The sequence below is a fragment of the Diadema antillarum genome, unplaced genomic scaffold, assembly GCF_040938485.1.
Source record: "Diadema antillarum isolate AM-2024a unplaced genomic scaffold, OU_Dant_1.0 seq00000829_RagTag, whole genome shotgun sequence".
Lineage (NCBI taxonomy): Eukaryota > Metazoa > Echinodermata > Echinoidea > Diadematoida > Diadematidae > Diadema > Diadema antillarum.
In genome coordinates, this window is record NW_027271705.1 from 263,760 (window position 1) to 552,117 (window position 288,358).

Consider the following 288,358-nt stretch of genomic DNA (forward strand, 5'->3'; position numbering starts at 1 on the left):
TTTAGTTTTATTTCTCTTTTCTGGCGGGGATAGTGAAAAGACATCTGTTCCGAATGTTGTTTCGAAATGGATGAAGTATACCCACAAATATGTTAAGGTTTGTTGCGAGATGTATGCCTGACATTACTTACAGTACTGCTGTACTTTGGCAAAAGGAAGCAAGAGACATACCATCCAAATTTGAGTTCTTGATGTTTTCATATAACAATTTACATAATGAACTCTTCTTCCAGGCCAAATTTCATGTAGAAACACTCATACTACTAAGAGATTATGTTAGATAAGACATCCTGATAGTCCATTGACCTCAGTGTAAATGACAGACACATTTTGCTCTTTTGTTTACGAGAAATGTCACTTTTGTCACTTGCTTCCTTTTGCCAAAGTAGAGCAGAATAGCCCAGGTCTTCTTTGGTTGTTGTTTTAAACTGAAAGTGGAATGTCAAATCCAAGACATTCCAGTGTGACGTTGTAATATTTCATTAACTTTACACGTAAAGAAACACGTCAAACTCAGAAAGAGCAGCTACTTACATCACCAACTTCGTGCAATTTCCCTTTGACAAAACATACTATTAAATAAGATGTTCTTTCATATGAACATTAAAAGAAATAAATGTCATGCATTTCGGATGATTTGCTGATTCCCCATTTTTTTTCTTTAATTCATGAAAATTTCATTTGAAAAAACAAAACATCAAAACAACAAAACAATACAAGCACATCAAACTTTCACAATTTTACAGTTCTCGTATTCATCGTAGACGTTAAACGCTGTGAAGGCCAACAGCAAAAATGAACGGATTTTTTTTTTTTTTTATAATGATTATCATTTTTTTTTAAACGTGAGAATCTGTAAAGACACGTATGGCTTGGGAGATAACGTAATCAACCAAAACTGAGGTAATTTAGATAGCGTTGAAATTGAGTGATGATAAAGATACACGAAGATAAAAAGAGCGAAAGCAGTATTTTCCTCACAATATCCTGCGTAATTCAAGCTAAGAGAATGAAATGATAGAGTTGTGTCAATTGTGATTGCATGTTGGGTTTTCTAGTTTTTCTGTCTTTTTATTTTTCTAATTAATCGATTCATTCGCATGCGAAATTATCATAAAGCGAGGAATATAGAGAGTGTCCTTCAGGCTAAAATACGCCTCAAAAGAAGATACAAGCTCACATCAAGACGCCTGACTATAGTAGGCCCTAATGGAGGGATACTTATGATGCAAAGAATTCAAAAGCTATTGTTACTTTCAAACGTCAAATGGAGAAACTTACCGAAAATGACTGCCACAAGGAGAAGGACTGATGCAAGTGGAGACATGGTGGGTCGAAGTGATGGGAACTTCTACTTCCAGAGTTCTGCTTCGAAAGCTTCGAAGAAAGGTGCTCGTCTTTCCAATAACGTTTAAAATGATGCACCCCAAGCGAACAGTTAGAGATTGGAGATTGAAGCAGAGAGTGCCTTCCTTAAATACCTAATAACGTAGTCCTCTCTTATTACAGATCAAGGGGAAGGAGTAGCGACCTTCAGACCTCAAGAACATTTGTGCGAGGAGCTAAGATCGCCAGCGACTTGATGGTCAGAGTTAATGAGGCAAAATTAACATTGCATTCACATGTCGCCACTAGCTGTACCGCATCCAAGGCCTGCGGCAGATGGCTTGAAGATGACATTGTCTTTGAAAATATTTTTGATGTCGTTGCCGTTGAATCTGACAGTTGATATCACAGTCCGCTCGCACCTGCATTCAAGTCTTCTCCAGTCAAAGCCATTGTATCTATACCTGCGAACCAGATTGTTCACCATAAGATTTTGCGTAGCGGTCACAGGCTTGGCTTTTGCCCAAATCGGCGGGGTATGAAACTTGAATGTCTAGTGACCAACTTGAGCGATGGTTATTGGTCAATGAAAGTTGCAAGCAATGAATTACGTAACAGCCTCTGCATCCTCGCGTTACAGTGGCTTAAAGGGGGAATTCCAGTGCAGATGAAAGTTACTCTGAAAAGAAGGAATAAAATTTTCTTAGCACAACCATGAAAATTTGATTAAAATCGGATGAAAAATACTGAAGTTATGACATTTTTGAAATTTCGCTAATTTTTTCAAGAAACAGTTCTTGAACAGTGCACAAGAATATTCAAATAGCGACGTGTTGATGTTATCTTCTCACAACTTGCCATAAAGTTTCAAATTTTTCATTCAAACGCAACTTGTCTCAAATCCTGATATATCTAACTGATCATTATTCTGATGTTATTCTACCAGGAATAACATCATGTGTGACACATATATAATAAGGACATTTAATTTTCGTCATTTTTTTTTTGTTTTTGTACACGACGATCAATGGAAAATAATTAGGTGACGACACCATCAGCTCCCTCATTTGCATAATTATTATTCATATCAGCTGTACGAGTTAAGCAGAAATAATCTATTAGTGAAACTTGACAATGTCATAACTTCCCAAATGTTTATCCGATTTTGATAAAATTTTGGTAAGATTTTACTTTTTATTCTCAGACTAACTCGACTGGAACTCCTCCGTGAGATTGAAGGGGTGGATGAGATCGAGGAGTTGATGAAATCAAGGGGTGAATGGGACGGAGGGGTTTGTTTGTTTGCTTCATTTCCATATGAGAAGATGGCTGGACAGCCCATATTCAGCTGCAATAGCTGGTCTTCCATGGGGTCCAGTTGGACGTAGGACGGGACCACTTCACCGGGTTAAACACCCTGAATGAGATGGAAGAGGGCGAATGACATGACCCAAGGGGCATGAAGTGGATGAGATGGAGGAGGTGGATGAGAAGGATAGGTGCATTGGAGGAGAGGGTAATATGGAGAAGGGTGAATGAGCTGAAGGAGGGATGAGGGTATGTCTAGATGAGATGACAGAGGGTGGATCGAGTGGTGGAGGGTGACTGGATGCAGGGGTTGATGAGATGATGGAGGAGGGTGGATGAGATGAAGGAGCGCTAGCGCGAAAGTTGATGAAATGGAGGGAATGGATGAGAAGGATGGGCGGATCGGAAGAGTATATATGATGTGAAGTAGGGGAATAAAATGAAGAAGGGTGAATGTGATGGCTGAGAATAGGCCTAGATGAGATGAAAGAGGGTAGATCCCACGGTTGAGGGTGACTGGAATGGAGGGATGGGGTGAATGAGATGGAAGAGGGTGGATGACATGGAGGGGGACGAACAAGCCGAGACTTCCCTTTCAAATCTCCCAATGTCCTCTTTACCCAATTCTATGTGGCATCATTGCTACGTGTTACTTAATTATTATTATTATTACTATCATTTATAGCGCGCTTTTCCCACAAGGCCCAAAGCGCTTACAATCAATTCAAAACATGTACGACAGTATGTATAATAATGGATAAATACAGCTACGAACTAGTTGCTACTGAAAAGATGTGTTTTCAAAGCTTTTTTTAACACACTGACTGACAATTGATTTTTAAGGCATGATTAAACACTGCCAGATATTACCTTGACTCTGCTAATCTTTGCTCTTACTTGTAAACCACTAACTATGTGCTTTACTATCAAGCTGTTGCATTGAAGCTAAAAAGCACGCAACACTTTGACATCGTGTTATGTTTCCACTCAACAGCTGCTCAAGCAACGACTAATAACCATGTAATAAAATTAATGATGTCACTATAATGTATATTCAAGCTAAAGTCTGTCTCTACAGTACGTAACGTATAAAGGTACAAAGAGTTTTGAATTGATAAACGATGTTATCATGTCGGTGAATTTTTGTTATTTCATACATTGTCAATTTCTCTCTTGGATAGTGATATTCATATGAAAACATCCATTTCTTGTTATCATTTACAACGTATTCTACACCCAGAAATGTTTGGTTGCTCTGAGTTGCCTATAGATCGTCTTTCCTTGACTAAGACAATCTCCGTGTATATGCCAAGAGTTCCTGCCACAATACACACATCCCAGCCAAACGTACACCTACACAGACGTTAAAGAGCGAATAATTATATCACATCACACAATAAGGCCAGAAGCTCGGTCATTAACGACGGAAATTTACAGATCCTATAATGCGATATGAATGCCACCACGTAATCATGAAAAATGTCTACGAGAAATTATTTTCCTCTTTCGTTGAAATGACGTCATATCTTGTTGGTAAACTGGATCTTAGAATTATCATTTTGTTGTTAAGTGTGGAGCTTTAATGACTCTTTACGTCTCAGCGCTTGTAAATATTTGGATTGCCTTCAAAATGCGTCATGTGTCATGACTGTGTTTGAGTAAAAAAATCAGAAGCAAATTGCCATAAATAAAAGTTGTTTGTTTGTGTGTGTGTGTGTGTGTGTGTGTGTGTATGTGTTGGTGTGAGTCTGTGTGTGTTTTCATATCTATTATGCTATATAGATCAGAACCTCAACGTTGCTGTCGGTGCGTTCAAAAACCAGTACTGCATATTGCCGTAACAGTATGCCTGTATTTTGTCAGCGAAAATGTCCTTAAAATTCTAACCTGTGTTCGATCTCTTTTCATGATAACGTGATAACTGAAAGACGGTATTCCGAAGAAGCCTGCCTTTATTGCAAATAATGTCTTAGTTCTGCTTGGGACAACCAAGTTAATGCATTCAATCGAATTTTTCATTACTCCCCTGATCGATTAACATCATGGCAACTTACAACAATCTCAAAAGAAATCGCATGGTATTGGAAACAGAATCTAGATGAATAATGGCCTGAGTTCAAGGTATAACTTTTTTGTTTACTGTACTTCCCGAGAAATCCTAATAACACCTAAAATGTGGAATACATTATGATAATACTCTTACTACTCAAATCCTTTAATAGTGGTACTAACCTGTGTGGTGGTGCTGAAGGAAGTCTTTGAGTAAGCTCGCCCATACCAGAGAGTGCTCTACAAGATTTCCACCTATCGGCAATAAGTGATTGCCTAATATTATAATCTGCAAGGAACAAACTCTCGCAAAAAGAGAACATAATTCAATAAATATGTCATTTAAATCATGGCGGAAAAGTTCCGACATATATCTTTAATTAACAATGACATCTGCTCCATACAACATGGATGAGCAATAATGTGTGTTTGTTGCTGTAATCTTTTCAATTCAATAATCAGTTATGAAATATGAAAAGTCAAGCCAAGGATACGCTCCTTTTCTCTAAACAAGACAGCACAGAAAACAGACGTAATAACGAATACAAAGACAGGCAATGCGCATGAAGATAACACAAACACTGTGAAGAGAGAGAAAAAAAACCCAGAGATACTGTAATAATTCATGATTACATTTACTATAAAAGAGTTCTATCAGAGTAGGAAATATGGCACATATTGACGGGGTTATTACGCACATGATTATCGGTATTCATGTATAGGCCTGGGAACATCCGTTCTTTCATTCGGGGTAGTTGTTTTATAATGTGTAAATTCTGCCTGCATTTAACTTCCGCCAAATGTCATTATAACGCGTCATCGGGCTCAGTGATCGAAGGTACAATAAGAAATAACAAGATACGAAAAGTATTGCCCGAAGTGGATTGCTGTGATTCCGTATATAGGTGGCTTACTATAAAAGACACGTTTACACCCTAAAGTAAACTTGGACTGGGATGGCGATACATGTACAATAATTCCTATCTTCTTTATATCTAAATTTGGCGATCAGTGTGAGGATATTCAGCCTGTTTCCTCCATGCCAAGTATAAACCACAAAGCGTATTACTATTGCCAGAACTGTAGTGTTGTTCGCGCTGAGCCATCGACACTAATTTGTTCCCAACGAAAAATTTTAATGATTTGATAATTTGTTTGATACACTGTACGTGCTTTATAGGTTATACTGCGCCCTCCCATTGGTGGAATTCTTGCGGCGAGTCGCATAAGGAGGACGTAGATTCGAATCCCGCCCGAGTATATGCCCGTGATTTTGATTTGTTTTTGTTATCATGCCTTCTACCAAACACTGATTAGGGTGTAATTATTACGTCAATGTAGGGCAATTTGTCAATCAGCTGCGATACTGTACGCCCTATACTGATAATAATGATAATACTAATGTATTGCATATATATGGCGCTTCATACTGGCGTTTCTAAGCAGCCACATCATCATGCATGCACAATCTGCATTCTGATTTTGTATTGTATGTTCCTACCATACGTCATCCGTTACACAAAGGAATACAAACACTCACTCACACACACACACACACACACACACACACACACACACACACATATACACACATCCCACACACATCCACACACACATCCAAACACACACATCCACACGCACACACACACACACACACACACACAAGAACATTGAAAGATATAAAATATCACGCAGTCTGAACGTGGCATCAGAATAATGAAAGTATAGTCAACTATAGAATTATCACTGAAGGTGATTAATACCCCGCCCCTAGTGTTGCTTTATAGTATGTGATGTCATGAGGGCAATGACGTTAATACCAAGTTTGTGCATTTGTCGAACTGGAAACAGAAAAATTTTAGTTTACTGTAGTCAGTACAATTACAGAGTTGACACTTAGTATAAAACTTACAGCAAATGGAAACATGCTTTCCCCCAGCATCACTACACTTAAAGACCATCATACACACCAAATTTGACCTTCATAGCTTGAATGGTTTATTTTGATACAGAAATGAGTGGTTACCATGGCAACATATTTTCCTTAAACTAACACATTGGTGTCTTGCAAAATTACACTTCTAGATCATGATACATACTAAATTTTACTTTAATTCCTTGAATGGTGGAAAAGTTATTCGATCTGCAAGGTTTTGGTAAAATTGTGGTTACTATGGCAACGGTTTGTGTGACAAACACAAAGATTATGTGTTCCACATCTATACCTCAGGGCCATAATGCCTTCCAAATTTGGTTTCAATTGCTTGAAAACCGTGGAAGAAGTTCACTCCACAGGATTGAAAAAAAAAAACATGCGGTTACCATGGCGACGCATTGTCCAATACAAATACAAAGGACATTTTGCAAAACTACACTTAAAGAGCATCGTAAACACCAAATTTCACCTTCATAGATTAAATGGTTCAATTTGATACAAAAATGAGTGATTACCAAGGCAACACATTTTTCTTTAACACATTAGTGTCTTGCATAACTACACCTCGGTTACCATGGCGACGCATTGTCCAATACAAATACAAAGGACATTTTGCAAAACTACACTTAAAGAGCATCGTAAACACCAAATTTCACCTTCATAGATTAAATGGTTCAATTTGATACAAAATGAGTGATTACCAAGGCAACACATTTTTCTTTAACACATTAGTGTCTTGCATAACTACACCTCCCGATCATCATACATACTAAATTTGACCTTAATTGCTTGAATGATGTGGAAGTTATTCAGTCCACAAGGTTATCACGGCAACGCTTTGTCCGACAAACACAAAAATTATGTGTTCCATATCTATGCCTCAAGGCCATAATGCCTACCAAATTTGATTTCAATTGCTTCAAAACCGTGGAAGTTGTTCACTCCACAAGATTTCGAAGAAAACATGCGGTTACCATGGCAACGCTTTGTCAAGTACAAACACGAAGAGTGTCTTGCATAACTACACCTATAGATCATCATAGATACCAATTTTAAAATTGATTGCTTAAATACTATGGAAGTTATTCAATCCACAAGGTTTTGGTAAAATTATGGTTACCATGGCAACGCATTGTCCGACAAACACAAAAAGCATGTCTTGCACATCTATACCTCAATATCATCATTTACCCTAAGTTTCATTTAAATTGCTTCAAAACTGTAGGAGGAGTTCGCGACGCAAGATTTTGCAACAGACCGACCGACCGACCGACCGACTGACCGACCGACCGACCGACCGCCCGACCGACCGCCCGACCAACATCGCGGTGATTCCTATATATATACCCCCTTCACACTATGTGTGGCGGGGGTATAACAATATTCTGTATTGGCAAACTGGGGAAAGAAGGACTTTTTTTTTTCACTGATTGACTCTTAAATCTTTCAAAGTTGGTCGACCTTAACAGCGCAGCTCTAGTCGTCCAACACAAGTTTATGTTCTAGAGAGATAGTGCTAGTTTAACATTCAGATTGTGATACATATTGGATGTAATGACTTTTGGTATTAGTAAAACGTGCACCTGTTATTTGAGTATGAGGACTGCTCAAGGGCTTCGTCAATGTCAACTATACATGACTGTAACACCAGCCGTAGTGACAACGACACAGCGAGACAAGTGTCGCGTGCATGAGCAGCTTGAGAGTGGATTACACGGCGGTTACTGCTTCTGTTTCAGACATGGTCAGATACTCATTACAAGAACGTAGGCCCTATCAGCTGCTGTAAAATAGCTTAACTCAATGGATAGAATATTGGTTATGCGTTTCTCACATTTTTTTTTTCACTTATGCATAATTACATTCGGAACATTTCGGGAAATAATGCTCCATATCCAACACTCCTTTCCTTTTATATGTAATTATAATTATAGGCCTATAGTTAAAAAGCTGGCTTAAACAGGTTAATGTGTCAGGTTTTGTACTATCATAGAAATTTCCATGCAATTATGAAAGACAGTAAATAGCATTGCAATTAAACAATGGCCAAAGCGACAGAAATCTCCCACAATATAACTTTCCTTGCATACTATCCTGCCCCCTTCACTGAAAGAAATTGGGGAAAATTATAGGAATGAGGAATATTAATTTGACAAGAGCTAAACGTGCACGGTTCATGTGGGTAAGTCCTTGCTCAAAATGCACCAATCAGGATGTATAACATTTCTTGCTTTCTTCTTGTATGTTCATGACAAGAAGAGTTACAAAACAAAACAAACCTCAACAGCCTTAATTTTTGTAGCTTTATTTTTTCTGCACACTCACTCTTTCAGCTTAAAAAGAGAAAAATTGTATTATTTTCTTTTTTCATATTCGGTCTCCTTTGTCTCTTATCGTAATAATTCACAATTTTAGCTGTAGATAGGTCCTATATACTTATCACTGTCTTCGAGAACACCGCTGCCTCATTCGTATTAATTACCGGCGTATTGACGACTTGGCCCTCTCGATTTAATCACCACTAAAGCTTCCCTTTCAGGTTTTTAGTCCAACTAATACGACAGGGAGTTGTGAGGTTTGAAGATGACACTATATTCCATTTAATATGCGAATATTATGATTATAAAGAAGGTGCGCATGTATGATGAGATAAAGATGCAACTATAGCAAAGATTAGATGATGGTGATGATAGTAACAATAACGATGATGATAGTAGGGATATGGATATGTAGGCCTACCCTAAGTAGGTATAAGAAGGATGCCTGTAGGGCCTAGACAACATTATTAACATAAATACATTAAACTCTGAAAACATCCGGGTCAGAACTGACCCGGAAAAGGGTCCGTTGGGGTCACACTCCTTTCCTCGTCAAAAATGACTTGGAATTTGGTCATAAGACCCGGAATGGGGTCACCCTGACCCAATTCATGACTCTGAATGTGGTCATATCTGACCCCATTCCATGTCATTTCTGACCCGGAATTGAGTGTGGCCCCAACAGACCCTTTCCCGGGTCAAACTGACCCGGATGTTTTTAGAGTGTTGATTTTTTATAACTATACCATCATCAAGAGGATCTCAGCGTTCCCTGCGACGTAGATAGTTTACCGTGGTTGTTTGTTTGTTTGTTTTTTGTCTAGCCTACTTATAAAGAAGGCTAGAGCATGCTGAGAAACATGGTGTTCTTGATGTACGTATCATAGCAGGGCCTAAAATAAGGAAAACGAGATTTGTGTCAATATATTCTACAGACGCGAAAAGTTACTGTGACCCCAATCACGCATCCTCCTGATTCTGTGCTTGAGAAATGCTGATGAGTAGTCGCGCACTCGGGCTTTAGAGGGCGCTTTTCCCGTCGACAGGGAGAAGACATTCATCACGTTATCTAAACAATCCCCTACGATGAAGTTGATCATTTTATACATGTGAACCTTCAAGAAACTTAGGCAGCAATATAGTAGGCCTGAATGCTAGTAAGAGAGACTTACAGAAAACATCGAGGGTGTATAGATATATGATCCATCACACCATCATGGTCTGTTCGGTGACACGACATTAATTTTATTTGCTCATGAGACAAATTGCTCGTTGCTCCGGTCTGTTTCTCCAACGACTTCTGGTTGGAGTTAAGTTGTGATTATGAGGTGTGGTTTAGTTTGATGACAGATTGTGAGGATTAGGATTAGGGTGAGGGTTAGAGGCCTAGGGGAGAGCGGGGAGAAGTTGGACATTATTTCGAGTTCGCCGATTTTCTTCTTTTCTTTTTATAGAAGAGATGATTACATTTCCTTTGGGGCTTGCATGAAGGTTCATATGGTATAGGTTACATAAAGAGCTATACACTGGGGGTGGCACTGTTCTCAATTTTCTGCAGTTAATGAAAAGAAAAAACCTTATTTTGGGGGAGAAGTTGACCCACCCGTGGGTAAAGTGGGACAACGGCAAGGGAAAAATGGGACGGTGTTGGTAAAGTGTGACATCCTGTAAGAATGTCGGAAATGTCAAAGTTGGAAGGCGTAATGAAACATTGGTATGAAAACAGTCAAACATGCTTTAAAATGATCTTTATTTCAACAAAACAAGTTTGAACATGATGTTTGAAAATCTGAACTGTTTTACATGTAATGCTGTTATGAGGGACAAATGGGACACGTTGTCTCAACTGTCCCTCACATGGCATATACATAGGTATGTACGACTGCTCAGTAACTATGCAGGCATTTGTCAAACACAAGTTATATTAGTTGCATATCAATAAGGCTCACCATCAGCTTTTTGGTGCCCTTAAAATCATGAATGCAAAGACAACAGGTTAAAGGGATCGTATAGTTTTGGTTGAGACTTAATTTCAGGTTTATAATTTTTTTTTTGTGAGATAATGAGAAACCTCTTATGAAATATGAAAGAGCATGTAATTCTATGAGGAATTCAACATTTAGTTGATGAAAATTGGTTTTGAAATGGCTGAGATGTCCAAAAAAGAGCGATTCTAATAAAGTGTGGGACCGTGCACACTTTATTACGATCGCTTTGTTTTACTTTGTTTTTGGATGTTTCAGTCATTCCAAACCCGATTTTCATCAAATAAACTTTGAATTCCTCTTAGAATGGTATGCTCTGTACTAGGACCTACATCATAAGTGTTTTCTTGGTATCTCGCAAAAACTTAAAAGCCCAATTCTCATCTCCACCACTGTACCATCCCTTTAATTAATCTGATTTCAAAAAAAAAATCATATTTTGGGGAAAGTTTTCAATAGCAATTTATACATACTTAGAATTTGCCGAACTGCATGGCTTTCTTAGTGTGATGTATGGTTGCTAGGGGTTTATTGTAGATATAAGCCAATCGCTGATTGGTTGAACAGTTTTTGATTCAGAGAAAGTGTCCCACCTGACCCGCGTGCCAACTCAGTAACTCACCCCGCTCTCCCCTATATGTTAGTATTTTTTGGGGTAGAATTTATGTTGGGCTTAGCGTGCAGTTCTGTTCTGTTCTTTCCTATAACTGTTCATAGCTATAATTTGCTATTGGGAGGTTTAATTCATTTGCCTTTTCAATAACACTGTTTTGACAGAAGGAGATATGGGCCCGTGAAGGCTTATTGTAATATAGGCCTAATCATTGAGAAACCACATTAATAGGTAATGCGAATGTGTTGAGATGTAGGCCCTACGTGAGACTGGTTCCATGACTTGTGTCTGCGACATGGAATATTGCTCCTTAATAGGTAGGCCTATAGGCCCTATATCAGCCAACCGCAGAGTTTTATGAAAAGGCACTTGGTGATACATGGGAAATACATAGGGTCTAACCGCTTGATTTTTTTTTATACCGGAGGTGGCACCAGAAAAAACAAAAAACAAAAACAAAACGTAATTAAGTTTATTGTTGTTGTTGTTTTTTGCTACCGCGGGTATTTTTTTTCTTTCTTTGCTATATATTATAGTTAGTTGAAGAAACCCGGAAGTGGAAGCAGAAAGTTGCGCTGAGGCCCTTTTTGTTTTTGTTTTGTTTTGTTTTCCCTTATTTATTTATTTATTTATCCGAAAGTGGCACCAGAAAAACTGCCCCCCCCCATCCCCGTTTAAAAACGTGGCACCGGCCTGCGTATGTAAAACTCCCAATAGCAAGCTCTTTCTTATAAAATGTAAAAGTATGTATCCACACATATATACACACACACGCACATGCACACACACCACAATAAAAACAGGCAAACTGTTTCGTAGCTTGGACTGCATTACACTTATGCATTATACACCTGACAACAGGGCAATTAAGAAAAAATGATGCTACAGTTGGAAGCATAATCACCATGCAATGTGACCTAGCCGGGGACTTTTAATCGTATTTTCAAAATATGGTTGCTACCTCATTTTTCCTCTTTTTTAATGTTTATTATTATAATGTTTATCTTGTAATCAAGTAATACAATACGTGAAACAAAATTTAATCCTCGGTTACAATAATGTTATAGTGCAGCCAAAATACAATGTAGGGCCTCCGCCGAGTTTTTCGTGGCACGCCACGATGCCCACATGCCATGAATACCATGCCATACCATAGAGCTGCATTAAACAGCTCTATGTGCCACCAACACACACTAGCAGGAAATGAGCGGCGCGCGTGCGCGCTTGGCTGGCTTACTAGTACTGTACTTTAGTATTTGAACTGTATTTGAATCTGATGAGACAGCTGCTCGCGGCCACCTCGTCTGCCACCTGCGCAGCGCTAGCGGCCGTCGCGCCACCGCCATCGGCACGCACATCTACTCGGAGTGTGGCGGCGTGCATGGCTCGTGGAAACCAGCAGCAGAGTTCGAGAAGACACCGTAATTTCGTCTCGTGTGAGCAAAGTTCGTGAATGTTTCATTGCAGTAGCAGGGACTGATCGATGATATGGACTGGCACTGAAACATAATGTTTGTACAGTAGCATTGGCTGGACTTTGTAGAGGTCACATAGACCTGCATATAAATTCAGCAGTAACTGGACTGGTTACACTACAGTGACAGTGTTCAGTTCTAACAGTGTACACTTTACAGTAACATACCACTCTATGCACTATGCTACTCTACCGGTAGGCAATGCTAGGTCTACCTGTCAGTGATGTAAATTTTAACGGCTAGTTCAGATTCACTCAGGACAGTCAGGTGTTATCATGCCGAAACCGAACTTTGCAAAGCTTCATAAAATATCCTCTTCGAACTCGGCAAAGAAGACTCATCAAGCCACTCTCTCCCGCTTTTTCTCACCGAAGTCAGCCGTCCGTGATGGCGTATCTACTCAGGAGAAAACTGCTGCTAAAGCTGAAGACGGTGACACTGTCAGAGAGCGGAATGTGAGTTCATGAGTTTATTCAAAACCACTGCAGTATTACGTATTGTACAGTACTAGTATTGTGTAGATCAATTATTTACAGTAACGTTATATGTACCTTGGTAATAATCAGTGCGGTGATGCTACCACTGCAGTAATCAAATCAGACAGTATACTAACTACTAGCAGCTACACACAATTGAAACGGTTACGTGTGATACTATTACTACTAGTCTATAAATTACTCTTTAAATTTAATACTACCACTATCTATGGAATATGGTAATCAGTGACACTACCACTGGCATTGCAGTACTCGTACTATGACGTGGTACAAATTAACTCACAGACATAGTCATACTGGGAAAGTGGAAATTTTCGCAGTAAATTATAGGGTCTACTAGTATTTAAATTTTCGTGCATTTTGCGCAACCAGAAGCTAGTGCAAAAATAAAAGCATGCAAATAATTTTTGCTTGCAAGCCATATGTTCCAGTACCGGTAGTTGATGTCTTGATTCCATGGAATTAAAAACATGCGAAACTTTTCTTACATGGCTGAGCACGAAAAAATTAGTCGCACGAAAATATCCGCTTTTACAGTACAACTACACTACAGCAATTAGATAGCACTATACTACATTTAAACACTTCAGTGATCATGAAATGTTTTTGATACAGCGGGGATATGTGAATGTCAAAGGTTGAATGAATATCTTGTCATCAGCTTGGGAATAATCAGCCAATTGAGGACAGGCAGATTTTTCTACAATTAACATGCATTTCCATAGACACTTGCCCGAGTGTACTGGGGACTCGTCCTCTATGGGTTAAATGTGTTTGTATTGGAGCACCTTTACCCTATGACTTGTAAGTTGTAGAAATACATCATTTTTGGCACTAAGTTGCAGGAGCAAATCAAATTTTACTGTAGTTTACTGTTGACAGGATGCATCACTAGTACATGGAACTGAAGCATGACTTTTGCGGAACTTTCACTTCTTTTAGAGCCTGGTGGTCAACTCCCCCTTTGGGAAACGTCCAAGGCCGTTGGAGAAGGATGAGGAGCACTCTACTCCAAAGCCTCCCAAGCAGCTTCGTCTTGATGGAACCATTCATGTGGAGTCTATGCTTATTTCAGGTCCATGAATACCCACAGCCTAATATAGATGGTTAATTGAATACATCGCAACATTCTGTGCTTGCATATGATAGCTATATGTACCACTTGTTTTTTCATCATTCATTAATCCAGAAGAGAATTGGAATATACTGTAAAGATACAAAAGATTTAAAGTCGCATACAGTCATTGGACATGATGCAAATATTTTAGCATGTACGCCATCTGTAGTAGGTTTTCCGGTACAATGTATAGCACAGATTGGGAAAATAACAAGTCTTGCCTATTTAACCTTCATGTACTGAAAGTTATCAAGTTGTTTTTGAACCTAAGCCAATAACACTTGAAATACGAAGCTTGTATGTGGAATGACTGATTGAGATGTATTGACATAGTATTGAAAAGAGGGAATGTGGTCAAAGCTGAGTTTAAATATTTCATTGTGGCAAATTTCATTTGTTTAAAGCTTTCTCATCTCTTTTTGGTTATTGTGTCTTTCCATTCTCCAGAGTCCCAGCCAGTGTCACTGTCTGGAAGCACACTAGCAAAACTCAACAAGTTCAGTTTGCCTAGCTCGTCAAAAGCTAGCCCTGACTCCTTTGAATGTGGAGATGCTGAGTCTTCTGGAGAGTCGAGGCATCAGAATTGCAATGACCCTGTGGTAGCCCCCTCTGTTAGTGAACCAGCAGTAGCATCAAGCTCTTTTTCTGTTCCATCCAAACCAGCCAGTGACTGCATTGTTTCAAAGAGTGTATTATCTCTAGAAACCAGGACTGATGGAGACGACTCCAGACAAACACAGAGCAGGAAGTCTGCCAAGCTGACTGAACTCAAGGACAAATTCAACTATGATACTGGCAGTCCGCCAAGCAGTTCTTCCAAACACTCCAGCGGGGGACCAGGCATTGGGAGTGTTAGGGCAAGGGGGAGAGCCCCTGGAGCAAAGTCCTCCCTCACTCCACTGGAGCAGCAGTTTGTGAAGATAAAAGAGAACTACCAAGATGCAGTCCTGTTTGTTGAGTGTGGCTACAGGTACCGGTTCTTTGGGGAGGATGCAGAGGTGATGCTATGATTCTTTCTATTAGATTTTGGGAAGAAATGGAGGACCATTGCTCTTCCTTCCTGTACTTTTATTATTATTATCATTTCTTTTTTTAAATCATGTTCTTGCTGCTGGCAAGATGCAAGTGTGAGTTGTAACTCTATACACAAGAACAGCTATGTTTAACTTTTAAAATCTCAGTTGATCTGACCATAAAGGTAGCAGATTACAATGAAATGATCACAAAGCAAAATGTTACAAGAGAAAAAAGAAGTGGTATATTTGTACATGTCAACACAGTGTAACTGGTTCATTCATAAAGCTTGCTTGTCATACGTTATTAAAGGACAAGTTCACCTTCATAAACATAAGGATTGAGAGAATGTAGCAATATTAGTAGAACACATCATTGAAAGTTTGAGGAAAATCGGACAATCTGTTCAAAAGTTATGAATTTTTGAAGTTTTTGTGCAGTAACCGCTGGATGAGAAGACTACTGCAGTGTGTGAATAACTTAGATGTCACACGCGTACAACAATACAAGGAAAATATAAAGAGAATTTCACAAAATTTCATCTTATGAAAAAAGTTCACATTCCCCCGGCTCGTTACCGACAAATGTTATGGGTAATATCATTCCCCCTGCCTTTAGAAAGAGCCAAATCAAGTGCTCTTTTATTATGTGAAAAAAGTGAAAATATGTTGAATTTTCTTTATATTTTCTTTATACTGTTGTACGCATATGACTCACAAGCTGTAGTAGTCTCCTCATCCAGCGGTTCCAACACAAAAATTTTAAAAATTCATAACTTTTGCATCGATTGTCCAATTTTCCTCAAACTTTCACTGATATGTTCTACTAACATTGTTGCATTCTCTCAGTCCTTATGTTGATGAAGGTGAACTTGTCCTTTAATGATATGGTAAGTGATGAATTGTTGGGGTCACTCTGAATTGTACAGGTGTAATGTATTGTGTTGTGAAAACATATAAATGTAATCATAACTGATATTAACCCTAGAAACAGTATTTGGTACATTGGTTCAAGACACTGATCATTGTGAATCAAACAGGAATATTTCCTGTGATTCATTATACCAAATAACTTCTCCACAGAAAACAATGATGCAAAGAGATTCAAGTTTCGTTTATTATCAGTCATTCTGTGTCTTGTTTTCTATAGATAGCAGCAAAGGAGCTGAACATATACTGCCACCTCGATCGTAACTTCATGACAGCAAGCATCCCGACTCATCGCCTCTTTGTGCACGTCAGGAGGCTGGTTGCCAAGGGATACAAGGTGGGCGTGGTCAAGCAGACTGAGACGGCAGCCCTGAAGGCGGCAGGAGACAATAGAAGTCAACCGTTTGAGAGGAAGCTTTCTGCCCTCTACACAAAATCCACGCTAATCGGAGAAGATATCCTTTTAAGATCCTAACTGTGGAGATGTCAAAATGTGTGTGTGTGTGTGTGTGCAGTGCACAGTTTAAAGAAATGACCTGTTTTCTTGCAGCATGGTTTGGCTTATTTTTGAAGATGTACAAGAATATGATATAAAGTGTAAAGCTACAGCTGTACATGATCATATCTTCCCATACTAATACTTTGTGAATGTAATATGACTGCGCTAATTATATTTTTTTTGTGTGTTGATTAGAAAATAGGGGTTTCAGATTTTTTTTTTTTAAGTGAAGAACAACATTAATCTTAATCTTATGATATTGGCTTGCCTGATGGAAACCCGAGTGTATTGCTGTAGAATTAGGACCCTCCTGCATGGGTTGTTAACAAGTGCAACAAGGTAGTTCAAGAAGGACCATACAAATTTTCCATCCCCTGAAAAAACAAACAAACAAACAAACAAGCAAACTTGATATCTATTATTACCGGCAAGTTGAATGATTTGACCCTCACAATTGCTTGCCATTCTTTACTAGGATTTATATAAAGCTCTGGCTGCTTGTGTTTACAAAATTGCTAAAGTATGCTCAGTGTTGTTAGTGTGTGAAAGTGTCCATGTAGAATTGTATTGAGTCTGCACATTTTACAGATACTTCAGTGGGTATTCTTGCAGTATGCCACAGTTCAGTAAGAAAGAGAGGAGTTGTCATCTGACAACTTTGCATTCCAATAGCCGTGCTTATGAGTCAATGAAAAACAGGAAATACATGTATGTACCTGACAGTGTAGTTTATTCTCTGGGGCCTGTATATTTGTGTCAAAGAACATACATTGATACAAAGTGTATGTGTATATCACTTGTTGCCTTGACAACGAACATCCACATCTTGAGCCATCCAGTCATGATTGTGACAGAGAGCTGGAGGAGTCCGCCTTCTCGTCCTCACCCACCAGCTATCTTCTCTGCCTGTGTGAAGTGGCCAAAGAGGGTGTGAAGAGTCCCAAATCTGATGGCGTGAAGTTTGGATTAGTGGTAAGAATATTGCGATGCATTTTGCCTTTTGCTATTCTGCAGGAATGGTATATGATTCCCAGCTCTTCTAAAACCCATTCAAATTTCAGTACCCTTTTGATACTAGTAACCCTTTTGTTCTCAGTATATCAGCACTCGCTTTCATTTTGCAGAACAGTTTCTATAACCCTTTCACCCCCAACTCTTTTGTACACCCATTCAAATTGCAGTACCCTTTTGATAACCCTTTCATTCTCAGAACCTCTTTACACCCTTTCATTTTACAGAACAGTTTTTATAACCCTTTCACTCCCAGCTCTTTTGTACACCCATTCAACTTACAGTACCCTTTTGATAACCCTTTCATTCTCAGAACCTCTTTACACCCTTTCATTTTACAGAACAGTTTTTATAACCCTTTCACTCCCAGCTCTTTTGTACACCCATTCAACTTACAGTACCCTTTTGATAACCCTTTCATTCTCAGAGCCTCTGTATACACACTTTGATTTTACAGAACAGTTTCTATAACCCTTTCACTCCCAGCTCTTTTGTCCTTTCATTCAAATTACAGTACCCTTTTGATAATCTTTTCATTCTCAGAACCTCTCTACACCCTTTTATTTTGCAGAACAGTTCTATAACCCTTTCATTCCAAGCTCTTTTGTACACCCATTCAAATAACAGTACCCTTTTGGTAACCCTCTCATTCTCAGAACCTATTAGCTTTCTTTCATGTTGCATAACAATTTCTATAACCCTTTCATTCCCAACTCCTTTATAGTCCCATTCAAATTACAGTACGCTTTTGTTAACCCTCTCATTCTCAGTGCCTCTGTACACTCTTTTATTTTGCCAAACATTTTGTATTTACCCTTTCATTCCCAGCTCTTTTGAGACCCATTCAAATTGCAGTACCCTTTTGGTAACCCTCTCATTCTCAGAGCCTCTGTACACCCTTTTATTTTACAGAACAGTTTCTATAACCCTTTCACTCCTGGCTCTTTTGTATCCCCATTTAAATAACAGTACCCCTTTGATAACCCTTTCATTATCAGAACTTCTCTACACCCTTTCATTTTACAGAACAGTTTCTATAACCCTTTCACTCCCAGCTCTTTTGTATCCCCATTCAAATTACAGTACCCTTTGATAACCCTTTCATTCTCAGAACCTCTTAGCACTCTTTCATGTTGCATAACAATTTCTATAACCCTTTCATTCCCAACTCCTTTATAGTCCCATTCAAACTATAGTACCCTTTTGTTAACCCTCTCATTCTCAGTTCCTCTGTACACTCTTTTATTTTGCCGAACATTTTGTATTTACCCTTTCATTCCCAGCTCTTTTGAGACCCATTCAAATTACAGTACCCTTTCGGTAACCCTCTCATTCTCAGAGCCTCTGTACACCCTTTTATTTTGCAGAACAGTGTCTATAACCCTTTCACTCCATGAAGCTCTTTTGTACACCCATATTACAGTACCCTTTTGAAAGCCCTTCCATTCTCAGAACCTCTCCACATTACAGAAGAGTTTCTATAACCCTTTCACTCCAAGCTCTTTTGTACACCTATTCAAATTACAGTACCCTTTCATTCTCAGTTCCTCTGTACACCCTTTTATTTTACAAAACAGTTTCTATAACCCTTTCACTCCTGGCTCTTTTGTATCCCCATTTAAATTACAGTACCCCTTTGATAACCCTTTCATTCTCAGAACCTCTCTACACCCTTTCATTTTACAGAACAGTTTGTATAACCCTTCCACTCCCAGCTCTGTTGTACACCCATTCAAATTACAGTACCCTTTTGGTTCCCCTCTCATTCTCAGAGCCTCTGTACTCCCTTTTATTTTGCAGAACAGTTCTGTAACCCTTTCACTCCAAGCTCTTTTGTATCCCCATTTCAATAACGGTACCCTTTTGATAACTCTTTCATTCTCAGAACCTCTCTACACCCTTTTTACAGAACAGTTTCTATAACCCTTTCAATCCTGGCTCTTTTGTATCGCCATTTAAATTACAGTACCCCTTTGATAACCCTTTCATTATCAGAACTTCTCTACACCCTTTCATTTTGCAAAACAGTTTCTATAACCCTTTCACTCCCAGCTCTTTTGTACACCCATTCAAATTACAGTACCCTTTTGGTTCCCTTCTCATTCTACAATACCCTTTTGATAACCCTTTCATTCTCAGTTCCTCTGTACACCCTTTCATTTTGCAGAACAGTTTCTATAACCCTTTCACTCTCAGCTCTTTTGTATCCCCATTCAAATTACAGTACCCTTTTGATATCCTTTCATTCTCAGAACCTCTTAGCACTCTTTCATTGTGCAGTAAAGTTTCAATAACCCTTTCATTCCCAGCTCTTTCACAGATCAATTCAAATTACAGTATCATTTCCATAACCCTTTCATTCTCAGTAGGCCTACGTCTCCACACCCTTTCAATTTGCAGAATTATTTTTATAACCCTTTCATTCCCAGCTATTTCACAGACCAATTCCAATTAAAGTACCCTTTTTATATTCCTTTTATCCCTTTCATTCAAGTAGCAGTACCATTTTGATAACCCTCTAATTCTCATTACCTCTCCACACCCCTTTCATTTTGCAGAACAGTTTCTATAACGCTTTCATTCCCAGCTCTTTCACAGACCAATTCAAAATAAAGTATCCTTTTTATAACCCTCCCATTCTTCGTACCTCTGTACACCATTTCATTTTGCAGAACAATTTCTATAACCCTTTCATTCCCAGCTCTTTCATAGACCCATTGAAATTCCAGTACACTTTTCATAACCCTTTCATTCTCAGTACCTCTGTGCACCATTTCATTTTGCAGAACAACTTCTATAGCCCATTCCTTCCCATCTTTTTGTATACCCCTTGAAATTACAGTATCCTCTTCATAATCCTTTCATTCTCATTAACTCTTCACACCCTTTCATTTTCCAGAACAGTTTCAATAACCCTTTTATTCCGAACTCTTCCATAGATGCATTCAAATTACAGTACACTTTTCATAACCCTTTAAGTCTCGGTACCTTTGTACGCTCTTTCTCTCTGCAGAACAATTTCTATAACCCTCTCATTCCCAGCTCTTTCATAGATCCGTTGAAATTACGGTACACTTTTCATAACCCTTTCATTCTCAGTACCTCTATACACCTTTCTTTCTGCAGAACAGTTTCTACAACCCTTTTATTCTCATTAGCTGTCGACACCCTTCCATTTTGCAGAACAGATTTTTAATAACCCTTCTATTCCCAGCTCTTCTGTAGACCCATTCATATTACAGTACCCTTTTGATAACCCTTTCATTCTTAGTACCTCTGTACACCCTTTCTTACTGCAGAACAATTTCTATAACTCTTTCATAGACCCATTGAATTCATAGACCCATTGAAATTACAGTACACTTTTCATAACCCTTTCATTCTCAGTACCTCTGTACACCATTTCATTTTGCAGAACAGTTTCTAAAATCCATTCCTTCCTACCTTTTTGTATACCCATTGAAATCACATTACCCTCTTCATAACCCTTTCAGTCTCATTAGCTGTCCACACCTTTTCATTTTGCAGAACAGTTTGTTAATAACCCTTGTATTCCCAGCTATTTTTTAGACCCATTGAAATTACAGTACACTTTTCATAACCCTTTCATTCTCGGTACCTCTGTACACCCTTTCTTTCTGCAGAATAATTTCTATAACCCTTTCATTCTCAGCTCTTTATTATACCCATTCAAGTTACAGTCCCCTTTTGATAACCCTTTCATTCTCATTACCTCTGTACACCCTTTCCTTTAGGAGAACAGTTTCTATAACCCTTTTATTCCCAGCTCTTTTATTCACCCATTGAAATTACACTACCCTTTTAATAACCCTTTTATTCTCAGTACCATACCTCAGCACATCCTTTCAGTTTGCAGAACAGTTTCTATAACCCTTTCATTCCCAGCTCTTTTGTATACCCATTCAAGTTACAGTCCCCTTTTGATAACCCTTTCATTCTCATTACCTCTGTACACCCTTTCATTTTGCAGAACAGTTTCTATTACCCTTTTATTCCCAGCTCTTTCATTCACCCATTCAAATTCCACTACCCTTTAAATAACCCTTGTGTTCTCAATACCTCTGTATACACTTTCATTTTGCAGAACAGTTTCTATAACCCTTTCATATTCAGCTCTTTATTATACCCATTCAAGTTACAGTCCCCTTTTGATAACCCTTTCATTCTCATTACCTCTGTACACCCTTTCCTTTAGAAGAACAGTTTCTATAACCCTTTTATTCCCAGCTCTTTTATTCACCCATTTAAATTACACTACCCTTTTAATAACCCTTTTATTCTCAGTACCATACCTCAGCACATCCTTTCAGTTTGCAGAACAGTTTCTATAGCCCTTTCATTCCCAGCTCTTTTGTATACCCATTCAAGTTACAGTCCCCTTTTGATAACCCTTTCATTCTCATTACCTCTGTACACCCTTTCCTTTTGGAGAACAGTTTCTATTACCCCTTTATTCCCAGCTCTTTTGTTCACCCATTCAAATTCCACTACCCTTTTAATAACCCTTGTGTTCTCAATACCTCTGTATACACTTTCATTTTGCAGAACAGTTTCTATAACCCTTTCATTCTGAGCTCTTTTGTAGACCCAATCAATTTACAGTACCCTTTTGACAACCCTTTCATTCTCAGTACCTCTGTACACCATTTCATTTTGCAGAACAATTTCTATAGCCCATTCCTTCCCATCTTTTTGTATACCCCTTGAAATTACAGTATCCTCTTCATAACCCTTTCATTCTCATTAACTCTTTACACCCTTTCATTTTGCAGAAGAATTTCTATAACCCTCTCATTCCCAGCTCTTTCATAGACCCATTGAAATTAGGGTACACTTTTCATGACCCTTTCATTCTCAGTACCTCTATACACCTTTCTTTCTGCAGAACAATTTCTACAACCCTCTCATTCCCAGCTCTTTCATAGACCCATTGAAATTACAGTACACTTTTCATAACCCTTTCATTCTCAGGAGGTCTGTACACCCTCTCTTTCTGCAGAACTATTTCTATAACCCTTTCATTCTCATTAGCTGTCGACACCCTTTCATTTTGCAGAACAGGTTTTTAATAACCCTTCTATTCCCAGCTCGTTCTTAGACCCATTGAAATTAGGGTACATTTTTCATAACCCTTTCATTCTAGGTACCTCTGTACACCCTTTCTTTCTGCAGAACAGTTTCTATAACCCTCTCATTCCCAGCTCTTTTATAGACCCATTGAAATTACAGTACACTTTTCATAACCCTTTCATTCTCAGGAGGTCTGTACACCCTCTCTTTCTGCAGAACTATTTCTATAACCCTTTCATTCTCATTAGCTGTCGACACCCTTTCATTTTGCAGAACAGGTTTTTAATAACCCTTCTATTCCCAGCTCGTTCTTAGACCCATTGAAATTAGGGTACATTTTTCATAACCCTTTCATTCTAGGTACCTCTGTACACCCTTTCTTTCTGCAGAACAGTTTCTATAACCCTCTCATTCCCAGCTCTTTTGTAGACCCAATCAATTTACAGTACCCTTTTCATAACCCTTTCATTCTCAGTACCTCTGTACACCATTTCATTTTTCAGAACAGTTTCTATAATCTATTCCTTCCTACCTTTTTGTATACCCATTGAAATCACATTACCCTCTTCATAACCCTTTCATTCTCATTAACTCTTCACACCCTTTCATTTTGCAGAAGAATTTCTATAACCCTCTCATTCCCAGCTCTTTCATAGACCCATTGAAATTACGGTACACTTTTCATGACCCTTTCATTCTCGGTACCTCTGTACACCCTTTCTTTCTGCAGAACAATTTCTATAACCCTCTCATTCCCAGCTCTTTCATAGACCCATTGAAATTACAGTACACTTTTCATAACCCTTTCATTCTCAGTACCTCTGTACACCATTTCATTTTTCAGAACAGTTTCTATAACCCATTCCTTCCTACCTTTTTGTATACCCATTGAAATCACATTACCCTCTTCATAACCCTTTCATTCTCATTAGCTGTCAACACCCTTTCATTTTGCAGAACAGTTTTTAATAACCCTTCTATTCCCAGCTCTTCTGTAGACCCATTCAAATTACAGTACCCTTTTGATAACCCTTTCATTCTCAGTACCTCTGTACATCCTCTCTTTCTGCAGAACAATTTCTATAACCCTTTCATTCCCAGCTCTTTTATAAACCCATTGAAATTACAGTATACTTTTCATAACCCTTTCACTCTCAGTACCTCTATACACCCTTTCTTTGTGCAGAACAATTTCTATAACCCTTTCATTCCCAGCTCTTTTTTAGACCCATTGAAATTACAGTACACTTTTCATAACCCTTTCATTCTCAGTAGGTCTGTACACCCTTTCTTTCTGCAGAACAATTTCTGTAACCCTTTCACTCCCAGCTCTTTTTTAGACCCATTGAAATTGCAGTACACTGTTCATAACCCTTTCATTCTCGGAACCTCTGTACACCCTTTCTTTCTGCAGAACAATTTCTATAACCCTTTCACTCCTGGCTCTTTTGAGACGCATTGAAATTACAGTACACTTTTCATAACCCTTTCATTCTCGGTCCCTCTGTACACCCTTTCTTTCTGCAGAACAATTTCTATAACCCTCTAATTCCCAGCTCTTTCATAGATGTATTGAAATTACAGTACACTTTTCATAACCCTTTCATTCTCAGTACCTCTGCACACCATTTCATTTTGCGGAACAGTTTCTAAAAACCCATTCCTTCCCAGCTTTTTTATTCACCCATTGAAATTACACTACCCTTTTGATAACCCTTTTATTCTCAGTACCTAAGCATATCCTTTCATTTTGCCAAACAGTTTCTATAGCCCTTTCATTTCCAAGCCTTTTGTATACCCATTCAAGTGACAGTCCCCTTTTCTTAACCCTTTCATTCTCATTACCTCTGTACACCCTTTCATTTTGCAGAACAGTTTCTATTACCCTTTTATTCCCAGCTCTTTTATTCACCCATTCAAATTCCACTACCCTTTTAATAACCCTTGTGTTCTCAATACATCTGTATACACTTTCATTTTGCAGAACAGTTTCTATAACCCTTTCATTCTGAGCTCTTTTGTAGACCCAACCAATTTACACTACCCTTTTGATAACCCTTTCATTCTCAGTACCTCTGTACACCATTTCATTTTGCAGAACAATTTCTATAGCTCATTCCTTCCCATCTTTTTGTATACCCCTTGAAATTACAGTATCCTCTTCATAACCCTTTCATTCTCATTAACTCTTCACACCCTTTCATTTTGCAGAAGAATGTCTATAACCCTCTCATTCCCAGCTCTTTCATAGACCCATTGAAATTAGGGTACACTTTTCATGACCCTTTCATTCTCGGTACCCCTGTACACCCTTTCTTTCTGCAGAACAATTTCTACAACCCTCTCATTCCCAGCTCTTTCATAGACCCATTGAAATTACAGTACACTTTTCATAACCCTTTCATTCTCAGTACCTCTGTACACCCTTTCATTTTTCAGAACAGTTTCTATAACCCATTCCTTCCTACCTTTTTGTATAACCATTGAAATTATATTACCCTCTTCATAACCCTTTCATTCTCATTAGCTCTCAACACCCTTTTATTTTGCAGAACAGTTTTTAATAACCCTTCTATTCCCAGCTCTTCTGTAGATCCATTCAAATTACAGTACCCTTTTGATAACCCTTTCATTCTCAGTACCTCTGTACATCCTCTCTTTCTGCAGAACAATTTCTATAACCCTTTCATTCCCAGCTCTTTTATAAACCCATTGAAATTACAGTATACTTTTCATAACCCTTTCATTCTCAGTACCTCTATACACCCTTTCTTTCTGCAGAACAATTTCTATAACCCTTTCATTCTCATTAGCTGTCGACACCCTTTCGTTTTGCAGAACAGTTTTTTAATAACCCTTCTATTCCCAGCTCTTCTGTAGACCCATTCATATAACAGTACCCTTTTGATAACCCTTTCATTCTCAGTACCTCTGTACACCCTTTCTTTCTGCAGAACAATTTCTGTAACCCTTTCATTCCCAGCTCTTTTTTAGACCCATTGAAATTACAGTACACTTTTCATAACCCTTTCATTCTCAGTAGGTCTGTACACCCTTTCTTTCTGCAGAACAATTTCTATAGCCCTTTCACTCCTGGCTCTTTTTCAGACCCATTGAAATTACAGTACACTTTTCATAACCCTTTCATTCTCGGTACCTCGGTACACCCATTCTTTCTGCAGAACAATTTCTATAACCCTCTAATTCCCAGCTCTTTCATAGACGTATTGAAATTACAGTACACTTTTCATAACCCTTTCATTCTCAGTACCTCTGCACACCATTTCATTTTGCGGAACAGTTTCTAAAACCCATTCCTTCCCAGCTTTTTGTATACCCATTGAAATCACATTACCCTCTTCATAACCCTTTCAGTCTCATTAGCTGTCCACACCCTTTCATTTTGCTGAATAATTTTTTAATAGCCCTTCTATTCCCAGCTCTTCTGTAGACCTATTCATATTACAGTATCCTTTTGATAACCCTTTCATTCTCGGTACTTCTGTACACCCTTTCTTTCTGCAGAACAATTTCTATAACCCTTTCTTTCCCAGCTCTTTTTTAGACCCATTGAAATTACAGTACACTTTTCATAACCCTTTCATTCTCAGTACCTCTGTACACCCTTTCTTTCTGCAGAATAATTTCTATAACCCTTTCATTCTCAGCTCTTTATTATACCCATTCAAGTTACAGTCCCCTTTTGATAACCCTTTCATTCTCATTACCTCTGTACCTCCTTTCCTTTAGGAGAACAGTTTCTATAACCCTTTTATTCCCAGCTCTTTTATTCACCCATTCAAATTACACTACCCTTTTAATAACCCTTTTATTCTCAGTACTGTACCTCAGCACATCCTTTCAGTTTGCAGAACAATTTCTATAGCCCATTCCTTCCCATCTTTTTGTATACCCCTTGAAATTACAGTATCCTCTTCATAACCCTTTCATTCTCATTAACTCTTCACACCCTTTCATTTTGCAGAAGAATGTCTATAACCCTCTCATTCCCAGCTCTTTCATAGACCCATTGAAATTAGGGTACACTTTTCATGACCCTTTCATTCTCGGTACCCCTGTACACCCTTTCTTTCTGCAGAACAATTTCTATAACCCTCTCATTCCCAGCTCTTTCATAGACCCATTGAAATTATAGTACACTTTTCATAACCCTTTCATTCTCAGTACCTCTGTACACCCTTTCATTTTTCAGAACAGTTTCTATAACCCATTCCTTCCTACCTTTTTGTATAACCATTGAAATTATTTTACCCTCTTCATAACCCTTTCATTATCATTAGCTCTCAACACCCTTTTATTTTGCAGAACAGTTTTTAATAACCCTTCTATTCCCAGCTCTTCTGTTGATCCATTCAAATTACAGTACCCTTTTCATAACCCTTTCATTCTCAGTACCTCTATACACCCTTTCTTTCTGCAGAACAATTTCTATAACCCTTTCATTCTCATTAGCTGTCGACACCCTTTCGTTTTGCAGAACAGTTTTTTAATAACCCTTCTATTCCCAGCTCTTCTGTAGACCCATTCATATAACAGTACCCTTTTGATAACCCTTTCATTCCCAGCTCTTTTTTAGACCCATTGAAGTTACAGTACACTTTTCATAACCCTTTCATTCTCAGTAGGTCTGTACACCCTTTCTTTCTGCAGAACAATTTCCATAGCCCTTTCACTCCTGGCTCTTTTTTAGACCCATTGAAATTACAGTACACTTTTCATAACCCTTTCATTCTCGGTACCTCTGTACACCCTTTCTTTCTGCAGAACAGTTTCTATAACCCTCTCATTCCCAGCTCTTTCATAGATCCATTGAAATTACAGTACACTTTTCATAACCCTTTCATTCTCAGTACCTCTGTACACCATTTCATTTTTCAGAACAGTTTCTATAACCCATTCCTTCCTACCTTTTTGTATACCCATTGAAATCACATTACCCTCTTCATAACCCTTTCATTCTCATTAGCTGTCAACACCCTTTCATTTTGCAGAACAGTTTTTAATAACCCTTCTATTCCCAGCTCTTCTGTAGACCCATTCAAATTACAGTTTACCCTTTTGATAACCCTTTCATTCTCAGTACCTCTATACACCCTTTCTTTCTGCAGAACAATTTCTATAACCCTTTCATTCCCAGCTCTTTTTAGACCCATTGAAATTACAGTACACTTTTTATAACCCTTTCATTCTCGGTACCTCTGTACACCCTTTCTTTCTGCAGAACAATTTCTATAACCCTTTCACTCCTGGCTCTTTTGAGACCCATTGAAATTACAGTTACACTTTTCATAACCCTTTCATTCTCGGTACCTCTGTACACCCTTTCTTTCTGCAGAACAATTTCCATAACCCTCTAATTCCCAGCTCTTTCATAGATGTATCTAAATTACAGTACACTTTTCATAACCCTTTCATTCTCAGTACCTCTGCACACCATTTCATTTTGCTCAACAGTTTCTAAAACCCATTCCTTCCCAGCTTTTTTATTCACCCATTCAAATTACACTACCCTTTTAATAACCCTTTTATTCTCATTACCTAAGCACACCCTTTCATTTTGCAGAACAGTTTCTATTACCCTTTTATTCCCAGCTCTTTTATTCACCCATTCAAATTACACTACCATTTTAATAACCCTTTTATTCTCAGTACTGTACCTCAGCACATCCTTTCAGTTTGCAGAACAGTTTCTATAGCCCTTTCATTCCCAGCTCTTTTGTATACTCATTCAAGTTACAGTCCCCTTTTGATAACCCTTTCATTCTCATTACTTCTGTACACCCTTTCCTTTTGGAGAACAGTTTCTATAACCCTTTTATTCACAGCTCTTTTATTCACCCATTGAAATTACACTACCCTTTTAATATTAAACCCTTTTATTCTCAGTACCTAAGCACATCCTTTCATTTTGCCGAACAGTTTCTATAGCCCTTTCATTCCCAAGCCTTTTGTATACCCATTCAAGTGACAGTCCCCTTTTGTTAACCCTTTCATTCTCATTACCTCTGTACACCCTTTCATTTTGCAGAACAGTTTCTATAACCCTTTTATTCACAGCTCTTTTATTCACCCATTGAAATTACACTACCCTTTTAATAACCCTTGTGTTCTCAATACCTCTGTGTACACTTTCATTTTGCCGAACAGTTTCTATAACCCTTTCATTCTGAGCTCTTTTGTAGACCCAATCAATTTACAGGACCCTTTTGATAACCTTTTCATTCTCAGTACCTCTGTACACCATTTCATTTTGCAGAACAATTTCTATAGCCCATTCCTTCCCATATTTTTGTATACCCCTTGAAATTACAGTATCCTCTTCATAACCTTTTCATTCTCATTAACTCTTCACACCCTTTCATTTTGCAGAAGAATTTCTATAACCCTCTCATTCCCAGCTCTTTCATAGACCCATTGAAATTACGGTACACTTTTCATGACCCTTTGATTCTCGGTACCCCTGTACCCCCTTTCTTTCTGCAGAACAGTTTCTATAACCCTCTCATTCCCAGCTCTTTCATAGACCCATTGAAATTACAGTACACTTTTCATAACCCTTTCATTCTCAGTACGTCTGTACACCATTTCATTTTTCAGAACAGTTTCTATAACCCATTCCTTCCTACCTTTTTGTATACCCATTGAAATCACATTACCCTCTTCATAACCCTTTCATTCTCATTAACTCTTCACACCCTTTCATTTTGCAGAAGAATTTCTATAACCCTCTCATTCCCAGCTCTTTCATAGACCCATTGAAATTACGGTACACTTTTCATGACCCTTTCATTCTCGGTACCCCTGTACACCCTTTCTTTCAGCAGAACAATTTCTATAACCCTCTCATTCCCAGCTCTTTCATAGACCCATTGAAATTACAGTACACTTTTCATAACCCTTTCATTCTCAGTACCTCTGTACACCATTTCATTTTTCAGAACAGTTTCTATAACCCATTCCTTTCTACCTTTTTGTATACCCATTGAAATCACATTACCCTCTTCATAACCCTTTCATTCTCATTAGCTGTCAACACCCTTTCATTTTGCAGAACAATTTCTATAACCCTTTCATTCCCAGCTCTTTTTTAGACCCATTAAAATTACAGTACACTTTTCATAACCCTTTCATTCTCAGTAGGTCTGTACACCCTTTCTTTCTACAGAACAATTTCTATAACCCTTTCACTCCCAGCTCTTTTTTAGACCCATTGAAATTACAGTACACTTTTCATAACCCTTTCATTCTCAGTACCTCTGTACACCCTTTCTTTCTGAAGAACAATTTCTATAACCCTTTCACTCCTGGCTCTTTTGAGACCCATTGAAATTACAGTACACTTTTCATAACCCTTTCATTCTCGGTACCTCTGTACACCCTTTCTTTCTGCAGAACAATTTCTATAACCCTCTAATTCCCAGCTCTTTCATAGATGTATTGAAATTACAATACACTTTTCATAACCCTTTCATTCTCAGTACCTCTGCACACCATTTCATTTTGCGGAACAGTTTCTAAAACCCATTCCTTCCCAGCTTTTTTATTCACCCATTCAAATTACACTACCCTTTTAATAACCCTTTTATTCTCAGTACCTAAGCACACCCTTTCATTTTGCAGAACAGTTTCTATTACCCTTTTATTCCCAGCTCTTTTATTCACCCATTCAAATTACACTACCCTTTTAATAACCCTTTTATTCTCAGTACTGTACCTCAGCACATCCTTTCAGTTTACAGAACAGTTTCTATAGCCCTTTCATTCCCAGCTCTTTTATACCCATTCAAGTTACAATCCCCTTTTGATAACCCTTTCATTCTCATTACTTCTGTACACCCTTTCCTTTTGGAGAACAGTTTCTATAACCCTTTTATTCACAGCTCTTTTATTCACCCATTCAAATTACACTACCCTTTTAATAACCCTTTTATTCTCAGTTCCTAAGCACATCCTTTCATTTTTGCCAAACAGTTTCTATAGCCCTTTCATTCCCAGCTCTTTTGTATACCCATTCAAGTTATAATCCCCTTTTGATAACCCTTTCATTCTCATTACTTCTGTACACCCTTTCCTTTTGGAGAACAGTTTCTATAACCCTTTTATTCACAGCTCTTTTATTCACCCATTCAAATTACACTACCCTTTTAATAACCCTGTCATTCTCAGTACCTCTGCACACCATTTCATTTTGCGGAACAGTTTCTAAAACCCATTCCTTCCCAGCTTTTTTATTCACCCATTCAAATTCCACTACCCTTTTAATAACCCTTGTGTTCTCAATACATCTGTATACACTTTCATTTTGCAGAACAGTTCATATAACCCTTTCATTCTGAGCTCTTTTGTAGACCCAACCAATTTACAGTACCCTTTTGATAACCCTTTCATTCTCAGTACCTCTGTACACCATTTCATTTTGCAGAACAATTTCTATAGCCCATTCCTTCCCATCTTTTTGTATACCCCTTGAAATTACAGTATCCTCTTCACAACCCTTTCATTCTCATTAACTCTTCACACCCTTTCATTTTGCAGAAGAATGTCTATAACCCTCTCATTCCCAGCTCTTTCATAGACCCATTGAAATTAGGGTAAACTTTTCATGACCCTTTCATTCTCAGTACCCCTGTACACCCTTTCTTTCTGCAGAACAATTTCTACAACCCTCTCATTCCCAGCTCTTTCATAGACCCATTGAAATTACAGTACACTCAGGGAGGTGGAAGAAAGATGGAGTGTGCTCTTTTGAGTTTCCTTTGAAGTCATGCGTGGCCCCGACAGCGTTTTTTTCCCCCTCCCGTAATCCCATTACTCACGCTCGGCGCACTGCAAGTCGTAAATCTTGTGGCGGAAACTCACGACGCGAAATGCATTGTGGTCGGGGAATAAAATGGCGTCCTACGGTGTGAGCACAGAACTCTATGTGTAAGCAGTGGTGTAAGCAGTGGTGGTGGTTCTGGCGATCGTGATTTTGACGGAGACGAGTTTGTTGAGGAGGAATTTCTTCTTTAGCAAATTCAAAATCACATTGACACAGCAACTTAACGAAATTTGATTTACAATTGAAACTGAAACTCAGAAAGTTAGTTGGGCCTTGGCTTGGAAATTGGAGGCCAAGGCAAAGGCAAGGCTCAGGACACTGTTTAATAGCGCAGCGTCACCTCCACTCCTCAGGTATGCTGCCTAGCAAAAGCATAACGTTAGTCCTAGCTAGTTAGTAGTAGACTCTAGTATTTCACAAACTAGAATCTAACCACTGTTAAACGTTAGATTCTACTAGCTCCAGAGGTGTACTCTACTACTTTTTAATTCAATTGTTTGTAACGTTAGCATGGGGTAGAGTCAAGCCGATTACCGGTATTTACCGATGAATGATCGAGGGAGAGTGAGGCGAAACGCTGTATACTAAGCTCTGTTTCCCCCCTAAAATATACTTACAGCATCATACATCTAGGCTTTTGTAGATATCATCTTTAATTCTCTACGGAAAATTATTACAATAAAGGCTGATATGTCTAATTTACACTTTTTAACACTCAACTTTCCATTCCAATATGTATTTACTAGTAACTCAAATTCACCGAAACAACGGAAGCGAACGCTGTCCCGACGCCTACGCGGCGGCCCTACAACAACCCGACGAGTACGCTGAAAAGCCCCAGCTCGCTCGGGTGCAGACGACAAAAATCCCGCTTCGGTCTCTATGAAGCACTACTTTTACACTCGAACTGTTTGAAAACACGCTCGAACACGCTCATGTAACTTATATTATTTTGAAGATAAAGGTCAGGCCTACCTCTCTAACTATAAAAAAAATGCGGAAATGTGCGGAATTTCTCATAATCGATACAGAAACAATATGATGACATCTCTAGCGCACAAAACTAACTGCTCAGTAACTCCGTCGTTTGTGTACCGATTTCGCTGGTTCAAACGGCAATCTCCTCAGCACAGTCTGCTGAACCAGCGAAAGGTATAGACATACCACGCTACCCAATTTTTGAGCCATAAGTTGTAGATTTCGAAGGGGGACGTCTTTCACTGAATGTAATAGACTGCCAAAATGTTGAATATGACGTCATTTTGTCGGTGCCACGCATCGCTTCAAAGCCCGATTTTTACGAGCGTGTGTTTATGGAAGGCCTGGAAAGGAGATCATGTTGCGTCACTCTAGTGCGCCGGAGGGTGATGGGTGGACCGATAAGGCCAGATTTTGACATATTTATCACAGAATGAGGGTTGGATTTCAAGACGTAATCGGTGTAAGACCACTTGATTTTTTTCTCTGAGGGAAGCTCTCAGAGTGCCATCTCCATCTTTCTTCCACCTCCCTGGTACACTTTTCATAACCCTTTCATTCTCAGTACCTCTGTACACCATTTCATTTTTCAGAACAGTTTCTATAACCCATTCCTTCCTACCTTTTTGTAGACCCATTCAAATTACAGTACCCTTTTGATAACCCTTTCATTCTCAGTACCTCTATACACCCTTTCTTTCTGCAGAACAATTTCTGTAACCCTTTCATTCCCAGCTCTTTTTAGACCCATTAAAATTACAGTACACTTTTTATAACCCTTTCATTCTCGGTACCTCTGTACACCCTTTCTTTCTGCAGAACAATTTCTATAACCCTTTCACTCCTGGCTCTTTTGAGACCCATTGAAATTACAGTTACACTTTTCATAACCCTTTCATTCTCGGTACCTCTGTACACCCTTTCTTTCTGCAGAACAATTTCTATAACCCTCTAATTCCCAGCTCTTTCATAGATGTATCTAAATTACAGTACACTTTTCATAACCCTTTCATTCTCAGTACCTCTGCACACCATTTCATTTTGCGGAACAGTTTCTAAAACCCATTCCTTCCCAGCTTTTTTATTCACCCATTCAAATTACACTACCCTTTTAATAACCCTTTTATTCTCATTACCTAAGCATACCCTTTCATTTTGCAGAACAGTTTCTATTACCCTTTTATTCCCAGCTCTTTTATTCACCCATTCAAATTACACTACCATTTTAATAACCCTTTTATTCTCAGTACTGTACCTCAGCACATCCTTTCAGTTTGCAGAACAGTTTCTATAGCCCTTTCATTCCCAGCTCTTTTGTATACTCATTCAAGTTACAGTCCCCTTTTGATAACCCTTTCATTCTCATTACTTCTGTACACCCTTTCCTTTAGGAGAACAGTTTCTATAACCCTTTTATTCCCAGCTCTTTTATTCACCCATTGAAATTACACTACCCTTTTAAAAACCCTTTTATTCTCAGTACCTAAGCACATCCTTTCATTTTGCCGAACAGTTTTTATAGCCCTTTCATTCCCAAGCCTTTTGTATACCCATTCAAGTGACAGTCCCCTTTTGTTAACCCTTTCATTCTCATTACCTCTGTACACCCTTTCATTTTGCAGAACAGTTTCTATAACCCTTTTATTCCCAGCTCTTTTATTCACCCATTGAAATTACACTACCCTTTTAATAACCCTTGTGTTCTCAATACCTCTGTATACACTTTTATTTTGCAGAACAGTTTCTATAACCCTTTCATTCTGAGCTCTTTTGTAGACCCAACCAATTTACAGTACCCTTTTGATAACCCTTTGATTCTCAGTACCTCTGTACACCATTTCATTTTGCAGAACAATTTCTATAGCCCATTCCTTCCCATATTTTTGTATACCCCTTGAAATTACAGTATCCTCTTCATAACCTTTTCATTCTCATTAACTCTTCACACCCTTTCATTTTGCAGAAGAATTTCTATAACCCTCTCATTCCCAGCTCTTTCATAGACCCATTGAAATTACGGTACACTTTTCATGACCCTTTGATTCTCGGTACCCCTGTACCCCCTTTCTTTCTGCAGAACAGTTTCTATAACCCTCTCATTCCCAGCTCTTTCATAGACCCATTGAAATTACAGTACACTTTTCATAACCCTTTCATTCTCAGTACGTCTGTACACCATTTCATTTTTCAGAACAGTTTCTATAACCCATTCCTTCCTACCTTTTTGTATACCCATTGAAATCACATTACCCTCTTCATAACCCTTTCATTCTCATTAACTCTTCACACCCTTTCATTTTGCAGAAGAATTTCTATAACCCTCTCATTCCCAGCTCTTTCATAGACCCATTGAAATTACGGTACACTTTTCATGACCCTTTCATTCTCGGTACCCCTGTACACCCTTTCTTTCTGCAGAACAATTTCTATAACCCTCTCATTCCCAGCTCTTTCATAGACCCATTGAAATTACGGTACACTTTTCATGACCCTTTCATTCTCGGTACCCCTGTACACCCTTTCTTTCTGCAGAACAATTTCTATAACCCTCTCATTCCCAGCTCTTTCATAGACCCATTGAAATTACAGTACACTTTTCATAACCCTTTCATTCTCAGTACCTCTGTACACCATTACATTTTTCAGAACAGTTTCTATAACCCATTCCTTCCTACCTTTTTGTATACCCATTGAAATCACATTACCCTCTTCATAACCCTTTCATTCTCATTAGCTGTCAACACCCTTTCATTTTGCAGAACAGTTTTTGATAACCCTTCTATTCCCAGCTCTTCTGTAGACCCATTCAAATTACAGTACCCTTTTGATAACCCTTTCATTCTCAGTACCTCTGTACATCCTCTCTTTCTGCAGAACAATTTCTATAATCCTTTCATTCCCAGCTCTTTTATAAACCCATTGAAATTACAGTATACTTTTCATAACCCTTTCACTCTCAGTACCTCTATACACCCTTTCTTTGTGCAGAACAATTTCTATAACCCTTTCATTCCCAGCTCTTTTTTAGACCCATTGAAATTACAGTACACTTTTCATAACCCTTTCATTCTCAGTAGGTCTGTACACCCTTTCTTTCTGCAGAACAATTTCTGTAACCCTTTCACTCCCAGCTCTTTTTTAGACCCATTGAAATTACAGTACACTGTTCATAACCCTTTCATTCTCGGAACCTCTGTACACCCTTTCTTTCTGCAGAACAATTTCTATAACCTTTCACTCCTGGCTCTTTTGAGACGCATTGAAATTACAGTACACTTTTCATAACCCTTTCATTCTCGGTACCTCTGTACACCCTTTCTTTCTGCAGAACAATTTCTATAACCCTCTAATTCCCAGCTCTTTCATAGATGTATTGAAATTACAGTACACTTTTCATAACCCTTTCATTCTCAGTACCTCTGCACACCATTTCATTTTGCGGAACAGTTTCTAAAACCCATTCCTTCCCAGCTTTTTTATTCACCCATTCAAATTACACTACCCTTTTGATAACCCTTTTATTCTCAGTACCTAAGCACACCCTTTCATTTTGCAGAACAGTTTCTATTACCCTTTTATTCCCAGCTCTTTTATTCACCCATTCAAATTACACTACCCTTTTAATAACCCTTTTATTCTCAGTACTGTACCTCAACACATCCTTTCAGTTTACAGAACAGTTTCTATAGCCCTTTCATTCCCAGCTCTTTTGTATACCCATTCAAGTTACAATCCCCTTTTGATAACCCTTTCATTCTCATTACTTCTGTACACCCTTTCCTTTTGGAGAACAGTTTCTATAACCCTTTTATTCACAGCTCTTTTATTCACCCATTGAAATTACACTACCCTTTTAATAACCCTTTTATTCTCAGTTCCTAAGCACATCCTTTCATTTTTGCCAAACAGTTTCTATAGCCCTTTCATTCCCAAGCCTTTTGTATACCCATTCAAGTGACAGTCTCCTTTTGTTAACCCTTTCATTCTCATTTCCTCTGTACACCCTTTCATTTTGCAGAACAGTTTCTATTACCCTTTTATTCCCAGCTCTTTTATTCACCCATTCAAATTCCACTACCCTTTTAATAACCCTTGTGTTCTCAATACATCTGTATACACTTTCATTTTGCAGAACAGTTTATATAACCCTTTCATTCTGAGCTCTTTTGTAGACCCAACCAATTTACAGTACCCTTTTGATAACCCTTTCATTCTCAGTACCTCTGTACACCATTTCATTTTGCAGAACAATTTCTATAGCCCATTCCTTCCCATCTTTTTGTATACCCCTTGAAATTACAGTATCCTCTTCACAACCCTTTCATTCTCATTAACTCTTCACACCCTTTCATTTTGCAGAAGAATGTCTATAACCCTCTCATTCCCAGCTCTTTCATAGACCCATTGAAATTAGGGTAAACTTTTCATGACCCTTTCATTCTCGGTACCCCTGTACACCCTTTCTTTCTGCAGAACAATTTCTACAACCCTCTCATTCCCAGCTCTTTCATAGACCCATTGAAATTACAGTACACTTTTCATAACCCTTTCATTCTCAGTACCTCTGTACACCCTTTCATTTTTCAGAACAGTTTCTATAACCCATTCCTTCCTACCTTTTTGTATAACCATTAAAATTACATTACCCTCCATGGCCTCTTCATAACCCTTTCATTCTCATTAGCTCTCAACACCCTTTTATTTTGCAGAACAGTTTTTAATAACCCTTCTATTCCCAGCTCTTCTGTAGATCCATTCAAATTACAGTACCCTTTTGATAACCCTTTCATTCTCAGTACCTCTGTACATCCTCTCTTTCTGCAGAACAATTTATATAACCCTTTCGTTCCCAGCTCTTTTATAAACCCATTGAAATTACAGTATACTTTTCATAACCCTTTCATTCTCAGTACCTCTATACACCCTTTCTTTCTGCAGAACAATTTCTATAACCCTTTCATTCTCATTAGCTGTCGACACCCTTTCGTTTTGCAGAACAGTTTTTAAATAACCCTTCTATTCCCAGCTCTTCTGTAGACCCATTCATATAGCAGTACCCTTTTGATAACCCTTTCATTCTCAGTACCTCTGCACACCATTTCATTTTGCGGAACAGTTTCTAAAACCCATTCCTTCCCAGCTTTTTATATACCCATTGAAATCACATTACCCTCTTCATAACCCTTTCAGTCTCATTAGCTGTCCACACCCTTTCATTTTGCTGAATAATTTTTTAATAGCCCTTCTATTCCCAGCTCTTCTGTAGACCTATTCATATTACAGTATCCTTTTGATAATCCTTTCATTCTCGGTACCTCTGTACACCCTTTCTTTCTGCAGAACAATTTCTATAACCCTTTCATTCCCAGCTCTTTTTTAGACCCATTGGAATTAAAGTACACTTTTCATAACCCTTTCATTCTCAGTACCTCTGTACACCCTTTCTTTCTGCAGAACAATTTCTATAACCCTCTAATTCCCAGCTCTTTGTTCAGAACAGTTTTTTGATAACCCTTGCATTCCCAGCTCTTTTTTAGACCCATCTAAATTACAGTACACTCTTCATAACCCTTTCATTCTCAGTACCTCTGTACACCCTTTCTTTCTGCAGAATAATTTCTATAACCCTTTCATTCTCAGCTCTTTATTATACCCATTCAAGTTACAGTCCCCTTTTGATAACCCTTTCATTCTCATTACCTCTGTACACCCTTTCCTTTAGGAGAACAGTTTCTATAACCCTTTTATTCCCAGCTTTTTTATTCACCCATTCAAATTACACTACCCTTTTCATAACCTTTTTATTCTCAGTACTGTACCTCAGCACATCCTTTCAGTTTGCAGAACAGTTTCTATAGCCCTTTCATTCCCAGCTCTTTTGTACCCATTCAAGTTACAGTCCCCTTTTGATAACCCTTTCATTCTCATTACCTCTGTACACCCTTTCCTTTAGGAGAACAGTTTCTATAACCCTTTTATTCCCAGCTCTTTTATTCACCCATTCAAATTACACTACCCTTTTAATAACCCTTTTATTCTCAGTACTGTACCTCAGCACATCCTTTCAGTTTGCAGAACAGTTTCTATAGCCCTTTCATTCCCAGCTCTTTTGTATACCCATTCAAGTTACAGTCCCCTTTTGATAACCCTTTCATTCTCATTACCTCTGTACACCCTTTCCTTTTGGAGAACAGTTTCTACAACCCTTTTATTCCCAGCTCTTTTATTTACCCATTGAAATTACACTACCCTTTTAATAACCCTTTTATTCTCAGTACCTAAGCACATCCTTTCATTTTGCCGAACAGTTTCTATAGCCCTTTCATTCCCAAGCCTTTTGTATACCCATTCAAGTTACAGTCCCCTTTTGTTAACCCTTTCATTCTCATTACCTCTGTATACCCTTTCATTTTGCAGAACAGTTTCTATTACCCTTTTATTCCCAGCTCTTTTATTCACTCATTCAAATTCCACTACCCTTTTAATAACCCTTGTGTTCTCAATACCTCTGTATGCACTTTCATTTTGCAGAACAGTTTCTATCACCCTTTCATTCTGAGCTCTTTTGTAGACCCAATCAATTTACAGTACCCTTTTGATAACCCTTTCATTCTCAGTACCTCTGTTCACCATTTCATTTTGCAGAACAATTTCTATAGCCCATTCCTTCCCATCTTTTTGTATACCCCTTGAAATTACAGTATCCTCTTCATGACCCTTTCATTCTCATTAACTCTTCACCTCTTCTGTACCTCAGCACATCCTTTCAGTTTGCAGAACAGTTTCTATAGCCCTTTCATTCCCAGCTCTTTTGTATACCCATTCAAGTTACAGTCCACTTTTGATAACCCTTTCATTCTCATAACTTCTGTACACCCTTTCCTTTCGGAGAAAAGTTTCTATAACCCTTTTATTCCCAGCTCTTTTATTCACCCATTGAAATTACACTGCTCTTTTAATAACCCTTTTATTCTCAGTACCTAAGCACATCCTTTCATTTTGCCGAACAGTTTCTATAGCCCTTTCATTCCCAAGCCTTTTGTATACCCATTCAAGTGACAGTCCCCTTTTGTTAACCCTTTCATTCTCATTACCTCTGTACACCCTTTCATTTTGCAGAACAGTTTCTATAACCCTTTTATTCCCAGCTCTTTTATTCACCCATTGAAATTCCACTACCCTTTTAATGACCCTTGTGTTCTCAATACATCTGTGTACACTTTCATTTTGCAGAACAGTTTCTATAACCCTTTCATTCTCAGTAGGTCTGTACACCCTTTCTTTCTGCAGAACAATTTCTGTAACCCTTTCACTCCCAGCTCTTTTATTTACCAATTGAAATTACGCTACCCTTTTAATAACCCTTTTATTCTCAGTACCTCTGCACACCATTTCATTTTGCGGAACAGTTTCTAAAACCCATTCCTTCCCAGCTTTTTTATTCACCCATTCAAATTACACTACCCTTTTAATAACCCTTTTATTCTCATTACCTAAGCACACCCTTTCATTTTGCAGAACAGTTTCTATTACCCTTTTATTCCCAGCTCTTTTATTCACCCATTCAAATTACACTACCATTTTAATAACCCTTTTATTCTCAGTACTGTACCTCAGCACATCCTGTCAGTTTGCAGAACAGTTTCTATAGCCCTTTCATTCCCAGCTCTTTTGTATACCCATTCAAGTTACAGTCCACTTTTGATAACCCTTTCATTCTCATAACTTCTGTACACCCTCTCCTTTCGGAGAACAGTTTCTGTAACCCTTTTATTCCCAGCTCTTTTATTCACCCATTGAAATTACACTGCTCTTTTAATAACCCTTTTATTCTCAGTACCTAAGCACATCCTTTCATTTTGCCGAACAGTTTCTATAGCCCTTTCATTCCCAAGCCTTTTGTATACCCATTCAAGTGACAGTCCCCTTTTGTTAACCCTTTCATTCTCATTACCTCTGTACACCCTTTCACTTTGCAGAACAGTTTCTATAACCCTCTCATTCCCAGCTCTTTCATAGACCCATTGAAATTACGGTACACTTTTCATGACCCTTTCACTCTCAGTACCTCTATACACCCTTTCTTTGTGCAGAACAATTTCTATAACCCTTTCATTCCCAGCTCTTTTTTAGACCCATTGAAATTACAGTACACTTTTCATAACCCTTTCATTCTCAGTTGGTCTGTACACCCTTTCTTTCTGCAGAACAATTTCTGTAACCCTTTCACTCCCAGCTCTTTTATTTACCCATTGAAATTACACTACCCTTTTAATAACCCTTTTATTCTCAGTACCTAAGCACATCCTTTCATTTTGCTGAACAGTTTCTATAGCCCTTTCATTCCCAAGCCTTTTGTATACCCATTCAAGTGACAGTCCCCTTTTGTTAACCCTTTCATTCTCATTACCTCTGTATACCCTTTCATTTTGCAGAACAGTTTCTATTACCTTTTTATTCCCAGCTCTTTTATTCACTCATTCAAATTCCACTACCCTTTTAATAACCCTTGTGTTCTCAATACCTCTGTATGCACTTTCATTTTGCAGAACAGTTTCTATAACCCTTTCATTCTGAGCTCTTTTGTAGACCCAATCAATTTACAGTACCCTTTTGATAACCCTTTCATTCTCAGTACCTCTGTTCACCATTTCATTTTGCAGAACAATTTCTATAGCCCATTCCTTCCCATCTTTTTGTATACCCCTTGAAATTACAGTATCCTCTTCATGACCCTTTCATTCTCATTAACTCTTCACCTCTTCTGTACCTCAGCACATCCTTTCAGTTTGCAGAACAGTTTCTATAGCCCTTTCATTCCCAGCTCTTTTGTATACCCATTCAAGTTACAGTCCACTTTTGATAACCCTTTCATTCTCATAACTTCTGTACACCCTTTCCTTTCGGAGAACAGTTTCTATAACCCTTTTATTCCCAGCTCTTTTATTCACCCATTGAAATTACACTGCTCTTTTAATAACCCTTTTATTCTCAGTACCTAAGCACATCCTTTCATTTTGCCGAACAGTTTCTATAGCCCTTTCATTCCCAAGCCTTTTGTATACCCATTCAAGTGACAGTCCCCTTTTGTTAACCCTTTCATTCTCATTACCTCTGTACACCCTTTCATTTTGCAGAACAGTTTCTATAACCCTTTTATTCCCAGCTCTTTTATTCACCCATTGAAATTCCACTACCCTTTTAATAACCCTTGTGTTCTCAATACATCTGTGTACACTTTCATTTTGCAGAACAGTTTCTATAACCCTTTCATTCTCAGTAGGTCTGTACACCCTTTCTTTCTGCAGAACAATTTCTGTAACCCTTTCACTCCCAGCTCTTTTATTTACCAATTGAAATTACGCTACCCTTTTAATAACCCTTTTATTCTCAGTACCTCTGCACACCATTTCATTTTGCGGAACAGTTTCTAAAACCCATTCCTTCCCAGCTTTTTTATTCACCCATTCAAATTACACTACCCTTTTAATAACCCTTTTATTCTCATTACCTAAGCACACCCTTTCATTTTGCAGAACAGTTTCTATTACCCTTTTATTCCCAGCTCTTTTATTCACCCATTCAAATTACACTACCATTTTAATAACCCTTTTATTCTCAGTACTGTACCTCAGCACATCCTTTCAGTTTGCAGAACAGTTTCTATAGCCCTTTCATTCCCAGCTCTTTTGTATACCCATTCAAGTTACAGTCCACTTTTGATAACCCTTTCATTCTCATAACTTCTGTACACCCTCTCCTTTCGGAGAACAGTTTCTGTAACCCTTTTATTCCCAGCTCTTTTATTCACCCATTGAAATTACACTGCTCTTTTAATAACCCTTTTATTCTCAGTACCTAAGCACATCCTTTCATTTTGCCGAACAGTTTCTATAGCCCTTTCATTCCCAAGCCTTTTGTATACCCATTCAAGTGACAGTCCCCTTTTGTTAACCCTTTCATTCTCATTACCTCTGTACACCCTTTCATTTTGCAGAACAGTTTCTATAACCCTCTCATTCCCAGCTCTTTCATAGACCCATTGAAATTACGGTACACTTTTCATGACCCTTTCACTCTCAGTACCTCTATACACCCTTTCTTTGTGCAGAACAATTTCTATAACCCTTTCATTCCCAGCTCTTTTTTAGACCCATTGAAATTACAGTACACTTTTCATAACCCTTTCATTCTCAGTTGGTCTGTACACCCTTTCTTTCTGCAGAACAATTTCTGTAACCCTTTCACTCCCAGCTCTTTTATTTACCCATTGAAATTACACTACCCTTTTAATAACCCTTTTATTCTCAGTACCTAAGCACATCCTTTAATTTTGCTGAACAGTTTCTATAGCCCTTTCATTCCCAAGCCTTTTGTATACCCATTCAAGTGACAGTCCCCTTTTGTTAACCCTTTCATTCTCATTACCTCTGTATACCCTTTCATTTTGCAGAACAGTTTCTATTACCCTTTTATTCCCAGCTCTTTTATTCACTCATTCAAATTCCACTACCCTTTTAATAACCCTTGTGTTCTCAATACCTCTGTATGCACTTTCATTTTGCAGAACAGTTTCTATAACCCTTTCATTCTGAGCTCTTTTGTAGACCCAATCAATTTACAGTACCCTTTTGATAACCCTTTCATTCTCAGTACCTCTGTTCACCATTTCATTTTGCAGAACAATTTCTATAGCCCATTCCTTCCCATCTTTTTGTATACCCCTTGAAATTACAGTATCCTCTTCATGACCCTTTCATTCTCATTAACTCTTCACCTCTTCTGTACCTCAGCACATCCTTTCAGTTTGCAGAACAGTTTCTATAGCCCTTTCATTCCCAGCTCTTTTGTATACCCATTCAAGTTACAGTCCACTTTTGATAACCCTTTCATTCTCATAACTTCTGTACACCCTTTCCTTTCGGAGAACAGTTTCTATAACCCTTTTATTCCCAGCTCTTTTATTCACCCATTGAAATTACACTGCTCTTTTAATAACCCTTTTATTCTCAGTACCTAAGCACATCCTTTCATTTTGCCGAACAGTTTCTATAGCCCTTTCATTCCCAAGCCTTTTGTATACCCATTCAAGTGACAGTCCCCTTTTGTTAACCCTTTCATTCTCATTACCTCTGTACACCCTTTCATTTTGCAGAACAGTTTCTATAACCCTTTTATTCCCAGCTCTTTTATTCACCCATTGAAATTCCACTACCCTTTTAATAACCCTTGTGTTCTCAATACATCTGTGTACACTTTCATTTTGCAGAACAGTTTCTATAACCCTTTCATTCTCAGTAGGTCCGTACACCCTTTCTTTCTGCAGAACAATTTCTGTAACCCTTTCACTCCCAGCTCTTTTATTTACCAATTGAAATTACGCTACCCTTTTAATAACCCTTTTATTCTCAGTACCTCTGCACACCATTTCATTTTGCGGAACAGTTTCTAAAACCCATTCCTTCCCAGCTTTTTTATTCACCCATTCAAATTACACTACCCTTTTAATAACCCTTTTATTCTCATTACCTAAGCACACCCTTTCATTTTGCAGAACAGTTTCTATTACCCTTTTATTCCCAGCTCTTTTATTCACCCATTCAAATTACACTACCATTTTAATAACCCTTTTATTCTCAGTACTGTACCTCAGCACATCCTTTCAGTTTGCAGAACAGTTTCTATAGCCCTTTCATTCCCAGCTCTTTTGTATACCCATTCAAGTTACAGTCCACTTTTGATAACCCTTTCATTCTCATAACTTCTGTACACCCTCTCCTTTCGGAGAACAGTTTCTGTAACCCTTTTATTCCCAGCTCTTTTATTCACCCATTGAAATTACACTGCTCTTTTAATAACCCTTTTATTCTCAGTACCTAAGCACATCCTTTCATTTTGCCGAACAGTTTCTATAGCCCTTTCATTCCCAAGCCTTTTGTATACCCATTCAAGTGACAGTCCCCTTTTGTTAACCCTTTCATTCTCATTACCTCTGTACACCCTTTCATTTTGCAGAACAGTTTCTATAACCCTCTCATTCCCAGCTCTTTCATAGACCCATTGAAATTACGGTACACTTTTCATGACCCTTTCACTCTCAGTACCTCTATACACCCTTTCTTTGTGCAGAACAATTTCTATAACCCTTTCATTCCCAGCTCTTTTTTAGACCCATTGAAATTACAGTACACTTTTCATAACCCTTTCATTCTCAGTTGGTCTGTACACCCTTTCTTTCTGCAGAACATTTTCTGTAACCCTTTCACTCCCAGTTCTTTTATTTACCCATTGAAATTACACTACCCTTTTAATAACCCTTTTATTCTCAGTACCTAAGCACATCCTTTCATTTTGCTGAACAGTTTCTATAGCCCTTTCATTCCCAAGCCTTTTGTATACCCATTCAAGTGACAGTCCCCTTTTGTTAACCCTTTCATTCTCATTACCTCTGTACACCCTTTCATTTTGGAGAACAGTTTCTATATCCCTTTTATTCCCAGCTCTTTTATTCACCCATCACTACCCTTTTAATAACCCTTGTGTTCTCAATACCTCTGTATGCACTTTCATTTTGCAGAACAGTTTCTATAACCCTTTCATTCTGAGCTCTTTTGTAGACCCAACCAATTTACAGTACCCTTTTGATAACCCTTTCATTCTCAGTACCTCTGTACACCATTTCATTTTGAAGAACAATTTCTATAGCCCATTCCTTCCCATCTTTTTGTATACCCCTTGAAATTACAGTATCCTCTTCATAACCTTTTCATTCTCATTAACTCTTCACACCCTTTCATTTTGCAGAAGAATGTCTATAACCTTCTCATTCCCAGCTCTTTCATAGACCCATTGAAATTAGGGTACACTTTTCATGACCCTTTCATTCTCGGTACCCCTGTACACCCTTTCTTTCTGCAGAACAGTTTCTATAACCTTCTCATTCCCAGCTCTTTCATAGACCCATTGAAATTACGATACACTTTTCATGACCCTTTCACTCTCAGTACCTCTATACACCCTTTCTTTGTGCAGAACAATTTCTATAACCCTTTCATTCCCAGCTCTTTTTTAGACCCATTGAAATTACAGTACACTTTTCACAACCCTTTCATTCTCAGTAGGTCTGTACACCCTTTCTTTCTGCAGAACAATTTCTGTAACCCTTTCACTCCCAGCTCTCTTGTTTACCCATTGAAATTACACTACCCTTTTAATAACCCTTTTATTCTCAGTACCTAAGCACATCCTTTCATTTTGCCGAACAGTTTCTATAGCCCTTTCATTCCCAAGCCTTTTGTATACCCATTCAAGTGACAGTCCCCTTTTGTTAACCCTTTCATTCTCATTACCTCTGTACACCCTTTCATTTTGCAGAACAGTTTCTATAACCCTTTTATTCCCAGCTCTTTTATTCACCCATTGAAATTACACTACCCTTTTAATAACCCTTGTGTTCTCAATACCTCTGTGTACACTTTCATTTTGCAGAACAGTTTCTATAACCCTTTCATTCTGAGCTCTTTTGTAGACCCAACCAATTTACAGTACCCTTTTGATAACCCTTTCATTCTCAGTACCTCTGTACACCATTTCATTTTGCAGAACAATTTCTATAGCCCATTCCTTCCCATCTTTTTGTATACCCCTTGAAATTACAGTATCATCTTCATAACCTTTTCATTCTCATTAACTCTTCACACCCTTTCATTTTGCAGAAGAATGTCTGTAACCCTCTCATTCCCAGCTCTTTCATAGACCCATTGAAATTACGGTACACTTTTCATGACCCTTTCATTCTCGGTACCCCTCTACACCCTTTCTTTCTGCAGAACAGTTTCTATAACCTTCTCATTCCCAGCTCTTTCATAGACCCATTGAAATTACAGTACACTTTTCATAACCCTTTCATTCTCAGTACCTCTGTACACCATTTCATTTTTCAGAACAGTTTCTATAACCCATTCCTTCCTACCTTTTTGTATACCCATTGAAATCACATTACCCTCTTCATAACCCTTTCATTCTCATTAACTCTTCACACCCTTTCATTTTGCAGAAGAATTGCTATAACCCTCTCATTCCCAGCTCTTTCATAGACCCATTGAAATTACAGTACACTTTTCATAACCCTTTCATTCTCAGTACCTCTGTACACCCTTTCATTTTTCAGAACAGTTTCTATAGCCCATTCCTTCCAACCTTTTTGTATAACCATTGATATTACATTACCCTCTTCATAACCCTTTCATTCTCATTAGCTCTCAACACCCTTTTATTTTGCAGAACAGTTTTTAATAACCCTTCTATTCCCAGCTCTTCCTTAGATCCATTCAAATTACAGTATCCTTTTGATAACCCTTTCATTCTCAGTACCTCTGTACATCCTCTCTTTCTGCAGAACAATTTCTATAACCCTTTTATTCCCAGCTGTTTTATAAACCCACTGAAATTACAGTATACTTTTCATAACCCTTTCATTCTCAGTACCTCTATACACCCTTTCTTTCTGCAGAACAATTTCTATAACCCTTTCATTATCATTAGCTGTCGACACCCTTTCGTTTTGCAGAACAGTTTTTTAATAACCCTTCTATTCCCAGCTCTTCTGTAGACCCATTCATATAACAGTACCCTTTTGATAACCCTTTCATTCTCAGTACCACTGTACACCCTTTCTTTCTGCAGAATAATTTCTGTAACCCTTTCATTCCCAGCTCTTTTTTAGACCCATTGAAATTACAGTACACTTTTCATAACCCTTTCATTCTCGGTACCTCTGTACCTCTGTACACCCTTTCTTTCTGCAGAACAATTTCTATAACCCTCTAATTCCCAGCTCTTTCATAGACGTATTGAAATTACAGTACACTTTTCATAACCCTTTCATTCTCAGTACCTCTGCACACCATTTCATTTTGCGGAACAGTTTCTAAAACCCATTCCATCCCAGCTTTTTATATACCCATTGAAATCACATTACCCTCTTCATAACCCTTTCAGTCTCATTAGCTGTCCACACCCTTTCATTTTGCTGAATAATTTTTTTAATAACCCTTCTATTCCCAGCTCTTCTGTAGACCTATTCATATTACAGTATCCTTTTGATAACCCTTTCATTCTCGGTACCTCTGTACACCCTTTCTTTCTGCAGAACAATTTCTATAACCCTTTCATTCCCAGCTCTTTTTTAGACCCATTGAAATTACAGTACACTTTTCATAACCCTTTCATTCTCAGTACCTCTGTACACCCTTTCTTTCTGCAGAACAATTTCTATAACCCTTTCATTCCCAGCTCTTTTTTAGACCCATTGAAATTATAGTACACTTTTCATAACCCTTTCATTCTCAGTAGGTCTGTACACCCTTTCTTTCTGCAGAACAATTTCTGTAACCCTTTCACTCCCAGCTCTTTTTTAGACCCATTGAAATTACAGTACACTTTTCATAACCCTTTCATTCTCGGTACCTCTGTACACCCTTTCTTTCTGCAGAACAATTTTTATAACCCTTTCACTCCTGGCTCTTTTTTAGACCCATTGAAATTATAGTACACTTTTCATAACCCTTTCATTCTCGGTACCTCTGTACACCCTTTCTTTCTGCAGAACAATTTCTATAACCCTCTAGTTCCCAGCTCTTTCATATATGTATTGAAATTACAGTACACTTTTCATAACCCTTTCATTCTCAGTACCTCTGCACACCATTTCATTTTGCGGAACAGTTTCTAAAACCCATTCCTTCCCAGCTTTTTTAGTAACCCATTCAAATTACACTACCCTTTTAATAACCCTTTTATTCTCAGTACTTAAGCACACCCTTTCATTTTGCAGAACAGTTTCTATTACCCTTTTATTCCCAGCTCTTTTATTCACCCATTCAAATTACACTACCCTTTTAATAACCCTTTTATTCTCAGTACTGTACCTCAACACATCCTTTCAGTTTAAAGAACAGTTTCTATAGCCCTTTCATTCCCAGCTCTTTTGTATACCCATTCAAGTTACAGTCCCCTTTTGATAACCCTTTCATTCTCATTACTTCTGTACACCCTTTCCTTTAGGAGAACAGTTTCTATAACCCTTTTATTCCCAGCTTATTTATTCACCCATTCAAATTACACTACCCTTTTAATAACCCTTTTATTCTCAGTACTGTACCTCAGCACATCCTTTCAGTTTGCAGAACAGTTTCTATAGCCCTTTCATTCCCAGCTCTTTTGTATACCCATTCAAGTTACAGTCCCCTTTTGATAACCCTTTCATTCTCATTACCTCTGTACACCCTTTCCTTTTGGAGAACAGTTTCTATAACCCTTTTATTCCCAGCTCTTTTATTCACCCATTGAAATTACACTACCCTTTTAATAACCCTTTTATGCTCAGTACCGTACCTCAGCACATCCTTTCAGTTTGCAGAACAGTTTCTATAGCCCTTTCATTCCCAGCTCTTTTGTATACCCATTCAAATTACAGTCCCCTTTTGATAACCCTTTCATTCTCATTACCTCTCTACACCCTTTCCTTTAGGAGAACAGTTTCTATAACCCTTTTATTCCCAGCTCTTTTATTTACCCATTGAAATTACACTACCCTTTTAATAACCCTTTTATTCTCAGTACCTAAGCACATCCTTTCATTTTGCCGAACAGTTTGTATAGCCCTTTCATTCCCAAGCCTTTTGTATACCCATTCAAGTTACAGTCCCCTTTTGTTAACCCTTTCATTCTCATCACCTCTGTATACCCTTTCATTTTGCAGAACAGTTTCTATTACCCTTTTATTCCCAGCTCTTTTATTCACCCATTCAAATTCCACTACCCTTTTAATAACCCTAATACATCTGTATACACTTTCATTTTGCAGAACAGTTTCTATAACCCTTTTATTCTGAGCTCTTTTGTAGACCCAACCAATTTACAGTACCCTTTTGATAACCCTTTCATTCTCAGTACCTCTGTACACCATTTCATTTTGCAGAACAATTTCTATAGCCCATTCCTTCCCATCTTTTTGTATACCCCTTGAAATTACAGTATCCTCTTCACAACCCTTTCATTCTCATTAACTCTTCACACCCTTTCATTTTGCAGAAGAATGTCTATAACCCTCTCATTCCCAGCTCTTTCATAGACCCATTGAAATTAGGGTACACTTTTCATGACCCTTTCATTCTCGGTACCCCTGTACACCCTTTCTTTCTGCAGAACAATTTCTACAACCCTCTCATTCCCAGCTCTTTCATAGACCCATTGAAATTACAGTACACTTTTCATAACCCTTTCATTCTCAGTACCTCTGTACACCCTTTCATTTTTCAGAACAGTTTCTATAGCCCATTCCTTCCTACCTTTTTGTATAACCATTGAAATTACATTACCCTCTTCATAACCCTTTCATTCTCATTAGCTGTCCACACCCTTTCATTTTGCTGAATAATTTTTTAATAGCCCTTCTATTCCCAGCTCTTCTGTAGACCTATTCATATTACAGTACCCTTTTGATAACCCTTTCATTCTCAGTACCTCTGTATACCCTTTCATTTTGCAGAACAGTTTGTATTACCCTTTTATTCCCAGCTCTTTTATTCACCCATTCAAATTCCACTACCCTTTTAATAACCCTAATACATCTGTATACACTTTCATTCTCAGTACCTCTGTACACCCTTTCATTTTTCAGAACAGTTTCTATAACCCATTCCTTCCTACCTTTTTGTATAACCATTGAAATTACATTACCCTCTTCATAACCCTTTCATTCTCATTAGCTCTCAACACCCTTTTATTTTGCAGAACAGTTTTTAACAACCCTTCTATTCCCAGCTCTTCTGTAGATCTATTCAAATTACAGTACCCTTTTGATAACCCTTTCATTCTCAGTACCTCTGTACATCCTCTCTTTCTGCAGAACAATTTCTATAACCCTTTCATTCCCAGCTCTTTTATAAACCCATTGAAATTACAGTATACTTTTCATAACCCTTTCATTCTCAGTACCTCTATACACCCTTTCTTTCTGCAGAACAATTTCTATAATCCTTTCATTCTCATTAGCTGTCGACACCCTTTCGTTTTGCAGAACAGTTTTTTAATGACCCTTCTATTCCCAGCCCTTCTGTAGACCCATTCATATAACAGTACCCTTTTGATAATCCTTTAATTCTCAGTACCTCTGTACACCCTTTCTTTCTGCAGAACAATTTCTGTAACCCTTTCATTCCCAGCTCTTTTTTAGACCCATTGAAATTACAGTACACTTTTCATAACCCTTTCATTCTCGGTACCTCTGTACACCCCTTCTTTCTGCAGAACAATTTCTATAACCCTCTAATTCCCAGCTCTTTCATAGACGTATTGAAATTACAGTACGCTTTTCATAACCCTTTCATTCTCAGTACCTCTGCACACCATTTCATTTTGCGGAACAGTTTCTAAAATCCATTCCTTCCCAGCTTTTTATATACCCATTGAAATCACATTACCCTCTTCATAACCCTTTCAGTCTCATTAGCTGTCCACACCCTTTCATTTTGCTGAATAATTTTTTAATAGCCCTTCTATTCCCAGCTCTGCTGTAGACCTATTCATATTACAGTACCCTTTTGATAACCCTTTCATTCTCAGTACCTCTGTACACCCTTTCTTTCTGCAGAACAATTTCTATAACCCTCTAATTCCCAGCTCTTTGTTCAGAACAGTTTTTTGATAACCCTTGCATTCCCAGCTCTTTTTTAGACCCATCTAAATTACAGTACACTTTTCATAATCCTTTCATTCTCAGTACCTCTGTACACCCTTTCTTTCTGCAGAATAATTTCTATAACCCTTTCATTCTCAGCTCTTTATTATACCCATTCAAGTTACAGTCCCCTTTTGATAACCCTTTCATTCTCATTACCTCTGTACACCCTTTCCTTTAGGAGAACAGTTTCTAAAACCCTTTTATTCCCAGCTCTTTTATTCACCCATTGAAATTACACTACCTTTTAATAACCCTTTTATTCTCAGTACTGTACCTCAGCACATCCTTTCAGTTTGCAGAACAGTTTCTGTAGCCCTTTCATTCCCAGCTCTTTTGTATACCCATTCAAGTTACAGTCCCCTTTTGATAACACTTTCATTTTCATTACCTCTGTACACCCTTTCCTTTAGGAGAACAGTTTCTATAACCCTTTTATTCCCAGCTTATTTATTCACCCATTCAAATTACACTACCCTTTTAATAACCCTTTTATTCTCAGTACTGTACATCAGCACATCCTTTCAGTTTGCAGAACAGTTTCTATAGCCCTTCCATTCCCAGCTCTTTTGTATACCCATTCAAGTTACAGTCCCCTTTTGATAACACTTTCATTCTCATTACCTCTGTACACCCTTTCCTTTTGGAGAACAGTTTCTATAACCCTTTTATTCCCAGCTCTTTTATTCACCCATTGAAATTACACTACCCTTTTAATAACCCTTTTATTCTCAGTACCTAAGCACATCCTTTCATTTTGCCGAACAGTTTCTATAGCCCTTTCATTCCCAAGCCTTTTGTATACCCATTCAAGTTACAGTCCCCTTTTGTTAACCCTTTCATTCTCATTACCTCTGTATACCCTTTCATTTTGCAGAACAGTTTCTATTACCCTTTTATTCCCAGCTCTTTTATTCACCCATTCAAATTCCACTACCCTTTTAATAACCCTTGTGTTCTCAATACCTCTGTATGCACTTTCATTTTGCAGAACAGTTTCTATAACCCTTTCATTCTGAGCTCTTTTGTAGACCCAATCAATTTACAGGACCCTTTTGATAACCCTTTCATTCTCAGTACCTCTGTTCACCATTTCATTTTGCAGAACAATTTCTATAGCCCATTCCTTCCCATCTTTTTGTATACCCCTTGAAATTACAGTATCCTCTTCATAACCCTTTCATTCTCATTAACTCTTCACACCCTTTCATTTTGCAGAACAGTTTTTGATAACCCTTCTATTCCCAGCTCTTCTGTAGACCCATTCAAATTACAGTACCCTTTTGATAACCCTTTCATTCTCAGTACCTCTGTACATCCTCTCTTTCTGCAGTACAATTTCTATAACCCTTTCATTCCCAGCTCTTTTATAAACCCATTGAAATTACAGTACACTTTTCAAAACCCTTTCATTCTCAGTACCTCTGTACACCATTTCATTTTTCAGAACAGTTTCTATAACCCATTCCTTCCTACCTTTTTGTATACCCATTGAAATCACATTACCCTCTTCATAACCCTTTCATTCTCATTAGCTGTCAAAACCCTTTCATTTTGCAGAACAGTTTTTAATAACCCTTCTATTCCCAGCTCTTCTGTAGACCCATTCAAATTACAGTACCCTTTTGATAACCCTTTCATTCTCAGTACCTCTATACATCCTCTCTTTCTGCAGAACAATTTCTATAACCCTTTCATTCCCAGCTCTTTTATAAACCCATTCAAATTACACTATCATTTTGATAACCCTTTTATTCTCAGTACTGTACCTCAGCACATCCTTTCAGTTTGCAGAACAGTTTCTATAGCCCTTTCATTCCCAGCTCTTTTGTATACCCATTCAAGTTACAGTCCCCTTTTGTTAACCCTTTCATTCTCATTACCTCTGTACACCCTTTCATTTTGCAGAACAGTTTCTATAACCCTTTCATTCCCAGCTCTTTTTAGACCCATTGAAATTACAGTACACTTTTCATAACCCTTTCATTCTCGGTACCTCTGTACACCCTTTCTTTCTGCAGAACAATTTCTAAAACCCTTTCACTCCTGGCTCTTTTGAGACCCATTGAAACTACAGTTACACTTTTCATAACCCTTTCATTCTCGGTACCTCTGTACACCCTTTCTTTGTGCAGAACAATTTCTATAACCCTCTTATTCCCAGCTCTTTCATAGATGTATCTAAATTACAGTACACTTTTCATAACCCTTTCATTCTCAGTACCTCTTCACACCATTTCATTTTGCGGAACAGTTTCTAAAACCCATTCCTTCCCAGCTTTTTTATTCACCCATTCAAATTACACTACCCTTTTAATAACCCTTTTATTCTCATTACCTAAGCACACCCTTTCATTTTGCAGAACAGTTTCTATAACCCTTTCATTCCCAGCTCTTTTTAGACCCATTGAAATTACAGTACACTTTTCATAACCCTTTCATTCTCTGTACCGCTGTACACCCTTTCTTTCTGCAGAACAATTTCTATAACCCTTTCACTCCTGGCTCTTTTGAGACCCATTGAAATTACAGTTACCCTTTTCATAACCCTTTCATTCTCGGTACCTCTGTACACCCTTTCTTTGTGCAGAACAATTTCTATAACCCTCTTATTCCCAGCTCTTTCATAGATGTATCTAAATTACAATACAGTTTTCATAACCCTTTCATTCTCAGTACCTCTGCACACCATTTCATTTTGCGGAACAGTTTCTAAAACCCATTCCTTCCCAGCTTTTTTATTCACCCATTCAAATTACACTACCCTTTTAATAACCCTTTTATTCTCATTACCTAAGCACACCCTTTCATTTTGCAGAACAGTTTCTATTACCCTTTTATTCCCAGCTCTTTTATTCACCCATTTAAATTACACTACCATTTTAGTAACCCTTTTATTCTCAGTACTTTACCTCAGCACATCCTTTCAGTTTGCAGAACAGTTTCTATAGCCCTTTCATTCCCAGCTCTTTTGTATACCCATTCAAGTTATAGTCCCCTTTTGATAACCCTTTCATTCTCATTACTTCTGTACACCCTTTCCTTTTGGAGAACAGTTTCTATAACCCTTTTATTCCCAGCTCTTTTATTCACCCGTTGAAATTACACTACCCTTTTAATAACCCTTTTATTCTCAGTACCTAAGCACATCCTTTCATTTTGCCGAACAGTTTCTATAGCCCTTTCATTCCCAAGCCTTTTGTATACCCATTGAAGTGACAGTCCCCTTTTGTTAACCCTTTCATTCTCATTACCTCTGTACACCCTTTCATTTTGCAGAACAGTTTCTATAACCCTTTTATTCCCAGCTCTTTTATTCACCCATTGAAATTCCACTACCCTTTTACTAACCCTTGTGTTCTCAATACATCTGTATACACTTTTATTTTGCAGAACAATTTCTATAACCCTTTCATTCTGAGCTCTTTTGTATACCCATTCAAGTTACAGTACCCTTTTGATAACCCTTTCATTCTCAGTACCTCTGTACACCATTTCATTTTGCAGAACAGTTTCTATAACCCATTCCTTTCTACCTTTTTGTATACCCATTGAAATCACATTACCCTCTTCATAACCCTTTCATTCTCATTAGCTGTCAACACCCTTTCATTTTGCAGAACAGTTTTTGATAACCCTTCTATTCCCAGCTCTTCTGTAGACCCATTCAAATTACAGTATCCTTTTGATAACCCTTTCATTCTCAGTACCTCTGTACATCCTCTCTTTCTGCAGTACAATTTCTATAACCCTTTCATTCCCAGCTCTTTTATAAACCCATTGAAATTACAGTATACTTTTCATAACCCTTTCATTCTCAGTACCTCTAGACACCCTTTCTTTCTGCAGAACAATTTCTATAACCCTTTCATTCTCATTAACTGTCGACACCCTTTCGTTTTGCAGAACAGTTTTTTAATAACCCTTCTATTCCCAGCTCTTCTGTAGACCCATTCAAATTACACTACCCTTTTAATAACCCTTTTATTCTCATTACCTAAGCACACCCTTTCATTTTGCAGAACAGTTTCTATTACCCTTTTATTCCCAGCTCTTTTATTCACCCATTCAAATTACACTACCATTTTAATAACCCTTTTATTCTCAGTACTTTACCTCAGCACATCCTTTCAGTTTGCAGAACAGTTTCTATAGCCCTTTCATTCCCAGCTCTTTTGTATACCCATTCAAGTTACAGTTCCCTTTTGATAACCCTTTCATTCTCATTACTTCTGTACACCCTTTCCTTTTGGAGAACAGTTTCTATAACCCTTTTATTCCCAGCTCTTTTATTCACCCATTGAAATTACACTACCCTTTTAATAACCCTTTTATTCTCAGTACCTAAGCACATCCTTTCATTTTGCCGAACAGTTTCTATAGCCCTTTCATTCCCAAGCCTTTTGTATACCCATTGAAGTGACAGTCCCCTTTTGTTAACCCTTTCATTCTCATTACCTCTGTACACCCTTTCATTTTGCAGAACAGTTTGTATAACCCTTTCATTCCCAGCTCTTTTATTCACCCATTGAAATTCCACTACCCTTTTAATAACCCTTGTATTCTCAATACATCTGTATACACTTTCATTTTGCAGAACAGTTTCTATAACCCTTTCATTCTGAGCTCTTTTGTATACCCATTCAAGTTACAGTACCCTTTTGATAACCCTTTCATTCTCAGTACCTCTGTACACCATTTCATTTTGCAGAACAGTTTCTATAACCCATTCCTTCCTACCTTTTTGTATACCCATTGAAATCACATTACCCTCTTCATAACCCTTTCATTCTCATTAGCTGTCAACACCCTTTCATTTTGCAGAACAGTTTTTGATAACCCTTCTATTCCCAGCTCTTCTGTAGACCCATTCAAATTACAGTACCCTTTTGATAACCCTTTCATTCTCAGTACCTCTGTACATCCTCTCTTTCTGCAGTACAATTTCTATAACCCTTTCATTCCCAGCTCTTTTATAAACCCATTGAAAATACAGTACACTTTTCATAACCCTTTCATTCTCAGTACCTCTGTACACTATTTCATTTTTCAGAACAGTTTCTATAACCCATTCCTTCCTACCTTTTTGTATACCCATTGAAATTACATTACCCTCTTCATAACCCTTTCATTCTCATTAGCTGTCAACACCCTTTCATTTTGCAGAACAGTTTTTGAAAATCCTTCTATTCCCAGCTCTTCTGTAGACCCATTCAAATTACAGTACCCTTTAGATAACCCTTTCATTCTCAGTACCTCTGTACATCCTCTCTTTCTGCAGTACAATTTCTATAACCCTTTCATTCCCAGCTCTTTTATAAACCCAATGAAATTACAGTACACTTTTCATAACCCTTTCATTCTCAGTACCTCTGTACACTATTTCATTTTTCAGAACAGTTTCTATAACCCATTCCTTCCTTCCTTTTTGTATACCCATTGAAATTACATTACCCATTTCATAACCCTTTCATTCTCATTAGGTGTCAACACCCTTTCATTTTGCAGAACAGTTTTTGATATCCCTTCTATTCCCAGCTCTTTTGTAGACCCATTCAAATTACAGTACCCTTTTGATAACCCTTTCATTCTCAGTACCTCTGTACATCCTCTCTTTCTGCAGTACAATTTCTATAACCCTTTCATTCCCAGCTCTTTTATAAACCCATTGAAATTACAGTACACTTTTCATAACCCTTTCATTCTCAGTACCTCTGTACACTATTTCATTTTTCAGAACAGTTTCTATAACCCATTCCTTCCTACCTTTTTGTATACCCATTGAAATTACATTACCCTCTTCATAACCCTTTCATTCTCATTAGCTGTCAACACCCTTTCATTTTGCAGAACAGTTTTTGATAACCCTTCTATTCCCAGCTCTTCTGTAGACCCATTCAAATTACAGTACCCTTTTGATAACCCTTTCATTCTCAGTACCTCTGTAGATCCTCTCTTTCTGCAGAACAATTTCTATAACCCTTTCATTCCCAGGTCTTTTATAAACCCAATGAAATTACAGTACACTTTTCATAACCCTTTCATTCTCAGTACCTCTGTACACTATTTCATTTTTCAGAACAGTTTCTATAACCCATTCCTTCCTACCTTTTTGTATACCCATTGAAATTACATTACCCTCTTCATAACCCTTTCATTCTCATTAGCTGTCAACACCCTTTCATTTTGCAGAACAGTTTTTGATAACCCTTCTATTCCCAGCTCTTCTTTAGACCCATTCAAATTACAGTACCCTTTTGATAACCCTTTCATTCTCAGTACCTCTGTACATCCTCTCTTTCTGCAGTACAATTTCTATAACCCTTTCATTCCCAGCTCTTTTATAAACCCATTGAAATTACAGTATACTTTTCATAACCCTTTCATTCTCAGTACCTCTATACACCCTTTCTTTCTGCAGAACAATTTCTATAACCCTTTCATTCTCATTAGCTGTCGACACCCTTTCGTTTTGCAGAACAGTTTTTTAATAACCCTTCTATACCCAGCTCTTCTGTAGACCCATTCATATAACAGTACCCTTTTGATAACCCTTTCATTCTCATTACCTCTGTACATCCTCTCTTTCTGCAGAACAATTTCTGTAACCCTTTCATTCCCAGCTCTTTCTTAGACCCATTGAAATTACAGTACACTTTTCATAACCCTTTCATTCTCAGTAGGTCTGTACACCCTTTCTTTCTGCAGAACAATTTCTATAGCCCTTTCACTCCTGGCTCTTTTTTAGACCCATTGAAATTACAGTACACTTTTCATAACCCTTTCATTCTCAGTACCTCTGTACACCATTTCATTTTGCAGAACAATTTCTATAGCCCATTCCTTCCCATCTTTTTGTATACCCCTTGAAATTACAGTATCCTCTTCATAACCCTTTCATTCTCATGAACTCTTCACGCCCTTTCATTTTGCAGAAGAATTTCTATAAACCTCTCATTCCCAGCTCTTTCATAGACCCATTGAAATTACAGTACACTTTTCATAACCCTTTCATTCTCATTAGCTGTCAACACCCTTTTATTTTGCAGAACAGTTTTTAATAACCCTTCTATACCCAGCTCTTCTGTAGACCCATTCATATAACAGTACCCTTTTGATAACCCTTTCATTCTCAGTACCTCTGTATATCCTCTCTTTCTGCAGAACAATTTCTGTAACCCTTTCATTCCCAGCTCTTTCTTAGACCCATTGAAATTACAGTACACTTTTCATAACCCTTTCATTCTCAGTAGGTCTGTACCCCCTTTCTTTCTGCAGAACAATTTCTATAGCCCTTTCACTCCTGGCTCTTTTTTAGACCCATTGAAATTACAGTACACTTTTCATAACCCTTTCATTCTCAGTACCTCTGTACACCATTTCATTTTGCAGAACAATTTCTATAGCCCATTCCTTCCCATCTTTTTGTATACCCCTTGAAATTACAGTATCCTCTTCATAACCCTTTCATTCTCATGAACTCTTCACGCCCTTTCATTTTGCAGAAGAATTTCTATAAACCTCTCATTCCCAGCTCTTTCATAGACCCATTGAAATTACAGTACACTTTTCATAACCCTTTCATTGTCATTAGCTGTCAACACCCTTTTATTTTGCAGAACAGTTTTTAATAACCCTTCTATTCCCAGCTCTTCTGTAGACCCATTCAACTTACAGTACCCTTTTGATAACCCTTTCATTCTCAGTACCTCTGTACATCCTCTCTTTCTGTAGAACAATTTCTATAACCCTTTCATTCCCAGCTCTTTTATAAACCCATTGAAATTACAGTATACTTTTCATAACCCTTTCATTCTCAGTACCTCTAGACACCCTTTCTTTCTGCAGAACAATTTCTATAACCCTTTCATTCTCATTAGCTGTCGACACCCTTTCGTTTTGCAGAACAGTTTTTTTAATAACCCTTCTATTCCCAGCTCTTCTGTAGACCCATTCATATAACAGTACCCTTTTGATAACCCTTTCATTTTCAGTACCTCTGTACACCCTTTCTTTCTGCAGAACAATTTCTGTAACCCTTTCATTCCCAGCTCTTTCTTAGACCCATTGAAATTACAGTACACTTTTCATAACCCTTTCATTCTCAGTAGGTCTGTACACCCTTTCTTTCTGCAGAACAATTTCTATAGCCCTTTCACTCCTGGCTCTTTTTTAGACCCATTGAAATTACAGCACACTTTTCATAACCCTTTGATTCTCAGTACCTCTGTATACCCTTTCTTTCTGCAGAACAATTTCTATAACCCTTTCATTCCCAGCTCTTTTATAAACCCATTGAAATTACAGTATACTTTTCATAACCCTTTCACTCTCAGTACCTCTATACACCCTTTCTTTCTGCAGAACAATTTCTATAACCCTTTCATTCTCATTAGTTTTCGACACCCTTTCGTTTTGCAGAACAGTTTTTTAATAACCCTTCTATACCCAGCTCTTTCATAGACCCATTCATATAACAGTACCCTTTTGATAACCCTTTCATTCTCAGTACCTCTGTACACCCTTTCTTTCTGCAGAACAATTTCTGTAACCCTTTCATTCCCAGCTCTTTTTTAGACCCATTGAAATCACAGTACACTTTTCATAACCCTTTCATTCTCAGTAGGTCTGTACACCCTTTCTTTCTGCAGAACAATTTCTATAACCCTTTCACTCCTGGCTCTTTTAGACCCATTGAAATTACAGTACACTTTTCATAACCCTTTCATTCTCAGTAGGTCTGTACACCCTTTCTTTCTGCAGAACAATTTCTATAACCCTTTCACTCCTGGCTCTTTTTTAGACCCATTGAAATTACAGTACACTTTTCATAACCCTTTCATTCTCGGTACCTCTGTACACCCTTTCTTTCTGCAGAATAATTTCTATAACCCTTTCATTCTCAGTACTTTATTATACCCATTCAAGTTACAGTCCCCTTTTGATAACCCTTTCATTCTCATAACCTCTGTACACCCTTTCCTTTAGGAGAACAGTTTCTATAACCCTTTTATTCCCAGCTCTTTTATTCACCCATTCAAATTACACTACCCTTTTAATAACCCTTTTATTCTCAGTACTGTACCTCAGCACATCCTTTCAGTTTGCAGAACAGTTTCTATAGCCCTTTCATTCCCAGCTCTTTTGTATACCCATTCAAGTTACAGTCCCCTTTTGATAACCCTTTCATTCTCATTACCTCTGTACACCCTTTCCTTTTGGAGAACAGTTTCTCTAACCCTTTTATTCCCAGCTCTTTTATTCACCTATTCAAATTACACTACCCTTTTAATAACCCTTTTATTCTCATTACCTCCGTACACCCTTTATTTCTGCAGAACAGTTTCTATAACCCTTTCATTTCCAGCTCTTTTATAGACATATTGAAATTACAGTACCCTTTTTATAACCCTCTCATTCTAAGTATCTCTGTACAGCCTTTCATTTTACAGAGCAGCTTCAGTAACCCTTTCATTCCCAGCTCCTTATTACATGTAGATCCTTTCAAATTACAGCTCCCTTTCCATAAGCCTTTGATTCCCAGGTCTTTTGTATATCCTTTCAAATTATAGCTCCCTTTCCATATTAAGCCTTTGATTACCAGGTCTTTTGTATATACTTTCAAATTACAGCTCCCTTTCCGTAAGCCTTTCATTCCCAGGTCTTTTGTATATCCTTTCAAATTATAGCTCCCTTTCCATATTAAGCCTTTGATTCCCAGGTCTTTTGTATATCCTTTCAAATTATAGCTCCCTTTCCATATTAAGCCTTTGATTCCCAGGTCTTTTGTATATCCTTTCAAATTATAGCTCCCTTTCCATATTAAGCCTTTGATTCCCAGGTCTTTTGTATATCCTTTCAAATTATAGCTCCCTTTCCATATTAAGCCTTTGATTCCCAGGTCTTTTGTATATCCTTTCAAGTTATAGCTTCCTTTCCATATTAAGCCTTTGATTCCCAGGTCTTTTGTATATCCTTTCAAATCATAGCTCCCTTTCCATAAGCCTTTCATTCCCAGGTCTTTTGTATATCCTTTCAAATTATAGCTCCCTTTCCATAAGCCTTTCATTCCCAGGTCTTTTGTATACCCTTTCAATTTACAGTACCCTTTTGAAATTCCTTTCATTGTCATAAAAGCTGTTCACCCTTTCATTTGTACATAAAAGTTTCTATGACTCTTTGTAGTACTTTTCAATTATAGTAGTCTTTTGATAACCCTGTTATTCTCAGTATCTCTACACACCCTTTGATTTTTTGAACAATTTCTATAACCCTTTCCATTCCCAGCTCTTTATGTTGATCTTTTCAAATTGCAGTACTCTTTTGATAACCCTTTCATTGGGCCGGATGCATAAACGCTAGCAATTGCTTGTGCTAGCCTTTTACTCGAATCCGTATGCATAAAAACAAGCAATTGTTTGCGAGCAGAAGCTCTTGCTAGCAAGTACAAGCAAATGCTTGCAGTCCGCAAGCAATTGCTTAGAGACCAAGCATTTGCTTAAAAACGTATGCATAAAACATACCTTTTGCTAGTTCTTGCTAGCAATTGCTAGTTCTTGCTAGCAATTGCTTACGATTTTCCAAACTCTGTAAAATGAGCTTGAGCTTTTGCTTATCTGGGACGTTCCCTTTTAAGTATCATTTTCATATTCATGGAAGAAAGACAACAATTGTGAAGGAGTGGTATAAATCTACAAGAAATTACTCTTAAGTAGAGTAAGAAATTTTTCATTTCAACAACGGGAATAACCAGTGGTTGGCACGCAAAATTTGATGAAAAACAGGTAGGATGTCTCACTTTGGTGGAGAGCAAGGAGACGTCTCTCCACGTACGATCTGGCAGATGCGGGCTATTGTAAGCAGTGGTGGGAATCAGCCAGTAATACGAGTGTGTGTATAGTTGTGTGTGTGTGTGCGTCTGTGTGTGCATTTATGAGTGTCATTTCATAGCTCTTCTGCTATGTCAGGAAATGTTTCCGCACACACATGCCCTTTCAAATACATGCTGCCACACTCGCCTTTGTTCTTGTGTTCGCACAGGCGTGACGCTATTGTTCGAACCCTAAGCAATTGCTTGCTGAATGCAAGCAAAAGGTATGTGCACAAGCAAAAGATTATACATATGTATTTAAGCAATTGCTTGAGCTACACCTTTTACTAGACGAGCTTGTGCTTTTGCTTGAAGCAATTGCTTACAAGCAATTGCTTGTTTTATGCATTCGGCCCACTCTCAGTACCTTGTAGATCCTTTCATCTTGCATAACAGTTTCTATAACTCTTTCCTTCCCGGCTCTATTTGTAGACTCCTTTAAATTACAGTACCCTTTCAATAACGCTTTAATTGTCCCCGCCGAACGAGTTCGAGCAGGGGACTATGAAACGGGCTCCGTACGCGTGTGTGTCTGTGCGTGCGTCCGTCCGTGCGTCCGTCCGTCCGTCCGTGTGTGCGTCCGTGTGTGATCAAAATGTACAATTTGCTACTTCTCTGTCATTTATGAGCCAATTTTGATTCTGTCTGCTTTATATGATAACACTACATGGGAGCTTTAAAACTTCTACACAGAATTTCAGTTGTGACCTTTGACCTTGACCTTTGACCTATATTGTACATTTTGCTACAAAATGCTACTTATTCGCCATTTCTAACCTGATTTCGATTCTGTTTGCTTTATGTGATGGCACTAGGTGAGGGCTTCAAAACTTCTACACAGAATTTTGACCTTTGACTTCTTTGACCTTTGACCTTGATTTTTGACCTATATTGTACATTGGCTACAAAATGCTACTCCTTCGCCATTTCTAACCCGATTTCGATTCCGTTTGCTTTATATGATGGCACTAGTTGAGGGCTTCAAAACTTCTACACAGAATTTTGACCTTTGACTTCTTTGACCTTTGACCTTGATTTTTGACCTATATTGTGCATTTTGCTACGAAATGCTACTCCTTTGCCATTTCTAACCCGATTTCGATTCCGTTTGCTTTATGCGGTGGCACTAGGTGAGGGCTTCAAAACTTCTACACAGAATTTTGACCTTTGTCTTCTTTGACCTTTGACCTTGATTTTTGACCTATATTGTACATTGGCTACAAAATGCTACTCCTTCACCATTTCTGACCCAATTTCGATTCCATTTGCTTTATGTGATGGCACTAGGTGAGGGCTTCAAAACTTCTACACAGATTTTTGACCTTTGACTTCTTTGACCTTTGACCTTGATTTTTTACCTATATTGCACATTTTGTTACAAAATGCTACTTCCGGCGGGGACATATATTACGCACCGCGTAATTTCTACTTTTCCTTGTTCTCAATACCACCATACATGTGCATCCTTTCATTTGGCAAAGCAGTTTATATAACCCCTTCTCTCTCAGCTCTCTGTAGACACTGTCCAATTACACTATTGTGCTAGATGCCATTTATGTTGTGTTCTTCTTTGGTAATAGTATACATGAATGTAGGAAGGTGAACGTGCAATACTGAATTTAGCCCTAGACTCACTTCGTCTCTTCTTTCTTTCTTTTTTTTCCCTACATTTTTAAAGATGATAGCATGTAGCATGTGAAAAAAGTGAGAAAGTTTTGTGTCCATGTCTGTGTGACATTGGAATATTGAAAACATTTTAGCATCAGTACTTTTATTCAATCACTGACCTTCTTCCAACAAATATTGATTTCTCTCTTAAAGGCAGTTCAGCCAGCAACTGGAGACATTGTGTATGACAGTTTCCATGACAACAAGCATCTGAGTGAGCTGGACACCAGGATGCATCACATTCGACCTATTGAGCTCCTGCTACCAGAACACCTGTCCTCAGAAACAGAGAAAATCCTGAAAGATATACAGATGAGGTCAGTGTTTGTTTGACTTGAGTGAAGATCATAACATTGACTTTAAACTTCAAATATCAAATGGAATTTAGTGGCATCGGTTATAAAAAAAGGTCTTTATGTTGAAGATAACCATTGGTAACCTTGGCAAAATGTAGAGTAATTTTTACCTTTTTCTTTGTGTATCTCTCTACTATCAAGCTATTTGATAGTCTTTCAGTCTGGATGTGAATGATAAATCTTTGCTATTTATCCTGTGTAAGTTATGTGTTTGCCACCTGCAATTTATACATTGTTCTTTAGGTACAAAAAAAGTACCTAGCATAAAAAGACCAGCATTGTAGAACACTTTTAGATTTTATGGATATATCTTTGGTGACATGTGAATAATTAGTCAAAAGAATACCTAGTGAATAACAAGTATCAGACAAAAAGAAATTTGTGATTACTGTAAAACACAATATTTTTGCGGCTTGAAATTTTCACGAATTGGAACCAATGGCCTTTTTCATGGCATGAAATTTTCGCTAGTTGCTTCTAACATTCAATGCGTATAGCGTAGACAAGAACTTTCATGTGCATTTTAGTTTTGCGAAATCTTGGCTCTCGCGAAATCTGCAAAAATTGAAATGCACGTGAACATTTTTCGTTTTACAGTACATGTGATGATCATTTTTCTTCTCTCCCTGTCTTTTTCGCATGGTCTGTCAATCTATGCATCTATCCACCTATCCCTCTACCTGTCTATCTATCTATCTATCTATCTATCTATCTATCTATCTATTTCTTTATCTTTATCTCTTTCACTGTTACTCTGTCTGTCTATCTCTATGAACATCTCTCTTTCTCTCTCCAGTGATGTGACAGAAGACTGCATCAGAGTAGAGAGATTGCCCAACACAGTGTTTGAATACACCACGGCCTTTGAGGAGGTATCATCATTCTACAGCATCCAAGAGCACTCGGTCAAGTCAGGTGAAACTGTTGTTCTTCAATTCTCATGTATGCTATTTTGCACAAAAGGTGTTTTTATAGCTGACGTGAGTAAAAGGCTCATGTGGGCTTTTGCAATTATTAATCATTTGTCATCTGTCAAGTATCATGCATAAAATTCTGACATTTTCAGCTTTTTGTTTAATACCCCATGTCAGATTTTCACTGAACTTGGCAGATACAATCTGTAGTCACCCAAAGGTAATAGGATCTCAGTTCATTCAAATGATCATCATGCCCTTTTTGCATGTTTAACTGCATTGATGAAGTGCATTGATGATTTCCTTAGAGTCTTGATTATATTATGGCTGACTTCCTCATAGTTTATTTGGTATACACAAATTAGGAAGCAAGATGGGACAGATTACATCTTACTTGGAAGCTTTAACCGGAGGGCCAAACCCCAAAAAGTCGCTTACTTAACGAGTGAGTTGCACTCTCTCTACAAACTAAGTAGACCATGCTTATTTTCAAGTTTTTATTGTAACAAACAACATTCCACTGGTCTACCTCAAAAAATTTGTTGCGAAAGCCTCCAAATCCAAGATGGCGTCCAAGATGGCCGCCATATTTACTGAATTTGTTGTTTGAAAGATAGAATTTGATTGAAGGATCAGATTTCAACAAATGTGATGTCATATGAAAGAGAATAAAATTTTCTACAAGTTGATACCATTTTTGTGGGTTATTGTGATAAGTTGATTGAGATTTTAAGGAAAAAACACTCATTTTTTGATATTTTTCTGAAAAAAGGAAAATCATGAAAATGCTTGATTCAGCATAAATCAGAGAAAGACTGAAGGATTATCTTGAAACGTTTTAAGAATTTTGTTTGACATATGATTAATATTTGGAGAAAATTAGGGGTCAGTACCATTTTTGGTTCAGGAGTTATAATGTCTCAAACTTGAAAACTCACTATGTAAAAATGGCCACTTTAGTTGTGACAATACCTTGTTGGTCGTAAAAAGAGCCTGCGCGCGCCAAGACTACTACACGCACCACTGACACTGGCGCTTGTAGCAGTGCCAGTGGTGCGTGTAGTAGTCTTGGCAAACGCAGACATTTTCTTTGACAAACAAGGGTTTGTGCCTGCAAACTAACTTTTCATACCAAGTGGTAGCTCAGGTGACGCTGATTGCTATTATTTCAAAGTAGATTGTTCTGAAGCAGATGATATGAAGCAAAAATATCTTTCAAATAGAGGTAGAAGCTTGAAACAACCTTGCTATAGAAAGTTTAAAACAAAATCTGGATCAATCACTCAAAAAATTCAAGATTGCAGGCCATCAAAGCTGACATAGTGTATAAAATTGCGCCAAAGTAAATGTATTATTTCGTTTTTGATACAATTTTGTCTGTTGTGCTATCTTAAACCGTCTTAAGTTTTTATGGACACATTTTTAGAACCGGTGATATTCTACTCTCCGAAAAAGAAAAAGAAAAACAACAAATCGAGTGGAAGTTTTTGCTTTTGATGTGAGGAGTGAATAACAAGAAAACGGTGAATTTAGAGTGAAATTGGAGTGACTTTTGAGTGAAAATGTTCATTTTCACTCATTTTAGAGTGACCTTAATAGGCAGGGCTCCACACTAACTTTTATTTTTGGTGGCCCAAAGGCAAATATCCGATCTTTTTTGGTGGCCCGATCAGGCCACCTATGTTCTTCATTTCTGACATTTTGGTGGCCCGACGTGCGTTTTTGGTGGCCCCGGGCCACCGGACCACCGTTAGTGTCGAGCCCTGCCTTAGGGATCACTTGTCACTCTTCGAGTGATCCCCGAGGTCACTCTAAAATGAATGAAAATGAACATTTTCACTCTCGAGTGATCCTGATATCTAATATGGGAAAGCATCTACCAATGGCATAAGCTCAGATCAATTGTGACACTATAACCCACATGAAATCAGCCTAAAAACAATGTAAGAAAAATCTGGTAACAGAAAATACAGTTTCAGCATGCTTATTTGTAAATGTGAATATACAGCACGAATAATCAATTTGGACAATTTTATTCGAACAATATACTGAAAAGTAATTTCGCACAACACATTTCGCACAACAAAGTTGAGAAATTGCCGCCATGTCGGATTTTTTTTTTTTTTTTTTTTGGGGGGGGGGGTTCGGATCAGAAGGGCTTTCAAGGACATCTACGGATCAGACATTATTACACATATACCATCATCATTCAGGCGTTTCTACAACAGCAGAGTAGCATACAAGTAAAAAAGCATATCTTTGATACAGAAGCATTTCTTTTTTATCAAAGATTGGGCCTTACCCTAACACTGGAATGAGCTCCACCCCCCCCCCCCCCCAAAAAAAAAAGACCCTCAATATGGTTTACACGAGCACAATATCGTTCGGATGTATAGGAACATGTAATAGACAGCAATATAAGAAGATTAAAAAGATATATCAAATTATAAGTTATAAGTTGAGATTTAACTTTGACGCAACACACTAAAGGTATTCTACCATTGGGAGAGATATCACATTCGATTTATATGTGCAGGTTAGTTGTATTACAAAACATTCTACCATGTAAAAAAAAATATATATAATAAAGCCTAAAACATACGGAGATATCACCTTTGCTTTTAAAGAAACCATAGCCATAACTGTTGACAATTTAGTATATATAAAAAACATTCTTATCAGATCTATTTAGTATATCTAACAATATTTAGCATTAATTATACTGATTTCAGTTTGTACATTAGTTGTTCTATCCCTAACTCACAGTTTAGAACTAGTTTGAAGAATTAAGTAAACCTGGGTTTTTGTTTTACGTGCACTAATGGTAAATAATGCCTTGAACGACAACCTCTATTAATTACCGCCATCTTGAATTTTGTGTGGATACTATTTTTGTCGCTAAATATTACACATTGGCAAAATTTGTGCCAAATTCCAAGCTCCTATCTCTTTTTGGAAAATACTTTCTGTTCAATTTTATCTGCCTCATAACAATCTACTATGATGAAATGCTACAGTAATAGCGATCAGCATCACCTACCACTTGGCATGAAAAGTTAGTTTGCAGGTACATGCAAGTCACTAGACCGTTACAGTATTACATGTGACCATGTAAACACATTGTATGCAAAATTTATAATGCGTAAATGTAATTTTATCAAGTTTTAGACGTTAACTTGTCAATAGTGTATGATATTGCCTGTAATTCCAGAAATATGAATTATGTCTCAATCTCAGTAAATCTCAATCTCAATCGCAGGTTTCAAAATAATTCTTCAGTTGTTCTTTGATAAATACTAAATCATGCATATTCAAATTTCTTCCTTTTTTCAAAACAATATAAAAATATGGATTCCCCCCCCCCCCCCAATTTGTCACAATACACAGCTAAAGTGGTATCAACTTTTAGGAAGTTTTACTCTCCTTCATATGACATCAAATGTGTTGCAATCCAATGTCTCTATCAAATTTTATGTTTGAAATGTTAACTTCAATAAAAATGGCGGCCCTATTGGACCGCATCTGTACTTTGGAGGTTTTTGCAACAAATCTATTGAGGTGCACTTACGGAACATTGCTTAGTATGCTTAATATTATGTATGGTCTTGTTTATAGAGAGAGTGGAACTCGAAAAGTAAGCACGATCTTGGATTTGACCCTCTGTGACGTCTTTGGGAACAGATGCGTGTAAATGCATATTATGTAAAATGGGATTTCAACTTTGAGACATTATAACTCCTGAACCAAATACAATACTGACCTCTAATTTTCTCCAAATATTGATTATATGGGAAATATGTTAATTTCTGCATGGTTTTCATAAACATTTTTAATTTAATTTTTTTTTTTTTACTTTTTAGAGAAATATTCATGGTGCATTCTGAAAAAAAATGTCTCCGTAAAAACCTAAGATGGTTTGAAATAGCATTAAAATGTTCAGAATATATAAAAACCATATAAATAGACAGCAAAGCAGACAAAATTGTATCAAAATCGAAATGATACATTTACTTTGGCGCAATACACTATGTCAGCTTTGATGGCCTGCAATCTTGATTTTTTTGAGTGATTGATCCAGATTTTGTTTTAAACTTTCTATAGCAAGGTTGTTTCAAGCTTCTACCTCTATTTGAAAGATATTTTTGCTTCATCTCATCTGCTTCAGAACAATCTACTTTGAAATAATAGCAATCAGCGTCACCTGAGCTACCACTTGGTATGAAAAGTTAGTTTGCAGGCACAAACCCTTGTTTGTCAAAGAAAATGTCTGCGTTTGCCAAGACTACTACACGCACCACTGGCACTGCTACAAGCGCCAGTGTCAGTGGTGCGTGTAGTAGTCTTGGCGCGCGCAGGCTCTTTTTACGACCAACAGGGTATTGTCACAACTAAAGTGGCCATTTTTACATAGTGAATTTTCAAGTTTGAGACATTATAACTCCTGAACCAAAAATGGTACTGACCCCTAATTTTCTCCAAATATTAATCATATGTCAAACAAAATTCTTGAAACGTTTCAAGATAATCCTTCAGTCTTTCTCTGATTTATGCTGAATCAAGCATTTTCATGATTTTCCTTTTTTCAGAAAAATATCAAAAAATGAGTGTTTTTTCCTTAAAATCTCAATCCAATTATCACAATAACCCACAAAAATGGTATCAACTTGTAGAAAATTTTATTCTCTTTCATATGACATCACATTTGTTGAAATCTGATCTTTCAATCAAATTCTATCTTTCAAATAACAAATTCAGTAAATATGGCGGCCATCTTGGACGCCATCTTGGATTTGGAGGCTTTCGCAACAAATTTTTTGAGGTAGACCAGTGGAATGTTGTTTGTTACAATAAAAACTTGAAAATAAGCATGGTCTACTTAGTTTGTAGAGAGAGTGCAACTCGACCTCTGTTTTTAGCTTTTGGCCCCCCGGTTACTTGGAATCTAGGATGAAGAAGGAGATGAGAAAAATTAAATGTACCAGTAGGATATGACAAGAGAACTGATGTTTGCCAACGTCATTGCCTTTTTGTGGTGACACATCGCATACATGTAAGATGTGAATGGCATAGTTGTTTCAAGTAGCTAACGGTCCAAGTTTTCCATTTTTTTCCCCCCACAGACAGTGTTCCCACCCTACAGTCAGTTTTGGATCTCCCAAAGCCAGTCATTTGCTGCCTAGCTGCTTTGTTGAAATATCTGAAGGAATTTAACTTGCACAGGATACTTCGAGTCACAAGGTAAATAAGACTAGTTAGCCTGTGGAGTCTGTAAATGATGGCAGGGTGCGTATTTGTTTGGATGGTCTTTGTAGTAACACTGCTTTTTTTCACAATTCAGGAGTCTAATAATGTATTTGAATCCTGCACACAACCTACAATAAGAGCAAGGGTCTTGCTTGGCAACTAGAAAGCTTGATTTATGGTAACCTCCATCCGGCAATGAAAGTAATTAATGCATATATTGTTTCAGACTTGTTTGCCAAGAAAAGGTGAATAAAGCTGCACAACAGGCAATATGCTGGCTCACCTGGCTCACATGAGGGAAATATTCATACAGTGGAACATATATATATATATATATATATATTTGTTTGTTTGTTTGTTTTTTTTTTGGGGGGGGGGGTTATGAGCAAGTTCAAGAATAAACTTCATTTGGGATGTTATCAAGTGGTGTGAAATATATCTTCACCGTGATAACCCAGTGTGTAAAGGTTTGAAGAATTAAGAAGGATGGGTGGTAGATAAATACAGCACTGTAGGGAAAAACAGGGGGTGATGGAGCATGATACAAGTGATTTAGGATTAGGATAACAGGGACACTAGCTCACAAAGGTACATATGTAGCCACTGGCTTTGAAGCTATTATATAAATTCATAATTGGCCTTATGGACCTCTACAGTATGAAGGGAGGGTATCTTGATCAAGACCTTTAGTGATTTATGTCCATGCAGATCTTACATTATCAGTTCCCCATGACTGCAATGTACATGATGTAAAGATTAGGTGTTTGAAGTAATGTTTGTCACTTTTGTGTGTGTGTGTGTCAACAGTAACATGTCCCAGTTTTCTGCAGCGAAGGCAGTGATGAGGCTGGATGCTTGTGCTCTCCGCAACCTGGAGATATTTCAGAATCAGGTACTGTCAGTAGTTATTTCAAACACCTTGACTTTCTTGTTTCAACATGAAACTATTTAAATGCTACTTACACATACATCCAAGCAGTTTATCCATCTGTTTGTCTCCCTCAACTGACTGCTTACTGGAACCAGATGTGTTATGTCTATAATCTATCTCAGTAAGGAGTTACTGCATTACTGGGAGGTAAAGGATTAACTGTAGTACTGGCCTCCTCTTTTCATAGAATGAGTCATGAAAACTCTGCAGACTCATTGGTCAAGAGCAGTGTGTTGATTTTTAGTAGCGACGCATTCAATATCAATTAATTAATACGATTGCCGACAATAGCTGCTGCAAACATACTATCGCTCCCTTGTAGCAACAGTTGTGCACTTTAGTAGCAATTGTAGAGTGTGCATTAAGCAAGGGAATGCTAGCCGTGAATCCATAATTTAGTGTGCATCCAGTAAATTTGATATGAGTCAGCAATTGTGAGCTGCATGATGGACAAAAATTGATTTTGGGCAGAACTTTTGTCTGCAGTTCTAAAAACAGATAATGCACATGTGTTTTTTTGTGCATTGGTAGGAATAGTGTGCGTGCAGTTACTATAATGGATACTAGTCTAAACTCACAAGGCACAATACTGTAGTTACCAGTCTACTGATGCACTCGTGTATCTTTGCATCATTTGTATAGTGAGTGTTAATTACAGTGTTTTTTTCTTGCAATACTGCAAAATGTTCATAACTGTCTAGTAAAATCAATGTTTTGCAATAACTTTTCTTGATGAGTATCCCAAACTTTTAACTCTTTATGTGCCACGTTCACACGCTTGACTCAGTCGACGGCGTGCCAAGTTCGCATGATTCTGCTCAAACGCAGAAACCGATTGATAAATCACCACATGCCACAGTACAATGAAACTGTTACTGGTGAATCCATTCCTGTCACATGTAGCTTGCATTTTATGTGGTGATTGACTATCAAGCAAAGTTCCCTACTGGAATTGAGAGTAAATTCTAAGTTTCTGTCACTGTTTTGTGTACACAAGTCTTGCCTTTACCGTATTGTAGCTCCTGGTCACTTGAAAGGAAAACAATCATAAATGTGTCATACAATTTGCATCAAAGCAAAACTTGGCATATTCTCCACATGTTTGCTCATAACATGTCCACAGTAACAAAAATCTATAGAGGTTATGCAGACTTAAACATTAAAAACAGAACGTTTTCTACAAGCATGACTATGTTGCTGTCTCAGAATAATGTGGCACACAGAGGGTTTACATCATGGCACATAAAGAGTTAATCAAGCTACAATTTCGTATATTTGCTGTCCATGGTAACATGATGATTATTTGCTTGTTTCATGATAGGTTGATAGGAGCGAGAAGGGAACACTGCTCTGGGTTTTGAACCACACCAAAACCAGGTTTGGCAAGAGACATCTAATCAAGTGGCTATCCCAACCCCTGGTTTCTGTCAGGTATGAGAGACATCCCGTAGGGAAGTAAAGTTGATCTCATCCTATAGTATTCCATCCATTCCCAGGTTTGGGGAGAGTTTGTCGATTTGGCTCAGAGATCAAAATCTCTGTAAATCAAAGGGTTAATGATTATCTGCATAAACTGTTGGAATATTATCTGTAGTAAGTTGTGTCAAAATGCCAGTAATCAACCCAGTGTATGCCATAGGCATTTTTTTTTTAAATTTAGTGTTGCATTTAATACATTGTAAAGCCACATGTGAGCTTTGGAATACAATACATGTGTCTACTGTATATAGGCATGACCCTACAATGCAGACTCTGTGGTGCCATTTGTGAAGCTACATGGTGTACACAGTTTGTTTGAGGATAGTGTGCTGTTGCCTTTGTCATAATGTAGTTGGGATCCTTTAAAGTAAAGCTAGGTTTAGTTTCTTGTTTGTTCTCTCTGGAGTATGGTAGTCACTCATACACTGTAGTAAGGGGTTCTGAAAGTAGTGAGATGTGGTTATTCTCTGATGTTAGCAAAGAAAAGAATGTTGGAAAAACTACAATAACCAGAATGGACAGAAAGAAGCATGAGTTGACAAAAGAAATAATTCACTTATAATTCTTAGAAACTATGAAATGAAGTAGATCGTTATAATTACTTGGATAAGAATACTTGAGCGATCTATCTAATTCAAAGTGGATGAATGAAAAGAATTTTCATCAGTTTATGAAGCCAAGTGGTTATCTTGTTATGAAGAGTTCAGACTTTAACAAGGGGTGCCTGAAATGTCTTCAGTAATACTGAAATTTCTTGTAACGTGGTGCCTACAGGAATTTGATGAATCTTGTACAAAGTCTTGAGAAATTTGAAAATTTTATCAGGCATCAGGGTGTTGACTGTATTCATGTCCCCTAACCATATTGGTGCCAAGACCTTTTGATAGTGTATACAATGCTATGAGGTTTCTGTGCCAATCAGCAGTCAAAGCAGACAAAGGAAACTTCATAATGCTTGGCAGTATGTATTGTGTTTATGTGACTATCCCATGTTCATACTCAGTGAGATAGAATGCAGACTGAATGCTGTAGAAGAGATTATAGGATCTGACTCCCTGCAGCTGAAGAGTGTCTGTGACATCCTGGCCAAGACCCCAGACCTAGATAGAGGCCTCTGCTCTATCTATCACAAGAAGGTACATTTTGTACATTGTAATCTAATACATAATTTTTGTGCCAGGTTTATCCACACATATGTTAATCAGCCCATCGATTCCTGGGAGCTGCATTTCTGTGGTGTAACTACGTTTTTATTTCAACTGTCCATTGTCAGTGTTGCTTGAGGAAGAAGAAGCACATATCTTTTATTCTACACTTTGTAAGTCCTTTGTTGTACATATATTATACAATATAGACATTGATATATTTGTTATTGTTAATGTTGTTGTGTTAAAGCAGGATGTACCTACATGTACATTGAATGTCTTGGAACTGTAGGCTCAATGGTTTTTGCATTAAACTAAAGAGAATGGGGTGCACTGAAGACATCCAGAAGCCATGCATGTTCGCTGTTCCCTTCTGATGAACCATAATTAGGTGCCTGTAGAAACTAGAGGTGTCCTTTTTGAGATCACATGGTTGTAGCACAGATTCTCTGGTCTTTGTGTACTCGGATTTGTTACTGATGGAGATGGCAGAGACTAGACTGGCCTGGCAGTAAAATTTCTTCAATGCTATTGTCTTTGCAACTCTAGAAAAGAAAACTTGATGCCTAGGCTTTTGATTCTTCAAGAATTCATTCTCAAAAAGGACGATATGGAATTGAATTTTGTGTAAGTACCCGGTAAATGTCAGACTATTGGGAAATAGATTTTAACCTGTTGAGGACGGACTGATTTTGTATAACATGCATTTCCCATGAACACCTCCCCAAGTATACTCTGGACTGTTGTCAATGGGTTAATTAGGTATGGCACACCTCACATCCTCAGATTTCCTCAACAGTCGATTTGCAAAACTGTTCATTTCTTTCCTTGCACAGTGCTCAGCGGCAGAATTCCTGAACGTGGTCCGCTCTCTTGCCAAACTGAAGCTGGCCTTCCAGACTCTAGAGGGCAGTATGCACATCAAGTCAGCTCTTCTTCAGAGTGTCTTCAGTGAGATACCTTGCCTCTTGGATGGAGTTGAGTCCTTTCTGGCTGCCATCAATGAAAAAGCTGTCAGGTGAATATGCATCAGTACCCTCAAAGAGTACATCGTAATCATCTCACCAATAATCTGCTCATGTTTTGTCATTTATCTTCATTGGGTGATTTTTATTTACTTCTTTGTTACCATCACTACTGTTAAGTTGTTGTAGTCATTATTATTATTATTGTGATTTAATATACATGTATATTATCACTGTCACTAGCAGTTATCTGTGATTCATCATATCAACCTTATAATGATGTATATCATATTTGTATGTCCCTTCCCTTGACTTGAGACTATTCCCTTCATTGATGTGATTTTGTTCAGGAGGTCACTTACAGAATATTGGCCATCTTTTAGATTTGACTCTTGCATTTAGATCAAAGATGGATCATAGCTTTAAGTCTGTAGCCAAAGTCCAGGATGATATGCAAAAGTGTATGTTGTTACGAATGAGATGGTAATATGATTACTACATGAATCTGTAAGAGAGATGTCATGCAAACGTTTAATTACTAGCAGATCATACAACACAAAAACTCACAATAACTCTGGAAGTGAAATAGTCGTCCTCTCTTACATTAACCCGTTGAGGATGAGTCCCGAGTAAACTCGGGCAAAGGTATAGTGTTGCAGCAAAATCAGTCCGTCCTCAACGGGTTAAAAAGAGTCATATTTTATAATTCTTTGATGTACTGTAAAAGTGGTTTCTTTCGCGTACAGAAACTTTCGCGGTTTCCATCGGTGCCGACTTATTCGCGTGTGTTTAAATTCGCGGTTGGTAATGACAGCATTATAACAAGCGACGAGTTCAAAACATTTTCGCGTGATGTTAAATTCACGGTTCAACCTCAAAGCGCGAAAAGTGCGAAAATAAAACCACCGCGAAAGAAACCACTTTTACAGTAGTCAATCTTGGTTCCCTGCCCTCGGTGATAGATTCGAAAACCATGGCTAGTGCAGGCCTACTATAAAAGAATTGTCCATCAGAAAATATGTGCACCGAAGTGTATGCTCTTTAGTAAAAATCACACTCCAATCAAGCAAGATTCATTGCCTACATGTGTGCTGCTTTAAGTGGCTGTGTGTAAAGCTGTACAAGAAGCATTCCAGGGATTGTGAGCCAAGCAATACAGACATGTACAATACCCTGGATCCTGCCAAGAAGGCTTCCCACCAGGTTTGGCCAGTCAGAAATTGAACATGCTTTACTGTTCCCTGTGAGCTTTGCACAGAGACAAAACCCCTGTGTACATCCTCTACTATTACGCGTACATGAAGCAAACAACCAAACAAATAGGAGGCATACTGTACATAATGTTGATGACTGTCAACCTTTAGAACTTGCTTTAGCTTATATTGAAATATTATGCTGTCACTGAGATAATCCTGCAGGATTTTTTGATCTTCGAGATGCTGACTGTATCTTGTGCAATATATAGTCAACTGAAAAAAAGGTAAGTTTGAACAGACATCTTGAATAATATTATGTGACACACATCCCATCAGACTGGTTTTCTTTTATTTCATTTTCCAAGGGAGAAGAATAAGACAAATCTCTTCACTGAGCCATCCCAGTTTCCTGCTGTTCACCAGTGCATGTCTGACATCAGAGATGTCACCGACCAGTTTGGGGATCACCTCCGCAGGCTTCGTACTGAGATATCTATGCCTAGTGTTGAGTATGTCACAGTTTCTGGGACTGAGGTGAGTCCACATCCATGTTGAAACATGTAGGTTTGGCTGCACAATAAAAGTGATAATATGCCTTAATTAGTAAAGTCTTTGTCACTTGCAGGCTAAGGTATTGTGATGTGCTGTGTTGTCATGCTTGTGCGCAGGATACATATCCGTATTCACACTCTTCGTTTCATCACTCTCAAACCATATGTGACCGTGCACCTCAAAACGAACATAAAGTCGCACACACTGATTTTGCGTGAGGACCGAAAATAAGTGAAATGGGTCAACCTAGCCGAACTTGACTTTTTCATATTTTCTGAAATAGTGGGTCTTCTTTTACATTATGCTAAAATTTGGTATCATAAAACGGGCAGGAAAGTGTGTTTTTTTAGCAATTTATCTCGAACTTTTTTGGTACAATAGTGTGATTAGGTGTGTCTTTAGAATCCCTTTTTCATTTCTGAAAAACCTTGTCCACACTCTTCACTTTCAACTCTAATACCTTTTGAAAGGATAGTGCTACTGCTTTGAAAGTTGGCATTGATTATGGACAGAATGTGTTAATGAGGCATGTTTAATTTCAGTTTAATCTAATAATCCCTTTATTGTTGTTACTCTGGTGGTTTACTTCCTGTTTTTTTGTCCCATTCATCGCACAGCCAGCACGGTTTGGTAAAGATTAAGCGCCTGAATACACACTGTACTTCAAAGCCTCTTTTCTCAGTTCAAACTTTTCCTGAGTTTGTGCTTTCTTTCCAGTATTTAGATCTGTTAAGAGAGTCCATTTGATTTGAGTTATACATCATTTTAAAGCTTAAAATATGCTCTTTCAGAATATGGTCTTAACTTAAAATTCATGTCTGGCGACTTTTTGTTTGTTTTGAGGTGCAGGGTCACATATTGGAACATCTATCAATCCTCATTCAAGTACTAAAGAATTGCTGTAACAATATTCCAAGCATGTAACTTTTACTTGAGAGTGTTTCTTCATTGATTTGCGTAGATGTTTAGAAAGCAAACTGTCAATGGAAAGATATTACCTTTAATCTCTCTTATCTCTTTTTGTTACCGTGGCATTGGTGTCTGACCAAAACTTTGTGTCGTTTGCGTGTGCTGTATCACTTTTACAATGCCACTATTAAAGTATGGAGGAATCAAAGCGAATTGATGCTTGAAACAGATATAACTAAGTTACTGGGCATGTGAGTGGTTAAAGATATGACTTGTTCATGAAGCATATTTCCTGCAACAGTAAGCCATTAAGATCATGCTGTGCAACATGTCCAGAGTACTATTTGTGTACAATTTGTGAGCTCACAGCATTACTTACAGGCAGTCAGTTTCATAGTGAATAGTGTGGCTGAATTTAATGATACTGAATGTTCCATAGCTGGAAACAAGACAATCTGAAATACTTTCCAGGGTTGTCTAGACTTTCCAAACAAGGTATTCCATCAGATAACAAACAGCAGAATATAGAATAGATTGTTCAGGTGACTTTTGAAATCATGAGGAACTTTCTTTATATCTTTCTTTTCTTAATAGTATATGGTGGAAGTAAAGAAAACTCAGCTAAAGAGGATTCCACAGAACTGGGTCTCTGTCAGCTCGTAAGTATCAGGTGTGGTTTACACTGTTTATGTGAGTGCATTATAATGTGATTTTTAAGGATCAGAGCAACTTGACGTCAGAAGAATGAATTGTCAGAAACTGAGAGGGGGTGGACTAAACTGCAGTAGAACAAACATGCAGATTTGTATGAAGCTACATAATGCATTAAGACAGAAAAAATGTTGTGGTATCAAGAAGTTTTGTCAAAATATGTGATTTTCTTTAAACAACTTTGTACCACTTTCCTGCCAGTTTTTGTAAGTGTATTGTTCAAATAATACATTAGATATAATGAAGCCTTGTAGTCCCAATTTGGCAGTGGACTGTAGTGCATTTCTACGAGACTAACTCTTTTTTTTCTATACACTTGGTTTGATGAATAAAGAAGAAACATAGGAGAATACAGTGTATCACTTTTTGTAGTGTTTTTACTTGACAGATGTATTTGTTGTTATGTAACAAATTACCTTTCTTTTTTTGTACAAGATGAAGCAAAAGGTTCAGATTCCTTTTTTTTTTTCTTTACTAACATAGATTTCTGGAAATGAATTGGTTTTCCATACATGTAGCTTTCATACCGTAGCATGTCTACAAACTTTCTGAATGATAAAACAGGAAACAGCTGTATAGGTGTTTTAATAGGGACTTTGAACAAATCAGGTACAGTATGTAATATATTCAATTATGTGTTTCACTCTCATTCCTACACAGAACAAAGCAGGTGACACGTTTTCGACCTCCCTACGTTGAGTCAAGCTTGAAACGTCTGTGCCAACTGAGAGAGCAGCTCGCTCTGGAGTGTAACAATGCCTGGCTAGATTTCTTAGAGTAAGTGCAGAGTTCCATATTTAGTGGTATCAGTAACAGGTGTATAACTCTTTTAGTCCAGTGGGTGCCATGTTCTTAGAAAATATCAATAGGGCTTTAGGATGGCAGTCCTGAGACTCAACAAACAACCAAACTGACAAAAAGATGAACAAACAACAAGCAACCACACAAACAGACAAGAAAACCACCAAGCAAGGAAAAAAACTCTGATCCAGTTTTTAGAGATGATTCCAAATTTAATGATGCTAAACGAGGGGTAATTAATTAAAGTTGAATTTGGTAAATCTAATGTGCCCTGTAGGAGTTGTAGACACAAATCAGCCTACTTTGGTAGGATATTAAGCATATCATGTTGTGCTAGGACTCTGAGAGTGTCGTGTGGTGTTACGTATCACAATACTTTCTGTAACAAACGGAAACAGAGGGAAACTGACCAGAAAGGAATAAAATTTATTAGTGGAAAAATGAGCAAAGAAAATGGCATTCCATCGAGATTCGAACCAGAGAACTCCGGATAGCCAGCCCTGTGTCCTACCGACTGAGCTACACGTATAGAAAGCCCTAGTACAGTGTTCATCCCAGAAACCCTTTATTCTCAACGCTCATGTGGTCAGAAGCTATAGCGGTGTGTGCTAGTGTGACGCACACACTTAATCGTGACATAAACCTAATAAAGGATAATTCAACTTTGGGATAAATGCAAGGAATCCCGATGGAATTCCATTTTCTTTGCTCATTTTTTCCACTAAAAAAAAAAAAAAAGTTTTCTGGTTACATATCACAACATCAAAACATTTTGTTGTCCATGTTTGTGTGTTGGGGGGGGGGGGATGGACGTAGGTAATTTAATCCTATATAGTTAAATTTTGCGAAGAGATATAGTAGAGCAATATTCTTATATGACTGGTTCATTTCACGCCTTTGCAGAATATGTTCCAAGTATACTATAATGATAACTGTAGATTCTCATTTCTCTCCTTTTTTTTTCTTTTTCTTTTCTCAGTCTGTGATTCTGCAGATGGTAATTTGAAATTCTAGACCTTGGTCAAGGTTTAAGTTGAGATTGACTTCCACAGAGGAGGTTTATAAAGTTGCTTATCTCACCAGAAGGAATTTATCAAATTGTCTTTGGCAGGTCATTTGGGGAGAAGTACTTCTCATACCGCAAGGCAGTCCAGCACCTCGCCAGCTTTGATTGCTTGCTGTCACTAGCAGCCGTATCCAAGCAGGAGGGCTACTGCAGGTAAATCTCATTGTAATGAATGTCTTCATTTCTTGTTTTGGGGTCAAAAGAGGCCTGAGCTTTTGATCCTAGCAGAGTCTTCTTTAGAGGCAAAATGACAAGCATGTGGGGGAAGCAATCACATGATAAAATATGGACAACACAGAGTAAGCACAGTCTGGAGAGGGCTATTGACACAGAACAATGAGAGCTAAAAGGGTGGTTTAGAATTCAAAAGCAGGGAGCCAAACAGGTAAAGGAAGGATTAAAGCAAGGGGGTAAACAGACAAAGGTGGTGGACCAGCAATGATCCTAGGGATCATAGGGGGCTACCTGTAAAGGATAAAGATGAATAGGGAGGCAACATCAAACAAGATGAGGAACAATACAAGGGTAAAGAATATGGAAAGAATGAAAAAGCAGCAGCATGAGTGAAGGGGGGGGGGGGTTAAAGTAGTAAGCCTCATATTCTGGTGTACAAAGATGTGTCACAAAATGAAAGTGAGAGCCAACCAGCAAATGCAAGCCACAAAACATATCAATGTATATAAAAATAAGGCAATATATACTACATAGAGTGGATCACTGTATAAAAGCAAAAATCCCAAAGGGGAGAATTATACATAACTTGTGTCAATGTCAACTTTTCATGGAAGTTTCATTTTAATCCATACACAACTTTTCAAATTATTTTGCAGTCAGACAAACCAACGCCGATGATCAGTTAACTTCCTTCTTTGGCGGAGGTAATAAAATGTTTACATTAGGTAAAATGTGTAGAGTAAGGATTGATAGAAACTAATTAGTAATCTTCCTATGGGATGATGAGGCCATGGGGTTGGATTGTTTCACTCATCCTATGACTATTTCACTCATTACCTATTCTTTGCCCTTGTGTTGTTCCTTATTATGTTTAATGTTGCCTCCCTATTCATGTTTATCCTTTACAGGTTGCCCCCTATGATCCTTGGGATCATCACTGGCCCACCACTGCCTTTTGTCTGTTCACTCCCTTGCTTTCATCCCCCTTCCTTTAATACCCATGTGGTTCCCTGCTTTTGACTTCTAACCTACCCCCTTTGTTCTCATTGTTCTGTATGAATAGCCCTCTCCAGAATGAGTGTTGTGTGTACTCCATATTTTATCATGTGATTGCTTTCCCTACATGTATGTCATTGCCTCTGAAGAAGATTAAGCAGTTTTCAGCAGCTTTTTGCTGCATTTGAAGAGTTTGTTTGCAAAAACCGATAAGTCCATATTTGGTAATTGGAGATATTTGCCATTAAAGGTCAAGAAAAATAAAGAGAATGATAAGAAAATTTTTGCTTCTTTTGACCATAACTTTAAAAATTAGCTTTATATGTAGTGACCAATATATCATTTAAAAGGTATTATTTTGTACTTTATGACAGAGACCGTACTTCCAAATCGTCAAAAATGGACTTAAGGTGAATCGGTTTTTGCAAACAAACTCTTCATTTCATCTTGTATGTATGTATACCACCTGCTTGGTTTTAGGTCCCACCTCTTCTGTATGAATACACAAGCTTTTTTGGCTTCTTCTGTTTCTATGTTTAGAACTACCATCATTTGCCCTAATTTAAGAGTATCATTTAACAAAATAACACTTTCTTGACATAATTGAGTTCTAAAAATTGTGTTGTGTTTCCTGTGAATTTCACATTTTGATTTGAAAAAAGAGCAACAGAGTAAATCAATCAATCGCTGTTTGCTTTAGAGATCAATCAGCTGGTCAATCTATCAATCAATTGGTCAGCCAGTCATCTAGTCATGTGTCGATCAGCCGGTCAGTCTGCCCATCCATTAGTCAGTTATACTATTTTACTGAAACTATGCCCAAGGAACTTCCAAATGAAGGCTTTGGTTACAAGAATTTACTGGTTTTTGAATGACTGGGTTGTAATGTGAAGGTCACATGGTCTTGCATTCAAACATTTGACCTTTGTTCTAAAGGTTCTGAATTTCAGATCCCCATATCAGTGGTTTCTGTTGTCTTTGAACATTTTCAGAAGTGCCTGAGTTGACTTAACCCTAAAAAGACTGGGGGGGGGGGGGGGGGGGCTAAAAGGCCCCCCCCCTCGACATTTCGCGCGATTACTCAGCAACACGCAATGCTCTCTCCGCGATGCTCTATGACTTTTTTCTTTCGAGTTTCCCGCACATTTTGACACCAAATTTGTGACGCCCGGGGGTACGGTTCTGAAGTTACATAACTTTTTGTACATGCACGTGAGACCGAAAATGGCTCAAAAATGTGATTTTGTGTACAAAGTCAATACAAATTGAGTTTTATCACATGGTTTATATAAATATGCTTATTTTTACTCTCAATGGCTAAAATCAATTTGTTTTAGTAGTATTATGCTTCAAAAAGGGTCTGCCACAAATTTTGCTGAAAAAAACAACGAAAACAAAAGGTCGAAAAAACAAAGAAATACATAAGAAATTCATAAAACAATAAAATAAATAAGAAATTAATTTTGATACCGAATTTTTTTTCAAGTACATTTGCTAAGAATGCTACAAAGAATATCTAGACCAAAAATGAGCACTTTTGGAGCTTTATTTACTGATTTAGATAAAAAAAGTCTGATTTCTTGCATAAATTAGCATAATTACGCTCTTGTAGATTACATCGCACACTACCATTGTGCAAATTTCCGCGGCGATCGCGCGATCCACGGCTGAGATCTTAAGGGGGGGCCCTTTAGGCCCCCCCCCCCAGTCTTTTGAGCTACCAAAATAGCCCAGTCTTTTTAGGGTTAAAGAGGTTTGATAACTAAACTATTGCTATTTTTGTATTGTCCAAATGTTATTGAAGTGTAAATGTAAACTTGCCAAGCTTTTTCATTTGGTTACCCCAAGTTGTAAAGTTAGCAAGCCCCAATCAGGTGTAGCAATGTGCCTCCATCCAACAGGGTGGCCAAGATGACACAACAGGGATTACTGTAAAACGAGGAATTTTCGTGTGCATTTTAATTTCGCGAATTTCACGAGCGCCGAAATTCGCGAAATTAAAATGCACGCGCAAGTTTTTGTCTACACTACATGCATTGAACGCCAGTGGCAATTCGCGAAAATTTCATGCCACGAAAAAGGCTGTCGGCTCCAATGCGCGAAAATTTCATGCCGCGAATATATCATGTTTTACAGTATGGGCGTTACTCAAAGTGAAAGTCTATCCTAATATCATTTTGCTTTGTATGAAAAGAGAAAAATCAGAGAGGCACAATGAAAATTTGGGGAATAATCGGATACTCATAAAAAGGTCATGAACTAATGAGAGAGTAGACAAAATGGCAACTCTGTGTGACGTACATGTACACATGTAGGCTTACCTGTAGGTGTTGAGTAGCTCTCCATTTGGTTTGTGCAGAAAAAGTCAGCAATTATTGCCCCCCCCCTTTTTTTTTAATCCTGTCAAATTTTATTTAGACCTCTTCTTGGTATATAAAGATTGATACATTTCTGCATGTCCTACCTCAGTGGATAAGTTCTGTTTCTCTCAAAATATTTGAGAGAAATGAAAATTAGTGAAATTTTGCATGTTGCACAAGCTTTATTTTGCAAGAGATATTGACTGATTTACCTCAGATGGAAAGTGTGCCAGTTTCATTTTTTCTCTACCATGTTTATATGCTTTCATGAGTGCAGTCAACATTATCATTTGACATTGAAGAAAATCTTGTTATTCAAACATAACTCTGTTTGCAAGTTGACAAGCTCCGGTCCATATTTAGAGCAAAGCATGAATTAAAAAAAAAAAGCCCCAAAACAAACAAACAAAGAACGTCCCAAATCGGAACACGTTTTCAAGAAAGAACAAAGTTTCGAGCTAGCCAGGTACAAGTTTTAGAGAGTATAATATTACAAACTAGTCATCAGTAGAAAACATGTATTTTGTGTTTTATGCGTGGCATATGAAACAGGAGAAGGCATGTGAACAAAGGATTTGTATTTAAATTGTTAAGGCACATTTCATCGTATAGTCAGTTTGAGGAAGGGTATGAATGATGCGTGGGTGAAAGCATCTTCAGTTTCATCAACTATTCTTGTAATGTTCAGCGCTGGAAATCAGGCAGAGTGGTGATGACTTCCGTGCAGACGTGAAGAAGGAGGCTGGCTGATTGAGACTGCATGGAAGTCTTGAAATTGAGATGGAGGGGATCGATTTCAGCAATGAGTGCACCTTTGTAGGTCGCAGTGATTTTACACAACCACTTATTCCAGAACAAGTTCATCTCTAAACCTGTCGAAAGCTGCTTTCCATCTCGTCACTGTCATATCAATGAGGACTGAGTATAGGTGGTGGGAATTACTCATTTATTGATCATAGTATTGATGACGATGTAGAATGCAGTTAATACATTTAATTATTCAGACTCCGCATCATTCAGATGTTCAATTGAGAGTGTCCATTTCCCTGTAGAGACGTGCAGTTTAAGAGCTGCAAGAGAGGATAGACAGTTAATAGAAAATGCACACATCTTGAAGAAACGATGTTTAACATATTAATATCATGTGAACATTGCTACATTGACTTTGGCATTGAATGTAGAAATTTTCTTGCAGTGCAAAGAAATTGATATCAAGCATGCCTGTTCTATGGGTGAGTAAATTTTGGTGTTTTTATATCGGTCTCCTCCTCCTGACAGGCCACATGTCCGTGATGGCCCAGTCAAGGTTGAGATTAAAGGGGGACGTCACCCTGTAGTGAGTGCTCTCAAGGCGGAAGGCGAGCAGTATGTACCAAACGACACTTCCATTAACGTGAGTACTGACTTGGACCCCAGCCAGCCGGCAGCGTCGCGAAAATGTGTCTAAATCATTCTACAGCGCTGCGGTGTGACCTTGAAATGACCCCTGTACCGTGTGCGAGGACTGGTTTTCAATCTGCGATATTTCACTTCATTTGCATGATATCAAAACCAGGTTTTTTGCAGATGATTAGCGAAATTCTGAATTTTTCAGAGATCACAATATCAAACAGAAAAGACTGCGATAACATATTCTAATCTCACGTCAAAAATCGTGTTGAAAACGGAATATTTCCTTTCAAAATAATTTGTTAAATTTCACTTTTCTAGTGAATGAGCCAATAAAAAACGTTCACGAAATGGTTGGAAATATATCAATCCATTGAAACATGTAACTCTTTATGAGTCATTTCGTGTAGATGGGTCAGGATCCAGCAAAGTCTAGAGCAACTACACTGTCAGCTAGCCCTCGTGAAGACAATCCGATTTTCTCGTGCTGTGATTGGTCGATTACCGTCAGCTGAGGCTGACGTGTATGACGTCAGAGAATCTCCAGTTACAGCTTCTGCTATTGCCAGGCCCGACGTAAAACTAACTGTTCATAGACTATTATGAAATCATTCTGAAGTTGATTTTAACCTTTTCAAACAAATTTCAGTATTCTTCTTGTGTTTTATGAGCCCCATCGATCAAAAGGTAAAAGAAAATCGACAGACGAATGTGAATTTATATAGAGTGCAAAAACGAACCCGTTTGTTCAGTCCCACGTATTCGTTTTGCAGTGTTGCGATTGCAGCAAAACAAAGAACAAAAAACGGTCACAGCACCGGACACCCAGTCCAGTCGTGTGAACAACAGAAGCAGGTATTTCCGTATTAGAAGTATCACGTTTATGTATATACAAACGTGTCTATGACTGTTATAAACTGTTGAACAAATACCAGACAAGCTATATTAATAAGTCGCAGTAGCTTGTAGTACTATGTAGTATAGACCACTCTTAAGTTAGTAACTGTACTAGAACTACAGTAGTACAAATAGTGCTAATACTATAGTACTAGTGGTAGTAGCCTGGTAATTAATATTGTAGTAAGTTAATATGTTGCACAGGAGTATCAGTATTTACTTCACAGCCTTGCCCTGTCTTAAATAATTGTACCGAATCGTGACTGTGCTGTGCACGGCGTCTGTGGTCAGACTATAGAATATACCGGTACCTTCCTATTACCGGTAACAGTAATAGTAGTACATTGTAGTAGCCATTTTGTAGTACTGGTAGTTGTAGAAGTAGCAGAAGAACTGGTATTCATAGTAAAAAATTAGTAGCAGTGGCGGATCCAGAGGGGGGCGCAACCGGCGCACGCCCCTCCCCTTTATTTTTCGTAAAAAACAAAAGAAATAAGAAAAACAAAATGAAACCCGCAAGTGGCACCAGAAATATTAGTCAGGCCCGCCCCCCCCCCCCCCCCCCTTTACAGAATTCCTGGATCCGCCCCTGATTAGTAATAGCACTTTGACATAGATGTATTTGTCTATTTCTGGGTACTTGTGTGAATGTGTACATTGTGGATTCTACATGATGAGACAGTACATAACACACATGTAGGCTAACTAATCACCGATTGGATGTGGACTCTATTGAGAATGACTGAAATCAAAGCAAGGTGGCCTCTTTGCATGTCTGTGTTACGTTCTTGTACGGTATTTTTTATTTATCTATTTATTTTTTATCCGTTGTCTCTGGTTGATGAAAGCAAGCTGCTCACCTGCAGATCACTGTGCAGAGGGTCATCTTTCCTACATAGGACCATAAAGGACTGGAATAGTCTTCCAGATGAAGTAGTAGCTGCTTCTCTTCAATACCCTCAACAACATTTGGGTTAAGAGTTAGGTGTATAATCAGCGATGGCATTTTTCTTCTTTTGTACTGATGTAATAGTACAGATAGATACAGTAAACCCGTTCTATTTCAGAAATAGACTTTCTACATTAGTCTAAAAAATTAGACTGATTTTGCTAAAAATAGGTGCTCAAAAAATGGGAAAATCAGTCTACAAATGATCGAAATTTTAAATCTTAATCTGAAATTGTGGTGCAAGGTTCGGCATAAACAAAATGGAATTAACAAATCTATCCTTCATTTCTTTCAGAATTGCATCAGTCATAGCTGGTTATGTCAATGTTGGTCTTCTGCTAAACCTGCTGAGCTGTCAAGGTTCGGCTTTTGACGAACCTGCCAAGCTGGCAAGGTTCGGCTCTAGACGAATCTGCCAAGCTGCTAAGGTTCGGTTTTTGACGAACCTGCCGAGCTGCCAGGGTTCGGCTTTTGACAAACCTGCCGAGCTGCCCAGGATCGGCTTTTGACGAACCTGCCGAGCTGCCAAGGTTCGGCTTTTGACGAACCTGCCGAGCTGCCAAGGTTCGGCTTTTGACGAACCTGCCAATCTGTACAGGTTCGGCTTTTGACGAACCTGCCGAGCTGGCAAGGTTCGGCTTTTGACGAACCTGCCGAGCTGCCAGGGTTCGGCTTTTGACGAACCTGCCGAGCTGCCCAGGTTCGGCTTTTGACAAACCTGCCGAGCTGCCAGGGTTCGGCTTTTGACGAACCTGCCGAGCTGCCAAGGTTCGGCTTTTGACGAACCTGCCGAGCTGCCAAGGTTCGGCTTTTGGCGAACCTGCCAATCTGTACAGGTTCGGCTTTTGACGAACCTGCCGAGCTGCCAAGGTTCGGCTTTTGACGAACCTGCTAATCTGTACAGGTTCGGCTTTTGACAAACCTGCCGAGCTGGCAAGGTTCGGCTTTTGACGAACCTGCCGAGCTGCCAGGGTTCGGCTTTTGACGAACCTGCCGAGCTGCCCAGGTTCGGCTTTTGACAAACCTGCCGAGCTGCCAGGGTTCGGCTTTTGACGAACCTGCCGAGCTGCCAAGGTTCGGCTTTTGACAAACCTGCCGAGCTGCCAAGGTTCGGCTTTTGACGAACCTGCCAATTTGTACAGGTTCGGCTTTTGACGAACCTGCTGAGCTGCCAGGGTTCGGCTTTTGACAAACATGCCGAGCTGCCGAGGTTCGGCTTTTGACGAACCTGCCGAGCTGGCAAGGTTCGGCTTTTGACAAACCTGCCGAGCTGCCAAGGTTCGGCTTTTGACGAACCTGCCGAGCTGGCAAGGTTCGGCTTTTGACGAACCTGCCGAACTGCCATGGTTCGGCTTTTGATGCACCTGCCGAGCTGCCAAGGTTCGGCTTTTGACGAACCTGCCGAGCTGCACAGGTTCGGCTTTTGACGAACCTGCTGAGCTGGCAAGGTTCGGCTTTTGATGAACCTGCCGAGCTGCCATGGTTCGGCTTTTGACGAACCTGCCAGCGGCTGCACAGGTTCGGCTTTTGACGAACCTGCCGAGTTGCACAGCTTTTGACGAACCTGCCGAGCTGCCGTGGTTCGGCTTTTGACGAACCTGCCGAGCTGCCAAGGTTCGGCTTTTGACGAACCTGCCGAGCTGCCCAGGTTCGGCTTTTGACGAACCTGCCGAGCTGCCCAGGTTCGGCTTTTGACGAACCTACCGAGCTGCCCAGGTTCGGCTTTTGACGAACCTGCCAAGCTCCCATGGTTCGTCTTTTGATGAACCTGCCCAGCTGCCCCGGGTTTAGCTTTTGATAAATGTGCTGAGCTGCTCAGGTTTGGCTTTTGACAAACTTGCCTAGATGCACAGGTTTGGATTTTGCTGAACCTTCCCAGCTTTGTGTGAGAGGTGTCGTCAGCAAAGAAAATGAAACAAAAATTATTGCGAAGAATTGTAATGTATAGTTTGCATAAAAATAGTAATAGGTGTTCAGACATATTAACGTGGGATATGCTACACTTTTAATTGTTTGAAAGGAATCCTATACCAATATAGAAAAATATATGAAATTGCATGTAATTTAATAGTTTTCAAATCAGAAAACAGCCATGCCTGTGATACGTATACTATACTCACTTCATTTGTATGAATCAATTTGTATGATCAATTGTATAAAAGACTACTCAATTCAGCAAGAAATAGGCCAACTACATGCTCTATATTTCGATGTCTTTAAGAAATGGTCTTAATTAATTGCTGAAAAAAATGTTATTGATGGAGACATAAGGGCTCATAATATCGTCTTTCACACACAGACGCAGTCTACATGGCTGCATTAAGCATGCAGTGTAACTGAAGCTTCTAATATGTGGAGCAACATACACTAAATAAATAGACTTTTCAAATTTACCGTGTCAAGCGATAGGCACACTTCAATTGATTTCCAGTACAAAAAGAGTACTGAGAAAATTGAATCCATGATTGTTAAGAAAAGAAGAGTCTTGAACTGTATTTTTTTTTTAGTTTGTTTAAAGTGGCCTCAGAAAGTGGTGAAGTTATTCTCTGTGGATAACATTACTCAACACTGAAACAGAAAAAGGTACTCAACAGTTTTTAACCAAGTTAGGATAATTAACTCTTGCTTGCAGGTCCATATGCAGTATGCAGGGTCAAAAATTAACTGTGGCCCATTAGCCTGGTTTTAGGTTGATTAATTGTGGACCATCAATTTAAAAGAAAAAAGTTATCTGTTGTCCCCAAAGCAAGCAACTATCATAGAAAATAGATTGTTTTGTTGGTCTTATTTTGGGCCAGTACTCATTTCCTTTTTTGGCCACCAAAATTTCAGGCTAAACCATCTTAGACACCTGTTACACACAAACACACACACACACAGTCACACACAAACACAAACAACAACAAAGAACACACAAAACAATGCGATATTAATTTTGGGCTGCCCCCCCCCCCAAAAAAAAAAAACCCACAAAAAACAACAAACAAAAACAAAAACAAAACAAATATTATTGAATACATACATCTAGTTCAAATGTATTTAGAGCACCATTTCAACCCCCCCCCCCCAAAAAAAAAGGGGGGGGCAGAAGAAATATACAAAAGGATACTTCTCTCCCTGGTACAGCTTGGCAGGCCAGTAAAATGTATTTATACACATATGAAAATATGGGGCTGAGTGCAGTAATTTAGGCAAGCCTTGAGCTGATGTGATTCTACTTACAGATTATCTAGCTTCCAAAACATATTATGTGACAAACAGTTTATTTACAAGCCAAGGAAATTTGAATCCCACACTGTTAACTTAAAGGACAAGTTCACCTTCATAAACATAAGGATTGAGAGAATGCAACAATATTAGTAGAACACATAAGTGAAAGTTTGAGGAAAATTGGACAATCGATGCAAAAGTTATGAATTTTTAAAATTTCTGTTTTGGAACCGCTGGATGAGGAGACTACTACAGCTTGTGAGTCATATGCGTACAACAGTATAAAGAAAATATAAAGAAAATTCAACATATTTCCACTTTTTTCGCATAATAAAAGAGCGCTTGACTTGCCTCTTTCTAAAGGCAGGGGGAATAATATTACCCATAACATTTGTCGGTAACGAGTCGGGGGAATGTGTACTTTTTTCATAAGATGAAATTTTGTGAAATTCTCTTTATATTTTCCTTATATTGTTGTACGCATGTGACATCTAAGTTTTTCACACACTGCAGTAGTCTTCTCATCCAGCGGTTACTGCACAAAAACTTCAAAAGTTCATAACTTTTGAACGGATTGTCCGATTTTCCTCAAACTTTCAATGATGTGTTCTACTAATATTGCTACATTCTCTCAATCCTTATGTTTATGAAGGTGAACTTGTCCTTTAAGTCTGTTAGCACTTTTTGTCCATACTTCATGTATAGCTTCCATGATCATTTGACACAAATAATGTCCACATCACATTGAGCCATTTCTACTAATGTTTCTGAGGAGCAGTGGTACTGCTGCTGCTAGCTGTAAGCACATTCATCTATGGCAATAGCAGAAGCATTCTCATCCAGTGCACACAGGAGTACATTACTAATTGTAATAGTAGGTATCCATATGCCTATTTATGTTGAATTTCACGGAGATGAATGCCATTCTGAATCCTGCAGAGTGCTGTCGAAGTCTTAGTGCTGTTGTTACTTCTGTCTGGTGACATGACCCTATAAGAATATAAACAAAAATATGCGATTTAAAAACTTAAACACAAACTCTTGGGACAGTATAACACACAGATAGTAAGGTGTTTCCTGTTTAGCTGCAGCACAGAGGTGACTTTTCAAATCTCCTGTTTGGTGACCACACATGTACTTCTTAAACTGCCTACATTGTCCACACCTCTTTAGAGGGCCAAGTTTATGCAGAATTAGGATTAAATGCCTCTTGACTATCATATGGGGAGTATACGTGCTGTGATTGCATAGGAAGCACACCAGTAGTGTGAACTGTCTGACCTCACACTGCATTGTAAAAGGCTCATTATTACGGTCATGTAGTATAGCACTTATTTCATCCGATTTTATTGTCGATAGGGTACTTGAGCTAGCGATGATAGTATAAAATGCCAAGTATATTTTCAAATAATTGAGGATGAACCATTCCTGTCATCCCTAGCATTTACATTGTATGAACTATTCAGACAAATTTTCATAATAAATCTGTACTCTCATTTTCGAGGATGTAAAGATAGATTTTCACATACTTCAACACCTTTATCTTTCTCCTCTCTTGAGTTATCTTCTTTGTTGCTCATATGAGGCCTCTTCGAATTTTACCTTCTTTCTGGAATCTTTATCAATGTACATTGTACTCGGTCATGTATCATTTTTTATCTCTAAACTGCAGTGTGATTACTACATGATGATCAGGGCCTATCTGTAAACGTTACCCTTCAAAGTACATTTAAAGACCTGTCAAGTCTTCTACTACATTTTTTTTTCTTTAAATGTTGTGTAAGTTTCAATGTACCTACAACTGTATATATCTTTTTACTTTATACTGTATAACAATGAATTGGGATATTTCATTTTCACACACCAGTCCATTGCTCTTTCTTATTGCCTTATTGAATTTAACATTGTTACATTTTGGAAGAAACAATACACATATTTTTCAGGATCAATATTGTCATTGTCTGCCTAAATTTTGCTCGACAACAATTTTGGTTCCTTTGATCTCAACAGAATAGAATTGCATCACATTTTTTGAATGGGAGGCAGGAAGTGCACATACATAAAGGTTTGCATATGACAAAGGGATGTCAAATGAGCTGACTGATTATTATTCCTTCCAAAATTGAACAGTATTATAATATTTTGAAATTGCTTTGTGTTTATTGCCAGATATTATAACCATGACAGCAATTGGTTATCTGTTGTTAAAAGGAATCTATACATTGTGATGTAGGCAATCAGCCATCGTATGGAGACAGTAAAATGCATTTCCTTTCAACATAGACTTATTTTTTAAAATAGTTGAAAGTACTTGCTGAATGTGATTACTACTAAAAACTACAAAGAATGGAACTGTCCGAGTGCAAGACCTCTTTTAAGACCAGTATGCATCATGCAGAATAGCAGTAATTACTTTACTAAAGCCTACTTTTTGCTTTGATGCAAATGAAAAACTTACCTTTAACACCTAGGAATACTTTCAGCAGGATATTGATGGTAAGATTTGAATCATAGCTGTGTTGTCCAATATCTAAAAGTCAAATTCTTTTGTTGTTCATGAAGGATAACACCAGTCACATGTGTCTTGAGGAGTTCTGTATCATTGATACCCTGTAAAAAAAAAGAAGACACATAGAAGGGAAAATATTCATTTCGTTTTTCATGCAAGAAACATTTTCTCAATTTGTGAACTAATTCTTGATATACCATGTATATGTCAGCAAATTTGGTTAACTAATTATTATAATAAAGTTGTTTGACACTTATAACAATCATGCATGTCATGAATATCAAGAAATGAACTTGGTTTCAAAAGTTTGTATGAATCAAAAGTTTGTATGAAGCAAAAGTCTATAGAGTTTGTTGACAAGGCTGGTGACAGACTTTCTCAAAATGCTTCTTGTAGCTACATGTATTTTACATAGATGTGACTGCTGAGTACTGTTTTTTAGGGCATTTAATCCTTATCATCATATATCTGTTGGGTGATCAGCTTGCAGATTTTATTTACAGAAGTGTTGTCGGCCCACTTTTATCAGCATAAATGGGTGTCTTTCCATCCTAAATGTGTGTCATGCAGTCACAATCCATGTTTAGCTGTATGAACATTCAAAACTTGTTTTAAGTCTGGTTGAAATATATCACATTAGGACCTTTATCAATAACACTGTTATAAAGAACAATGACTTGTCCAGCTCTAGCTAGCTGATAGTCAAGTTCAGTGTCCTGTTATCAACAACTGCCTAAGCAGTCCAATATACACTGAGAAGTATAAAAGCCCCAACCTGTTAAAGAACAAGTTCGGATCACCTTCATAGACATGTGGGTTGAGTGAATGCAGCAATATTAGTAGAAATTGAACAGTTCAATGAGAGTTTGAGGAAAGTCTAACAATCCATTCAAAAGTTATCAATTTTTGAAGTTACTGCTTAGTCATAGCTGGATGAAAAGACTACTTTAGCTTGTGATGTCACATGTGTACGATATAAAGAAAGTATAAAGAAAATTCAACATATATTATTTACTTTTCTTGCATAACAAAAGAACACTTCACTTTTCTCTTTCAGATGGCAGGGGGAATAATATTACCCTTATATCGGTAACAAGTCAAAGAAATGTGCACTTTATTCAAAAAGTAAAGTTTTGTGAAATTCTCTATTCATTTTGCTTATAGTATCATTCTACACATATGACATTATACACTATAGTAGTCTTCTCATCCAGCAGTGATTTTGAACGGAGTGTTGGATTTTCCCCAAACTTTCACTTAATGTGTTCTACTAATATTGTTGCAATCACTCAATCCACATGTATTAAAGGTTGACTTGTCTGTTAGGATCAAAGACACAAGCTGCAAGCTGCCTATCTGGTGTGATACCAACTCTTCTGGCCACTAGCTTCCCAGAAAATGCAGTGGTTGGAGTTACCTGCTCAATCTTGTTTATGTACACACTGATCAGGGAGGTGGAAAATGCTCTCATACCCTTCACTGGTGGTCAATGGAATGTGGCACAGGGAGGCAAGCAAACAAACAACAACCACCACAGGGCTGTGAACTCACTGGCTCCCTGGCCACAATCATACTTTTATGATATCCCCACTGTATGGTCTTCCAATACACTGAATATCAACTGCATGCAAAGATGCCAGCGTTTCTTACTGCATGGCTCTGAGTGAATTCTCCTACCAAGGTGGAACTGCAGTAGGAGGGGTAAGGCAGGAGTTTGCTCCCCCACGATACAGGTTAGGGAGCTTTTTACTTTAGGATTACAAATTGACAAATTGTGCCGTTAAAAGTAAAGGAGCTGGCTGATATGGTGTTTGAATTCGCATTTGGTGTTTTATTTTGCAACGCGCGATGCTCTCGCCGCGACATTTTATGACTTTTTTTTTCTTCAAATATCGCGCAACTTTTGAGACCAAATTTGTCACTCCCGGCCATACCGTTTTGAAGCCATGCCCCTTTTGAAAAAAATTTGTCGACCCAAAAATTGCTCAAAAACATGATTTTATGTACAAATCCAATGTAAATTGTGTTTTTGCAATTAATTCATTATATATAAAAATAGATATTTGTACTTTCAGTGGCTGATAATGATTCATTTTAGCTTATCATGCTTTAAAAAGTTTCTGCGACAAATTTTGACAACAAAAAACAACTAAAACAAAAAGTAAAAAAAACAAAGAAATACATAAGAGATTCTATGAACAATAAAATACATAAGAAAAATTACGAAGCTGAATTTTTTCTTCAATATTATTGTTGAGGATAATGAAAAAATATGTTTACTTAAATAAGCATTAAGTTAATATAAAATACATAAATTAAAATTTGAAAAATCTAACTATACAATCTTTTAGATTATTGGCCTCTACCTTAGTGCAAATTTTCGCGAGGATCGCGCGATCCACGACCAAGATCTGAAGGGGGGGGGGGGGGAGGCCAAAAAAGTTTGTCCCTCAAATAACCCAGTGGGATTAGGGTTAAACCCTAATCCTAGACACCAAGTGCATACTTTGAATGTTCTTGTATATGCAATCACCCACTGACACAAAGCACTGCATCCTTTAATTGCACAAACTGCTTCTTAGAAGGTTAGGAGGTAGATAAACTATTAAAGATGATTGAAGGCTTCTTCAACTCAAAGAGATATATTACCTCCTTGTTCTGCTACAAAGACCACATAAAACACAGAAAGGTGATTGACCTTGACCACTGTCTTATCCCCAGTAGATAACCAGCCAGTAGGTATATTCATCACATCAGCTCAGTATCTTTTCTCTGTAACTGCCATTTCATCTACTTTTTCCCCTTATCATTCTGAGATACTTAGTTATTCTAAAGTCAAAGACAATCATTTGCAGGAAGATGTTAGACCCCAAATTGTGTACTTCTCCCCACTCCTCACTTCCCTCCTATACTTAATGTCCTTGCACTACCCTATGACCCACTGGTTTATTTGGAAAGCACTCAGTCCCCACTGACCTGTTCTACCCACTTCTACGTGCCCCTTTGTTTCAGGCTACTGACCAGCACATTCCATTGTGTTGAAAACCACTACAGCAGAGCAGAGAGTTCATTGATAAAATCTCATGACCATATCAATTTAATTCCATTTCAATTTTTCTTATTGAAAATCACACATAGTCAAAGTACAATTTGTAATGAGTGACATAAAGCAAATGAATATGAGCCCCCATGAAACAGAGCTTATGACCATGGTGCTGTAAGGATATTGTAGGAAGGGAGTGAGGAGTGGGGGGAAATACACAAGTTTTAATGCATAGATGTAATTTAATTAACTTAATTAGAATTGCTCTGTTATGGATATCTCAGCCATTTCAAAACCAATTTTCATCAAATAAATGTTGAATTCCTCATGGAATTACATGCTCTTTCATATTTCATAAGAGGTTTCTTATTATCTCACCAAAACATGTTAGACCCTGAAATTAGGTCTCAACCAAAACTATACGATCCCTTTAATATTCATGCATGTGAATTGAGAGAAAGTAGCAATATTATAAGTACAATATATCAATGCACGTTTGATGAAAGTCTGACTACTGTATCTGTTCAAAAGTTATGAGTTTGTGAAGTTTCAAAGCTTCCATGGCAGGATAAGAAGACTAAAACATCTTGTGATGTCACGTATGTGTACAACAAAATAAAGAAAATATAAAGAAAAATCAACATACAATTGTATTTTTCACTTTGCAGCATTATGTATATGACAAGAACAATTGACTTGTCTCATTCAGAAGATCGGGAAATAATATTACTCTAAACATACATCAGTACCAGTTAAGGGAATCCTTTGTACTTTCTTCTCAAAATGAAATTTTGTGGAATTCTCTTAATAGAAATGTTTTCTCTTTACATATCATTCTATACATGTGACATCACAGACTGTAGTAATTTTCATCAGGCAGTGACTGTACAGAAATTTTTAAAAATTGCTAACAAATTGAACAGATTGTATGATTTTCCTCAAAACTATTATTGATTTTCCTCAAACTGTCAAAGTGCTCTTCTGATAGCGCTCTATTTTCTCACATACTCCACTTGTCACATGAAGATGGACTTGTTCTTTTATCTGATTTCAGACGTTTTACTCTAAACAAAACACTGTTCTTCAGATTTTGAATGCATTGATATTTTTGCGGTACTAACATTATTTTTCTGCATTTTGGATTATTTGAATTTGTCCCACAAATGCTTTCACACCCCTTTTGGTACACATTATGCAGACTGTGCTACAAAAAGGGAAACCCAAACTGCAAGTTAATTCTCTGTGGAAAGGAAAAAAATTCATGAAATATGATGTTGCACATCAATATAAATTTCATATTATATTTGGGAAATAACATGGCATGGTATAAAAAGATGTAAACACCATGATGATGGAAGATGATGGACATAGACCTTGAGGGATTGTGATTATGTGACAGTTTTACCATCAAGCAGTAGACCGAGTTACCATTTACTGGTACACAGATGAAATGTATAATAGTTTCCTGAAATTCACTTACATTTGGCTTTCATTGTGCATCATCATTGCATTCTCAAGCTCTTTCCTTTTTGGTCTGGTTCATTTCCTTGTCTAGTGTCTTCTCCAGGACAATACATTTCTGGCATTTTGAAGAAATCTCCAGTCTGCATGAAATGAAAACTGATGAAGTTAGAATATCAATTACACCAAACTCTAAATCTGAAATTTTTTATGCATGATCAAATCACCACTCCCATCAAAGTACTGCTGTGCACAAAATTACGTGCATTAGAATATAGGGATATTAAAAAGCAAGTGTGCATAGGTCAACCAGAACACACATTCAAATCCCACCAGTAATTGAATGACAGCTACATGTACACTGTAGATGTTTCCAAATGTACCCCTTGATTAAGAAATTGAAAATTATATGTTTGAAAGACAAAATAAAATGACTTCAAAGGTCTACAAAAACTTTCTGAAGCACTCTCAATTTATTTTATTATATTTACAAGTGTCACTTAGAATATACAACCGAAATGCCTCACAACAGTCACAATTGTGTGGATGCCTGAATCATCAATTGTGATGTCATTAATTCATATAGCACCATATCTGAAAATAAGAAAGAATCCAATTGAACACTACATTTTCAATGATTTTATAGAGCTGCGATTAGCTAATACGAGGTAATGAGATATATCTGCATTTTTAATTGTGACACTATAAAGAATATGGATAGGTTTTCTATGTATCATGTATTCCCAAATAATTCATTAGCACTTGTTGAAAAATAAACATGTTGAGCCTTCTCTGTTGGTGCAAAAACTCCCCATGATTGGCAAGTATGTTTGCATAAAACTTACCTTTTTCACTCTCACTTGCCAGAAGAACTTTGACGATGATTTGTAGAATTCAGCTCGGCCAAGAGTAGGATCCAGTATTTCTGCCTTGCCACGAAGATACTGACTGTTATGTCTCTCTTGGTGCATCCATGAGGCAAGCGAATTTCATCTTTATGTGGCATGCAAACTCCTCTGTAGGAGTTGATCTTTCAGCATCATGTCTAATATGAGCTCATCAAAGCTCAGGTGAGATAAATCCATCATGTCAGAAGCTCCATTGGTATTTGTTCTTGTTGATAATTTTGAGGACAAAATGTTAGCACCATCTCCATCATCATCAATACTGAGCTGAGATATCAAGTTCATTGATATTTCCATCATTCGTCTCCATTGTAAGAAAATTAGAATCATAGTTGTCCAGAGGAACATCTGCAGCTGACGAATGTGCTATCTAACCAGAGTACACAGCTGGTATGGATGGAGCATCAGTTCACTTTCTCAATGAAGGCTGAGAGGAATGCCAAGGAGCTTTGAGTTTCAACCACAGACTGCCCAAACATTGTTTGCTGACTGTGGTTAATTGGCAGACCACAAAGCACTTCTGTGAGAAACAAACCATAGGGCTTGGCACTTCCCCAAACCAGCAGAGCATTAGGGCTATACATTGTATCTCTTCCCCCTCCCTGGCTATATCAACAATCTGATCTTGGAGGTGCACAAGAGAGTTTTCATTGTCTCTGATAAGGAGATAATTTATTAGGATTGCCTGCTCAGTGTAGCTTATTGGCAAGGGCCTGTTTTATAAAAGTATACAGGTATAACCTCATTGCATGGACTAGCCAGCCAAAGCCTTATACGAATTGCCCACCCTGACTCATATTATCTTGCACAAGGAGAAAAGGAGGTTAGTGTAGTGCACATGTTCCTATACCACAAGTGGAGGATACCATACATCAAGAATCATCAGTCATCTTCTCCATCAAACAGGTATAATGCATCTTAACTCTCTGTGATTCAATGGCATACTACTTTATGATCTTGTATTACTTTTACATGGGCTGTGTTTATGCTCAATTTGCTATGTAATAGAATCAGTGTTTCGAAATACACTGTACTGATTCAAAATGCCATTCACAGGATTGAGTACCGATGTGCTCAGTCTTTAGCTCCAGAAAGAGACGATACTGCAAATATGCTATGGTTATTGTTGAAATACTTTGAACTGTACTCTACTGAACTATTCAGCTTGCATACCGTATGTGTTTTTCATATGTTTCATATGTTATAGTGCTGGAGCATAACATTCCTGAAGCTGAATATTAACTCTTTATGTGCCATGGTGGAAACCCCCTGTATGCCACGTTATTCTGGGACACGAAGGTAGACATTCTTTGAGAAAGAATTCTGTTTTTCCAATTTGTGTAACTTCTACAAATTTCAGCTGTTGAGCTTGGACATAATAGTGAGCAAAGTTTAGAGGAATGCCAAACTTTGCTTCGATATAAATTGTATGACAAATCTATTTTCAATTTTCTTTTGAATGACCAGTTTGCTACATTACTGTGAAGGCATGACTTTTGCACATGAAACCGTGACAGAAACTTAGAATGTACACACAAATCTATAGTTGGGAACACCGCTTGACAGTCAATCACCACATAGAATGCAAGCCGTATGTGAGAGGAACAAAAGCGCTAGAAATGCTTTCATTGTACCGCGGGACTAGCGATTTATCGATCGGTTTTGGCGGCTTTGTGTGTTGAGCAGAATATGCGAAGTTGGCACGCCGTCGACTGAGTCGGACGTGCGAACGTGGCACATAAAGAGTTAATAATGAAAACATTGTTTAGTCAAATGAGCAATTAATGTTCCTCAAACTTTTTATCTTACCCTTTGTGGAATATTCTCCTTTTTTCTGCAGCATATTTTGTGACTCTGGCAATTGAAAATGTCACAATTAAGCTAGTGAATAAAAATTGTTTCATTTTCATGTTTGAATATCACGTTTTCACTGCAGTTTGGTCCCCAAATTGGTATGCATGAACCATGTAGCTTCTTGTGGTTATCAGCGTACTGGATAATCAAAACAACACAAGAATGAACCTTTCAATGTGGCATGATAGAAGTGCATGTTTGTGGATTTCAACAATGAAAAAGCATTTTGCTGAAAACTGATTAAACTGAACTGCATTTAAGATGTATTTCTGCCTATTATTCACTGCAACTAACTGTTTCTAATCCCTATTTTTGTGATCTTCGCAAAGGGACATTGCAACAGATGAAAAATTTGGAGCCTGACAGGATCATTAACCCTAACTAGGCCGAGGGGGGGGGGGGGGGGGCCTCCGAGGCCCCCCCCCCTCGACGTTTCGCGCGATGTAAAAAACAATAAAATACTTAAGACATTTTTTCCGATGGCACAATTTTTTTCTCTTATATTTGCTCAGGACACTAAAAAGAATTTTTACACAAAAAATGTGCCCATTTTGAGCTTTGTTAAGTGATTTATACCAAATTGTCTGATTTCATGCATCATTATGCATAAATTAGCATAAGTAAGCATAAATGATAATTTTTTAAAAATCTAACTTCATGGTACTTTAGATTACATCATAGGCAACGTGTGTGCGAATTTTCGTCGCGATCATGCAGTCAACGGCCGAGGTCTGGAGGGGGGGCCTGGGAGGCCCCCCCCGGCTCTATGATCTACCTAAATACTCTAGTAGCCCGGCCTAGTTAGGGTTAAGGGGTGATATGCAGCTTAGAAGATTTTGCCAAAGATGAACATTGACATCATGACAGGTTCATCAAAGAAGAACATTGGCAGCCTGGCAGGTTTGTCCCAGTCTGAACCTGAGCAGCTCAGCACATTCATCAAAAGCTGAACCCGGGGCAGCTCGGCAGGTTCGTCAAAGGCCGAACCTTGCCAGCTGGGCAGGCTCGTCAAAAGCCGAACCCTTTCCAACTCGGCAGGTTCGTCAAAAGCCGAACTTGGGCAGCTGGACGGGTTCGTCAAAAGCCGAACCTTGGGAGCTCGGTCGGTTCGTCAAAAGCCGAACCTTGGCAGCCCAGCAGGTTCGTCAAAAGCCGAACCTGGGCAGCTTGGCAGGTTCGTCAAAAGCCGAACCTTGCCAGCTCGGTAGGTTCGTCAAAAGCCGAACCCTGGCAGCTCGGTAGGTTCGTCAAAAGCCGAACCTTGCCACCTCCGCAAGTACGTCAAAAGCCAAACCTGGGCAGCTCGGCAGGTTTGTCAAAAGCCGAACCTGGGCAGCTCGACAGGTTCGTCAAAAGCCGAACCTTGCCAGCTCAGCAGGTTCGTCAAGAGCCGAACCTTGGCAGCTCGGCAGGTTTGTCAAAAGCCGAACCTTTGGAGCTCGGTAGGTTCGTCAAAAGCCGAACCTTGGCAGCCCAGCAGGTTCGTCAAAAGCCGAACCTGGGCAGCTGGGCAAGTTCGTCAAAAGCCGAACATGGGCAGCCTGGTAGGTTCGTCAAAAGCCGAACCTTGCCAGCTTGGCAGGTTCGTCAAAAGCCGAACCTTGCCAGCTCGGCAGGTTCGTCAAAAGCCGAACCTTGGGAGCTCGGCAGGTTCGTCAAAAGCCGAACCTTGCCACCTCGGCAGGTTCGTCAAAAGCCGAACCTGGGCAGCTCGGCAGGTTCGTCAAAAGCCGAACCTTGGCAGCCCGGCAGGTTCGTCAAAAGCCGAACCTGGGCAGCTGGGCAGGTTCGTCAAAAGCCGAACCTGGGCAGCTGGGCACTTTCGTCAAGAGCCGAACCTTGGCAGCTGGGTAGGTTCGTCAAGAGCCGAACCTTGGCAGCTCGCCAGGTTCGTCAAGAGCCGTACCTGGGCAGCTGGGCAGGTTTGTCAAAAGCCGAATCTTGCCAACTTGGCAGGTTCGTCAAAAGCCGAACCTTTCCAGCCCGGCAGGTTCGTCAAAAGCCGAACCTTGGCAGCCCGGCAGGTTCGTCAAAAGCCGAACCTAGGCAGCTAGGCAGGTTCGTCAAAAGCCGAACCTGGGCAGCCCGGCAGGTTCGTCAAAAGCCAAACCTTGCCAGCTCGGCAGGTTCGTCAAAAGCCGAACCTTGTCAGCTCGGCAGGTTCGTCAAAAGCCGAACCTGGGCAGCTCGGCAGATTCGTCAAAAGCCGAACCTTGCCAGCTTGGCAGGTTCGTCAAAAGCCGAACCTGGACAGCTCGGCAGGTTCGTCAAAAGCCGAACCTTGCCAGCTCGACAGGTTCGTCAAAAGCCGAATCTGGGCAGCTCGGCAGGTTCGTCAAAAGCCGAACCTTGCCAGCTCAGCAGGTTTGGCAGAAGACCAACATTGACATATCCAGCTATGACTGATGCAATTCTGAAAAGAATGAAGGACTGGTTTGTTAATTCCATTTTGTTTATGCCAAACCTTGCACCACAATTTCAGATTAACATTTAAAATTTTGATCATTTGTAGACTGTTTTTCCCATTTTTTGAGCACCTATTTTTAGCAAAATCAGTCTAATTTTTTAGACTAATGTAGAAAGTCTATTTCTTGAATAGAACGGGTTAGTAGTAGTAGTACAGCAGTAGTACTGATGTGATAGTAGATACAGAGAACAGGTCAAGCTTGCTTCATTTTTACTGCCATGATAATCAACATATTTATTTGACCATCTACTGCAAGACTAAAAAGCAGCAAATCAACTATGGACTGGACAGATTGATGTGTACACAAGCCTTTGCACCAAAACCAAAAAAGTAATGATCCATGAAATATTGGTCAATTTACACTACGCTAGAAATCCATTCATGCAAATTCCAGAAGACACGACTTTCGCACTCATGTTTGTTTTTCCCTCTGTCACAGGGGACTTTCCTCTGAATGTGGGGAACGAAAGTCCTCCCTGCGACTGGGATCTTTTCTATAGTCAAAGGCTGACTTTCTCTAAATGCAGCAGATTGTTAAGCAGACCATTCACTCAATCAACTCCTTCAACTTGTGCAACTTACAGTGCCTCGAAATAAGTAGCCAATTACACAGTGTTCTTATAATGTAACAAGCAATAAGATTTATTATACTCGTCTCAAATTATGGTCGTTTACAATTATAATAACATGGTACAAACTTGAATACAGATTTCCAATTCCACTTGATCTTGAGCTTGGTTGCTCTGCTCGTTGGTTTATTCTAGAAGCTCCCGTGCTTGGTTGCTCTAGGTTGTAGACGATGCCCTGCCTGAAGTAGCGGGTCGTCTCCCCTTACTTCTGGTCCTCTCTGGAACCCTAAACTTGGTCCTCGCTGGAACCCTAAACGGTGGCTCTCTCCCTGGAACCCTAAACGGTGGCTCTCTCCCTGGAACCCTAAACACCCTGTTAATTTAATAACATGATACCTCCCTTATAATTTGTGGTCTTTAGTTATTCCTGATTCTTATTCATATAACTTAAACAAAACATATGATTATATATTCCATCATATCAACATTGATTAGCCACACATAATTTCCATAATAATGTTTCACCATGGATAATTATCTTTCAATGTGGAATAGGGGTGATTAATCAGCCCATTAAAATCTTAGCGTTGTTCTAATTCTCTATTTCTTTCACAATGCAATTAAAATTCGGTTTGACATACAACCATCACACATACAATGCAATATCGGGAATTACATAGGAACTTACAAGGCATTAACAACTTCAATTAAATGATCGTGTACTTACAACAGTTGTTGGTGTTTACACTCGAATCCTCCTAGATTCTCTGCTGGATGGTCAGGCTGTCCCAGCCGAAATGCAACAATCCCTGAATCACACTGATTCCAAATAACACTCTGCTACTCTAACTTCGCAATCTCGAAGTACCGTAGCCTGGTCCTGAGTGTTCCGCAAATAATGTGGCATCTGAATTTTGTGCCCAAACACTGCATATTTATACATTTGTTGGACCATAGGTCTCCATGTAAAATTAATTAAATGAAGTCAAGTGACTTCCTAGAAAGTTTTCATAGAAGTCCTGCCCCCTTTTCTTATTGGTTGGCGTTTTCTGTCTGTCAAAACTTTCCTGAGTATCTCATTTTGCATTGGTCAAGCCTCTGCTTGACGTCATCACTTCCTGTCCACGGAAACCAAAATTCTTTGAAGTGGTCCTGTTTTGACCTAGCTAGAAACTTGTGTTTGACGTCGTGAATGACGTCCACATACCAGATAGTATGAGGCATACTACCAGGGATACCCTTTCCTCGTATTTTGACGTCATGTAGGGTTTACTCATCCCTAAAACATTTAATTCCAAATCACTCTCTTTTACTTTGATTGTGCATCGCAACATCTCCTTATATGGTTATTTTGATGCAAGCTTTTGTCTTTAAAGCTGCACTTCTTTTGTAACCATTGCCATAACATCAATTTCTTACATGAGCTACACAATAACCAGTAGTACAATGAGACAAATTATTACGTGACAAATACAAAATATGTCATATCATGACACAACCCCCCATCTACACAATAACCAGTAGTACAATGAGACAAATTATTACGTGACAAATACAAAATATGTCATATCATGACACAACCCCCCATTTCAAGATAGTACTGCTATCTACAATAGTATTTTCACGTATGAAACTAATTTGTCCGTACATACACATGACAATATCAACATTCGATAATCCCCTTGATATGGGTAAACCTGCCCCTCTTACTCTGGACATCGGCTAAGGAAGTCTGCCCCAACGTTATCTGTTCCCTTGACAGCGGTCACGTGGTAGCGGTAGGATTGGAGGGCAAGTGCCCAGCGCAAGACTCGGTTGTTTTGCAACTTAGCCTTGGCAATGTACATGAGGGGACGATGATCCACCTCAAGTTCAAACTCTCTCCCATATAGGTAAACATCGAACTTTTTTACTGCCCATGCAATTGCGAGGCACTCTCGCTCTATGACGGCATACCGTCGCTCTGTGTCTGACAACTTCCGGCTGATGTATGCGATAGGGAACTTCTCTCCCTCTACGCGCTGCATGAGTACTGCGCCAATGCCTACGTCAGACGCGTCAGTCGCAAGTATGAACGGGGATTCATGGTCTGGAAGATGGAGTATGGGGGATGAAGTCAGTCGGGACTTCAGCGTGTTGAACGCCTGCTCTTCCAGGGGTCCCCAGTCTATGCGGTTGGCTCTGTCTTTCTTTGTTAAGTCCGACAGCGGTGCGGCGATAGCTGCGAAGTTGGGTATGAACTTGCGGTAATACCCAGCTAGCCCTAGAAACGCGCGTACCTCCCGCTTTGTTTGCGGCACTTCCGCCTGCAAGATCTGCTCTACTTTCTCGGGGTGAGGCTTCAGCGTGCCGCCACCTACGACATGCCCTAGAAAGTCGAGCGTCTTGAAGCCCACATGACATTTACTTGGCTTCGCGGTTAACCCAGCATCTGCAAGCCTCGAGAGTACAGCTTGCAAGGAATCCAAGTGTTCTTCCCAGGTCTCGGAGAACACAAGGATATCGTCGATGTAGTTCACTACATTGTCGAGTCCAAACAGCACTTCTCGCATCAGCCGTGAGAAGGTGGCTGGTGCATTCACCATACCAAATGGCAGCACGGTGAAGTGAAACAGGCCTTCAGCGGTGACAAATGCTGTTTTCTCCTTATCAGACTCGGCCATGGGTATCTGCCAATACCCCTTGCTGAGGTCGAACTTCGAAAAGTACTTACCTCTTGACAGCTTCGCTAGGAGAGTGTCAGCAATCGGAATAGGTTCTGGGTCAAACACAGTTATAGCATTCAATTTGCGGTAGTCGACGCAAAATCTGTTACTTCCGTCCTTCTTTTTCACTAGTACGATCGGTGACGCGTACTTGGATCGTGATTTCTCTATCACGCCCATCTTCAGCATTTCGCTCAATTCTGCTTTTACCGCAGCTTGCATAGATTGTGGTAGGGGATACGGCTTGCTTACCACGGGGTCAGCGGTAGTAAGTGTCACTGAGCATTCCATTGCGTTTGTTCGCCCTGGTACATCGGTTAATTGCGCATCAAACTGATTTAGCAGATCGGTTACCTGCGCTGCTTGTGACTCGGTCAGTTCCGCATCTATCACCACGTCAGCCACGCTCTCATTCTGCGATAAGGCGGGCAGTCCTATGCACGGTCGGTCGAGATCGGGTTCGACCTCCTCCTCGACCACGGAGATGGCATTCGCTTGGACTCCATTGTCCCTACTTCGCGCACGGTCAACATACTTCTTCAAGAGGTTAACATGGTAGGTCTTGACCTTGCCATTGACCTCAACTCTCACATCACATCGCCCTAGTGTGCCTGTGACCGTATACGGTCCCTGCCATTGCATCAGGAGTTTGCTTGCGCTCGTTGGCCTCATAATGAGCACTTTATCGCCAACCTCAAACTTCCTGTCACGCGCCTTTGCGTCATAGTACTTGGCATATCTTTTCGATGCGCGCTTGAGCTCCTCATGCGCCACTTTGCAAGTCTCCTCGAGTCTCGCTCGTAGGTCCACAACATACTCGTATGTTGTTTTGACCTCTTCGTCGACTGTTTCCGCTTCCCAGATTGTCTTAATCAGGGATAGAGGTCCACGTACAGTCCTACCATACAGTAGCTCAAACGGACTAAAGCTAAGGCTAGCTTGTGGTACCTCCCGATACGCGAACAACAATGCCGGTAAATAACGGTCCCAATCTTTGGGTCGCTCTGCACTCATTCGTCGCAGCATGGCTTTGAGAGTTCCGTTGAATCTCTCAACCAACCCATTGCACATGGGATGGTACGGAGTTGTGTTAAGCTGCTTTACGGACAGCAAACGCCCTAACTCCCTCATTAGCTCAGAAGTGAACTGCGCCCCTCTATCAGAGAGAATCTCGTCTGGCAAACCTAAGCGGCTAAACATCTCGACAAGCGCCTCAGCCACTCGCTCGGTTTCAATGCTCGGTAATGCAATAGCTTCTGGGTAGCGAGTTGCATAATCGACCAGCGTCAAAACATACCGATTCCCACGATCGGTCTTGGGGTCAAAAGGTCCTACGAGGTCAATCGCCACGCGCTTGAACGGAGTATCAATGAGCGGCATGCTCGCGAGCGGCACGCGACCCACGCTCCCCTTATTCACGGTGCGCTGACAGATATCACATGATATGCAATATCGCCGGACGTCATCTCCCATACCTGGCCAATAGAAGCTTTGCCGTAATCGGTCGAGTGTTTTCTGTGTTTTTAGGTGCCCAGACATTATGCCATCGTGGGCAAGCGCCATTAATCCATCACGGTATGCGCTCGGTACGGCCAATTGTCGAACTGGCTTGCCATATTCCAATTTTGTAGATTGGAATTCGCGATAGAGCAGGCCTCGATGCACGAGAAACTTGCTCTCATTTCCTTTGCTTGTGGTCGTTTTCTGACCACTCTCCGCTGCTCGCCAAGCTTTCGCTAGCGTCGGGTCAGCCTTTTGCGCTGCTTCATACTCACCTTTACTCGTCGCGAGTGAGAGTGCACTTGCTGTCGGCAGTGGTTTGAGGGGTTTCGCACTTTGCGCCTTCTGGCCACGTGTCTCTACCGCCCCTCCCTCGGATGATTCTACCATCTCTTCCTCCTCTACCACTACCTCGTCACTATCAAGTGACCACTGTGGATCGGGATTATTTTGGTTCCTGACCCCGGGAATATTCCCCAAAATAAGCTCATACATTGGGTCTTCCATAACCAGAGCTTCCACTTCCCCAGTGTAGAAAGGCGTGTCTACCCATACCCTAGCAATGGGGAATTCTCTGACAGTCCCGTCTATCAAAACCACCCTCTTCTTCTGCCCTGCAACAATCTGAGGGGTTCTAACGAACACTGACTTTACCACGGCTGTACTACAGCCACTGTCCCTTAGAACGGACACTACATGCCCTTCTACTTTTCCCTGAAGAACAGGCATGTTCACACCTGATGGTCTGACTCCCGAAGAGCATCCTGCCTCGAGAAGGGGTATTTCATCCCCCGAAGCTAGCTTCACATACGAGCCCGGCTGTCTTGCCGTTTCATATCTAACGGTGTTAGCCTCAATACAGGCAGCCCCCTTTCGGTCCTGACTAGTCTTCTCCTCAGACCCCTTCATTTCATCCAAAGCAGCAGCCCGGTTTAGTCTCGGACTATTCGTTTTAGCCTGGCAGTTTCGAGCCAAATGACCTGCCTTCCCACAAACATAACAACCACTTGACCCCTTATTTCCTTGTGGGCCACTGAATTTGGAAGCCGAATGACCCTGACTTTGGCCCTTGTCAGGTCGCTTTTGGTCTTTGTAGGAGTTGCTCTTTTGTTCCTTATGGGGGTGGGCTTGACTGTATTGATCCGCTAGCTTCGTCATTTCATCTAAGTTTGTCGGATGTCTCTCGCGAACAAACTGCTTCAGCTCTTTCGAGCTCCTGGCATAAATTTGATCCATTATCATCAATTGAATTAGGTCATCAAACTCAGCCCTAAAACCAGCTAACTCTAACCAACGCAAGAGATAGCGCTTCAGCCTCTCGGCTAACTGACTGTGAGTCTCGCCAGGCTCTACCTGCGAGCTCCGGAATTTAGCTCTAAATCCCTCTTCGTTCAACTCATACCTTTGGAGTAAGGCAGCCTTTAATTCATCGTAATCATTTGCAAGTTCTGACGGCATCCGGGAATACACTTCCAGGCCTTTGCCCGTCAACAGTGTACTGAGGGGTAGGGCCCACTGAGTTCTGGCCCATCCCATGCTTTCCGCATATCTCTCGAATCTGCATAGATAGGAATCTAAGTCATCTGTTTTCTCATTGAAAAGAGGTAATTTCACCTTTTTCATGCCATTACTAGGGGAATCATTCCTAGGTCTGGCTGCTGCGATTTGCAGCTCCAGCTCTTTTATTTTCTCCAAATGTTCCCTTTCCTTTTGTCGTTCCTCTCTTTCCTTTTGTCGTTCATCTCTTTCCTTTTGTTGCTCCTCTCTGAGCTTTTCTTCCTTCAAGTCTAGTTTCTCCTTTTCATCCCTAGCAAAATCGACCAATTCCTTGCCTGTCAGCCCTGCCTCCTTCCCCACTTTTATGAGTTCAGAATACACATCCATTGCAATGTACAGTCACGTTACTATAGCAACAATCACTCAATGTAATCTGACCTTAAGACACTGGACCTTGAGCCTAACTCTCACTGGCCAGACAAGTGGCCACTGGCGGTCTAACCTTTGGCTTCTTGTTTCGAGTTATCAGTTGCACATGAGTTGACTGGTCTAGTTATTAACTTTTAACAATTGCTGCCCGGATTCTCCACCAATTCTTGTCACAGGGGACTTTCCTCTGAATGTGGGGAACGAAAGTCCTCCCTGCGACTGGGATCTTTTCTATAGTCAAAGGCTGACTTTCTCTAAATGCAGCAGATTGTTAAGCAGACCATTCACTCAATCAACTCCTTCAACTTGTGCAACTTACAGTGCCTCGAAATAAGTAGCCAATTACACAGTGTTCTTATAATGTAACAAGCAATAAGATTTATTATACTCGTCTCAAATTATGGTCGTTTACAATTATAATAACATGGTACAAACTTGAATACAGATTTCCAATTCCACTTGATCTTGAGCTTGGTTGCTCTGCTCGTTGGTTTATTCTAGAAGCTCCCGTGCTTGGTTGCTCTAGGTTGTAGACGATGCCCTGCCTGAAGTAGCGGGTCGTCTCCCCTTACTTCTGGTCCTCTCTGGAACCCTAAACTTGGTCCTCGCTGGAACCCTAAACGGTGGCTCTCTCCCTGGAACCCTAAACGGTGGCTCTCTCCCTGGAACCCTAAACACCCTGTTAATTTAATAACATGATACCTCCCTTATAATTTGTGGTCTTTAGTTATTCCTGATTCTTATTCATATAACTTAAACAAAACATATGATTATATATTCCATCATATCAACATTGATTAGCCACACATAATTTCCATAATAATGTTTCACCATGGATAATTATCTTTCAATGTGGAATAGGGGTGATTAATCAGCCCATTAAAATCTTAGCGTTGTTCTAATTCTCTATTTCTTTCACAATGCAATTAAAATTCGGTTTGACATACAACCATCACACATACAATGCAATATCGGGAATTACATAGGAACTTACAAGGCATTAACAACTTCAATTAAATGATCGTGTACTTACAACAGTTGTTGGTGTTTACACTCGAATCCTCCTAGATTCTCTGCTGGATGGTCAGGCTGTCCCAGCCGAAATGCAACAATCCCTGAATCACACTGATTCCAAATAACACTCTGCTACTCTAACTTCGCAATCTCGAAGTACCGTAGCCTGGTCCTGAGTGTTCCGCAAATAATGTGGCATCTGAATTTTGTGCCCAAACACTGCATATTTATACATTTGTTGGACCATAGGTCTCCATGTAAAATTAATTAAATGAAGTCAAGTGACTTCCTAGAAAGTTTTCATAGAAGTCCTGCCCCCTTTTCTTATTGGTTGGCGTTTTCTGTCTGTCAAAACTTTCCTGAGTATCTCATTTTGCATTGGTCAAGCCTCTGCTTGACGTCATCACTTCCTGTCCACGGAAACCAAAATTCTTTGAAGTGGTCCTGTTTTGACCTAGCTAGAAACTTGTGTTTGACGTCGTGAATGACGTCCACATACCAGATAGTATGAGGCATACTACCAGGGATACCCTTTCCTCGTATTTTGACGTCATGTAGGGTTTACTCATCCCTAAAACATTTAATTCCAAATCACTCTCTTTTACTTTGATTGTGCATCGCAACATCTCCTTATATGGTTATTTTGATGCAAGCTTTTGTCTTTAAAGCTGCACTTCTTTTGTAACCATTGCCATAACATCAATTTCTTACATGAGCTACACAATAACCAGTAGTACAATGAGACAAATTATTACGTGACAAATACAAAATATGTCATATCATGACACAACCCCCCATCTACACAATAACCAGTAGTACAATGAGACAAATTATTACGTGACAAATACAAAATATGTCATATCATGACACCCTCCTTGAAATAGATATATCTCTTTCTTTCTCTCTCTTCTCCCCAGTTTACACAATAGCTCTCATGCCATCATCAGTTATTCTGCATTACAAGTTGTATATCTTAGCATGCACTCAGCAGAACAAGACAAGAAGAAACTTTTCAATATTATACACATTATCCCAAATAAAGATCATAACACATTAACAAAATGCTGTAAGCAATACTTCTTTTTATTAAACAGAATGTGATGCAAAAAAAAAACCAACATTTTTTGTGCATTACTTCCAATGCAGCAGAAAATGCATAAGTATACAAACAAACAAATAAATAAATAAATATTTGAAAGGCAAATAAATTCAAACTTGACTTCGACTGTGTCATATAAACTTACAATAACTTGAAAGATATGTCTTTGCTTTGTGTTACGAGTAGACATCCCTGTGAAAGTACTGAATTGAACATAAACATTGTGTTGGCAAGGTTGGTTGTATACAGTGTAGGAAAAGTTTGATCACAGAAACCGATCAAGTCCATATTTGGCAAATGGAGATATTTGTGACCAAAGGTCAAGAAAAATAAAGAGAATAATAAGAAAATTTTGCTTCTTTGACCATAACTTCAAAAATATACTTTTATATACATAGTAACCAATGTATCATTTCAAAGGTATTATCTTGTACCTTATGACAGAGACCGTACTCCAAAATCTTAAAAAATGTACTGATCAGTTTTTGCGAACAAACTCTTCATATATACTGTACATTTTTTAAAGCACATGTATCACTAGTACAAGTATTTGGCAAGGAATAGACTGTAATGATATATACCTTTATGTGCAACTTTGACAATAGCACCAAAAAAAAAAAAAAAGACAAAAGTATGGTCACATATTTTTATAGTCATGAGATACATGCATGTACACCTGTATATGCCAAGTGTTGTTGTTGTATGATGAAATATTACAAAGATATGTAACATGCAAGCTACAGCTGTAGCCTTTGATTTCTCCACTGTATGTAATGGGTTTCATGTATGGGCTGAGCCTAACTGAATTCAACAATGAATACTTTGACGGTTCTGTTTGTTTTTAAAATCTTTAGATGTGCACATGGAATGTTTGAATTATGTTGACTTTTCTTACTGCTCAGAATAAAAGCAAACAACACATTTTACTAAACTCTTAATGAAAACCTAAATACAATGTACAAAGGCATATCTCTAAAATCTTTGAACATGGAATGAGGTACTTTTAAACATATAAAAATCATCATCAATATTGCAAAATGACTGTTTTCCTCTGAAACATAATGTACAACAGCTGTCATAGAGGGGTACCTCCAGTGCAAACAGTGCTCTACTCCATACACTCTAAAATACACTTTACATATATGTACATACAAATGTAAAGCAGAAGATAAGGAGCACTTTGAAGTACAAGTCTGATGTGCTTAGGCAATCAATAATATTCTGCTAGTCATAACAAATTTAAGGCACTACATCAACCTAGTTCAATCACTACATCTAGAAAAATATAGGCTGTATAAAAGGAAATAATGCACAAAGGTTTCAAATGGAATGCAATGGCAGGAATGGCTCATAAGTATGAAAGAACCTCTTGAAAGTACGTGTATGGACAAACTTAAATATGAGGTACAATGTATGTCACACGTTATCCTTTCACACACATACACAAAAACACAGGTATTGCAGAATAAAATGCACAAAATAAATTTTCGATCTCATACAAGTCATGCTACTAAAATGTGTGATAATCCAGTTGCATATAACTCACATTTTCATAGACCGAGGTATATCTAATGTTCCACATTTATCAACAGTTCTCTCCCAATGTCATGTCTCTTTACAATTTTGACTACATGCCTGGTAACACACACATAATATCTTACCACGGAGGCTAAGTACCTCTTTATCTTATGCACTGCTACTTTCAGGGATAATTGTCACTCTTCCTTTTCATGCACATGTAAGTTTTGTAAGAGAATGAATATGTGGAACTTGATGAGGGTAGGTAATTGTTGCATTCTGTCCATCAAAACTTCAGTTTGCCCCACAAACCTGGGGCACCTACCATAAATCTATAATGTTTTAACTACGATACAGGCTTTATACAAGAAAAACTCGAACAAAGAATCAATATACCCGGGCAGTATGCAATGGCAGGATGACTCTTTGATGAATACATGTCCATTATTCACACACATTCTTCACACAGTATGCACACGATTAAAAAAAAAAAAAAAAAAATTATGGATAACTACCCTACACATCTTCATAATCTTTGGTTCTCCAAACAGGCATGAAAATGCATGTACGCTTGTGTCACACATAATACCATACCAAGGAACCCAAGTACCTCTTTTGTCATGCACTGCTACTTTCAAGGATATTTGTACACATTTCCTTTTCATGCTTATGTAAGCTTTTAAAAAAAAGGATTATGTGGAACTTTAAGTTTGATGAGGGTAGGTATTCGGTTGCACTCTGCCCATCAAAACTTCAGTTTGCCACACAAACCAAGGGCACATAACATAGTTCATAAATGTATTGAGTACAATACAGGATTTACACGAGTAAACTAAAACAAAGAATCAGTTTAGCATGCAATGGTAGGATGACTCTTAGATGAATACATATATTCATTATTCACACACATTTTTTTACACACTGCACTGGACAAAATAACTTATTAAAACTGACACATCTTCATATCTTCGTTTTCCAAACAGGTATAAATGAATGCATGCTTGGTTTGTACACCTTTGATCACAATGTAAGTAAGTCTATGTCATCTTCAGACAAATCTGCAGTGTCTAGATTGTATGTGTGAGTACCTGGGACTTCAGTAACAAAATCAATGTCAGAAGCCTCTTTACTATCCTCCTCATAGTCTGTGATGTCGTCCTCACTGTCTGCACCATCTTCTGTATCACTATCACTACCGTCACTTTCCATGATTACATGGTCTTCTAAATTTGTACAATTCCTACATGTACAACCAGGACCACAATATTGCCCCTGTTTCTTACATTTGCACTGCTTATTCACACACTTATTCTTCTTACATGAACAGCCTCTTGTTAAATATGCAACATTATTTTTTATTTGTTCAATGTTCTCCTGTGAATCCCAAACAAAGTCAACAAAAGTACAATCACTTTCCTGAATAACTGAAAAGCCATACCGAGTGATGTCTGGATACATAAATAGCGGGGTTTTGCATTTGCCCCAGACAGTGCTCACCCAGCATGATCTCAACCAGTGAAACCTAAGAGCAGAATGAGAGGGCATCAGTTGATCTTCATAAACACCTTTCCATGATGCTTTACGGACAATTTCTAATGCCTTGTGATGATGCTCTACAGAATTATCAGCACTTAAGCTGTTGAATAGGTGTACTGGTGTATCATAGTTGTGCAGGCATGCTCGATTGACTTTGTAGTATACACACAATATCAATCTGTAAAAAGAAAGCAGTCCTTTTTCTCTATCTGTATCTGCATGTACATTACTAAAGCTCAAGTTTGCTGTATCTTCACCAGAAATAAATTTGGCATACTGTGCAAAAGTATTGAAGAAGATGCTTTTCCCCAAATGGCAGAAGTATGACACAAAATCACAACCAGAGCAAATGTAAAGAGTCTGAATGCATTTTAGTATGTCAATGTCATTATCAATCAGATGAGTAAAATCTGAATCAAGCTTGATTGCTTGTTGCAATAAATTGATGTTCAGGAATCTCTCATCTCCAGCCTTGGCTTTATATTGCAGGCATACATTCTTTTGACCGAAGTCCAGCGGTAATGCCACCATCCCAACATCTCTATCGATCGAGTACATTAATACGTTTGTACATGTACTGTCAAAGATATGCAGAAAAATTTGTGTATCACTCTCTTCATGGTTGTGTATGAGAGCATGATGAACAACATCTGTTTCTGTGACCACTACACCTGTCCAATCTGGTTTTGTCATTAAACCTACATGAAATCCCCCTGATGTGATGAAGACTTGCCCATTCACCAAATGAGATTTAACGAGTCCAATGAACTTCCGGGATAGATACCTTATCAACAAATGCTTCTGGGTGCGCACCTTGAGAAATTTGTGCCAATTTGGAGGAAGAAGTGTTTCATCATCTATATCAGTGTATACACCATCAGAATCATCATCAGTATCTCGTCTAGAACGTTCTACTGACTTGGGGGATAAACCCTGTGTGTTGGATTGATCAAACAAAATGCGTACTTCAGTACATCCCTTCCTGAAATATGGAAGTATCCACCTAGCAACAAGAAATGAAGCATAATCTGAGAAGGTTTTGAACTGACGAAGGGGACTTGTGTATATAATATTCATGCCTTCTGCAATAAAGCAAGCCTGTGCATATGACACACTTGGTTTAGATGTCACAATATCAACTTTACTTCCATATCGCTTGTCAAAAATATCATACACTAACCACTTTGCACCCTTATGAGGCATATTGTTGCTATCACAAATAGCTCTTGGTTTCTCCACAAATTGGAAGAGTGAACTAACAGGTTGACCTCTTTCTTCTGAATATGCTATGGTGCGTTTATAGCACATAGTAATCAACCTCTTCTCTTTTTCCAAACTTGTAATTTTTCTCTTTGAAACTTTGGGTTTTGTAAATGTTTTCAATCTATGCTGACGAACAACAGGTTTCTTATTACTAACTTCCTTCAAAATTTGGTACTTACAATAAACACTATAAGCATCATATCCAATTTTCCGATATTGAAGAAGACTAGCTGCTTGTTCTTTTGTAGCGAGTACATGTGTAAAAACATGATGCAACTGAGGTGTTTGATCTGGCAAAAACATTCTTGTTTCCAAAAGTTTACCAAAGTAAAGCTTCACATTTGAAAATTCAGATTGTATCACAGATGGAGAAAGATCATGATGGGTAGGAGACTCTACAGAGAATTCAAGCTGAGATTGAAAGTTACGAATAACTTTTGCCTGATATTGAATTGTGGCTGCCAATTTCTCCATATTCTTGGGCAAACCACGAGATATGGCCACTTTGCAATCTTTATTTATGAGCATCTCGTGTGCTTCATCAAACGCTACTGAAGAAAAATGGACTCCTTTTATACTGCAAACAAATGCCCCATTCTGAAAGTGTTTTTTTACATGCTCTGGTAGTGCTTGCATCATATTAATATGAAGAGGAATCATTTTTGCATAGTTCTGCCTATCACAAGCATGAAAAAGGGCAACCATATTCTTCATAGCAGCATTGCGCAAATTCCAGTTTCTTGAACGAATGGCCACATATAAATGAATGTATGACATGCAATCCTCATGAATGAATCTGTTCCAGAACCTGAAAGTTTCTAGCTTATCAGACATGTCCTTGCAAAAAATTTCAAACTCCTTCTTGAGTGATGTAAAACAATCTGACAAAACAAACTCCTTCTGTAAGTTCTTGTATGCACAAGTTACTTCCCCCTTCTCATCTATTTTGAAAGTTTTGACAACTGCTGCAACTTTTTCCAGGAAGGAACAATTAGATATCTCAGCATCTTTTTGCCTATGGTCAAGAAAACATTGGAACTGTAACAAATATATGGCTTCATGTACCTGTAGGAGAAATCTATGTGTGCGTTTGAAATTGGAGCAGTTGGCAAGGCTTTGCAAAGTGAGATTCTTATGGACACATTTTGCAAGATTCTTCAACCCACCATCCCAAAAAATCTTCATTAAGACTTCTTGATAATTTTTCAAGAAATGCCAGTCTCCTATATATGGTATTAGCCATTCTAAAGCTTCTCCATACTCTCGTTTGATATCACAAAGAAGTCTGAATGTGGCTCCATCCCCAATCACTACTAGATGATTAACCTCCACTGTCACTTTAAAAGTGTCATAAAGAAGCTGAATACAATTCTTGAGTGTTTGAGAGGTGTCTGCTGGCTGATCTAAAACACGCAAATATGAGAATAGAGACTGTTCTGTGGACTTGCAGTCACTGTCAACCAAAAGTTTACACTTAAAACTGGGAATCAGCGGTGAAACAGGTTCTTCTTCTTTTACACTAACATATCTTTCAAATACATACAGCATCATGTCATTTTTGAAACTTAAGACTGAATCCTCTTCCTCTTGTGATAACACAAAAGCATCCCATTTAATCTGTGAGGAAATATAAGTTTTGAATACTGTGGGTTGAAAGTAATCCTTTGTTTGCGCTTCCATAGGTTCACTTAGCTTCAATTTTTTTCTTACAGAAGGCCTTTCACTCCTATGAAGAGTTTGTGAGGTACTCGGTAGATCTTCAACATAACCATGTAATTTTTCATAGACATCATGCAATAACTCACTTACTGGTTTTGGCTGTTGGCACATGATCGATGTACCATGCCAGCTTCTTGATTGATCTGCCCTTACTGCAGCATATGGTGCCAATACATCTATGTTATCTATTGACACACACGTTACAGCATTCACATTCAAATTACTCAGTGGACTTGCAGAATCATGTTCATCTTCTACCAGTTGTAGCAATCTTTCCAGGGTACTTTCAGAAGAAGAGAAACCTAAACGATTCATTATTTTCATAAGCTGGGATGAATGTGACAATCTTTTAATTACAGTTGCTGTTATGATTTGAAGAGGATATAAGCAAGACTCACTCATAATGAACTGGAGCAAGAACATGACCACAACTCGTCTCACTTCCTTTAACTTACTAGAAAGGGTCCCCCCCTGAAATGAAATTCTTTCCTCAGAAACACAAAGAGAAGTTTTCTTGTAGGTGGTCATCTCAGATGCACTTGCAGTGAGAAGTGTAACTAAATTCCATAAAAGAGGATCAAAAGATGGGAGTGCATCATGAAAGGTAAATTTATCTATACATAGAGGATTTCTGGTGTAGTATGTGTTGCTCTTTTTAACTTGTTCTTTAAGCCTTAAATTTCCCTCAACTATAAGTTTCCGAAATGCATGGTCTATGTTCTGACTACTGATATCTTGTTGTGGTATGACAGGTTCCTGTTCATCTTCTTTCTCTGTTGCCTCTGAAATTAGTAACCTGACTTTGTGCTGTGCATTATGGAGGCTGTCTATCAGCGCTTCCCTTGTTACCTCTGAAACATAGAAAAAAAGCCCTTTCCTCTTGGAAGATTTGTGTATTGAAAGTGCATCACCAAAACGGCCTACAATCCTGCTCGTTAACCACCCACTTGATCTACAGAGGTCTTCATATTCTTCACTATTAATGTCACATTGTTTTCTTAATTCAGCTATATAAAATTCATAAGCATCGGCTAACAAAAAACCAGAATAATTTTGACACCAAATACAGATTTGCTTAAAAATGGTACAGCACAATTTGTCTAATAATTGGCTTTCGCCAGAAGAAAAATCCTCAAGACCCAACTGTGTTTCTATATCATTGATTGGTAGCGTTTTGGTAGATGTTCTTGTTGAAAAATTGTAACACTGTCTACAAATAATATCATCATCACTTGGTACATACGAGTCGTTTATGAGAGAAAGATGTTCAAAATCTAAACCTTCGCACTCAATTACCTTGTACCAGTACTGCTTTCTTACATCTATCGGTTTGATTATATGGCCACAGACAGCACATTCCTTAAGCTTGTGAAAATTTGAAATTTGGGCCCTGTGCTTTTGGCAAAGAGGTACTGGGTCGGGAACTTCTTTTAAGTCTGTATTAAATGTTACATTAAAATCTGTTAGAAGGATACATGAATCTACTGTTGAGAGTTCAGAGCATAATGAAATAGTGGACAGAAAGCAGAGTTCATGTCTGTCTTTTTTGCGTGTTTTTTGAGGAGTGTAAGAGAGGTCTTTTAGTTTGTTTGAGTATTTAAATTCGACATGCATTGCATATACAATCACTTTCTTTTATTTGAGGATTACTATCTCTAATGCAATTAGCTAATTCCTGAGACTTTAATGTGGCAAGATGGCAATATCTGGAAGAGGTGCGCTGGCAGAGGGTACATGGTCCACACGCACCTTTGCTGCATGGTTTCACCCCAACTGCTCCATGTTTGCAGTAGCTTCCTCACAACTTGGTTCCACTTTCTGGACACTCAGCTCAGCTTCCTTTGTGACACTGGCAATGAGGGGCATGTATGACTGGGCGCCTTGGAATCTACGTTTCTACATTTGTAAGAAATGAAAGGAAAAGGAAAAAGACATTTGCATTCATTATACCCCTAGCAGTAAATCATAAAGAATCATCTACAATCTATATTAATTAAATACTTCCAGTAATAGCTCTTTTCCAATTTAGGAAGCACATGGAGACAAACAATAAAATCATGCTGTCATCACTGGCATATTGTGTGAAGGTAAAAAAAGTTTACAGCTACTAAACTGATAAAGAAGGTTGAAACAAATTAACACTCTTATGTGTACAAAATTTTGATTACTGCATATCTATGTGGCTGGTGTAAAACACATGCATATAATTACATCTGTACATATGCTAATTTTACCTTCTTTTTACGTCTGCGTCGTTTGCATGCCTCGTTGCGACGCCTGTTAGCTTTTCTGCGTATCTTCTGCAAGACATACGATGAGCATTGCATTGGAATGTCTACCAGCTGTTGACGTGGTCGAGTATGAAGTGGCACATAAGGTATGAGGCAGAATGGCTTTGTGTCTGAGATGTGTCGATATGGGGGCAACTTGGGCGTTTTGGGCTGCTTGGCAAACTTGGCAGGAGTAATGTAGCCATCTCTTCCAATAGTAACCCGTCTCTTTGGCTTTGTACGCTTCCGTTTTCTTCTCTTTTGTGCCACCCATCTCTTCTGAGGTAGATCTGAAAGACGGAGTACATTTTCATTAGAAAAAATACAATAAAATGCAAGTATACAATCATAAACAACGAATCAATAATTCAATCAGAATACTTCTCCTATTTAAATGACATCAAGAGTTTTCCCCTTTAAAGAAGATTTGCAATACATATACATGTACACCTGAATACAGTGAATTCTCATTGATCAATCTTTAATTCATATATGGTTTGTTGAGAAAAGAATTATAAAAACAATAATAATTAAACAATACATTTACATTATACAAGGCGCGTAATAGGGATGTTCCCATTCAGCACACAGCTTATGTGAAAAAATGATATTCAGAATTGTTGAATTACCAGTTTGGAGGCAACACGAACAGGATGTACTGGAATGTTTCTGGCCTGCTTGCTGGGAGATTCCCTCTTTCGAAGACGTGTGGCTCCTACCAGGAGCTGGCTGCGGTGGAGTGCTTTTGGCGACTGACTTGGCAAAGCATGGCTGGCTTGGGGCAAGAGCTGGTGCCTTGACACACCTTTGGCAAGAATCTGCAGTTTTCTTACATTTCTGGCAAGGAGTTGGGGCTGAAAGGCAAAAAAAAGTTCAAGAAATAAACTATGAGAAGGAAGGACCCAAAATATACTAGAGTAACAGAATAACAATGATTCAAAAAATTTGTCAGGAATCAAATTAATAACTCCTAAAATGAGAACTGGAATATATCAACTTAAATTCCAATGGCATTAATACAGAGAGCATTATTTGTCTTGTACATGTATTTCAGGGATCATAGCTCTATTTATTAAATTTTCACATGAAGCAAGAAGACAAACAGGCAGGGAAAGCAATCACTATAATAACAATAATAATCATAACATTATATTTACATTGAACAAGGCGCGTAATAGGAATGTTCCTATTAGGCACACAGTTTACTAGAAAAAATTAATACTCAAAATTGTTGATTAATTACAATTTAAAAAGTACACAATCCTGCATTTAAATTACCAGTTGGGAGGCAACACGAACAGGATGTACTGGAATGTTTCTGGCCTGCTTGCTGGGAGATTCCCTCTTTCGAAGACGTGTGGCTCCTACCAGGAGCTGGCTGCGGTGGAGTGCTTTTGGCAACTGACTTGGCAGAGCATGGCCGGCTTGGGGCAAGAGCTGGTGCCTTGACACACCTTTGGCAAGAATCTGCAGTTTTCTCACATATCTGGCAAGGGGTTTGGGCTGAAAGGCAAAAAGAGTTCAATAAATAAACTATGAGAAGGACTCAAATTATACTTGAGTAACAGAACAATAACAATTATTCAAAAAAAATTGTCAGGAATCAAATTAATAACTCCTAAAATGAGAACTGGTATCTATACACTTAAATTCCCTTGGCATTAATAAAGAGAGCATTATTTTTCTTTTCTTTTTTTTCAGGGATCATAGCTCTATTAATTAAATTTTACCAAGAGGCAAAAACACAAACAGGCAGGGAAAGCAATCATTATAATAACAATAATTATCAAACAATACATTGACATTGTACAAGACGCGTAATAGGGATTTTTCCTTATAACGCACTGCTTATGGGAAAAAATAATATTGAGAATTGTTGATTGATTACAATTAAAATGAATGTACGTAATCCTGCATTCAAATTACCAGTTTGGTGGCAACAGGAACAGGATGTACTGGAATGTTTCTGGCCTGCTTGCTGGGAGATTCCCTCTTTCGAAGACATGTGGCTCCCACCAGGAGCTGGCTGCGGTGGAGTGCTTTTGGCGACTGACTTGGCAGAGCATGGCTGGCTTGGGGCAAGAGCTGGTGCCTTGACACACCTTTGGCAAGAATCTGCAGTTTTCTTACATTTCTGGCAAGGAGTTGGGGCTGAAAGGCAAAAAAAAGTTCAAGAAATAAACTATGAGAAGGAAGGACCCAAAATATACTAGAGTAACAGAATAACAATGATTCAAAAAATTTGTCAGGAATCAAATTAATAACTCCTAAAATGAGAACTGGAATATATCAACTTAAATTCCAATGGCATTAATACAGAGAGCATTATTTGTCTTGTACATGTATTTCAGGGATCATAGCTCTATTTATTAAATTTTCACATGAAGCAAGAAGACAAACAGGCAGGGAAAGCAATCACTATAATAACAATAATAATCATAACGTTATATTTACATTGAACAAGGCGCGTAATAGGAATGTTCCTATTAGGCACACAGTTTACTAGAAAAAATTAATACTCAAAATTGTTGATTAATTACAATTAAAAAAGTACACAATCCTGCATTTAAATTACCAGTTGGGAGGCAACACGAACAGGGTGTACTGGAATGTTTCTGGCCTGCTTGCTGGGAGATTCCCTCTTTCGAAGACATGTGGCTCCCACCAGGAGCTGGCTGCGGTGGAGTGCTTTTGGTGACTGACTTGGCAAAGCATGGCTGGCTTGGGGCAAGAGCTGGTGCCTTGACACACCTTTGGCAAGAATCTGCAGTTTTTTCACATTTCTGGCAAGGGGTTGGGGCTGAAAGGCAAAACAAAGTTAAAAAAATATACTCTGATAAGGACTTGAATTATACCTGAGTAACAGAACAATAACAACCATTCAAAAAAATTGTCAGGAATCAAACTAATAACTCATAAAATGTGAACTGGAATTCATATACTTAAATTCCAATGGCATTAATAAAGAGAGCATTACTTGTCTTTTGTTCAGGAATCATAGCTCTATTAATTAAATTTTACCATGAAGCAAAAAGACAAACAGGCAGGGAAAGCAATCACATTTGAGGAATACACACAACAAGAACAGTCAGGGGAGGGCTAAAGACACAAAACAAAGAAAACAAAAGGGGAGGGTAGGAGTACATGGTCAAGGAGCCCATCAGATACAAAATATGAAGGTGAACAGACAAAAGGCATAGGAGGGTCAGTGACAATCACGAGAACCAAGAGGGGTTACCTCTGAAGGATAAGGATGAATAGGGAGGCAACATCAAAGAAGAGGAGGAACAATAGGGGGATAAAGAAAGGAAAAGAATGAAATAGCAACAGCAAGAGGGATGGGGGGGGGGGGGGGCTGTGCAAGTAACAAGCCCTAACCTGGTATATTAAGAAGCAACAAAATGAAAGTGAGTCAACCAACACATGCAAGTTATCAAACATACTGTACATGTATCAAAGCGTATACATAAAATGACAACAATAAATGACATCAATAGTAGTATGATAATGATAATCATGACAAAAAAAAAAACCAAACAAACAAAACAAACTAAAAAGAAGAAAGACACAACAACCAAGGGAAACAGATGGGGATGCATATTACATACAATGTAATACACTCCCATGCATGCATGTTGGGATCCTTGCCCATGAGCATCGACCCTCCCCTTCTGTTTTTGTTTTTGTTTGTATTTGTTTTTGTTTTTTTGTTCTGTGTCTCTATCCCTGTCCTGCTTTGTTTTGCCTATAGGGAAGATTCTGCTTGGATCAAAAGCTCAGAACCCTTTTGACTCCAAAATTTTACAAGACAAATTATGACTTCAATTTATTGATCACTGTTTGAGGGATGCAAGTGCAAGGTGAACTACAATGTACATGAAGAATTATAATTTCAGATGCAATCCTGTTTTTAATTTACCTGTTTCTGCTGAAGGGGCACATGAACAACATGTAGCTGAAGGCGGCTGTGATTCCTTGTTTTTTGAGCATATGCTGCACAGGTCCCCCTTTTTGATCTTTTTTGGCTTCCACAGTTTTCGCAGCTCAGGTGGACACCTGTGCACACTGCTGGTCTTCACTGGCGCTAAACATCTTTCCACTTGTTGCGAAATTTCTTTCCCAAAAAGTTCCTTTCCATGGCGGTTCAGATGTAACAAGTCCCACTTGAACAGAGTAGCGTCAATTCTGAATTTATGATTGCTGTGGTCGATTTGCAAGAATTTGCAGTCTGTCAATTCTGTACACAAGGATTCAAGTTTAATGTTATAGTACACAGACTTTTCGTACAGGTCTTGACAGTCCCACCTTGGGATAATCCCAGAGAATATCACTCTTGCATTGACATAATAACTCCTAACAGTTGAATGCAGGTCCACATATGATGTTCTGTCTAAATTCCACACACTACAAGCTAAGTTGTTCGTGCCAACATGAATAATCACAACATCGATGTCACTTTTATCGGAGGTTGTACTACATGAAATTATGTGCTCCTTAACAGTTTTGATTCTGGCACCAGGCAAGCAGGTCACTTCAAAATCCACAAACTCTTTGTCAAGATACTCAGATAATCCTCTTACAATTGAATCACCGATGACATGGATCTTCAGTCGGCTAGAGCTATATGATACAGTGTATGAAATGAGACAAACAAAAAATAAAATTAGCACATGTTCAAACAAAAGACAAGCATCATTATAATAAAAGAATGTCTGTATTGAAAATTGTGCATAAATAGTAAATCCATTCTCGAGAGAGAGAAAGATGAACCAAGGAGAGGAGTACACTGTACACTTCGTAACTACCAGACTAATATTTTTAAACCCAGTGTTGGTTGTACTAGTACTATGTAGACAAGGTCAAGAATATCAAGAGGTCAAGAATAACAAGAGTTTGGTAGAATACCAGTGTAGCACATTAATCAGAAATCATATAGAATCTCTGTACATCAATAATGACAATATCTAACAGAAAAGCCAGAAGCTAAACACAGTCAACATGACTCATTTGATCTACCTCGGACCCCCTTCCCCCCCCCCCCCCAAAAAAAAAAAATGCCTTTTATATTAAAACTTTGAAAACTTCAAACCTGTCTATATGCTATAGTCTAAGACTAGACAGTAGGAGGGAAGGTAAAAACTTTAAAACCTGAAAATGTAAATTTAAATCAAGATAAGAAATAAAAGAACATTTGGCATTATCATATTTATAATCTATTTTAATAATGTAATTTATAACACATGAACTTGGAACATGTACAATAGGCCAATTGTATGTAGCAACGACTAGGAACATAATTATATAATAAATGTATCTCATTATCTGTGCTGCGTATGTACATGTAAACAAAGCTAGAGTAGGGTATAACAGACTAAAAAGACTAAAATAACCATGTTAATGTTATTGTTACTTGTAGTATAGATCAACTTTTTTTTTATCTTTAAGATTTCAAGATTAAGATACTGTAACAGTAACAATGTTATAGAGAACTTAGGGTCTAAGATCTCTACTACGCCTACGACTCTTAACGTTACTTTTTTTTTTTTTTGGAGATATGGACTACCCTAAAAGTGCATGGGAGCAATTAACCATGGATGTGGGGCCTAAAGTTAGTATTCTGCTAGGCGCAGACATACAAAAGAAGCGACGAGTTGGCTGAGTTGAGCAGACTTTTCTACAAATTGTACAGTGCAGTGATATACCGAGGCCGACTATTATTTTCTTACAGAACAGGACATATAATTGTACATACGGGACTAAGGTCAATGCGTTCGCGATCAAATCTTGCCCCTGCACAGACAAAATCGAGTCCGGAATTCTCGTTTACCTGAAGGTCACGTGACCCTACATGGGTTCGGGTAACATCAAAAAACCTAAAATTTCGAAAATTTGCTTCGACTTTGGGTGCAATTTTGATCACTTCGTTTATTTGTGAGCCAAAATGAGTTTGGTATCAAAATTTCCGCTAGAATCTCATCTATTCAAATAACTGATTCAAATAACCACAGGAGTTGTAGATGGGTCAGGATCCAGCAATGTATCAGAGGATGTCAAAAGCAGCTTTATGCGCTACCAGCTTCTTTCATCCATCGTATCTCCCTTAAAAAGTGTCAGATTTGGTTTTAGGAAGCATGGAATTAATCGTCTTTTATTGGACTACAAAACTTACCCAGACATGGCTCCGAGTTCACGTTCATGGCTGTGTTATAGCGAGCGATATTGAGGATGTCTATTTGGCGTCGACGAAAAGCCTCGCCATCCAGCACATGCGCAGAGACATGCGCATAGAATGAATTCGGTGGATTTGCTCATTAGCATACGACGCTGCGGACTGACTGACCCTACGTGTATATTCTTATGCTGGAAGAAGTGTATGGGAACCCATTATTTGATCTGCAAGTTATGTGATTGTAAGGGACAAAGGAGGTACAGGGTTGTCCAGCAATCTTCAAAGTTTCATATTTTTTGACAGATAGAGATGGATGCGGTTTGCCATTATGTTCATGTTTTGCTCCAGAGATTAAAAGTAGGATATTTCCCTTGTTTGAATTTCAGCAATTTGTGTTCATTGTTGATGACACTGTGTACAGCCTTCCATGCGTTGGTTATTCATACAAGTTATGGTTTAGACTCATATATTATTTTGGCCTCTGTGATTTTGAGCATCAACTGTAGACATCACAGGAGATTTACTATGCTTCATACATTAACCAGAAAATTGTTTCATTGAAGGACAGGTAAATGTGATTTGAAACTTACAAGTAGAACAGTTAAACAGCAGTGAAATTCCACAGGCATCTTTTAGCCTTCTATTTTTGAAGTTTGTGCATTTATATGCAAAATCACTTGATTCTAATAATTTTGAGATGTAATCGCAAAGTCATCTCCCTGTAAAGCAGAAACAGTTGCTTAACAAAGAAAAAAATATCAAAACAAAATAAATGAATAAATAAATGAAATAAATCAATCAATAAATCAATATAAATAGAAAATTATAACAATAGCTTAAAATAAGCAACAGTGATGACTGGACTATGAGGAAATACTGTGGTGTACAGAACATACCTCATTACCTCATAACTCATTTTTTTTTTTGTCCTCGCCGAACGAGTTCGAGCAGGGGACTATGAAACGGGCTCCGTACGTGTGTGTGTCCCTGTGTCTTGTCCGTCTGTCTGTCCGTGTGTGCGTCCGTGTGTGATCAAAATCTTCAATTGCTACTTCTCTGTCATTTATGAGCCAATTTTGATTCTGTTTGCTTTATATGATAGCACTACATGGGAGCTTTGAAACTTCTACACAGAATTTCAGTTGTAACCTTTGACCTTGACCTTTGACCTATATTGTACATTTTGCTACAAAATGCTACTCCTTCGCCATTTCTAACCCAATTTCAATTCCGTTTGCTTTATGTGATGGCACTAGGTCAGGGCTTCAAAACTTTACACAGAATTTTGACCTTTGACTTCTTTGACGTTTGACCTTGATTTTTGACCTATATTGTACATTTTGCTACAAAATGCTACTCCTTCGCCATTTCTAACCCGATTTCGATTCCGTTTGCTTTATGTGATGGCACTTGGTGAGGGCTTCAAAACTTCTACACAGAATTTTGACCTTTGACCTTGATTTTTTACCTATATTGTACATTGGCTACAAAATGCTACTCCTTCGCCATTTCTAACCCGATTTCGATTCCGTTTGCCTTATGTGATGGCACTAGGTGAGGGCTTCAAAACGTCTACACAGAATTTTGACCTTTGACTTCTTTGCCCTTTGACCATGATTTTTGACCTGTATTGTACATTTTGCTACAAAATGCTACTCCTTCACCATTTCTAACCCGATTTCGATTCCGTTTGCTTTATGTGATGGCACTAGGTGAGGGCTTCAAGACTTCTACACAGAATTTTGACCTTTGACTTCTTTGACCTTTGACCTTGATTTTTGACCTATATTGTACATTTTGCTACAAAATGCTACTTCCGGCGGGGACATATTACGCACCGCGTAATTTCTACTTCTCCTTGTTTTTCTGGAGGTGCACACAGTCAGTTATTAATCATTGTATCACTGTATCACATATCTATGCCTCCGCAACGAAGTGGCCGGAGGCATTATGTTTTCGGGTCGTCCGTCCGTCCGTCTGTCCATCCGTCCGTACGTCCGTCCTTACGTCCGTCCGTCCCGTTTTGTTTTTGTCGATATCTCAAGAACCGTGTGGTGGTTTTACATCAAACTTGGTATGAGGGTATATCCTTGGGGGATAATACTTTGTGTGGATTTTAGGGTCACAGGGTCAAAGGTCAAAGGTCACAGGTTATTTTGTAAAAAAAAATTGAAATTTCATGTTTTTCTCCGTATCTCGCAAATGGTTCAAGGTATCTTCATGGAACTTAGTATGTATATATGCTTGTACTGACAGGCAGTGATTATCTAGGGAAGTTGGGGGGTCATGGGTCAAAGGTCAGGGGTCAAAGGTCAAGGTCAACTCCTCAAAATATCACTACTTTCCTTATATTTATGCAATGAATGAAGGTTTTTTTTTTAACTTGATGTATACATGTATTACCCAATATATATGCTGTGGGAAGTTTCTTGCCAAAAGGTCAAAGGTCAAAAGGTCAAAGGTCCAGTGAAAGTGCTGAATTGCACTTTTTCTTCCATATCTCAAAAGTAACTCAAGGTATCATCATGAAACTTACATAGTTATGCATGTTCAACCTAACAGCGATTCTCTTTGGAACTGTGAGGTCAAAGGCCAGGACTGGTTTAGATAATGCTATTTTCCCATTTGATACTGAAATTATACTTTTTCTCAATACCTCGAAAAATTACTCAATGCATAAACTTATAAAAGGGTCAAAAGTCAAGTAAAAATCATCAGTTCCCCAAATACCTGCACTCTGACATTTTAATCATTCATCCAATTGAACCTAGTTCTAGGAAAGTGAACATTCAGCACATTTCTGTCAAACCTGTCATTTTAATATTTTGCCAATTGTTTGAAACTGTCATCACACATTGTCAAGACATTGTACTATAGACCTATTAGGAGAACCATGCATTGTGGCGGAGGCCTATCAGTCGCCGTAGTGATATATCTAGTTTTCTTCTTCTTTTTGTTAGTTATTTGGTTTGACATTGTCTTTATGTTACAGTGGTTATTGTGTTATCTAATTTTCTTGTATTATAGCACCAGTGTGCTTAGAAATATCTGTATAAAGCGCCATATGAATGCATTATCATTATTATTATCATTAATAGCTTATTATGAGAAATGGCTATTGCTTACCAGGCACTCAGCCAAGAAATGTCTACCTGACAAGTTGTCTTGTTACTATGCCCCTGTTGACTTAATAAATGGGTACCTGGCAATGCTTACATGCAGGTGGTAATAATGGAATGATTCTCAAGTGCCAACACAGAAGTTTAGATGGAGTAAATTAGACCAATCATCATTCAATTCCTGCAGGTTGATGGTATGCGCTGTATGATCATCACTGGGCCCAACATGGGAGGGAAGAGCTCCTACATCAAGCAGGTTGCCCTCATCTCACTCATGGCCCAGGTTGGCTGCTATGTGCCTGCTGAATCCGCCACTGTCGGCACCCTGGATGCAATCTATACTAGGTGAGTTGTGTCCTGACAGCCCTGTGGTACACGTGTGTGTGAGTTTGAAGGTCACTCAAGGAAGATACAGTCCTAACCTGGACTGTACAACTATGTATGTCCCAAACAAATTACAATGGGACCCTCAACGATGATAACTTTAAAGATAGTGGAATCAACCTATACAATTTCAGGGTTTGAAACCCTAACTCATAGCCCACATGTTACAGAAAACCCCATTCGATTTTCTTCAGTGATCAAAGAGAAATGAGGAGTTTTGTAGAGCATGTCAGAAATCCCTTCCCTCCAAGTTCTGTCCGTTGTGTTCACACATTAATATGCAGTACCAAGAGCATCCAAGATCTAAACTTGGAAGAATCAGATCCATGACATGCTTTAGAACAATCTTCATTTCTCTGTGACCACTTAAAGACACCCAGTCGCGAGGATACATGGACATATTTCAGCCGCGGGCGGCAGCACGTAAACTCGCTTCCGAAGTTGCTACGAAGCGAAATGTGTGTGTGCGCAAGACATCCCTAAAGCAATGTATCGCGCTATAGTATCTCGATTGCTCGCGATCGCTTGCTGAGCGCGGGACAGTATGTTTTGTGTAATGTGAGTGATGTTCGCATGAGCTAGTAGCTAGCTGCGTATACTTCGTACGACTACGCATTCTCTTCATCGCATCGTCGATCGTCGTCACTCGTCAACTATACTGTAATCATCAGATCAGATCAGATTAGTGAGTGCAGACCACATTATAATAGATAGGGTGGCCATCATGGACGATGACACATCGTCATGGGTAGCGGATATTACCGCCGAGTTGTCTATTCTGAACGCGGACGATTGGGTCGGAGACCCTGCCTGTATCATGTACTTGCCCTGGCGTGTGTACATAAATTCAGGACGGGGAAGCGACTGTGCCCGTGCAGGGCCTACGGCCAACGGCCACAGTTGCACTGCACATTTATGCAGTATTTTTTCACTCTTCATTGTTTTACTAACTAATATGAAGAAGGTGAGCGTTGTATCACCTGCCTGGAATATACTATATGTAAGAAGCAATGCCGAAACCCTTTCATTTGACTAGGTAAACTCACAGTTATAGTTCTGTCAGCTTAGCCTGGTGTGAATAATCTTTAAAAAACAGACACACACACACACAAAGTGAACATTAAAACTCATAGATAAGTACATGACAAATAAGATGTAATGCCTTCTTCAGACAGGAGCATAAAGAAATTATTGTCTATCTCCCTCTTACACAAACAAACAGAACACCATTGTCTCAACAATACAGTGTGAAGGATAACCATTATAAATAAACCTATCACAGGTATCAGTATTTGAGGTTATGTGTGAAAAATGCCCTGCAAATTAATGAAAATCGCGGACAGTAGACCTTTGTCCATAGTCAACTCAGTGTAACATCGCAAAGCCATTGTAATGAGTTAGCTTTCTACCAAACACTGATTAAAATACCAATCAGAGGCGTACCTTTGATCAACAAATAAGGGATGTGCCACGGATACCAATTAATCGTACTTGATGAAGCTCATACCTGTACATATTAGCATGTTACAAACTGATAGGTTCATATTGCCCCTTGACCTATGACCAATATCTGTATTAGAATTAAAACAATGGATTCTTATGAACTGTTGTTCATCAACAACTTCCACACCAATCAACATCCCTATTAGACACTCCTATATGAAGATGTGAAGGTAAATAAAACTGTAACTTTCACGTACAAGGGTATTGTACGTACACTACCAACTGTAACTCTGTAGTTACTACCACTGACCTGACACTGTCGGTGTAACCAAACTTTAACGAATTTCAACTGTAAAGGATCATTTTTTTTTCTTCAGAATTTACATTTCAACATACTTGTAGAAATTCACATGAAAAGATGTACACTTCACTGGATCACTTGAATTTGGTTTCAAATTATTGGACCAAATGCATTGGAAGTTTGACTATAAATGCAACATAGATGCCTGAAACTTTTGCCAAGCTTATGAAAATTACAATCTTTATCAAAATTCCTTAACCAAACTTAAAATGTAGGGCCCCTAAATATGATGAAAGAGGAGACTTTGCTATACAGTTAAATCAATGGGGACAAACAGTATTTGAATCGCAGCCATGAAATCTGGCTATGCAAATTTAACCTGGATTGTTGACACTAGCTGCTCAGGAAAGTGACCTCTCTGTATCTATCTAGATTCTACATTTGCACATGAAATACTTTAAATTCTCAATACTGTGATGACAAAAAACTTACCACTACTTGCGATTCCCTGACTAATGACATTTGCTGCCTACTGCTGGGTCAGTTTTTAAGAAGCGATAAACTGACCCAGCAAATGTCATTTCGATTACGGCGTTATCATAATTTGACATAAATGAGAACTTAGAGAAGTTTTTCGCGGAATTATACATAGAAAAATAGGCCTACTTGTCGATGAAACGCAAAGGCCCTAGCAGTTAAAGATAGATTAGAAAAAGTCATTCCACTTCAATCATTGATTCATGTAATAGACTTCTAACGTTACTTACACATCATCTGGATCTGGATTCCAAGTTGTTGACTTGGTCAGCTGGGGTTGCTTGATTGGCGTAAGCCGTGGCATTACAATTCCACCGTGCATGCCGTAACACGAATTTTGCACATTCTAAATTCCTGCAAAACTGTTCATGCAACTCCAGCAAGTGGAAAGCAAATTTTTCATCGGCACGCTGACGCTGAAGCTTCCCCCTCTGCCACTGGTCTCTTACTTGTCCTAAGCAGGGAGGTGAGAGGAAACCTCCCTGTCCTAAGCATGCTAAGAACACGTCTCTCTGCGTTCTCCACTCGTCGATAGCGTCAAACAAGTAGATACGTTTTACTCGAGTTGGACGGCTGTTTTGATCTCCATTGTGAGGTTTCATTACTAAACCAAAGCCAAGGCTAATCCGAAACAGTACACGCATACCACACACATTATTGATATTGACATACCGGTACCGACGACTTTATACCAACTTTGTTATGTTCCGATCCGGCCCAACATACTGTAACACAGCTGACGCAGCAGACAATTGCCAATGAGATCAAAACAACCCGCCATATGGCCATGAGCATTGCAACTTGCTATACATGAAGTTTAGAGTTTTAATATTTCTTCATCAAAGCATATTTATAAATACCAAATATTAAACAACGTAATATATGAATGATTTAAAATATTGTTATATAATATTTTCAGACATTTTAAAATATTATTGCTTAGATTGCTGAAATTGGCACCATAGTGCAAATAAACAGAGACTGCAGCCAGATACGTACGTACGTACACCACACAGCTCTACTGTTGTGTCGCGACGGGGACCCGTAGGAGAGATTTTCATGCACATGGCTGTTGTGCGGTTTTGTGCGTGCACCCATTCAGCCCCATTCGGTAGGTATTCGGGCGTCCATGTTGAAATTACAGTGGACGGCTCGCACGGCTCTCGTGCCCCATCTGGTTTTCGCTGGTGCGCTGCGTAGCGTCGTGTTCGGCATTCGGTACGTACGGGGGTACAATAACGGGAGGAGCAGCTTGTCGTGCTTTTCTACTGAGCTGCGAATCGCCTGCGACGACCGATTGCCTTTAACTGAATTGAATGAGGTTTTCTGCACAATAGAGCTAAGATATATCTTAACCCTAATCAGGCTGGGGGGGGGGGGGGCGGAATCCGCCCCCCCTCGACGTTTCGCGCAATATCTTCGCAACGCGATAAGCTCCCACCGCGATGTTTCATGACTTTTTTCTTTCAAGTATCGCGCAACTTTTGAGACCCAAATTGTTGCGCCCGCGCGTACCGTTTTGACGCGACGGCCGTTCAAAAAAAATTTGTCAACCCCAAAATTGCTCCAAAACGTGATTTTGTGTACAAATCCAATGCAAATTGTGTTTTTTCAATTAATTCACATAAAAATTCATATCTTCACTAAGAATGGCCGAAATTAATTCATTTTAGCATAATAATGCTTCGAAACATGTCTGTGACAAATTTTGGCCAAAAAACAAACAAAAACAAAAGGTAAAAAAACAAGGAAATACATAAGAAATTAAAAAAAAATAAAATACATAAGAAATTAATTTCGATACAGATTTTTTTTTATCCTATGTCTCAGAAGAATGATACAAGAAACATTTTAAAAAAGAAATTAGCTTAATTGGAGCATTAATAAGTGATTTAGAGCCCCAAACTAATTTTATGCATAAATTACACTAATTAATTAATATAAAATATAAGAAAAATTTTTCGGAGAAAGCAACCATACATTTTGATAGAATACGTCGCGGGCGTCGCGTGTACCGATTTTCGGCGCGATCGCGCGTTCCATAGGCGAGATCTGAAGGGGGGGCGGAATCCGCCCCCCCCCCCCCCCCCCCCCAGATATAGCATAGCCAAAAAAGCCCAGCCTGATTAGGGTTAAGATCCTGAAGTAGCATTTAGACAGTTTAATCTCATTGGGAGTTATCAATGCGAAAGTCCGACTGTAATTTTTTTTTGACATACAAACTTTACTTTGAGTTTAATAATGTCTCTTTCTCTCTCTTTTTGTGCTTTTTAGTGTTATTGTGGGGGAGGGGTAGGAGGCAAAGTAGGGATGTGGATACTCTGACAGAAGCTTTCAGCATGTGAAGTACAGGCCTGTATATGGAGTACTGTGTATGCTGAAAAAGTTGCAGTGGTTTTAGTTTTGCAAATTATGTGAACAGGCTGTCCATTGCAAAATATCAACATGCAAATTATTGACAAATATGAACAGGAAAGAATTGCCTGCTTTCACTGTCTGAGGCGGACATACTAACAGCATTGCAATATCAAGTGACTAGTGGTAGTAGAGCCCTGATACTGTACTATCAGGCCCCCTGTTTAAATCCTTGGAAAACAAGTACTTTTTTTTTTCCCTGAGAGATTTGGTCTTACTGTATTTCAAGCAATCTTTAACAAACTGTTTGCTTGAGAAGTCACACTTTCTTCTGAAGTCTTTCCCCCCTCCCCAGTTATCAATTAACAACTTGGCAAAAAAAATCAAATAAAAAAATCAACTGTCATTTGTAAAAATATCTGTGTGTAAAAATATCAGTGTGTAAAGTAAATGATAACATTCTTTTTACTGAAATAAAAGAAAGGAGGCTTATCATACTGGAAAATCCCTCTTTACGCTGGACTGAACCAACTGAATGTGACTGTGTATGAATGCAGGTTATACTCTGTGCAAGGAATATAATGATGGTACATTAGTCGACTATCTCAACTCTTTGTGTTATCTGTGATGTGCTGTAGAATGGGAGCCTCAGATGACATCTTCAGGAATCGCAGCACCTTCATGTCAGAGCTCCAAGAGGCGTCCAGCATCCTGTCCCAGGCCACGCCCAGAAGCCTGGTCATCATGGATGAGTTGGGGCGGGGCACCAGCACACATGACGGGGTTGCCATTGCGTACGCTACAGCCCTACACCTGATATCTGAAGTATGATTATGATAATAATTGAAATAACTAGAAAAGCATTTGGAGAGTGGAGACCTCCACCAAGCAGCTAATTCCACCCATACACACATGCTGAAAATTGCCCTATTTCCCAATGATAAGGAATCCTTTTTAGTGTCTCAGAGCTGAGTCTACGCACAGGGTGTACCTCAGCTTCCTGCTGTGCCTAGAGGGTACTTGAACCACCCCCCCCCCCAAAAAAAAAAAAAATAAATAAATAAATTAAAAAAATAATAATAATGATAATAATAATAATTGTGAATAAATAAATAAATAAATAAATAAATAAATAAATAAATAAATAAAATCCTTCAAAAAGTCAAACCAATTCCTGGATCCAGATGTGATCACTACCAAAATTTTATGAGTGGTTCCTTGTGTCATTATCAACTTTCCTTTATGTGTCGTCGAAATCCATCAACAACTTTTTTGAGACAAACCAACAGCAGTGAAAACGTAACCTCCTTCATGGAGATAATAATTATATAACACTTACATACTGATAATACTGGGTATCTATAAGCATCAGTGTAGGGTGCTTTGGGATGAATGGAAAATGTATTCTGTCCACAGACTCATGTGCCAGATTTCTGAGGTATACTTTTGACCATAGTCATTTCCTCCTATTGGCTTACCTCAAAGAAATTCTTTGGAGTGTGAAAATGTTCAATGGTGTGTATGTCCTTATCAGTTGAGACAAAAACTCAACAACAACAACAACATACAGATAATACCCAGGGTATCTATTTGTTGTTGTTGAGTTTTTATGTAGCATGTGAAATTTGTATGCCTGAATTGTGTGTCTTTTTTTCTGTAAACAATGCTACATTGTATATTGTCTTGGGATTGTAGATAACAGCTGAGTTTGTCACTTTCAAACAAAGAAGCAGCATGCTCTGAAATTTTACATTCACCCCTTATTTTAAACTATGTGAATATCCTTGACTATTAAGATTTTCTGAGCTTAGAGTGATCCTTTCTTGTAGTCATTGGTTGGCATCTTCTTGTTTTTAAAGGTGAAGTGTTTAACCCTGTTTGTGACCCACTATCCACCCCTGGCTGAGCTGGAGAACCTGTGTCCATCTCTGGCTGGTAATTTCCACATGTCTTTCCTGCTGCAAGAGACAGAAGGTAAGTCCCACCCCTCCCACCCCCCCCCCCCATCCCCCTCCCCCCATCCCCCTCCACCATCCCCCTTCTACAAGGGCCAGAAGGAATGAGAACTACCCTATGCTACCATGCTACTGCAGTTTATTACTCAACTCTCAGAGCTGCGAAGTCTATCTGATTCTCTTCATTATGCCGGCACAAGAAGAGAAGAGCCTTCCATGAATCACCTCTTCTTGTGCTGGCATAATGAAGAGAAGAGCCTTCCATGAATCAGTATTGTTATCTTTCCAAGATGAGTGTCACACAGGAACACCTCCCTTCAAGCTTTTTGGAATTTTAACCTCTGTGATGATGACCTTTTAAATGTCAGCAGCCTCAAACTCCATTCCATGTTCAAGTTGTCTGTTTAAAGTCATGAACACAAGCAGGAGGGTCATCAAATTGGACATGAAGCATTAGGAAATTGAAGAATCAAGATGTTTCTAGTGTATCAATGAAAAAGTGGTACTAGTTGCCATCACTAATTTGCAAATTATAGGCAGTTATGATGTCACTGCCTCACAGCCTTCTCATTGGTCAGCAGAGAGATACAAATATTAATCCTCGCTATGGCAGGTGATTAGTCATCTACAACCCCTTCACTCTTCAAAGTTACAAAAGCTAACTTATTAACAACTCACAATAATTTGACATTAAAAAACTTCTTTTGTTGTTTCAAAACATGGAATTTTAGATATGCTTTGTTTGCATATAGATGGACAGTTTGTGAAGCAATGACACCATCCTATCAGCTGATTAGCACAGATTGTGACTACTGCCTCTGTTTTGTGTGTTTGAAGTGGTGCCTGTACACTCTTTGTAGATGTCATGTTTTATCCTCTGATGCGATGGAATAGAAGAAAATCATGAAGTGGAACACCTTGCTCCAATTCAAAGGACATAGGCATATCCAGTTTGATTGAATGGAAGGTGACACCATTCTGTGTTACAGCACATTCTTGGCATGTAATCCTGGGAAATGAGGTGATGTCATGATGCCGTTTACTGTTTCATGCTGAATATTGAAGACCATGCTCTCTTTTAGATTTGTTCAACACCCCCGTGTAGATTCATGATGGTTTCAAGAAAACAAAATCGGGGTCACGGAGAGTGATGTCTGTTGCAAGACTCAACTTCCATCGAGTGTCAGATTTCACTCATTCTCAGTGAATCACACTGTGACCTGCAGCAAACACATTCAACCCAGAAGAAAAATAAGAATAGTACAATGCTCTGACTGTTGCACAATCTAGTTCTTCAGGAAACTGAATATACTGCAATTAATCACACTCCTAAGTCAAGTCTGCCCAACAAACATCCTGAATTGAGGGAAGTGATGAAATGTTACATGTCAATAGGCAATGTCTCACTCAGACATGCAGGAGAATGTCTTTGCGCATTCAAAATATTTCATAAATCATCCAATCTACTAATTCCTTTGAATGTTATAAAGGTACACGTAGGTAGTGTATATGATTCATTTTATGCAACATTTTACACAAAAGCTTTGTGAATAGAATAAAAGTATTCAATGAATTGTGCATAATGTGCCTGAAAATTTACAAACATATGGAATGGTGCAAAATTATGAGAAAGTGTCAGACGTTGTGGACTTTAAGTATGAAGAAAAGGGTTTATGTAGATTATGAAATCTAGGCGTAAATCATTGAAATGAGAAAAACAACAAATGAATTCTTTCCAGATCTGAAAGATAATATTGATATTCTGAGATTGTAGTGCACAGCTAATTTTTTTCATAGCACTCTGTCACTTGCAGAAGAACAGCAGTGTTTATAGCTATACATTAACTCTCAGTAAAGGTCCCACAAGCACTGTGATGCCAGATGGTATGACATACAAATGTACATGACAGACAGATGTTAAACTTGACTTTTCCATCAAGAATTTACGCTGTCAGAGTTTTCGATATCCATTAATCTTGCATAAATGTTAAGGAATGGCAACTTATATTCCGTGACACTCAGCATTCCCCTTGACAAATTAGATCATGCATGTAAGCTGACTTTTTTTTCTTTCTTTCAATATCAGTAAAAGTACATGCATGCCTGTAAACTCATGTAATATGGCTACATACATGTGTGTTAAATCTTCTGAAACGCACCCTTACAAACATAAAGCTTTTGATTCATCGTTAATATCCTGTGTGTTGTATCTGATAGGGTTGCATTCATAGTACAAAAATGACTCGTAACTGCTTGTAATTTATTCTAGATTGATTCATCACCTTTAAACTGCTCCATGGATATAAAAAGTGATTTTGATTTTGCAGTCTTTACTTTTTGAACACACAGACAAAGAGAATGCAGTGGAAAGATTGACATTTCTGTACCAGCTGGTTGAAGGTGTTGCAGCCAGGAGCTATGGTCTAAATGTAGCCAGACTTGCAGACATACCAGAACCCATCTTGGAGGAGGCCACAAGGAAATCTCTAGACCTTGAGAATGCCGTCTCAAATACAAAGTACATCACAGATAACCAGCAGAAAAGTGGACAGACTCATAGACCATCAAAGGGAAAGTCCATCCTGATATTGTGTTGTTTTGCATAAAGACACACACACACACAAAAATCATGTAGAGAAGTAAAAATGGGGGAAAAATCAGACACACAAAAAAGTTATGAACTGATAATGTTTAGAGAGTATGACAAATAGGCAACCCATGTGAGAGGTAGATGTTGAACAGTTCTCCATTTCATAGTACACAAAATTTCACTAATTTATGTTTTTCTCTAATATTTTGGCACAGACAGAACTTGCAAATATCCACTGAGGATGACATGCAAAAATTTATTACTCTAATTATATACCAAGACCAGCTCTGAAGAATATTTTTCTCTTGGGGGAAAACCGACTATAATTTGTGACTTTTTGTGTACAAAAGAATGGAGAGCTGCTCACCATCTATGTCACACATTGTTGCCAATTTGGTTTGCTCTCTAGACTTTTAACACTTTGTTACTTTTTGTGTGTCTAGTTTTCTTCTCAGATTTTCACTGGTCTACTTTTCTGATTTTTGTGTTTTCAAACAATGTCCAGGATGGAATTCTCCTTTTAGGAGAACAATAAATGAATAATTTAGAGGTCTGCTGTAGACTTAATTTAGAAGTATGCTTTCTACAGTGTACAAGTAGGTCCTGCAGTACGTGGTAATGTACATTGTATTGTACAATCATGTATCCTTAATTGAGGCCTTGTATTAAAAGGGTTGTATTCTCATCGAATAAACTTTGAATTCTTCTTAGAATGGTATGCTCTATACTATTTCATAAGTGGTTTCTTGGTATCTCGCAGAAAGTAAAAAGCTCAATCCTCATCTCCACCAATACTATACTATCCCTTTAAACATAGCAGTATGTCATCAAGGACACATTTGTGGTAGATTTATTGATTGTAAAAAAGATTTTGACATATATGTGATATTTTGTCCTGTATGCTTTCCAAGTTCATTGTTGATGTGCAGTGGTTACAAATGCATGCCTTAAACTTAATTACTTCATATGGCATACTCACATGGGCCTCAATTTCATCAAATTTGAGTCAAGGCCACTTTTTTGAGGGGGCACAAATCCACTACAAGGTGCACAAGTGAGTAATAAAATGTTGTGGCCCTGAACGGTTTGATTTTGAAAGGGGCATTCTGGCAAGTGGGAGGGGCATGGTGGCAAATAGCTGATGTCCGATGGGTATTTCGAGTGCTGCTTACGATAGCCATATACTTTATACCCCATATTTTTTTGTGAACTTGGTCTTTCAAAAGAATTTTGTGAGTGGTTGAATTGCAATCAAGAACCACAACGATGAAATAATGAGAAATGAATGTACTATCATGGTACATGTAAGTGATTTCAAACCTTGAATGTCTGCTGCATGATGCTATGTGTTTGCTAGTCACCTACACAGTGTATCATGCCATTTATGATAATTGGACATTTTGTTAAAAACTGGTTGATTCTGTCCAAATCAAAAAGGATGTAAAATAATTTGTGCATTGTCATTTCAGGAGCTTTTTTTTTTCCGCTCTTGAAAAAAGAAGTTGTTTTAGTTTGAGGTGCATACAGCAATACTTTGAATTCAACTCTGATCCACACGTAAAGCTCTGCCTCATATGGCTGGCTGCATTTTTTCCCCAATAAACAACCACATGGAATCTTTAGAATTTGGAGCACTGATATTGTTTTCTTTTTTTCCACCCAAACAGATCTACAAGGAAACTGTTTCTTCGGCTCATGCAAACGCCTGTTTCCAGTCACTTACCGCTACAGCAGCAGTTGGAACAGATGTTCGAATCAATAACTTGATATCAGAGACAAGAACTTGGCATTCTTGGCCATGTTTAGGCATGAAGGAAGCTGGAGAGTGCTAGAATATGTCCATTTATGCTATCACTAGTACTCCCTATGTCTTTGCAGTACAATTTCATTAGTACTTGACTGAATTCTGTAGAGTTTACTGAAGCTCCATATGATTAGTTTGGAAAATGGAGTCAACTTCACTTCTGGCAGGGATTGATTTAGCAAACTCTGTGCCATGACTGAAAACCATTGATACACAGATGGTCACCTTCAAGTGTCATGGGTGCAAATATCACGGTCAGGTGAAAATGCTGTATACTCAGTATATGTATGGTTACTGTCTTTTGGCTGTACATGTGTCAACATGCCTGTATTCACAGGCATACACACATATATATAGATATTTCAGTGTTTTTAATTCATTCATATTTTGTTTCTCCATTTCACTCATTTTCTTTTCTTTCTCTTTTTGTGAAACATCATGGACAAATTAGAAGAGTTTTGTTTACAATATGTAAACTGTTTAGTTTCATGGTATGCGTACTGTGTAACACTTGTATCAGACACTTGGATGTTTTTTCTTTCTTTCTTTCTACTTTATAGAATGAGGCATCAAGCCATCAAAATATTCGTGTGCAAGAGCCAGGTTTCTATGAATTCCACAGCTGCAGATTTGCATACTAATAGAAGATGTACAGTTGTCAATTGTGAATTACAAATAAGGAAAGGGATTACTTTCTAGGGTGTTTCAAGATTTGTTTTTGACAAGCCTTGAATAGAGCTTGCTGTATGAATATAAAACTGACGTTCTGTCAAGCACTGAATTAGCCTGCAGTGAATTTGTAATTCTGGCCTTCAGTAATCGTACTGTTGCTCATCATTTGTATTCAGATTGTTGATAATGGATGCTTGCTCAGTCTTAATCTGTCCTCTAATGCCAATCTGTTCCCTGCACTAGTGCTATAATCTCTGAGTAGTTGGTTGGGGGTCAGGGAGAGGATTTCAAGCGTGATGAAGTAGTGTGCCCGACAGTTTTGCTGTGATTGTGTCAGTTACAAAAGTATGTATTGTAGTGAACCCACTGCACAGCCAGCAAGCAGAATGCATGCATGTATTGTATATCCCATAAGTGTTTGTGAATGTAGCCACGAGTAAAATTGTTGGGAAGTCATGATTCTTGAAAAAGACTTAGTAAATATATGGTATTTTACAATGTACTGCTTGTCTGTTCGACATTTGCAAAATCACACTGCAGCTGTCTTGCACAAATCCAAATCATCCATAGGTTGGCTCAAATACTACACTTCACTCTATTCAAGAGTATGGGTATTATCTTCAATAGTTAGGATGTCCCAAGGACGTCAGACCTATACAAAACTGCTTGTAATAAATGTGGGAACGTTATGGATTACAGCAGAACACCTCAGGATGTATAGGGTTGCCTTATCCAGTGTGAACAGTCAATTCAGCACCTTGTATACAAGTGGATGTGTGTGTTGTGCTAATGTTTTGTAATGATGAACATAATATTGAATAGGATCCCAAAATTTAATGATTATTGACTTCTTGAAAAAAAAAAAGGAATTTCAGCCAATTAAACTCCGAAATGACTGAATAAGAAAAAACTGTTTGTTTTGTTTTGTTTTTGTTTTTTTTAACAGAAATTGTTCATTTTTGTTTGTACATCAGTCAAGCAGAAGCTCTCTCTATTGCTGGGTCAGATTATGTAAAGATGACTATCATTGGCATCTTGATGTAGAATGATTCTGGTTTCCTTGACAGTTCCAATCATGTACCAGTGAAAGAGGCTTCTGACATATATTTGTTGATGCATTGTACACATCAAACCCTGAAACTTAATCTCCTAAAATCTCTTATTGTTTTGTGAACATCATGCATATGGTAGGATTCTTCATGGCTGTTTACACTTGTGCTACCACAAAAAAGTAGATGTGCAAAACATCATCGATCATTTGCCCGAGACATACGAATGACTGTGTGATAACTCTCCTGCCGAACGTTATTTAAGTGGAAACACCTAGAATTTATGTGCAAGACCATTAGTCTCTCAATGTGTGGTGAAAATTGTAGGAAGTGGAACTTGTCAGACTAGTCAAGAGGAGTGGATGTAATTGACTTCAATCAATGAAATTCCCTGAATTTTACACACTTTTAACCTGTTGAGGGTGGGCTGATTTTGCTACAACACATTTCCCATAGACACCTGCCCGAGTTTACTCGGGACTTGTGTTCAATGGGTTAACTATTTCAGCAATGCAAAACTGTGACTTTGACCTGAATCTGGGAAACTGAAATGCTCTTCTGTGATTAGTCTGTGAGGAGTGTTGTTATGACTTTGTTGCTATGGTTTTTGTGTCCATGACTTTTGTGTCAATGACTTTAATACCTGTCTGTCCTCAAGTGGGAGAGTATTTTTGTAAGCATGTTTGTATCTTATTCTCCCTTGGCAACTATGGCCTCATACTCCCCTGCATAATCCTTGCCCAGGTGTATTAATATCACTGATTGTGCCCTCGCCAAAGGACATTTGACAGGATACATGCAAAAACACATGTATCTGCATGTGGTTTGACAGTCGGTCAGTCTGTTGCAAATGTTGCAGATCAAACTGGTTTTTCAGCGCTTCATCAGAAAATTGGCACACTTGAAAAACTATATGTAAAGTTGTTCAAAATATTTTCCATAAGTACTAGAAAGTGCATCACTGTGGTAATACATGTAGTGCATTGTGGCCCCAAAATCAGGACAAAAACCTTGTAGCTGGAACTTCTCCTCCAACTATTATGCAATTCCTGTCAAATCTGACACCACTGTTAAACTTTAATAATAAGCCATTTTGGGGTTCCAGTTTGAACATTACAGAAAAAGGTCATTTGTACTGAGAGACAGGTTGGTTTTTAAATTCACTGAGATAAGCATCTGTGATGCTATGATTATTCATGTCATCCTTCTAAATGGTGCCTGACAGTACATCCACCTGACAGCAAGCCTGGTATTTGGTAATGTTAAAAGAAAAAAAAAATTGTTAATATATTCAAAACAGCACAATGAAATGAATGCTTCCTGAATTGTTGATTGACGAACCATTCTGGTCACTTCATCTACGCAGGTTCATTCTTTGTTTTGAATACGAGTTCCATAAATTGCTATGTTGGGCAAATTCATGCATTATGTCGCTTTTAATTGAGTGAAGTGCCTAACCAACTGAGAAAAATGAAAGGAGTTGTACCCATGATGTGCACATGTTCCAGCTACCTCCAAACTGGCTTTTGATGTAAAATTGTGCAGGAAAAAAATTGAAATTGCAATGGTAGCAGTGCATTTATATGGCCTAAAAATGAGGAAACGGCCTTCCCTGTACACCTGTAATGTCAGTGATTCAATAGAAATCACACATGGTGATTGTGATTTGAAGTTGTGCATGATATATTTTTATATATTAGAGAAGTCAGAGTGGATAGTAGGTTGCCTTGATAACGGCAAAATATGGCCCCCCAAGTCAGGGGTCAGGGAAAAGTGGATACAATTAATCACTTTTTAAAGCGATTCAAAAGAAATTTGATGCTGTGTGACTTGATGTAGACATGTGTAAGACACATTTTTCGATAGTAGTGAGAAATTTATTGCCATGGTAACCGTGCGTTATGGCCCTAATATCAGCAATAAATCGATTTTGTTATTTACAATATGTACATTGTACCTTCTGTAAGTTTGCTGTTTATTATTCTCGGCAGTGTACAAGTAGAGAAGTTTTTTATGCCTCCGCCACGAAGTGGTGCCGGAGGCATTATGTTTTCGGGTTGTCCGTCCACTTTCGTTTACACGATAACTTGTGTAATATTGACTGGAATTTTACCAAACTTGGTCCAAGTATAAGTATGATGGGGCAATTATTTGATTAGATTTCGGGTGAAATCGGCAAAAGGTCAAAGGTCAAGGTCAAATCATGAAATTGTATCCGTTTACGCAATAACTCAAGACTGGATGGAGCAAATTTCGCCAAACTTTGTTGCAGGATGATGTATGATGGGAAAATTACTTCATTAGTTTTTCAGTGAAATCGGACAGAGGTCAAAGGTCAAAGATCAAGGTCAAATCTTCAAATTTATCTGTTTACGTGATAACTCAAAACTGGATGAAGCAGCTTTCACCAAACTTGGTCCAAGGATGATGTATGATGGGACAATTAGTTAAGTAGATTTTAGTGACATTAGCAAGAGGTCAAAGGTCAAAAGGTCAAGGTCAAATGCTAAAAATGTTGCAATTTCCCCCATATCTATGCAATGTGTAAAGGTATTTTCTTGAAACTTGGTGTTGACATGTACTACTGCGTGAAGATTCTCCAGAGAGAGTTTCATGTCATAAGGTCAAAGGTCAAAGGTTACGTGAAAATGTTGCAATATCACTTTTCTTGCAAATGGTTCAATGTATCTTCGTGGAACTTGGTACATACGCATGTACTGACTGGCAGGGATTATCTAGGGAATTTAGGGGTCATGGGTCAATAGTCAAGGGTCAAAGGTCAAGGTCAGCTCATCAAAATTTTACTATTTCCCTCATATACTAGCAATGCTTGCATTATTAGTTTCAAAAATTATACATGCATTACCTAACGGAGATTCTCCGGGAAATTTCCAGCCAAAAGGTCAAAGGTTAAGGGTCAAAGAACAGGTTTCAATGCCCTCCTCCCCCCCCCCCAAAAAAAAAAAAAAACCCAAACAACAAAACAACAAAACAACAAACAAAAACAAAAACAAAAACAAAAACAAAACAAAACAAAAACAAAATCTATTTTGTACTGTCATTACACTCTTTTTTCATACCTTGGAAATTACTCAAAGCATAAACTTATAAAAAGGTCCGTCAGAATTCAAGTAAAAATTCTCAATTCCCCAAATATGTGTACCGGCACTCTTAAAAAATTATAGCAAATCCAGTTCAAGGAAAGTGAACATTTAAGACATTTCTGACAAACCTGTCATTTCAATATTTTGCCAGTTATGTGAAACTGTCATGGATCACACATTGTGAAGACATTGTACTATACGCCTATTGGGAGAATCATGCATTATGGCGGAGGCATCAGTCGCTATAGCGACACTTCTAGTTGCTTTATATAGGTAGGAAATCCATACAACTGTGTGCTGACGTTGCATGAAAGACTGTTTACGCTGTTGGTTGCCATGCCATAGCCCTCCCCACATGTTGATGCTTGGATGGAGAGAGAGAGGGGGAGAGAGAGAGAGAGAGGGAGGGGGGGGGGGGAAGAGAAGTGTACTTGTATAAATGGATAAATAATTATCAATATAATTGTAATAAACATAATTGATTGCAATGTACAATCTGATAGATATCACAGCCTCTCAAAGCATTATACAACACTTGATGACACATGGGTGGATTTTTTTTGTGTGTGCAGGAAATATAAATCAATACACAAAAAAAAATGAACAGACATCCACACATGAACAACTTTAGATGAGCCTACAAAAAACAACAACATACAAAGTAAATCTTGAAAGTTTTTGCACAGCTAATTGTACACTACTACTTACAGTGGAAACTCAGTAGGGGCCTATAACAAGATCCTTGGGATCAAGAGCTATTCTTTATATCAGATATTTTTTTATATCAGTATGTAGTAAATAAATAATACAAAACAAAGAAAATTAATTCATTGGCACTGGAGAAATTAGTTTGTCATATCAGGTATTTTGTTATACAGTGTTGTAGATCCCTTTATATCAAGTTTCCCCTACATGACAGTAGGCCTACTGATGATTATTTTCTTCAGGTTCTCAAACAGGTGAACAGGCTGGGAGAAAGAGAGCAAAGAAAAGAGAGGGGAGTTTTATGACAATGGGGCAAGGAAATAGAAAATTAGAAGAACAAAATACATAGACCTTGTCCACATGCTGACATTTGTGTGAGGATTACCCAAGATATGATAACCATTTTATGCCACAGAGACTGGAGAACACAAATGATGCAGGATTGTGCTACGTATACATTGTAGTGGTGTTCACATGGAGTCTGCATGAAGTGGCTGCTCAAGTGTGCAGAGCCAAGACTCAAGCAGTGTGAACTTGGTCATGGACTCGAGATATCAGACTTTTCATCCATAGTGAGAAAATCTAAATTCTCGTTCTCAAAGTCGCAGTTGCATAGTGGATAAGACTCCCGACTCCCGATTGGAGGACCGGAGTTCGAATCCCGCCCAGTGCTTACGTCATTGGACAAGATGCTTCTACCCACCATGTACATCTCGACTCACGTGTATAAATGGGTACCTGGCAACGCTAGGGTAATAATAATGGCAGGGCCCTCTGGTAGAGCAGTGGTAACACTGAAGAGGCTACCCTGGGTAAATAAGACCTTATTATTATACATTGTATGACAGGCTGAGCCGAGTGTATCAAAAGATGACTTCTATGGCAACGTTTGGAGATTATTTTGTCAGATACAGTACAAGCCCAAATTTGCATATTGTACCTTCCAATCTTGCTAAGATATTTTGAAGGATAGAATTTCATACAGAAATGCCATTTCAAAGCATATTATCAGCTTGGTCTATGTACTTGCCAACAATGGCAATGAAAATGAAATAAGATAAAATGTAATTTTGAATTATTGTATTTATTTCATGGGTATGGCGGGTTATTAACTGCCAAAAGATTATCTGCGGCTTTGAAATATACAATGTAGGTATATAGAGTGTTGCCACTATTGGTACTGGGGAATGCACCACTTAAGCTGTCACAGTACACTTCAGGGCTTTTTCAATCACATCTCCCAACCCCATATCCCATCCCCGTTTTCTCCCCCTCCCCCAATTTCTTCTAGAATATTTTGATGACGCCATAACATTATATTTCTTCAATGCAATCAGAAATTAAGATGACAGGAAAGCCGATGACTTGATGACTTGATGACTAGAGGAGATGGGAATGACCGAACAAAAATTTTAAGAGAGAGGATAATTTTCTTCAAAAATGCACAATCACCATGATAGACCCATGGTATATTTGAATTGTTTTCAAAAGTTAACATGCGAGGTTGATTTGTTTGGAATTTGATTTTTATGAATGTTCCTGTGTAGTGATGAAATAGAATACAAAGTTTAATGTCTATTGGAATAAAAATCCCTCACAGTAGTGGTCTCAGTCACCCTTTCTATGTGTAAAGAGTGCTCTTCATATTCATTCAGTGAGACTGAATTCTACCTTGTTCATGCTTGTAGAGAAGCACAAATATCACAAGTGTAGAAAAAGCAAAGAAAAGTAGTAAAAATCTCGACAAACACTCAATTGTAGACATCACTCTCTGGGGAGGCATGACAATGTACTTGGAAGCTCCTCCATACATATGTCTCAAGGCTATAATCGCACGCAAAGGACGTTCTTTACATCGGACTGAAAAAAAAAATGAAAGGCTGGCGAGTTATTTTTGCATTTCTAGTATTTTTTTTTTTTTTTTGCGTTTCTTCTTATAGAGCTTCAGTGGAACAAAAGAGAAGAAAATTAAATGTCGTCAGGTATTTCTGTTAGTGAAAGAAAAACACTAAAAACTTGTGAATATTAAGCTTTTTCATAACTGAAAGGAAGCAAAAATATAATTATTTTTCCAGTTGTCTTTACAAAATTGTCAAGTAATGTCATCAATTATCATTAAAAACATGAGTCATTATACATGTAAATAAAATGATCAAGTAATATGTCATTGTAGCTGGTATTAATTGTGACACTGATAAGGGTCAAAGTAATAGGCCTATTGATAACAACCAAAAATATAGCAATCATAATGATTGTTAGGATATTATCATATTAATACTATGGATATTAGTGATCTCACTGTGCTGAGAGGAGCTAATCAGGGTTTGTGTAGTCTAGGTTTCATCCATAATAGGCACACACATGCACACACACACATATATGTCTTTCAAAGGCTGGGGTTGCAGAGCATTTTCTCTTTTTTTTTTTTGGGGGGGGGGGTTGTCAAAGGTTGTGCTTGTGGTAAGGTCAAGGGTCAACAGGAAAAATATCAGATCGGAACTCTTTAAAAGCCATGGGTTTTCTTGTGCTTCTTATGTTTTCCCAATTTTTCTTTTCCTAGAAGCCAAATGTGTGTGCGTGTGTGTGCGTGCGTGTGCGTGTGTGTGTGTGTGTGTGTGTGTGTGTGTGTGTGCGTGTGTGTGTGTGTGTGTGTGTGTGTGTGTGTGTGCGTGTGTGTGTGTGTGTGTGTGTGTGTGTGTGTGTGTGTTTGTGCATGTGCAGGCACATGTGGGGGGAGGGGGGACTGTACCCCAGCCCCCTGGTTCCACTGCACCTGTTTAAGAAATGTCTTTGTTTTAGTTGTGCTGACATACACATTGTACATTGTAAGATGTTATTTTTTTCACTTAATGGTTTTTCTTTCACCCACACATGAAAATGTATTCCAGGTGAGTTCATCACTGACAATGCTCTTGTGCAACACACTTTGAATGCAAGGTACATTGTGTATCTCCTATGTGAGAATCATGCAATCATGGCTGTCTCAACCACAAAGTGCAAGTCAGTTCTTGAACTTTTTCAACAAATCTGCAGTTCAACCAGCATGCTATTTTTTCCCATGGTAATATTTGCCCGGCAGTCAAATCTTATCTGCCCATAAAACTGCATTACTCTATAAGATTGTTTTGGTTTGTTTTTTTTTTTTGCAACCCCCTTGGCATATACATCTACATTATAAAACTATAAGCCATGGAGATTGGTCTTAACGGGAAAAAGAAAAAAACCTGATATGGAATGTAAATACATGTGCATATATAATATCAAACAGATATGTGTAGCAGAACAAGATATGGCAAGAGGCTTTAATGGAAAATATTACCAGGATAAGAGACTGCTGCTGATATGACCACACTGTCATCTACTTTCAATAATCTAACAGTATTTTCTTTTTCCTAAAAAACTACGTCCCCTTCCACTATGTGCTTGTCTCCTTTCTGCATACTTTCATGCGCCACTGGCAAAATTGACAAGCCGCGAAAGCAGTTCCACCTCAACGGCGTCCTGGGAATTTCCCTTCTTTCCTAGCAACCTGAAGTAATAGATTTACACTGACCTCGGAAGAATTCACAGTCTCAGATTTGAGATTTATTTTTTTTCTCCATTGATTTTTATTTCTCATATCACGAAGTACATATGAATGAAATACATACAATCATTTGAATGAAAAAATAAAACAGCAATCATGCAAACTGAAATAACTTTTTGGGAATGTACAATTGAACTAAGTTATGATGAAAATACCTGATAATTTTTGCACAAGTGTAATACTAAATTATCGTGATTAGGTAATGACATATTTTATACAAAAAAGTAAACAGATAACTTTGTTAATTGAATCTACATCTAAAAGCAAAGTGACAAGGACTTCCCTACCCACATGTCCCCAACACCGAGTCTTACTCATTCCATTACCCATTGGCATCTGCCATCCCTTCTTACCCTGTTACTGATCCCTAATATTCAAAAATACAGAGCAGGGGCAGAGCCAAAAATTCTGGGGGGAGGGGGGCAAAGTAGTTTATATTTCTGGTGCCACTTCCAGGTTTAATAGCTGACAAGCCAAAAAGAAAAATTATAAGGGGGGGGGGGGGTGGGCACATGCACCCAATGTGCATCCAGTGTGCCCCCCCCCCCCATTTTTTTTTTTTTCATTTTAAAAACAGAAAACAAAAGTGGGGGGGGGGGGGGGTGGGGGACTGGGAGCTTGCCAGGAGCACCCCCTGGATCCACCACTGCAGACATCCACCGGCCCATATACTGTAAAACAATATTTTCGTGGCATGAAATTTTTGCAAATTGGAGCCGACGGCCTTTTTCGCGGCATGAGATATTCGCGAGTTGCCTCTAACGTTCAATGCATATTGTGTAGACAATTTCCCGAATCTTGGCTTTCGCAAAATTCGCAACATTAAAATGCACGCAAACATTCGTTTAACAGTACCCTCACCCCAGGCTCTCATGCATCAATTTCTACCCTTCTCAATCTTCATTCCACAAGTTCACTGATGCACCCAAACACACACACATTGAGACAGATAAAGGATATCACATTTATTGGGAAGAAATCAAGCATTTACTATTTTTTGTTTGTTTTTACATGAGAAAGGGAAAAACACTTCGCAATGGAATATAGAGGGTGGAGCGGATGAAACAAATTACACAGGGCCTACACGTAGTATTCACACATTCATATTTCAGGAAATGTGATCCCAACTTATTTCTTTTTAATGGTAATATCAGGATGCTACGGAAAAAAGGTGTCACCTCTCTCTCTCTCTCTCACACATACATATAGGTGTACAGAGATTTGGGGATTGCTGCAGTCTCTTGGGCAACACCCTCCCTGGTACTTGGGCCCCACCCTCACCCTAACAAACAAACAAAGCAAAATTTTCACTTCAGCTTACATGAGCCATTTGGCTCAGGTGTGCTAAAAATGAAGACACTCAATATATCGAAGGTTTTTTATATTAATCTCATTCACAGTTGCACATTACCATTTGCAGATGAAACAAAACCCAGCTTTTGTGCCGCAAGTAGTTCTTAAGAATAGAAACAACCAGAGTAAAAAAAGTTAATCAGTATTTATCAAAGTTAAGTATATGTATTGTTAGATATATGAAATGTGAACAATAGCTACATATAATAAAATAGTTTCTAGACTTAACTGTCTTACAGGGAGTGAGAATAATAGTGATATCTTCTTATATTTTAGGCTTTGTTATGAAATTGTTATATGGTAGGATGTTTTGTGATACAACTGACCTACACGTATGCGTCAAATGTGATAACTTGAACATTTTTAAAATCACTGTTCCCAATGGTAAACATACCTTTAATCTTTTACTGTAAGTCTGGGTTGTCTAGAAATATGATTTTTACATACCCATTGGCATCATTAATGGCAAATACAGTGTATAAGTTAATATCAAGCTTACAACATGTTACAGTGTTGCAGTGTTGTACCTGTACACTGCAAAGAAAGAGAGAATCGGTATAATTCACATTTCGGAATCTCATAGCTGCTTTGATACATCTACAAAGTTATTAATAGAATCAAAAACATAATTTTGACAGGGGGCTCCATTTTATCTATGTGAGAACTGATGAAGGCTTCACATTAAACTGCACAATACAAGATAATGTCTTTCATCACATTGTGTTCGAAGGAAAAAAAAAAACCTCTGGGTAAACGAAAGGAGAGAAACAGACAAGCATACAAAAGATCCACACACAAAAAAAGAATAAAAATTAATATCACAGAGTCATTGATCCCCAACATAAATCTGGACACACAAATATGCAATTATTGTAATGGTCAATGGAGTATAAGGCAAACTCACACATTGATATCACGTATCCCGACTTGTAAACAGACGGGAGCCAAGATGCGGAGGGAGTGATCCCCTCGCCGATTGACAGGGGGATTTAAGGGTTCCCCCGAGTCAAGCTGCCTGGTGGCCAGGCCGCCCCGGTAACCAATCACCTGCGTGGGGCTATTAGTTTTCCCCCTCAAGAGACAAGAAATTAAACGGCGTTGAAGTGATATTCCCCTAAATCCAGAGTGGTTTATATTTACTTGAAATCCTTGCTGGAAGTTTGTATGCTCTCTCTCTCTCTCTCTCTCTCTCTCTCTCTTCGTTCTCTCTCTCCCTCACTCCCCCTCCTTCTTCTCCTTTTCCTCTACTTGCTCCTTCTTTCTCTCCCCTCTCTCTCTATATATATCTCACTCCATTTCTCTTTCCTTCCCTATCTCTTTCTCTCCTCTCTCACTTTGTGCTATATGGAAACCTTCTATTTTTAATGGGTTGAGAAATGACACTGAAGCTTTCAAAACTGCACCAAATCCCCCTCATAATTAAAGACGTCATTTGTACTGTACAACGAAAAGAGAATTCATTTTCTATGAATATCCCGACACATGTTTGTCCACACATCCTTACAGATTACCCCAGAAAGTACATGGTCTCAAATATGGGCTCCTCAATGGAAAAGCCTGGCCTCCCCCACACCATCTATTTATTTGCTCCTATTTTGAGTCCTTTTTATGGAATTTAAAGAAAATGACCTATCAGAGAGGAGAAATCCACTTTAATGTCTGATGATAACACAAAGATGACGCAAATACGCAGTGAACTTTGTCTGAAGTCTGTCAGAAGCCAAGGGTGGTGTCTCGGATGGAGAAGCTTGCTATAATAATTAATATCCTGGTATGATCAGTGCACAAGGTACCACTGCTCGTTAACTTTCATAGGTGAACAAACCCCTAATTAGCCCAGAAAGTACACACAGTCCATTGATGGGCTCCTTCATGGAAAGTCTGGCCTCTTAAACACCATCTTATTTTTTTTCATGCCCTTTTCTGTAGAATTAAAGAAAAAAAATGATTCCTCAGTAAGCAGAAATCCACTCTTTGTACAGCAACAGGGTCAAACCCACAAATTCTGTAAAGGGGAGGCCCCTTTAAGGGGGGGGGGGAGGCATGTGCCCCCCATTTTTTTTCTTTTTATTTCTTTTCTTTTAACGAAAAATAAAGAGGAGGCGCATGGGGTGCGTGCCCCCCTCTGGATCCACCACTGAGCAATGATAGAAAGTCTTTCATGACAAGGGGTGCTGTCACACTACAAATATCATGTCATACTGTTTCTAGCACATATGGTACCAATGCAGCAAACATTCTTGCTGAATGCTTTGTGACCAAATACATTGTGTACTACACTGTAGTAGCATTGTCCGTGCTGTCTTTGCCTATACATGTGTAGGTACAGACACGGTCTGTAGACCATCAATTACATGGAGAGCTTATATGTACCTAAAAGATATCTGCATGTACAGATAATGTAAATGACATACAGTTGAACCTCTATTATCCGGCCTCCTTTTATCCGGATCTCTCTATTATACGGACGCAATCTCGCCGTGATTTTTTTTTTTTTTTTTTTAATAATTACGGGAGGAAAGGGGGATTCCCAACTCCTTGAGAACTCCTACACAAACACACTGATTACTTCCAACATGATTAACATACATTACATCAAATTTCCTTCCATATTGCTTACCCTCAGACATTTTAACATCCCCAAACATCCCCAAATGTAACAATGAAAAGGTTGCAGTATACACATTACTACGTGTGGTACTATGGGCTACATCAGTACATGTGTATGTATATGTACATGTATAAAGCATTGAGTCTCCCGTATCCGGCAAAATCCCTTATCAAGATGAGCCCCGGTCCCGACTTGTCCGGATACGAGAGGTTCAACTGTAATTAAACACACCACGCATGACAAAATTTAAACTGGGGCCTTTTACTCTTTTATTGCACATGTTAGGAAGCATGACATAAACTACAGCATAAGAAAGCAATTATGTAGCAAATCTTAATGATCACTTTTGTTTATACTGCACTGTGGTTTAATGCTAAAACAAAAAACAAAAACAAAAACAAAAGTAGAATGCATAACATACAAACTGAGGATCAAGTCTTTTTTGTTCATGCAACATTAGCAAGAAAAAAAAATTACTCAAAAAAGCAAAGAAACTCTGGTGATAGTACAAGTTGTACTATGGTCAATGCAGATTTTGTTCAATGTATATGCATCAAATTGGATACAACTTTAGATTACTTTATATTCCAAAGTGGGTATTTAAAATGGGCACTGAAATTCAATTTTGCTGGGTCTAGAGTGTGTGTATCACTTACTTGTATAAACTGACTAAACTTTCCCCCAGAGAAATGTATGTGCCATGTTAGATGCCCTATGTGGCAAAGAGAGAATGACTAATGACAAGAAGTAAAAACACGTCGTAACAACAACAACAACATATAACAGACAATGTCAAAAACAACAAACTCTATACATAATAATTGCATGAGCGTTGTATTATCGATACTGTAAGCTTTTGTGAAAAAAAAAAAACGCTTTCTAAGGGCTCTGCTTGGAAGTTTGAAATGATCAGCTTTTGCCTCATTCACTGTCCTAGAAACTAGTAGTCATTGTAACTGTGACTACAATGCACAGAGTTTAGAGTTACAAAATGACTAAAATAATCCCCCCCCCCCAAAAAAAAAAAAAAAAAAAAGAGAAAAAAAAGAGAAAAAAAAGTGAAGGCTACAATGCATGCAAATAGTAACAGTTTCCATTCTGGTCTATGCTTCCATATCATAGGAGACAGGACAATTACTACAAATGCTGCAAACCTTCCTGACACTTTTTCTACAGTTTGCTATTTTGAATTGAAGGTATCCTTGTAATCTACCCAAATATGGCTAAATGAGAAGAGTAAAATGAAGATTGAAGGGACTTCTTTTGCCAGCTTATAGAAATGTCTTATGAAATCTGATTCCTTTTCTTCTTCACCTATAGATGGGCAACATGTCTCAAACCTTATGCGAACATTCACTGTAACCTTTGGATTTTATTTGTTCACCCTCTCTCCACTTCACAAATTCAAGGAAGGCCACGACTTCTATGGTTTTACAAAAAACCAAAACACACAAAAAAACCTTAAACTTTTCAAAATATCAACCACCAGGGAGATTACATCAAAAAACAAGATACATGTTATGCGTAGACTAACCGTATGAAGCCTAAATTCCTGGATATGTCAAGGATGAACAACAGTCTTATTTTAGCCATGTTTATCACAAAGTAAGGTCAAACCGGAAAAGCGTCTGTGCTTTATCTGATATTTGACTGATTCTTGCAATTCTCCTCGATGCCACCATTTTCTTAAAGATTTTTTTTTTTCTTTTGTGTTTAGGATTATAAGAACATTATCTAGCGACAGTTATATCACAACTCTGTGTTTAAGAGTATAAGAACATTATCTAGCAACAATTATATCACAACTCTCTATTTTTTTTTGTTCAAACTGATAGATAATACGCTGATTGTTTGTTCAACCGGAAACTAGTAGAAGAAGAAGCAACAACTTGCAACTGTTTCACAGCAGGCAAACATACATAAAAGTTGATAAAAACACATTTCATATGTAAAGATATTACCGTCTCATACCTCTTTTTAAGGAACAAGAAGATTCTGATGAAACATTAACTGGTTTAATATGCACACAGGTAGGGTTGAGAAGCCTGTCCCTTCTGTGGACATCTTTCCACCATCTATAAAATACTACTGTACAGCTACTGTAAAAGTGGACATTTTCGTGATTCAGTGTTGAAATTGTTACAAATTTTGTGAAACACAAAACCAGCGTAAAAATAAAAGCATGCAAATATTTTTGCTTGCCATGTGTTCCAGTAGTTAATGTCTTGATTCTGCAGAATTAAACACACAGAACTCTTCTTACCCAGCCGAGTGTGAATTAGTTGCGCAAAAACATCCACTTTTACAGTAGTTCATACAGCTTGTATGATAAGAAAATGTCTCAAATTTTTGCAGCATTCAACTGGTGTGCCACCCTTTGAGGAGGGTCTCCTTCAGATACTCGTTTGTAACACTATAGAAGAAACTGATGTAAGTTCCCATTTATCTAGGCATCACTCAATTAAATAACAAAAATCAAATAATAGTGTATGGACTTTAACTGTTTAACTCCCAAGAAAAAAACAATCAGATGAGCTGATGGAGCAACTAGGATCAGAAATGAAACTATTCTTGGAATTAAACAGTAAGTCCTGATGCAGTCATTTGATTTCTGCTTCTCGATCATGGAAGAAAGTTCTCAGGAATAAATAGGTATGAAATTAGGACTCCGAAAATTGATATAATATATGCATAGAATAGTTTTTTACACACAAAAATAAAGGGAAAATGCATATCTTGATTTCTCTTGATCTCCGCACGACACATAACAACTCTAATATTTTACTACACTAGGTGCCATTAATAGTGCTTTACCAACAAAATAATTACATCACATGAGCTATTAAACATAACCATGTTTGAAGTCACATTGTTGCATCATGACCAGATACACATGGTAGCTGACACAGGAGACTCTCACTGTAGCATGACAGGGAGATGACTGGGTGAACATACGATTATACAAACAGCTCTGCATTATAACAAGAGGAGTGAACTTTACAGCCGGAACTTCACTGCACTTTCATGCAATATATGCAATGGGACACCGGGCAGTCATGGAATTGTCCATGCAAAGGCAGATTTCTATGTTTCCCTCACATAACAGTGTCATGTGATGCTCCTGAACTTCCATAATGCACCATGTATTGTACTCTGGTGTCACTGTTTGGTAAGTGGTATCAACTGGAAGTAATCTAATGCCACGTCAAAGACAGTCTTGCAGAAGGGGCCAAGTTATACAGTTCCCTGAATTACTGACAAATAAACCGTCTCCATGGTTACCGTCTCCATACGGATGTTTCCTGGTAAGAGAAAACATACAGTGTACCTAGCATTTTAATGGAAAGAGTCCGTGCTGGCCCTTTTTCATTAAGCACTGACTGATATGGTCTCACAGCTTGAAAATACGTTCAGGAGCTCAAGGGCAAGATACAGCATCGTGGCAACCGTATCCATGGCATATCGTGATGGCAGCTTGCTGGATTGTCCTCCATTTCTCTGGTCTCACTCCCTCCCTGCTGCTTCTCAAGAGGAGGAGCTGGTGGAGCTCTCAGGATCTGTCAGGGGGTCGTCATAGAGCCCCTGCCGCACCCCGTCACTGAGAATATCTGGGAGGCCGGCATCCGTGGGGGATGGCAAAAGGAACGGGTCTGACTCAAACACCATCACGGGCTGATGACTGCCAAGAAAAAAATACGGATTACATCTTAATTTCTAGCTGATGATGGAAAGATCTATAGCACACTTTCTCTCTCTCTCTCTCTCTCTCTCTCTCTCTCTCTCTCTCCCTTTCCCTCTCACCTTACTTTCAGATTTCTAATTTTGTAATTCATTGCATCTACCGGTACATCTAAATGCCATCCTTCAAACTTCTTATTTTTCAAAGTACTGTTGTAGATCAGTCACTTTTGGTGATAAATGATCTGTGCCATTGCTACATCTAGAAACATGTGTTATGACACTAGCAACTTCATACTCTAGTTTAAATATCACAATGTTACCTTGGATACAACTAATGAGCAAAGAGCATTGAAGTCACTGTCCTGGTATCTGCAAATACTGCAACATACAGTTGTACATGCATGTATGTACACTAATTACAATCCTCCTGATAGGTTACTTGATCTTTTCATCCCATGGTCATCCCTGAGGTTTTGCTCTGAACTTTGTTCCATAATCATCTATTTTCAATTCTTAAGGGGGAGGGAAGCAAAAGTGAATATCAAACACCAAAATATATGGCTTCACTGGTTTTTCATTGGATTTTTTCCATAATCACTGGGGAATGGTATGTCATAAGAGCTAATTTCTATCAACTATCATGCACAATATAATACATAAAAATTTGTAAGGCATACCACGGTTTCCTTTCATGTGCTACAGCCAGAAAGTTGACTATGCTCAGTTTACATATGAGTACTATAGAAAACTTGTTCTCATGTAAATTGAAATACTGCAACTTGGCAGCCAGAATGCCTCATACAAGCACACTGAAAATCTTGTTTGATAAATAAGAGGTATAAAGTTAAATGTCAAGCATCTACAGTAGAATCTACTATTTAAAATGTCTCCTGGCCAATTCAAATGCTTAAACTGGCATTAAAAAAGTGTGAAAGAAGGAAGACAAAAGCAAACTACGCTGCAAGCAGAGATCAGAAGAGTTTAGATTACAATACACAGAGAAACTGCTAAATATTCATTAAAATTTTGGTTAATACAGCAGGTATAACATTCACATAAAGATAATACAGGTGAACACCGTTCCTATAACGAGATACTCAGAACAAGAATTTTCTCATATTTTAAGGAAATCTTGTTAAACGGCTGCCCACAGGTTGCCACAAAAATACACACATGTAGTACTACAAACAGTCAACACACAGTAAGTCCCACTTGCAGGCGAGAACTGCCTTATCAGTGTAAGCTTGTGTCAAATATAAATAAAATCTGGGATGGGAAAATCTTGCAATGATGAAATTCCATGGTATGTGTCATGTTTGTTATCATGGTGTTCACCAATATAAATTTCATTAATGACTAAGTCACTGAAATGCTGTTAGTACATTTTCAAAAGCAACATTGAACACATTTTTTAGTAAACAGGTCATCAATCATTTCAGCCTGTAACTCAGCATGTCAACATAAACCAAATCTCATTATCAGGGAAGGCTGACACACTACAGATAGATGACTAAAAGACATTACCCGTGTACTTTAAGTAAAACACACAAGTTATGAATTGAAGATTAATGTGCCTTATACATGAAAGCAAAAGAAGTTTTGATACACACTGTAAAGTAAACTATCCACTCTCCAACTTCAACTGCCACTGTGTGGTGTTTCAAAAATAAGATGAATAACATTGAACTCTGTAAAGCTCTGCGTGGATGGATGGGGAGCACATAGTGTTCTGGGAAGCATGAAAACCTTTCCCCCAACATCCGTGAATTTCATTCCTTGAACACTTGAGTGACAAAGGCAACGTCCAATCATGACAAACGGTAAGACATGAAGATGGAAACATCTTGGTGTTGTGCGTGAAAGGCAAGGCTGAAGAAATCTTTGCAGGGGTGGATGGCACTGATGGCAATACAGTGTACCAACAATGTGATGATCATATTAAAGGATGAAAAGTAATACAAACAACAAAACAACTACTGTTACAAAATCTAATACTACACCAGTTGTACTTCTTTTAATACTGATGTTACACTGCACTAGCACTCTAGTAATATTGCCCCTTGGTTTTACTACTAGTACTACAACTGCTACACATATGTATATGCGTGTACCTATACTATCACTTCTTTTATCTTGTACTACCAGTACCACTTCTCATACTTATTATTGCTTACTGCTGCTTGTACTACAATGTACTTTAATACTACTACTGTACTACTACTACATGTACTACTACTAACTACTACTACTACTGCTACTACTACTACTACTACTACTACTACTACTACTACTACTACTACTACTACTACTACCAACTTGCACTTCTACTAATATTGAAGACACTGGATCATTATGCACAGAAGTTTATGTGGACCTTGCTGAGAACATCTTTCAACACATGTATGTGTTTGGCTTATTGGTAATAATTAATATCTGGTAATATTCAGTCCCAGGTAAGACTCCAGAATTGTAGAGCATACTTCTGCATACATGTATAATGTAGATGAACATTTCCTTCTTTCTTTATTCATTTTATTTTATTTTATTTTTATTTTTTTTGGTGGGGGGGGGGGGGGGAGGAGGGAAGGGGGAAGAGAAATGTTCATGCTTCTCAGGTTGGGATGTCAATCTTCTGCTGATTCAAGACCTAAAGACAATCCACCAACTCAGGCTTGACATTCTTATCAAGATTCCAGAGGAAAAATGAATTCATTAAGACAAGTGCAACAAAAATATATAAGATATATAAGAGGGATTGAGAGATAGTATAATTTGGCAAAACAGGAAAACACCACAGCACTCAATTCGCAGAACTTAATTGCATCTTTCCATGTGACTGATATGATTACCAAACAACATTGCAGGGAAATATGCAAGGGAAAGGTGCATTTGAATGTCTTTTGTTATCAAATCAGATTAGCACTTGAGCAGTGATTGACAGGTAATGTCTCTTGCAGAATCTTGGTTTGGAAGTTTGTTTGTTTCTTTGTTTGTTGTTGTTGTTGTTGTGGTGGTTTTTTTTTTGGGGGGGGGGTGGGGAGATATCTAAGTAGTCTGAAGAAAAGAAGAATGAAAAAATTGTTAATGGCACATATTCAGATATTCTCTTGACCACATAAACTAGAAATGTCGCTACAGCGACTGGTTATACCCCCGCCAAACAACATTTCATAAGCTTTGGTCAAAACAACATTTCATAAGCTTTGGTCAAAAAACTGAGGAAGTAGTTAAATCCGCAAGATCTTTCCTTGATCTTCTGCCATTAATATGCCGTTACCATGGCAACATACTTTCGGGTACTGTCGAAAAATGCATCTTGCACATCTACAACCAAAGGCACACATCTGTACCCAGTTTCATGGAAATTGGGCAAAAACTGAGGAAGTAGTTTGCAACACAACATTTTCCATCATTTTGGCTCATAATATGTGAGCTGTTACCATGGCAACATACTTTTTGTCACTGTCAAGAAATGTGTCATGCTGACCTATATCCTAAGACAAACATTCAATATGAATTCCATGAGAATTGGAAGAACACTGATGAAGCAGTTTTGTCATGAAGCATTTTGCCCTATATTTTACCAATAACATGCCGTTACCATGGCAACGCACTTTTTGCCACTGCGGAAATATGTGTCTTGCACATTAACATATTCAGATGAACATCTGTACCTAATTTCATAAAAATTGATCAAAAACTGTGGGAGGAGTTCGCGACGCAAGATTTGTACCCATTTTTGCCCATAATATGCCGTTACCATGGCAATGTACTTTTGGGTACTGTCAAAAAATACGTCTTGCACATCTACAACCCAAGGCACACATCTGTGCCAAGTTTTATGGGAATCGGTTGAAAACTGAGGAAGTAGTTCGCGACGCAAGATTTGCAACGGACCGACCGACCGCCCGACCGCCCGACCGTCCGCTGATTCCTATATACCCCCTTCAAACTTCGTTTGGCGGGGGTATAATGATGATCAGGGTTATTTGCATCAATACTTACATGCATTCACACTGCACACTCCTTTTAAGAGGTGAATTAATCAATACAAATAAAAAGAAGAAATCTTCTCACGTGCAAGAATAAGGCCATTTCTCTCAAATTGTTACCTTTCTCATATAAATATATATATACCAAACTTTCATTTTCCAATCTTCTGCTAAAGCTGTACGGTAGGTGATGTACTCACACATCAAAGATGACTAAATTAATGCTAAATCTGAGCATCTCTGATTCATAATGTCAAAAAAGTGGTTGCATAAAAAGAAAGAATCACAAGTTCACTGACTTTCATGCTCACCACTGCAAAAGAACAAGAGATGAAATGCATATTATGTAGGTGTCTATGGGAAACATGTGTCATATACCAAAATCAGCACGTCCTGCAACTCTAATCTTTCAATCAAAGTAATTTTTCTAGTGAGCACGTAACACATGTAAACATGAGTTTTTACATGTAAGGCCATGATTGCTGTTACTCTTGGTGACATACAGAACCTGGTATACCATGTTCCTATATATATGTGATTCGATGCCATGGAAACCTGGTATATCAAGTTTCTGTAAGGAATGGGTTAACTGAATCCATACTATGCATACATACGTAAATGTCCCTTTGAAGGGTGAATTCCATCAACATCACCATTTACTATCATTTACTATCACAGCATTGCTCCTTCTTAAATCCCCAGGTGCAGCCTATAAACCTTTAGATGCAGATAGTCTCACATCCTCCATAAATGCCTCTCTGGATGACACAGACTTCTCCCTCTGGGGATGATGTTCCTAGAAAGGGATTTGGAGACCTTCAGCAGCATCCTCCTTTGTGGATTTATGAAAAACTTGTTTGCACAGTGCAACTTAATCATGCTAAGTAATACCAACCACATGGAACATATAATATATCTTTCCAGATATACGCTAAACTTGCTTCAGGCACAAAGCTAATGCTTCACAGAACAAACCATACAAACTTTGTAGCTAGCCATTTTTTCTCTGGAGTTTTCTTCGTTATTTCAATTTTAAGGGGGGGGGGGGGGTGGTCTGGTGCAGGTTCCTGTCTAACTTCCGATTTCACTCCTGAGTGACATACAGAACCAATACCGGAAATTGTATCTGTACTGGCCATGGAACAGAAACAAACAAGGTTGTTCAACTGCTGAAACTCCCAACTATCTCAGAATGCAGAAAATTCACACTGGAATAAAGTCACATGTGAGTTTCACCAGAGCACTTGATTTAATGACTTGATTTGTTGTAGCTCTGTATATTCATAGTTTACAATTCTGGGCAGAGTCCCTGGCTGATGAAATTGCTTCTTTGGCACACCCAGGACACTACACAGAAACAGTAATCAACAAAGCAGAGCAAGCATTTGTCATATTTTTTCCAACATTTGTAATTGTTTCCTTGCAAACGGTGGCAGTAAGGCATTTAATAGCTCTCTCAATGATTGTTGCATGATTCAGCCTCCATCCAAATGTACCTAGAGTGACATGTTTGAATAAATCACCAACACTGTCAATGAGGCATACCCAACAAACTTCTTTCTGACACTCCGAGCCGCAGTGTTTGTAATTTACATCAAAACTGTTTTGTGCCAGCTCCCTTGATATGATTTATTGTTTTTAATCAAGGGGCTCTGCAATGACACTTGTTCATCATACAAAGGGTGTGGAAAATGATGGATCTCAGGCTACTGAGTAGATGACGATAGCTTGTCTCACAATGTCACATGTCAAATCACGGGGTGATCAATCACAATGTGGTTTATTTCTTCTGTGACATTCATATAAACTGTTTTCATGACCCTAATCCACATGCCATAATTTGGGAAAGGGAAAAAAAAAAGAAAAAGCAAGATCACCTTCTCCTTCTCCAATGAAAAAAAAAAAATGCATTTCAATAAATTTATGAGTCCTATAGAGAAAGCATTGGTGAATTTAAAAAAAAATGATGTGAATGGCTCAGAACTCTAGTGTTGGCTGCCTCAAACTTATATTCACTGCTACCCTTGTTCTGGCAAGTAATAAGAATATTGCAAAAGTGGGTATTTTTGCACAAGTAATTTTGTTGTTGTTGTTGTTGTTGTTGTTGTTGTTGTTGTTGTTGTTGTTGTTGTTGTTGTTGTTGCTTGGCCAAGTAAGATGAATTTCATGTATTTTCAATTCTATGGAATCAACATATGAGTGGTACAAATTGTAAGCAAAAATATTTGCATGCTTTTATTTTTGCACTATATAGTTTCTGGTCGCTCGAAATGCACAACAATTTCCTCTTTTACAGTATCATTTGGTTTCAGTTTTGCTGCAAAAGGGCAGATCCACCTGTAGATCAGTCAGTTCTCAAGACTTCCATACACTGGCACAAACATTCTCAAATGCTGAAGCTGGTAGCTAAAAGGGATTTAGGAAATGCTTTCTGACATGTGTAGAATTACAAGGCATTCGGACCCTTAATGAGCCTTGTCAACAACTGCCAGCATCATTCTATGCAACAACTGTGTAACATATTCCCTGACATGTCAATCAAACATGTAACTACCTATATGTGCAAGCACTGCAGCAGAAGTGAATGTATGGTCAAGGTAAGCTCTGCTTTCTCAACTGAGTTCGTGAGATCAAATGATCAAGCAAAAAAAAAATTGTTGTATTGGCATGACCCGCCCGACCCTAAAAAAAAACCTGATCCTGAACTTTAAAAAAAAAAAAAAGGAAATACATCGTTTTTACCGAGAGAGGGCGCGATACGGGTTTGCGAATTATAAAAAACAACAACAACAACAACAACAGCTGGTGTTGGAAAATGGCCGCGCAGTACAGCATGTCGGCAACCGCCAAGTCCGGTTCGAAGATTTTATTTAATATCATTCGGAGAATCGATTTGTCTGTGGCGCTGGGTGATTTAGCCCTGGAATTTGTTCGTTCGGATTCTGACCGGTATGTCGTGACGGCTTTAATTAAACCGGTGATATGACAAACTTTGGATGCAACAGACCCTCTCTATCGAATGGAGTTTTGTTAAATATGAGTTTTACACGTAAAATACAGGTAGCAAAAAAGACAAAAAAAAATCTGCCCGCCCGACCTTATTTGAAAATCTCATGTTACGCCAATACAACAGTTTTTTTTTTGCCTAATCGTATACAGACCGCAAACCGACCTGCAAGAACTCACCTGGAAAACACACATCCATACCACAAGTGCCTGAATCCTCAACAATTCAGAATTTATCAACTAGTATTCTATCAGCATGTTTACAAACAAGTTTTGAGCCGATCTGTGAGAGTTTGTGGTTATGCCCACAGAGGCAGGACTCCCAATCAACCAGGAGTGATTTATTGCCAATAAAGTTTGCAAATGTAGTCATGGAAGAGAGAGAGTAAAGGACAAAGAGACTTAATCATTAACACTGTGCAGAGAAAACAAATAAATTTTGACTAAAAAGATTGACTAAAATGGGCACATCCAAAAGTGGCCAAGGATTAAGTACCTGTGGCGAGGCGGTTAGCATACAGAGAAATTAATCAAACCAAAGCAATTTGTCTCCTACAGACAGTTTACTGGAATTGATCTGCCCTCTGTAAATGGTACTGTAAATATCACCCTGGCCTTGATATTTGGGCATAACTGTCATTTCTAATCTCAAGGTTTATCATCAGCACCCTCCTCCCAGGTATGACTATAATTACATCTCCAAAGAAGATCCAAATGCAGCATGCAGCTTAACTACTTTTACATTTGACATTTGCCTTTGCACTCCCATCGCTTGAGTAATCATTCAACTGCATGTATGTTTTAATATTTTGATTGTTTCTGTAATAATACAAAAATGCATTTACATTAAGACTTTTCTGGTACTCCTGAGTTTAATTGCATACATACCTATCTTTGATGAACCGTGAACTTCAAGTCCACCCTGAAGGACAATTCCACACTGTGTTCAAGCTGGCTTTTAAAATATTATAAAGTTAATCAGAAGGACAGAGTGGTAGAAGTTCATTAAAGTCAGACTTAATAGGAATAAACATTACAGAATATAAAGCTTTCACATTTTCCCCTGTGCAGCGAATTTCACTAAAGTGAGATCTTGGGGCTACAAAGAAAGAGATGATATTCCTTTCAAAAAGGAAATATCAATTGCTATGGAACAGAAGTGTATCCCCCTGTAGAGTGAATATAAGTCAGCAACCTATATATGACCTCTGACCCTAAAAAGGTGGAACAGTGAGGGCAGCATCACCAAACATTCAAGTCTAGATTTGACCACCATAAGCCCAAGGTATACCAAAATTTCAACAAGATGTATCATGAAACCCACCTTCATATCCACCAAAATATGACCTTTGACCCTTTAATAGACAGTGCACTCGGAGCAGCATTAACTAGTAGACAAATGAACAGACAATAAGAACAGTAATAATGATAATAATCAGGGTAATGGGGGGGGGGGGGGGGGAGCTCGGGCCCTCACTTCTTTTTTATTAATGATTTATATAAATAGGAATACATCTACATGTAGGGTCTAAAGACCTGGCCCGCCCACTCCCCACTTGTTTAACCCTCTGGAAGTGGGTAAGCTTTTTTGTTTTGCTTGTTAGTCGGTGTCGACTGGAAGTGTACCAGAGGGTTTCTTTTATTTTTTTTTTTGTCAGCTGATGAAACCTGGAAGTGGTAGAAGTGTGTGTTCAAGGATTTTTTTTTGTTGCTTGTCAGCCGAAGAAACCTGGAAGTGGCAATGGAAAGTTGTGCTTGAAGGCCATTTTTTTCTCTAATGCTTGTTAGCTGATGAAACCATGAAGTGGCACTAGAAATGATAAACTGCCCCCCCCCCCCCCCCCCCCCACACACACACACACACTCATAAAAATGTGGTGCTGGCCTTGATAATAATAGTTATAATAATGATTATGATAACACTAATGGTACTAACAATAATATGATAACAATGGAAGAAATGGCAACGATTTCACAGAACCACTAACAGCAACACTGTCTCACAACTGAAGAAGAATAATGAGGATTACTCACTGCACCAAAAAAACTACCAACTTGGGATGCAAATTACCTCTAAGCCCAAGATTTCCAAAATGTCAGCGTCTTATCACATGTAATCTGGCATTAAGGCCGAACTTGAGACGCCCCAGTAGAAGTTCAGTAGGAGTGTTGAAGAAATGTCATCTTGAAAACACTGTCCACTGAGATTGCTTTGCATTGTAACAGAAATCTACAGTTTTGAGGATGCACAATGCACAGGATTTGTTTTTCTCTAATGTCTTTTGTGAGGGTCTCAAAAGTGATACAGTTTACACTCACTGCAGTCTACATGACAAACTTTTTTTCCTATGACTCGATAGGAAAAATATACCAAATTGTAGAGCTGCAAAATTTCAAACAGTGATTGGATATCTGTCTTAATATACACTTTGAAAGATGGTTGGGCTTGATGGGAAACAGTTTTGGTGGAAACCCAAGAAATGAGTTATGATCAATTATTGTTATACCAAGAGGTACATGTAGTTGGTGGAAAAATTGCCATTTAGAGCTCATTGACCATACAGTAGGTATGATATAAAACTATGTGACATCAGGAAGATGATCTGCCTTTTTACTTAAATCTTACTTATGCCTGTGATATTAATCAAAACATACAAACAATGATAATAACATCAGCATCAATGATAATGATAAATCATGATACTAACATTAAAACTGGTACTACTACTGCCGCTGCGCTGCTGCTGCTGCTGCTGCTGCTACTACTACTACTACTACAACTTCTACTACTACTACTACTACTACTACTACTACTACTACAACTACTACTACTACTACTACTACTACTACTACTACTACTACTACTACTACTACAACTTCTGCTACTACTACTACTACTACTACTACTACTACTACTACTACTACTACTGAATAACATTGATAAGAATGATGATTGACAAGTATATTATGCAACTGATTGATAAATTGCCCAGCATCGACGTAAATATCGATGGGCACTTTGTCAATCAGTTGCAATGAAAACATCTCGACGGAAGAATTTCACTGATTTGAATAAGTACATTATGATCTATAAAATATGATTGTTGGTATAGATACTATCATCATTATCCTTCTACAAATTTACTTTAATTTCTCCACTTTCCCTTGGGGGAATACACTGGATGGTCCATTTGAAACCATAATTATTCTAATTCTTTTTTTTTTCATACAAGAAATTACACTGTGGTTATGTCCATCATTTATTGTGGCTGTAGCTAGAAAAATTCTCATATCACTCCTGTATTACCATTGATAGCTGCACACTTTTCCTTCCAACAGATGTCTATTTCTACACTTGTGTAGCTTGATAACAATAGTATAAAGATTCAGAAAGAGATACATTATTTACATGAGTGCATTTGCTACACTGGAGTGTAATGAAATAGTTTCTTTGAACCTTTTGAATCACAGAATACTGCTTATGACACAACAGTACAAACTGCACGACTTGTACAAAATATTGTCTAGTGAGAAACACTGAATTCCAAAGTTGAAATGTAAAGGGATGGACATGAGAAAAATGGTTGTAACTGCATCTGACACAACTGTGCCAAAATGTTCAGGTTGCCCTCATTCATATCTACTTTAGATTTGAATTTCTTCCCTTTCTCGCTGTTGTTTTCTCATGATTCATCGCCCTTTTCCCCTCTCCAAGCTAATGAATAGCTCATTTACAATTCAGAATGCCAATGTTGATTGTAAACACTTTTCCATAAAAAACAGTAGTTGATGTCTTCAAGGAAAGTCAAGACTTCAGTGTACTTTCTTGAAATGCTTGTCTACCTTGACTAAACCATCCATTATTTTTCACAGCTCTTCATCCCAGTTGCACCTTTTTGTTTTTTTGATCCCATAAAATGGGAGAGGGAGGGCTTGTGAGAGAGAGGGAAAAACATCATGATTACAAAATGATGAGGAGACGAGATATTGCCATGGACACACGAGATAGCGGGTGCATCTGTGATAATGAGAGACAAAAGCTCCCATAGTTTCTGTTGTTTTCCCTCTCCTCAGCTACATAAGATGTTTGCCCACAGGGATCTCCTAGATGACAGAGCAGTGAGGAGTGACTGCAAACATTGAACGGGGAGGAAAAACGAACAAACTAGAGTTCATACACCCTCGAATCACCCAAGACGTTCATCGGAACGTCTAATTCACCTATTTCTCCGTCAAGTCTGAGAATGTCTAAACTGCTCCATGAGAAGTGACAATCTGATCACTGGTATCCACATCATTGGTATCCCCAGCCATCAAATACAAAGTTAATGTACAAGGACGATTGAAACAGTGACTACCAGGGCAGCACAATATCAAGGGACGCAAACAAAGCAATAACCAAACACAAAGAAACAGAGAAAATACTCATTTTCACTTCCATGACATTCTGTGATGGCTAGGTCAATGCACAGAGTTCCAAACTCAGTTTCTGGGCCTGAGGAAAGTGTACAGATGTAGCTAATCGAAATCTAATGAATGAATTGGTCTGGGGATAGACTATTACGTTTGATTACGTGGTAAGCCAACAATACATGGTCTGCTGCCATGCCACCAAAAAACAGAATGTGAGGCTGATGAAGTGTTCAAAGAAAATTGGGGTTTGAAAAAAAAAAATCTCACCGGCTCGACTATGATTACAAAATTTATGTCCCATTAGAGTAACTCTTTTATCTTATACTAGTCTAGAGCCCCAGTCACACAGAACTCCACGTCCAAATCCCGTACAAAAAGTTATGAAAATCTGGTGGACGTGGTCGTAAGTGGTAATTTTTTGGTCAATTTTGGTTTGGCCGTGCTTTGTATGGGGTATGGCCGTTGGTGGCTGTTCCACTGCTGAAGCACTGTCTAAGCACGGCTCCATGTCCAGCCACGTGTGTGTATGCGGAAAAATCCATTTGTCAGCGATAAGCCGCTAAACACACGCTATTTCCCGTGATACCAACGCGTAACACATGTCAGATGACCGTGCTCTGCCTGTTGCAGACCGCTCCTTTCGCGTCTTTACCGCATCTCCCCAAGTTTTAATCACTGCCGGAACACGGATTATCACGTGTGTTTCACGTGTGTTGCACGTCTTTACCACGTGTGCCGCCCATGGTTGTCCGCGGAATAAAATTTTGAGCAGTTCAAAACTTTTTACCACGTCCGACGCCGTTCAGATTTTCCCCCGCGTCCTGTCACGTCCATAAATTGACCGTAGCTCATCTTAAACTCCACATCAACGCGAACAACATCGTCTGCTTCACAGGAGACCACTTTTTGATGTGTTTTGGCCGTGATAAAGCTGTAAAGCGCTGTGTGACCGGGATTTTACAAAAGAAGGAAATCAACATTCATCTGCAAAGGTTAAGAAGTACTAGTCAACAAATATTTTTGAATATAAATTTGATGCGAGTGAAAGATCATCTCATCCTTAATGTGTAATCTCTGGTGTCATATAGAAGAAGCTTTTTGACTGAAAGGGATGGGATGATGAAATGTTTCAGTGAGCTACAGTACCTCTCATTCATACAGTTTCTTTCCCATCCAGATACATTGACCAAGTTGAATAATCTAGGGAAAATTGTTCATTGTTCAGAAACCACAAAGTTGGCAGACAGCCACACATTATTTGTACCTTTGTATACATAACTGTGTTTTGAGTGAATATTTAAAACAATTAGCTGCAAAAGCCATGACTCATTTGTAAACTACTGCTTGTAATTGATAAATATTCACACAATGGTAGGAGAACAATCTTAAAGGTCCAGTTTACCTTTGGGAGCAGTGATCTAAAAAATGTTCAAGATATCACATTTGATGCATATGAGTAGGTCTGGTTTACCACAAAACATCCTACCATATAAAATTTTTGCAATAAAGCCTAAAATATGAGGAGATATACTTATTTTTCTTAATAAACCGTAACTGTAGACGGTTTAGTGTGGAAACATTTTTATTATAACTATTGTTTGCATTTTGTATATTTAACAATACTCAACATCCATTTTACTGATTCAAAGTTTTACTGTGGTTGTTTCTATCCCTAACTCACATTTTAGAACGATTTTAAAGCACTAATGCTGGGTTTTTGTTTCATCTGCAAATGGTAAATTATGCCTTTAAACTTTAACAATAACTAGTAAATGAATAAAAGTGAAAAAAAATCTCTCTGTTGCTGCTGAAAGGATACAAAAAGGACTACAGGAGAATTCCTTTGTAACAAGGTCGTCAGGTTTGGTTTATTGTCTGTACATATCTGGATCCACGTTGTATCTGAACACTTTGAACAGATCTACAATGTACACACTACATAAACATGATCAAATAATTTCCTTGTTACATCTGCACAAATTCTGTATGTTTTTTATTTTTTTTGGCCAGAAATTCATCTTACAACAAGACACTCCAAATTCCCACAGGTTAACAAGTAACGGTTGATTTTCAGGGCCCAACAATTTACCTCATAAAAAGAAAAGTGGATTATCACTGTATCCGAACTCGCCGTATGGGGGTCCCCATACAGCAAAAATACCACTGCAAGTAATAGTCAACGAGGACGCCTCCACATTTCTTTCGTGGACTTTCCATTCAACAATAGGTAATCTTCACCTTTGGTCTAGAGGAGCGATCTTTGACTTCCCATTTCTGCAAGGAAATATTTCCACTGCAATCTATACCTATCCATCTTCTTGAGTTACAATGTATATTCATGATGGATATTCCTAGCTAAAGACGGCTTGAGTATGACATTCTGAGCTACACTGTAAGACATCAAGTGTTTGACCCTCAACCCTTCCCCCTATTATCATACAATGTATCTAATGAATACCTGTTTACATGTTTCTATCCTTTTTAACTACAATTTGTGCATTATATTACCATCAGACATTCTACACAGAATTCAGTGCTGGAAAGTGACTTGGCGGATGGATGTACAATGACCTTTGACCTTAGCATTTCACATCATTTATCCATACAGTTGTTGTATGTTTTTCTTCCATCCTTGCTACCAAATCAACGCCTGAACCTCAGCAATGTATCAAGAAAATCCACTTTAGGGCTTTCCTTAAATTGCCATAATGAGATAGAAGAGGACAGACAGATAGACGGACAGACAACCCAAGAACATGATGCCTCCAGCAGCCTTCTGGGCCGAGGCATTAAACTTCTTACTGGTGTTTCATCTTTACGTTGCATTCGTAACTATGTCAGGCCAATCAGGAAATTATATCATCAGTTCAGATGTAGGGGCTGACAGTACAACATATTACGGCCCGCGGCGACTCGTTTGACAAATACACTTAGGTGGCGGTCAATCACCACAGATGTACCGATGCATTACCGAGTTATTATCATGATGAAATGGCGAGAAAGCACACAGCAAAGCTAGTTAGTTTGCAGAAGTTACGCCTGTGACATTATGTGAGGCACATCAAAATGGTCGATCGTGTGCAGAAATGACTGAAGAGTGTAGTCCATTGAGAATGAGCATGGATTATTCAAAATATTAGTTTGCCTACTATAGATATAAAGCACTGCAGATTATTAGGTTTCTAGTGTCTTTTGTGTGACTAAATGTTGTGATATAATGTGTAAAATGCAAATGCAATAACAAATGTATGGTATTTAATGCATGGTTTAGAATGGCATGTATGCATGCATCCAAAATTTGTCAAGTACATTCTAATAAAAAGTTGTTCAATGTGATCCAATCTGTGATTACAGTTCAGTGTCCACTGTAGCTTTTCTTAATCATTTTTTTACCAGAATTCTCCTATCAGCAAAGATTGACTTTGCTAAAAATGGTGAAAGGGGGCTATCATGAATACAACAATAAAAATTATCATCTTTTTCCTTTCAATATGCAAAAAAAAAAAGAAAAGAGTACTGTGGGGTTCTGTCAGTGCATTTTTCCATATCAAGTCCAAAGTGCCAGACATTTTTCTAATGAACTTTCAACACTGAATGACCTCAATATCTCTGAATCGCTACTGTAAATCCATGGAAAAGGTGCTACCCCTTTGCTTTTAATGATACAAAGGACAATTGCATGGTATTTTCTAATACTGTCACTCAATAAAGACATTGGATTAATTGAGAAAAGAATGAAGCAAGAACTCGTGAAATGAGAATGCCATTGTTGTTAAGAACCAGAAGGAAATAAACAGCACCAAGTGGTATCTTAGCAACAAGAAGCCTGTCTCAACCCTCATTCGCAAAGCATCATGTGTATAGATAAAAGTGACCTCAAATACACTGTAGGTATTGACTCATACTAAATCAAAATGATCCATCACGTCAGCTTGCACATGGCACACAAAATTGGTTTCATGGCCACAACCTCAGAACAGAAGACATTTTCCATTATTTTCTTTGCTTGGGACGATAGCAAAGTGCTAAAAGCTCCAAAGGAAATTGAAAATTCAAAAGCATGTTCTCATTTCTTTCTATTAAAGTCATTCCAAGCTGACTACAGGATTCAAAATGTGGCCAAAGCTCTTCCACTGCTGACTAGAGTCTGTAAGTTATTATTAACTTTTCTAGGAGATTGAAGGGTTTTGAAAAGAGATTAGCACCATTGCTCTACATGGATTCTTCTACCCACCAGTACACATGCCAAAGAATTGTCTTCTACATGCCTTTCTAATCATTATCATGATTTTATAAAGCAATATTTGATATTCAGTAACATTGCAAAAGGTGCTACGTCTTTTTTTTTTTAACTGTTTGATAATGACCACAAAAAAAAAAGACTAGAAAATATTGGATAAACATTATTTTTCTTCTTTCAGTTTACTGTCCTTTACCTTTATCCTCACAAAAAACCTGCAGAATTTTTGTATATGTTACTGTAAAACCAGAAATATTTGGGCATGAAATTTTTGCAAATTAGAGTCAAAAGCCTTTTATAGCATGAAACTTTTGCAAATTGCCACTGGCATTCAATTCACAGAGTGTAGACTAGAACTTTTGTGTGCATTCTGATTTTGTGAAATTCACAAAATTAAAATGCTCACAAAATTAAAATGCACAAAAAAAAAATGTCTAGTTTTACAGTATGTACACATGTGAACTGATAAATGTTGCATGGAATGATTAAAAAAGATATGAAATGCTTCCTTTTAGGATCTTTTGCTTGATTTGTTTGGAATAATTTCATACTTGTTGCGTCTGCCTCTGATGCCTTGCAGTTATGAGGATTTATCATGACTGCAGGAGACTTTATCTTGCTTTGTTTGTTTGTTTGTTTGTACACACAAGCAGAATCCTTCTGTTTCTTAATTGATGTTAGCAAATTACTGGTTGGGATGAAGCAAAATGGTTGAAGGATGGTTATTCACACACTCTGAAAGCAAAAAGACAATTCAAGAATTTTCAATGATTCCACTCACGTCGGGGTGTCGTTATCTAACTCATCCAGCGAACTGTACGAGGAAAAAGCATACAGAAGAATCACTACAGTACATGTACAGCAGTGTTGTGTACGCCTGCTGCATTTCTCTAATAATTTCTTTACAGGAAGACAATTCAAGGGTTAAAAAAAAAATGACTGAACATTCTCCTGTGGAAGATATCTGAAGAAACCTCTATCTGTTGTTTCATCTATACAAATGAGCACTCAGAAAAAATCCAGCATACAATTCTATGCTTCATACATTGTCCATGGAGAAAAAGTTACTGGAAAAATGAAATGTAAGGGTGGGGGATGGTATTTTAATTTTTGTGACTTCAGACCTTTGGGTGAATTTCTAAACAATCACTTTTAATGCCAACCTCCCGCATCAAAGAGATATTGTATATAGAATGAAGCGGAACCATCACAGGTTCTTCTTCTACCTCCCAAGCTACGTGTATTTACTTCTGCCCCTCAAATATGTCCCTTTATCTTTCTTCTTCTCTTTCTTCTCATTTCCAAACTTTTTTGTTTTGTTCACAGTTTGTTCCTCTGCAGCTGGCATTGAACAACTGTAATGGACCTGGTAGGAGTTCCTTGCTCGACTGCTAGTTCAGACTCATTAGTACCCCAGGGGCTCTATCAAATCAAATCGGCATTTCATCTGCTGACCATGTTACCTCTGACAAAAGATGGAACAAGGAATTTAAACTAGTTTGGGGACCAGTTGGCAGGCAGGCAATTTCAAATTTCCCTAGTGGCACGGAGTGGCAACTCCGCCTGCACAAGATCATCGACCCGTGGTCGCTACACCCCCACCGAGTGGCTGAAATTGAAGCCCCAGTTTATTCGATATTCTACAAGTTGCCACAGAACGACTGTAAATCAAGTACTCCCATGGCGAGCCGCCACAGAATGTGGCTTTATTCGTTTCTTCTCCCACTTCTTCTGCTGAGCAACAGGCTCTGAATATCATCTTGCAAATTTTAACATGGATATGCCACAACGTTCAGTGAAAAATCCTCATACATATTTATGCATTCATGCGCAGCGAGTCTTCACAGAGAATTCCGATGCTGAAATTACAACACTGTTCCTCACTCATGTAACTTGCGTGAGTGGTTTTCAGCGAAAGTGGTGAATTAAATCGTACGTGCCATGTGGTGGAAATGATATTGGAGAATGGCTTGCAGTAACCTACAGGCCAACATGACAGTCGCTACATGAAAAAGCTCCAGCTTTTGGACGAAGAACATTTAGAATGAAGATGTGGTCTGGCATGCATTCGTTTGAGGCTTCAAACAATTACAGTTGCATCCATGCACATATTATGTCTGCTACCATGAATTTCCTGGGAGAAACTTAAAAAAAAAAAAATCATGTACATGCATGGAATAAAAAATTCTGCAGAAGGGTATGTGTCATAATCAATTCAAGCATAGTTGCTACTCAAACTGCCAATGCTCTATTAAGTTGACAAGTAGTGCAAATATGTGCTTGCAATGTCTCTTTCTATCGGTGAAATGCGTGTCCATGCAAAGAGCAGTCCATGCTGAATGAAATTCAACTACACACTTTTTAAAATCACATCCAAAAGATATTTTTGATGCATGAGATGGTGCAAATTGCATCCAACTCCACATTTGGTACAACCAATACAGGTATCCCCCCCCCCTTTTTCGTTTGAGGGGGGGGGGGGGGGGGTGTTGTGTTGAAAACTGTTCACCTGCTTCTATAAGTTTGCTATCTGATTGGTGGGATATGTAAATGCCTCTATAGAAACTATGAAACTTGAAAACATGCATTCATCACACATGTAAGACCATCCTAAAATGTCACTCTTTGAACGAGGCATTTGTTCACTTTTCATCTTCACTTACAACAAGAATCAGTATAACCTCGAAATCACATTTATACTGATAGGACTCTTCGCAGTCATTGCATCATATCTTATTCACATCCTTTAAGAAAACCTAACAACAACAAGAATGACAAATTACCAGGGGAAAATAGAGAGATTAACTTGAAGGAGACAAAGAAAAGAGATTCAGCTCACATACACATTGTCATCAGAAGAGTGAAAAAAAGAGGAAAACATAGCCATGTGTAAGAATGAGGTATAGAACTGATTTGCAAAATTTGTGAGAAGAAAATTGTGGCTAATGAAAGAAAGGAAAAAGGACAGAGAGAGAAAAAATGGTCAAACATATAGAGGGCAAGAAACAAACAGTACAATTATATACTACAATAGGGGGAAAAAATTGACATGAGAGAGAGAGAAAATGAAATACAGAAATGAAGAGAAAGTAATGAAGGATACCAGTTTAGGATTGAAGATGAACAAGAAAAAGGTGCAAAAGGATGATGGTGACCAAAACAAAGATGGAAAGTAAAATACTGGAGTGACAGAAGAAGGAAAGAAACACAGAATGTAAGGAACAGATAGGCAACAAGATTCATGAAATGTTAGACATAATATGTTCAGTGCATGACTTCTTCTGAAGTCAAACATAATCATGGAGTGATCCCACGCAGGATTGAGACAAGGATAGTGGCCAGATGAGACAGGTGAGGATAGAATCAGGCAGGTATAAAGAGAGGAGAGGTGAGAGATATATGAGCAAGAGAGAGAGAGATATCATAGAATGAATAGGGGGGAGCAAGGAAGGGAGAGGGAGAGGGAGTGAGGGACACAGAGTCATTAAAGAGGGAGGAGGGAAGGGGAGAGTGGCAGAGAAAAGCAGAGAGGAGCACCATCAGTTTGTTTTTTCTTTTTCTTTCAGGAACTCACTCGTAGCTGACTGTCTTGAAGTTCTTCACTCGTAGAAATGTCAGCAGTGATTTGGGGATGGCTTCCTTCTCCAGCACTCCCTGTAATGGGGTTGGGTGGGAAATCACACATCATCTAGTCTGTCTGAACCTCCATTTCATGCACTGTAAACAATATAAGCACGTACACAGCGCTGTCTGAAAATTGCCCTCTATCCAACCAGGCCGGGTGACCAGGATGTACCATGCCTGAAATTATGTGTCCTGCTTGTCTGAACCTTTATTTCGCTCTTTTTCCCCTTGATTCAGTCCCTTTGCAATACACATAATGTTGCATAGGCCATACATTTCAGGAATCTTGACTTTTAGCACACTTTCACAAGTTGCTTGAATTTGCAAATGAGAACCACAAAAACAGTTATAAGGAATAATCTCTTCTCAGGATTAATTACCTGGCAAAATCCCTCTTCAGAGATGTTAAAGGAGACCTCCGCATGATTTTTAGATTTTTGCATTTGAACAACTGTAAATTAGTTATACTGAGGACAGAGTTTCAGAATTTAGGATCACTGGAATTAAGAATAAGAATATTTTTAAAATTTAGAACAAATTGCAATGAACAAGGATGATGACATGGCAGAGTCACCATAAGAATGCATGAGTTGGGGCTCAAAGAAGCAGAACAAAAGAAGAAGGCATGCATAGATTATAGACAGGTGAACTCGCAAGCAAGCAGCATTGTGATGGAATTGCACTGCATTTCTGAAATATGTGAACCTCCTATGTCATCATCCAAGTTCAGTGTAATTTGGTTAAGGTTTTTCAAAGCATTGTTTCTCTGATCAAGAACCACAATAAATTCAACAAATCAATACATGGAGTTGTTGATTTATGTACTACATGAGGTGAAATTTTGAAAATCGTCTGGAATGTCCCTTTAAACATTGTATTTCTGTTACTTAGCAATATCTTTGTGAGTTGTCACTTTCACACCTGTATGAGTGTACTCTTAGAAGTCATGGAAAATATGGAAACTACAGAAGCTGAAAACAAATCATGTTTTACTTCTATGTGTATAGGCTTTTACAGCCTCAAGCAAACATCAAACAAATTTGGGCATACATGACATGACAAAGACAGAGTATGCCATGCACTGAAATAAGTTACAATAAGAACAAAAAGAGAATATGTGTGCAAGCATTCACCTATTCTGTGATGAAGAAAGGATGTGGTTTTGGCAATAAGAGGGGATTGTTAGTGTGTGTTCAGATTTACAGCCAAATGATTTTCCTCCATGGCTCTTCAAAGGGCATTACTAGGAGCCAAGCTGAGAGCATGAACACTGATTTTTCTTCCAATAAGCCACATCAGGGCATTTCACAATTTTGAAGCATGGTTTGCTCCACGACCATGATGAACCTCTTCTGAGAATTCTGCAGAAACGTCAGCATTGACAGAGGAGAGTTTCCGTCTCCAGAACTCACTGTCAAATGAAGATGAGTGGGAAATAACTCGGCACAAGGTCTCGTTGAACTTTCATTTTAACCCTCTAGAGATCACCCTTTTTAAAATACCAATTTCATCACATACAATGCAGTTACCTTAGGTAATGAATGAGCTATTGCAACTACCCTGCACACAAAAAAATACTGCCCCTCCCCCTGCTCCATCAGACTTTTAATATCTGTGCAGTGTCACAACAGATTAAACGGGGAGTTACTTTTTTTCCGACATTAAAACTGACACCATTCCCCCCCCCCCCCTGCTTCCCACTTTTTTCATTTATACTGTATCTTTAGATTTCTTTGGTAATGTTGCAGAATCTATAGTCAAAATATCACACACCCGACAGCTTAGAAATCATTATACAATAAATGAACTCACACATACATATAATAGGGGCCAGTCCAAGTTGATTACCATGATTCATTTGAGACATTTCAGAGACGTAATTCATCATCAAAAGATGAAAAAAAAAGAGACGCAAGATTTTTTTCTCAATCATCATCTACAGTTGAACCTCTCGTATCCGGACAAGTCGGGACCAGAGCTCATCCGGATAAGGGATTTGGCCGGATACGGGAGACTCAATGCTTTATACATGTACATATACATACACATGTACTGATGTAGCCCATTGTAGTACCACATATAGTAATGTGTATACTGCAACCTTTTCATTGTTACATTTGGGGATGTTTGGGGATGTTAAAATATCTGAAGGTAAGCAATTTGGAAGGAAATTTGATGTAATGTATGTTGATCATGTTGGAAGTAATATGTAATTCATGTGTGTTCATGTAGGAGTTCTCAAGGAGTTGGGAATCCCCCTTTCCTCCCGTAATTATAAAATAAAAAATCACGGCGAGATTGCGTCCGTATAATAGAGAGATCCGGATAAAGGGAGGCCGGATAAGAGAGGTTCAACTGTATATGCCTGATAGCCAGTAGAGCAAACTTACAAAAGATGGTGACATTTGAAAATGAATATGAAATGAAATAAAATAGTGAAAATATGATCTGTTATGACCAAATAAATGGATGAGTGAATGAATGAATGAATGAGTAAATAAAAAAAAAATAAAAAATAAATAAGAATTTAAAGAGTGCTCTGAAAGTGTTTCATTCAACAGCTTAAGATTCAGTAGGCGTGTCTACATCAGATTGAAGTTCAAACTTGCAAGATATTTTCCTTAGCTATATTTTCATAGCATTATATCATAAATGTGCTTCTTCACCAGCTTGAAACCGGGTGGTCCATTTGGGAAATTAATCTGAAGTTGACACATGCATACTTTGCAACATTACTCCGCTTGCTTGCTCAGCCACAGAACTCCACAGAGAGTTCTGTGCAGTCAGACAGCAGCACCCGAGCTGTGTGGGCTCGAACGCGGTTGGTTCAGAAACACGGGATCGAGAGAATTTGGGGCTGATGTAGACACAATCCAAATAGTGCACTAATTCATGAATTTAGCGCACTATTTCACAAACTAGACCAAGATTTTTGAGGAAATTTTCCTGATCAAATAGCATGTTATTTTGGCATCGGGCTACTTTCCTACCTGCAAACTCGTGCGTTATTTTGAAACTTCAGTCTGATGAAGACAGGCCTAGTGTGATGAAAGGTACAAAACTCAAGTTCACAATGCAAACTTTCAGCAAAGTACACTTTTAGTACATAGCATACTGAATGTCAGAAAATCACTTTTTGTATCTTAAAACAGTTTTAAATGGGACATGTCTTGCTATCATTTTCTGTGTAAAAGGCAACTGTAGCAAAAACGAAGTCCTTGGCAGGTGATACCAATTAAGTAATGTGTATGTGAACATGCTTTTCTCTCAATTAAGAAAAAAGAACAAAATCAGACAACACACACATTAACAATGGTATTCGTACAGTATTTTCCATTGGAAAACAGAAGCTCGAATATTTGTTCATTTTTTATTGATATGTATATGATACATGTATGCATTTATACCTTACAAGAAGAAATCTTACAATGTGCACAATTTTACTTAGAAATATTTTGCATTTCTGTATTGATGGTAATCTTTGATTATCAATGTTGTGGATATCACAGCTACTTGTCTACAGCTTACCTCACATGCATCAAACATTGAGTTTGTTGGGTTGTTTTAAGTCTTGATGAAAAAAAAAAATGTGAAGGAAATCTGTTGCTCCAACTCCACATACAACATTGTTTGCTCGTTTTTTATTCATTCTATTCTTCTGTCTTTTTTCAAGTGTTTATTTACAATTCTACTAATTCTTTCATTCGGTTTGGATAAAGTACACTTATTTACAAGCACATACTTGCTAAGATAAACAATACATTCTGGGCACCTGCTAATCAACATAACACATTGCATGATTAGATGGTAATGCCACTTTATATCTCATAAATAGTTTACAATGGAAGACTATTTTTGGTAACAAAAAAAAACAAACAAACAAAATCCCATCTCTGTTCCTACAATGTACCTTTGGACTAACAGATAACATATTGTGCATGTCATTGTTTTAATAAGCCAGTTCGTACTTAGCTCATGTGCACGTTGAGAAAAAGTGCAATGTCTGCATTGAATAGTAAATTGTCACCATTTACATCTGGCCTTTGACCCTTGACCTTTGACTCTAAAATTCATAAGATCAGAATGTTTGTCAGGCAGAACACGCATATTAAACTACGTACTAAGTATCAAGATAACTTGAGCCACTTCCGAGAAAGAAGTAAAGTTCAGCACTTTCACTTGATCTTTGACCTTTTGATCTTTGACCTTTTTAGGGAAAAAAAAAAAAAACTTCCCAGAGAATCTCTATTGGGTTATACATGCATACACCAAGTTGAAAAAAAAATAATCCTGTAGGCATTGCATAAATACATTGTATGACGGAAATAGTAAAATTTTGAGCGTTACCCTTGACCTTTGACCCCTGACCTTTGACCCCATGAGCCCAAAATTCCCTAGATAATCACTGTCAGTCAGTACATGCATTTATACTATGTTCCATGAAGATACATGTACCTTGAACCATTTCCAAGATATGGAGAAAAAAGTGAAATTTTAACACTTTTACTTGACCTTTTGACCTTTGACCTCATGACCCAAAACTTTTACAAGAGAATCTTAATTGGGTAATACATGTATACATTATGTTTCAAGAAAACATCTTCAGGCATTGCATAGATATGGGGAAACAGTGAAATTTTGAGGATTTGACCTTGACCTTTTGACCTTTGACCTCAAGCATGTGCAGCCAAAAGTTGATAGGCACAACTTCAACCCCTAATACACATACATGCCAAGTTCCATTAGGATACCTCAAAATGTTTTTTAGTTACGCTGTCCACAAAATTCATTACGGACGGACTGAAGGACAGACGGAAGAACGGACAACCGAAAACATAATGCCTCCGGCACCACTTCGTGGCGGAGGCATAACAAAATATGTGACACTGCACCTCAAAACAAACAAAAAGTCGCCAGACATGAATTTTTAGTTAAGACCATATTCTGAAAGAGCAAACTTTAAGCTTTAAAATGATGTATAACTCAAATCAAATGGACTCTCCTAACCTATCTAAATATTGCAAAGAAAGCACAAACTCAGGAAAAGTGTGAACTGAGAAAAGAGGCTCTGAAGTACAGTGTGTATTCAAGCGCTTAATCTTTACCAAACCGTGCTGGCTGTGCGATGAATGGGACAAAAACAGCAAGTAAACCACCAGGGTAACAACAATGAAGGGATTATCAGATTAAAATGAAATTGAGCATGCCTCACGAACACATTCTGTCAATAATCAATGCAAACTTTCAAAGCAGTAGCACTATCCTTTCAAAAGTTATTAGAGTTGAAATTGAAGAGTGTGGACAAGGTTTTTCAGAAATGAAAAAGGGATTCTAAAGACACACCTAATCACACTATTCTACCAAAAATGTTCGAAATAAACTGCTAAAAAAACACACTTTCCTGCCCGTTTTATGATGCCAAATTTTAGCATAATGTAAAAGAAGACCCGCTCTTTCAGAAAATATGAAAAAGTCAAGTTCGGCTAGGTTGACCCATTTCACTTATTTTCAGTCCTCACGCAAAATCAGTGTGTGCGACTTTATGTTCGTTTTGAGGTGCACGGTCACATATGATCTTGCATAGTGAGACCAGGGGCCCGTTTCATAAAACTTGTCATCAGTGACAACTGAAGCATCCATTTCTTTGTTTTGTATTGAATGCATTAAAACATATGTTTATTTGTATTACCAAATACCAGGTTTGCTGTCAGGTGGATGTACAGGCAAGTATCCTTTATAAGGATTGCATAAATAATCATATGACAGATGCTACTCTCCGTTAATTCAAAAACCATCATGCGTCTTGGTAAAAATGACCTTTTTCTGCTCATATGCAAAGTAGAACTACAAACTGGCTTATTAGCCTGTACTTGTTTAATCCTGGATAGAAATCTACCACAAAATATTACGACATGCAACTTTGATTTCATACAAGCTTGTACATAAGACTAAAATATTGTGCTGTCTGTTCCTGGAGATATTGGGACACATTCTCCACAAAATATGAGGATAAAAAGTCTGCTTAGATTGTTATAGAAAGCTATATGGAACAACACAGTATGTGAAAATGAGCTTTTCCATCTAACCTCAAAATGGTGTTATGAATTGCACAACTCACATTATTGTATCTATGTCCATAATAGTTGTTCAAAGCATTGTAAGGATACATTTCAAACAGGCTTGTTCGTTTTGCTACTACAGTCAGCCTGATTTACAATACTCTCTATTCAAGAGGCAATTCATCCCATGAAAGATCACTGTGTGACCTAGCAGACTTTTTTTTTAAATGTCCTACTGTCACACAAGTTCTCTATTGTATTCATTCACTGAACTCCACCTTATGGCCTGTACATGCATGTGTTACATTCCTTTCCTTTTGTACTCAAGTCTCTTCACTTGACTGATTCAACTTTTACAGAGAGTGCATAATTGTATCTTGTTCCAAAATTTACTCATTGTAGACTTGCCATGTACACATAATTCAGATTATGTGAACTATAATCAAACTACACTGTAGGATTAACTACGTTGAATCACTTCACTCATTCAACGCACGGCTTCATCCACCTGAGAATTAACTTACCATGAATTTGTTAATCACTTCCTCATTGATCTCAATCCATAGGTACCCCTCCCCTTTTTTTCAGAGCAATAATACCCTTCTGCTACTACAGCTTAAAATGAGATAAAAGTGAGACTCTTTTTACACTTACCTGGATATATGCCTCTAATGCACTCCTCCTCTGCTCAATTCCCCTGGCATTCAGTTGACGAACCTTCTTGGGCGGGAAGTCGGGCGTTTCAAATTTCTTTTTTACCTACGTGGAAAGAATGCCATCTTATTGTTAAATGAGGAGTAAAATTAGATTCTGCATCATTAGCAAAGTTCCTGACCCATATTATTGTATATAGTAAAGAGGGGGGGGGGGGGGCTCTCACATTAGATTTTGTTGATCATTATACAGGGATAAAAGGCTAGGAGATACTTTCATACCAACTATACACTAACTGATTCTTAAAGATCCTGTTTACCCCTGGGAACAGCTATTTAAAAAATGTTTGAGATATCATATTTGATGCATGTGTGTAGGTCAGTTGTATCACAAAACATCCTGCAATATAATTTGGCAATAAAGCCTAAAATATATGGAGATATCAATTTTCTCAATAAACCACAACTGCATATATGGTTTCACAAATTTATTGGAATTATTGTCACATTTTGCATATTCAACTTAATATTCGTTGATTATATTGATTAACATTTTTACATTGGTTGTTTCTATCCCTAACTCACATTTTGGATCTATTTTGAAGTACTAAAGCTTGGTTTTTGTTTGATCTGCGAATGGTAAATAATGCTTTTAGAGGGACTATGCAATGAAAATGCATGTTGACTAATAATTGATTCATATGTTGTAATACCCTAATCATCACTTATGTGTCAAAGTCCGGGTGATAAAGGTGCTACATACTCATATATTATTATGTATCCCATATCATCATCCATACTCACCTGTTTGTGAAGGGCATGGAACTCACTGTACCTCTTTTCCACAGAATGTGTTCGACCAGCTACCTTGACATTAATCTGGTAGACCTAGCAACAAATGACAGATATGGGGTAACAAAAAAGGGGCAGCGAAATCACAGTGTTTGAACGTTCTACTCAAGAATTTCCTCAACCACTGGTTATTCATGGAAAGGCATGCACAATTAATTTCCTATATGATTCAAAGATGACATTCAATTGGGAGATTTTGTTGCTACTTTTTTTATATCTTGTGGCAGCTATTAAAATCAATCATGAGTTTCTTGCTACACATCAAAATGAAGACAGATTTTAGAACCATGTCCCAAGCTTACATCATCCAATATCAACATTAATGCAATAATCAACTTACAAAACTGTTTGATAAAATTTGTGTTGAACTGATACGATCATAATATGAGATCCCATTTCATATCGATTTTCATATTGTCCAGCAATCAGTACAAATTGTAGGTTAATACCTTATCCTCTTTCTCCAAATCACATATTCTTTCTTTGCAGACCCTTTTAATATGAGAGCAAGTGTTTTGAATACCATTTTAGGTAGTAATCATGCAGAGCTGATTTTATTTTTTTTTTTAATATTAAGGATTGTAAGATACACATGATATACAATGTACATTTTACTTTCATTCAGTTTAAATCAAGAAATACTTTATTTTGGAAGTGACATTACTAACATTTGACCACAATGATTTTGTATGGTTCCCATCTTAGGAAAGTCTTGTCAAAAGACTGATATCCAAATTATGACTTTCTCAGTACTTGTCAGATACCATTCAAATTTTCAGCAAATGTTGCTCTCATTTCATCAATATCATTCACTCAAACTTTTGTTGTTTTGAGTAAAGTTTCCTAGAACATCATCACTTGTGCCACTCATGGAGCCATATTTTATGTTTGAAGTTTTTGCTCTGATAACACAGTTGTCTATTTTTTTATTTTTTTTTAAGTTGCTACTTGAGCAGGCATTCGGGCACAACTTTTGGTTAAAAGTCTTTGTCAGTACTTACATGTATTTCCCTGAATTTTATATCACATGGTATGCACAAGACAGTATACCATTTTAGCATACATGTAGAGTGGATGGTATATTATGATCAGTAATAACCTTTTTAAGTGACCATATCTCATACAGCTAGAGAATCTGCTTTATCAAAAAATCATACCCAAATGCTTACAAATAATTTGCATCCAAATGTCATTTAATGGTTTCATAGACCTACTGTATACAAATGTATCGAAAAGGATTTCACTTCAATATCTGTAACATATTACAAAACTGTACACAAAATCTGAGAACAAACATCTGAGGACTTAGTTCTGTACGTACAGCATTCACACAAGTACATTGCATAAGGAGTACACACATGTACATGTAGCTCATGACTTGCAATTTGAAGCTTTCATAGCATTACAGATTACTAATGTATGCAGTTACACTGGCGATTTCAAAATTCTGAATCAACATCGTTTCAAACCATGAGAAATCTTATGGGTAGGGCATAAACTAGGAGTCAAACAGTGGGTTCACTTGAAGAATTTCAGTCAAGTTACAATGTGGGGACATGATCAATCTTTTTGCCTGGCTGATACATGTATGAATGGCCTGCCCATTTAACCCACTCCTTACGAGGACCTGGTATAGCAGGTTCCCAAGACAAAGAATAGAGTACCCAGTACCTGCATTCTTGGCCTAAATTTATGCTTATTTGTGTAAAAAACTGCCTAGATAAGTGGCTTTGATAAAAAGACAAGAATTGATTCTATCAGCATAAATTGTTCTCTTTCTGTAGGAAAACGGCATACATCACAGTTTTATTTACCATTTTTCAAATTTAGTTTGTGCTTGTTTTTTTATAAAACCCATACATGAACATCCATGGGTAATCATTAAATGCACACCATGTACACCTACCATTTCCTTCCTTAATTTGTCAATGAAAACTTCTTATGGCTATCAGAAATGTCAAGATGGACCATATCTGACGGTTTCATGAAATTTCATTGTCAATTAATTACAGAAAAAAAGTAGCTAATTTTGACTCAAAAGTACGCCGATCGACGGCTGTGTCAGTGTAGCACGATGGATAATCGATTATGTGGAAGAGCGATATAACGATGATAATCGATCGTTGTAGTCTGTGATACAGCCGCTTGTTTGGTGTTTAACAACAATATTACGTCGGCTCGACAGTAATATGTGGAAGAAAGTGATCTTGATGCGTCTGTTTTTTATCGTTTTAGTTAATTTTCTCCTGCGTGTGACTGTATATCTGTCAACATTGTTTGCTGACTAAATGATGGACGGATAATATGTGTACAAAACAGTAAAAGATATATGAAAAAATGGGAATTATCCATCATGAATATGGCACAATAAAATGGATTTTTACTACAAAACAAAAGCAAATACTGGGGTTGCAATTTTTGTATACATAATCAAAAAAATGAAATGGAAAAATAAATACTATTATGAAAACAATTACTTTCTACTATCCCTAAGAATATAAGATGAACTTATCAATTAAAAACATATTACCATTTTAATTTCAATATTCTGTTTCTTTTTAGGTAAAATGAGCACTTTATGAGAAGTCCACAATGCTAATACATGATTGTATAACATACACTGTTTGTAATACGATTCTCTTTAATTTATCAAATTAGGCCTATAGATTATATAGATTACTAGAAACAAATCCCCTTTGAATTCAACTTCCTTCTCATCTTCTTTTCTCTCTCTTTCTCTCTCCCTCCTACTAACAGCCTAACCTTTTTCTTCCACTTTTCCTTCAACCTCATTCTATTCCTTTCAACACTACTCAAATTATGTGATTTTATCATGACAAAGTTGATAATAATATTATCAATTTTGTCATGATAAAATCAATATTTGCCACAATTTTTAAAGAAAGGATCGATGTCTAAATCCTGGTATGAATAATCTGTATCAATAATTTGAATAGTGATTTCATGATAGTGGCAATGAAAACAAAGAACTATCAAAATAGCTCACTTGAGCCTTCAACTCAGGTAAGGGCAAGTCCAAGATAACGCGCACGTTACGTATGGGACATTCAGAGACTTTTATGACCTGAAAAATAGTGTTAATGGCCTTTGATCGTATTGAACTTCATCATGGTGATTGATATCTTCAAGAAGTATAATCATGTAAAAGATTGAGAAAAATGACCTTGACAATTATATTCTAGAAGAGAAAATATGTGCCGTTACGTATGGGACCAGAAAAATTTTGTTTTTTTAAACATTTTTTTCAACTGCAAAACTCTCTGAAAGTATATCATTCTACAACTTGTAACTCACTGTGATGAAAGTCACAACACTCAAGATTATCACAGGTAAGTTTCATGTCATTAGGCAAAAAGCTCTAATTACAGATTCTAATTAAAGGCAGACATGACGTGTTACGTATGGGACAGTTACGTATGGGACAGTTTGTCCCCCATTCATTTAGTGTGTGAAAAACCATGTTTATGGGTATTTTGCATAATCATTGAAGTAAAATCAGTTGAAACTACTCAAATACTGATCCAGATTGTCAAGGAAACAATATTCCCCAAATATTCACCATCATAATCATATTCAATCATATTTTTATATTTTTATGACCAACCTGGGTATGCATGCCCTTTGTCCCCCATTCGTTTAGTGTGTGGAGAACCATGTTTACGGGTATTTTGCAAAATGATTTTGTAAAATACCCATTTAAACAAATTTTTGCATAATTATTGAGGTGGAATCAGTTGAAATTACTCAAATACTGATCCAGATTGACAAGGGAACAATATTCCCCAGATATTTACCATCATAATCACATTCATATTCAATCATATTCTATATTCTTTATGACCAACCTGAGTACAGGTATGCCCAATTTTTATCAGGATAGTTACTACTGAAAAATTGAATAGTTTAAAGTGTTTACTTCCATTGATGAAGGGCAGTTTGCCATTTAGTTTCAATAAAAAACAACTTGATACAAGAAATATTAAGTTTGATAAATAAGCAATACCTGCTGTGTGGAACCCCAGTGATTGAGTAGATATATGATGTCTGTCTAGCAGTCAGGTCATTGATTCGAGTCACAACTCAGAATGTATACCCATGAATTTTGTTGTGGCTACTACTGAAAACTGAATAAGGACAATTTGTGTATCACTTGCAATTAAAAAAAAATCATTTTACTTTTTATTTTTTTTCTGTAATATCACAACCATTTCAAATTGGATCTCCATCACATAAACTTTGAATTCCTCTAGTCTTAGGATTTTATGCTCTTAAGTAATTCATATTTCTCCAATTCAGAAATTGTCATTCCTTTAATTACATACCCAAGTAAGAAATAATCTCACATCCGCATCTGGGAATCTACACCCTACAAGCAATGCTTCTATGTAGATTCCTCATATTTCACATGTTTTATTGTCTTATAAGCTGTACGTGACAATTCATCCAGGCTTTTGTATTGTGATGTTTATGTTTTATGTATTTGTCGAAATGTGGAATATGGAACAATAAAAAAACAAAACAAACAAAATATAATTGGTTTCCAATCATCTCTTTAAATGTTGAAAACTGAATCCCCATTTCTACAAAAAACTATACCATCCCTTTAATGCTGATTTTTCATTGTGTATTTTGCCATTTTCCCCTCCCCCTTTCTGAAAATTGTTCAGTCAAGTTCATGTATTGTTTCAAGTGTCTATAACTCAAAAAGTAGCTACAATGTTGGGATGCTTTCTTCAGGATGATTGACCATTTGTGTACTGAGAGACCTTCCCAGGTAGCTACATGCATTCACATGCAATATGTATGAGGATGTCCCATACGTAACGCATTTGTCCCATACGTAACATTATTTCAATGCCTAATAAAAAACGTTTCTTTTACTTTTTTTTCTTTTTTCTCTGGTATTTAATTTCTCTTAACAATAAATTAGAACTTTCCAAAAGGGCATTAAAATAACCTTAGCAATTTCAGAAAAAACCTAAAAAAATGACCTCATTTTGTTACGTATGGGACATCTCATGATAGGACACGAGCTAATTTGCATAATCATTTGCATAATCCCTAAATTTTCATACCAAGTTAAACTATGTGATGAACTTCTTATGTCCACATATTAATCAAATATTATTTGCTTTCCTTTGAATTAATATGAATTTTTATAAATGTCCCATACGTAACGCTGTGTTTCACATTTATGCAAATGAGGCCCTTGAAATTTGCATAAATTTACATAATATCATTTTTTCCTCCACGGAAATCAAAACTTCAACTCATAAGCTTCAAAATGATACCAAACATGTCAATATTGAGCAAAGATGAAATTTTGCCTTCTGAGGGGACCTTATCTTGGACTTGCCCGTAAGCTAACAATAAGTAAAAAATATGAAAAAGAAAGTAGGAGCTACACGTATTGCACGAGTCAAGTTTAATATTGTAGTAAGCAGCTAATTAGAGACTACCAGAATCGATTATAATAGTTGACATCGTTCCCTGCGAAATCGGTGCACTACTCTCCGACGTACTTTCAACTCCGATTTCTAATTTTTCTTACTTTTTCAGCTTTCTAATTCCATGAAAACTCTCTGATATGGTTCAATTTAGCATCTCCAATAGCTGCACAAAATTTGATTGACAAACGGCGAAGCAAACGGTAGGTGTGCATTTCTACATGATTACCCATACGGGTACACAGCGATCAAGGCTGAGCTCAGTAGATTTCTGTGTTCGCTGACCCCATTCAGGTGGTTCGTTTTGTGTAAAACAAAAAAGTCTGTGAACCCATCAGCGCACGCTCTATTCATACCTCGCACCCGATCGATATGTCCAATGTTCGATGGCACATGTAGCTGACCGTGTAAAGGAGATACATGTACCGCTGGACTGATTTTGCACAGGTGGACTACCAACCTGCCCGTTGTCTGTTGACTGGCAGAAAGAATCTTGTTTGGGGGCATTTAAAGGCTCTCTGATAATTGCGGGAGGAATGGGTTTAGGTACAATTGTATGTTTCTGGGTCAATCGATTACTTGCTGCGTGATATTGCAAATAACGTTAGATTTGATGCCTGCCCATGGCTGACAAACAGGGCCTTGGAAGAAGACAATTATCTAGTCGATGTTCAAACCCCATTCATTTGACGAAGCCGAAAATGCAAATATCTACACATATACACCTATCTGCTAGTAGAACTCTATGTCTTAAGTAGAATTCTACTGGCATTATCGTGAAATAGGTCCCCACTCCATCCATTCACCGCCGGCCGCCATTCATTTCGTCATAGCCAGTGACTGCTGTCAACCGACCTCCACGGAATAGACTTTGCACATAGTAAAGACGCACACACACACGCAGGACAAGAGGGGACCGATATCACGATTTAGCCATTTTACTTATTTTCTGTACTTAGGCCTAACTAGAATGTTCTATCTAGTTTAATGTTGGGACGACACATAATATTTTTTTCTTTTTTTAACCCCCCCCCCCCCCCCCAATCACCTGCAAACTAGCTGGTAGCCCAACCAGACGCTGTTTATACAGCTATTTACAGTAACTGTAGTTAGCTAGCTGGTATTGGTTGTCTGCATCAAAACAAACAACGATTGCAACCTTTGGGACTACGTCACATCACAGGAACTTCATTGAGCGCACAAGGCTTCAAGAACCATCCAACTCTTAAATCATGACAAAATATGATCACTCAGTGTCAGATTACCGTATATGGCCTCTCGTCATCACTGATAATTTGTCTGAATGTTGGAATTGACACATGGATCATGATTGTGTACTTGTGGTCGATTCCGTCGTTTCACTGCACTGTAAACTGTGATGGTACTGTAGTCTGGTACTGATCGGAAGCAAAGCGGTAACTGCAAAGAGATTTCATTATGGAACGCGGTGTGTTGCAAAAGTTGCTCTTTGCAAGCAAGAGAAAAAAAAAGAAGAAAAGAATGTTCATGTTGTAATGTGTATGTTGAGACTTTAATACATTTTTTGAGTGAGTGTCAATATGTTGATAGATTGTGGGTTGAAGTAAGAGAATGCATTAATGTTAACACAGGGTTAAAAATAACATTTACGACGGAAAATAAATTATTTGGTTTTGAGGGTATTAACAATTCGGCATTGAACTGTATTACTATGCTTGTGAGATATGAAATTTATATTTGTAAAATAAGAAAAATAATACCTCGTCTTGATTTATGTTAATATAGTATAAGGGAATATTATGATAAAGAGAAATTCATTGCAAGAAATAATCATAAGTTGCAAGTGTTCAGAAAAAATGGTGTCTGTTTAGACACCTGTTTTCTTGATATGTATTATATTGTATTGTATTTGAAATATTATGATGTTATTTGAAATATTATGATGTGTTACGTGTACACAAACAGAGAACAATAGATATCCCAATGAGGGGAAAAAATTAAAAAACCCACAAAAGACAAAAACAAACAAACAAACAAACAAACAAACAAGCAAGCAAACAAACAAATAAACAAAACAAAACAAAAACAAATACAAAACAAAACAAAAAACACCTCAAAACACTGCTGATCACAGATTTCCATCTCTGCATGAACCAAGAAAACCTCTGATCAGGGGGTGTTTCATCAATTTAGTCAGCGCTGACAAGTTGTCAGTTTCTGACAATTTCAGCAAAATCTTCGGTTTTGATTGGATGAGATGCTCTGATCAGTGACTGATACTATATAATGGTTATTGTCAGAGACTGACAACTTGTCAGTACTGACAACTTTCATGAAACGGTAGGCCTACCCTGCAGTTCATCTCTGCACGCACAGCGCAAAACCTCTATCGGCAGTTAACTATATGTGTAAAAAAAAAAAAAGAATAAATAAATCATAATAATAATAATAAGAAGAAAAAACAACTCGTGATTACTAGAACTAGAATGATCTCTGCACGTGCAGTTTTTTTTTTATCCCTCCCCCCCCCTCAAAAAAAAACCTAACAACAACAACAACAAACAAACAATTCCTGCGCATACAGGAAACACAAGACATGGGCGGTCAGAATCCTTGCAAACAGTCACGTTGCATCTTACAGCAACAAGATTAACCTGTTTGACGCTATTTTCAGGTACAGGGCCTAAGCCTTTCGACACAGCCACACATCATGTATCTTCTCAATTTCGGGTAACCTTTCTCTTCGTAATTCTTACTTGCCAATTCTAAGTCTTTGTGCCAGCAAATTTTAAAATTCCTCCAGTCATCGAAGTAAGTTAGCAGTTTTCGGGAGGAATTAGATTCAATTTCAAAATCAAAATAAAAAACATGATAAAGATGACCAAAATTTCAGATAAAAGGCTTAATCGAATGTCAGGCAAGGTGCACAAAGGTATTCTAGGCCTACACAGGCCTATGTCACTATCACGTAGACAAAAATGGAATTAAGAGCACATGAAATTGACCCCCCCCCCAAAAAAAAAAAAAAAAAATCAATTACTCCCGAACTTATCATAAATCTACGAATATTTTTTCAAGACATTTACTTTCGCTCTTTCTTACTAAAAGCGTCGTCATGAAATTTGCTAGAATCTACACTTATTCTCCCCACTGGTAGTAATCTTTCGAGTGAAGCTCGTGTGCCAAAATGACCTGTGTTTTACTATGATGCTATGGAACAAAAATAAATGAAGAAAGCAGTAAGAAGACTGTTGTATAATATAGTAATGTTATCAGCAAACAAAACTTGGAAACTTATTGCCTAACAATGGAGGTGGCAATAGTTATGTGAATAAGATATGAATTTATACTGTAGGCCTATGTCAACACTTAATGAGCAATTTGCATAAATTTACGCACGTGCTGACAACTTCACCGCGTAAAGGGCTCGGTTGAGTTGTCTAAGGTATAGTTTAAGCATCGGTTGTGGATCCAGGTAGGGGCGCACCGGGCGCGCGCCCCTTTAATATTACACGTTAAAACAAAAGAAATAAAAAGACAAAAATGGGGGGGGGGGGGCGTGCGCCCTCCTTTAATTTTCTAAAAGCGCCCCCTTCCCCTTAACGGAATTCCTGGGTCTGCCCCTCCACATTGCTCTCATAGTTTCTCTTTTTATGCTTTGGTTCAGTTCAAGCAACATTCCATGTATACATCAACCTGGTTCAATTCTTGTAATTATAATTATTATACATGTACATGTCCCCACGATTGGTTTGTGTTACATGTGAATGATTTGTGAAAATTGAAATTAAAATCAATCAAGTTGTAACATACCTGGTAAACTAACGTACACGTTTTTTGATTAACACTTAGACTTAATTAGCTTCGATAGTAACTATTAAAACGAAGACACGACACATGCATACATGCATGGTTTATTCTGATAATCCTATATTTTCTTGTCCCAAACCACGCACTAGAGCTAAATAAATATCATGGTATGATGTACCAATAAAAGGAACCCGATATCGGATTCATTTCATTCATAGCAAAAACTTATACGAAGTATAAATGGTGTGTATACAGCGCTGGTCGAGGTGAGGATTTAGCTTTAAACGTTTTGCGAGATATTCAGAAAGCACTCCATGAGATGTCAAAGAGCATTCAATTCTAAAGGGAATAAAAAGTTTATTAAATATTGATAAAAATTGGTTTTGAAATGGCTGAGATATCCAAAATCAAGGTGAAACAAAGAGATCAGTCCTAATAAAGTTTGGGCCTGTCGCCTTTTATTATCATCACTTTTTTTGATATCTCAGCCATTTCAAAACCAATTTTCATCAAATAAACGTTGAAACCTTCTTAAAATTACATGCTCTTTCACATTTCATAAGAGGTTTCTCATTATCTCACTTAGGAATGTTCAAAACATGAATCCTCACCTCAACCAGTACTGTACAGCCCCTTTAGCAGTATTCCCCAGGATAACATTTTGATTTCTTTATTGTTATGCATTACAATCAAATATATATAAACATGTACGTGATACATGATGCATGTATATGTGTGCATACATATAATCGATCTATTTATCTCTATCCATAAATACATTATGAGTATGGGTATGTATGTGTATGCTAGGATAGGTACATAATGTATATTATGTATATGAGCATGTCTATGTACGTATGTATACCATGTGCCTCATATCATTACTGTGCACATTTAACCGCGATATAATTATCTTGTTATTTCATGTCAGATAACCACATGTAGGAATGCTTTGTATCTATTCATTACTTTTTCCATAGTGCATATTCGGTTATTACTAGAAAGTATATGGCAAAGGCAACTGAACGTGTTAAATTTGATAGCAGACGCATTTATTATCATTACTGTAAAGTAGTTGTAAAAGTAGTTGGAGTAGTAGATAACACTCTGTAATGTTACCTTTTTCCCCTACCCTTCCCCCTTTCTCTATACCTTATCCTGTCCAGACTAGCTAAGTATAGGGTCTCCATACCGTCAAGCCTCGGCTTATTTTGGAGACCCATCTGTTTAAGTTCCCTAAGCTGTTTGTATTTGTTTTATTTTGTACTAAAAATTATGTGTCGATATACTGACAAACAAGATGATGTTTGATATCAGGGCCGGCGGATCGGGGGGGGGGGGGGGGGGGGGGGGGGGACTCGGGTCCCCCCCTTTTTTTTTTTTTTGCACCATACAAAGGAATACATGAGGTGTCACTACTTTGCCCCCCCTCCACTTTTTTTTTTACCCCGAAAGTGGCACTAGAATTTAGAAATCTTCTTCATGTTAGCAGATGAAACCCGGAAGTGGCACCAGAAGTCTGAAGTCCCCCCCCCCCACCCCCCCCTTTGAGCACGCGGCGCCGGCCATGAATATCATTGTGCTCTGTTTTATAGCTAACCATAATAAACAGGTTGTATCTCAACATCCAATAAGTTCACTTATAGCCAAATTTTCTCAAAGGAATTCATTGTAGGCCTATAACCAAGGAGGTATCACGAATAGACCTTGTTTCACAGATGACTGAAAAAGAAAAATGTAAACCGAAATTGAGAAGACACATGATATCTTGCTGTGTTGAAACGAGTAAGCCTGAAGACCACGTCAAACAAAGACTACAACGTAACTTTCATCGTTTTGAATGTGGTTTGAAATCTGGATTGATTCCAAGGTGGACAAGAAAAACAAAGATGAAAAAATAAATGGTAATGTTTCTCATGTGACCATGACAGGGCGTGCCAGGTTAGTAACTAGGATTTGTAGATTTTTATTTATTAATATCAGAAAAAGTACATCTCTTCCGGTTTAATCAGCTGACAAGCAAAATAAAATGAAATAAATAAGTAAATAAATGAAAAAAAAATTCTCGTGGAACTTCCGCGTTTCATATCGGCTGAAAAGCAAATTTCAGCGCAATTTCTGGTGCAACCACGAGCCCCCTTTCATTATTATTATTATTTTTTTTTTTGTCAAACGGGTCGGGGGGGGGGGAGGTTCCGCGATTTATTCATTTTTTCTTTTTATTTCTTAATTTTTGACTGATGGCAAACGGGGGAGGGGGGGGGGGGGGCGGTGAACCGCCATTACACGGGCCTGCGTGCATACAACTATTTGCATATTATAGGGCCTCCCCTTGTTAAAACGGTCAGGAACAGATACATATAATAGGACCATATATAGGCCTAATACTGCATTTTATTTTGGATTTGACATGAGATTTAACATGACTTTTTGGAGATTCTGTCTGTATGAAGTATTTCATGAAAGCAACGTCACATGTCAATTGCGCCATTCATAGGATATAGTGTTACGAGTACCAGTCTGTACTGATAATTCTTGATAATTTTTCTGACAAATTTGCTGATATTGAATCGGGCTTAACTTTGATGAAAATTTTCCAATTTCGCTCAAAACGCTTGTTTATCAGCCTCTCAAATTATTTCTTGGCGTTCAGCCAAATCTTTTTTTTTTCCCTCGCAAATTCTCCTTTGAATTCGGAAGTTGTGTTTTCTTTTCGCAGACGCGTTGTACAAAACTCACTGATTCTGAGAGCTAACATGTCGAAATCCTTTTGCCGGGCCTGACGCCAAACAATCACCTCTTATTACCTCTACCGCACAAAAAGAGAAATAACGCACAGCTATGAGAGGGACTGAAGAATCAGGCCCAACGGGACCTAGTCAAGTTGGTGTCATCCCGAGCCTATAGTAATTGTCGTCCCGACTTTGTGCAAATATTGCTCCATGGTGATGAATTAATTCAATACTGCTTGATTGTGAGGTTGGTGATTGAACTCCGCGTACCAAGACTTTAAAAGAGTAGAGTAAGAAAATAAAGGAGAAGAGGAAGAAAGGGGGGTGGGAACATGGTCAGGGTAATAAAGAAATCAAAATGCCTATCACAAGAACCCATTGCATTAGTGTGTTATGGTTTAATCTTCACTGTTTGAGAGGATGGGGACACAATTGTGCTTTTAAACGCCAGTTTGAATTATTGCATAATAAAACTTGACAATGTCAAAAAACAGCCGCAAAGAGTCAATATTATTAGAATTTTCTCAGAGCTTCTAGTCATGGTTGTGTATAACATGGAGTATTGAGCTGAATTAAGTAAAATCAGGTCAACTGTTGAAATTTGATACTGCGTTTGGAATATCGTATATATTGATCGATGAAACAAGGTCAAGGATAGTGTGACCAATAACATGTTACTATAGTGTGCTGTAATTGATACGTTTTCAACAAAAGAGTGTTACGGCACTTGTCAAGGGCAAAAAGGCATATAAACCGATATCATTGTGCCTCTGAAATCATTATGACAAAACATCCTTGCTCTCATGACTGTTATGGTGGTAATCCTAGAACCTTGCTGGATAATCGTAATGACGAAGGTTTTTTTTTTCGATTGTGACAAACTTCAGGTTAAAAATCAAGAACAAATTAATAAATAAAACAAACATGTAAGCAAGCAAACAAACAAACACAGAATGGTGTAACACTCCGAGTCATAAGTAGGTAAACATGGAAATGTTCCACAACTTTAGATAAAGTTTGTTGTTCTTAGCATCAAGGGGACCGCTCTAGGAAAGAATCATTTCTCCTCTTTTTGTTCAGTGGTGTTTTAAACAATGCATTATAATTTTTATATTTAGATCAATTTTGGCGAGTTTCAGATGTTTCGACAAGGTGTCATTTCTATTCGGCAGCTCAAGACGTGCAGATTGGAAGAATACACTGGGCACGGTTTCCTTCAACACTATAGATAATAATAATAATGATGATAATGATAATAATAATAATGATTAGAGAAGGAACTCTTTGTTGTTATATATATATATATATATATATATATATATATATATAATATATATATATATATATATATATATATATATAAATATATATAAAAAGAAAGAGTCTCAAGTACGCCATGGATCCAACGATTACAAAAATTTTTATTACAAAATTTTCGGTCTGCCTCAGACCTTCGTCAGTGCAAAGACAATGACGGACATCATTGCAAAGACAATGACGGACATCATTGTCTTTGCACTGACGAAGGTCTGAGGCAGACCGAAAATTTTGTAATAAAATTTTTTGTAATCGTTGGATCCATGGCGTACTTGAGACTCTTTCTTCTAATAATTACAACATTCGAAGTCCAACACGTGGAAAATTCCAAGATAAATAAATATATATATATATATATATATATATTTGCTATATATATATGTATATATATATATATATATATATATATAGATTATACTCTCTAAAAAAATCGAGTGAACATTTTCACTCTTGAAGGAGTGAATACAAAAAAAAGAGTGAATTTCGAGTGAAAACGTTCATTTTCACTCATTTTGGAGTGACCTCAGGGATCACTCGAAGATTTTGGAGTGATCCCTGACGTCACTCGAAATCGAGTGAAAATGAAAATTTTCACTCGAAATTCACTCCAATTTCATTCTAAATTCACTCTTTTTTGTATTCACTCCTTCAAGAGTGAAAATTTTCACTCGATTTTTTTTAGAGAGTATAATATATATATATATATATATATATATATATATATATATATATATATACATAATATATGTATATATATATTGCAAACTTTTCTTTAGGTCATATTGATAATGCAATGCAGCTTTCCTAAATCTGTCGTTTGAATCACTAGAACCTTGATTTGAGAGTGTCTGACGGGGAAGAACCAAAACTGGTTCGACACCCCCTCCCCCCATTTGTTTAAACTCTTTGAATGAAAATGAAATATAATATAGAATTCACCTCCAAATGAAACTGTTAGCTTAAACATGTACTAAGTATATATTCCAGGCTCGTAACTATGGAAAGGGGGGGGGGGATTTAAGGAGTTCGAATGAGGCCTCCCCCCCCCCCCAGCAAATTGTCTTTCAATTCATGTAGACCGCTCGCATATCAAATTGCGCTTTCACACGGTCAAAGTAAGCTTTATTCGCACAGTGGCGATTTAAACATAGGCCCCTCCATTATTCCGCAGGACTAAAGATAGAGAAAAACAAATTAAAGCGACGGACACAAAGTGGTGATAAGTCATACGTGAATGTATAGAGAGGATGAGAATCATACTCCTACCCCTGTACATATCAGTGTACAAAGATTTGCCATGCGATATCCATAGCTTCAGTATATAGTTCGTTAATAGCTGAGTAAACAGAGGCCCTGTTCAACGAGTTCAAAGCATAGCAATGACATTTTGCCTATGTCGGCCACATTTATTAGACTAATGTTGACCTACTGTGCCCAATTCACAGATGCAATACGTCCAGGGCAGTTTTATTAAATGTAATTGATAAATTCAAGTGGTTCCAAAGGGAGAATAAGGAGTGACTTGAGAGGAGATGGAAAGAGAGGGGGAGGTAAAAAGGAAAGTTCGGAGATAAAATAGGGCGAGATGGACAGAAGTCAAAATGGCTACCAAATTATGATGGAAGTCATAGTAAATTATAATCAATATGGAATATAGGATACTTAAATTGAATAAGTACGTATCAAAGACAAGAAAAACTACATAGGTATTATATACACGACTCAAGTGTGTCGACTAATGAGACAATGCACTGAGCAATATTCATTAACAACGATGTTTAGAAGAAAAAGATAGATCCAGATTTTACCTTAATTTATGTGTTTATTATTTTCTTCTTCTTTTTTTTTAAGTTTCTCTTTGTGTGTGTGTAATTCTATGTACTTTGCTGGAGAAAGTTGTTCCGACATGACAACATACAGGGAACAAACAGGCCCTTTACATTAAAAAACTAGGGATAAAATAAAATAATAGACATCTATGCATAGAAAATTGTAATACATGAATCGTCCACTTATCCACATTGCTTTCTTTTCTCTCTTGGTCTCGGCATATCTCCCCTTTAACTCTTACAATAATTTCAATGTTGCAAAGCATGGAGACTTCGAAATGCTGCTGACACCATATTCATAAACATGATCGGCCAAAGGGAAAAAAAAACTGTCATGTGAATCTGAATACAGTGAATATTATTTCTACAATGGGACCAAGTTTGCGAAATATGAGGGGAAAAAACACACCCCATATATTGATATAGCACGAAAAGCTCGACGATCCTACCCCTGTTAGATACTAAAAATTATGATGTAAAGATGCTTCTTTACAAACAACGCGCATGGTCATGTAGACACACCTTCCGTTTGACTTAACGTTTTTCCATGTGAACGCATTGTATTTACACATGGAAGGTTCAACTGTTACCTTTTCCTGACTGTGCACGCTGTACTCTTCCTATGTAGAGGAATTGTTTCGTAAAAAATGACCTTTTGATGACACAAAATGTACAAAGTCTCAACAGGTAAATGCCTACAAACGCACACAAACACGCAAGCTAAAAATGTAAAAACATCAAAGAAGCCTTGCACCTACCATCACTTTTTTGTCTTTTTCTTTTCTTATAAGTGCCAACAAATTCATGTATGTACGTAGACATACTGGCATTTGAAGAACTTCACTTTTATTTTGATTTGAACGATGACGTCCAAAACATTCGCTAATGATCGAAAATGCATGGTGATTATAGGAAGCCACAAGAGCGGTACCGTCTTAAGATTTTATTAAATGGTATCTGTTGGTTTCAATAAAAATGAAGATTTTCAATCTTTAATGACGACTGCAGGAGAGTCCATACCCTTCCTTGTGTTTGATCAGCTCTTCTTAGATAAAACAAAAACGACAAATTAGAATCAGAGACAGTAGGCAATGTTTGGATGGGGTAAACGACAATTTATGAAGCTCCGAATAAAAGGCATTGCATTAATCAGTATATATCTTGGTTACAGAATGTGACTACAACAGTTTAGGTATTCTTACATGGATAGGCGGGGAGAGAAGGGACTGACAATATCAATACAAAAGAATATAAAAGTAGAAGAAGGATCAAGGAGGAGGAGAAGAAGGACAAGAAGAAGAAGAAGAGGAGGAAGAGGAAGAAGAAAAAGAAGAGGAAGAAAAAGAAGAAGAAGAAGAATGGGAAGGGGTGAGTAGAAGATGAAAGATAAGGAATGCTTTGTAAACTGAGAAACAAAAAGGATTTCTGTAAATAGCTCTCCGCCAACAGTGATTTACCTTGCGGTAACTCTAGGCCCACTGCGGCCATCCACTCTCAACGGTTGGAAGGATCAAGAGAGAAGAACAAAACCTCAGCGCCTCACACCTGTACATGCCCGCATTCACAGCTGCCCTGGTGGCGGATCAGAGCGAAACCTCCTCCTATCCCCGTCCCCGTTCAGCTGTGCAGCCAAAGATGGCTCAACTGACCTCCCAAGTCTCTCTTATAAGTCATACGAAGGTTATAGGAGGCAAAAGACCACACGCTGGAGCGATGGGACCCAGTTAACCATAGAATAAAAGCCCTAAAATTGTATCTTATTTTGGAGATATTTCTTATTTACTGTTTGTCACTGCGTGGTTGTTTTTTACTTTGTAAGTTTGAGTTCGTTTTCTTCCAGATAATATCCCGGGGGGGGGGGGGGGGGGGAGGGGGTTTCCAGTGCGATGCCCCTTGAATACGACATAGAGCTACAATGTACTCCCGTCCATGTTGATTGTATTGTTATTTTAGATACGAATGAGAGAATTCTTCGAATAGTGCGAAGAGATTAAAAAAACATACCATTCGATAGGAATTTTGAAAAAAAAAAAATCAACATTTCTTACTGGCAAATCGTCTGCAAGTAAGAACTAGAAAAATTATAATCTTTGGTTCATTCTCATGTGAATATTGATTTGTAAGGATCAATGGGACGATATAGAGGCCGAATCCATCATTTTGAGGGAGATTTAAAAGGTCCCAGTATTTTTTTTTTCCTAATGATACCCTAACTCGGTCAGATTGCTTGAACCAAGGGCTTCAGCGACGCGTTTTATGGAAGGGGGTCGACAATCAATACATTTGGGATGCGCTTAGTGTGCTTGAGCCGACGAGGAAAAAGAGAAGAGTTTTTGGTGAAATGCAAACCAGCCTGGGGAGATGATGTTAACCCTCACGAGAACGTCTGTCTTCTTTCTATGGAAGAGGGAGGGAGATATAGAAAAAGATAGATAGATAGAGAGAGAGAGAGAGAGAGAGAGAGAGAGAGAGAGGAAGACATGGAAAGACAGAGAAGAGTCCTGTCACATGATGAAGATGCTTGAACTTTCAGTGAATGGAACCAGCAGCAATTCAAGCTATCAAGGAATTCAAAGACATTGATAATAATGCTAAAATACGAGTATAAATGATGACAAAATCGGCGTATACAGTTCCTTTGTGAAACCGAGAAATGCAACGTCTTATGGTTGATATTGATTTTATTGACGGTGTGTGTATGTGTGGGTGCGCGAAACGTTAATAAGCCCCAGTCACATAATGCTCTGCGTCCGGCGTTACGTCCAAAAAAGTCATTTTTTCCACGGACCCCCGCGGATCCTTTGCCGTCACCAGAAATTTGTACAAAACATGCGGTCAAAAAATGCGGGCGATACGGACAGATACGACCAGATGCGAATACTTGCGTCCACTTGCGGATATTCTTACGAATTGGCACATAATAGTTCTGAACACTTGCGGAGAGTTGCGCATTTTTCGGATAGTTACGGATAGTTACAGATTGCTATGAATAACTATGGACAATTTGGTTTTCTCTTACGATCCCTGCTAAGTCAGTGTATTATGACAGCAAGGTTATCACATTTTGGACTGTCTTACATCGTACACTGGGGAAAACTGAAATTGAGTTACGTACAAGTTGTGAAAAAAATCGTAATCCTTTAATTTACTTTACAATAATAAAAGATATATGAAATTTTGAACTTGAAGCTTGAATTTTGTTTGTGCAACTCAAATATGAATAAACGTCATAAATGTAAAGAATGTATGTGACCGTGCATCACAAAACAAACAAAATGTCGCACACACTGATTTTGTGTGAGGACTAAAAATAGGTGAAATGGGTCAACCGAGCCGATCTTGACTTGGCTACCCTGGGTAAATAAGGCTTTATCATTATCATTATTAGTAGTATTGTTATTATTATTTTTTTAAAAAAAATATTATCATTATTATCATTATTATTATTATTATTATTATTATTATTATTAATTTCAGTTTAATCTGATAATCCCCTCATTGTTGTTACTCCGGTGGTTTCCATCCTGTTTTTTGTCCCATTCATCGCACAACCAGCACGGCTTGATAAAGATTAAGCGCTTGAATAGACACTCTACTTCAGAGCCTCTTTTCTCAGTTTACACTTTTTCTGAGTGTGTGCATTCTTCCAATATTTAGATAGGTTAGGAGAGTCCATTTGATTTGAGTAATACATCATTTTAAAGCTTAAAGTCTGCTCTTTCAGAACATGCTCCCAACTAACATTTTATGTGTGGCGACTTTTTGTATGTTTTGTGGTGCAGGGTCACATTTAACGTCACTATACCACAAATAAAATACAATATAGATCGAAAAGTTAAACATTAGAGTAAGAAAATATTACTTGCAGTCATGGAATAGACAAACTGTGGTTACGCTGTCGTTGTTCAGTGATATTCATGACTTACTGGGTTATGTTATCATTATTATCATTATCATTAGTAGTAGTATAGTAGTAGTAGTATAAAAAAGAATGTAATACACATTCGATGGAGCGTAAAGCGCATGGGTAAGACTAGATAGAGAAATATTAAATTCGTTCTCATTTTATATAGTTGCCCCTGTCCCACACCTTCCCCGGCCAGAAAAGTTAATAAAAATTCTCAAGCTGTCACCCCATCCCCTACCCAAAATATTGCTTTTTTTTTCGAAAAATATACATTCGAAGAGTACAAGAAAAAAAGTTTAGCACCAAGAGTCAACCGATGTCATGAGTATACATAGTATATGGGTGCCACTTAAAATGACCATTAATTGTGGGAGAAATTTCATAATTTGACCATGCAGTTCTGCTCTCCACCGCTCCGACTGTGTTGTAGCATTCCTTCAGGTAAAGGCGCTGCAGCTTGGCAACAGGAGTAGTGTGCCTTCCCACGAGTCTCTGTGTTCCCATGCGAGTGGAAAACGGAAAACGTCGAAGGACGTAATTGTCCGCAACATCCGTAGCTGTCCGTAAATATCCGTAAGCGGACTAAACTGTTGTGATACGTTAACTTGCGGTTAATTTCGGATACTTACGGTGGACGTAAGCGAACGCAAACGGACGGGAGGTAAATTTTTTTGCGGATGGTCTGCGTCCAAACCACGGGTAGTTACGTTCAGTTACGGGTATTTACGTTTGGTTACGGTTACTTGCGTAAGTTTGCGTCCGTGGCGTCCCTCTGCGAAATTTTGAACATTTCAAAATTTCGCAGGTTCGGCGACGTCATTTTGCGTTTCTTTACGGATGAGTTACGGGCAGTTACGTCTACATACGTCCCTGCGGATGCCTGCGTCCACGCTGCGTCCCCCTGCGTCCACTCATTCGTATCTATCCGCGGCGGACGTAATCCATCGTAAAGCACTGTGTGACTGGGGCATACACGCTCAACCATTTGAATACGTGTGAACACGCTAAGACTGTATACATATCCACAAGATCATGTTTGTATACCGGCACTTACACATACACACACAAAGCATACATTGCATAATTATATGTATGTATGTGTGTATGTATGTATATGTATGTATGTATGTATGTATGTATGTATGTATGTATGTATGTATGTATCTATCTATCTGTCTGTCTGTCTAACTATCCTATGTAATATAAAATATTGTATGCACACATACAGTAATATACATATATTTACACGTATATCATTTACATCTGTGTATGAACATGTGTTTTAAGAGGGTTTTAAACTCCAATTTCACGTTAAATGTCTGTTAGTGCTCTTTCACCTCGTATTTTCATCCACAATGGCTATGTTAACGCCATCAGCTCAACAAGAGATGACCGATTTGTAAAACGCTTCTTTAAACATGCCTTTCTCGCCCCCTCTCTTTCTCTCATTTATCACCCTTCATACGTACAAAACCACCCCTTTTCCCTTCTTTTTGTGGCATTTTTTTTCCACACGCTAGTGAGGTAACAAGGATAAGAGCCCATGGAGACAAGGGAGCAGGGAAGATAAATTAGATGAGTGCTGATCCGCGTCCAATCATGACCAAGTTAGCTAGAATGCGCGGCCCCATGAGGTCCGAAAACCACACCGACTCAGTCTATCCGCTGGTGATGAATTATTACTACGAGGGAAGTAGACCGTCGTCAACACCAGCAGAAGTTCGAACCATATAGCGCCATGAAAGGAATAGAAGAAAGGAAAACAAAATAGATCTAACCAGAAATATAGAAAAACAGGAATGAACATATTACTGCTGTTTTTTTTTTTTAATCTTGACTGTTGAATACACCTGTGAACTATGTTTTCTTTCGCGAAATGTTTCACTGGTTCTGTTTTAGTCATAAATGATGTCAAAGAGGTTTGCTAACATTGCTAAATTTACGTGGTGAAAATCTATAGAAAATGTTTCATTCATTTTGTGCAATCTCAGTAAAGGTTAGCTTTCATTATGTATTTCGAGAAATACTTGTATTGTTTTTGATCTATACCACAACCTCAGAAGCAATCTATTTTGGCGTATCGCCGTATTGTACTCAATAAGCCTACCAATGATACTACTTGATGTTCACTGTAACTTTATTTATTTTGTCCACAAGCAGACTACAAAATACAAGCTGGGCTTTTCAGCGCGTCTCCTCCATTTCATACAACTTTAATCTTAATTCAATTTCATCTGCTTATGACAAGTGATGCGTACTATTGTTAATTTGTACGTAGTAGGCGTAGCACTTTTCTTTGTTACTACATTGTATTGATATTGTGTTATCTTTTTGTATGCAAATGTTTTGCATTGTTGGAAATAAAAAATAAATGAAATGATTACATGGTTATTACCGTATACGACATGAAGATGTAAAATACATCTTTTATGAGTGCACAAATTAGTTACATATGGGGACGGCGTTATTTATTTATTTATCTATTTATTTTTTTGATGTGTGGGGACCAGTTTTACTTTTTTGATTTTAAATACGAGTTTATGTGTGTGTTTTTTTTTCCTGTAGCCCAAAGTGTGGTCGTGCACGTGGCACATGATATGTAGGCCTATAGGTGGATAGAATAAGGGAATTCAATTGATGGAGAAAAAGGCGAACATTAAGAGGAGTTTAGACAGATTAGATTAGATTATACAGATTAGACAAGGCAGATGGGTGTTGGCAACTTATACTCAATAATAGGTTTCGACAATGCACAGACATTTTGCCTCTTGCGTTACGACATTTACGCAGGCGTATCAATTAGTGTTGAGAATTTTGCATGTTAATCGACACATGGTCACTCTAACATTATTTACAAACGTTTCTTCTGCGATCACGACAAGAATAATGCTGACTTGTCAGTTTAAATGTCAAGTTTCCTTTTCTTTATGAAGAGAAGCGGAAAGCAAGTAAATTTTGAAGATAATAATGTATCATCGGTGTAGACAATGCCGTTGTTAATCTTAATGGCATTCAATTGATACAAATAATATAATTATGCAATTTGCTTCTTGTCATAAATAATTTTTTCCAATCTTTCCAACATCAACTGCCCTGGTATAACACCGATTAAACTCCAATTCTTATGTAATCATTCAGATCAGCCTGACCATACACATAAGATATTACATTATGCATAGATATAAAGCGAAAGGTAGAGTCAGGAAGCATCTTAATCATGTGGTTGACATTAGAAATATAATTGTTTATGATACGGCGATGCTTTTATTTATTCATTACTGAGATGTTGTGCCAATTTTGTGATAGGCCTACAATGTCATCGATACTTTCTAATTGGCTGGTCTTTAGGCCTATTTGATGAGATCTTGAAAACGAAGATAATAACAGTTATGATGATGAAAGGGTTTGCACTGTGTGAAGGCGTTTTGATTAATGATAATCATAGCTGTAGTTATTAATGCATTTGGATGTGTATGTCTACACTTTTGTGAAGTTAGGCAGCAAATGGGTGTCATAAGTTATCTTTATATTGCACTTGAATATATGAACTTTACTTTTGTATTTTCATAGGTATCTATATACATGTATATCCACGTAAGATATTTGGACTATGCATACAGCCGTATAAGAAATGTCATGTCAGGCGATACCATATCATACTAAACTATACCATACCGTACCACACCATTACATGACATGCTCTACCATAACTTTCTTAGCATACCATACCATATACATACCATTACTACTTTGGCACAATGCTGCGTATCACTACCAGTATAGTCTACCATGCCATAATTATGTTACCTTACCACTCTATACCATACCATAACATACATACCATACCATACCATACCATACCATACCATACCATACCATACCATACCATACCGTACCTTCCATACCGTACCATATTATAAAACCACACCATACCATACCATACCATACCATATCATACCACACCATTACAAACCTGACATTAACAATCGTTACTAAGCATTCGCACAATGCGATACAAAATATCACACACGAACATGCCCCACCTGAATACTATACTCCCGCGAAGTCATTCCACGCCACACCGTGCATACAATATTGCCTATCAGTCCTGCAAGGTACACCATAATGTCAGCTCATTGTATCCTACGATATATAAACATATATATATATATATATATATATATATATATATAATATGACGGCATCTGATTTTCATCATACTTGCCTTGTGGTGACACACTTACTCGACTTATGGATATGCAGATCATACCCTTTCGTTTATCACTCTGTCCTTGACACTCGGTGGAGTTTGAATTCAATTTCTCAAGTTACTCTGTCTCTGTTGTACTCCTCTCTCTCTCTCTCTCTCTCTCTCTCTCTCTCTCTCTCTTCAAGAACACACAAACAATACCTTTAAGCAACAAAATAGATTATTTGTTCTTGTTGTGGGGAGAGGGGGGATGCCACTGTTCAATCATTGTGAGAAACTCATTGAAACTGTATGGGGAAACTGCATCTTCACCAGGTTCTCCAAGTAGGAGGGAAAGAAAATATGATTATAAACCAAACAAACGATCAATTACTAGTAGTTGAGATAACATTGATTTTAGGTTTGTTTTGTGGTCATTTCCTTATTTAGTTCTTATTTAATACAATGTCATGCATTTTACCCGCACTGCGTGTGTTCGTATTGAATGGAATAACTTATTTATTATTTTTTATTACTATCTTTCTTATTATTTATTTCATTTATTTATTCATTTTTTCTCAGGTGGCCGCTTTGGAAGCGATGGATACACATGTAAGCCAGTAAGTACGCGACAGACGGCTCACAGTCCTCTCCGAAGGAACAGAAAACGAGGATATTGCGCCTTACCCAGGGGCACAGCGGCTGCAGCCAGGGACTCGAACCACACACCTCGTGATTGGCAGTCCAGGGTCTTAACCACTGATCCACAACAGGGCACCGTTTTATAAAAAGATGATATGATAGCAACTCTTGCTGGATGACAATTGCCATGTTAATGACAAGAGTCGAACTTTCTGATTGGCTTTTGCTATACGGGAAGTTGCCATTCCAGCAAGAGTTGGTATCCTGCTATATGGGGCCCAGATCCTCATCTAACGCGTACACAAACAGACATACTGCAGTGCCCAAAAGAGTGAGGGAAAGATAAAACTGACAGAAGGGAAAGATGGATAGAAAGTATAATAAGGAATAGAAAAATAAATACAACCATTAATTAAAAAAAATGAATAAGATTGATAAAATAGAACTAATAATGAAATTAAACCATTAGTAGAATATCAAGAAAAAATACGATGGGATTGGACATGCTGTGTGTAGATCACAGGAATATAAACGATGATTATGATGTTGATGATGATGGCGAAGATGACGATTATTGATATACTGATGGTAAAAGTAATATCAGTTATATAGGGATAGTGATAATGATAACAATAATTAGAAAAATTATGAATGATCCTGACAAGAAGAGAAGGGAACTGCAGTGTCGGCCCACTTCTTGAATCTGCGTGCCCACACGAATGACAGCATCATATTTCACTGCTGGTATGTACTTTTGATACATCTATACAGCCATAATCTACACGATTTCACATCATACGCTCTTCTGAATGCTCTTATCAGGACTTCGTCCGACGTTACTGCTACTGTTAAAATAAACTTATACTGAATATGCTACATTCACTGTGACGTGTTTTCATATTCATACTTAATATTCACTAGGGTGTGTTGGCTGTGAAAATACATTATGCAAATGAACGGATTATTCAGAAACTATTTTAAATCCAGTCGTAATACCCAGGAAGCGTGAGAGACTCTGGACTGTCCTTATGATACGGCAGAGTATTACGTTACCGAGATAGCACTCTGTTAATTGATAACGCGTGTATAGTTTAATCAGAGACCGGCCCTTTGGTAAACATCATTTTAATGATTAATCTCTTGCCTGGACAGTAATTTTATTTACAAAGGCTGTCTCGAGCCAAAATATGCTTCGAAATCAAATTATTTCTTACAAATAAACTGGTTCAATGCGATGTGGTTAGAAACACCCCATCGTTATCATTTTGTGTATTTAGTGGAAGAACGAGACTAATGAATTCAGTGTCAGTAAATTCCTCAGTCACAATCGCATAGAAACGCCACAGATAATACAAAATAAATTCAGAGGAGCAGCCCTTAAAAATTGATGATTAAAAAAAAATTATACAAACACAAATAGCCCCAACCTTGTTAGTATGTTTCTACTGTATATCTGTTGACTTTTAAATTTGTTCATTAAATAGAGGCGTTTTAGACGAACTAAACATTCATCTGCAGTAATATTTGTTGATATATTCAAACAACTTTTTCAAAGCTGTTGATATATACAAGTTGGATGTAAGGACAAGTCATTTTGCTCCGTAACATCAAATCAAGAAAGGAATACACTGTGCTGTTAATACATGGGTTCTCTCTTGAAAGTTTAAGAGTTTCCCATGATTGATAAATAAGTGTGTGTGTGTGTGTGTGTGTGTGTGTGTGTGTGTGAGAGTGTGTGTGCGTGTTTACACGAAATATTTCATGCAAATGCGTTTAGTGTACTCATAAAAAGGAAGATTTTTTTTTTGTACGATCATTTTGTATATTGGATATTTTGTACATTCCTGATCATTCAAGTAGAGTCATTACGCAGGTGTACCTTAATAGGAGATGTTTCGTGTATTCGTTTCGCATATCTTAACATTGGAGAGGAATGTCTTCCGACGAAAGAAATCGATATTAAAAAAAATGGAGAAAGAAAAGTAAATATGTGTGTGTATGTATGTATGTATATGTATGTATGTGTGTGAAGGAACCTAGAGTCCAAAACGTATGGACAGGAATGAGGAATCTTGTCACGTCTTGAGCTATCAACGCATCCAGGTATCTGAAGAAATAGTTAATCATTATTATTCGGAATGTGACCACAACGTCATTATCAAGGTGGGTTATGGGATTACAGACAATTAGCTCACTGGCAAATAAGTAATGAAACCGAGAGGCAGAATGAAAGAGACAAAGAGAGACAAAGAGAGAGGGAGAGAGAGAGAGAGAGAGGGAGAGGGAGAGAGGAGAGAAAGAAAAATGTGGATAGTGTGGGGGGGGGGGGGTGAAGAGAGGGAGAGAGGAATTAGATGGTGGTTGATGAGACTGGCGTTGCTTACACTTTGTACTTTGGGACCCATTGGTCGCGCAAAGAACTCGTAATGGGGACTTGAAAATTGATAAATGAAAACCTGTTATACACCAAATAGCCACTCCTAGGTATACGGAGGAGCACCACGGCCATTCTAATCTGTTACTGATATGCAAGCAAGTAGGCATCAAGAAGAATATTTTGTTGAATAGTATACCTCGGTAGATTTCGCTGAAAGACAATAAATTGGACATCAGCTTCGCGCTTCTTTCATCTTGTTCAACATCCAGATAGTAAGTACTTCTGTAAGGACACACGTAGCTGATTTAGGGGTTCTCGCGCCTACATTGGCCTTCTTTCCCGAAGAAGGTTACTCGCACAGTGCTTCACCGTCCTAGAACCATAATCCCGCTTTATACTGAGATGACAATTTGAGAGACTTGTTGGAAACTGAAGAGAAAGACAAACCATGAGAATTCGTGTCATACTTATCGACTCCACTGGATCAACGGTATACCAGCGAGGTCCCTGCGGGATATACAGTATGATAATGTGTATATTAGAGATTGGGAGCGCATTGTTTTGGCTTAGCATTAGCATTGATTATGTTAGTCTCAAATTTTTTTAATTGATTTTGCTATTGGATTTTAAGAAATTTGTTCCAAGTGAATTTCTATCTGTGTTCTTAACCGCAAAAATGGCTACTCAGGATGATTCTATCATGTGTCTAGCGACAGACCTTTGTATGTGTATTGACAGTGATATTTTATGGTTTACAATCAGTTTAAAAGCTGGGTTAATGAAATCACAACCTCACCGCTGACAGCCTTGTAAGGTTCTAAAGTATAGTGTTGGCAAAGACTAGCACATTGATTGATTGATTGATTGATTGATTGATTGATTGATTGATTAGTGATTGATGTTATTTCTGCATTTCCTCTTCATACATGAATGTAACACAAATTCAACTGATCAAAATTATTGAGTATTGTCTGGATCCTACAGTTGAAACAGGTAGGTGATTAACTAAAATATACGGCATTATTCCATGATAATACAAAATGAAGATGAGCAGGTGTTATTTTATGCGTATTCAAACTAACTCTATTCTGACGCCTCACATCATTCTTCTGTGGCCTACTTTTTATCTTTATTTAACACGTTACCCTTTAGGATCATTATTACTACGATAATTATTATTTTCCGTGCTCAAATAACGCAAAAACACACGATAAAAGTCTACAAGTTTTTAGTTTCTCACTCAAATGGAAGAAAAAAAAATATGTAAATTTACCAAAGACCGCGCCTCGCTCTACTGTCGCCTCAGTTTTTAATCTATATTACTCCATATACGCACGGGAAGAATATTACTAATGCTATCATTTGCTACGCTCAAATTATATCACAAGATAACAGAGTAAAGATTGCAGGTGTTTAAAATTATATACCTGATTATGTTCCAAGTACTTCCATTGCATCAGTATCTTGTATGTATGTACACTGTATGTATGTATGTACGTATGAGTGTACGTATGTACGTATATACGTATGTATGTATGTGTGTATGTATAATGTACGTATGTGTGTATATATGTATGTACGTATGTATGTATGTATGTACGTATGTACGTATGAATGTACGTATGTGTGTATGTATGTATGTACGTATGTATGTATGTATGTTTGTATGTATGTATGTACGTATGTATGTATATTGGTAGGAAGATGGAGAGCAATGAAAAAAGCTCAAAAAGTGCACAGAGAATAAACTAATTTAAACAAACATCAACATCCTCGTCATTGCCTGAAAGAAAGATACGGGCAGAAAATTACTCTGAGGTTTGGGTGTTGGTTTCATGGGCACAGATATTGTATTTTGCATAATACATACTATGTAAAAAACAATGTTTTCTTTTCCTTGTTTGTTTTGTGGGTTTCTAGGTCATTGCATACGTCTCGTAAACCACTGAACAAAAATGGTCCAATTTGGTTTCCCCCTTGAGAGGCGTAATGCGTGTTGTTTCTCGCAGCCACATTTCTCTGGTCGAGTAAGCCATGTGGAGGGTAAGGGACCGCTAGAAATGAAGCCACGGGATGTGGTTTTGGAAAGAAAACAATGTTGGCATAGTTTTCATCTAGATGGCATGTAGGCCAACTCGAGGTCCAGATTCCAGATTCTTCTCATGAATAGGCAGAAGAGCCAGGGTTTAGAGAAATATCCAGTCAGAAATGAGCTTTCTGCATTACTGTAATTGGTGTTTCTGGATAAAACTTTGCACGTTTCATCTATATTTATACTTTTAAGCCAGTTGTGCCCACAGAGACAGAAAAATAGAGCACTAAATTCTATTACCTTTTTACAGACATTTCAAGAGCGCTAATTGGCGCGTTAACGCAAGTTGTCCTTCGCAGAATGCAGAGACGCTTTCATATGACTTCTTTGATAATTTCATAAGGCTCAGTTCGTATTATCAAGCGCACCGAGTCAGAAACTGCTATCCTGCGATAGATGAAACTAAATCTGTTTTGATCTCAGTCGTAAACTACTGCATTCGCTATGGAAATTTTACCTACCCAGAACAAGCATCGAGCTCAACTACAGCATGAGTTGAGAAAGTAAATTTATAGTACTCAGAAATAGTAATAGCAATAGTAATAGTAATAGCAGTGCATAACAGTAATACAAATAGTAATAGTAATAGTAATAGTAATAGTAATAGTAATGGTAATAGTGATACTGATAGTAATAGTGATATCAATAGTAATAGTAACAGTAAAAGTGATATCGTAGTAATAAAAATAGTAATAGTGAAATTAGTGGTAATGGAATAGTAAATATATTATTGATTTAATGATTTCTCTGATTATTTTGATGGTACTCTAGATTGTAATTACACACAACATCATAAGGTAAACACGTGTGATTCATGGTTGTTCTATATATTTCCTTTAACATGAAAATCCTGAATTTTGAATTAATTTGATTCTCTTAATTTCCATGATAATCATAAGTGATGTTATACAAATTCAAAAAAAAAAAAAATGAGAGAAAATAATGACTGAGAAAAATATAAGCATTATAAGTATAAAGAACAGATCTACTGGAACTGACAAGAATAATACATTGAATATCAAGGAGGTGAATCATAAAACAAAACAAACAAACAAACAAACAAAAACAAACAAACTTAACATGTAAAGTAAAAGTTACCCGCAGGTGACTTTAAATTGCCTTAACAGTAGTACGAAAATTAACAAATTAACGAATATATCATGTTCATTATTTTGTTTATTTTCTGTTCTACATCATTTTCTACTTATTGAATAACCCTAAAACGGATGAATCAAAGTAGCCACTAGCACGTGGATTTTCGATGTTGCAGTGATATAACAGATAAAACGGCTAAAGAGGTCGGGAGAACTATCGTATGAGGTGCTAGTAATACACTATTTTTTCTTCCTTTTTGCATTTGTATTATATTTTGCATTATGATTTGTTTCTGTTAGGAAAAAAAATCGTGTTAATTAGTATGACTTAACAGACTCTAATAACAAAGTAACTGTAATGTCTCTTATGTGCACTATCATTCTGTTAAGATTCTCTTTTGATAGAGACAAAACACTCATCCTAATAAAAAACAGAGACAGAAACATGGTTCAGTCATTGACTGTTCCATCAGACGTTTGTCTTATTTTATTTGAAACTGCTTATGACAAATCTTCGGTTTAGATCTCATGGGAAGAGTCCCTAAAAATATGTGTACTACAGGTGTAAAAGCAACAACAGCAACAACAACAACTACATTTCGTTATTTTTGTTGCTGTTGTTTTTTTTTGTGTGTGTATCACGCTTGGGATGACAAGGATTGAGAAGTTCCACTTGAATGCCAGTTAGTTGATCGTAAACATGCGAAGCGACATAAAGTTCTTTCAACTTATTCCACCTCAGAATGGCGCTGCCGTTATCTGTACGTTCGGATTTGAAATAATGGTGGCTTACCGGAATGACACAGCCGTTATCGCCTTCATTCCGCTCCTTCAAAATATTTGTCTTGCGCTGTATGGTTTGCCATAAAAGTTTCTCGACCCCTTTCAAAGGCTCGGCACTTAGCAGCAACAAGAGACAAATTAATCCTGGCGGGGATTTCTTCGCCGATTCTAGCGGGTGTACGGTATTCTCGAAACGCAAATGGTGTCACGCCGAAAATGGACTCCGTCCATTAGATCCGAATCTAGCTGATATTTTGACCGACATAAAACTGTATGGGTTGCCGTATGGATTACATTTATGCTGGGCAAAGTAAGTGAGAGAAAGAAAGATGGAGAAAGATATAGAGATGGATAAAATGTTAGATTGATAAAAAGACAGATAGATATATAAATTGATAGATAGATAAATAGATAGCTACATATAGATAGATAGATAGATAGATAGACAGACAGACAGATAGATAGATAGATAGATAGATAGATAGATAGATAGATACAGGCAGACAGACAGATAGATCTTGGATATATAGATAGAGTGAGTGAGTAAGTGAGGGGTTGGAAGAGAAAATTAGAGGGAAGGAGATGGGAAAAAGGAAGCGAATAAAGGCTTTTGGGTGATGGCCAAAATGTAAAAATGTGCAAATGTATAAGGATCGTCTTCTTTTCTTCTTCTTTTTTTTTTACCCTGCAATTCAAAAGAATGTATAGAGGTGCATTGAGAGATACTTTTTCAAGTAGAAAAAAATACCGCGCAATGTTGCTACATCTAAACAATCGATTTAAAACGTATAATATAGGCCACTATATATCTACTATTATTTACATTTCCGGTTGCTTGTACAAATAAAAAAAATATCACCACCAATAACCAAAGATAAATAAGACGCAAGAGTACAGAAATGATGATTCCTCCTGGTATAAGGACAAGCATTTCGGTGACTTCTTTCTGTAACCATTACAATGGTTTCTAGGTTAAGGTAGCGTCAAACGACGTCGTGTCTATTTATACATCTCTTGGGTTACGTAACGGCAACAATAGTTCCATCGGCCGATCGATCAATATTTTGGGTCGGGCAATTGAGTCGGACAGTTTGTAACGGACTCTGCGATGTTTGATCGGTTGCGTAAGATCCAAGTTTAGTAAATATGTCACGTCCATCCAACATGTGTTGATTAGCTTAATGACACGAAGACATTTTTGAATTAGGAGGGCGTGCAGTGGGGTTGCCTTGCTGATTTCGGATGTTACTCGTTGCCTCTCTACCGTGATATGGCCGGGGATATATTTGCAGAAGAGGAAAAATATAAATTTACAAGCTTTCAGCCAGCTGACAACCAAGGTACCACGCTTGATACTGAGTGAAGGTTTTATGTAAGATTCCGGTAAGTGGGCACTCAATATAGGAGGAAGGGCAGCTTTAAAGACGTAGAATGTTGTACAACTTCTCTACGTTTGGCATTTGTCATTCCGTAATACCTTGCCAATTTAGGGACATCTATAGTCACAACTGACTGAGCTCAATGTCAAGATGTCAGGAGTGTCCCTATCAGATTGTACATCAGCTTTTATATATGCAAGGATAATCTTATACAATTCAATACGTTCACTTGCCGGAGTGATGCAATGTATCATTCAGCTGAATCCGATATCCCAATGTACATGTATTCAACGGAGTTGCAAGGGATTGTACTTTAGAGACGTACATTGTGAATGCTATATCCTTTGTCGGTCGTAGGAGATAACCAAGTACAAAGTCTGTAGTTTGTGATTAAATTCACTTGAGGCAGATAAATATATGCGTCCAGTGCAGCAGTGGTAAAGCCCATTAAAACTTGTGCAAATGTCCCAGGGAGAACATCATCAATATCTTTATATAGATAGGCTTTATTCTGCTGGTAAAATGTCAGTAATTGCCAAAGAGAGACACCTTCAAGTAACATATTCATATTCACATGATAATCATTAATGTACATTGTCGCAATGGATAAAATTAGAAGTACCCTGTGCTAGAGTAAACCACACACCAAACTTTCCCATATTTTGTTGCATGATATCAATTCAGCGATATGTGATGCATACACTCGCATCATTACGCAGACTATTTTTGATCGGCTGTAGCTTAAGTTTACTAGTGATCAAACAGAAAGAAAAACAAAACGTCTGCCAGTTGTGTTTCCATATAAAACGGATGTTGATTTGCATCATGTTGTCTGCCAATAGGAGTGTATTTGGAGTAAATTATTTTAAAGATTTTATAAGCGCTGTATATACACGTTGCAAATTCCATTATTATAGCATAAACAACAGTGATGGACGCACCCGAGTAAATACGCCCCTTGATTTTTATCACTGCTACTATTCAAACAATAAATAGTTGGTGTTTATTTATGTTGGTAAAGGGCAACTTGTCAATCAATCTTATTTTGAAAATAAGAACAAAAGAAAAGTAAGCTTATCCTTCTTATGAAAGTGTTCATCTTTTTTCGTGTATATTCTATAGGCTCATGTAGAAGAGGGTGAACATTAGACAATGGTGATACATATCTACCACGCAAGGTTTCCTATTAGATTCATCTGTGAGTGCTCGACATATCATTCTCAAATTTAAACAGGAAACCAACAGTTATGATTTGATAAGCTCATGACAGGAATTCGGCAAGAACCGATTCTAAACAATGAAACCCAGTAGTAAAAAGCGAGAATGACGATCAGTCATCGTAATAAGCCAGTTCGTAATTAGCTCATGTGCAAATTGGTGCAAAATGACCTTTATTATTTTTTTTTTCGGTTGGTTGAGCACTTCACTCGTTTCAAAATTGTTATAATGTATACGCTTGCCCGACGAAATAATGTATAGATTTCATGTTCAAGCAAAGAATGAACTTGCCTATACCAGATCACTGGAATGATTCGCCAATTTGGGGAAGCATCAATTTCTCTGTTTTGCATCGCATGCTTTAACAAATTTTTTCTGTTAATCTTGCCAAAATACTGGGCCTGCTGTCAGATGAAAGTCCTGGCAAGCACCATTTACAAGGATAAGATGAATAACCATTGCATCAAGATGCTTATCTCAGTGAACGTAAAAACCGCCATGCCTGTTGGTATAAAAAAAGGACTCTTTTCTGCTCATGCGCAAAGTGGAACTACGAACCGGTTTGTATAAATCATGGCACCATCCATGATATTAGTTGACTGGGTTGGACCTAAATGTAAAACTTCAGTTAGCAGAGCATACGGGTCAAGCGACATAGCTACTAGACATAAGACATAATAAGATGCAGATGATTAAATGGGAAGGAAAATAGCCACAATGCTTTTGAATATATGCTTCGCACCCCAAAGTTGTTCTACGGCAAAACTGGCATAGTTAAGGGTACAGCTGATAAAGTACAAAGACGTTCTGTTTTTTTGTTTTTGTTTTTGTTTTTTTTAGTCGCTCTTGCTTTAGAGCGGACACTGATCTGGCTCAAACATGTCGTATGAAGAATTGACTAAAAATGATCCAGACACTCTTCCTGTAACACTGCATTATTGAACATCAACTGGATGATATTCAATGACAGTCGTTTAGTGTTGACCCGTTGAGGACGGACTGATTTTGCTACAACACCCATTTCCCATAGACATATGCCCGAGTATACTCTGGACTCGTCCTCAACGGGATTAAAAACACTCTTGATAACTTGATACCATAGTGATCAATGGAACGTAGGGTTGCTTCAATTATCTCATCGACCACGCGTCCATCGCCACTAAAAGCATGCCATTCGTTAAAAAGTGAAAAGTGCTTCTGCTGATATGAAAACGACATTCGGACAGACCCTAGGATGAAAGCCAGTGACATAAAGTGTAAGCCCGCCAGAGCTGCACATGTCAACTTCATGAACATGGTGAAGGTGAGATGAATCAAAGGTCATTCAAGATGAACTCGGACATCCTCGGAAATCTATAAGTCTTTCTCGGGACAGCACAATGTCTGCTGACAGCATCTCGAGTAAAAAATAATTGAACCGCCAAATAAGAAACAACAACGGCAATGATAAAACCCTCGAGTATCCTTTATTTCGAGTATTCATTGTGCGACATTACAGTTTTGTAATCGCCTTTTTTTTTTGGAGGATGGGGATAGGGATCACGAGATGAGCTGGAGATTGGTGGCTGGGTGATAGTGGTAGCAAGGGTTCCTTTCTTCGCGAAGTATTCATAATTCCTTCAACTGCAAGTGACATCATTATCATTAGCCTATATACATATATGTTGTACATGTACATATCATATATATCAATATTTATGATACAGAAAGTGTATTATCGTATGTCTATACATCTACTTTCAACAGAAAGATAGAAATAAAGAGCGTGATCTCCAGTAAAGAGAGGAGAGATGTGTTACAGTGCAACCTTGAAAGGATGACTGCACGGAGGTAGGTGAAAGACTCCTTCCACCTCCCTGATCACAGTTTTCAATGACAGTCACAATATACGAGATGAATCTCGGAGAGCATAAGTAGCTTTACAAAAAAAGACAGGCCGTGGTGAGGTAAATGTTTATTTTGTCGTAAAATGAATCAACGAGTAATCAACATGGCGATAAACTTCCTGAAGCCATGTTTATTCATATCAAACATATCTCGCAAGCGTCTTGATTAAAACACGTCCCGTCTATGTCGTTATTCACCGACCACCATTATTTTCCCCCGCTGTGGAGTGAAGCACTCTGGTGAGATACCACCCCGCCTTAATCATTGAAATTCTTTGCAAAGTTATGACAAATCCATAAAACCTGTCTGCCCCTCTCTCTCCCTCTCATGAAATGCATAAATCATAATATTCTTTCTGTGTTTATAATCTGAGCACTATTTTCGGAGGTGAAATATATACAAGCTCTTGTTTCACTGTCCAGAGATTGATTACAAAAGTTACGATTTCGTTTCCGCTTACTACTGTGCACTTGGAAATTCACTGCTCAAGAAATAGTCCCCAAGTAACACGTCCCAGAATCAAACCGTAAATTGAAAATATAGGAGGAGCGAGAAAATTGAAACCACAATTTGCAGAACACGTCAAACACCACCAAACTTACAAAAAACAAAACAAAACAAAACAAAACAAAGCAACCATACATCTCGAAATAAATATCTGCAGAACATGGAATGAAGACAGGAAAATGAAGGATGAAACAGAAAACAAAAACAAAAACTAAGACGCACTTCGATTGTTCACATAAGCTCCAATATGGCGGTTGACCAAGGTACTTGAATGAATGGCTGCTCTTATCGGGGACCAGTTAACAATCTCTGCATGCACATGGTATTCATGCTTAATGCACCTCAATGCCTGGATTTTTTTTTTTCGTTGTGTGGGTCAGAACGATAAAGGGTAGCCTTCAACTTGTCAGGGATTATGAGGTCACACCCAACACTTGCATAATGATATTACATGAAGTTTGATTGCTTTCGAAAAAAACAAATAGTAGAATTGTATACTACCGAAACGCCTCTCTCTCGTTAGACGTCCCACACCTTTATAGTATCTTGATCTAGTATATCTAGTAAATTTTGACAGCGATTTTGACCAACTTCACTTTATTGTGAAAACATTTATAATCCCAAGTAATGTGTCTAATTTCTGTGAAAGTTCTCATTATCACTTGATTTATTCAATTTGTGTGTGTTTTATTTATTAAATTTAACTTGAACAGGGAGTGACACGCCGCTTGATCCCAAACGTTGTTCTGTGTCGTTGGATAGCCCTTTCATGAGGCCCCCATCCATTTCAAGCTTAATCGCTTACGATGGCAGTCTCCTGCATTCAATTATCTCTGTTATTTACTGAAAAAATTGCTAATGTGTATCTACTTGCGTACTGTTATCGTTTTATTTTACTGCACTTGCTATTCCTTGAGTTTGTTCTTTTGAAATTTGTATTCACTTTTTTTTTATCTGATTGAATGTGGAAATAAATCAAATTAAATAAAAAATAATAATTAACTCCATTCCCGTAAATTTGAGATATTTGCGATTAACTGCTAAAAGTACCAACATCAAATGATAAGAAAATAATGGAACATCTTTATTTAAAGCTGTTATCTGTTATGCAACAAGCGAGGTGTCCGTGAAGACTTTTCAATTTGCTCTATGTGATTATGGACTTATTGTAGAATGTTCAAAAATGGCGCTTTATCCGTTTTATCGATCAAACTCTTCAACTGCTCTTTAATAGCATTTATTCCTGTTTGCTCTCTTTCAGACGTTTATTTGAATGTGAGTGTGTGGTTCCTGCAGGGGCTGAAGCAGGCTTTGCTGCGAGGGAGCGTACCCAAGAGAGAAAAAGAGTTCAATTCAGAGCACTTCGATTGCGTCTCTGCTTCTCGCTCATGTTAGACATGTCGTTAAGTCCGCCATTCTTTGTTTAATATTTGTTTGCTCATTCCCCCCCCCTATCTCTTATCCTACTCTTAGGAGGGAGACGCCAAGAAACTGAGAGGGAGGGATAAAGAGAGAGAAGAGCTGGGAAGACTAAGGGGCAATGGCCATTACGTCAAGAGAGGCTGCGTATCTCAAGGCGTTGGAGGAGGCCGAGGAAGCGTTTAAGAAAATTCATCAGGATCCGTCTGACTGGAAGTCGAGTAAGACAACGGTGAGTCACAAATGATATTCAAATAAAGCAACACAAATATAACATATATCCCGCCCTTCACTTCTCTCTCTCTCTCTCTCTCTCTCTCTCTCTCTCTTTGTCTGTCTGTCTCTCTTTACTTGTGTATGTTTCATTATACTGTAATTACGTGGCCATCTTACCAATTGAAGTCTGATGTATAATCAAGATGATGAACTCTTTAGCGTGTTTCTTTCACTTCCCCCTCAATTCGTTGCTTTTTCTTAAAAATTTTATCTGCTTTAGTTTCTCCATTTTACTACTTCAAGCCTACGTCTTACATTCCTCTTTTGCAATACAATGCAAATAGTACATTTGTCTGTTATAATCTACGAGGTCACGACAATTGCCCAAGTTCAATTTCATTATTGCATTATTGAGTGAGAGTTTATAAAGCATCAGGAGCGCTTAGTCTACAGAGTCTGGAAAGAAATATGATGTAGCATATATCATTATATACATTAACGACTTGACAGTGGTTTTATTACATTGATTACCCCTAAAAGAATACATGGCTCTAATGTGCAGCCGTCAACAAAGACAAACGATAAATGTCACGTGGTGCCAATTTAGCCAATCACAAATCGTGTTATTGATACATTATTTCAAAGTTGATTAGATCTGAAAGCAGACACATTATTGTATTTCCTCACGACGACTTACTCATCATTCATTATCGACATGAGGACCTGAAACGGAGATGGTGAAATATCACCGAGTCAGACTAGAAGGGCACACTGTCAGGACTGCGAACGAAATCCTTCTTTTACGCACACAATAATTTTAAGTCACATGAGTTTAACACGTAAGCCTAAGCGATCAGTGAGGATAAGCAGTAGCCGTGAACTCTATCATGATGAGGAAAGTGCGCCACCTTTGGCCGAAAGTATAGCGAAATACTTGTATTTCGCGCTCATTAGATGCTCATTGATATTCAAGGATACCGTTAAAGAAAAAAAATAACAAACAATTTTGTCTTTTCTCTCTTTTTTTTAAAGTCTGCTTTAAAAAAAAAATAATACTGTCATAACATCTTGTGGGGTTTTGGTACCTTTAATGAAAACCTAAGATAAAAACATGCGGAGATTCACGACTATAAAAAGCAAGCAAACAAACAAACAGACAAACAAACGAAAATCCCCAACAAATTTCATGCTATGCGGAGATTCACGACTAAAAAAAAAACAAAAACGAAAAACCCTAGCAAATTTCATTCTATGAAGTAATATAAACATAATCCATACTCCTGTTGAATATCATGTAGTTGTAAACTGCTGTCTTTTGTCTTTGTAGTTGTAAGCTTTTCATCCCCCTTATTTCCCCCTTTCCCTCAGAGGTACCCACATGATACAGGCATAGTTTCTTTTTTTTTCGCAGAGGTGTATAAAGAGTGTATGTTTCTTTTTTGTACTGATCGTGTAGATATGAACATGATGTTATCCCTGTCTGGTTATGTATATTTTCAACGACTTGTATGTCAAATTTATCATATTATTGCGTCTTGTACATTCTGTTGAAAAAAAAAAAGAGGTGAAAATACAGTTTGCATTTGAATTTGAATGACAGTAGCTTCTGATTACCATTCGAAACTCTTGCAACACTAAAAAGAAGGGAAAAAAAACTCAGCGTACAGGCACAGTTTTACACTCACACACACACTTAGCCCAAACGCACGTGTCTGAATGATACGGAATGGCAGGGGCTTAGAATGTAGACCACAGTGTATCTCTTATCCTTACCGCATATATCAAAGTACAATGTTGGGTACACATTAGCTTGGTGTTTAGGGAACATGAGCGAAAAACGCCAACAGCATAAAGGAAGATTTCTTTTCTAATTTGGTCAAGGCATCTGACGCAAGGGAAGGAAATGTGAAAAACAATCCTTGTGTTTTTATGCGCAATGACACGCAATAGGCAAACATGGCATTGTAGTCTCTGTTCTTTATCATGATAAAAAGCATGGAAAAGAACAGGTATTTATACCCTGAAAGTTGAGCCCAAAATTTATTTTCATATCACCATTCAACGAAAATCTGAGAACAACACAATTCTGCAGTACACTACCCTCCACCTTAACTCGTCTATGTCGCCTTAGCTGCAAGCTGACTGAGCTAAAAAAAAAAAAAAAAAAAAAAAAAAATGCCCGTCTTCCACCGTCTTTTGTATACGAGACGGGTTTCATCCACTGTTCACTGTCTTCGTCAGACAATGAGAGTTCTAGGTTCAAATCCCAGGGGGTATATTGATACCGGTGTCTTTTGTAAGCATGATATCCGATCGCTTTTATTGTTACATGGCGTGTTCATCGTCGAAGCATCTTGCTTCTCCGACAATCTGACATATAGCGTCGTGTCGTATATTTGGAAGTCCAAAATTATGGCGTTCCACAAGATCGCAGAAAGCTGTTTGGCATCAGTGCATTTCACCGTACAACTGTAACAACCATTGGAAAAAACTATACCTTGTATAACAAATAGGCCACTTCACGTACGAATCCTCCATGAGAAAATGACAAATAAGAAATGACAATAGTAATGATGCCTTGCATAAAATACAGTTGTCACATTTGTTATGTCGATGATATAATAACTTTGAGAAAACTAACGCCAATTTGTCCGTTTTGTAAGCCTGTCTCTTCTTATTTCTTCTTTACTCGCACACACGTCAGTTCAAGCTAGAGACGCGTGGATGAACATTACTGCCAACATATTCATCGTCTTTATCTTCCTGTTGTCATGGTTGTGAACAATGCATGCACCTTTCTGTCAAAATGCTGAACTCTATCTCATGCTTAATTCTTTGTTTGATGTTTGTAATCTAACTTAACACTTACAGATCTTTCCAATGACCATTCCAATTTGACTTTCCAATTGGAACAGAAGTCGTCTCTGTTTGAAGACACTTGGTGGCGTTCGTAATTAATATTGACGCGCGTATTACACACTCAGCATGTTTAGTTAGCTTACTTCCGCCATAAGATTCGTTGTGTCATTCGAAGGGCATAACAATGGACGAAACGACTTAAAGGGATCGTACAGTTTTGGGTGAGACCTACTTTCAGGTTTCTAACATTTTGGGGTGAAATAATGAGAAACCTCTTATGAAATATGAAAGAGCACGTAATTCTATGAGGAATTCAACGTTTATTTGATGAAAATTGGTTTTGAAATGGCTGAGATATCCAAAAAAGAGTGATTCTGATAAAGTGTGGGACCCACACTTTGTTACGATCACTTTGTTTTACTTTGTTTTTGGATGTTTCAGTCATTCCAAACCCAATTTTCATCAAATAAACTTTGAATTCCTCTTAAAATGGTATGCTCTGTAATATATCATAAGTGTTTTCTTGGTATCTCGCAAAAAGTTAAAAGCCCAATTCTCATCTCCACCAATACTTTACCATCCCTTTAATATATTTGTACTGTAACGAAATACTCCTTTCCGCCCTGCTAAAGCATCGTCGTAATTATGACATGCTTGATGATGATGAATATATTTGTTTCTGTTAACTTAACGCCCTAAGACTCTCACGGCACTATAAAAGCCCCACCCAATAAAAAATCAAACAAAAGCAAAAATAAACAAACACGCAAACACACACACACGCACACACACACACACACACACACACTTCAATGACACGCACACACAAAGTTAGAAGCATAGGAATTGCTCGACAACAGGGATTGTGTAACATGGTTATTTGGAAGTATGCCTGAATATATCCGTCCACAGTATAAGAGTGATAAACAGCATAGGACAGTTTCAGTTAAATGGATATACATACCAGCACACGTCTGTCTTCTATCGATTACTACACATTATGGTAGATAAGGTTGTGCCTCCGTCTTCCTCGGTAGCATTATTATGTTTCTCGATTGGACACTGACAAAGAGGCGAGTGGAAATGATGCTGGGTATGACAATGTTATTACATTACTATATTCCTAGTGGTGTCCAATATCATTTTCGTATTAATGCGACAGCAGTGAGCAATACATACAATTCCAAACGCTAACTCAGGATATTTCGAGAAGTATACACGTTTATTATACACACTGTATGCTTGGAATCTATTTTGCTCCGATTAGTATAAAGCATTGAAATTGGTGAGCAAGTTACTGATTTTAAATTTCTTCATATATCTGTGGAAGCTATTAAAATAATTCAAAGATATGTTCGGGATATGAATTTGATCCGCATTGGGGAAATGGGGTTGCTCGGAACGACTTTTCGTCCGGTGAAAAGTTACCAATTTGATCTCATCCGGTCGCGTGCAACAAATTACATATCAGCTATTTTATCTGTTTTGAGCCATTGAATTCGCCTACCCCTGCTTCGGCGTCCAAAGGTTGACACACTGTTGTGTTTGGATATATGTAACTATCTCTTCCGTCAATTCGAAGAGCACAGCGGTCCTGAGCAGACATTAGCGTGGTTGGAGCAAAATGTCAGTTCGGAGGATCGCTTTCTTAGTTCACCATACGACATGATTCAGAAATTGACATTTTAAACAACCCTGACTTTCTTCTCCTTTTCCATACTGGATGCTGTTTGTATTGTGTGTGCATAGTTTTCTTTCTCAGCGCACATGCGTGCTATGCAAGAGAGACTGTTCCTCTCAGTTAATTAATGTCTGCATACAGGCTGGTTTACCACTCTTCGAATCAGTTCTATGTATAGAGTATAAAGGACAAAGCATGACAGCGTGAGATGTTGCTGTCTGTAATGATTGACATTTCGTTGTCGATATAAAACTTCTGCGACGTTTGACGCACAGGGAAAGGATTGGGAATCTAAGGTTCCTTTTCTCATTTTTTCCCCTCTATTTTCTTCTTTTTTACAGATTCTCTCTTGCTCTGTATTTCATTTGAATTCATGTTTTGAAGATAGCTCGGAGTAATGTCATGATAATGGACATTATTGTATGATTATGAAGGAAAGATGTGGGTTATAGGGTCAAAGATGCATGGGGGTCAAAGGTTAAGTGAGAATGTTTAAGTTCCCAAATAATTGCTTTGGAAATAAATTCAGTTATTTCAAAATAAATATCCGGTTTAAGGAATATACAAAATTAAATATATTTGGGGTTGTGTAACTAAAGTTTAAAACATGTTATTTTGATATTTCTTATTGGGTAATTACGTGAAATTGTAGTTTGACGCTGGTAAGAGGGGGCGTTGTGGCATAGTGGATAAGACTCCCGACTCCCAAACGGAGGACTTTAGAGTTTAATTCCCGTCCAGTGCCAACGTCCTTGAACAAGATATTTTACATACAAGGTCCCTCTCGATCAAGGTGTATAAATGGGTACCTCGCAAACGCTAGAGCAATAATAGTGACAGGGCCCTCTGGCAGTGTAGTGGCAACACTGAAGAGGCTACTCTGGGTAAATAAGACGGTATAATCATTGTTAACATTATCATTATTATTACTATAAACGTATATTATTATTGTTATTATTATTACTATTATTATGAGTAACATCATTATCATTATAATAATGATAATAATAATAATGATAATAATGATGATGATAATTATAATTATAATAATAATAATGGTTATTATTACTATAATTATCATTATTATTATTATTATCATCATTACTATTATTATCATTATTGTTATTATTTTCATAATCATTATCAAGATGTAAAACATATCTATGGGAGACTAATGTTATGTGGTGGAGGTACATGTATACCCAGCCGCCATATTCATATTTCCAGTTTATATACTCTGCCACAGATATTCTACTATAGTGTTTGTTCAGAATTATACCTGTAAATTTAAATTGTCTGCTCTTAATCCATTTGATTTATAGTTTACATAGGTTATTTATGTCTACAGTACAATATTTGAAATTAAATTTGTGTGTATTAATAGTATGTATCATATCAATGTTCCTTGAGGGCAACATTGTGTAGGTTCAATTGCCTATACGGGCATCAGTAAATGTCTTTACTTATGTGTGCCCTCAGGCTGACCCACATGTTATCACCATCTTTACCCGTATCATTGTGTGTTATATGTACAGTACAGTGTATCCTTTTGTAATGTTCACTTTTGTTTTCATCTTATGTTTCTAATGTTTATGCTATGTATATGTTCTTTATCTGGTCGATTAATGATAATAATAGTATTAATAATATTATAATAATGAGTAGTTTGTGTGCAATCAAACAAAGCTACACAGAATCTTCGGTCGGCAAATCGTTTGAAAGCTAATTGCTATTTTTTTTTTGTGCGTCAGGAAGTATTGAATCGATAATAAACACCCTCGTAAAATATGCATTTAAGCTACATCATTCTGAATTATTATATGGGCCTTGGGGTTTTACATCCTACAAGTTACGCAATATGCAAACTTTCTTGAAAAGTTCGAATGGAATATTTCTCAAAACAAATACACAAATAGGATTGGGTTTTTAAGGGAAATGCACATTAGAACAACAATGGAAAGAGAAAGCATGTCACAAAAATAAGGGAAAAAAAGAAGAAGAAAGAAGCAGAGAGGAGAGACTAGATTTCTTTAATAATGTATTCATATTAGATACAAGCGTCTGTCATATCAGCCCCCACTAATGCATGGTGTAATCGATACCACTTGTCAGAAAGGTTTTGCTGAGTTCTACAGATAGCATTTGGTTAGGTCTCTGTATTATCAGGATGAATTCAATATTAGGTGCTGAAGACGTCAAGCTATGAGGCTTCTTCCCTCTTCTTTTCTAACTGGTTCGGTTAAAAAGTCTTCGATTTTTATCAAGATTTAGCAAATTTATCAAGTTTTATGGAGCTGGGACTACGCAGATAAAAAACAAACAAACAAAAGTCTTGCATTACGATAAGAATCAACAAGGTCGGAAACACTTGAAATTACAATGCATGCCCCACGGAAGAAGAAACTTAGAAACAGAAAAATACGTCTAACAGTACTGACATTTCTATATTGACGTCACAGTAAAATAATCAACAGCAAGCAAGAATTAAGTATCACAATACAAATCATCAATTCAGAAGAGCAAACAAGGCGACATGCCAAACTTTTACCGTCTTTCCGTTTTCATTATGAATAGTTTATCAAATTAGTGCCAGTCCATACTTTAATATACTATCAAAATGTTTCATATTCATTTAGATTTCATCCGAATCATTATGTAATCATCACACTGCACAATTCACAGTCATATATTCAACTTTATGAAAATAGAGTCCATAGATATTAAGTACACAGTACTTGAAAAAAATACTTCATTCTGGGTGGAACAACAACAACAATAGCAACACATACGCCTTTTAGTATATAATTTATTTCCGCAACTCTCATTTCAGCTGATATAAATTAACTACAATATCTTTACGTTATAACACAAATTATTTGAATGACACTCTTGATTTGAAAATACTTACAACTCTTATAAACACAAGAACACAAACGCACACACACACACACACACACGTACATCCCCCACACACAGATACAGCCGCAGGAATACACTATACAAATCTTAGAGGTTAAGGGGCATAGAGTAATCAATTATACAGAAACCCTAGTCAGAATCCTGACCGATGTTAGTCAATCACGTCCGGATTAGAATTCTTCATTTAAAAAAAAAAAAAAATGTCCATTTGTATCTCTCACTGTAGCGCGTATTCATTTGCGATTCTCCTAATGAAGCCATGAACGTTCTGTGACCCAGATATTCATGTTTCCACTAATCACTTAAAGCACCATCAACCACAGTATCAGAGACATTCCATTTAGGACATTAATTTATTGACGTCAAACAAAGCGAGCGTTATCCCCCAAAGCGGTAATTCAAGCCGACAGGGCCAATATACGGCTTCCCCCATTCTGTGCGACGTGAGGGCGGTATTCAATGATGGAAGTACAAAAGCATATGAAGCAACCATCTCCGCCCTAATCAGATAAAGTGATGATATTGGGAGATGCGGAGAATTAGCGTTACTGAAGGTCATCATAAACCACGTTTCATTTTAGGTTGATAAGCAAGTCGGTGTTCCTTCCTTTGCATCGAAGCCCATGCATACCAACATACGAAAGAAATTGGCTTTTTAACCACAGGCTATTTTGCAGATGACATATCTGCTATAATATCTCGTTTATGTTTCTCTCTCTCTCTCTCTCTCTCTCTCTCTTTTCCAGCAAAAAAAAAAAGAAGAAAAAAAAGGGGGGGGGGTCTTTTAGGCAAGTTTCGTTTGGATATAAAATCATCAGGGTTCTGGTTTCAAAATGATTCAATTTGTGCGGCTAACTCATGAGCCTTTTTCAAAGTACTATTCTCGTGTACATTTAGTAGTAGAACATGTGCATGGACCAACACCAAACATTCACGGATGGACGCGGCGAAGACAGCAGACCAAAGAGGTGATTTAATCAAATCCCTTGATGTGACATAAATAACAGAATGAATACTGTCTAGTACATTAGGGCTAAACACAAGCAGAATACCACAGTATGAAACATGAAAATTACCTCATAATATACTCTCCTTTGTAATATCCATTGTCTATTGATATAACGCTAGGATCTTTATCATTTCCTTAATCATTCTGTAATTGTAATGAGCAAGTTGACCCGTTAAGAAACCCATCATTTTATCCGTCGTTGTCGTTTAGTTTCATTCTCTTTTATCTCCTATCAGAATCACCCTCCTCTCACTGGACAAACATTCTATCCGTCGGCATGAGGGTGTTTCTCTTTGTGACTGTATTAACATCATCTGAAGCCCCTTTTTGCCTTCCATTTGTGCATTGCCACATCTCATCAATGCGGTAGAACATGATAATAGTATTATTTCATAACAGAACATCATTATGTATACTGCATTAATCAGTCCCTGGGACATAAAGCTGACCGTAATTGGATGTGATGGAAATCTTCTAAAAATAAACTTGAAGCTTCTGACAAATGATATAATGCACACTAATTTGAAAAAAAGAAGAAGAGAGAAATGCATAGATCAGGAAGAAAAGAAGTGAAGGAGAGAAAACGGAAAAAGGCAGATATATTAGCAAGTAAACCAAGTAAAGATTAGCAAGTAAATGAAGCTGGGCTACGATGGGCTTGTATTAAACTTGCACTTATTTGTGAAAACGAACGGATGGGATATAGACTTGAAAACAACATGTCAAGCAGTAAGTTGGTCCATTTTTTGCGGGCTTTTTATGCAGAGTGGAAATCACAAGACATTAGTTGCAATTCCATTGCATTTGTGATTTTCACATTCAATAAATATCCTGTCCATCAGACTTTAAGATCTTTCTCACTTATTTTTACATTTTTCGAACGACATGACGAAGATGTCCTTAAATAACAAAATGCAGTACAGCTGGATACTCTTAGTCAGCATAAATGCGATTTAACGAAATAGTCAGTGACACAATAATGTTGGGTGATGTTCGTTATTCTGAAGATTCGTTATACCGGGGCACACAGATTCCCTATACCTAGATGTTCCTTAATCGGAAAATGAAATAGGGTTCGTTAATGCGATCATTTGTGGCGCTATTCTGAAGGTTTACTGGTGCATTACCCATTGCTGTGCCTGCAAACAACACTGGTGCATTGTGATGTGCAGTGAACTGGTTGCATGGTCACATTTTGAATTTTGCAGCTAGTATTCAAGGTATTATAATTTATGTGCATTTACATGTCCATGTACTATAAGATTTCTTGGGAACAAATGTACTTTGCATGCTATTATGGTGAAATAACTTTTACATGAAATGGAAACAAATTAACACAGACTTAAAAACATTTAATAATAATGATTAGCAGCACCAATAATAATATACTGATTGAAAGAATGTGAAGGAAACATGAACAGCTGAGTAGTGGAACACAGGCCCTAATAATGTCTGATGATAATTATAATTTTAATACCAAGCTAGCACAGAAAATACTAACCACAACAGCAACAACCATCATAAAAATACCCATTCAGCTTTCAAATAAGAATAAAACAAAAACAGAGACAGACAAAAAAAAAAGCGCCATGGTGAATATCTTATCAGGCATACAGTGATACAGGACATGTGAGATAGTTCAGCTCTCACTGAACTCTCACATGTTTTCACCATACACCAGGCAAGGAGGCAAGTTATTTCACCAAGATTAGGTCCTATAGTAGTCTCCATCATGACCACTCTGTTGTAGATTCGAGCCCTCCTGCCTCAATATATCCCCAGCATACAACAAAAAAACATTCAAATAGTGTTTTCATCCCCTGGAGAACTAAAATTGCTCACAAAAATATGTTAGTGGGACCAGAAAAAACATGTCTTGGCGGATGTACGCAAGTTTCCCCAAAAATATGACAAGAGAACCAACACGAGCGAACAATGAAGTGATACATCAGACTAAAGAAAAACCCCAACATCTGCTGATCTACAGGTGAATTTCGTCAGCACTAGTCAGGATTTACACTTGACATTGCGTCGTAATTTGATTAAAACAAGAACAAAACAATGGCTATTGTTAAACAGTTACATTGTCAAAACTCAACTTCTTCTTGGCCGATGTTATTCCAAAGATTCGCCAGTCTGAAATTGAAATAAGATTAGTTATTGCTCCTCTAAAACCTCTTCCCTCCCCTTTCCCATCATCAAGCCCCTTATCAATCTCACTACAAGAGGAGAGTTACAAAGCAAAAGACAAACACTGCAAATTGGAGGGTCATATCCAACTATGAAAGACAAAACGCCATATTTTGGCCACCTCTCAGTTCTTGGATAAACATTAACGACAGCTCGTAAGCATTTTACAAGTTCCAATTTTGCGTTGTGAATATTATAAAATTTACATATCAATTGCCCTTTTTTTTTGTGATCCAGGGACCCCGAATGGGACCTCGTCTCATAAAGACACATAGATCTCCTTTTCCAGTCCCCTTGATAGGGATCATTTGTTGTTTGCACACACCTCACCTCTGTGGAAATCAACCACATCAAGAGACTTCCAGCAACTCAGTTTCCCCCATCTCATTGCCCTCGCTGCTATCATTGCCATCAAAGCGGATCCCGCAGGACCCTGATTTCGCCTGCCACCACTGATGCCCGGTAGATTGCAGGCTTCCCTGAGAGTTAGAGTGGCACGCAAGAGTATCCACCTTCATGATGCCCGTATCCTTTACACACTCGACCTTTTTCGACGTACCCTCTCCTCCTCTCAAATGTGAACTCGAGCCCTCAGCAGTAAGACGACGGTGGTGTGTTAACTTCTGCGATGTGCGCACGCTCCGCTGTCGTAGCATGTGGGAGCATGGGAAGTTGGGAGAAGAAAATACGGCAGGCTGTTAGAAGATGAATAAGATTGTAATATCATATCAACACAATATTTTTCTTGAAATAAAAATAGACCATCTTCTCAGTAATGCTATTGGGAGCGGCGGAAGGAATAGGCTTACCTGGGATCGATGAGGTCCGATTGATATTCAAAACATCCCAGCTAGCCTCGGTAGACCATTGAATCTCTCTCAACCCTCAGGACTGCGATGATTATCGGAACAAGTCTCGCTTTCATGTTTCATACTCTCCAGAGTACGTGCTTAAGTTCATCATGTATACTCTGCTCCATTCTTTCATCTCTCTCCCTTTCTTTCTCCCTCCCTTTCTCTTTCAATCTCCCTCTCTTTTTCTCTCTTTTTTTTTCCAGCCAGGTTCTGTCTCTCTTTACTCCTCTTTCCCACGCTCCTTATTTTCCCCACTCATCTTTTTTTTCCTGCCTCTGTCGTTCTCCGTTACTCTCAGTTTTGATTTCGTGTTGTAATTCATCTGTCTGATGCTTATCCTTTTCAATTGTCCTCATGTTTCCTTTCGTCCCTCCCCCTCTCTCTCTACCCTCATCGGATGGAAAGTGGTGTCAGCCCAACGTGTCTTCTTTGGTTTGCTTATCTATGAACAGAAAGAAGAAAGAACGTTTTCATTGCTATGGTCAGATTTCCAGATTTACCATATTACAAAATATGACAAAACATGGGAGAGGAGCTGCAATGCTTGAATTTATCAAAACTTTATGACTATACAAAATGAAGGGAAAAAATGTGTTGTGGTCACTGCGTACCTGTAAAAAGAAAAAGGTGAGCTTCTGGAATAGATGTGTTCTTTGATACTTTCATATATTTCACATGATATTATTCACGCATTCCTCAACTCATTTCTGTCTCCAATCAAGGTTTGGCATAATGCCTGGAGTACACTGACACTTAACACATTCTTTTTTATTAGAAATCGTTGCAGTCCTTAACGTGACCGTCTATAGGATTAGCGAAATCTCATGATGATATCAACTCATTTGGGGGCGACAGGGAACCATGACTGTGGGGCACTCGGCCGATAATGAGTGCGAAGTTTGCGTTTCAAAACCATTTTTCACTAAAAATGTATCATGTTGGAAAACACGTGCCATGCATTTATCCATCCTTGGTGAAAAGAATGTAGTCTATTTATGTCTGTCATATCGTGATTTAGATTAGAGCTTTAAGAGTCGAAAATTTCGAACATTTTTCATCTTTCCTGATTGTGACACTCACTGATTGGGACCTTGTCTGCAACGTTTCCATGGCAATTGCTCCATGAAATATCTGCACGCTAAGCCAAACATAAATTCTACCCACAAATAAAATCCTAACCCTAATCCTAATCCTCACATGAAACTAAACCTAAAGCCCTATCACAACCCTAACTGTAACCCTAAATCCTTGGAGAAAATAAGATCCGAGCAATCGTCGCAGAGGCAAATGTCGTGTCACCGTCTGTAGAATCCCCCCCCCCCCATTTCTTATGGTGGTAACCCAACTCTGCATCTTGAGTTTAAGGGTGCAGTTGACCTCTCTCCACCTAGAGGCAGTGCTCCATCTCTTTCTCTTCTTGTTTTCCCGTGTCCTCACACAGAATGATTTTCAACTACAAAAATACAAACGCACACACACACACACACACACACGCATTTGCACATATACACATGCATTCATTATAGATACTTGTATAAGTGCCGACATCGAGCAAGCGATCAGAATATTACATGAGTAGTGTCAAGGAATTAATCAATGATGAGGGTAAAATAAGCTTTAGAGACCAGCAGAGGAAAGCCCAAAGGGACAAGCATCTTGAGGTTACTCATAAACCTTTCTCTGCACAGAATAATCTCCTTGAGTCTCAACTACTAAAGAATTTACAAGAGATGGGAAAAGATATATTCCTGTCAACCAACTGTTACATGAAACAGTTTGAAATTAATAAAGAAAAACGATCCTTAAACCATGGTATTGGTTTGAAGCATCTTAGTGTAATCGCATTGTTCGCTACTAGATGTGTGACTCTCCCGAGGAACGCGCCAGAGTTCAATGCATGTTTTATATCCCCCCCGCCCCCATGGTAAGGACTTCTCCTCTTACAAACACTCTGGACAGCATGACACCGTCTGCCTTCTAGGGGAACGCACATATAGGTTATAGTCCTAAAATAGCAGCAGAGCAAGTTCCACCTCCCACACGACTAATTGGAAATAAAAAAAGTAAGAAAGACATGCAGAATTGAGGAAGAAAGACAAAGGCGAGGAGAACAACAAAAACAATAAACCAACTCTAGACTCCGAGGTCGTGATGCATTTCAATGCACTGCCATCACAGAAGGTAACGACACATGTATACAGATGACCTCCCTGACTGATTCACAGTCACCGTAGAAGGGGAACCTGATGTACGCGGTCGTGTCCACACTTTTGCCTTATCCCGAAACATATCGAAAAAGCACTTCAGTTGTCAAGTGTACTATGTCAAGCCTAGGCGCAGTAATAGAGATGACCGCAGTAACACGAGGATTGCACCTTTTTTGTGTATATTGATATACACGCGTGTTCTATGGTGTTATTGTGGGCGAGAATGGAAATATAGTCACAGAAAATTTGTTCGCCTGCCCATTTGCCTACATTACTGTCTACTTGTGAATCCCGTGAGATAAGTTCAACACTATAAGCAATTTAACATATTAAGAATAAGTATTAAGAATAAGAAGTAATGGTCACTTGATGGTAGGAAGTATTTCAGTTCACATGAAAGTGATATTTGTGTAAAGGAAAGGAGAATACCAGCTAGTGTCGAGTACTATTATCCATTCACCTTTTCATGGACATGAGTATTCATTGAGCAAGTCGGCCCTAATACACCTTAAATACGTTTGCTGCTCAGGCGCGTCAAATAGATGAATAATTAATATATAGTAGATAGATGGATAGATAGGTAGAAAAATGTATGATTATGCATATATATATATATATATATATATACTCATATATACATACATATACATAATACATATACATACATACATATATACATACATAGGACCTACGTACATACATACATTATGAGTGTGTGTGTGTGTGAATATCATTCTTTTTTACTGCTTTGTGTTCCTTCTAAAGGTTGAATAGTTGAAGGAGAAAATAAGAAAATAGACAAGATGAGACAGAAAAAATGCTTTATAAACAGTAAAAGAGAATTAAATGATTAAATAAACCAGCACATACAGGAGGAGTACTAGAACTATTAGAAATGGAAGAAATAGTGGTGATTTTAAAAAAAAAAATCGAGAAAAACATGGCGGCGCCAAGAGGCAAGCTATCGACCGCCCAGGAAAGGAGAAAAAAGGGGTAAAATTGCTCCTAAAGCTTAGACTCTAAGTAATCCTGACAGGATCTTAATAATGGACCACAAGAAACTCGATATCTAGGACGAAATGCTCTCTGCAAACACGCTTATTCAATCTGGCAGTGTTTGTGGTTTCCTCTCTGCTTTTCCATGTCTGACCAAGATGTGTTAGGATTCGCCATACGTATGCGTTTTTCTAAAATTTACGAGGCTACGTTCGCATTTGGGATTTCCAAACAGACCTTAAATGTCATGTAAGTGTCTTCTCAGGATTCGCCTTGCAGACGTTTCGTACAAAGTTTTTACAGAAGATCTCTCCGTCTCTGTGTTGCTCTGTCTTTCTTTTTTTAAAAATCTATTTCTATTTTTCCCTTTAATTTGCAGAAGCACGTGAAAGTATGGTCGAAGAGGTCGACGCTCTTTCCTGGTTACATGTGAGTATGATGAAAACGTTTTTGTGTGAGTGGCACCAGTTTGATGAGAAGTAGGGTTGATCTTTTAGCAGTTGACGTTAAGAAATTGTTTTCATTGACGGTATGGTTAGCATAACCATTGTTTGGTGACATGAAATATGTGTAAAATAAAATCTGTAGTAGCCATCATAAACTGCAGATAATGGAGTATGTGTCGAAGGTTCGTTATTCTGAACTTTCGTTAATCCGAAAGTGAATTAAGGTTCCTTTTCCCACATTTTCGTTGTCCCGAAGGTTCGTTAATCCGAAAAAGAAATAAGGTTAGTACTCACTAAATTGAGTACGTAAATTATCTTCATTTTCGAATTGACGAACCTTATTTAATTTTCGGGTTGATAAACAATTTATGTTCGGGATAAGGAACCAAATTTCATTTGTGGACTAACGAACACCTAGTTCTAAGGAATTTGTGTGTTTCGGAATAACGAGCCTTCGGAATAACGAACATCTCTCGTCATGGCCCGTGTAGAACACACCAGATATGAATAGACTTTGCGAAAAGCAGCTATGATGGTACTATAGAGTTGGATTCGCCATGTCACTTTAGCGCTCACCTTACTTCATTAGACAGGTTTAACAGTATTTTGCTCAATCTACAGTGATTTCAACGTGATTTCTATAACCAAAGTGTGGCAAGAGAAGCAGCTCGTTGAGAGAGAGAGAGAGAGAGAGAGAGAGAGAAAGAGAACAAAAAGGAGACACACATACAATTGTCATGTATGTAACTTGCAAAGAAAGAAAAAAAATAGATACCACAACAAGCAGGTAAGGCGTCAATAATGTGCCCTTCTCATGGAAACGCAAGATACGTTATGAGGTCCGTAAATTTGTCATATTTATAAGATATTTAGAAGCTTACTTAGTTCACACTTTTTCTTTGTTATTAGAATTAAGGAAATAAAAACAATTTGCTTTAGTTCCCTAACAGCTCCGACTCCGCGTATACTTTATCCGTTCCTGTGTGTTTATATTTTGAATATACGTTTAGAAAAAAAAGGCCACTTTAAGTATTCAGTTCTATACAACTATTCAAAGTCTATCTAGCCATTTTGAGATTGTTCAGGGGAAATCCCAATTTGTAGACATAAACAACCACATTTTTTCATTTCCCATGTAAATTTCGACAATTTTTTTTTTTTTACGTTTGTTATACAAACATCTGGCCATCTTCTTATACGCAGGCACCGCATTGAATGCATCGTGAATGCATCGTTGGAAGAAGCCTACGAGCGGTACATGCCCACCCCACTCGGTTCACGCCTGGAATGGGACAAAACTTTACAACTCCACGAACTTCTTCAAACACTTGAAGAGGTAGGTCGAAAATGAGACAAATTTCTTCTTTCCAGAGAGGGAGAGAGAGAGAGAGAGAGAGGGGGGGGGGGGAATGGGGAATTCTATAGTCCACATGATTTAAAATGGTTACTGTGAACGTGGTAATCATTAGCATTTGCGTGTTGTTGTTTTTTATAAGGGATATTGCTGTTACGATCAAAATACTGAAAGCCACTAGTTACAATAAATGCAGATGAAAGAACAAAAGCAAATTTTACTGCTTCAAGATAGTTCTATAATGTGAGTTAGGGATAGAAAAAAACATATGCAAAAATTAATGTTAACTATGGTTAGATATACAAATTGTGAACAATAGTTCATTAAAATCGTTTCTAGAATAAAGCGTCTACAGTGTTTGTTGGGAAATTCTCATATTGTATAAGGATGTTTCGTGATACAACTGAATTATACATATGCATAAAATGTGATAACTTTTTTAAAAATCACTCCTGCCAATGTTAAAAGAAACCTGTACTGACATTTTCTACTTGTCTGATAATTCTAATCTACATTTTTTGATGCCTACAACTGGAAAGAGAGGATTCTAAAACCCAGGATAAGCCTGTAATGATTTTTTTGAAAAAAATGAAAACGAGCAAGCCAAGGAACGATCCACACAATTTGGCATACGTCACAGGTGCCAACCTCCGAATTTAGCAAAACGAACTACACATGTCAATTTACTGATGAAATCTCCCACGAAGTACTGCAAAAACTGTTATGTAGTAAAATTGCAATATGGAGCTGAAATAAACATGTTAAACAATATCTATTAATTTCTAAAAGGAATCTCTTCAAAAGATTTTTTATTAGAAAAAAAAATTGTGGGGAATATTCCAGATATGCAAATTGAAATTGGCATCATTGTCCAAACGTGCTGCCCATAGAAAACTGTATGTAAGTAACGTTGCACTAACTAACTATGCATTGATAAGCGATAATGGTTCGACATCACAGTTCAAACTATCTAACGAAGATGAGGACTGAGTGACTCTTAAAATCTAAATCCAAAAAATAGTCAACGGCAATCACGGTTTACGCCTAGTTAGTTATGCACCCAGTAAATATAGACTCCAGACTAGAACTAGGACTAGGACTAGTGAGCAGTCAAGGACCGAGAAGATTCTACTCGCCGCCCCGTCGACAGCTGTACGTGCACAGCGCTCAATAGGCACAGCGTAAACATTTATTATGCAATACATACCCCTGCTGCCAGAACTTGAAGAAAGTCCAGACGCAAGTCCAGACTCCAAGGTCTAGCGTTGCCGCTAGATCTAGGCCCTTGTCCTGCAGGCCCTGTTGTTTCTGTGCTGAATTTTGCAAGTAAGGTATCTGCTTTATGGATTTTCAATGTTTTTGTAGTCGAGATAAATCTCATGGTGGTCGTATTAACACCAAGGACTAACTTAGATCTAGTTTTAGTAGGACCCGGTCATACCTCGGAAGAGTGGCCTGACCACGTACATACAAACAGTGCCGCCGCTTCGCGATCCAAGCGCTGGTGTAGGCATCATAGTGCTAGAGTACTTCCGTATCCATGTAGATATCTCAAAATTCGCTTAACCAAATTGCACCAAAATCACAAGAAGTATTTTATGACTCATGTCCACTTGCTCACGGTAATTGGAACCAAATCGCAAGTCGGGAAGCGTAAGTGAAGTTGTCGACTTTCCTGCCGTCGCTAAAAACAATCTACTCTGTACGACTAAACAAGAGTGATCGCGGCGTAGTAGCCCTACACAGACTGAAGTTAGCCATCTAATATCATGAGACAAATCTTTGAAGTAATCGGGAGCAAAAAAATCAATTTATAAATTATTTGAGCTAAGTTGAATGAAAAATAAAGTTCGTAAATCACACAAATCGCCAAAATCATGACTTTTTTTAGTTTAGTTCCCGCGTAAATTCCCCGTTCGCACAGTACTAGTCGGCTAACTTCAGTTCTAGATTGTGCATGTCGCGTTTACCAAGATCTCTCGCGAAGAGTGAGTTTTTTTTTGAGTGACAACTTGAAAGTCGGCGTCAATATTGATACTTCTCGATTACCGATTTCGTTCAAATATAATACAGTATTTTGAAATATGCTTAGAAGTATATCCTGTAATTTTTGGTGCTGTTTGGTTCAGCGAAATTTGAGACAGCTGCATGGATAGGACAGTACACAAGTGCCGCCTGCTAGCTAAATTGAGCCTAAGCGTCGTCTGCTACTCGGCACGATTTAACGCACGCGTATGCAAGGGCTAGTAATCAGAGATATATTTGGCACCTGTGACATCACGACATCCGGGCTCGTCAGCTCATTAGCATAATTCTCGCCAAAAAAGTTCAATTTTCAACATGAAATTACGGGCTAAATCGTTATGAAATTTTGATTCTGTTTGCACCGCTGGGTCTTTTAGAATTAAAAGAACAACATATAAAAAAATAAAAAACCGGTACAATGCCCTTTTAAACAGTGGCTTTAAGCCATGAGGCTTAAAATTTTGTTTTCACCTACCACAGTACTGTAAGAAAAAAAAAAGCCTTGAAAGGCTTCAACAACCAGAAATTATGGTATGCTCACGTGTTTGGGCACTGTTAATTCCACCCTCTAGAGGATTCGGTACTTACAAGATTTAGCGACAGGGAAAAGACTCTAATCACCGGCACTTGTACGGAATCAATATACCAGTTAGTTCCGCCAGATTCCCCGTTTTCCGTATTGAACGGGCAAACATACAAGAAAGAGATGTTTTGTCCTCTATTACCGATTTCTCTGATGAGTCGTAAAACTAGATTTCGGGTTGTTTGGCAGTACCTAAACACTTCAACAAAATGTTATTCTTTCGATGTAGGCTCCCTTTAAACACATTAACAAAATCTCCTCATCAAAACAAAAACATAGCAAAGAAGAACGAAACGAATTAAATCAAATAAAATGAATTGAAATAAAATTAGACAAACAATAAGACAAAAAAAAACAATAACAGTATGTGCAACTATCTTCTTGATGTCTTGCCTGTGACCATTAAGACAAGCCCATTCATGGAAAACGATTAAAAAAAAAAATCCCGAACGTATTTTCTAATCACTTTTTCTTTGCCCCTCTTTTGCCACTAAATTTAAGAGAGAAGACAGTTAAAGTATTGTTGTTGTCTTGAGTGGTTTTCAAAGTTATCCAAATCCAACTTTCGCCCGGAGTCTTACGGTTATTTTGAAAGAAGCCTTTGATTAAAATGATTGGGCGAACGGTGTTTCGATTCGTGGAAATGCAATTTAACTTTCCATGTAATTGTGCTTTTTTTTAACTGCAGAGGGATATTAAAAACATACAAACAGAGTCACTGTGCCGCAAAGAAGGAAATTGCTTGAATCCATATTATTAACTTTGTATCGATTTGCGGGCGAATAATTGAGCGTCAGTAAAGCTTTCGAATTTTTCTTTTCTACATTATTGCGCTGGTGTCCTAAAATCTTTTTTTTTTTAATATAAATTGGATGGCACTTTATCTTGAAAACGGATTGAGGAGAGACACCGCTTTGCTCCCAGTCACTTTGAAATATACCTACCCCGTTTTCCAATTTGATCAGTTTTTCACTAATTATCCTATGAAAGTATTTGTTCAGGATAATGAAAAATGTTTGTCATAACACCTGAAATTAGTGACTGGCAAGGCAGGTGCAACTATCTAGCACTCTTAGACGTGATGGAATTTCGTCTTTACTCCATGGTCGTTCTCTCTTTTAATCGACAGACTAGATACTAAATTCCCAACTATGAATTAACCCCCACCCAAAACAAACAAACAAACAAACAAACAAACAAACAAACAACCAACCAAACATTAAAGCAATACTATATACTCTGCAACTGCCTTTTAAAACTATGTTAACATAAATGCATCACTACAAATCTAACCCTTGAAAGAACTTGGAAAGCCATATTCCATACATGTATGGCATTACACGGACTTTACTATAAAAGGCGTTATCAATCCGAAATTGTACATTGTATGACACAACCAACTTACATGACTTGACCATTTTTTTTTTCCATTTGCATTGTTATCATTGTTATTTACACACGGGCAAGAATTAAAAACAGTACACGAACCATTTCGTTCTTTGCAGAGAAAGACAAAAAAAAAACCTCAAAAAGTGTTCCATCACGAAGCATATCTCGTTGACGTTGACTGACTTTTACTTTTAAAGAGCTAGAGCTCCTTTGGGACTTTGCCTGCTAAGGGAGAGATGGAATACAATCAACAATGCAGGAAAGACTGGAGAAAATAGGACGAGTGATTATAAAAAGAGGCTATTTTGATAGTAATTTCAACCAGAGAATAGAAAGATAATTGCGTTGATAGATGTATCAATCTATTTGTAAGTGAAACATAACGTCTTTTGAAGTTCGGTTTGTTTGCGTGTCTAAAGTTCATAGACACTATGAGTCCTGTGATTGTGCAACATTATATTGTTCCTTTTTGAACATGGGAACTCCTTTTAATGATCCACTCCTCGCACGCTTCTCTGAAACAACCAAAACTTCAGAATAAAGAATAGAAATAGACTGATAGCTCCATTGTTTAACCAAGGAGGCTTAAGAGATGGAGTTCCAACAGGCTGTAAATATTAAAACAGCTGACAGTTTTTTATGGATGTATAAAAGAATTCCTCAGGTTCATTTGTGGCTTTGATAATTGGGGTTCGACGTCGCCGTCTTTCTGAGTTATCTGAAGATTCATTTTGAATGCTAACATAAAATGTCGGCTATATTTTGCTATAGTATCTTTATTGAATGCCGTGAAAATTCTTCTCTTGATAAAGGATGGAAGACAAAAGTCAATCCCGTCAAAAGTTAATATGGGCATATGCCATAAATGTAAATCTGAGCTGTATGCTGTGAAAGCATTTGAAACTGTACCCTCATTGGAAAGCCGAATTCATCTCCCCCCATCACTTCCTAAAAATAAAAATGATCTACTCTTATCTTAAAGCATAAGTCGTTATTCATCAATATGTCAAATCAATGGCAAAACGTGTTTAGTCGAGAAATTTTTATTCTTATTTCATCAATTTTCGAACAGTCTTTTGAATGCGCATCCTCGTGTCTGTATACCAGTATGTGCTGCTCATCTTTTATAGGTAGGGACGGCGATAAGTATCTGATAAGTATCTGGTTTTACTTTAGCATGCTTTTCTTCTGGAACATATGTGTATGTTTGTGCGCGTGGAAAAGCTGAGTAACAGAGAGACAGAGAAACAACTATGCAGAGAGAGAGGGAGAGAAATTAGGAGACAGGATAAAAAGGAAAGGAGGTATTAAATAAAGAGATAGAGAGCAGAGAGAGAGAGAAAGATTAAGAGAGCGGAGAAAGAAGAGGAGATTAAGGAAAATAAGAGATAGATTGGGAGAGAAAGAGAGAGAGAGAGGGGGAGGGAGGGAGAGAGATTCGTTGCCCTGGTAACGAGCTCTTTTACTTTATTTGATGTAAACCGATAGGTTGGACCCACAAAAGGCAGGTGTGAGGACTCTATTCTACACTGCAGTTTGCTCAGGAAATGCACTGTTACCATTTGGCGGGAAAATGTCATCCATTATAGGCTGGGCAAAATGCAAAATGCACTGACAAAAAAAAAAATCAAAATATAAGTGCCTTTCTATTCCTTTAAATGGAAAAGGAAGCTCTGACCTCATTAGGAATGCCGCTCTCGCTCCAACAAACTAACAAAATCTCACTTCGTTTTTGGCCAAGAGAGAAATTTTATTAAGAAGAATAAATGACGACAGCATATTCTCTAGGGAGCGGCATTCCTCTACAGAGTAGTTTTTTTTTTCGTTTTTATGTTGGGTGGAGGAGGGGGAATATATAAAAGTAAGTATTATCCATTTAATGGGAGTACAAGAGTTGTAAAATATTCAGGATAGAAAAGGCAATGCACGTACGAGCACTTGTCCATTTTTACATTGGTACTAGTATGAACAATTTGGCATCGTATATAGAAACATAGATGTGCGCGACCTACAACTAGAAGACAATGACAATAACATACATCAATGATAATTTCATATGTGGGACTTCACAGTGTACTCCTTTTCCGAAATAATGCACGCACCGTTCAAATTTGGAACCTGACTCCAACATTATCATCATAGAAACGATAGTTACGTGTGTTTTAATGAATTGATATGAAAAACAAAATAATTCCCTCCTTTTTTTGTGCGAAAGATAAGGAGAGCAATTATGACTTCCTAAAATGGCGCCATTACTGGACAGGCGAAAGACATACTTCACCCTCCCTCTTCTCTTGCATCCAGATAACCCTCTCTCGTTCCCTCTTCCGCTCCTTACGTGTCTCTTTCTGTTATCTGATGGCTTTAATTTCTTCAAACACGCACCCACACCCACACGCGCGCATACGCACACGCACACGCACACGACCAGAACAAGACACAAGATACCTTGAGGGTAACAAGCAACATCAACATCCATGGCTAATTTCGTCTGCTCCTCCCCAAGACACGGCTGCCTGTGTCAGCCATCAAAACACAACTCGAACCGAAGGATGTTGTCACAACCGGCCGATATTTACGCGTGGCGTGTCGAGGGCAGGGACACGAACGATAAGATCTATTGAGGGTGAGCGTAGAGCCGTGCTGTAACATTAATTCTTGCGCTTAAAGATATTAACAATTATTCGTCCGCGTATCTAAATGGCGTTTCGACACGATATTCTGAATGTAGCTTGGCATTACGGTGTAGATGATAAAACATTAACATGAAACAATTGCAATGACGTAGCATTCTATGAGACTGAAAATTTCCATTCTGTTCTGGATATAACGGTCGAAGATAGTGACGTTGATGTCAATGTAGTGAAAATAAGATTTTACAATGTTGTATGTCGCATCAAAACTTAAAAACAGGTGGTTTGGTCTACAAACAATTCAAGCATATAATGCTACTACGTCATCCACTGACATGTAACGTTATCATTATTTCTATTGTCATCATGATAGTAACAATGTATATGGATGTGAGTTTTCTTCAATATGTCTCGCTCTGTACAAAATGAAAATCGTGAGATAGCAACTGCTGGTATACATTTTAAACAAAAATTTGTATAGTATGCAGTGGGAGACATATTGATGACAACTAATACCCCGTATCTTCACCCCTTTGCTGAAGAATCTCTTGCTTTCATTTAACGTCAATATTAACAAAAAAGGTAATGAAATAAATAATGTGATGATTAGAATACGGTGGTAATGATGGTTATCATTATCATTATCATTATCATTATCATTATTATCATTATCAGTTTTAAATTTGATTACTATTATTATAGTTCTGATGTGTATGTGTTTGTTTGTGTGAGTAAGTGGTGGTATAATATTCTACAAGTAGTTGTTGTAAATGGTAAAGGACGGTTTTCTACCATAGGACCATCCGTTTATTCACCATAACTCACCCTCTACGAACTCTTCCATAATCATCAACACGGACAACAAAGAATGTGCAGATAGGGAGGGGAGTATCTTAAGTTACAACCGTTTCGAAATTCTCAGTCAGATTCACAACTTCTTCACACAATATCTGGCCCACATTCCATAACGTACGAAGACTTTTTGGTCTACTCACAAAATGTAATATACTTGTACCTATACGAAGGGAGTTTTCTTGCTTGGTGGTGGGAGAAGGGGTTGAATTTTTGATATATGGCTTCTCCAAAATTGGGCCAAGATTCGTCGAACTTGGAAGAGAATGACGGGGCCAGTGCATGGTCCTTATACCGGTACTTTCGGAGTCTGTTATTTTTCTACATTCTTGTAATTTTCTGCTAAATTATTCCTGGATCACCATTATGATAACTGTCATTCATACAGCAATGATGCACAGGCTCACAGATTTATTTATTTATTTATTTATTCAGTTTTCTTTTAGCAGGGTAGCCCTTTCAGCTCACTCGGAACTGCTCTGCCAAGGGGCCCTGCATCACGGACAAAGTACAATTTGAGTAAAAAACACAAAGTTACAAACACGGTAACAAAGATGGAACATAAAACACAAAATACATACGTTCATATAAAGCGTACAAGAGGAAAGAATTGTACACAAGCCAATGAAACAAAAAATGGAACGAGAAAAAAAAAATACAATCAAATCCGGGAGAGAAAAAAACAATAATGGTATAAGAAAAGATCTCACTAATACACACACCAACACTCACGCACACACACACACACACACACTTTCACCTCCACACCAGTACACTGGCATCCACACAAACCCGTACACGCACACATACGCGCACGCAAATACATACCCACACGCACACATACCTACACACAACCACACCCATGCCGCCATGCACACAAGATGTCTAAAGTCTATCAATTAAGCTAAGCATTTTACATTGCCGTTTGAAAGAGTTCACAGAGGTGGCATTTCGGATGAAATCAGGTAAATTGTTCCAAGTTTTAGATCCACGATAATGAAAAGATTTTTTATAATATTCAGTTCTGGGAAGTTTGATATTGAGAGGACAGCTAATTGCATATCTAGTTTGGAAAAAAGGATTTCGTTTTGTTATTAAAGATTGCAAATACGTTGGGGTCAGTCCATTGATGAGTTTATATACAAGGACACAATATTGATAGTGGATTCTCTGGGTGACTGACTGCCATTCTAATCTCTGAAGCATTAGCTCATGTGGGGTCAAAAAATCTACGTTAAGTACGAGGTGTTTCAAAAAACATTTCCCACTTTTGATCATAAATATTTTAAAAACTGTTCATTCGATAAAACTGTCATTGATATGAGTAATAGCTGGATAGTGTACAATTTGGTTGAAGGTGATGTGCACGTGAAAACATAAATCAGTTTCATTAAATCTAAGATTGATTTTGAAGTAAGGTTTCAGATTTTGGTCAAATTTTAACCCTCTGTACAAAAATTGAACTTCGCACAGGAACCAATGATGTGTATGTGAGTGTGTGCTGACAATGGCCCTTAACAATGGACATGCCTGAACCACCTGTTGACTAGGCGTCAGTCTGGCACTCCCTGGCACATGATTGCTTAATCAATAATTCATGCGGATTGCCCTGGGCACTGCTAGTCTGAATTCATGCACGGTAAAGTGCTTGCAAACACCACATTTCATTCCAGCTGGCAATCATTTTCAAATTTTGCTTCACTTATCACTTAATATTGGATATAAATAAGCATAAATGATCTAAAGTTCCTCATTTTAATACAACTGTCTACTAATTAAGTAGTCTGACAAATTTTTCGCTTTTTCGATAAAAAGAGATCATTTCTGGTAAAGAGTTCAGCAGCATTTATCATTAGGGCGATTTGTTTCAGAGTAGATTTATTTAAGGCTCCATATACACAAGTGTATATACAGATATACTCTCTCGATTTTCTTTACTTCCTGTCACCACGTTTACGATAGAACAGAAGGTATTCATTGTAATTTTGTTTTTCAGAAATAGAGAGAGCACTGACGCGACTCAACGACAGTATCGACAGGCGTTTGACTTTACACAGATACTGCCAGAGGCTGACCTTAAAACGTGCTATGATAGTGGAATTTCTCATGAATGACTAGCTATGATAGTGGAATTTCTCATGAATGAATAATGAAGCATTCAAACCCTGGCCATTGTCCAGGACCATTGTCAAGGTGTTAACCACACACTCCCATACACACCCATTGACCCCTGTGCAAAGTGAAATTTTGTACAGAGGGTTGAAAATAGAACAAAGTCTGGAACCTAACTGTGAAATTAATACTGGATTTCATGAAACTTATTTATGCTTTCATATTCAAATCACCTTCAACCAAATTGTATACTATTCAGCTATCACTCATATTAATGACAGTGTTATCTGATATATAGTTTTTGAATTATTAAGAATCAAAAGTGGGAAATGTTTTTTGAAACACCTAATACTAATCGAGCGAATCTGTTCTGTAGCTTCTGTAACCTCGTTATGTAACAACTGGCTGCACTTCCCCATACAACATTGCAGTAATCGAAGTGAGGTAAAATCATGCTATAGTATAACATTTTAAGTATTTCACCCGGTAAATAACTCTTTGTCCTTGAGAGGTAACAGGTCGTCCTAGAAATTTTCTGCACTGTGTAGTCAACGTGCTTGGCCCAAATCAAATGACTGTCTATTATCACCCCAAGGTACTTAAAATCATGCACTTGATCAATGGGTTCGTTACCATGCTTCACTGAAAGTGAAATGCCCTTTGTTTTCCGTTTGGAACCTATTAGCATTACTTTTGTTTTCTTTGTATTTAATGAAAGAGCATTTTTATCCAACCACTCACAGACTTTTCTCATTTCAGTTTGAAGTAGCTCTGAGATAAAATTGCCATTCTTCGAGCGGACAAACACGGCTGTGTCGTCGGCATACAAACATACTTTCGTATTACAATCAAAAGGCAATTGACATACGTCGTTGATGAAGACGGAAAACAACATCGGGCCCAGGAGTGACCCCTGTGGTACACCTGTTTGAACAGACTTAAAATCAGACAGTACCCCATTGACAGATACGCATTGTTCCCTTTCGGTAAAGTAACTGGTGAACCATGAGAGCGCACTCTCTGTAAAACCATACTTCGACAGTTTATCAAGCAAAATACTATGACTCACCGAGTCAAAAGCACGTTTAAGGTCAAGAAAAACTGCACCGGTCAGATACCCTTCATCAATATTTCTCAGAAAATAATCATTCAGATCAATTAGCGCAGTGTGTGTGGAATGCATTGGTCGAAATCCCGACTGCCAGTTACTCAACAAATTATTGTTTTCAAAATAAGTATACAACTGACCATATAAGTTTTTCTAATATTTTCATTACATGAGAGAGAACTGAGATAGGCCTGTAATTAACAACATCCTTTTTGTTTCCACTTTTATAAAGTGGTGTCACCCTGCTCTTTTTCCACTCCTTTGGTATACAGCCCGTTCTGAGTGAAATATTAAAAAAATACGTCAGGGTTTGCTTATGAATACTACACCTTCTTTAAGTAGGCGTGGGTGAATATCATCAAGTCCTGGGGCTTTATTTTCATTTAAATTTCTCAATGCTTTTATAACATCATCTTCGGATATATCATCAAGGTGATATTGCGTGTCTGTGTATTTTGAACAACTGCTTACAGAAGAAATGGGTCCAGACTCTTTACATAAGGAAGTAAAATATTCATTGAATATGTTAGCTACATCAACCGGATGTTGCCATGGTATCAGTAATTGTTTCAGAAATGATTGCCAATCATAATGCCTCCTTCAAACGCGGACCTAGGATATACGCGGGAGAACTTTAGCAAGGCAACTATAGGAATTGTTGAAACAAAGCGCGGTCAATATTGACGAACCTCGATGAAGATTGGTCTAGTGGCGAGTAATCACTTCAAGTGACATCTAGTGGAGGAAGGACAAAGGGATGGGGTCATGAAAGCATGACATACAACGAGTCATGGATAGGAAGCCGTTACTGAGCTGTGCAGACGGCAAATGAATGCAGGCTAAGATAACATGGACGGCGAAACCACTACTCTACAATGACAATGGGCGTTCTTGTCCTTGTACCAAGTTTTCCTTCCGTGAGTTTTCTTTTCCAATTTTAGAAGTGCATACACCAATATGGAATTGAAGCAACGCTGTCACCATTATCAGTATTCATGTTATATCAGTGATCACCGACAACAGCATAGATATTCTTACTTGTATCCCTGGCTGTTTGCAGCAATTACTCTCTAAAAAAAAATCGAGTGAAAATATTCACTCTTAAAAGAGTGAATACGAAAAAGAGTGAATTTCGAGTGAAATTGGAGTGAATTTTGAGTGAAAATGTTAATTTTCACTCATTTTGGAGTGACGTCAGGGATCACTCCAAAATCTTCGAGTGATCCCTGACGTCACTCCGAAATGAGTGAAAATGAGCATTTTCACTCAAAATTCACTCCAAATTCACTCTTTTTTGTATTCACTCTTTTTAGAGTGAAAATTTTCACTCGATTCTTTTTAGAGAGTACCCCTTTTGCTCCTTTCTTCCTCAGTCTATGGTCATGTGAATCATTATCTATGCGTTTTTATCTTAAACATTTGAACAAGTAGACAAAACAGCTTTCGATACACACTTTTATGATTCTTTAACTTCTTCCTTATTTTTAACCAGAATTAAGAAGCTCGAAACAATTGTGAAATGGGAAACTGCCAGGTCAGATATCTGTATAGCAGAAACATACACATTGCCTTGTTCACAAACGCATAGTACTCGTGCAATTTTCAGTAATTGCAATTTGGTGTATTTGCAAGTGATCTGAAGTTCATGTGTATACATCTCAACTCAATAGCTGACATTTCCCAAACTGCCGTTTATGAAAATTTGCTATATCTACATCTATACTGAATGAAGTGTTTGAACGCGAAATTGGTTTTTTAAAAAGTAATGTACATACTGGAGGAGAAAATTAAAAGCAAGTCATTAAAACCAAACAGTAACATACTGAGTGAAACATCATGAACTATGAGAAAAAGTTATGCTCCATTAATTTCACATTTTTTCTTCAAAGAGGAAACTTTCAAATGAATTTGGTTCGTGGAGCATGATAAACGGTACCTCTATTCCTCTCGCCAGTCAGGGAAAAATCTGCTGTGGTGAAATGAAGTATTCTTCATGGAAATTCTCTGACGATATTATCTTATATTATTAAATGGACAACAAATGAATCTGAATCTAAATCTGAACCTCCTTGATTTTCGGAGTTGTTCTTATCTCGTGGGGGCGCTGTGGCATAGTGGATAAGACTCCCGACTCCCGATCGGAGGACCCGAGTTCGATTCCCGCCCAGTGCTTACGTCCTTGGACAAGATGTTTTTACCCACAATGTCCCTCTCGACCCAGGTGTATAAATGGGCACCTGGCAACGCTGGGGTAATAATAATGGCAGGGCCCTCTGGTAGAGCAGTGGCAACACTGAAGAGGCTGCCCTGGATAAATAAGTTATTATTATTATTATTATTATTATCATTATCATTATTATTATTATCATCTCCTGCCTTTGCATTCCAGGAAGAAAAACTCACTCATATTTTCTCCCAGGATTTTTTTTTTTTTATAAGTGATACATTTATTCTGCGAGGCAGTGTCAAAATTTGTTACAACATGATATTCTAGCATGTCTGGAAGGCTATCTTTTGTGTGTATGTGCGTTTGCGTGTATGTGTATGTGTGTGTCTGAGAGAGAGAGAGAAAGAGAGAGAGAGAGAGAGAGAGAGAGATAGGGAGCAGAGAGAAAGAAAAGCAGGCAGTCTTAAATGTCTAAGAAATCTTCAAGCTCATAATGTCCATTAACAGAATGATGAAATAGATATCAATTAGCCTTGGCATCTTTTCATTACATTTTTTTTCTCTCTTTTGAACCTAAGCTTGGAGAAATTAATGTGCGCACTTGGTGTTGAAAATCAGTAAGAAGAAAAAACGTATTACTTCGCAAAAAGAAATGAGGTGTGTAATAAAAAAAAAACAGTTTCAATTTCCATGGTTATACATGCAAATCTGATCTAAGAGATAAAGACTTTTTTCTGGGCTTTCTTGCTAGAAAGTTTCGAATCCATGGTTATACGCATAAATGTGATCTAACTGATAAAGGTTGTTTTCTAGCCTTTCTTGCAAGAAAGTTTCAATTTCCATGGTTATACATACAAAACTGATCTAACTGTTATTTAAGATAATCGATTTGGCCTTCATAAACGTTTCCACTGCGGGGAAAAATATGGCGGTATTACACTTCGCTCGGCGAAGGAGATACGAAACGACTATGCGCCCGCGGGGTTAAACAAAAAACGGAAGTAGGCGTACATGGGGCAACCTGGATATGTTGGTCAATATTTTGGTCAATTATTCAGTTTAGGCGATTCAATATGTAAGACAATACACACAGCGGTAGTGTGTGTATGAAAATGTAGGAAAAATGTATGAGTAACACTCTGAGAAGTAGTGTATTGACGTGAACGGAAAGCGTGGTGAAACAGACCTGTGTACATAGTGTATGATGAAAGCAGGAAAAAAGCACGCAAGATAATGAAATTAGCTACATTTTTGAATAGACGCGAAACATGAGGGATGTCTATCTAAGATTTCTCCTAACGACCAATAATTTGATAATGGTAAATAGATACATGATTCATAAGTACGAATGAACAATTTGGAGAGCACTTTACTGACTTATAAACGGACTTGCTGAAAAGCAGCCTTACGGCTGACTGGAATTAAAAAAAAAGAAGTGTTTAGATAAAACAAACAACGCAAAACAAAACTTTACAATACTTTTATGTTGATGGAAAGGAGAGGGGAGTTCAGTTTAAGCCATGTAGGAATAATGAATTTATACCAGGTATGTCTTAAGGTTGTTAGATAAAAAAGAAAATGACTCGAAAAATAAAACATTATAGATTATAAAAGGCTGGACATTGTCCAGCTCAGGGCCGGCTTTACTTTTTTAAAAGAGAGGGGGCCCAGTCTATGGGAACAGGAACGTCAATTCATTTTGAGGATGAAGGGGGATATATTTTGGATGACAGTGGATTAAAAAAGAGAAAATAAAATAAAAACAAAGGTTAACTTTTTTGTGCGTACCACTTTCGGAGTTAATCGGCTGACAAAGAAAGGGTTTAAGGGCCACTCAGTCCGAGGTTAGCCCCACCCCCCAAAAAAGTCTTCACACACAGACAAAAAAAAAAAAAAAACAAGTAGTAAGACCCTATAGGTATTATGAAAAAAAAAAAAAAACAAGTGGTGGTTTGGGGCCCGGGCCCCCGGTCGCACCGGCCCTGCAGCTGATGATTCACAAAATTTTAAAGACAGTAATCTTGTTTGACTATAAAAATTTTCCACAAGTCCATTTAACGTCGTCTGGTTGCTGGTTGATAATTATACATGCCCCCTGCACGACGAAGCAGATATCGCATTTTTATTATAACTATTGTTCACATTTTGTATATTTAACAATACTTGATATCGATTATACTGGTTCAAATTTTACATTGGTTGTTTCTATCCCTAACTCACATTTTAGAACTATTTTGAAGCACTAGTGCTGGGATTTTGTTTCAGTTGCAAATGATAAATATGCCTTTAACTTGAACGAAGACAACAGCACAAACTTAGATGCTAACGTTTTTACATTGTTGTCTGATTCTTTACAATGTTGTGTTCGCTTAACACTGGTTCTAAAAATAATACCGACATGTATTGTTCTTTTTTGTGTGACAGGGAACTTTTATGTACAGGGCAATAACCCATAGCCAACTCATGGGGCTGATAGCGTCACGTGAGTTTGTCTACCTCCTCAAGGTCACTCGGCAACTCGAGGACAACTACATTATGACGTCATGTATCAGCATAGACCATCCCAGCTACCCAGCCAAGGATAACCCAGTGCGAGGCAGGAACTACCCGTGTGGAACGTACTTCACGGTATTACCAGAGTAAGTGAAGCTTGCTATGGCGTCTGCAGCTTATAGGCCCACGGCACACTACAAGATCCAACCGGCCGCACGGCTCTGGAGGCAAGCCAGGTCGCGCGACCAGTCGCGCGACTCGACACCGCACACTACTGGTATGCGATGACCGCATAGCTACGCTTACGAATGTGCTGTCGTCTGTGTACTGCAGCGTGATTGGTTGAAAGTCCATGTCCGGTGGCGAAAATTCTATGTTAAATCTTTACGACTGGCATTGCAACCCAGTCGAACGTCCGAAAACTGGTGAAACTGGTGACGTCACACTTCCGGTTGCTAGGTCGTGCGACCGGTGAATCATGTAGTCGCTTAGTGCGCGGTATAGCCTCAAAGTAGGCTAGGCCTATACCATGACGTCATGTTGACGGCGTTGCTCCCGCAACCACATCTTCTGTTGAGTCCACAACTTTAACTCAGAAACTTGCGCACTGCTCTAGAAGGTCCTGGGCTGGATGGGTGCTAAAGAACTTGAGTCATTGTGCATCATGCTAAGACATCCATAATGTTCCACTCGCCTAAGGCGTATAAGCAGATACCCGGTAGAAAGCTAAAAAGGACTGAAGTTGGAGTTGACAAGCTAGTGCCGGCTGTAAAATAGCATTGTATTATATACACTGTAGCCCTGTAACGGGGACTGGAGTGAATACATGATAAGTGCGAGTTGAAGTTCATTGAGAGAGGTGATAATTAATTCAGTCGTCCATGGCTTTTAATCTGCCATAGATCTATGTATTGTCTGGAAATGGTTGACGACAAATCCATAGGCCCCTATTTTTTGCATGTATCACACACTCTTCCTACGTGCCCGGTGTTTCCAAGGCTGATCGTATGCATGTCACACACAGATACACAGGCTGTCTGACCATCTGAATGATTACACAATTCTAAAGTGTTTGGACTAAGAAATAGAAACGCAATGAGAATGTACACAATAGTTGAGGCACCCATTGCTAGAGTGCACGGGGAAATTATCTGAAATGAACTAACATGTAAGCAACAATAATACAAAGAACAACATCGCGTATTACAAACCTAATTCCTCAGATCCGTTTAGCATGAACATCCTGCTAGCAATTTTGGAATGCAAAGCAGGGATGCAGGGCTAATGAAAAAGATGTACTCGTGCTTCAGCATTTCTGCTTGAGAAAACCCGTACAATATGCTTCAGTGTCATTCATGCATTCTCACTGCTTAAAACGAAAGTAGTGCTGCTTCCGGAGCTCACGTTATTTCTAATCTCAAGTTTCAAATTTTCACTCTGTTTGACTTTTGACGTAACCGTTCGCTCGAGGCATAATTTTGTGAATCCTCGAAGTGAGTACATAAGCCATATTAGCTTACTGCATAGAATAGAGGAGGGGGGGGGGGGGGTGAAAGAGGGAACGAGTGAGAGAGCGACAGACGGAGGGAGGGGGGGGGGGTCGAAAGGGATGTAGGGAGAGAGAGAAAAGAGAAAGAGAATGCAGTGGTAATAATGACATTGCTAAAAGCGTAAGAAACAAATGTATAAAAAACAACGACAACATAAGAACGCGAACAGCGCATGATAGATTTCTTCTGAATGGTATTTGATTTACTCTATTACGAAAAGTGGAGAATTTTCATGCAACATTTTTTTTTTTCTGAGGCCTAATCCCATGAAATTCTGACAAGCACATTTGAGGCATTTTCCTGCGATAGATAAGCGCAACCCTGTTTTCATTCCTGGTTTGAAACGCCAATAAAAGGGCGATTTTAAACGCGTTTGAGCCTCAAAAGCCTCTCTTCAAACGCAAAGCCGTTTTAAAAAGTGTTTACAACTTGTTCCTATATAACTCGTCGAACGACGCAAAGGAGCTACGCAGTCTCAACTTTCGAACCGGTGTTATATGATTTTTTAATTAACGCAGCATCCACATAAAGTATAGACCTTTTGAAAAGCGTTTCTAGTTAGATAAACACCTAAGATCCGTAACTGCCATTTAAACTAAAAAAAAAAGAAACCACAATCCGTTTGTTTTTCGTCCACTAGCCTCCGTGTGGTTGAATGAAAAAGAAAGAAAGAAAGAAAGACTTTCTCTGGGGTGTGGGTGAACATTCATAATTAAACTGCTCTCAAAAACGTGCCATGCAGTCGAAACAACAACAAAAAATATCAGGCAGTTCGCTCTCGGCCCCGGTCCATAATTCTGCACTACCTGATATCATTCTGCGCTCAGATATCCATCAATTTTTCAGCGAGGGAAAATCATATTGCGATAGCGATAGCCAGAACTTGATTGTGGCGGAGTGGCTGAAAGCGATCTAGCGGGATGATCACACACCTCATCGCCGGGAACCTTCTGTTTGACGGCCTAGCAGAAGGTCATTGGCTTTTGTGGTGAGATTCGCAAAATAGCGATGGACTGTATCAGATGGCCTTATGAATAATCCTCTTGTTACACCTCGGGTTCCACCACTCTCCCCATGAGACAAGGCGCCGGAGCGAACCTATTCGCGTCATTAGGGACCGATTATGTGATTTTCGGGAACCCGAGAATGAAAGCCTTGTCCCGTGATAAGAGGGGGAATCCAACTGGTTAAATCAACGAAACCAAGACACCTACACATTTAAAAAGAAAAGTTCACACGGGCATCCAAAAAAGTAAATAAGGTATGAAGACGAAAAGGTTCTTTCATTTCTTGTTCTTGGGAGTTATTCAATGCGCTCTGTGAAAACATTGAAAAGAAAAACCCTACAAGGTTGACAGGAGAAGTCTGGAACCAAACGATGTTATGGATTATGAAATAATTCAGGAGCATAATCATCGCGTACACTCGCAAGGGGTGCCTGCTGCATTAAAGCACACGACGATTTCTCCCTTTCTGCTTTTTGGCCTTTTAGTGACTTAATGTCTCAATCCACACACTCGGGTGGTTGACAAGACATGCATGCAAACACAGGATCGTGATTTGAGCAAATCCTCCTTGAAATCCCATTGTCAACTTCTTTACAAGATTCGTTGAGCACAACTCGGAAGTGCAGCATTTCTGGCTCCGAATCCTCTCCCATCTTTCTTTCTCCTCCTCCTTTTTTCCTCTTTTTTTCGTGCTAACATATTTACTCACCTGCTTCTCCCGCGTTGTGCTTAAACTGAATTAAAGAGGATGAGGCGTGGAGTTCACGAATTGCAGGTCCTCAGTGATGCACGCTAGGATTACACGGATTAAGTAGGAAGAAACTCTACTCTATAAAGCAATCGTCACAATGAATGACAGTGTCTCGAGAGAGAACAGACGTGGTGTAAGGTTTTCCGAAGCTCGAGATTCACCTGTCCTGCCACCGGCTGTATTTATATGTGTGTGTCTTGTGCATGTTATTGGTTGTGTGTGTGTGTGTGTGTGTGTGTGTGTGTGCGTGTGTGTGTGTGTGTTTGTGCGTGTGTTTGTGCGTGTGCGTGTAAATGCACGTCCTCACAAAAAAAAGAGAGAAAAAGGACATAGAATACAGCGGTATACTGAATGGTTGTGGTATGCCAGCTTTATATGAAGTTTTACTGGCATAAGACATTTTAGGCAGAGTACAGAAATGAGAGAGTACTGTTTGTGCCAGACTGCAGATATCTGCCTAGGAAAAATACCATCAAACAGCATCACTTTGACCGTTAATAAGCTATTTTCTGTATTTTTGAACGAAAACATAACCCAGATAATGCAAAAAAACTCTCCTATTTTCGATAACATATCTCGCTTGTCTAAAAATCTATAAGCCGTCATCGGGTATGCCTATTTCATCGTGAGTTTATGATGATAATATAGTTGAATAGAGTCACTTTTTCATGCAGAAAGTAAGAGCTCAACGGTTTAACCCTACTAGTAAGACTGGTGAACGGGGAGTTGTCATTTCAGCACAGAGAAGAGATAAATACATTTTGACTCTTTCGGCTATTCATACATTCTGGTACTCGCAAGGAAGGGGTTAAGGCCGTGTCACACCTTTCCGGGCAAGCCTTGCGTGCGACTTGCGAAGAACAATTTACTATCCGGAGGTCCCCGCAGGTGACCCGCACATAACAGTACCTAGCACGTATCTCACCCATTTTTTTTCTTTTTTTTTTTTTTTTTTTTGCAGGCGGGCAAGGATTTGGGCAAGTTTCACATGCGTCTTACCTGCTGGACCCGTGCTACTTACGTTCTACTTCCGTGTGACCTGCGTGTCAGGCGCATGGGTGGCGAGTGAGGGCTGACAACTCGGTGAAGGAATCCCTCTGAAGGAATGGCAGAATGTCATTATCTTGGCCGCATACGGGGACTGCGAGGTACCTGCGTTACAACTGCGAAGTACCTGCGTGGGAGTTGCCTGCAAGGTGCTGCCGCTAGGGGCCTCCTGCTGGAGTTCTGCGTGGACCTCTGCGGGCAATCCTCGCGACTCAATCGGAAAAAAAGTTTTGGTCATGCTCAAAATTTGGCTGCGGGTTAATAGGACTTGCGTGCGCACCTCCGGGCAACTACGGGCGAGATACGCGATAGGTACTGTCAGGTGCGGACAAGTGCTGGGAGGTCCCAGCAGCAAAAATTTTCCCCGCAAGTCAACCCGCAAGGCTTCCCCAGACACTGTGTGACAAGGCCTTGAACATGCTCAAAGTTCGTTCCGGGTGAGTCGCGGGGGTTTGCCCGCAGATTACACGCAGAACACCAGAAGGAGGCCCTTAGCGGCAGCACCTCGCAGGCAACTCCCCCGCAGATACTTCGCAGTCCCCGTACGTCACTTGTAGCTAAAAATGGATCGGTTTCCAAGCTCTCACGCAGGTCACACGGAATACACGCAAGCAGCAGGTAAATAGCACGCATCTAGCGATAAGACGCAAGTACGGAACTCGCCAACATCCTTGTCCGCCCGCAGAAAATTCTCCTGCGTGCTGGAAAATCCCTATTCGCAACAAGCCCTCCGTAGCGTACCCGGAAAGGTGTGACAGGGCCTTTACATTGGACGGTTAGGTCTGGTTCGAAACAACATGCAGCAAAGTACCGTCTTTCGTTTGCTTTTTTTTTCTTCTTCTTCTTCTACATAATGTTATAGTTCACTTGCCCTGAATGAGTAAATCCGTTATTCGCACCTGTCAACCAGTCAAAGTCGCATCATCTACGCTGTGCTTCCAACTCGTTTAATTTGATGCTACCCTCTACAGTGCATTCGTGGCTGAAATGTATTTCCAAAAACAACAACAACAACAACAGGAGAAACTATCAATGAAGGCATAATGACTTTTTTTTTTTTTTTTGACTGTGCCTCATTTCCCGTTAATGGACAACCATGCATCTTTAGCTCATTTTGCCGACGGGGTCGGCAGAGAGAAGCTGTATGCAAGGAGCCCTTCAATAATTCTTTGGTTTTAGCCGCGACTGCTCAATTAACTTTTACTTTCGCAGCAATAAGGCAAAATACCCCGCTTTGGCAGTTACATGAATGCATTAACCCTGATGAGATTGCCATACTGTCCTGTGTATTTAATAATGACCTATAACTCTACGCTTTAGCTGTCCAAATTTGTTGTTCATATACTTGATCTTATTCAAAAACAGCTGGGAAGTCCCCCCCCCCCCCTCCACATGCTCACATAGACGGAGGCTTAACGTGTACGCAGTTAGGTACTATTCCCAATGCAGGTTCTAGATGTGACTTTATCTAACTTCTTTCAACTTTCGATTCCTCTAAAAATAATTGTTGCCTTTTAGGGTGAACTGTTTGAAATCGACTGCGACTTTCGGGAAAAAAAGGAGGTATCCATTAGTAGTAATACTACGACTTGGCCATGCTAAAATGGTTCGTGGATATTTCCTCCCATTTCAGGTGATAATAATATCTAATCAAAATAAAAATGTTTGATTAAATTATTAATTGAGTAGCTCATTCACTATCGGCTAATCCGTTAATCACAAACGTAATGAATTCCTTTGTCATTTGTTGATTTGCTTCTTTAATCTCCTTTTTACACGCTCACACCCTTGTGTTACTTCCCATGGTACATCATGGGTGCGCATCGTAAACAGATGCATAGCGCACGTGTATCTTGCGCGGACAGCCATTAAGCCAGGCTTAGCCTTACATCATCTTGTATTACTTTTTATCTTCTTGTTTAGGGTGATTTGAGATGAAACCCTGTAGGCCGGATTTTCAATCAATCCCACTTGTCATTCCTTTGCAGACGCAACTCGCAACGACTATAGATACCTGGAGGGCCGGGCCTGAGCAAATGAACATCAGTTGGGCAACTTTTAATTTGCCTGCAAAATATTGAAGGACATTGGGATTTTCTCTCATGTCTCAAGCAACCGACGCTATAACTCTCCTGTGTCGACACGATACGGTGTATAGAGTAACTGTGGAAGGTCCTTAATCAATATTTTGTGTATGCGAGTGTGCACGTTTGTGCGAGTGCATGTGTGCAGCGAAGGATGTGTTGGGTGAGATTATGTTGTTCGCGAGGTAATTAAATTTTGTTCTAAGGCTTACAATGAAGATGATGGAATATAAAAGTTAAAATCTAAAGTTTAAATGTGAATAGTTCAATATAAGTTCAACATAATCGCCTAGTCCTAGTTAGATATGCATAAATTTGGACATGCATAGGATTCATTTTCAGATAAAGATGTATACTTCAAAAATAATACCTGAAATCATTGGTTATAATGTGATTTACTGGGGTAACATACTCCATGTAAATCCATGAAAATCCAACAGTCAATTTTCATTCGGACGTAGGACCTGCAGGTATAGCATATTATCTACTTTCAAGAGGACATACGACCTCACAAAAGCAAGACTCAGCTTTATTCCCCCACCTCCGACAAACATACACGTTCCATTGACGCACCTGTGTTCACAGTAAACGAATCAGGTTTAGCCCGTTATTGCTTTATGGAGGTAATACAATGCCTCCACCAACATCCAACATGTCATCTGACGAACTGGCTCTGTCAGGGCGTGGAAACCTAATTTCAATTTCCCATAGTTTAGGGGGACGGGGTGAAGAGAAGCCCGTAGGTTCCAGGCAGCTATAAGATGCCCAAGTCTGCGTTCCTGTAGAATATGCATAATTATAAGCTGATATTGGCTACACCTCGAACATTTTTTTCCTTCTTATTTTTCTTTCTCTTTGTATTGCCAGTAGGTCAGATTGAGAATTTCTCTGAAATTGTCCCCAATTTTCGAGGCAGTGTATCCATGCGCTCTCCTCTCCTCGTGCTAGAAAATTGTGTGGCCAATCACACGCCGGAGCTATTTCGGTGTGGGCAAATTACTCCCCGCACCCATTTATGGTCTACCAAGAATTTTGAACTAGAAAAAAAAGGATAACGATAAACTGCTGTGATAACACAGCTACCGAGACGGATCGCGGGACAATATCAAGTGAATGAAGCCTTCCCATTGAGCTAATAATCTTCACTCGACGCTGTCTTAATCGCCACTAAACTACCATAAACATTGATCCACTGAGCGCGGTAAACTAATAAAACTTCAATATGATCTTTTCCGATCCCCGGCTCTCTCCTCTTTCCCACTCTTCCCACGTCCTTTCATTACTGTCGTCATTACAACCATTCACTTTTTTAAAGTGGTCGGATTCTTTTCATAACACTGTAGGTTGGCTCCAGTAGAGACGTAAAAACAAGTTTAAGCAGTGCAACCGCGATTGATGAACGACTGAAAACGATCGCTGACAGGAACCATGTGTGATGTGTATCAGCCATTATCATCACGCGAAGGCAACAGGTCAAAATGATACCTACCGACCAACCAACCTTTTCACTCATTTATTTTGATCTAAGAATTTGGTGCAAAATGACATTCGGAATACCGCGAATTCACAGAACAATCGTATCCACTGACATTATTCGTTGCATTGATACTCTTAGTTATTGTAGTAGGGTCCATATTATAATCATATATTGTTGCTTTGTCTTCCATTACAAATGGATTAAAGGGATGGTATAGTATTGGTTGAGGTAAGGATTCAGCTTTTAACGTTTTTGCGAGATACTTAATAGAAAACACTTATGAAATGTTCAAGAGCATACAATTAAAAGAGGAATTCAAAGCTTATTTGATGAAAATCGGACCTGAAATGGCTGAGGTATCCAGAAACAAGGTAAAACAAAGTGTTCCTAATAAAAGGTGGGTCCCACCTTTATTAGGATCGCTTTGTTTTGCATATCTCAGACATTTTAAAATCGATTTAAAAAACAAACGAACAACAACTTTGAATTCCCCTCAAAAATATATGCTCTTTCATATTTCAGAAGAGGTTTCTCATTATCTAAAAAAACAAAAAATCATCATCAAAACACGTTGGAAACCTGAAGCATCATCTCAACCGAAATTGTACCTTGCCTTTAAGGAAAGAGAACGAGAAAACACTTGATCACTGACAGTGAAAAAGACAAGATAACGCATAACAGGGAATAAGTGTAATCAGTCAACAACTTCTTACTTTTTCATTGTTTCTTCTTGTTCCCCCCCCCCCCAGAAATCAGGTGAAGATAACGAACTACTACCACGTGGATCTGGGAGGGCGTCTGCCGCAGTCCGTTATTGACAGTTCTATACCTCAAATCATGGCGTCCACCATGGAGCTGTACTACAAGGCAGTGCAAGGCGGCAAGAAGTGACGACATGTTGTAAAGTGTAAAAAATCAAAGAGGATATTGAGTACTTGCAATATTTATAACGCGATGCATTTTGCACGCAAAAACCAAAGCAGAACAACATGGAAACATGTTGAGGGAGATGACATTTGTAAACCTGTAGCTTAACACTTTGCTGCTTCATAGCGTTTAGATATTTTATGCTCTTCAGGGCCTCGTGCATCAAGTGTGAACACTGAAACATGAGTAGATATACACAAAAGCATAAATTTTAACATACTTAACAAACAACGTCAGTGTTAAACATTTTTCTAAAAGCAGATTTCACCAATGTTCAAGGTCACTACAAAGAGTTCACCATATGCTGCTATCAGATAAAACCCATTTAAAATTCGAATGAAGTTGAATCGAACAGATAATTCTTGCTCCTCCTTGACCAGCACTCCAAATTCTCTTTATTCCCTGCACAAGTACTTGATGGCCATTATACATTCCAACTACTTTCCTACTCTGGGCATGCCTCAGGATAGTGCAAACACTCTTGTAGGTCATTCATAATTTTCAGCCGTCGGTATTTGGACATCCTGCCAATTTTACAGATATTTATCGTTGTTAATTCATCCAAAGCTGGCAGTTGCCATCACGTACTGCCATGTTGTTGTTATTTTTTCCGGCTGCCGCTCCATTTCGATCCCCAGTGGCTGGATATTTGGCATATAAGCATAACGAAACAAAATGAATGAAAAATTAGAAAAGGCCGAAAAAACAACAACATGAAGGTCTTCGAAATTGGTTTTATTTCAACGAGGTCCGACCTGTATTCTGTCTCGCAGAATAGGACAGGTAAGGTTTGAGAAACGTTCCACGAAATAGGGGTCCTACTGTTGAGTGTAACAACGATTTCAGGAGGAAAATTATACACAGGCAGTAACTGGTGTAGGATGTGTAATATCAGAATATTTAAAGTAAGTCACCTTGTAAATATTGTTGCCTTAGAAACACATTCACATACAAAACAATAGAAACAATACGAACACGAGACGAAGCGATTACTAATGATTTTTTTTTTTAAATCTGAACGCAAATTGAGATGCTTTGAGATTTTTCTTTTTTTTTTAAGACAAATTTTGAACCCGTTGAAAGTGCAATTACATATTTAATCAAACTTTTCTTTAAATTTCTTAGATATTGTGTTGACGTTTTATTTCTTTCACTGTGCAATGATCCAGGTTCAAATTTCATCATAACAACTCATGTGTCAGGGGCATCCTAAGGATTTCATTACTGATACTACTGAGGAATAGAAATATACTAGTAGCTATACGTCATCCACATGTTCATAGTTATACGTAATGTAACAGAAACAAAGGGAGGGCGCTTTACTTTCTGGCATGAGCAAGTATAAATCATTTTGGACTAAATCTTATCATTGCGAAAAAAAAAATCATAGAAAGACCTTGCGGTATTCGGAGAGTTAAATAAGAAAAAAAAAATAAGAAAAAAAGGAAATATACTGATGTTACGTCAGATGATGCTGGCTAAAAATAATTCCCATACTTTAGGTGTTGGTTTTTTTTTTTTCAAGTGAACACCAACAAGCATGTTTCCCGTTTGATAAAAATTAATTATTATTTTAGTTCAGACTTTACTTCAGTCATTTCAAACATCTTACAACATTTTATAGGAAAATACCAGAAAGAAACAAAAGAAAATTAATCAAAAAAAATTGAAGTGAAAGAAGCCAAGGACAACAAGAACACTTCATGAGATCAAGAAGTGACTTCAGATGCCTTCGTTTAAAGAACGTTTCGCAGCAACACTTAAATGTTTGGTTGTAGCGGCGACTACTCACGCGTCGGATTGTTAAAGACACGTCCCATGCAAGTCATATCCATTATTGCAGCAGAACGCATTTAAAAATGCAGCATCGAGTATATTGCAACTTGTCCATTTTATATTTCTGATTTTGAACCCGGTAATTTCTTTCAAACATAAATAATTGTAATTGCATACAATTTTTGTTTGTATTAATTTTCCGGTTTACCAGGCACAAATGCTGCTTAGCGGTCAAAACATTGTGTGTGTAGTTGCTTTTTCCCTGCTGCAAAGAACACAGTGTCAAACAGTGCGAAACAGAATGAGAAAGACAGTGTGAATACATTGTGAACACAGTGTACAATCTCGTCATAATGTTAAATTCAAGCGTTTTAACGTAGTGAACACATTGTGAATAATCAATTCACAGAGTGAAAGAGAAAATAACTACGTAAACTCTGTGAAAAACCACACCACAGTGTAAAGTTAGCTTCACATTGTTACAAAATGGACAATATAAACACACTGAGAACACACTTTGGCACACTAGGTTCTTTCCGGCAGGAAAATTCTAACTGCACCATTTGACATTTTTAAAAAAATTCCACACTACATCTAGAATAAATGCAGTTGGTAACAATTCATGTTCACTGTAAACAATAGCTGTTTTTTTTTAATGAAATCATGTATGAGGAATCTTTGAAATGTGGCTAAAGATATTACAGAGATGATTCACCCCATTTCATCTATACTATGTTTGATATTATTCTAACCACTTAGGGCAGAGGGCACCCTTTTAGCATGTTATGAAAAGTTGTGGACCTTAATACATTGTAAATGATTGTGCATTGCCATTCATAGTAGTATTCGTAGTATTTGCGTTAATTTTCAGAGGAATATTGCCCTCAGGGAAATTTGTAAAGCAATGCTTGCTTTACGATAAAAATTAAGCAGAACAACATGATATTATGATTGCCCTTAACAAACAAAATAATAACACAAGAAAAATGGTGATGATATTCATTATTGGATATGAAGACGTTTTCTTCTTGACTAGTTTAAACGATCCTTTTCCCCCAATAATTTTTACTGTCTGCATTTTTGATACATGGACTAAAATGTATACCTTTGTGATTTTGCATTTCCTGTGTTACCATCGGACTTTCATTGATGTAAAATAAAAACGATTGATGATTTGAGTATACTGCCATTTTTGTAATAAATTTTATTCTTGTCTTGATGCTAAACATTTCTAGCCCCTGTACTCCCTCCACCTTACGACTCAAGGTACACTATTGTATATCTTTGCCTCTGCAGGGTAAAACAAAGAAAGAGTCGACAGACACATAAAGAGAGAAAGAAGAAGCAACAACGTTAAATAAAGCTGATAGTAAACGATGCTTCCATAATTTGAATTGAAGGCAACAGGAGTATCAGTAAATCCCTTTCTTGAAATAATACAAAAAGGTATTGACATTATGGGACATTGTCGATCGCTTCATTTAACATGACTGTTCATATCATTCTTTCCAACAGAATGGCTTGCCTTAGATATTACCATGTCCATTTTGCACTTCAAAGATTAAAAGTAACAATCACTTTAAAGACTAAAATAAAAATATGATTCAGTCGTTTGACGCAAGACGTCATTGTATCTTTACATGACCATATTAGATGTGTTGTGTGTGCATCTACATGTCTTTCTACGACCTAGGGGCCGAAAAAGGAAAGTAGGGTACAAAATGTGAAAAAAAAAAACAATGTGGAACAAGGCTTCATGAGATAAATACAGTACCACGTACCAAATACCATTTGAATTACATACAAAACCCAAACTCTTCATTTTTTGTCACAACGACCCTCTTAACATTATTCTTAACTCTGAGGTCTTAGGACGTCCTCGACTACTCGAAATTTTTCTGAGAGCTCAGGTCTATTGGAAATTCCCAATATAGGTAGAACAGGCCTTTTGTTTTCCAACCTCTCTCTCTCATCATCCACGCCATCGATTATTTCCGTGGCAACATGCCAATTTTTCAGTTGTTATATTTCTATGATTTCTCTTTTCGAACCAGGTCAAGCGACATTCGGGCGTGTGAAACAGACTGTACACACTGTCAATTTAGCAGGAAGTTTTTGATGAGACTCAATTGCCAATTCAAGACTGGATTTTATTTCAGAGTGGTAGGACAATTTTCTTTCTGTCGGTAGGCAGTCGCCGTAGTCTTTGCTCTTTGTTGCCTAAGAATTATGACGATGGTGACTGTTGCAATTAAGTTTGTGACATCATCAAATGTGTATCTGCCTTTACCCTTCCGTAAGGTTTGTGATACCAGGAAGCGGCAATTACTAAGAAAGAAAGCATATCAAAATCAATGCTGTTGCATTTTTGCAATCTTACAGTGGGTATCGTTACTATTGTAGTTTTTGAAGATCTGCCCTAAGGATCGTAGCGACACTAAATCACAGCTAACATGTTCAAAACCCATATTCATGTCGTGCTTCGATTACAAGATGACTTTATAGAGGTGGTCATGCGAATTTTGCCTACAGTCTACCTCAGAGCTCCTGCTTGAAACGGCTGTCGCTTGGCTGAACGGGACAAAACAGGATGTATGTATCTGATTCATCTAGTCTATTACCCTTCTTTTCTGTCCTTTTTTTAAAAGAAAATGGCATGCATTCAAGGTCAAGTGTAAGGCAGTCTCCTGACCTATGTCTATTGCGTGGCGCCACCGAGAAGCCGCCTGAACGATGGATGCAAGGCAAACTTGTCAAAGCTGACAGTGTGAAAGACGGAATCTTCCCTCCTACCTTCTATTTCAATTGGCCTGAGACGGATTATCATTTGGTGGCGCTGTTTCAATGACGCTCCAGATTGTCTTATGAATTTCAGTTTTATTCAATTCAATTTCTTTTCTCAGCAGAAAAGAAAAGAAATTGAAAAGAAAAGTTATGTGAAAGTAATGACTACTAAGTTAAATATTGTGAACATAGACGTGCATAGAAACATCGGTAAAACACCAAAGGGGGGGGGGGGGGGGCAGCCAAAAAGGAATGGTAATCAACAATTACATAGAACAGAATTTAAAAATCCCAATAAGACATGCAACAATGCATTCAAAGTGAAAAAACACAAACTGAAGAAAAAACAGAACAATTCAACGTTACATTTTGAATTCTTCAGTGCTTGAATGATTTGAATATCAAATTATATTTTGTTTAATACTAGTAGATGCTTCTTAAACTTTTTAAAATATGTTAAAGTGTCATGGTGGAGAATTTCTTCCTTCATCGAATTTCATACCAAAAGCCTATAAACTAATGGAATTACATAAAATGATGTTCTAACTTTTGTATGCAGCATTTCTAGTTTGCTATAAGAATGAACATTGCAGTTTAGATTAAAACGTTTCACCAGTCGAAAGTAGGTCCAAGATTTTTTTTGTGTGCATAAAAGCATAAAAGCTCCTAATCATAACTCATAAAAATCATAAATATTTAGACATTTTAAAAACATAAAAGATTGGAGTAGTGCCGTATGAGCTAAACAAAAGGAAAAAAGGTTTACTGACTAATGATGCGTATTGCAAGTTTTGGAGTTTAAAAAGTATGTCAAAGTAGATGCTGGCTCCACTAATCCAAACAGATATACCATAAGTTAAAAAGGAGATACAATTGCGTTGTAAATCACATTAAAAACAACACACTATCGGTAAAAAAATCGTACTTTCATTAGGAATACCATTTTTTGGCAATTTTATTGCAAATGGTATCTTCATGATTCTTCCATGTCAATTTACTATCAACTGCTATACCTAAAAACACAGTGAGTTGATTTACACATTTAGACAAAGAGAGTTCATTTACATATTCAGCAAAATGTTATTTCTATATCATAAATATTGACATTTTTATTTGTAGACATCATAAAATTCGTTAATTGGTATTAACATACTATGATTTGTTCATCCCCAACCACCTTGATATTTTAACCAATTCATCATTAATTTTTTTTTTTTGCAATATGCATATGCAGATCTTTATGAGACCTGAAAATGCTAGTATCATCTGTTCACAGTATAAGATTGTAATTCAGAAAACAAGATATGAGAGTCAAGCGTATGGAATGTTTTGTTCAAATCTATAAATAACTTGAATAATATTTCTTCATTACCAGTTGCATATGTAACTTTATGATAAAGATCTATAAAAGCGTTAGATATGAAGTCCTTCCCTTAAATCATATCTATTTGAATTTGAAAAGTGCACTTACTAAAAAAGATAAAAGATGATTTTGTATATATACATTTTTCAAAAATCTTTGAAAAAAATTGGCACAACTTAAAATGGCCAGTAGTTAGATCCTATTTTAGGAGAACTATTTTTGAAAAATAGGAATAACACGAATTATCTTTTATTCATCAGGGAAAACACCGAAATGAAAACACTTATTATATATTACACTTAAAAGTCGACATATAAAATTAATAATTTTTTTGATAACTCCATACATCGATACCATCACAACCAGCACTGTAGTCAGGTTTAGAAATTTTCAGAATTTCAACAGAAGAAAAAGGTGCAAAAAAAGACAGATTTCCTATCATAATCTACATAGGTTTTTGTGTATTCATCATCATATATTTCAAATTTACTTTCAAACTTCATGATCCTATATTAACAAAATATTCATTACAAAAGACGTTACATATCACCCGAATTCTTATTCACATAGAAACTCTCTCCTTCTTTTTGTTATTGTATATATATATATATATATATATACATATATGTTTATAAATATATATAATATATATATATATATATATATATATATATATATATATATGAGATAATTTACAATGTATCAAAGGGAGAGAGAGAGATACTTTCAAAAGAAGGGTCAAAACAACACCTCCTCGACTCTCCTTCTTTCCTTCCACGGTGGCGCCGCCCAGAGGCCATGAGAACGTGACGCCTTTTCGAGACGCATCTATATCCCCTTGCCTTCGGGGGGATGAATGTGACGAAATCATATTGCATCATGTTCGACACCACCGAGAATATCTCTCTCATTCTCTCGACGACGGCAGTCCAACAATTCATACTATAATCTTACCTTTCATGCCATTCACAGGCAGTGTGTGTCAACAGCTGTAAATCAAATGCTATGCCTCTCAAATGCGGTGTTCCACAGGGCTCTGTGGGCGGGCCCACCTTGTTTTCCATCTATCTTATTAGCCTGGGACACATATTGCGCCAGCACAAAATTAATTATCACATGTACGCTGATGACATTCAATTGTATTTGTCTTTCAAACCTAAACAGGCCGATGCCTTACATGCTTTGTGTCAGCTTGAGAATGCAATGAACGATGTTTATTCATGGCTGAACTCACATTCTTTGAAATTGAATACGGATAAATCTGAGTTTTTAATGTTTGGTTCGAAGACACAATTAGGTAAACTTGACTTTAATTTCATCTCCTTTTCCGGCATGTCAATTAGTGTGTCCCAAACCTGTCGCAACCTGGGTGTAATGCTAAATTGTAATATGACTATGTCTCATCAAGTTTCTAGCATTTGTAGATCTGTAAGATACCAACTTCGTAATATCGGCTTCATTAGAAAATATTTGAACCGCTCTTCTACCGAAAAATTAGTCCATGCTTTGATATCCTCTAGGCTCGATTTTGGAAACTCTGTCTTATTTAACTTACCACAAACTCAGCTCTCCATGCTACAGAGGCTTCAAAATGCGGCAGCACGCATCATCACACTATCCAAGAAGCACACTCACATCACCCCTATTTTGAGATCACTTCATTGGTTACCAGTCAAAGATCGCATTATTTTTAAGATTTTACTTTTGACTTTTCATTGCATTCAGGGCGCTGCTCCTCAGTATAACATTGACTTACTCCATAATTACATCCCTGCTAGATCTTTACGCTCATCCAACTCCGGTTCTCTGATAATTCCAAGATTCACTACAATATGGGGCACACGTGCCTTTGGCCATGCTGCTCCCACCTTATGGAATAACTTACCTTCAGCTGTAAAAAATTGTTCTTCATCAGACTCCTTTAAAAGCAGTCTAAAAACTCACTTGTTTAAAGCCTCAATTTGACTACTCATTACATGTACTTGATATTTGTATGTCCTTTATCTCCTTCACTTGCTCTTCCTTCCGCGCCTAGAGCACTCTGCAGAGTGGATTTGGCGCTATATAAATCATATCAATTATTAATTATCATTATTATAAGGAATCTCCACTGTGTTTATTGTGAGTAAAAGTTATACGTCAGAGGATGTAGGCCTAGTACAAACAGACACAGACACAAACACAAGTACGTAGAGACTGACTGACAGACAGACAGACAGACACATACACGCACAGAGGAATACACAAACAAAGATTTCAAACTAAACAAATTCAACTTTATTCTATTTCTGACGAACAGAGTAATGGCAGTTTACGGGACCCAAAGGGAGTAAATTCAGACCGTGCGATTCTGCATAGTAAATTCAACAACATTACTATGTTCGGCAAAGAAAAGAGTCGCTGAAAGCGCACGTTCACACACGCACACACATGGATGGACACAGCAACTACATTGTATATACAGCAGATATACACTTAATTGGTTTCACTTTCATTTCAAGATTTTGCAATTCCATCATCTGTTAGGTACAATGAATCAGTGCAAAGTGATACTTTCTGAGGTATTTATTTTCTTTTCTTTTCAGTGTTGATTGAACTACGTATGTTTATCATTCAAATACCAAATTTAGAGTAGGGTCATAAACAAACGAAACCACTTTGGGATCTATTGCATCGTATGCAATAAGAAATCATTCTTTCTTTAATATCTGAAATTTTTATGAGCTGTGTTTGCATTGAGGGAACAAAAGGGAAAAGAGAACGATTGGAGTTCTTCCATATCAGGAACCATTCAAGGTGAGGAGGTGACCAGTATCCTTTTTATATGCAGACCGATTCGTTCGTGAACAAAATCTTTCGGATATCAGAGTCTCGTAGGCAGCAGATGAACTAATGATTCTAGAGTAAACTACAAAAGATTTTAAGCAAATAATTACATCATGCTGAGACTAGAAATACTTAACTAATGTTGCAAACAAGAGCACACTATCCTTCTTCCTCAAATCAATACGACAACGACAATAACAACAACAACAACATAGTCTGTAGCTGGTGATGTAACAATGTTTTGAAGCTAAAACGCCATCGCACAACAGGCGCAAGGAAACCTATCTTCTCGAAATACATGCAACAGGTCGATGGAGCGAGCGTAATAGCGACGTTGTGCCTGAGGCTCGGTCCGTCAAACGATCACGACATGTTACCCGCGTGTTTATTAACGATAGTGACAGCTCTACTGATGAGAATCCATGTCGGGAATCTCAGACTCTGTTTATACCATTCTGTAATACCATGCGTCCACTCCCTATATCTGTGTTTTTTTCTATACCATGCTCATTTTATACCTCCCCTTTTCAGGACACTGACTTTGTTGTTTGCGTATAAATTAGATGTTTGTATAGTATGTTAGGCCTTTAAATCAAGGAAACAAAGAAGAAATCCGTCAACAGCGTAAATCGCTTTTAAACTAAACTATCGAAATTCGTTTCTCCCATAGGTCGAGGGAGACACAATTAATACACGACAGATATAATAAGAATTGTATACTGCACAAACTGCGCGATGTATTTTGTGTCCGCTTTTTTCTAGTTTTTCTAATCATGCCGCTGATGACTGATTTAAGTAAACAAGAAGACAAAAATAAACAAACAGAAGAAAACATACTGTCCCTTTCTCCGATCAACCGATTTGTTGATAACATTTTTTAAAGCTTAAATCTAAATCGGCAACATAGGAATAACTTTAAATGACTTTTAATTTTCGTGACGTGAAACCAATCAACTAAGGCATTAGGCAGAAATGAAAATCTGACTGAAAGAAAAAAAAAAGACAAATCTCAAACACTCGAGTGAACAAAAGAGACAAAAGAAGAACGAAAAAAGTAAATAAAAAGCATAATGGCTGCCAGAGTGAGAATCACAGACATGGAACCCGCGTGTGATTCAAGTACAGTCTAAATTTCTCCCCTTTTTATTCTATAATATCAGTTATCAAACCAAGAACATGTTCATTAGATCGAGAAGCTTGTTAGGCGTTAATCAAACGGCAGTAACATAGAAACAGGATCCGCTTTTCATCATAAGTACTTGCAGGCCAGCAATTAGGCTTGAAAAGAGGTCACTCTTGAAAAAAAAATTGTATTTCGTGAGCAGGCTAAATTACCCTTTCAGATCTCCCAACCACCAACCCTCCACCAGAACATTGACAAAAAAGTGATATGCTTATTTTGCCTGAAAAATAGCAGAGCCAGAGGCAGAGACGGGGGAAATTAAGACTTCTGCTCTTCTGACTCGTTATCTTAATGAATGAAATGACCATCTTTAAACGACGGGGTGCCTTTCATAGATTGATGAAGTGGGAACGAGATGTCTAAATATATCAACATTTGATCTGTTCTGTAATTCTTGCATCCCTCATTTTCCTTTCCCTCAGATAATGAAGTTTATCCGAAGACGTCGACCGACACGACAAGGTGTGCCGATTTCGTCATCAAGCATTGATTGATCAAGCTCTTTTTAAAAACATCATTCTACTTTTTGTTGTTTTATTTTGCTTCCTTTTCGGAAAGATCTACTAAAAACCCCAGTCCTCTTTGTAAAATATCTGATGCTGACATCGACCCTTCATATTTTACATATACTTTATATTCTCTATTTCTGTCCAGCTTTCGCCAAGCACCACTTTCCTGCCGAAAAAGAAATCTGAAAGGGAAATCAGAATTCATATTGGACATAGTAGCTAACGATTTGTATACTGATAACTGCTGCAGTGCACTCCAGTGCAGCTGAAGTCAGTGTCATTCCTACTTATATCTATGTACTTCCTTTTCAAATTCAACCATATCTTCTGCATTCTTTCAGAGAGCCTTTCTTGTTATCGCTGCACTTAATCTATTCCGAAGAAACGACGTTGTTATTTTTGAAAAAGAGCATTGTACCAAAACTCTAAAGCGATTATAACGATATGAAACATCTGTTTTCACCGTTATGTATTTGTGTATACATTGCTGAGATTATACACATCGAAGGGGCAACCAGTGTTTAAGGGGGGGGGGGGGTCTACAAAATTTACTTGGAAGAAGCATATTGGTCTTCATAATCTATTATATAGGTATTTTTTCAACTGTTGCAATGACTCGGACAAACAGAGTTCTTTTCTATTTTAACTGATAGACAGAACTACATACGTCGAGGGTAAATTGTATGTTTTTCTGTGCTGCTGACGTAGGGCACCAAATAAGTAGCATTTGAAGTAAGCGTTCTTTATTATTGTTGAAATGGACACCCGCGTCAGCATCTCTGCAGATACATATATATATATATATATATATATATATATATATATATATCATTTGCAATGAAATTGCCAAAAAATGGTATTCCTAATGAATATACGATTTTTTTTACGAGAGTGTGTTGTTTGTGATATGATTTACAACGCAATTGTATCTCCTTTCTAACTTATGGTATATCTGTTTGGGTTAGTGGGGCCAGCATCTACTTGGGGATACTTTTTGAACTCCAAAACTTGCAATACGCATCATTATAGTCATTTAATCTTTTTCCCTTTTTTTTAGCTCATACGGCACTACTCCAATCTTGTATGTTTTTAAAATGTCTAAATATTTATGATTTTTATGAGTTATGATTAGGAGTTTTTATGCTTTTATGCAGAAAAAAAAATCTTGGACCTACTTACCTCTGGTGAAACGTTTTAATCTAAACTGCAATATTCATTCTTATAGCAAACTAGAAATGCTGCATACAAAAGTTAGAACATAATTTTATGTAATTCCATTAGTTTATAGGTTTTTGGTATGAAATTCGATGAAGGAAGAAATTCTCTACCATGATTATACACATCGAAGGGATAACCAGTGTTTAAAGGGGGGGGGGGGGGGTCTACAAAATTTACTTGGAAGAAGCATATTGGTCTTCATAATCTATTATATAGGTATTTTTTTCAACTGTTGCACTGACTCGGACAAACAGAGTTCTTTTCTATTTAACTGATAGACAGAACTAGATAAGTCGAGGGTAAATTGTATGTTTTTCTGTGCTGCTTACGTAGGGCACCAAATAAGTTGCATTTGAAGTAAGCGTTCTTTATTATTGTTGAAATAGACAGCCGCGTCAGCATCTCTGCAGATATATATATAATTATATATATATATATATATATATATATATATATATATATACATATACATGTATATATATATATATATATATATATGTATATATATATATATATATATATATATATATATATATAAAGGCCCATACATAATTATATTGTATACTAAGTGTAGATTTTATGGAAGAACTCTTTCACATCTAACGGAGATAGTAGCACTTGGCCATTCGGGGAATTCTCACTTTATCTCTATAATCTTTCCTACAACCAAAACATTTTACATTCTAACAGTGTGTTATCATCATCTCTCCGCATAGAGAGAGAGAGAGGGGGGGGGGGAATCAAAAGCAAGCAGTCTTATAGGTTTTTCTCTGTTTAGGAAGTAATATGATCGACTTAATAAACGATGTTAGAGCAGTACTTTACCTCCCTTGCGGATCAGGGTATTTATCAGGTCTGAAGCGGTGACTGGAATACCCATAAGTACCATCAAAACACTTCGGCGCCGCTTCAGTGTCCTCGTATTTATGTGCAGAATGTACGGCTCTAATGCTTGCGTCACGGCCGTGGATTGCCATCATCGTCTCTGCATTATCATACAGATTCAACGCAAGGTTTAAACGGGGTGCACAATAGAGTTGAGCTTGGCAAGTAGAATATGGTTTTAATCAGAGAGAAGTAAATGTTAATGCAAGACAAGCAAAATTAGTGAACACGGGTAAAAGAAAATTTCGTCTTAAATCGTGGAGATAAGTGTTCATGAAAACTAACGCCTCCTTATCCTTCCTCTCTTCTTCTTTGCACAGTGACAGACAAACACAGGCACACATACAAGTTTTGATATATGTATATTTGTGTGTATCTGTGTGTGTGTGTGTGTGTGTGTGTGTGTGTGTGTGTGTCATTCCGGGATACATTAGCAATGGGGATCAGTATCAAACGTAATGAAGATTATAGGGATCAGAAATGGGCCAGCTCAAGCCTGTAAAGCAGGTGTTGACATGTAATATCACAGAAGGATAAAATGGTTATAGAAACGAAGGGCTACCCACAATGACAGGCTTGCGTCCTCTTGACCCGGATGCTTCCTGGCAGAACAGTGTTTTTCAATGGTCTTGTGTGTAAATCAAGCTCCTGCGCCCTGGAGATTGGTGGGTTCATGTTGACCAATGACATCTTGTAATCAGATCCATACAGCTGTCATGAACCTAGTAGAATAATGTTTCATCTTCCATTGTACAAAACAAAAAATAAAATAAAACTTTAGGTGTATGCGCATGTGTGTATATAGTGTACTCGCTCCAATATATCTGGCCCTAGACAACACCTAAAAAACAAAATGACAAAAACTAACAAAAAATCACACAAAAATCCACAAATTGTCTGGAGTTAGCGTAGAAGCTGTTTTGCAGGACTCGTCTCCTGCTACACTGGCAAGGGCTATTTACGGTCCTATCTCTTCGACCAAACATTTCGATAGCTTTGCACAGATCACTGAAGTGAGGTGCATCGGATTCTTCTTGACCGCTGTGAATCCCAGCAAGTACGACACCATAGGGCGTGGATCGGTGTACGTCAGGCACTTTGCAGGCTTCAATCAGTTTCAACCGAAACATAGCTGTGTATTGACCGCCTGAAGTGGCGTTTGCCGCGTCATTTTCACGCTGCCCATAATTCAAGCACCATTAGCCGCAAGCGGAGAGGACACCTTCAGCGACCTTTCAAGACCTGCGTTCACGACCGGTTAGTTGTCGGAACGTGCTCAAGCATTTATGGAGGCCATTAGTGCTGATCATGTAACTTCGATGTCATTTATTCCTGCCAAGGTCTCATATCTGCTCCTCGAATTTAAGTTCCCCTCGTGTTTCACCAGAAACACTCTGTAGGGTTACTGCGTAGCTCCCTTCCCAGACCATTCGACGCAGAGAGCGCTACAGCAAAGCCCACGAGTGCGCGAGGGACGTCCCTTGTCTATTATCGACAAACACACCAACGGCGCCTCCATTAACAAACCAGACACTGTTTTTTCTCACATGGTAAATTAGGGAAAGGGATCTCCACGCTTACTTCATTCTAAAGTACTTAAGTGTGCTATTTCTACTAATTAACCCTGGAGGCCTCTAAGTTGATTGCACATCACTGTATGAAATTTGGAGAAGTCATTTTCTGAAAGGATGACCGCGAGCTTGATTTCGAATTAATGACTTAAGACGCAGGATAGAGTATCTTCTAGTTAAAGTTTCAGATGATTATTAGTTGATAGTCTGCGAAGGCTGTTCAGGGTTACTAAAAGTACAAAGATCTAGGACTTTTAACAAGTCCTACTGTGAGCAAGGCTCACTTACCCAGACAAATGGACCCTGTTCTGCGTATTTTTGCTTACTCGTTTTAGAACTGTTCTATGCCAGAAAAATACCGTGAAGTTGTAAGTCTCTATAAGGTCAATCAACTTATAGAAGCAGTGCAATAGAAATCTGGAAAGTGACGTAGTATTTTTTTGGTCACATGATAAAAATCTATTCATAGTCATGGACTTGGATAATAATCAAGATTTATGTCGAGTTAGGGCAATTTCAGTAATATAAGTCTAATATCAAATATGTGTTTGTCAAACCGTTGTCAAAGTTGAACTTTCATGCATGCAAAGTACAAAGTAGTGTCATGTAGTGTCATTATGTGTATGTCATAAAATTTACCTCATACCGGCAAAGGCTTCATATTTGCATTAACGATTTCGTGATGTATGAGATTGACAGTTTTCTTTTCTACAATAGGTCATGAGTGAGTTCTCCTTGAACCCTTATCAATTAACATAAACACACACGCGTATTCAATGATTCAATTAATTTTCAATTTATTTCCATATTTCACATATAACATACATGAAATAATACATGATTAACAATACAATGACAATAAATAACACATTCCGACTACTCAATCAGTCAATTAGTGACAAATAATTGATACACGTCTAGAAACGTGATAAACAACTTACGTAGTACAAAGTGCATCCATTTGCATGCAAATTAATCAAACTTATATAATTTCATGCAGAAAGCGTAACGGGTAACAAGCACAAAAAGTTTTCTTTCTTTTGTTCTTCATATTGACGACATACCAAACAAGTGAAAATATGGAGGAGCCTAATTAAAAAAAAAAAAAGTCATAGTTTATACATTGTAGGTCCCAAAGTGGGAAAATTGTCTAACATATAACAGTGATTTAACTTGTCACGCAATAACAAATCAAAGAGAAAGAGAGTATAGGGGGGAAATCTCATGGAAGTGGATTGCAATGCACAATGTAGTTACTAATCATAAAAGCAGTGTTCATTACAGTAGCTGTATCCACCACATTTATTAATCGCAAGTACTTACGATTTATAGAGTTCGCTATAACGAAACCAGTGTAGCTATCATGTAATGTCAATTCCACTATACCCACACACCAACTTCAGATCGAATACTTTACCCTAAGATTTGGTGATGTATTATGCATCATTTACGATGCAACATGGGATACGACAACTAAAACGATTGTACAAGAGAATGTAAGGCCATAAGTCCATCAAGGACGTTGTAAAGCAATGAAAGACCACAAAACAACAAGTAAAGATGGTATCTGTATACGGGTTAACTGTCGACGTGTGAGGAGATTTTATATCAGAGGTTGCAGCAGCAGCGTTCAAGCAAGTTGTACAGGGCAGGGCCAGATAGGGAGAATACGACTTTGAGATTGTGAAGGCGAGCAGAAGAGCAGCAGGAGGAGGATGTGCAGAAGGAGAGAAAGAAACAGAGAGAGAGAGTGAGAGAGAGAGAAAGAGAGAGAGGTAGAGAGAGAAAGAGAGAGAGAGAGAGATGGGGGAGGGGAGAGCAGACGAGAAGATAAGAGATTTTGAGGTGAATCCGCGTACGAACTGGTGTGCTGGGAGTCGGCGAAATACGCGCGTGAAGGACACGGTGATGTCCTGATGGTTTGATGAGCGTGATTAATGCTGAGATGGCAAACTTTACTGGAAATCCTCGTTTTCCACGGGAAGCACCGAATGTTACTTGCAATCGTCCGAGTGTAGGGCTTCTAAGGAAGATGATTTAACAACCATCCTTGATTTTTTTTCTGTCTTTTTTAATGTGTGAATGTATGTTTACCTTCATTTGTTTTTCACCGTTGTCACATTCAGGAATCAAGCTGTGTTCCAAGATTGAGTCGATTCAGTGCTTTACCCCTATTAACCTTTTTTTTATGTATAAATATACATTTAATTGTCTTCCAAAAATTCTTGATGGCTTCTTCACTCCAAAGTCCACCGTTCATTCATATCCAACACGTCAGTCGTCCGATTACCATCTCGAAAACCCCAGAATCATTTTAGCTAAAAAATCATTAAAACATAATGGACCAGATATTTGGAATTCTTTACCCCCTAATTTAAAACAATGTACGTCGTTGAACATTTTCAAACGAGAACTAAAAAACACCCTCATAATCCAGTATACTTCTGACACATTCATACCACCTGGTCAACAAACACCCTAAACAATGAGTTCACGGCCATAACTGAAGTAACATTCACCTCATCACACTGATACACAAAATAACACTCAACGTACAAACCAAGATTCATCCCAACACAATGCACACCGCACGTCCTTCGCACAATTACTTCCCACTCAGTGAGTGGCAAGATTTTCTTTATGCATCTCTTGATTGTGCCCTTCGCACAATTACCCCCACTCAGTGAGTGGCAAGATTTTCTTTATGTATCTCTTTACCTGGGGCCATCTTCCTCGTCAAGCTTAGCTTATGATGATGGTCCCCTGCATTTCATTTTTATCATTTCCTATTGCTTCCTTTTATATATGATATTCGTTTTTGGAAAAAGAAAATGTATGTATGATCCAAACGTTACGAATATTAGCTCTGTAAATGACTATGTAAGTATTTTGTTGATTTGTTGATTTGTATTGATTTTGAAATGCAGAAATAAAAACTGAACTGAACTGAACTGAACTGAACTGAACTGAAATGAAATGAACTGAAATGAAGAAAAAGGCAGAAACATGAAATTTGTATGCATTTCTTTATGGTAGCCCGGTGATATAATCATGTTTCGAGCAGATAGAGGGACTTGCTGTTACACGACACGTGTTTTGTTGAATGACAATACGGACTGAAATGGAGAGAAGCTTACAGTCGTGATTGGCGGGTACAGGTGTAGATGGATTTTGCTGATACCACATGCTCTTCTTTCCACTCGACTCTGCAGCCTACTGTGTGAACCCTTATACTCCCTGAACTTGTTTTCATCCTTAGCTGAATAAGATTTCCTTTAATTGGTATTGTTAACTGACATGGAATGAAATATTCTTGTCCGCTCTCCGTTTCTCATGTTTTATAAAAACATTGATTATTTTGTGCTACAATGTATCATCTTTTATGTAACTTGATATGAAAAGTAATCATTAATAATACCATTTTTAAAAATACTATTTTACTTCATAAAATAGGGGACTAGAGGAGGATGAATAACGGGAATCAGGGATTAATAATTGCACAATACGCTTCTGGAGAGTAAGAATACGATTTTTTTTTTTTGGGGGGGGGGGGGGAGGGTTGAGCCCCAATTTTCCCAAACAGTATATTTAATATGATATCATAGAATTATAGCACTGTATAAAAGAGTAAGGAAATATTGCGATAGGAAGTTTTTAAGCTTATTTGATATCTGAATTGTGTTTGAACACAAACATATAAACGTTAAAAATGCCGAAGACAATAGTAATTTTTACAAATCATTGTCATTATTATCATTATTAATAAGTTGTGAAGTAATCATGTTTTAAAACGTGTTAAACATGCTTAAGAGAAAGTTAGGGACATCTTATTAGACCCTACATAATAGTCATATTATAAATCACCGAGAAACATTATCTAATTCTCGTGTACAAGGTAATAATCAGTGTTTCATGGTTCTTACGAGAGGTAAAATAATAGCGCCATTCACAAATATAAAACATATGAATTTCATATATATAGTTTATCATAAAATATAAGCAAGGATCAATTAGGGGTCCAATACAGGGGTGGATCCTGGAATTCCGTAAAGGGGTGGGGAGGGGCTGCAAAGCAGTTTATATAATTATCTGGTGCCACTTCCGGGCTTAATCAGCTGACAAGCAAGCAAGCAGAAAAAAAAAGCCTTAACAGGTATTTTCTCTTACCACTTCCGGGGTTAATTGGTTGACAAGAAAAAAAAGAGAAAAAAATAGTGCAAATTAAATGGGGTGCACCTTTGATTTATTTCTTTTCATTTCTTTTATCAAATCTTTCCTGGATCCGCCACAGCAATACTAATCCCTTGGAAAAGCCACATCCTCGACTGCATATCGGTATTTATAAAAGTTGAATGGAACACATTGTCTTTTTCTAATCAATATCCAAAAATCGATTATCCATACAAGTTCAAAACCGTGAATTTCTTATATTCTGATTGATCAATCAAAATGATATCTGTTTTATGATGCTTTAGATAATTTTGTAAATATGCCAATTAAGTTTGCTTAAGTTTGCACAGTATTAAGTGGCCTAATCGTATCTATAATAATCATATCTGAACTGATTTAGTAGGAGTAGGTCATCTACATCGAAAGAAATGCACAGTCCTTCATGAGTGGGTTTTTCCCCCTTTGAGTTTGAAATGGTAGGCGTTATAAACTTTGGTTTGTAGTTACCTATAAATGAAGAGAAGGTACGTCCTTTTCTGAAGACCAGAACTACCTTCGCTATCTTAAGGGCGTTTGGACGTTTCCTTGATCAAAGAGAAAGATCAAACACAGATAAGGGTGTGATTATTCGCTTTTAATAATCATTTCTTCAGTAGCCATACATTTCAATCCATCACGGCCACTGGATCTATACTTGACTTGTGTAAACGCTACTCGTTTATTGATCTCCTGACATCTCCACCACAGAACACAAAAATGCTCAAGATGGCGACAACCATGACGAACATGGTTTTCAACGGGAGAACGGGATAGCACCCGAATGCATACGCTGTTTGAGCCCGCCAATAACATTGACTCCATCTCGGTCCAGGGAGAGGCTGTGATTCTCCCTCGGTTCGAGCTAAATCTGTGATTTGAAAGTCAAGAACCTCTGCGCCAGGTCCGCGTACATACTAATGAAGGCGGACGTAGAGCTGATAAGTGACGGCGAGAGATCTGTTAAAGGCTTTCTTTCTCTTTTTTTTTCCAAAAGAAGCATCTAAACGAAACGATGTTTCTGACTTTAGTTCAACCAACAGAATTTAATGATTTAAAGCAAATTAAAAGATATAGAATATCTGGATTAAAGTTATGCCTATGCACAAACATGTAATTCAACAATTTGAGCCAGTGTGTGAAGGAGGCAAGAGAATAAACAGATCAACTTGAGGTAGAATAGAGATTGCTAGGAAAAATGGACAACCCATGAAGTTCAAAATGTTCTTTTGCTTTTCTTAATGGATGCGTTCAGTCCCGCCATGCCAGGCGTGGTGCTTGGCAGGACTTTCTCCAATTTCTGGGAGGAATGCAGACATGACAGAGGCTTAAAAAACACCAAAAACATAGATAAACAGAAAAAGAAACTAGGCGCCTACCTTTAAGGAGTCGCACCTGACGATGTATGGAACAGACATCAATTGTTTGTTGCCAGAAAGGTGGATGGGAAGCGGGGGAGCATTCGGAGGAGGTGATGAATTAGAGGAGGAGGAGGTGGAGGAGAAGGGGGGGGGGGGGGAGTCCTCCAGTGATTAGCTGGTGTCTGCTGCCACATGACTCGCGCACTTTCGTCCACGAGAGGCGATGGGTCGATGCGAAAATAGGAAGTCAGTTTCCGGATCTGCGTTTCAGCTCAAGCGAAGTCATCAAGATGTACTCTATCGACAGTGGTGGCCGTCTTCGCACGGCTTTGTCGTTTTTCACAACTCGGAGCTGTGGGACGAGTCACCACAGAGCTCACCTTAATCCACATTCAAAACGAGCGCCCCTTGTGCTCCAATTCAAGTAGGGGCGACACTTCCCAAGCCTCGGGCGTGAAATTAAGATGATCTCGCTCTAAAGAAAGAAAGAAGGTTGTTTGCCTGGGTTAATGAGTAGGCCCTATTTCCCCCCTTTTCTCATCACTATTTTCTATTTTGGGGCATTGCACGCATGTTTGGTCCAATTAGATGTGCCAGTGAATGCTTGCAGAAAGAGCATGACCAGGAATCATTGTGAGAGGGCCGAATGACAAACTCTAGTTTCTTACAAGTGACAGAATCACGGTCTTTAAGTGAAACGTGTGTACGCAAGAAATGTGCTCTCAGTGTTTTGGTTTTTTTTTCTGTAAAGTTTTGAGACCTTTCCTAGGTCGCCACTGAAGAAGTTGATAAACATGTTGTTCACAATAGACTGAAAGATGGACAGTACGTTGTTAAAAACATTTGACATCGATTTAACTTAACAATTACAACAAAATCAACATCATCACACAAAACAAATTTGCTCGGAGAATAATATTGGACCCACGCATTGTAGTTACTGTGAAGGGGTCATCCAGAAGATCGACATCCACGAGTCACCCAGCCCAAGAGTTCGACATTTAAAAAGGTCCATAAGTCATACAGTCCACGTGTCAAACAGCCCATATGAGCTTGACACTAGGCAAATTAGACCCATGTTTCCGACAGTAGGCAAACATGGCTCAAGAGTCCGACACAAAGTAAAAAGGCTCATTAGTCCTACACTAGGCACAAGAAGGTCCACGAATTCGACATTACAACACGGGGCATAATGTGTCGGTCTCGTGGGTTTTTTTTTTTCTTAGTATCGGACTCGTGGGTCTTGTTTTCCTAGTATCGGACTCATAGGTCTGAATTGCCTAGTGTTGAGCTCACTGCTGTATGGCACGTGTGACTGTATCAGCATCGAAAACATGCTCTAAGGTCTCAACTCAAAACTGTTTGACAAAACTGCTTGACAAAAACATTGCTCTAGTTTATATAAGTGCGGCATCAGAACAATACCGTCGAGAAAGAATAACTTCTACCATGTCATACACAAACGAGCTATTTGATTTCTGCCTCAGTTTACGTCATCTTTGGTGTTTTGGAGTTTGCTCTTTACACCCAACTGGGTGTGTCCACTACAAACTCTGTGGTCACCCAAATCGAATTCTGTCTTGCTCCAGATAAGGCTTTGAGATTGGTGCTCCAAAATCTTACCACTATTCGTGGATTACATGCTTAAGACACTCCTTTTGATTGATTGATTGATTGATTGATTGATTGATTTATTGATTGATTGATTGATTGATTGATTGATTGATTGATTGATTGATGTCGGAGTTAAAAATCGAGGCAGCAATTCATTCGGCGCATTATCAGTTAAGGTGCATCAGAGACATTCAAAGACGAATTAGGATCCTGCCACAACATACGAAAAGAGAATACATTTTGATATCTCTAACATGTCATTTCATGTATTGAATTGAACAAATTAAGTATTCGAGGGATTTATCAATAAATTGACAACTGTTCAGAGTACATTTTCATCAGCATTACGGCATAAGGACCCTGACAGTCACAAAGGAAAGATTCAGGAATGTATTGTGTAGTTGTTTACCCTAAATGTAATAACAACCGTATATGTAATACATTTAAACGCTAAATGTAATGGATTTTTAACCCTAAATATAATAACTGGAGGCAACCAAAAACGTAATACATGTCAACGCTAAATATAATACCTACCCAAAATATAACAACCACCCAAAATGTAATAACCCCCTGGATGTAATATGGACGCTAAACGTAATACATCTTTAAACTTAAATGTAATGCAAAAATGATATATTTTCATATTTGGATGAAAATATTTTGAGCTGTTTTCAAATTATGGGAAAATTGTGACATTCTAACATTTCACTTGACATTTAACACCATGACCAAAATCTTCCCTTCAGAACCGTTGTAGAGTGGTACATGTACACACCTAGTTTTATTTAGTTCATGCATTGAGTAATCTCGATAGTACAGAGAAGAAGTTCTGTTTCAGCCTTGAATGATAGAATTTTAGCATTTAAACATGACCTCTGACCTTTGACCCCACAAATCCACAACCACAAAATTCCCGAGAGAATCATTGTCAGGCAGTACATGCATATGTACAAAGTTTCATGAAGACACCTTCAACCATTTTCCAGATATGGAGAGAAGATAAGAATAAAATGTTTTGCATTTTCATTTGACCTTTGACCACAATGACCCCAAACTGTTCAAAACTGTCCCTAGAGAATCTTTATCTGGTAACACAATTCATGTATACACGAGATTTCAAGAACATAGGCATTGCATGAATATGAATATAGTAAAATTTTGATGGTTTGACCTTGGCCTTTGACCTTTGATCTTGAGCTTCTACGGACGATAACGCATTAATAAGGACGGAAAACCCGACGGACAACCCGAAAACATAATATATTGATATTACATCTAGGGTTGTCTCCGGCTATTACATTTAGAGTTAAAATGTGACTGTGCACCACAAAACAAATAAAAGTCGCACCCCTTCATTTTACGTGAGGACTCAAAAGAGGTGAAATGGATAAACCAAGTCAATCTTGAGTTTTCATATTTTCTGAAAGAGCTATACTTCTTCTACATTATTCTTCAGTTTGGTATCTTAACATGAATGGAAAGTGTGTTTGTAGCAGTTTTTCTACAACTTTTTGGGAGAAGAGTAGAAGATCAGGTATGTCTTAAAGGTCGCTTTTCATGTCTTGAAATCCTTTGCACACTCTTCACTTTCAAGTCTGATAACTTTTGAAAGGATGACGGTACTACTTTGATGGTTAGCATTAATCATGAGCTGCATGTGCTAATAGAACATGCTCAATTGCAGCTTAATCTGATCATCCCTTCATTGTTGTTGCTCCGGTGGTTTACATCCTGTGTTTTGTCCCTTGCATGGCACAGCTACATTGTAGCACGGCTTGGTGAAGATTAAGCGCTTGAATAGACAGTGTACTTCAGAGCCTCTTTTCTCCGTTCACACTTTTCCAGAGTGTGTGTTTTCTTTCCAGTATTTAGATAGGTAACGGGAGTCCACTTGAATTGAATTATACATCATTTTAAAGTTTAGAGTCTGCTCTTTCAGATTTTGCCCTTAATTAAAAATCCGTGTCTGCCGACTTTTTTTTTTGGTTTTGTGGTGCAGGGTACACTCAATAGGGTGAATCTTACATTTATTGAGGTTAAAACGTATTACAGTTAGGGTTGTTATTACGTTTAGCGTAGTTATTACTTTTGTTCAGTGGCTGATCCAGAGGGGGCGCACCGGGTTCGCGCCCCCTCTTTATATTTTGTTTTAAAAAAAGAAATGAAAAAAAAAAAGAAAAAAATGGGGGGGGTGGGGAACGCGTGCGCCCCTTAGTTGTGTAAAGGCACCTCCCCTCTTCGGAATTCCTGGATCCGCCCCTGTTTTAGTGGTGATACACCCCCTAAAAAGACTCAAAACACTCTGTCTCTCGGATAAAACATTTAATGGAGGTCTCGTATGTGAATCACGATGTGAATCACGATTCGCGGACGTGAAGTATCCCACGCCATTCATCCATCCATCACAAAAAGCAGGGTGCTAATCCGTCGAATAGGTCCACCCACATACATGACATAACCACATAAGAAAAAGGTCGAATGATGCTAATCCCTAATGGTTTTGCCCCAGCAGTGCCAAGATGACTAGCAATTTATTGTTATTCTGGAGCATTGTGCCATGCACAGAAGATGAAGAACATGCAAAGAAGAAGAAGAAGAAAATGAAGAAGAAGAAGGCTTCCCAAGTTAATGGTGTTTGAATGTAAAAAGCTGTGTGAAATGTTCACTTTGGTGATTTTTCTTCTGATTCTAAACCTCTTGTGGAGAGTAAAATCTTAGCAAATTCTACTCCATTTATTCGTGTTATTACAAACACCAAAATTTATGTGACATGGTTTTGGCAAAAGATAATACTCAGTGCAAAGGACTAGAAGAAGAGAGACTTTGAAGGAGGAAGCCGTGCCAGCGAGCATTCGAAGAAAAAACAAAGAAACGAGAACTAAGGTCATCAAACTAGAGGAAAGCAAAATAGCGATCGAGGATTCGACGGGTGTTCGAAATTCAAAAGGAAATTTTCAAAGCTGCTAAGCCCTCGGAGCTTAAAGGATTGCTTTTTATGTCATCTTTGGCAGAAATCGTTGTTTTTTCCATCATCGCATATAGTTATTTAGCTCGGAGCGTGAGTCGATGTCTTTAAAATTTGACTTGACCTTTTTCCAAGGCAGAGACCTCACTTAGATGCTACGCGTTGTTCATATTTTCTCTTTTAACTCAATTTGCTGTTCATGAGGCTCACCGAGAGAGGTCATTACAAGCAATAGCAACAGGCTTCCATGACGCTTTACTCAGCCTCATGGCCATTGTGTTTATGTGACTGTGGCTTTTGGCAAGTCTCTGAATTGTCATGTTCTGTCTTTGTCTCCCTTAATTCTTCATAACTGGCTGACTTGCATGCCCGATTACAGGCAATACAGAGCGAGAGAGAAAGAGGAACACACACACATACACACACACACACACACACATACACACACACACACATACACACATATGTATATATACATAAATATATATACTACAGAGCATATATACTGTATATGTTTTAGATTATATGTATACACGTATATATACATATATTTATGTAAATAATATTTAGGTATATGAGACACAGATAATTCTCTCTCTTCATATGCGTATTACTTATATTCATACAGATGGGATGAATGAAGATATAGAAAATTTATATAAATTGGAGAGAAAATTGCAGAGACAGAGAGGAGAGAGGGACACAAAAATATATGTACAGTATGTATGCATTATATATACATATACATATATATGTATATATATGTATATATATATATATATATATATATATATATATATATATATATATACTTAGCAACAGAGAGACAGAGACAGAGACGGAGAGACAGAGGAAGAGGGAGAGAAAAAAAAGGGGAAGAGGAAATCCCGATAGATTACATCCACATTAAATTGATGTAGCATCTTGGTTGTTGGTTATTTTGGACTCTTCCGCATCAGACAGTTCAAGCAGTAGTAATGTATCAAGCACTTCAAGTGGACAACCGTGCAGCACCACTAAACGTCAAGCACTTTTCTTCCATAAAGTACACTCAATGTATTTGGGATGTACATCACATGCAGAAATGTGTTATGTCCATTTTTCACGGAAATGGTTTGTTACTTGAACAATTTAGAAATAAATACAGAAATAACGAATAATCAATTTGGGTACAAAGAAAAAAAAAAACCTCGGAAACTGATGCCATCTATTTCTTTATTTCTTTGGGTTGATTCTCTCTGGTAATGCAACTACCTGTCATTACTACATTTTTTCTAGTTCTCATCTTTTTCTTGTCCTCATTTCCTTTATTTACCCCTTGTCTTCCTTCTTTTCTTCTACTTCTTCTAGCAATGAAATCAATAGTGTTTCAGAGTGCTTCTACACCGCGTTTCATTGCTCAAAGCTCTTTTCCAATTTCCTACCAAAACCGCACTTTTATTTCCTTTTTTCCATATTTTCGTCGACCTGATCTCCATTTCATTTTTTTTAAAAACATGAAGTTTATTCTTTCTTCTTCTCTTTTTTAATGTATTTCTTGATTTTTTTTCTTTCCTGTTTTCCTGCATTCCGTTGTCCTCTCGATTATCATTGTCTTCATCTTCATCATCATCGTCCTCCTCTCTTTTATCGGCCGATGTTCTTCCCGTTACTCCTCTCCCCTCCCCACAACACCTTACTTAAGATGGATCGTTCCTGTTTCACGCACCCTACACGAACCACTTGGGGGTGTTTTCACACCCATATCCAGAGTTTGTGGTCATGGAAGAAGGCCCTCCATCAGAGGTCTCTGTCCTCTAAAGTGGACAATGGAAACTCAAATCTTTTGCCAAATACTGGGATTCAGGAAAACCTGAGGAAAAAAAATACCGTGGGAAATGCTGGGAACGAGTTACTTGTAAAGATATTCTTATTCAGAAGATATTCTCTGAATCGCATGGACTTTATGCGATCTTAAAAGACTTTCATCACAGGTGATTGCATTTACGGAGAAGTAGTTACTTCGTTACTGAATTCAAATTCTGGGAAATATAGATAAAGTTTAAGGTTGATTTCATGGTAAGAAAATAAGAGAGGAGTGTCTTATTGAAAGGTGTTTCAGTGTGTCTTACTTGCTGATTGTGTCTTAGCAATTTATTCTTCCCACTTCCAGCTCTGAAGATTCTGATTCGTACGGACAAGACGTGGAAAGGTCACCGTCGACCTACGACCACACACCATGCAATTGCACCACTGCCGCGGCATTCGCTTACGAGATTTCGCAGTCTACTATATCATGGGGGAAAGGGACGTGATAATGATGAGCAATGCACGGTGTCACATATCCGTGACGCAGTGTGCAATCACCCAGTTGGAGAATAGTTAAACGCCTTTACGCCAAGACTCTTAGAAAGGGGGGGGGG

General features: G+C 38.1%; 3 protein-coding genes, 2 long non-coding RNA genes and 1 pseudogene across 7 annotated transcripts; 3 read left to right on the top strand and 3 right to left on the bottom strand.

Moving 5' to 3' along the window:
- Positions 1–14,776: 14,776 nt before the first annotated feature.
- On the top strand, positions 14,777–140,490 carry LOC139740050 (DNA mismatch repair protein Msh3-like). The gene is made up of 18 exons (XM_071650642.1): positions 14,777–14,792; positions 14,958–15,622; positions 16,788–17,022; positions 17,890–18,038; positions 64,422–64,585; positions 65,421–65,534; positions 74,196–74,328; positions 75,174–75,355; positions 76,864–77,032; positions 78,554–78,618; positions 79,331–79,447; positions 80,583–80,690; positions 85,346–85,460; positions 129,346–129,503; positions 134,817–135,003; positions 136,038–136,152; positions 138,483–138,651; positions 140,391–140,490. Exons 1-18 carry the CDS (start codon positions 14,777–14,779, stop codon positions 140,488–140,490), a joined length of 2,961 nt encoding a protein of 986 aa, XP_071506743.1.
- Positions 70,656–73,210, top strand: LOC139740056 (uncharacterized). Its single transcript, XR_011711539.1, has 3 exons — positions 70,656–70,776; positions 71,590–71,674; positions 73,035–73,210. It is a non-coding gene; the product is annotated as an uncharacterized lncRNA (long non-coding RNA).
- Positions 91,333–99,480, bottom strand: LOC139740055 (uncharacterized). Its single transcript, XR_011711538.1, has 4 exons — positions 98,371–99,480; positions 97,545–97,668; positions 92,971–93,122; positions 91,333–91,502 (listed from the first exon to the last, which is right to left on the bottom strand). It is a non-coding gene; the product is annotated as an uncharacterized lncRNA (long non-coding RNA).
- Positions 114,103–123,962, bottom strand: LOC139740042 (uncharacterized; annotated as a pseudogene).
- Positions 140,491–156,503: 16,013 nt separating the features above from the next.
- LOC139740058 (sorting nexin-24-like) lies at positions 156,504–190,973 on the bottom strand. 3 transcript variants are annotated; one of them, XM_071650648.1, is made up of 6 exons: positions 190,861–190,973; positions 184,080–184,163; positions 183,277–183,372; positions 176,514–176,593; positions 173,721–173,753; positions 156,504–157,286 (listed from the first exon to the last, which is right to left on the bottom strand). In XM_071650648.1, the coding sequence occupies exons 1-6, from the start codon at positions 190,921–190,923 to the stop codon at positions 157,133–157,135; spliced, it is 510 nt and encodes a 169-aa protein (XP_071506749.1). In that variant the 5' UTR covers positions 190,924–190,973; the 3' UTR covers positions 156,504–157,132. The 3 variants fall into 3 exon arrangements, with proteins under 3 accessions (XP_071506749.1, XP_071506748.1, XP_071506750.1); XM_071650647.1 differs by having other exon boundaries at positions 183,277–183,381; XM_071650649.1 differs by lacking the exon at positions 173,721–173,753 and having other exon boundaries at positions 183,277–183,381.
- A 29,904-nt stretch (positions 190,974–220,877) lies between these two features.
- LOC139740051 (stAR-related lipid transfer protein 5-like) lies at positions 220,878–261,656 on the top strand. The gene is made up of 5 exons (XM_071650643.1): positions 220,878–220,988; positions 236,067–236,116; positions 237,337–237,469; positions 252,781–252,995; positions 261,515–261,656. Exons 1-5 carry the CDS (start codon positions 220,878–220,880, stop codon positions 261,654–261,656), a joined length of 651 nt encoding a protein of 216 aa, XP_071506744.1.
- The last annotated feature ends 26,702 nt before the right edge of the window (positions 261,657–288,358 follow it).

Bases quoted from the DNA above. Each gene is read 5' to 3' on its own strand.
- LOC139740050 (XM_071650642.1), top strand. The intron at 74,329-75,173 runs GTACATTTTGTA...TTCCTTGCACAG, and splicing joins GCTCTATCTATCACAAGAAG to TGCTCAGCGGCAGAATTCCT. The intron at 136,153-138,482 runs GTAAGTCCCACC...TTGAACACACAG, and splicing joins CCTGCTGCAAGAGACAGAAG to ACAAAGAGAATGCAGTGGAA.
- LOC139740058 (XM_071650647.1), bottom strand. From the start codon at position 190,923: ATGATCCATGTGTCAATTCCAACATTCAGACAAATTATCAGTGATGAC. The intron at 184,164-190,860 runs GTAATCTGACAC...ATTTGTTGCTAG, and splicing joins ATGACGAGAGGCCATATACG to GTCTACCAGATTAATGTCAA. The intron at 173,754-176,513 runs GTGAGTTCCTGA...TTCCTCGTACAG, and splicing joins TTCAAGACAGTCAGCTACGA to TTCGCTGGATGAGTTAGATA.
- LOC139740051 (XM_071650643.1), top strand. From the start codon at position 220,878: ATGGCCATTACGTCAAGAGAGGCTGCGTATCTCAAGGCGTTGGAGGAG. The intron at 236,117-237,336 runs GTGAGTATGATG...TCTTATACGCAG, and splicing joins ACGCTCTTTCCTGGTTACAT to GCACCGCATTGAATGCATCG. The intron at 252,996-261,514 runs GTAAGTGAAGCT...CCCCCCCCCCAG, and splicing joins TACTTCACGGTATTACCAGA to AAATCAGGTGAAGATAACGA.